The sequence below is a fragment of the Chionomys nivalis genome, chromosome 1 (genome assembly GCF_950005125.1).
Source record: "Chionomys nivalis chromosome 1, mChiNiv1.1, whole genome shotgun sequence".
In the NCBI taxonomy this organism is placed as follows: Eukaryota; Metazoa; Chordata; class Mammalia; order Rodentia; family Cricetidae; genus Chionomys; species Chionomys nivalis.
Window position 1 is genome coordinate 146,523,717 of NC_080086.1, and position 259,795 is coordinate 146,783,511.

General features: G+C 41.2%; 2 protein-coding genes across 5 annotated transcripts; one reads left to right on the plus strand and one right to left on the minus strand.

Annotated features, from left to right (window-relative positions):
* Window positions 1-4,896: 4,896 nt before the first annotated feature.
* Gsdme (gasdermin E) lies at window positions 4,897-73,403 on the plus strand. The gene is made up of 10 exons (XM_057763093.1): window positions 4,897-5,025; window positions 13,827-14,056; window positions 20,424-20,616; window positions 41,879-42,050; window positions 43,861-43,981; window positions 49,384-49,548; window positions 51,188-51,315; window positions 52,893-53,094; window positions 55,897-55,970; window positions 64,346-73,403. The coding sequence occupies exons 2-10, from the start codon at window positions 13,846-13,848 to the stop codon at window positions 64,580-64,582; spliced, it is 1,503 nt and encodes a 500-aa protein (XP_057619076.1). The 5' UTR covers window positions 4,897-5,025; window positions 13,827-13,845; the 3' UTR covers window positions 64,583-73,403.
* A 193-nt stretch (window positions 73,404-73,596) lies between these two features.
* Window positions 73,597-179,822, minus strand: Pals2 (protein associated with LIN7 2, MAGUK p55 family member). Of its 4 annotated transcripts, none has more exons than XM_057763065.1 (13): window positions 179,193-179,211; window positions 130,357-130,475; window positions 124,673-124,825; window positions 121,263-121,415; window positions 120,346-120,573; window positions 104,061-104,102; window positions 102,303-102,434; window positions 100,415-100,514; window positions 100,038-100,106; window positions 97,470-97,631; window positions 78,855-79,057; window positions 78,344-78,472; window positions 73,600-76,995 (listed from the first exon to the last, which is right to left on the minus strand). In XM_057763065.1, the coding sequence occupies exons 2-13, from the start codon at window positions 130,471-130,473 to the stop codon at window positions 76,819-76,821; spliced, it is 1,665 nt and encodes a 554-aa protein (XP_057619048.1). In that variant the 5' UTR covers window positions 130,474-130,475; window positions 179,193-179,211; the 3' UTR covers window positions 73,600-76,818. The 4 variants fall into 4 exon arrangements, with proteins under 4 accessions (XP_057619066.1, XP_057619048.1, XP_057619041.1 ...); XM_057763058.1 differs by lacking the exon at window positions 179,193-179,211 and adding an exon at window positions 179,612-179,822 and having other exon boundaries at window positions 73,602-76,995; XM_057763083.1 differs by lacking the exons at window positions 121,263-121,415; window positions 179,193-179,211 and adding an exon at window positions 179,612-179,822 and having other exon boundaries at window positions 73,597-76,995.
* Window positions 179,823-259,795: the final 79,973 nt, after the last annotated feature.

Sequence of the window (259,795 nt, forward strand, 5' to 3'; positions counted from 1 at the left end):
CATTAAAGGAGATCAGGGGCTGCCACGCCAAAATATGCCAAAATACGTCATAACAATTACTTTTGAACTAAGGGCAGTCAAGCAGCAACAGAGACAATTCACCTATTCTGGTTTTCTAACTAACAGGGACATATGTGTTCTTCTCTAGCACTGACTGTTCTAGACTCATAGCCCAGAGCTGGCAAGAAGGCACCTGAAAGCAAACCCTCATGTACTTGGTCTCCCCAACATGCTTACCTTGCCATGTTTCCCACCTTTGGAAGCCTACCATGGTCTGCCTTGGTTCTTCTCTCTCCAGACTTATCATTCTTTGTTGAAGATGCTATACCAGAGGCCAAGGAAATGGCCCAGTAGGTAAGTGCTGGCTATTCAAGCATGAGGACATGAATTTGAATCTCAAGCACACTCATAAAAAGATGTCTGTGACTTTGGGTGACTATAAACCCAGCATCAGGGAACAGAGAGGAACAGATCCCAGGAGCCTGCTGGTCAGCCAGCTAAAACTTCTGGCTCAGTGAGAGATTCTCTCTTAGACTAGTGAGGCAGAAAGTAATAGAGGAAGATTCTTCGTGTCCTCCTCTGGCCTCTTCATGCTCCCCTGTGATTATTATTTTCACATTCATGCACCATATATATATATATATATATATATCACATACAAATACACTTTTTATATTTAAATTTTATAAATAGTGTGCTGCACACTAATGTATTTGTATGTGTTTTTTTTTCTCTTGTTAATCTGCTTTTGTTGTAGAAATTCTTACTAGGAATTGAGATGGCATAGGGGATCTTTAGTCTTCCCAAAAGCCTGTGGTACATCCATAACAACCACTCATTAACAAGATGCTGTGTGGGTGGACCTGGCCTTCCTAAATCATAAGTGCTGGATATAGGACAACTCAGTGCGGAACACAACTACTGCTAATAATAATAGGGCAAGGGAAGTTTGCATGGCTCTGAGTTATATTTCTTGGAACGTTTCTGTAAATCCAACATCTGCTGGATGACTACTGGTCTTCAATACAAGTTTCTTCAGTGCTGATATTTGTTTGCACGTGAACAATAGTTAAAAAACGGGAATTTTCCTTGTGTGCTTAATGTAAACAAGGGCTGAAACCTTATGGAAGGTCATTGCAATTTCCCTAATGGAGAGGCAGAATGTAAATTAATTGTTTGTATTCTTCCAAAATCCACATGCATTCACATGCCTAAGATTAATCAGCCTGTGATAGCATGAGGAGGTGGCAGTTTGAGAGGTGAGTCTACCTAACAGTGCTACTTTCTACATGTGACAGCCCATCTAAGAACCATGCATTGTTCTTAGTTGGCCAAGAACGTGCCAGTCCCCCGGTGGTGGACTACTGTAGCAAGAGCTGTGGGCTGCATTCCTGCCACCTGGCTCCTGGCCGCCTGGCTAGCTTATGCCCCAAAATAATTACATGAAGATTGTATTCTTTTAAACACTGCCTGGCCCATTATATCTAGCCTCTTCTTGGCTAACTCTCACATCTCGACTAACCCATTTCTAATAATCTGTGTAGCATCACGAGGCAGTAGCTTACCGGGAAAGATTCTAGCCTATGTCCATCTTGGGCTGGAGCTTCATTGCATCTGCCCTGGAGAGGAGCGGCATAGCATCTGCCTAACTTCCCTTCTTCCCAGCATTCTGTTCTGTTTACTCCGCCTACCTAATTTTCTGTCCTATCAAGGGCCAAGGCAGTTTCTTTATTAACCAATGAAATCAACTCAAAACAGAAGACCCTTCCACATCAGACTACCACAAACTGTGAGAAACAACTTCTGCTGATTATAAGCCAAGAGGTCCATAGTATTTTGCTGCAGCAGCCTGAAGGGATTACATATCGGTGAAGCTCTCCTATACTTTTCAGACTAAGCCATTGGCCATCAGCGGTTAAAGTCCTTAGAGGGACCTCAGTTAGTGTCACATGGAACTGAACGGTTATGTAGCTGCTCTGCCCCAAGTCTCAGGCTGCAAAACTGGGAGGGATAAGAAAATGATTTAAGCTACAGTTTAGGACCAGCTTGTCATGAAGCCGTTGATAACTGAGACATGAGCTTACTCTGGGATAGAGCAGGGAGCACGCAGTGAATAGCAGAGCATTGAGCAAGATCTGCAACCGGAAACAGTTATGTGATGAATCTTCTGAAAAACAAGTCTTTGCCAACAATAAGCACCTTAATTTGTCTCCAGGGAGTGTTCCCACACCCCTTCTTCCTAATGGAACATACTGATGAGGGTCTGAAATTAGAATCCTATTTTGTTTTGATTGTTACATCTGAAATCTTTAAAATATTCTATTTAGCAATAACAAGGATATTTAGCAATAACAAGGAATACAGGTGTGTTGAAAAAAATTAAAATATGGGGCTGGAGATATGGTCCTAGGTTCAGAGTTCTTGCAGAAGACCAGAGTTCGGTTCCCAGGACCCACGTTCTGTATGCTATGTTCTGTGCCTGAGTTAAACTCTTCACCATCACTTTCTGGTTTGTCTCAATCCCCTTGTTTAACTTGAACCCCAAAGAGTTTATGAGTGTTAGATAAGGGTTGTCTTTCCATGTAAAGTACTCACAACCACACCTAGAGTCAGCGCCTAGAAAGGGCCATTCCCATATTAGTCCCTTGTGCCCCCTCGGGTATTTAATGACAAGCCACTGCACAGGGTAGAAAGAGGGGGAAAATGTGAAGGCACGGAGTAACCATTGCTTCAGAAGCTCCTGTAGCTCAGTCTCAAGTGGTGACCTAGTTAGAGGATGAGCCATCAGGGTGGGGACCGCTTGAATGCTGTTATGAGAGCTGCTCAAAGGTTGGTGCCCCGGGGCATGGGGAAATAGTTGCGTTAACAATTACCTCGACAAATCTCTTACTTGTATTTGTGAGGCTAGAACAGAATTCCTGAGACCGGGTTAATTATAAAGAACCCAGATTTTATTTCTTACAGCTCCGGAGGTTAAGAAGTCCACAGTCAAGTTGTGTCAATTAACTCTCTTTTGCAGTCATCCCAAAACAAGGTAGAAGGAAAGAAAAGAGAGGGGGCAGGTGGGGTTGGAAAGGGGGTTTCAAGCTCCTTTGAGTAGAACCAGTTTCCATGGTAACCAAGCCACTCCCTTATATCTCTGAGGGCAGAGCCTTCATGTCCTAAGCATCTCTTATCAGTGCCCTCTCTCAACAATATGCACGGACTTAAACTATGGGGAACACATTGAAGCCATAGCATCACTGTCTGATTTTACGAAACCAAAGGAGCAATAACAGATTTGAAAACTCCCTTGACCAGACTAGAATAATGACTTCTGTTTCCTTTTTGTCCCTAGCCACATTGGCAAAGCACAGGACCAGAGGGACACCTCTGGCAGTTCTTCCTTACTCATCCAAGATCCACCGTCTACATCTTCCTCTTGCATATCAATTACAAGTGTGGAGCTGGCTGAACAGAACCAGGCCCTTCAGGTTGGGCCCTGAATGGTTGTGAGGATGCTCTGAAGCTTAACTGCCCAGGTCAGGAGGTCATGGACACCGATGTCTTCATCCTCTTACATGGCTTAAGTTTCTGGAAAGAAGATCTTGAGACTGGGCAATTCATGAAGACAACCCCATAATCCCCATAAGCCCCATTTGAGGAACAATTAAGACAGTTCATCCGTGTTTCTCTCTCTCTCTCTCTCTCTCTCTCTCTCTCTCTCTCTCTCTCTCACACACACACACACACACACACACACACACACACACACATACACACACACACACACACTCACATCTAATACACATGTGTGGGCGCATGTGCAGGTACCAGTGCTCGTGTGAAGGTCAAACTGTAACTTGTAGGAGTCGGTTCTTCCACTGTGTGGGTTCTGGGGATTGAAGCCAGGCAGTCAGACTAGAGGCGGTCACCTTTCCATACTGATCATCTCAGCGGTCACCTTTCTATACTGGCCATCTCAGCAGTCACCTTTCCATACTGGTCATCTCAGCGGTCACTTTTCCGTACTGGTCATCTCAGCGGTCATTTTCTAATCCAACATAATTTACTGAGTATCTACTAGTCAGTAAGTTTCAAGTTTGGAGCTGGACACAGCGAACAAAGCAGAACATGTCACTGCCCTCGGTAGTATAGGGATGACAGTTGATGCAGGGAGAATCATAAGGTACGTAAGGAGCTACAGAGGGTCCCTGAGGTCCCTAGTAGTGGGAATAGTTAGGTCAGGCTTTGTAGTGAGGTGACCAATGAAGTGCCCGCCTCTGTAGCCACCTACAGGGCTCCTCCCCACTGGGGCAGCCACAAAAGGCTCTATGCTCTACTCTCTGTGAGTGTAAATCCAGGGAAGGGGGTCACGGGGAGGATTTTCCTTTCTGCTGCTCATCATACAGGAAAGAACATCTTATAGATTGGTTCAGAGGACACGGCGTTCTTGTGTTCCAATCCCCTGCCTTGATTTACCAGGCACCTGTGGGTGACAGAGGCTTGGTTCTCCTTCAGAGAGCTTAACCTCGCTGGGACATAGGTACTCACAACACCAAGCTCCAAGCTCCAAGCGAGGGCAAGGGTTCCTGAGGCCCACGACTGAGTTCCCTGGATGAACTGGAAAGCCACTGTGCTAGCTCACACCCTAATAGTGACATGACAGGCTCTGTGAACCAGAAGCAGCCTCAAAGGAGGGGTGTGGGGAAGGTGGTGGGGGTGGGGGCGGCCAAAGGATGACCTGGGAAGTTGGCCACCTCCCTGGTGTCCTCGGAAGGAAGAGAGGCAGTGTCCTGTCAGCAGCAGCCTCCCGTGCTGCCCGGAGCTCCTTTGCTTCGGCCAGAGTCCCTGAGTCTCGGGTCCAGCTCCGCCTCCGGCGCCGTCTCTTTGCTCTCTTCGCTCGCTCGCTCGTGGCCCAGCTGAGGCTCCCTGGGGCAAGACTGAACAAAGGTCCAGGCCCGCCCTACTCCTCTCCCTGTGTGTCCCGGGAACGCGCCTGCCGGAACCGAGAACGTGCAGGACCGAGCGGCAGCGCGCGTGCGGGTAAGTGACTGCGGGTGCGAGCTGCGGGCTCCGCCTGTGCTCCTCTCCCCCACCCCCCGCCCTTCGTGGCGTCCCGGCCTGGGGCAAACTGTCAACGCCCCTCTTCCCTGGGAACCCCCTTGCTTCCTACAGAAGTCGGTGATTGGGGGGGATAGTCGCCCGCTCTTTCTTTCCCATTCTCCAACAGCAGCAACTGCTCTGTCCTGCCCTGGTCTGATTCCACCCTGGTCTCCATCCTATCCTTGCCTCCTCCCTGCAAGATCGTGGCCACTCAGGTAGTCCTGGAAGGTGGCAAGTGCAGCTGGTGCTCTCTGGCACCCCCACCTCATCATGTCCCTACCGCATCCCTACGTATCCATCCTTTGTCTTCTGATCTCTGGTGTCTAGGATTCAAGCGTGTGCATGTACGGACGGAAAAGTCAAAGGCAGGCAGAGGCAGGCTTCCATTAGGCCTGGCCTGGGGTAACTGAACCCAACCTCCACATTAAGACCCTTTTGTCTCAACCTGGAATGGGGGTTTGGGGAGGGGTCCTTTCCTTCTGCACCCTTCAGGGAAAGACCTGCTTTGCTGGAGCCAGAACAAAAAACAGTCAGCCAGCTACCCACTCACTGGGAGTCTGTATGGGAAATGGAGAGAAGAGGGGAAGGATGTGTTGCAACAGCTGGGCCTGAGCTATCACGCCCCAGACAGAGTTGGGAGTTGAAGGAAAAAGGCTGAAAGGTTAGAGGAACAGCATCTAGATGTACAATAAAATGAATCGTCTTCAACACCTGTCACCCACAAGTACTTCTTACAAAGAAAAGCTTCCGGGAGCTGCTGGGCCCGGACTCCTGATTAGATCCGAGAGAGAAAATGACCCAGACGGCCTGCCCAGGTGTTTGGACTCCAGTCTGGCCTGCTCAGAGAGGATGCTCTGTGCTCTCCACAGGACATTCTTCTTTTCGAACTCCAGATGCTAGCTGGAGATGTCCCCTCTTTATGAGTCCTGGCAACCTGGTCTGCTCTTGAACACTGTGATCCTGCTGCCTGTCCCTGAGCAGGGTGGTGGCATTACAGATGTGTGCGGCCAACCACATCTGCTTTTACTTTGAAAACTAATTAAGACATTTTTTAAAAAGCTGTCATCTCCCTATGAAGGCCAGGCTGGACTCCTGTGTCAGCCTTTCTAGTTCTGAGCCCCCAGATTACAGGCTGGACACCACACCCGTCTCCCTCTGTCCCTAAGAGTCTTTCATGTTCCTCCACTCTGTCCTGGAGGCTTTGCTGCCTTTTCCAGCTCATGCCCATCCTCTGACCACCGTTTGTTTATTTCACACACGTTTGTTTTTCAAGGCAACAGCTTTGTCTCCACCATAACTGACGTTGGCCTTTCCACAAACGCTGTCTTTACCAAACGAACCATATGCAGCTAAATTAAAGAAGCTGACCAGGGAGCAGCAGGGCAGAGTGGTCAGAAGCACCTGCTCTGGACTTAAGAGAGCTTCTTGGCTCAGTACGAATTCTCTGGGCAGACATCCAAGGTCGCCTAGGCAAAGCTACTAGGATTTGAACCTGCTGGGTTTCTTTGCTCCTTGCTGCAAGAGGGGGAATGTGGCTTGCCAGGGACCTCAGAAGGAAGTCTGCTCTGGAGGAGAGGCTGACTGGAAGTGGGAAACAATTCTGATTGCATCTCTTCACCAATAACTGTTAAATGGAAAGCCTGCCAGACCTAGGCCACAGTTAGGACTGGTCGAGAAGTAGCCTCGGTCACAGGCATGATGGGGAGGAAGGTGGTATTGGCCCTTTCGTGGTTGGGAGAACATTTGTGCTTGGTCTATAGTTGGACATGGTGCCAGAGGGTTCGTGTTTTTTGGCATAATTTGTGATCACAGTAGCCTCAGTTCATGTGGATATCCCGTGACCCTGCTCACAACCAGTAGCGGAATGCAAACCCAGCTCCTAGAAGTACCGGGCTATAGTACCAGGCTTGCTTTACATGCGTCTGTTTGTCAAGATCTTCGGAAAATTACTGAACATTGTGAACTTCAGTTTCCACATCTGCAGTATGTGTAAAATGTTTGCTTCAGGGAGTTTGTTTTGGAGAGTAAATGAAGAAACAAAAAGCATCCCGCACGGCACCTGGCAGAGAGCAGGAACCCAACACATGTTGACCCTGCTCTTTATTTGCTGTATTTGATGCTGTGGTCTCTTCCCAAGACCTCCAGGCCTGCCGTGGAAAGACCAGAAGAAGAACCCTCTTCCCACCTTTGGGAATCAGAGACAGGAGACCATAGAGTACAAGGCCAGCCTCAAACATTTTCTCTCAAAACAAAGCAAGAAACAGAAGAGAAGGGAAAAGAAGCTTAAGTAGGAAGTGGGAAAGAACAGGGTCCCCCAAAATGCAAGACTAAGTGTGCCCAAGACTGGATCACACCCACTGGTGTGGTGTGGCAGCGGTCCCTCATGCAACCATTGTCTCCTTAGCTGTTCCTTTCAAGGTTCCTTGTTCCCAAGAGTCAGTGGCCTCAGGTAACCAAATTCTCTGCTGTGAATGTTGTCTTGCTTTCTTCTTTTCCAAGGAGCTCTTCTCTGTCCTTAACCACATCCGCAGAGTGCCTGTGCTCTCATCTGCTTTGGCTGGGAGGGCAGCCAGACAGGCAGGTGAAGAAAAGTTTGCTAATATCATTCTTAAGTTCCGGGCCGGTGTGCAGGAGCTACCACACTGGCAGCTCAGTGCTTTTCATTTGCATGGCCCTGAGTCCACTGTCGGGGACTTCCAAGGTGGAGCAATACGGGAAATTAAATTTCAAGCCTGGCTTTAGTTGAGACTTGACTGTGTTTCTGTGCATTGAGCAATGTGGGGGTCCATGTATCGCGTTCTAGATCAGTGGTTCTCAAACTTCTGTTAGACCTGAAGTTAACCTGTAAGCCCCAGCTGCCCAAGGATCAGGTGACTTTCTGGGATTCTGGGAATTGGAGTTTTTAGAAAATAACATCAAAGCCTCATGGGAAAGGACAGTGGCCTATGGGTTTTGACAATATAAGCTCTGTCAACATATGTTTTGGGGCCACTTACCTGGAACGTTTCCAGGTGATGGTCCTGACCAAGTTCCATCTTGATCGGCATTTAAAATTTTAATAAAAGCTTGCTTAGGGGCTGGAGAGATGGCTCAGAGATTAAGAGCACTGACTGCTATTCCTGAGGTCCTGAGTTCAATTCCCAGCAACCCCATGGTGGCTCACAACCATCTGTAATGAGATCTGGTGCCTTCTCTGGCGAGTAGGCTTTCCTAGGTCTCTAACCTCCCAATATAGTCGTCTGTCTATGAAGAAATATTTAGTAGTATTTCGTTTGGTTATTTGCTTTTTGATACAGTTTCTCAATAGTCTAGACTGTCTTGGAACTCACTATTAGCCCAGGCAACCTCAGACTCATGACAATCCTCCCATTTTAGCCTTCATAGTACTGGGATTGCAGTATATAGACACCACATCTGGGTAGCAGTAATTTTAAAATAGAAGAAATTAACACAGCTGATGAACCATATACGACATGGCATATAAGCAGCAATACAGTCAGGAAAGGAGTGGTAAGTCAGAAGGTGCTCATGTGACACAGTCTATAGATTATATCACTATATTAGAAGAACGTGTGTGGATGGGTCCACAGACTTTTAAATGTGTTTCTGTAAGGAAACACAGAGGTGGGCAAAGGGACATAAAGGGCAAATGGGATGAGAGCATGGTCAGGAATGTTTAGCATGGTTCAGAGTGTTCAGCATCTTGGGGAGTGTAGATTTTGGTGCCTTGTAAATTATACCCACACGTAACAGAAAAGAAAGTGTTAGCCTTAGCTTCCCCAGGAGACCATCTTCACAAAATCCTGTGAGTGGCCAAGCCTGAGTCTAAGAGAAGCCCTCAGAGCAACCGACTCCCAGTAACTCCCTCAGCAACTTACTCTGTCAGGAAGGCAATTGGCCAGGTTTGGTGTTAGATGAAATGAAAAAGTCCGACTAAAAATGAAGTTAAAGGGCCCTTTCTTCACCCTCTGGTCCCTCTGGTACGCAGCTGCTGGATTCCATTTTGTTGTTGTTATTGTTGCTGTTGTTGTTAACAGTGAGCTTGACATCACTGCCATAGAAGCCCTTTTGATGTGAAGATGGGTTTGTGAACTCCCATTCTGCTTGCCTCAGAAAAGAATCTAGAGCCTATAAAGAGTATGATACCAACAGCAAGGGCGAACTTAAACAGCCTGCTCTACCATCCTGATGAGTCTTCACGCGCCAAAAGGGAGACCCCAGTTTTGTTCAGAGTTACAAATCCTGCGCCTTGCCTCTCAGACAGTTGAGGCAGTTGCTGCCCTCAATTTCCTGAATCCCTCTCTTGGTACCTGGCTGAGCTATTTCATCACCCGCCACCTGCCTGGACTGTCTGGAGGGCATCCTAGTGGGTCTCCAATCATCACTGGGCAGCCAACCAGAGTTCGAGGGAATCTACCAAACCTGTACCTTTCTGCTGGAAGATACTGAGTTTAGGGCGTCACAGGCTTGCCTCTGTTTCTAGCCTGTTTCTACCCACTCCCTGCTTACATTCATGTATTTGTTCATGTGTGTGTGTGTGTGTGTGCGCGCGCGCGCGCGCGCGTGCATGTGCGCTATAGAGGCAAGAAGAGAGCATACAGGTGTCAGTTCCCTCCTTCCGCTCTGTGGATCTTGGGATCGAACTCAGGTCATTGGATTTGGCAGCAAGCACCTTTACCTGCTCCTGCCCCACTTTGTGTTTTTAGAAGACCTAAGTGGCTGTGCTGATCACCTTTGCTCTCTGGTCACGCCCTTTCGTAGCTCTTGCTCATCAGACACTCCCGCAGTGGTATATGGACCTTCAGTCTCTGGTCCAGGAGTCTTGTCAAGCTGCTCCTGTCATTTCCCCATTCTGGAACCCTGTCTTGCAACACTGGTCAATCGCAAAGCTTAGTAAGCATCCTCAGTCCTTCAGTGAGGTGGCTGCAGAACATCGGCATAGACACCAGACACATGCCCATAGCCTGCCTTGCTTTCTCGGTCTTCCTTACCCCTGCTTCTGTAAATGGTTCTCTGTCACTACAGACTGACTTATTCTCACTGATTCTCCTTGGCTACAAAGTGCAACCTAGATGCCATAGATGTCACTAGCACAGTGGGGCCCTTGTCCACTCGAAAGGACAGGATTTTTTGTTGCTCACTCTCCACCATGATCTGCCAACAGTTAGCATAAAGTGGTGTGTGTGTGTGTGTGTGTGTGTGTGTGTGTGTGTGTGTGTGGTCTCTCTAGCCTACTGGTCTAGAACTCACAACTCCTTCCTGGCTTACTTGAGGGCTTGGATTACAGGCATGAGTCACCAAACCCAGCATCAACCTAATGGTTTTTTGAGTGCTTCAACCCAGAACCTAGTGTGTATGCAAAAATTCTTAATGAATGACTCCATTAACAGCTTGAATTTATTGAATAACAAATGAATAAATGCATGAATGCTCCATTAAAGGCAAGCTCCTTAGTCATAACGTTCGCAGCCCGTTCTTCAGACAGGAACTTTGCTTCTCTTCAAATGTTTATTTTTACTCTGGGATATACAAGAACAGGCAGAGGCAGCCACTGCTTCATAGGAACCAAGGAGAAGGTGCTGTGGCGAACAAGTAGGGGAGGGAGATGTTTCTGAAACCCCAGAGGAGATACGTGCTGAAGAAAGTAAAGTCCGGGACCACACCCAGCTCTTAAACTCCAGGAGTGCTGTGGGACCTGGTGATTGGCCAAGTTCCAGATACTAGCTCTTGCCCAGTCGACATTTATACTTGTTTGTAGTTGGTCTTAAGATGCCATTTTAGCTGGTCATGATGGCACACAGTGGGAATCACTATACTAGGGAGGGTGAGCCCCCAGGATTATGAGTTTGAGGCTAACCTAGGATGTTACATGCCCAACTTCAAAAGAGCCCAAATAAAATCAAAGAAACAAAAATAAAATTATCAAGTGTTATATAAAAATGTTATTTCAATTTGTTTTTGTGTGGTATTAAATATGTGGTATTAAATATTAAATACGTGTCTTGAAATCTGTACACACACACACACACATATATATATGTTCAATTTATGTGTTGTAACTTATAAGAGTTTGGGGTGTTTCTTCTACTCAAGTACTTGGTTTTTAAAAGTTTATTTTTAGTGTGTATTCATTTTTATTTTATATAGGGATGCTGAGTTTGCACAGTATGTCTGTGGGTCAGGTATATGCAGTGTGTAAGGAGGTCACAGAGGCTGTCAGGCCCCTTTGAACTGGAATTTCCTGACAAGGGTGAGCCTCCAAGGGGTGCTAGAAACCTCCAGGGGCGGGGGGGGGCGCTTTTAAACAATGAGCCATCTCTCTGGCCTCTAAGAGTTGTTTTCTTTTCTTTTTTTTTTTATTAATTTTTATTGAGCTCTACATTTTTCTCTGCTTCCCCCCCGCCCGCCTCTGCCCTCCCCGCTCCAACCCTCCCCCAAGGTCCTCATTCAGGAGATCTTGTTCTAAGAGTTGTTTTAAATAATATTCTTGTCATAAATACTGCAAACTCTCAGATTGCAATTTGCCTTTATAAATGTCCTTTTTTATCCTGTCATCACAAAAATATTTCTCTGCACCTCCTACCGTTTTTATGGTTTTATTTTCTTCAAAGAAACTCAGCTTTACTACTAATTTTCTCTGGTGTTGGTGTGAGATTGGTGTGACTGAGGGCATTCCTCCAGAAAGTCAGCCCACTCACTAGCCTGTACTCCACCGAAATGCTACTTCCCCTTTATATCCTGGGGTTCCTTTCCCCCTCCAGCTGAAGTGTAACGGTACTTTTATTTCAGGGTTAAAAATTTATAGCTAGCTAGTATTCATTTCTGAGCCAGGAAGATCACACAAGGTAGAGAAAAATCTGTCTTTGACTTTTCGCAGAACTGCAGTGGCCCTTAGGTACCACTGAAGGGAAGTGGAGGAAGCCCTAAACGAATGTGTAAGGAGAGGATGATGTTCTGAGTGCGCGTGTATTGTTAACTTGGGCACAACCACATCAAGGACCCTGATGCCTCAGACCTATGGGGAGGGGAAAGCCTCTGAGGCTCAGAGGGAAATGGCAAAGCCCTCTTCTGCCAAGTGCAAAAGCTGGCAGTGTGTGCAAAGGCTAGCAACCACAGCTTCCTCCTCCCAGATGACCACAGCCCGAGACTGCTTCCCTCCTGAGCCCTCCTACCCAAGACTGCCTAAACCCATCTTCTTGTTCAGCTGTAAACAGTGCAGCAGCCCCCTCGATTTGAATTTCAGATATATAAAATAACCATTCCGAGTTTCCAGATTGCTCTTGTAGAAGGCGCTGCTCCACCTGATTCCAGATTTTCTGTACATGTGTCTGTGTGCCTGTCCATTTCCTCAATGACTGAGGCAGGTTTCCAGGACCAAGCCATGCCAGACTTGGCAATGTGGGGCCACTTTCCTTAGCCAGCCCTCCTCCTACAACACGGTGCAGTTTGCATACCTCCCACACACGGCATCTGGTATAGTTAAGTCACCTGTATATTGTTTATACAATTGGTCTTTTGCTTTTTACAGCATTGTTTGAAGGGGAAGTCTGCACATGTTCAATACAATGCAATTATTTTTTAATATCTCCAATCTGTTGTTGATTCAATGTTTGGAAGTCATTACGACAACAAATATTCCTAGGTCTGTGCCTTGCAGGTTCTTGGTAGGGTTGCATTCTCAACTCTCAAGGTTGGTTAAAGCTGCATTTTGACACATTCTAAGCAAACAAGCCATGGGTACCTTTTGTGCCAGGGTATTTAATTGCTAATGTGAGGCCTTTTAGAACTCTCTTTTATCTTGTATAATGGTTTATAATATTCAGGATGATGGTTTCTCCTTTAATCCTTTGTCCAAAACAAAGAAAACTCTCAGTCAGGTGCTGGGTGACTTACTGCTGTAACACCAGTGTTTGGGAGGCCGAGGCAGGAAGATTGTTTAGAGTTCAAGGCCAGCCTGCGTTACATGATGAGTTCTAGGCCATCATAAGCTAAAAAATGAGACCCTGTCTCAAAACACACACACACACACACAAAACAAACAAAAAACCCTCTCCAAAAAGAAAAGCCTAGACCTTTCCTGTTCCATCTTTATTGACCTGCAGTATAAGCAACAAATAATTTCTGTCTGGGATGGGGTCTAGGCCTGGAAGCCACTACACGAACAAAGCTGCCTGTGAGCTTGTGTTAACTCTCCCGCCTCTGCCCCATAGGATTATGGATGTGTACCACCAAGCCAGCTTAACAAATAAACTTTTATAGCTGTAAGCTGTTGGTTCTCAGCCTTTCTAGTGCTATGACCCTTTAATACAGCTCCTCGTGTTGTGGTGACCCCCAGCCATGAAGCTATTTTCATTGCTACTTCATAACTACAATTTTGCGACTATAAATCATCATGTAAATGCCTGTGTTTGCTGATGGTCTTCAATGACCCCAGTGAGAGGGTCATTCGGCCTTAAAGGGATTGCCTCCCCCAGGGCTGTAAGCCACTGGGATTTCAGGGTTGCTTGTTTTTGAAATTATAACCTAGCCTATCCTGACTAAAACATTATTTTCCAATATCTCTGAGCTTTTCCCCTTTTTCAATTTGATTGCATTATCCTCAACTGAACTCATGATAGATAGTTTCTCAGAGAGGTTACACTCTTTCATACTAGCTATAATAGCCATAGAGAAATATAATTTTAGAAAAAAATGGCACAAAATAACTCCATATTTGACTCTATGCTAACATATTTTTTTAGGTAACCTGAACCTGACAGGATGTTCGCCAAAGCGACGCGGAATTTCCTTAAAGAAGTTGACGACGGAGGAGACCTGATCTCAGTCTCCCACTTGAATGACTGTGACAAGCTGCAGCTCCTGAGTCTGGTGACCAAGAAGAGGAGGTACTGGTGCTGGCAGAGACCCAAGTACCAGTTTTTGTCTGCCACCCTGGGAGATGTTCTCACAGAGGGGCAATGTCTCAGTCCAGGTGTGTTTCCTTATGACGATTCAGCGTCTAGTCCCCAAACAGGAAGGGCTCCTCTAGGCGTCTGGAATGGACGTGGTGTCTTATACTGGGTTCTTCTTTTTCCTTGGCTCTCTGGTGTAAAAGGATATTCTTTCTAATTGAGCACCATTACGCACACCCGAAATGAAATGTTATGCCTTACTGTTGTAAAAGTGATAGTCAGTTTGGGTCTAAAAGTTCCTTGTGCCCATCATAAATGTTAGAGCCACTTGGCATGGGATGGCTCCCCTATACAAGATTAGGTTTAGTGTCGAGACAATATGCTTTTGACCAATCAGAGGGGCATGAAAAGTTCTGTTTCTTGCATAATGATTTCTGAGGGGAGCAGGGCAGTCTCCCACTCTGGTCCAAAAGTGGCTATAGAGGGCCTGCTAAAGAGATTGCCTCAGCATTTACTGTGGCAGTTGGTGAAGTCCCCTGCCTACAAACTAAGACTCTGTGGTTTACTTTTCAGGGGCCCCAAGGAAAGGGGCACCTGGGCTGGTACTGCCCCCCCCCCGCCGCCATATGTGTGTGTGTGTATGTGTGTGAGTGGGGGGGGGAGGCAGACAGACAGATATATCCAGAGCTAGTGTGACCAGTGGAGGTCAGAGGACAATCTTGGGTATCAGTCCTTATCCCCCTTGTTTGAAACCAGCCATTCTGCCACCGTGTACACCAATCTGATGTGGTGTGTGGCCCGAGAGCTCCTGGGATTCACTCTCTGGTCCCCAACTCACTGCAGGCACACTATGTATAGGTTTATAGGTTCTGAGCATTTGATCTCAGGTCCTTGTGTTTGGGAGGGGAGTGTTTTTACTGGCTGAGCCATCTCTTCAGCCCCACCTGGTCCTCTAATCAGTTTATAGAGATATGCAACAGAGAAGAAAGAGGGACAGAGAAGAAAGAGGGACTGATGGCAGGCTGGAGAGCTGGCGTAGACAGAGAGCACAGAGGATTGTCCACGGCACCCTCGTCTGGTCCATGTCATGTAACCTTTAGTCTATGATAGCTGTGCTTATGCTGGGATTCCTTAAGATTACAGCAGCTAGTGATCTCTGCACTCTCGTGATAAGAGCACTCTACGATGTCTCAACAGAGATGAAATCACCTAAGGATGCCTCTCTGACAACTTGACCCTGTTGCTAAGCAACATGTGGCTATATTTATAAAGTATACAAAGATATGAAGGAAAAAAACTTTATAATGTAGCATCATATGTCAATATCCATTAATACTTAGATCATGGTCTGTTTTTGAACTGCATATAATGGAAAAATTGTGATGTATGTGTGTATGTGTGTGTGAGAGAGAGAGAGAGAGAGAGAGAGAGACAGAGAGAGAGAGACAGAGAGAGAGTCAGCCAACAGCAGGTGTTTTCTGTAACTCTCCATCTTATTGTTTTGAGCAGAGTCTCCCCAGCCCTGGGTCAGGCTAGCACAGCCTGGACATTTCTGGGATGTGCTGGAGATCTGAACTCAGGTTCTGCTGCTTGTGCAGTGAACACCTGATCCTTCTCCCCAGCCCCAAACCTAAATACTTTTTACAAACAGAAGTAGAAACATGCTGTACATGATTTAATATTTACTTATTTATATTTTTATTTATTTTTATTTTAATTATTTTATTTAATATTTATTTATAAATTTACTCATTTTTATTTAATTTTATGTATATTTCCTCTATAGATTTAGATACTTTTAATTCTATCTCAACAAACACATAATATTCTTTTGTGTATATATACCTAATTTCACTAACTATTCCAATTTGTGCTTAATAATTAAGACTACAGTGGACCTTTTGGTTTGTGGTTTTTCACTTGTTTCTGAAACAGTTGCATTAGCATGCTTCCTCGGGTTTCCTGGACCAGAGGTTGGAAACTTTCGGAAGCTTGCTGCTCCTTGCTAACTTTCTGAAACGCGGTGATGTGTGGCAGTCTCAACAGTTCTTAACTACCGGATGAAACCAGGTCTAATTCTTTTTTGTTTTTTCTTTTTTTTTTCTTTATTTATTTATTAAAGATTTCTGCCTCCTCCCCGCCACCGCCTCCCATTTCCCTCCCCCTCCCCTGATCAAGTCCCCCTCCCTCATCAGCCCAAAGAGCAATCAGGGTTCCCTGCCCTGTGGGAAGTCCAAGGACCCCCCACCTCCATCCAGGTCTAGTAAGGTGAGCAACCAAACTGCCTAGGCTCCCACAAAGCCAGTACGTGCAGTAGGGTCAAAAACCTATTGCCATTGTTCTTGAGTTCTCAGTAGTCCTCATTGTCTGCTATGTTCAGCGAGTCCGGTTTTATCCCATGCTTTTTCAGACCCAGGCCAGCTGGCTTTGGTGAGTTCCCGATAGAACATCCCCATTGTCTCAGTATGTGGGTGCACCCCTCGCGGTCCTGAGTTCCTTGTTCGTGCTCTCTCTCCTTCTGCTCCTGATTTGGACCTTGGGGTTTCAGTCTGGTGCTCCAATGTGGGTCTCTGCCTCTGTCTCCTTTCATCGCCTGATGAAGGTTAATATTCAGGAGGATGCTTATATGCTTTTCTTTGGGTTTCCCTTCTTATTTAGCATCTCTAGGATCTCGAATTATAGGTTCAATGTCCTTTATTTATGGCTAGAAACCAAATATGAGTGAGTACATCCCATGTTCCTCTTTTTGGGTCTGGCTTACCTCACTCAGGATAGTGTTTTCTATTTCCATTCATTTGTATGCAAAATTCAAGAAGTCATTGTTTTTTACTGCTGAGTAGTACTCTAATATGTATATATTCCATACTTTCTTCATCCATTCTTCCATTGAAGGGCATCTAGGCTGTTTCCAGGTTCTAGCTATTACAAACAATGCTGCTATGAACATAGTTGAGCATATACTTTGTTGTATGATAGGGCATCTCTTGGGTATATTCCCAAGAGTGGTATTGCTGGGTCCAGGGGTAGGTTGATCCCGAATTTCCTGAGAAACCGCCATACTGCTTTCCAAAGTGGTTGCACAAGTTTGCATTCCCACCAGCAATGAATGAGTGTACCCCTTTCTCCACAACCTCTCCAGCAAAGGCTATCATTGTGTGTTTTTGATTTTACCATTCTGACAGGTGTAAGATGGTATCTTAAAGTTGTCTTGATTTGCATTTCCTTGATCGCTAAGGAAATTGAGCATGATCTTAAGTGTCTTTTGGCCATTTGAACTTCTTCTGTTGAGAATTCTCTGTTCAGCTCAGTGCCCCACTTTATAATTGGATTGATTAGCCTTTTACGGTCTAGTTTCTTGAGTTCTTTATATATTTTGGAGATCAACCTTTGTCAGTTGTGGGGTTGGTGAAGATCGTTTCTCAGTCAGTGGGTTTCCTTTTTGTCTTAGTGACAGTGTCCTTTGCTTTACAGAAGCTTCTCAGTCTCAGGAGGTCCCATTTATTCAATGATGCCCTTAGTGTCTGTGCTGCTGGGGTTATACGTAGGAAATGGTCTCCTGTGCCCATGTGAAAGTTTCAGCCTTTTGCGATTGCCTGTCTGAAAGGAAAGGGAGCTAGAGTCGCTCACTTGGGTCTGCAGACTCCATACTTGCTTCCAGATGAGCCTTTCTGTCAATGCTGCCCTCAGCCAGTCACTGGTGCTGCCACAGAACAGGAGGATGGATTGATCTGAACTTCATGTCATCTCCCGTTCCTTTCTTCATTTCTGTGACCAAATATCTGACAGGAAGCACTTAAGAAAGAAACAGTATATTTTAACTCACTGTTTCAGGGAGTACCAGGCAAGGAAGTCATGGCAGCAGGGTCTTGAGACATACTGCTGGTCACACTGCATCCACAGCCAGGAAGCGGGGAGCCGTGGAGTCTAGCTTTTGACTGGCTGTCTCCTTTTCATCCAGTCCAGAACCCCAGCCCATAGAATGGTGCCGCCACGTTTAGGATGACTCTCCCCACCTCAGGTGACCTACTCTAGACCAGCCTCCTCTGGCATGCTTGGGAGCTCGTGTTCTAGCAGATTCCAGAGCCTGTCAGGTTGACAATATCCACCAGCACTCCCCTTCTGCACCCAGGTTTATGTTCTTGATGGTAGAATCTCTTTTGAGTAGCAAAATAGTGACGTATTTTTTGGCACAAGAGGGAAAACATCATAAAATACACCAAGGGCTGCTGAGTCCTGGAATTTCTCTCTGTGGTGTTGAAATGATAACTTGGTGGTATCTTTTTTTTTTTTTTTTTTTTTTTTTTTTTTTTTTTTGGTTTTTTTTTCGAGACAGGGTTTCTCTGTGGCTTTGGAGCCTGTCCTGGAACTAGCTCTGTAGACCAGGCTGGTCTCGAACTCACAGAGATCCGCCTGCCTCTGCCTCCCGAGTGCTGGGATTAAAGGCGTGCGCCACCATCGCCCGGCTAACTTGGTGGTATCTTGAAAGATCGTGCAGACTTAAGTGAGACTGGTGATGTCGCTTGTCACCACAGATAAGGGATTCCTGAATATGGTCACCATCCGAGGTCAAAGCTGAGGCTGGCTCCTGAGTCCTATTGTAGTCGTGGCTGGGAAGAGCAGATTCAGGGTGCTTCATCATTGTTGCCTCAACCCTGGCACGGGTGTTGCTGAGAACAGGGAGGGGGAGGGTGGTGATTGAATTGGGGGTGGCTCCCTGAGAGCCCAATGTCCCCTTCTTTCAGGTTACAACTTGATAAGTGACATCTTTTTTACATGAGTGTCTAGGGTGACATTTCATGCATTTATTCTCGATTTCTTCCTGTTTGCTGTGTGACCTGTTTTGGGGACTGCTACATTTTGAATCTAAACATATACCCCCTAGTCTAATGTTTTGAATGCTTGGTCTCCAGCTTATGTGCTCTTCTGAGAGCAGTGAATCCATAGGAGATGGGACTAGCTGGCAGAAATAGGTCACTAGGCAGGGGCCTTTGAAGCTTATACCTGGACTCTGGTTCCCATCACACAGTCCCTGCTTGTGGAGGTGAGTAGAAAGGAATCTGTCAGGCTTGGATAGTTTAAAATCCCTTCTGAGGATCAGTCTGGAGTCTAGGAGAGACTTAGGAGAAGGGTGTGAAAAGACAGGGGTGATGCCCACTACGGGTTTTTCTGCATCCTCACCAAATAGTGGTGATGGATGCTGAAGTTTTTTGTAGTTGTATCTTGACAGATTAAAATGGGGACAGTGGCCTGGGGGCATATGTTTGTAGTAGAATATATGGCTACTATATATGAAACCCTGGATCCAATACTGAGCACCCAAGAGAGAAAAGAGAAAGCAGGGGTGGGGGAAGGGGGTGGGGACAAAATAATCAAACCCCAAACCCAAGGCTGAGGGTTCTGAGCAGAGAGTGGACCTTGAAGGCATACTGATGGCCCTCACTTTCATGTGGTCATAGCTTGGTGGTAGGACATTTGATGGTCAGTGAGGAACAAGGCTGTATTCCCAGCTGACTTGATTGACAATGGAATGCTAGGTGGTACTGCAGTGTTCCTTAGAGTATGGAAAACCAGGATGGAAAGCAAGTGAGTCTGGGGCAGCTGAGGGGGTTGGGTATGCCTAGTGACTAACATGGTAAGGAACTGAACGTCTGGCTAGAGCTCAGATATAATGTAAACATTACATTGCTGGGAGATGTTAAGGAGGACTAGGGAGTTGGTCTTTAGGATGGGTGGTGGGAAGGAAGGGTGTCCAAGGACTGGCCAGGAGGATCCGCCATGCTGTTGCTCCTCTGGGGTCTGCAGCAGTAGAGTGGGCACAGGTATCACCCATCACTCTTCATTTTCATCCCCTTCCAGTCTTTACCCCAGCTGGCGGCCATCTTAGTTACTTTCGATCCTTGCAGGGACAAAAAATCCTGACCAGAACAACCTCAGGGAGAGCTTATTTTGGCTCACATTTTGAGGGTGCAGTCCATCATGGCAAGAAAGGTCTGAAAGAGGAAATGGGTCACATCATGTCCACAGTCAGCTCACTACGCCCTGTCCTGTCCGTATAGTCTGGGACGGCAGCCCACAGAATGGTGCCGTCCATCTTTAGAATGGGACTTTCCTACTCAATTAACCCAATCTAGAAACTCTGTCCTAGGCATGCAGAGCTTTGTTTCCTAGATAATTCTAGATCCTTTCAAGTTGAGAATCAATATAAACCATCACAGTGGCTAAAGAGGTGTTACGCACCCCTAGACACTGGTAAGTCCATGGCTGCGCTCAGTCATCATGTAGGTCATCATGTAGGTGTGCTGACTACATTTTTCTAAAGCCCTCAAGTACAGCTGCCCACTTTACAATTGGATGCTGGTGTGGGTTTCCCACGAGGCTGCTGGGAAGCTGGGCAGCCTACAACTCTGAGCCATCTGCCTTCAGATTCCTCTGCTCTCTTCTTTCCAGTGGTCGTGGAGTCGGACTTCGTGAAATATGAGAGTAAGTTTGAGAACCATATGAGCGGGAGCATCAGGACGGCTGTGGGCAAGGTCAAGCTGAATGTTGGTGGCAAAGGCCTGGTGGAGGGCCGCTCTTCGTTTGGAACCCTGAGGAAGCAGGAGGTGGATCTGCAGCAGCTCATTCAGGACGCAGTAGGGAGGTAAGGGGAGCTCCGTTCTGCACGCTGGGCCTTTAGACATCTTATGGCTGAAGGTCATTTGATTGGACCTCTGCCAAAATGTGGACTTTACTAAACAGCATGGATTGAAGTAGTCCTGAAACTTTGTCAGAGAACATTCTTTATTTCTGAATTTACTGACTATTTTTACCTTAGAGTGGAGACCTGGAAAGCGCTGCATATATATATATATATATATATATATATATATATATATATATTTAAAATGCCAACAGTAGAAAGATGGAGTCCTGCTTTAATTTTTTAAATTTATTTTGTATGTGTGTGTGTGGGGGGGTTAGGGCATGGGGCATGTTTCATGGTAGGCACATGGGGGTCAGAGGACAATTTGCTGGAGTCATTTCTTTGCCATGTGGTCCTTAGTAGTCATGGTAGTTGGGTTAGTGACTTTACCCGTTGACCCATCCTGCCAGCCCCTGATTTGCTTATGGGGTTTTTGTTTTCATTAGTGTATTCATTTGTGACAGTTTCCCTGTGTAGCTCAGGCTGGCCTACTTCAGCCTTCTGAGTGCTCAAGTTACAGGTCTCTGCTGTCACGTCCTGTTCAAAGAATCAGTGATGGTTTTGTTTTTGTTTTTTGTTTTGTTTTGTTGTTGTGTTGGTTTGTTTATTTTATCTCAGTGCTGGTGTTTGAACCAGGGCCTCCCATACTCTGGGTGAGAGCTGACTACATCACCAGCCTCCACAGTTTTGAATATTAGCCATCAGAAACAGGAAACTCTCACGTCTACCTTGTGTCTTTTCATCTTTCTCCTGGGGAAGAGAACAAGGGCCGGGCTTCATGGGGGAAGTGCTGGGTTACCACTTCAATGTCTGGAAGGAAATCCTGTGTTTATTCATTTTTATCCCAGGATAACTCATCCTTACTGACTTTCTGCCTCATGTCAATTCAACATTCAACAAGTAATTCCACTGACTGAATGCGATATACTCTCCATACTGGGGCTGCTGCAGCGAGCAAAATGCTGCGGCTTCTGTCCAAATTCTAGTGTGAGAGATTCCAAATGCAGAGTTAAATAAACCATGCAGGAGACTAATGAGATGGGAAGCCTGGGAAGGCGTAGCAAAGGGGGACGCTGTCTTACAGCGAGGCCAGAGAAGACACTGGAAAAACTGGCCTGAGAACAAAGCCTTGAAGAAAGAGGAAACAAGCAGGGTCCTTCACAAGGACACTTAGTGCTGTGACCCGGATAGCTGCCCTGGGGTGACTAAGGGGAGGCCAGGGGAGATCCAGGTTCCTCAGGACCTAGAGGCCACTGGAAAGACTTTGCCTCTCAATCTAAGTAAGACAGGATGTCCCTGGAGATTCTGAGCAGGAAAGTGACATGTTGACTTACTCTTTAGATGGATTTTCTTGGTAACTGGGTCGGGAAGAGAATGGATGGGCAGAAGCCAGGGGACCAAGAGAGAAGTTAGTGCAGAGATCTGAGGGAGATGGTATTTCAATGTGTACAGAGCCGTATGTGCGTACCCATGTGTCATTTTTATCACCCTTTCCCACTTAAGACAGAAAATTCGAATGCAAATGCATGCGCATCAGTGGAAAAGCCACTTATATTTAGATGTAGGTAGCTTGTCTCTTCTGCCGTTCTTAGGGCTGGTGGGCTATGTCAGTTGGAGAGCACTCGCCTAGTGCATGCAAGGCTGGGCTCTATCCCTGGCAATGCCAAAGATGATAATCAGAAGATAGTAAATCCTTATTTTTAGGATTCTAAGAATGATATGCTTTTCGAGCAAAAGTATGTTTTAAAGTAATAAATAAAAATACAACGAAACATACATGTCAAGCATTTGGTGAGCAGATTTAGTACAGGCTGGACAATGTCAGACTTTCAAGCTAGGCACCTGTAGCTGCCCTGTTTAATGGACACGGAAGAGTGCTATCATGTATTTGATACCTCATGGCTTTTCCTGGGACTCCCCCAGTTCCTCACTCTCGGCCAGAGAACTTGTGGGTCTCTCTGGCGGTACTGGGTGGGAGGTACGATCACTCCATGGCTGATCTTATTTCCCTTCTCTGTTGTTCTTTTCAGCAAAGGCACCTTCCTTCTTTCCTGCAATGGACACGGTGGTGGTTGGTGGGGCGGGGGGAGGTTAGGCATTGTTTATCTGCAACCAAACTCAACAGGGCGATGTTCATTCTCTTTGCTAACTCTGGTGACACTCTTCATGGAGGAAGGGGGACAAGGAGGCTGGGAAAGTCCAGAGCTTTTGCTCCCCTACTCTTACCCATCCCCTTTTAGCTTCAATCTGCAGTTTTGTCGTTTCTATTTCAGGAACCAGAGTTGGGCAATGTTCTGCGATCATATCACCTGATGCAGAACTTGAAAGAAAGTCTCCGTGATTCAGGTGTAAAAGCTACTGTTAACTGGAAGCTTGGGGGCGGGGGTAGGGATCTTGTTAAATAGCTGTGGGAGAAGACTTAGAAGAGGGAAGAGGAAGGGAGAAGGGGAGAGCCACCTTCGGGACGCCTACTATGTGCCAGGCAGTGGCTATTTCTCAGCTTATTTTCTCTGCACAGCTGACGGCTTTTGAGTGTGAGCAAACTGAGGCTTAGGAAAGGGAAACTGTTCCCAGTCACAGAGCCCAGTCTCTGTGCTACAGCTGGGGTTCAACCCAGGAGTTCTGGGTTCCAAGTCTCCTATCCTTTCCTCTAAATCTTACTTGATTTGGTGGAGGTAAACGTGATTCGGATGTGATGCGGAGTACCCCTGAGGGTGTTTACAGGTGAAGTGCAGAATGGGTCCTGTCTTCCTAGGGTACTTGGGATGTCAGGCAGGCCTGCTCCGCCTGGACATGGCTGAAATCACCTGGGAAGACGGTTCACCCATTAGCTGCAGGTGTGACGGGAGATGGGACGGTTTGGGGAGTGGTAGCTAAGAGACGAGGAACATGTTAGAGAATGCATGTCAGGATGTAGGATCTGTATGCGTGGGCTCTGGGGTCCAACCCAACACTGAAAAATCAGAAAAAAGAAATAGGTACAGTACCTGGCCCCAGGAGGTGCTTAGTGCAGAGCCCACCTGCCCACTTGTTACATTTTGCTGAAAGCTAAAGGTGAGCTGTTTGGGAAAAACAGGGGTGGTGCTTTCCAAGTCTCTGGATGAGTACCAATCGCTATCATTCCTGTGACTTCACACTAGAGTAATAAATTCTTATCTGTGTGGTCTGCCCATCTTTGGACTCCTGGAACATCATCAGGCTTGATAAGGTGCTGTGGATACAGCTCTGACCTTGGGCACGGTCACCAGCGATGTCATGGTACTGGATATTCTCAAGGGCATATTTGCAGCCAGGCATTTTTATTTCAGTCATTTAGATAAGATATCATCTGTATACAAGTTTTGTAGCTAAAAGTCTTAGAGCTGGTGTGTAGTTTGATGATGTGGTTCACTTGCTGAGCTCGCTGAAGGCCCCCAGATTGGCCCGGGCAGCACCAGAAGAAAGAAGAAAACTCCAAGAATTAATTATATTCCCTACAAAATGTATCCATATCTCAAACCCCATTCTCTTTGAAACTATACCCATGTATATAGAAGATTCATTTAGAGTTTAGGAAATCATCCTTATAGGTGCCAGGATCTTATTGTTTTTAATGAGCTATGGGTTTAGTGTAAACATTTTTGATGGAAACTATCGTGATATATGTCTTCTATTTCTTTAAATGCAGATGGACAAATGTATTGAGCATTCTCAATGAACATATCTGTGTAAAAGCTCTCCAGATAGGGTTAGTATTGTCTTTTGTCATCCAGCAGCCACGTGCCACTGTCTTAAGCCTAATAACCCTACTTTACCCCACCTCTGCCAGCCAGCACATGACTGCCTCGAATCTTTCAGAATCTGGAGAACCTTATTCCTCATAATTAACTTGGATGGACTTAGTAAGTCGTGCCAGCTCCTGGCCTCACTCTCCCCAGGCAACATGGTCTTCGGGAGTTCACTCTGATGTGTCTAGGTGTGAGTGAACACACAGCAGATTTTTCTCTTTGAGGTTGAGTTTTGCTTCTAGCTATGGCAGCATGGAGGGTTTGGGGCTTGTTGTGTGTTTTGTTTTCTGTTTCTTTGGCCTCTCAAGGCATGAGTTGATTGTTACTATAAAAACACATCCAATTTGGATTATTCACCTTGCCTCTAAGCAAATTTCAGTAAAGCTGATCATAGTTGTCTGTGTATACATGGAAATTTAAAAATTGGGTCTTATTTATTTCATTTTATTTTATTAAAAAGAAAACATACTATCTTTTTTCATTTTTACATACCAATCCCAGTTCCCACCCCCTCCCCTCCTCCCATCCCTGGACCTTCTATCCCACCCCACGCCCATTGACTCCCCAGAGGACAAGCACATTGTTCTAAGGAAGGACCAAGACACTCCCCACTATATCCATGCTGAGCAAGGTATCCATCCAAAGAGAACAGGTTCCACAAAGCCAGTACAAACAGCAGGGACAAATCCTGGTGCCACTGCCAGTGTCCCCACAGTTTGCCCCAGCCATACAACTGTCACCTACATTCAGAGGGTCTAGCTTGGTCCTGTGCTGGTTCCTTCCCTATCCTACCAGAGTTGGTGAGCTCCCATTAGCTCAGGTAAGCTCTTTCAGTGGGTGAACACATTATGGTCTTGACCTCTTGGCTCATATTCTCACTCCTGCCACTCTTTAACTGGACTTTGGGAACTCAGCCCAGTGCTCCAGTGTAGTTCTCTGCCCCTGTCTCCATCAGTTGTTGGATGAAGGTTCTATGGTAACATTTAAGATAGTCATCAATCTGACTACAGGGCAAGGTCAGTTCGGGCACCCTCTCCACTACTGCTTAGGGTCTTAGCTGGTGTTATCCTTGTGGATTCCTGGGAATTTCTCTATTAGCAGGTTACGTGCTAGCCCCATAATGGCTCTCTCAATCAAAATATTTCTTTCCTTGCTCTCCATCTCTGTCCTTCCCCCATCTCGACTATCCCATTCCCTCAAGTTCTCCTCCACCTCCCCTTCTCCCCTTCTTCTGCCCTCCCTTCTCCCCCACCTTTATACTCCCAATTTTGTCAGGAGATCTTGTCTACTTCCCCTTCCCAGGGGGATCTATACATGTTTCTTTTAGGGTTCACCTTGTTACTTAGCTTCTCTAGGGTCGTGGACTGTAGGCTCGTTATCCTTTGCTTTACAGCTAGTATCCACTTATGAGTGAGTACATACCATGTTCGTCTTTCTGGGTCTGGGTTACCTCACTCAGGATGGTTTTTTCTAGTTCTATTAATTTGCATGCAAATTTCAAGATGTCATTATTTATTAATACTGAATAGTACTCCATTGTGTAGATGTAGCACATTTTCTTTATCCATTCGGTTGAGGGACATCTAGGTTGTTTCCAGGTTCTGGCTATTACAAATAATGCTGCTATGAACATAGTTGAACAAATGCTTTTGTAGTATGATTGAGTATCCTTTGAGTATATGCCCAAGAGTGGTATTGCTTGCTGGGTCCTGAGGTAGATTGATTCCCAATTTTCTGAGAAACCACCATACTGATTTCCAGAGTGGTTGTACAGGTTTGCATTTCCACCAGCAATGGAGGAGTGTTCCCATTACTCCACATTCTCTCCAGCACAAGCTATCATTGGCAGAAGTAAGATGGTCTCTCAGAGTCGTTTTGATTTGCATTTCCCTAATGGCTAAAGATGTTGAACATTTCCTTAAGTGTCTTTCAGCCACTTGAGATACTTCTGTTGAGAATTCTCTGTTTAGATCTGTATCCCATTTTTTAATTGGATTATTTGGAATTTTGATGTCTAATTTCTTGGATTTTTTTTATATATATTTTGGAGATCAGTCCTCTGTCTGATGCGGGGTTGGTGAAGATCTTTTCCCATTCAGTAGGCTGCCTTTTTGTCTTATTGACTATGTCCTTTGCTTTACAGAAGCAATTTCTCAATTTCAGGAGGTCCTGTTTATCTATTGTTGCTCTCAGTGTCTGTGCTACTGGTGTCATATTTAGGAAGTGGTCTCCTGTGCCCATGCATTGAAGACTACTTCCCACTTTCTCTTCTATCAGGTTCAGTATGGTCAGATTTATATTGAGGTTTTTAATTCATTTGAACTTGAGTTTTGTGCATGGTGATAGATATGGATTTATTTGCATTCTTCTACATGTTGACATCCAGTTATGCCAGCACCATTTGTTGAAGATGCTTTTTTTTCCATTGTATAATTTTAGCTTCTTTGTCAAAAATCAGGTGTGTGAATTAACATCCAGATCTTTGATTTGATTCCATTAGTCAAACTTTCTGTTTTTATGCCAATATCAAGCTGTTTTCATTATTGTAGCTCTATAATAGAGTTTGATATCAGGAATGGCAATGCCTCCAGAAGTTCCTTTATTGTACAGGGTTGTTTTGGCTATTCTTGGCTTTTAGTTTTTCCAAGTTGATTACTGTTCTTTCAAGGTCTTTGAAGAATTGTGTTGGGATTTTGATGGATATTGCATTGAATCTATATATTGCTTTTGGTAGGATTGCCATTTTTACTATGTTGATCCTACCTATCGAAGAACATGGGAGAGTTTTCCATTTTCTGATATCTTCTTCAATTTCTTTCTTCAAAGACTTAAAGGTATTGTCAAATGGGTTTTTCACTTCTTTGGTTAGTGTTACCATAAGATATTTTATGTTATTTGTGACTATTGTGAAGAGTGATCTTTCTATGATTACTTTCTCAGCTTCTTTATCTTTTTGTATAGGAGGGCTACTGATTTTTTTATTTGATCTTGTATCTTGCCAGATTACTGGACATTTTTATCAGCTGTAGAAATTCGCTGGTAGAGTTTTGGGGTGACTTATGTAAACTATCATATCATCTGCAAATAGTGAAAGTTTGACTTCTTCCTTTCCAATTTGTATCCCCTTGATCTCCTTTTGTTGTCTTATTGCTGTAGCCAGAACTTTTAGAACTATGTTGAATAGATATGGAGAGAGTGGTCAGCCTTGTTTTGTTCCTGACTTTAGTGGAATCACTTTGAATTTCTTCCCATTTAGTTTGATGGTGGCTGTCGGCTTGCTGTATATTGCTTTTTACTATGTTTAGATATGTTCTTTGTATCCCTGATCTCTCCAAGACCTTTATCATGAAGGGGTATTGTATTTTGTTGAGTACTTTTTCAGCATCTAATGAGATGATCATATTGGTTTTTTTTCAGTTTATTTATATGGGGGATTACATTCATAGATTTTCATATGTTGACCCATCTGTGTATCTCTGGGATGAAGCCGACTTGATCATGGTGGATGCTTTTTTTGATGTGTTCTTGGATTCAGTTTGCCAGTATTTTATTGAGTATTTTTGCATAATTGTTTATGAGGAAGATTGGTCTGTAATGCTCTCTCTTGGTTGAGTATCTGTGTGTTTTCGTTATTAGGGTAACTGTAGCCTCATAAAAAGAGTGCGGCAATGCTCCTTCTGTTTCTATTGTGTGGAACACTTTGAGGAGAATAGGTATTAGCTCTTCTTTGAAGTTCTGATAGAATTCTGCACTGAAACCATTGGGCCCTGGGCTATTTGTTTGTTTGTTTGTTTGTTTGTTGAGAGGCTTTTGATGACTGCTTCTATTTCCTTGCAGGTTATAGGTCTTTTTAAATTGTTCACCTGGTCTTGATTTAATTTTGGTATGTGGTAACTATCCAGAAAATTGTCCATTTCTTTTACATTTTCCAATTTTGTGGAGTACAGGCTTTTGTAGTATGACCTGATGATTCTCTGGATTTCTTTGGTGCCTGTCGTTATGTCCCCCTTTTCATTTCTGATTTTGTTAATTTGGGTGTTCTATCTCTGCCTTTTGACTAGTTTGGATTAGGGTTTGTCTATCTTGTTGATTTTCTCAGAGAACCAGTCTTTGTTTCATTGATTTTTTGTATTGTTTTCTTTGCTTCTATTTTATTGATTTCAGCCCTCAATTTGATTATTTTCTGTCATCTACTCCTCCTGGATTAGTCTGCTTCTTTTTGTTCTAGAGTTTTCAGATGAGCTGTTAAGTACCTAGTGTGGGATTTCTCCGTTTTCTTTATGCAGGCACTTAGCACTATGAACTTTCCTGTTAGCACATCTTTCATAGTGTCCCATAGGTTTGGTTATGTTATGCATTCATTTTCATTGAATTCCAGGAAGTTTTTATTTCTTTATTTCTTCCTTGACCCAGGGGTGGTTCAATTGAGAACTTTTCAATTTTCATGAATTTGTAGACTTTCTGCGATTAGTGTTGTTAAAGTCTAACTTTAAACCATAGTGATCCAATAAGATACAGGAGGTTATTCCAGTTTTTTTTTTTTTTTTTTTTTTTTTTTTTTAATCTGTTGAGGTTTGCTTTGTTGAGTATGTGGTCAGTTTTAGAGAAGGTTCCATGAGGTGCTGAGAAGAAGATATATTCTTTTGTATTTTGGGTGGAATGTTCTATGGATGTCTGTTAAATCCATTTGAGTCATAACATCTGTAAGTTCTCTTATTTCTCTGTTAAGTTTCTGTCTGGTTGATCTGTCTACTGGGGAGAGTCTCCTACTATTAGTGTGTGTGGTTTGACCTGAGATTTAAGCTTTAGAAATGTTTCTTTTACATATGTGGGTGCTCTTGTATATGGGGCATAAATGTTCAGGATTGAAACTACATCTTGATGGATTGTTCCTGTCATAAGTATAAAATGTCTTTCTCCATCTCTTTTGATTCATTTTAGTTTGAAGTCTATTTTGTTAGATATTAGGATAGTTACACCTGCTTGTTTCTTAGGTCCATTTGATTGTAAAATTTTTTCCCAACCCATTATTCTGAGGTGATGTCTGTCTTTGAGGTTGAGGTGTTTCTCATATACAGCAGAAGGATGCATCCTGCTTTCGCATCCATTCTCTTAGCTTGTGTGTTTTTATAGTTGAATTGAGTCCATTGATATTAAGAGACATTAATGACAAGTGATTGTTAATTCCTGTTATTTTTCAGTGGTAGTGTTTGTGTGTTTCCCTTCTTTAGGGTTTGCTGGTGTCAGGTTATCTGTTGCCTGTATTTTTGTGGGTGTAGTTAGCTTCCTTGGGTTGGAGTTTTCCTTTTAATACTTTCTGTAGGGCTGGATTTATGGATAGGTACAGTTTAAATCTGGTCTTGTCATGGAGTATCTGGTTTTCTCCATCCATGGTGAGTTAAAGCTTTGCTGGGTATAGTAGTCTGGACTTGCATCCGTGGTCTCTTAATGTCTGCAGCACATTTGTCCAGGACTTTCTGGCTTTCAGGGTTTCCATTGAGAAGTTGGGTTTAATTCTGATAGGTCTGCCTTTATATGTTACTTGACCTTTTTCTTTGCAGCTTAATATTCTTTCATTATTCTGTCTGTTTTGTTTTGATTATTATGTGGTGAGGGGATATTTATTTATTTATTTATTCTTTGGTCCAGTGTGTTTGGTGTGAGAAAATAGGCTCTTGATGACGAACTCTCCATTAGTTATACAAGTTGATATACATGTGAGACAACATGGCAATAAATCTTCACAATTATCCAGGATTTGATTTAATAGTTTTTTCATCATGTCTTGCTTTTTAAGAACACACACGGCCAAGTTGGACATGCCTTTCTTTTCTCCTGGGTTCATTTCTCTGTGGAGAGCTTTTGATCGTCATGCGCTCTCGTTCTTGCACTTCTCCGCTCCCTTCTCTCTCTCTTTGTTCCTCCTTCAGGGGCAGCATGGGCATGAGGAGGGTCATCTAAATGAGGGCACTCTAAGGTCTAGAGTGAGCACAGTCAGCAGAGACACCTTACACTCATTTCTTAGTGTTAGCAGCTGTTTTTAGACCCATGGTTGGGTGGTAAACTAGGTTCAGTGTGAATATCTCTGTGTGTGATAGGATTTTACTGTGTAGCCCAGCCCTCTGACTCCCAAGTGCTCAGATTACAAATGTGCACCATCACCGGATCGTGGTGGCACACATCTTTCATCTCAGCACTCGGGAGGCAGAGGCAGGCAGATCTCTGTGAGTTTGAGAGCAGCCTGGTCTACAAAGTGAGTTCCAGGACATCCGGGGCCACACAGAGAAATCCTTTCTCTAAAAACTGAACAAATAAGCTAAAAATATATATTGCACCGTCATATCTGGAAGGCTTGTTTCCTAAAATGAAAAAATAATTGTGGAAAGTATGATATAATGTAAATTAAGGAATAACGTAATAAGTGTACACCACTTACTACCTGGCTCCACAAACTTTCTCTCTTTCTTTCTATCTCCTCCCTCCCTTCATCCTTCTTTTCTTCCTTCCATCCTTTCTTTCATTCTTGACAGGTTTCTCTATATAGCCCTGAATGTCCTGGAATCTGCTCTGTAGACAAGACTGGGCTTAAATCTGCCCACCACTTGAGTGCTGGGGTTAAAGCTGTACACCACCATGCCTGGTCTACAATATTTTTTAATCAGAACCAACACGTAGGAGCCAGGATCCTTTGCCTTCATTACCCTGAACTTCATTAGCAAACACGCGTTTCTGAGAATTAGACAAGAACATAAACAGAATCTGGACAGCTGCACCTGGCATGTGGTAAATTCCCTAATCCCGTCAGCATGGTTGTAAGTGGGTTCACTTCTGACACAGCAGAGCCTGATTATCAGGCCTGGGGTAACTTGGTGCTCCTGGAGGAGAGATGTGGCTAGCATGCTGAGGCAGGGCAGGAGCTATGGAGCTTAGAAGCGGAAGGTGCTGGTACCAGGTGATGAACTAGTGTCCATGGCTGCGCTGGCTGGCTTGGGTCAGGAGCTGGGATTCAGGTGGCGTGTGTATGTTCCTCTGGGCTCTCCAGAGTTTGGTATGGCTGACAGCACCCAGCTTTGAATTTCCTGTCTTTCTCTCCAACGCTCCTCGGAGCTTCACAGTGAGTAGTGTTCATCCGCTTCAGCCAAAAAGCTGGGGTGGGATACGGCTCCCTCCTCGTCTTCTCTTTACACACCTCTCACCCGTTGATTCTTGTTCTTGAGTGCTGATCTTCTCTGTTCTCATCGTCGCAGCCTCCTGACCCTTTCTGTCACTCTCTCTTGTCAGTCCTCTTCTGGCCCCTTCCACCTCTGACTCCTTCACAGACAGCCAATCAGATCGTGTCACTAACCACACCCAGCTCATACTCCTGTGTGCCTTCCCTAGCCAGGAAGTGGTCTGAATATCCTCTTGGCTACATCAACATGGCCTCTGTAGAACCATTGCTCTCCGTGTTCTCCTCAACCTTCAGGCCTGTCACCTGACTTCAGTTCCTCAGGGGCACAGACTAGGCTGTCTTCCCCTAGGTCCTACCTGAAGGCTCCTTCACTGCTTCCATCCACACCCAGCTCTTTCTTCCTGCCACACCCAGTCAGTTCCTAATTATTCTTCGTGTCCCAGCCTAGACGCAATGTCCCCCTTAAGAGGCACATCCCCACCCTGCTGTTGGGGTGCCAAGCGTGCTGAGGGGCCATCTGCTGTGAGCTCCTTGGTCTTCCCGTGTCCCTCCTGGCATGCTCTTCTTAGTCACGTGGGCTCTGGTGGCACACTGAGCACTGCTCACTTGAGAGAATAATTGGTTTATCTTCATTTTACATACGAGGAGTGGAATTCAGAAATTAATTAGTTTGCCTGGACTCAGGATTTAAGGCCAGACCCACAAACCGTATGATTTTTTTCCAGTCCAGCTGCTATGCACAGAGCTGGAAAAGGAAGAAAATTCCCAAGGGTGAGTTCGGCTTTCACCTCACTGCTCAGCTTCATTCGCTTCTCATCTTCCCGCTGCCACGCCGCGTCACCTGACAGCGGTTAATTAATTACATCACCTAAAAGGGCGAGCATCTGTAATTGCTCAGTCATTTTCCCTCTCAGCCTCTCTGGGCTGCTCTGTGGGATGAAGATACGATGCCAGAAACGAATGCATGAGGAACAGGTGTGGTGGGGGAGGGCGGTCCAGTCACTGGGGGAATCACGCGCAGTTAGCATCATGCCCCAGCTTTCTTTTTGCAAACATGAAACTATCTACATCTTCTTTGCAACTGAGTAAATATATATATATGTGTGTGTGTGTGTGTGTGTGTATACATACATACACATATATACACACACATATATACACACACACACACACACAGAGCCCTTTTTCATTACAGCCATCCCTTCTTAACTTCAGAGGACAGGGTCCAAGGTCTCCAATGTGTGATAAAGCTGAGCATAGGCTCAGTCCTCTGTTGACTATTTTTGTCATGTACACGTGTATGGTAAAGCTTTATCTATAAACCAGGCAGAGAAGGTAAACTACTCATAAAATAGATCGATATACTGTAATTAAATCGTGGCTCACTGTGAAGTCATGTAAATGGCTATCTTACCGTGCTGCACCCATCCCTTCCTAGGGAGATGTCCCTTGACAGAAGCCTGTGTCATCAGGGCATGTGAGGTGAGCAGCTGAGGACTTACACTTGCCATGTAACTTGGTAGTCAGTTACCGACAACAATTAGCGCCATTTTTCCTGCAGTCTCACAGGTAGATCTGCCTTACATCAAAGGAAGCATGTTCAAGCATCTTTTGGGCACATCCAAGTTGCCATCAGCAGTCCCCTTTTGGGGGTCATTATTAATTAAAATGGAAATTACTTGAGCACAACCACTGGAATGTCACAAGTCAATGCGGTAACCGGGGCTGCTGCTAGGTGGCTCCCGAGTGAGCAGCATACACGTGCCGGATACACTGTACAAAGGACGAGTCATAGCCCGGGTGTCCTGTCTGCATGGCGGTCTACCGCATTCCTCAGAACAGCGAGAACTTAGGCTTTTGGGCTGTGGCTGACTTCGGGTAACTGAAATCATGGAAAGCAGAGAGGAGATGCCTGTATCCCGAAAGTGAGGATGCCAGGTCTCAGTAGTTAAGAGATCTAGAATGTTTTCCCCCTTGTTCCAGGTTATGCATCACAGTGGTTGAGGTTTCCAGAATTTTCTGTCCGTTTCCCCAGGTTGTAGTTTGGATCTAAGTTCACTTGTTAATGACTAGGTTCCAAGCAGCCTAGGAGGCTAGTAGGATGCAGTAGAGGTTAGGTTATCGGAAGCATGTCCTAGGGGAACTATGGGGAACCTCTGCTTCTCTCTTCTCTTAACTCTCTGGCTCTCTGGCGAGGACCAAGATTCACCCACCACATACTGGTTACATGCTATACTACACCAGTGATGGAGCCAAGCAGCCATGGAGTGAAATGACTGAAGTCCTGAGCCAAAATACTACCCCTTAAATCAGAATGGACCTTCCTTCCCTCCCTCATGGAAGCTGGTTTATTGTAGAGCTGGCTTAAGTCAGAATGAACTTTCCTTTCCTCCCTCATGGAAGCTGGTTTATCATAGAGACCGCTGGTGCGTCCTTGGTGGACACTGGTCCTCTGTGGCCAGCGGGTGGCTGTTTCTGGAGGCTCTGCTGCCAGTATTTTTGGAGCTTTCCTGGGGAGCTGAGCGGAAGGACTCTTATTTGTTAAGAAGCAAGTGTGGATTAAGCTATGCAGGGCTCAGTAGGGGCTCAGGAAGGAGAGGAAAGAAGGGGGTAGAGTTTCAGATCAGACAAGGCTGAGACCCAATTCTACCCATAATGACCTGTGTCCTTTGGGTCCTTGACTTGTGAGTTCTCTGTGCTTTGTGTCTCTCTGAGAAATAAGGATGACAGTAACCTCGAGAACAGTTAGGGTTGCAATGTTCTCGTTGCAAAGAACATTTCTTACCTCAATGAAGGAAACATCCTGAGGTAGAAGCTGAGTGGCTAGTTCAATGTTGGTGAGGATCTGGGTGGCATCCCCACCTGCTGCTGTCTCAACAGCCTGAGTTTTCTTGGTTGTAAATGTTAATTTATGTTATAGACAACAAGATCCAAATATAGACAAATGACCTGTTACATGTGACTCCTTTTAAGTGGGAGAAAAATCTTCCCAGTATATCACTCCCTGGGTCTCAATGGACAGAATCGTTCCCCAGTCCTTAAGGAAAAAAAATATGACTATCACTGGGTAGGAGATGAGTCAGAGCTCATGGTAGGACCTGACCTAGACCTCCCTCCCTGCAGCCCGTGACTCTTCAGCACCTGCACAAAACTGGAGTGTCCTAAGGTGCCCACACTTCGGGTGTGGGGGGTTCTCGCCTGCCAGGAGTGTCCTAAAGTGCCCACACTCCTGGTGATGGGGGTTCTAGCCTGCCAGGATGTCCTAAAGTGCCCGCACTCCTGGTGTGGGGGGCTCTAACCTGTCAAGTATAGAACGCAGCCCCATGCCTGGGGAGTAGAGGGCTGAGGACCTCCTTCCTCCTCTGACTATCCTCAAGCTAGACCTTAGAAGGTAGGAAGCAGGGTCTCCAGTGAGCAGTAAACAGGCAGATGAGAGGCAGCAGCAGGGGCCTGCATTTTCGGACTCTAGGAGGCAGATTCTGAAATAAAACCTTCGCCATGGGCTTGGAACTGTGACCCTGGAGGAGGCGGGTTGTCAGAAAGCAGCAGGCTTTCCCGCTGTGAAGTGCCAAGAGGGCAGTGCCAGGGAGGTTAGAAACGAAGTTGGTGCAGTTAGTTTTCAGACCTGCAGCTGGTGTGTACACATTTACTTCTCCTTTAACTGTAGCCGTAACTAGTAAGTGAAAGCCCTTTGGGAGAAACACCCCAACGACCTTGGCTTTAATCATCAATACAGATCTACATTTCTGTGGGCTGGTAATTCTTGCTTAACACCCCATGCAGTGGCAGCCTCTTTTTGTTTCTGTTGACTAGCTTTTTCTTTCTCCTTATGCCATTTGGTTTTTAAAATTCAAATTAAGTTTCTTTTGAGAATTTTCTACATGTTTGGCATAAATTCACACCACTTCTATTCCCTGCCCCCTCCCACTCCTCCTGTGTCCCCTGACTCCCTCTCAGATCCATGGCCTCATCTTTAACTATTTATTGTTACATATGCACGTGTGGGCGCACATAAACTCAACCTGTGTTGCTCGTGTGTATATATGTTCAAAGCCAACCACTTTGTGGACTCTTTTTAATGTCCCCATCTTATTTCTGGGGCCATGTCAAAATCAATTCTTTTGTCCCTGAGCACTTCTGCACACTGGGTTTCCACTGTTGCCTGGTGTCTAGAATTCTGTAAAATCAGTGGCCTTTAAAATAAACTGTCAAAAGATGGCTGCCCTGATGGCATTGCTGCTCCTGCTGTCCCAGATGATCAGGATACGCTACCAGGGCACATTCTATGAACAGATGTCCTATTGCCTCTGGATGCCCATGACTGTACCCTTTTGTGCCTATGCAGACATTGCCAATTGATCTCAGCTGTCTTGCTTCTCACCGTACTTTATTGACTGAACTATCTTCCCAGCGCTGAAAAGATTTTTACAATCTTTAAATTTTATTTACTTTATTTTATATGTATGAGTATTTTGCCTGAATATATGTACCTGGACCGTCAGCATGCCTAATGCCCCTGGAGGCCAGAAGAGGGCGCCAGAATCCTTTGGAAGTGGAGTTAGAGACAAGTGTGAGCCACCATGAGGATACCAGGAATCAAACCCAGGTCTTCTGTAAGAGCAACAGGTGCTTTAAACCACTGAGCTATCTCTCAGGCTCTACCATTTCTTTCCAGTCATAGGAATTGAACTTAGACCTCACATATGCTAGGCAAGCCCCCTCCTAGTCAGCTATTGTCTCAGCCTTTAACCAGGATTTCAAATGACTTGGTTTTTGGAACTTTTAGTGCATACAGGAATATAAGATTGGAAACTCAACAAGTTCATTGGCCTACGGTTTTCCACTTGCTGGTACTGGGGGATCTCTGTTACATGATAATCCTTGCCAAGGTCTGAGGGGGTGACGTTAGAGCTATGGGCACAGCTCCAAGCTATTTTGGGTCTGTGCTTGAGGACAGTTCCCCCCAGGGGCCTTGGAGCCTCTCCTGCTGCTTTGGATCATGCCGTGTTAGCAGGAAGAGGAGATGGGCAAGGATCCCACTTGAGATTATTTTGCACAGGGTCAAACGGACATCTATTTGCTCTTTTCGCCCTCTGTCCCTAGCGGGGCCCTCTGAACTGAAGATTATTAAATTTGTGCAGTGTTTGGCCTCCAAAGGATACAGCACTATCTTGGAAAGCAGTAAGGTAATCTCTTCACAGGAGGGACAGAGGTGAAGGCCACCTGGCCTGGCCCTGCCCTGTGGCTTGATCAGGGAGACATGGTGTGTCTCCTAAGTCAGGGCTGTAGGACAGCTCCGTGTTAGCCTCAGTCTTGACCATGGGCCTGTGTGTGTAGATAAGCTTGTGTTCCCTTCTCAAAGCTATGGCTGTCCCTAAAGACCCTGCTGGGCTCAGCAAGCCTTGGAGACTTGTCACCAGAAGCAAGGGGCTCCATTCCTGCCAGAAATACTTCTCTTATGTCTTTGGGGTTCAAGGTAGACGTGGGGCCTTTAAGCAATCTAACGATGGCCTTGAAGGCGAAGGCGTAAGTCACAAACAATCCCATGCTAGTTTGGAATTATGATTAATATAATGGTTATTTATTTAAAGGGGAAAAAACTTACAGATCACCGTCCCAGACAACAGCACTCTGCGTAATCAGGAAGGGAATCTAGCCCCGCCGGAAGCGGAGCAGGAAGTAAGAGAGCAGCGAGGAGGAGGGAAGTGTCCGCTTTTTTAAAGGGAGAGAGACCACGCCCCAATGGGCTGGTATCTCAGCGGCTATTGGCTGGAGAAGCAGAAGGACCTCCCGCAACATGGCCTGGCTGAGATTTCCCTTTTAAAACAACAAACTTTAGCTTGGAACAGCTTTGGTGTTTAGTGGGTTTTGTTTGAAGAACATTGTAGTATAATGAAGTAGTGTTTGCCAGTCGTCATAGTCATGCTAGACTCCTGGTAGGTCCCTCAGCATTCCTCTGTCTTACTTATGGGTTGTGACCATAAGTAAGTTTTGTTTTTATGTGTGCAGTTAAGGGAGTCCACACATTAACCATCCCAGACCGAACTCTTGTCCAGTGACTTGACGGGAGGCGGCAGCTAGAGAATGTTAGGGCCAGCTGGGTTAATGGGGATCCTGACAGGTGGGCCTGCTGGGGCTTAACTGCAGACTCGGTCTATGGGTCTAAAGCACAGTGGCCTAGGGAGACTCGTATGTAGATACCATGCTGTTAACATACAGGTTTAAAAATTTAGACATAGTATTTGTGCATTTGTATGAGGTACACTGAAGTTATTCAGTACATGTAATTAACGGATGATAGGGAAATCAGGGACACACACAACTGTTTCTTCCAACATTAAGTATTGTGCACCCTCGCAATCATTTCTAAGTATGCCATGGACCACAGTGCTCTCAAAATCAGCCGTGTGTTAAAGAAGGTCTGGGCATAATTCCTCTTTGTGGGGTGTGTGTGCCATGTGTGGGTACCCCTGAAGGCCAGGAGAGGGTGTTGGATTTCCTGGAGCCTGAGTTGCAGGCAGTTTGAGTGCCCAACATGAATGCTGGAGCAAAGCTTTCTTAGTTCTGTTCCAGAACATTCATTATTGTGGTATGAAAATGGTGCTAGGTTTGTATACTGACTGTTTTGCTTGTCACTTTATTGGATTTGTTTGTAAGTTCTAAATTGATTTTTTTTTTTTTTTAGTTCAACACACAATGTGACAGGCTTCATCTGATAGCTTTTGGAAGTTAGGTTTCTCTCCACATAAAATTACATCATCTGCACGCGCCTAATTTAACTTGTCCTCTCTCCCTTGTCCAGTTGCTCCTGCAAAGATGTTAGTGGCATGGGCACCCTTGTCTTGATCCTGATCTCAGAGAAAACACAGGCAGCTTTTCCCTAGGCACTGTTGTTGTGAGGAGCAGCATGCCGCTTTCCGTGCGTTCCCGTCCGTCTCCTGCCCGGCTAGCTTTATACCCGAAATAACAACACACAAATTGTATTCTTTTAAACATTGCTTGGCCCATTAGCTCTGGCCTCTTACTGGCTAACTCTCACATCTTGATTAACTCATTTCTAATAATCTGTGTAGCACCACGAGGTGGTGGCTTACTGGAAAGGATCTTAACCTGCGTCCCTCTTGGAGAGGAGAGCTATAGCATTGCTTGACTCAGTTTTCTTTCTCCCAGCATTCTGTTTGGTCTACTCCGCCTATCTAAGTTCTGCCCTATCAGACCAAGCAGTTTTATTAATTAACTAATGAAAGCAACAGATAGATAGAAGACCCACCTATATCACACTGTAATTGATTTGACTATGGGCTATTCACTTACTGCTCTTACTGTCTTGAGGTGTGCCCAAGTCTACACCCCGTTGGTGGAGTTTCTCTTTGCACAAGGGCTATTGAAGTCGCTTTTGTAGAGACAGCTGGGCAATGGCACTTCTGCTGGATTCGTGCTTTTGCATTGGCTATAGTGCCTGTTGACCACCCAGTATCTGCAAAAGGGGGGAGTCACCTGTTCACCATTCACTAACTCAAACATCAGAATCCTTCTCCTTCTTCTCCATCTTCAACCTGTTTTCCTCCCTCCTTCTTCCTTCTTTCCTACCCTTTCTCTCTCCCTCCCTTTTCCCTCCCTTCCTCTATTCCTCTCTTTGACTTATACACACACAAGTACACACACACACGCGTGTGTGCACATGAAAGCAATTAGGTAAGGAAGAAACAGACCGAATTTACATAGTTATTTACCTATTCATTTATTCCCAGGATGTTTTCTGAGTTCGCTCTGGGCACTGAGTGCTGGTCCAGCCCTGAGATAGGCAGAACACAATAGACATGGTCCCCACTCCATGAACACAATAGACATGGTGTCCACTCCATGAACACAATAGACATGGTCCCCTCTCCATGAACACAATAGACATGGTCCCCACTCCATGGAGTTTCTGCTCTAGACTGAAGGGGCAGGCAATGAACAAAGAAAAGAACGAGCTAGAGAAAGCTGTGGACATGTACTCTCCATCTTAGCTGTGCCATTGTGACAGAAGTGCCACTCACATGGAGCTAAGTTTGCTGATGAGGTGGCAAATGTGTCTGAGATATGGCCTTTAGGGCTTTGACTGGGCATGTGCCTGGCCTCTTGAAGGCAAGCAGAAAGGCTCGAAGGTGAGGCTGGCAGAATAGGAGACAAGAACATGATTATGGAGCTGTACAGCTTGGGTGAGCAGGTGAGGAGCCTTGAAGGCTTTTAAGCAAGTGAATGATATGGGAATTTATCCCCGACCCAGTTAAATGACCCACAGTGTCCAGGAACCGCACATATAGTGGCTATGTTCTGCGGACCTCACTGGGCAGCTGGCTGGGATGTTTGTGTGGCACACACCTGCTGTGGCACGAGCTGGATGCTCGCTACACCCTTAAACAAGCCGGGTTGAGGGCATTGTTACCAACAGCTATCCATGAAAAAGCCACCACGTGAAGGTGACTTAATTCACTCCAGATCATCAGGGGAGGACAACACCCAGCTCCCTGTTCATATTTCTTCCTGACAATTAATTAATCAGTCTATCAATCTACTTTTGTGTCTACATGGTATGTGTATATATGTCTATTTATGTGTGTGTGTGCACAGTACACATACAATGTGGGTGTGCACGTAGGTGGGGATCCAAGGTTGGCATCAGACGTCTTCCTCAATCACTTCATGTTATTTTGGGAGACAGTCTCTCAGTGAACTTGGAGCTCACTAATTTGACTAAACCGGTTAGCCAGTAAATTCTAGGGGTCCTCTTGTCTCTACCTCCCCAGAGCTGGGATTACATCATTGCGGGCACCACTAAAGGCATTTTACATGGGCGCTAGGGATCCAATTCACTCATGCTGAATTGAGGAGTCATCCCCCAGTGCCTCGGCCAGCGGCTTTGTTAAGAGCCTGCTTTGTTTCCCATGGATATTGCGGTATTTTTGCATTGCCCTAGCTAGTGGAAGACTGACCAGTGTTCTGTATGTCTTTCTTTTTATTAGGGAAAATTATAAAATGTGCAGGTCTGTCATTAAGTGTATAATTCATTGCCACTAAGGACATTTTCTCTGTTGTGTAGCCACTACTGCTATCCAGCTCTGGAATTTTCCACCACCTCAAGCCAGAATTCTATAGCCATAAAGCAACTAGTTTTCCCTGACTCCCCCACCTTCCAGCTCCAGTGCTCCAGTCTCCACGATCATTGCAAATTTGTCTATTCCGGATCTTTCCTAGATATGGACTCCTATAATATTTGTCCTTTTATGGAGGCTGACATTGCTTAGCATGAGGATAAATTCCTTCACATTGCTGCATGTGTTGGAGCTGACTCCTTCCCATGGCTGACTAGGCCCACGGTGTGTATGGCCCACTCTGTGTCTCTGTTCATATGCGGATCATGGGCTGGTTAATGCCCGCATCAGCTGGGTTGTCCACTTCAAGGATACTTCCAAAAACCTGGAACCCTAAGTGTACCAAAATGGACCAGAGGCCCCTTAGTGGCCAGACACAGGTGCTGAGCTTGCAGGTGATTAACCTCAGCTGTCCCTTAGCCTAGGGTGAGCCTCTTCTTCCCATGCTGACCACACCTAGGATCTGGTGTTCTTCCTGCCCTTCCACAGCCATGGTGTTAACTGGGGTCTCCAAGGAGCCTATCTCATCATTGGCTTTTAAGCATCAAGTCATAGCTGGAAGTGAGGCCTGGCCTTGAAATTCTACAGAATTTTAAGTGGCTCAGGATGGGGGAACCATGCTGGTGGCCTGGGGCAGCACATACCAAATGGCTTCCAGTCTCTATGACAGAAACCCCACAGAGGGGTTATGCATACTTTCCACAGTCCGTTCTCAGCCCCAGTCTGATCTCCCACCACCATTTGCCGCTTAACAGCCCTTCTCCCACCTCTCCCCTGTGAGAAGACGCTGTGCTACATAAGGACCCTGTGCTTGAGGGAGGAGGCCTAGCCACAATGTGTGCTACCCTTCTGCACACATTGGAGGAGGGGTTTCCATTGTTCCTCACTGAAACCAGTGTGGCTGCTAAGTCAGTTAATAAGAGTATATAATCTCTTCCAGTGTCCAGCCTGTCCCTCAGCTGCTGAGTGGCCGCAGGAGAGCTTGGCTAAGCCCATTCTTAGGTAACCTGCCTCTTCGCTCATCACCAGGAAATGAATGAAGCCTGTTGTTCCCTGTTCTCTCTTCCAGCCAGAAGAGGAGATTCTGGTCTCCGCCTCAGTCTCTTGGAGCTATGGGGCTACTCATGATCATTTTTCTTTTTCAGAACGGTTAATCTGGAAAACCCGGTGCTCCAGCAGGTGCTAGAGAGGAGGAACGAGGTCCTGTGTGTGCTGACGCAGAAGATTGTGACCACGCAGAAGTGCGTGATATCTGAGCATGTGCAGACGGAGGAGAAGTGCGGAGGCATGGTGGGGATCCAGACCAAGATTGTGCAGGTACTGTGTCCCAGCGTGGGGACCTTTCCTGGAGTCGCTCTCAGCTAGAACTTGTCCTGCAGGGAGTTAGAAATGGGACTCAAGCTGGCTCTAGTAAACAAGACCTTCTTGACTCAGGCAGCTGAGCTCTTTGAGGCATCTGGCCTCAGTTACCGTGGGACCCAGGACCTGAGGGGGTTTTGAGCCTCGGTCCTTCCAAGAAAGTTATGAAGTAGCAAGGAAAATAATTCTATGATTGGGGGTCACCAACATGAGGAAGGGTCACAGCATTGGGAAAGCTGAGAACCACTACTCAAGTGGCTAGCTGGGTCCAGGCACGGCCCCTTATGGAGGTAGAGTGCTTCTGTCAAGGAAATTGTTTAGCCAGGCACTAGGTGGGCCAGGAACAAGAGGATCTGTCTATCATTTACTGTTTCTTCCAGATTCCAAGCTGACCTTGGAGATGGTTCATTAGCCCTGAACTTCCTACAGCTGACTTCAGGGCCTATAATCGTTAACAGTTTCCTTCTGGGTAGTGCTGGCTTTTTCTAGAAGACTCTATTTGGCAGGGGCTGGTGGACATGTAGTCTAAGTCTAGATGTGGGGCTGCTGGGTAGGCAGGTGAGCAGCTGGACCATAGAGGGGAAAGACCTGGAAGAGGAGGCTTCAGCTGGCCCTGCTGACACTTCTGCTTGTGGTCACTACCTTCTGAAGCTCTGGTCTTGGGAGGTGGTAGCCCAACTGCTGCTGTTTCTTCTTGATTTGAAGCAAATCCTCATGCCAGGGGCAGATGGCTAAGCTGGGTTGTCTGTCTCCAGTGACTGGCCAACAAATAGATCTCTGGCTTCCTGTTCCTGGGTGTACTGCAGGAAGGGTTCGTTCCTGCCTGATACTCCAGTCCTGCCCATCCATCTTCCTCCTATCTCTGGGTTTTTCTTCCAGCCTCTCCTACGTCTCTGCTATCCCAGGTTTGTCTGTGCACAGAGCATTATCCATAGATGTGTGAACAGCTCAATGAGCATTTCCCAGCCCAGCTTTATCCTGTTGGGATTTTCTCTGGGATTTTAAAATAGTTTCTCAAAGCCTGAGAAGGGAATTGGAAAGTGATCTTGTTTACCTGCAGTCATATAGCCCTTAGCTATGCTCTGGGTTACACACCACCAGGTAATTGGTTGGTGGTGATGTCACACCATGGAGTAACTTACACAGGCCTAGGTGTCTGCAGGGGTTCATGGTGGACCTGAGGGATGCAGTGACCCTAAGATGCATGAGGTTGCTGCCAGCCTAACTCAGCACACAGTTTATAGTTTCCTCCCTCCCTCCCTCTCTCCCTTCCTTTCTCCTTCCTTCCTTCCTTAAGGAATATACTCTTCAAATATTGTAAAATGGTTAAAAATCTGGTCTAGTGTGCATGAGCCAGTAGCCTAGTCATTTATCCTTACCATGTGTTCTGTGCTGACAGTGACTATAGGTGCCCAGGGAAGCTGTTACCAGCATCGCCATAGACACGAGTGATGTGCTCTGCAGTGGTGTTACAGTGCTCATGATGGGACTAGGAGACAGAAACTTTTAGTTTCCATTAATCACCTTAGTATGGGACCACAGTGGTATAGTAATTGGTATGTTGTCAAAATGTGTCCTGTGTCGTGGCTTCCAACGCCATGGTCTGGCATCTTACCCACACCACCAGGTACCAGTGCTGGCTGTCTCCTTCTCTTTCCTTAACTCCGTGGCTATTTCCCCAGAATTCTTAGAAGGGTGGGCCTAGGGGTGACAGGAAGAAGCCAAGAGTCTTCTTGAGTATACAAGGGGTGCATGGTTTTGCCCACAGGTGTCAGCGATGGAGGATGGGACTGTCATCAAGGACTCCAGTGTGGTGCTGGAGATCCCTGCCGCCACCACCATTGCCTGTGGCGTCATCGAGCTGTATGTGAAACAGGATGGCCAGTTTGGTGAGTCCTCATGACGTATATGCCCTGGTAGCAAGAGAGAAGAGGCAGGTAGCAGAGGTCTGTTAGAGTGTCATAGAATTTGGGGGGCACTGGGGAGTTGGCTGCATGCACCTCCCGCTCCTCAGGCGTCACTGCGGCTGTGGGAGGAACATGGGCTCTGGAGCCAGCCAGATCTCCTGTGAAACTGTTGAGTCTTCCCCAGGTTAAGGCCCGCAGAGTTACATTTCAGTTGCCACGACAAAGCACCATGCCCAAACAGCTCACAGAAGAAAGGGTTTGTCTGGGCTTACAGGTGGAGACGGATGGAAGGCCATCGCGCTGGGGGAGGAGCAGACACGACAGCAGGAACAGGATGCTGAGAGCTCACATCCTTTACTGCAATCATGAAGCAGAGGGAGCTGAAAGTGGTGTGAGCCCCTAAACTCTCACATCCCACTCCCAGCGACACACTTCCTCCAAGGCCACAGCCCTCAAACCTCCTCAAACAATGCCACCTACTGGGGACCAAATGTTCAAATGCCCAGGATTGTGGGGAACATTTCTCATTTAAACCTCCACAGGCCACCTACCCAGAAGGAAATGAGCATCCCTGGTGGCCCTGGGTGAAGCTAAGCTAGTCGAGGTCTGGGAAGTGCCCAGGATGGTGGTAACTCAGCAACCACCCTGACTTCTCTGTTAACATCGTCCTCACTGGAGCCCATACTGCAACCTGACCTTGCTCTGGCATCATGTGTCATTGTTATTGGTAGAAGAAAATGGGGGCTGTCCTTTCTTAGAACGTTCTGCTTAGATCTCCAGATCAGTGCTTCTCAACTAGGGGTTACGACCCCTTTGGGGGTTGAAGGGCCCTTTCACCACTGGAAAATACAGGTATTTACATTATAACTCATAATAGTAGCCAGCTTCCAGTTATGAAGTAGCAGGGAAAATAATGTTATGATTGGGGCCGCCACAACATGAGGAACTGAATTAAAGGGTCATAGCATGAGGAAGGCTGAGAACCACTGTGCTAGATGCTCAAGGCCCCTTCCCTCTTCCCAGTGAGACTGCTACCTGACAGCTTTGTTGGGAGCAAGAATGGTGAAATGTAACATCACAAACCGTTATTAACCCTCTGGGTTTGTCTGCTGGAAGGTTCTTCTGAAATGTCCCAGTTGAATTGTCTGTCTGTGGTTTGCTTCCAAAATGGCATAGGGGAGCGTGTGTGCTGGGAGTAGAGGTAAAGGCATCAATCGTGACAGTCAGTGCGACAGTCGCTGAGTCTGGCAGATGAGCAGCTATGGTCATTGTAACTGCTCATGCTTGTTAAGTGTGACCTCTACCCTCGAGAACAGACTACACGTATGCCTGTCTGCCGCTCTCCTGCCTGTCTTTGGTGAAGTGGGTAAGGGGAATATTAGGCCTCTGTGAGACCATGTGACACGGTGTCCCACCTGCGCAGATCATTAATGTCATCTAACTCGTGTACATTCGAAGGTCTGAACAGGCATGGGACAAAACACAGACCCCCCGCACTGGCCCATCCAGCCAAAGAGAAGCCTGTGCTTTGGGGAGTGGAAATGACTGGCCTGAAGTGACAGAGAGAAAGTGGCAGTTTTAAGAAACCAAGAATGTTAGGTAAGGGAAACTCACTGCATCTAATTCACAACATTAAAAAAAAAAAGTTGAGTAGTCTTATGTAGCCCATCCCAGCTTTGGACTGGCTATGCTGTTGAGGATGGCTTTGAACTAACTCCTTATCCCCCCTGCCTCCACCTCCAAATATGGGATCACAGACTTACGCTACCACCCTCAGATACCCCCCAACACCCACGCGCTACTTCTTTCATCTTCTCCTCCTTTTTCTTTTCCTCCCTCCCACTTCTTTCCTTTCCCTTCTTACTCCCATCCCCGCTCTGCTTGTTTGCGCTCAAACACCTGAAGGTGACCCGATTGTTCCCAGTACCAGTATGTGATAAGCCATGTCGGTGTGCACTTGTATGGTCCAATCTGATGTGAATGGTTGCTCTGGGGGCTTCGTAAGTAGATTTGACTGATGGATCACTGTATTACTTTCCTGTTTTCTTGAGGCTGTTGGAAAACACTGTAAGTATCTAAGAGTACAATACTATGATAGCATATCCACAGTTATTACCCCAACCACACTGATTTACCCAGCCAGTGTGTCACATAATTGGTGTGTGTGTGTGTGCTTGCTTGCATGCTTGCATTTAGGTTATACTAGTTTTAATTGGGACCTTTGTAAATGATCACATTTATTTATTTGTGTTTCTGCGAGTGTGTGTATGCATGCCATGGCCTGCCTGTGGAGGTCAGAGAGCAACCTGAAGGAGTCAGTTTTCTCCTTCCACCATTTGGGTCCTGGGCACACAACTCAGGTTGTCAGGCTTGGTGGCAGTCACCTTTGCCCACGGAGCCACCCTGCTGCTACACATTTATCATTTTCGATAAGAACGTCCAATAACGTCACAGGCTGTTTCGCAATCTGCACTGCTCTGTTAACCACAGCCAAGTCCGCTTCCTCCACCCAGTGGAGGCTGTGCTCCCTGTCTGCCCAGCGCGCCCCTTTCTCAGTCTCAGGGAAGTGCTGCTTAGCTTTCCTTCTGGAAGAGCAGCATCCTTTAGACTTGGCGTGAGTGAGGGAACACACTGTTTACCTTTCTGTGTCTGACTCATGTTCCCCCTACACTATTTCCTGGGTTCATCCATGTTGTCCTACATGATAGAATTTTGTTGGTTCAATGGCTAAGTAATATTCCTTTCTGTAAATGTGCCGTGTTCTGTCCGTCTGTTGCTGAGCACATAGGTTAATTTGAAGTCAGATAACAATGCGGCATCATTGCTGATGCTGTGAACGTCTTGGTTTATTTTGTTGTTGCTGATTTTGCTTTTAGATTATTTTATGTGTATGAGTATTTGACCTACATGAATGTATATTCACCATATGTATGCCTGGAGGAGGTCCCAGAACCCCTGGAACTAGAGTTAGGGACCATCGTGTGGGTACTGGGAATCAAACCCAGGTTCTCTGGAAGTGCAGTCAGTGCTCCTGACTGCTGGGCTGCAGCCCTTTTATTTCTCATTCCCTGGACTCCCATCTCCACTCTTTTAACCCTAGCATTCATTTTAACCCACACATTTGTTTCCATGGTAACAGCATTGCTAATGCTTGTTACAATTCTGTATATTTGATGACAGCCCTTCTCTCATAGCTGGAACTTTGGGTCATTTAGGCAGCGTGTTTCTATTTCCTCTACTTCATAGGCCCTGACGATCACTATTTTTCTCTGCTTCGCGAGTTTCACTGTTCTAGAGACGACATATGAATGCAATCTCACAGAGTTTGTCTTCTTGTTTCTGGGGATTAACACTCTTCAGATCTCTGCATGGGCCTCCTTTTCCTGGATGAGTACTATTCCATTGTGTGCATGTAACTGCAATTGTTTTCATCAACTCAGTTCTAGTACATTTTAATTTTTTATTTAGCTACTGTGAATGTGTCATTTCTCTAAGGTCCTTAACACATGGCTCACGTGAGGGGATGGCTATGAACTCTGGGAGGATCCTTGGTGGCTAGAGACCAGGCAAGAAGTTCTTTCCTGTCAAGCTGCCTATAGCTCATTTGGGGTGGCCTGTTTTTCCCAGGGGCTTCTCTTTTCGTGCTTTCTGATTTCTGCTGCCCGCCCCCCCTTAATCCCCATCGCTGTCTTTGGCTCATTTCCCATGCCCTGGCCGTGGAGGCAGCGCCACACCTTTGCATGTTGTGACGGGGTCCACAAACACTAAATGACTGCGTTCCCCGCTGCTGCCCATCTGCATTTCCTACCACTCCACGTGGAATGTTCTGATGTAGTCTCATCAACAGACCTGTGGGAGCTGGAAGGAGATGCCTGCCCACACTTCCTGCCTCTGGCAGGGTTACTGTGGATGGCTTTCCTAGCTGTCCTATAGGAGCTGGAAGGAGATGCCTGTCCATGCTTCTTGCCTGTGGGAGCTGAAAGGAGATGCCCATTCAAGTTTCCTGCCTATGGCAACGTTACCCTGGATAACCACCCTAGTCATCTTGTAAGTCACTGTGAACCTTCCTCCACCCTTGTGTTCTCAGCTGCCATGAAACCCCTCTTACACACCTCTCACAGGTCTAATCAGAGGCACCATCCATCACTCAGGAGCTGGGCTTGCTCTTGGGCAGCGGCCATGTGCTCATTCTGCAGTGTGAATCCTCCAGCTATCTGATGTCCCCAACAGTGACACTGTCCTCACCCCGCCTCCCAGTCCCACGCTTCTGTCTGGGGCTGTGGGGACTGAAGCAACTCCCTTCTTCTCACCCAGAATGTCCGATGTCGTCTTCTGTCTTGCAGTGTAGTTAGTAGTGAGGATTTGAAACCATAATCAGAGCGTTCCATTCACCTGCTCAAACACTGTCTGCGGCACCTCTGTTCCCAGCATGATCTTTGCCACACAAATATCCCCAGCTTGATCTCTTATCACCTACACCACTGTCGTCTGGTCTCCCCAAAGTTAATCCTTGTCTGGAAACACCCTGCCACTCCCGAGCCCTGTGCTCCAGTGCTCTTCTTGTCTAGAGTATCTAGATCCTGGCCCAGAGAACTTCTGCTGGAAAGTGGCTGCTTGGGTTCTGCTTTAGCCAAGAGCCCTTCTCTGGTTCTCCTTCGCTGTGATGTCATTAGGATGTGAAGCCAAAGGAGTTTACAGTGAAGGGATGTGAATGTGGTGGAGAACAGAAGCTCAGGTTTTCAGACCCTTCTCTGAAGTGGTGGCACACCCTCCAGGAGATACAAGGTCCCTCCTCATCTCAGAGGACAAGGTCACAGAAGGAGCCTTTGGGTACTCCTAAGCTTGCTATAGTGCAGACGGGGCTATTTTGTCTGCCACGCAATGCTTCATCAGACGTAGTGTGAAAATCCTCAGGAGAGCAGACATGGTAGCATACGTCTGTAATCCCAGCACTTGGGAGGCTGAGGCAGGAGGATCTGGGGTTAGAGGTCAGGCTGGGCTATATAGCAAACCTCTTTACTAGTTCTTTTTCTGTTGCTGTGACAAACACGGTGGCCAAAGACAACTTGAGGGAGAGTGTCCTTTGGCTTCCAGTCCCAGGTAAAGAAGAGTCTGTCTTGGAGGGGCAGAGGCTGAGATCACACTGGATGATCATAGCTCAAGGTTTCACCTCTCAAACGATGCCACCAACTGGGGACCAAATGCACAAATGATGAGCCTATGGGAGATACTTCTCATTCAACCCAGACTGTCTCAAAAAGCAGATGCAAAGAAACAAAAGCCTTTCCGTAGTCTTTTAGCACAGCCTGAGCTATGGAAAGGTGACGAGATGTGGGTGAGCTGTGCTGACCCATGTCTGGTGTGTGCTCTTCTCCCCACTACAGAATTCTGTCTCCTCCAAGGGAAGCATGGTGGCTTTGAACATGAGAAGAAAGTTGACTCTGTCTACTTGGACCCCTTGGCCTATAGAGAATTTGCATTCCTGGACATGCCGGATGGGGGTCAAGGGACCTCTCCCCAGGATGGGCCACTACACATTTTAAAACAAGGTATGGGCTGCAGCATAGTTATGGACAGATGGACAAGTGGACCCTCTCTCCCTAGAGGAGATGTTATATTCAAGATCCCCTTGGATCTTAAGGAGGACCAGTTCTTGGTTACTATTTTGAAAAATGGAGAGAGACCCTAGGTGGCTCAGTGTGAGAGGCCAAGGAGTGTGCTGTCCAAGTGCCTGGCAGTTTTCTTCCCCTGGACCACAGAACCTGACTACTGAGAATGGCAGTAATGAGCAGAGTTGGAGACCCCAGGGTCTCTGTCACTTCTGCCACATCCTGGGCTTCAGTACATGGCAGCCGCTCTTTGTCAGCATGGTGAATGCCACGGAAGTGCCTCATCCACATGGCAGAGGGGCCGTACCTCTGAACTGGCCATAACAATTCTCTTTGCTCCACACAGCTTGTTGCTTCGGAACTGGTTTGCTTTGCTGAGTGCAGGAGAGCAGTGTGCAGTAGGGGGAACTGGGTGAGGAAAAGGAGAAACGAGATGAAGTTAGAGCTTAGAAGCCAGGGCTGGCTCAGAATATGTTCTGCCTTGCATAGCAAGAAACGAACTTCCTTCCTGGGGCTTCAGTGAATCCCTAACCAGAGGATGCTGCTCCTGTCACAAAATGTCACTGTCGGAGGACAGGGTGATGGAGACCTGGGTTTAAAGTAGATCTTTCCTGGGACGAGAGTTGACTAAACATGAGATGTCTACTTATAAGATGTAGTTGTGACTGAGCTGGAGTTGCCCTGCGGAAGCAGGTGAGGCAGGAACTCCCTTCCTCCGCTCCAAGCTGAGCTGCCCATCCTATTGGCTGGGTACCCTAGGAACCTGGGGATGGTGGCAGGTGTAGCTGGACCTCTGGCCTGGTATTTGAGCCCTCAGATTCTAGGTTAACCAGGACAGCCCTTCTTTTTAGGCAGAGTCTGAAGAAGACTGAATTGTGTTCCAGGGGAGAGTTTGAAGATGTGGCTCAGGAGCTCTTTGTCAATTGCTTCCTAGACTTCCACCAGCGAGGCCATGCATTTCTGTATCCGCTTGTGGCCCTCGGCAGGAAAGCACCGTCCCAGCCCATCTTTTTTGCCTTAATTTACTAGGAACTTTTGACTGTTCTCAGGAAAGAGGACTATGGGGCACAGGCTCCCAGGCCTCCTGTGGAGGGTGTAAGCGGTATAGCAGAGTGCACTCTGTGCTCATCTTGAGCAGGAGTGGAAGGCACAGGGAGGGAAGTGGAAGCCATGTTTGCCGTGCATGTTGAGTGCTGACCCTTTCACTGTGCACTGAAAAGGAAGCATGCCAAGCAGCAGTGCATCTCTAGACAGTGCCAGGAAGGACGTGTTTGGGGACCAGTGTGGCTCATGCTTAGTGATTCAGTCTTGAGGACGTATTCCTATAGCTACCATGCATAAGTGGCTTCCAGGAACTACCTGGTCAAGCTTAGCACTGCATGGGCAGAGACAGGTGAGGCCTGGGGTATCACAGTGGGCTTCTCTGTCCCTTTCTTGTAGCTTCCCAGATTCTTGAGAGCCACCCAGGGTACTGTGTATCTCCGAGCCCCACAGCTGACTCTGAACCTGGAGTCCTTTGGAAGGACTGAGAGGCAGGTTGGGAGCTAGGCCTGACCCTGCATCTGCTCTGCTTCTACAGCGGCTGCACACCTGGAGAGAAGCTTCCATCCCTTTGCAGAGTTACCTGCCCAGCAGCAGATGGCGCTGTTCTGCCTCCTGCAGACAGTCTTGTTTGACGAGGAACTCCTCAAGGCTCTGGAGCAAGTGGTGAGGCAGCAGGGGTGGGGGTGAGAGGCGGGGAAGGGTGTTGAGTTTGGGTCTGTACCTGGTTGCTCTTAGAATGTGCACAGGCTAGACTTCTTAGGATGGCTTTGGAATAATTTGAAATTAAGTTTCACCACCTCCTTTTAGCCCTAAAACTTGTAGCTGACATCAGGCAGAGAGGAATAAGTGACTTTCTTAGAGCTATAACACATGACCACAGGCTTGGGGCTTTAAAATATCAGAAATTACTCTCTTCCAGACCTGGAGGGCAGAGTCCAGAATTGACAGTGGCAGCAGGCCCATACCCCTCTGAAAGATCGCGGGAAGAATCCTTGTTCCCTGCAGTTTCTGGTGGCTCCTGTCATTCTTTGGCTTGTAGCTGCTCCACTCTTACTCTGTCCTGTCCTCCCTTGTTTGTTGGGGTCTTCTCTAGACACAACACTCATTAAGGATCCCCATTACTAGATACAGGGTGCTCTTGCTTTGAGACTCTCACCTTATTGATGCCTGCAAAGACTCATTCCAAACAGGCCCCATTCTGAGACTGCAGGGGGACACTCATTCAGCTCACAGGGAAGAGGCTATGTGGTAGAGCTGTGAGCTCTACTTATCTTAGAACAGATAAGTAGGTATTTATTGCTGTTTTGCAACAGCCAGATTTTGAGGGAGATGCCAGCTGCTTACCCTCCATGAGCTCAGATTTTTTGTTCTTAATGAGGCTGAAGCTTTGAAAATTTTTTCATTGTGATGTTTTTCGTCCTTCTTCTTTTCCTATACTGCTCAAATGATTTAGGTGTCCAGAGAGCCACTCATATATTATCTTCCCTCTTGATCTGAGACTGTGTTGGAGAGCTTGGTAACCAGGGGGCAGAAGTGCAGTTGTCCAAATGGTCCAGTTTGCCTTCAGAAGGACACAAATGCTCCAGTCCCATGACTTTTACTCCATAAAATAGCTCCTTCCTAGGGGAAAATGTCAGGCTGGTTCCTTGTGGAGAGAGTCGCATCTGCCCTGTCCGATGCTGGCAGAGCATCAGCTTGCTGGTGGGTGTCAGAGGGGACATGGCATACTTATGGAGTACAGCTAGCTCAGGGGTCAGAACAGGCTCATGGGCAGTGCCATCCCACTCCAGAGCAGCCCTGTGAGGAGGGACAAAGTTGCCAAGGCAGGCTGGGGACACACTAGGTTTAGAGGTCTGTCAGTAGTGTGAGATCCAGGAAGGAATGTTGCTTTTATGTTCCATTCATCAATTTGGTATGTAGCCGCTTGTCCCTGGTGTCTGGTAAAACTCCATAGCCTGTCTTGGTCTGAAAGGTTTTTTCTGCCCAATATTTCCTGCATGACTCTTTTCCTTTCCTTGGGGAAGGATAGCACTTGGGCAAGGCTCACCTTAGTTTGTCCTTAGGAGGAAATTTAGGCCCATGGATAGCATCAAAGTATAGGAAAGGGCCCATTGCTTGCTTTACCTGGAGGTGAAGGGCATGGGGTATTGGGAAGGTGGGAATAGGGCCGAGGCTCAGTTGAGCTGCATTTCAATGGGTTCTAGCTTCACCGTAGTCTTTCTTCCCCTTCTGCATTGTAGTGTGATGATATGGCTGGCGGCCTTTGGTCCTCACAGGCTGTCTTGGCGATGGAGGATCTGACAGACAGGCAGCAGCAGGACCTCACAACCTTCCTGCAGCTGGTGGGGTGCAGGGTACAGGGTGAGCGTCCTGGCCCGCAGGATGAGGTCAGCAACCAGAAGCTCTTTGCAACAGCCTACTTCCTGGTCAGTGCACTATCAGGTACGGAAACTGAGACAAAAAAGAACAGGATAATGTCTGCCATGACTAGGAAATGGTGTTGCTTTCTGTATGTGCCAGGGACACAGAAGCGATGATGACCAAGGATGCTTTGGTATAGTTGTCTTCTTCCAGTCCTGAAGATAAGAGGTGGAAAGCCAGGGAGAACCCTGCCACACTCTGAAGGATGACTCTCTTACTCAGGGAGGACTACCTTCTGATTTCCTCACTGGAAGTCCTTTTCAGAATGCAGCCTGTGATCCACATCAGGGTCACCTTCCTTTGGAGGTGTTTGTCCTTTCCTTCCTCCTTGCACACTTGTGCCCCCCTTCAAGGTACTCTCAGGGTTCAGCGTAGTGGTGTGTTATGCACAAGGTGAGGAGGCAGGCTGTGTTTCTGTATAGGTCTTAAAATAGTTTCCCAGGGGGAGTGGATTTTAGTTACTGTCAAGCAGAGCCCACCACGCAGGAAGGTCTGGTGGTACCCTCTGTGAAGCAGCTGTAGCTATACCCCATCCTTGGAGGCCCAACTTGCATGCTAATAGGCACTGGGGTCCTGATACAGGGGCTTTCTCCCCAGTACTACAAAGGCAAAGGCCCAGGGAACCTTCAGTGTTTAAAAAATGAATCAGAAATAATGTTCCAGCTTGATGTGCTGATGGATAAACCCTGTGTCTTGTTCTAAATCACAGAGAAAGTCTTTGAGTGGCTGACTGAGACCATATATGAGACATAGGCTCTGTGAAACGCCACCTAGAGCTAGACCCATGTTAACAGTGAACATGCTTGAGTATAGACTTTCTGTCAGCTTGTGAGAAGGCTTCTTATATATTCTACACTACTTAAGCGTTTCTATGTAGAATAGCCCATGGCTGACAGACTATACCAGTCACATTCTCCCTGGCCTTGATATAGCTCTGTTGCTGACCATACGAGGGGTTTTAACACAAAACTTATTCCCATTTGGAAGCTGGATGCAGGGGAAGTTTTATGTGTAGCCAGCATCTACATTAACCCTGCCCTTTCCACTGATGTTGTAACAGCAGCCACAAAGGTTGGCTGATTTAAAGCTCTTTTGGTAGTATTCTAGTTAACCCTGGACCCTTCTTGGCCAACTCTTCCAGACAGCATGGCGTCCTGAGATCTGGGGATAGTGCTGGAATAGAAAGTAGTTCTCTTGGGCCCTGACAGTGTTTATTTGGCTTTATCCTGCTTAGCCACTTCCAGCACTGCCTGTCTCCCAGAAAGTTTCCTCTGCCCCTTTGACCATGAGCAAATCTTGGCAAATCCAAGACCTCAGGACCACAGAACCTCATTTGTAACTGAATCGCTTTTTCCCTGACTTCCTGGGCAGCCAGGTAGTTAGGGGAGGACAGAGCATGCCTGGTCTAGGACATGCACCAGGGTGAGAGCCCTTTGTGATGTGCTCACAGCTCTGTTAAGCACCTCTAGGGAAGAGGGATGCAGTAGTGATTTCATGAGGCAAGAGGCATTCTGGAAGGTGAAGGGGTTGAAATGTGTCAGTGCTTGGTTGACACTACATGCCCTTCTCAGCCCTGTGCCTTCTATCCTCTTCTTGAAGTGGAGTGAGGGCCTCCTTGGGGACATATGAAAACTGTGAGCTTCCTCAGAGGCAGGGACATGATCACACTGGAAGGTGTGTTAGGTTTCTCTGGTGGGATCACCTAACAAGGCTGCCCCTTCCTTCAGCGCCATGTCCTTTTGTCCTCTCTGGGTCACAGCCTGTGACATGTCATCTGTAATACAGCTAACAGATGTAGGTGGTCATGAAGTTCATGAGTGGTCACTATACCAGGTGACTTAGCAGCTCCAAGGTAATGCGCTGAGGGTTAGGTTCATCTCAGCAGCTCTTATTTTGTATGGGAAGTATTGTATAGATGCATGAATGGCACTGATTTGAATTCTCTTTGGCAGGGTCGTCTGGTGTAGCTGGTGTAGCTCTAGCCTCTCACAATTCTGTCCCAACTTTGTTGTGTCATTGATTAGCCCTGTTGGAGCTTTCTTTCCCAAAGGGACTGGTGGCATGATGGAGCCCTTCATGTTTGTGTGGTGTACTGACATGTATCCCTAAATACCTTCTAGTGTGTAAAATTGACAGGTTCCTAGAGAATACCCCACACTATGGTCTTGAATGTTTATATGTTACATATTCTCATGCCTGTAAATCCCAGTACTTGGAAGAGGCAGGGTTATTGCAAATTCAAGGCTATTCTGGGTTACATAGCAAAAATATGTCTAAAAAAGCAGAAACAAAACAAAGCTTCCTGATAGAAGCTCCAGCCTAGTTACCTGGAATGGTTCTAACCATTCAAGCATGGCTTTTTTTGAGCCAATTATCCTTTCCCAGAGTCCATGTCCTTCTTGCTAACTAGCAAATTCGATGTCAAAGAGCATCTTCTAGTAACTAGATTCCCAGGGAGATCCCTCAGATCACCAGCACTGCCTTCAAATATGACCACACTCTTGTTCCTGACAGTCTGTGTAGCTCTGGCTGACCCAGAACCCAGAGATCCTGCCTCCCAAGTGCTAGGATTAAGAGTATGCCACCACTCCTAGCCCAGTCACACGTACTTTAACTGGTGGTAGCAAGGTAATGAAGTATAAGTTGGACACCACCTAGGGATGGCCGAACTGTTCTTTTTAATATAAGGGCTCACTGTGTCTCAGGCTTGTGATTCTTCTGCCTAACCTCTCAAATGATGACAATACAACATGCGTCACCATGCTTGGCTTCCACAAACTTGTTTTTGACAATGATCATGACCACGATGCATGTCTTCTACAGAAATGCCAGATAATGCTACAGTTCTCCTGGGGACTTGCTGTAAACTTCACATTATTCGTACGCTGTGCCACCTGGTAAGGAACCTTCAGCTGGGACAGTGGGGAGGAAAAGACTAGGGATAATAAGGGACAGATGCTATGCAGCTGGTATAACACCTCTAGTTTCTCAGCTTGAGTGTGTAAGCACATATCATTAACATATGGGTGGGGGGAATGTCTGAGGTACAGAACGAAGTGTTCAAAGAACTGGCTAGCAAAGCAGCCTAGTGTGCCAACTCCAATACTGTTCTTTCCTCAGTTTGGAGACTTCTGGCCACTTTTGGTACTCAGACTTTTGGTACCGAGAGGCCCAACACCCTGCTGTTGGCCACTGCACTGTGTGGCATGGTTTGAAGCTGCTTTGTGTCACATTTCCCAGAAAGCACTCACGGCTGCTCTCTGAAGGAGACATAGCTTCTCCCATCCTCTTACAGAATCAGTACCACTGCAAGAGCAGGAGATCAGTAATGAGTCTAAGCCCAGAGTGGAGCAAGTTCTCAGGTTTCAGAGAGGGCAGTTAGCAGAGACCAGCAACAGGCTGCCCAGATTGTCCAGAGGCAGCTTCTCTCACACAGTCTGTGCTGGTAGAAGGCCCTGGATCACTTGTTTTAAAGTCTGGTATGGTGCCAAGCCCCCATGTTACCTCACAGCAAAGCTGGCAATGCAGACTGCCTAGATAGGCCTACTTATGTTCTGTGTGTCCTCTGGGAATACCAAAGCATGTGGGTGGTCTTAGATGTTGTTCTGTATGTAGGATGTGTCAGAAGCCAGGATCACTAGGTATCTTATCACATAGCTGGGCTGGTGCCATCAGAACTGACCACAGAGTCCGTGCCCCAGAGGATACTCAACTCTTGGAAACATGCCACCATATCTCAGACCAGCTGAGGGTGATGGCTGCTTGTGTAGTTTGATTATAGAAACGATATAATTGTACTAATTGTATGAGATGATGAGCAAAACAGCTCTGTTCCCTCTTGCAGCAGTGAGTGTTCAGCATTTCCAAAGTCTGTTTCTTGAGTATTTAGGGACTAATTGAAGCCATTCAGGAAGTACACAGAGAAGAAACTCGTGCTACGGGAGCCAGGCCCTAATGAACTCACTTAGCACTCTTTGCAGTGAGCTCTGGCTCTGATTTTGGCTGATGTTCCAGGACCAGCCAGGAACCAGTTCCAAAACTGGATGGACTCCTGCTGCCTGCAGATGCACTTGCCTGCATTTGGAGCTGCTCAGCAGACAAAACAGGTTTCTTAAAAGGAAGATCGTCCTAGGTGTCCTCAAGTAATCTCTGTAGATTTCCCACTTCAAGACTGGAGTATTGTGTACGTCTTAAAGTGACTTACCTAGAAAAGTCACACAATCTACCCACATTCCTGTTTGAAGGTCCAAGTGATGCTGAGTCTTCTTTAAGGTTTTGGACAAATTGCCAGATACACTATTCACATGCTGTGGACTGGTAAGAGGGTAGATTTAAATCAGTAGAGAAATCTAGGAAATATTCCCAAAGGATACAGAGTAGCCAGGGCAAAGGTTCTTGAAGCAGAAAACAATTAATAAATGACAGTACCTACACCTGAGTTCACCCAAATACCTGAGAAATTCTAATATTGTCATTTACATTAATAAACAAAACAACCAATGACCAAGTGGTGGCAGTGGTGAGTGTGTACCTGCCCCAGAACAAAGAAAAAAACTGTCAGCAAAAAAGTGATTGGAACATTAAACGATGTAGGGAGTACCTGTTGGACATACCCTGCCCTTCACTAAACCTGATGCTGTCTGGAGAAAAGAATGGAAAATGGCTGTAGGCCTTATCATTCTGCAACTGCCCAAGCCAGAGGACATACAGCTTAATGTCCACTCCGAGAAACCGGCTTGTTTAATCAGGGCTCCAAAGAAGGTGATCACCTTAGTTGGGCCTCCCATAATCAGCAAGACTCTTACCTTGTTATGGACCTTTTGTCCTGTGCCCACACTGGGTGGAAGGCAGTGTTGACAGCATTTTGCTACTTCAGGCTCTGAGGTACCATAGTCATATGCATGGGGGCCATCTCCTCCTCACCCTACAACCTTGAGATTGTGGGGCTGTAGATGCCCGTGAAGGCCTACCCTCACTTGCGCCTGTCTATCACGAGTTGGCTAAGTTTCCAAGTAGGTCCTACAGCTCCAGGAATCCAGCAACCAGGGCCCCAACTGTCAGTGATACTTGCACCCAATGACAGTGAGAATTTTTTGTGCTTACAGCTTTGGAAATGTAGCTGCTGGTGCAAAAAGCCTCAGCACTACCCTGGCTTGCAGCTGGAATCACATCTGTGGTCTTCAGCTTCATGGCAAACTATGCCACAAGTTGGCCACTCCACTGCTTACTCTTTGCATGATCATGTTTCCACCTTTGCCTTGCGGCCACAGACACACAACAGGCTTGCGTACCACTCATATTAAGCCATGGCACACAGGGGAATTATCCCCAAAGTCCTGCACCTCTGAGCATGGAAACCAGAACTACAGGGAAGACCCAAGGAACTTAACTTCCATAGTCCATTGACTTTGGATTAGGGTTGCTGTACTGAGTAAAACTTGTGCTTATCACCTTGGTCCTGGATGAGCTACAGTCTCAATCCCACACATCCACAAAAGTGGCCATAAAGCCCCAGAGACTTTAACCACCCCCAAAGGACTAGGGAAGAACTCCTTTATGTTTCAAAACCTTAAATCCCATGGTTACTGGAGATATTTACCTGGTAAGACCTGGAGAAAGGGGCTGGTTCCATCCTGTGGCTCTAGAATTGTGGGTGTTGGTGTTACAGATTCAAGCATCTTCTATAACTCATGATGTGTTCTATGTTCACCTGGACAGACCTAGGGATAGCTCTTTCTGAATCTTATACCAATGAGTCCATAATGGCTGAATACACTCTTGGAAGCCTGTGTTTGTGGCAAAGCCCTACTGTGGTCAGCACTGTTGTTATCCCCTTGACCCTAATGACAGGAACCAAATGAGGCGCCGCACAGCAGCTGCACGGCTGAGTTCATGTGTAACTGAAGCCCGGGCACCTATCCAGCTGACAAAATGAAAGTGCCTCAAAATATTGGATGTTCCACAAATGTACAGGATACAGAGAACAAGCCAGCCAGAGAGAATAGCTGTTCTTCTCTAAAAATAATCTCTGAGAAGGAAGTCTGAAGAGTTTACAGTAATGATCCCAAGGAAACATTAATGAGCTCCAAGAGAATATAAACAAAGTAACACAAAGAAGCAAAAAGCAATTTGGGATATAAATGAGAAATTAAGAGTTAGAAATCTTAGTTTAAAAAATACCAAAGACTATTAATTCTGGAGCCAATATATCCAATCAGTGCAATAAAACACACAAAGCTCTGAAAATAGGAAGTAGCACAAGGAAACACTGCAGAACCTAAGGATAATCCTTCCAATTACTTCAGTAAGACAAGGGGGCTGGTGTGTATAATTGAGAAAAGCTACAAGGTATCTAGGGCAGAAATAGGTGAAAATATTTGCACTGTGGGGATTCCAGATGGGGAAGGAAAAAGGCATTTAAAAACTAGTTTCAGCTGGGCAGTAGTGACACATGACTTTAATCCCAGCACTTGGGAGGCAGAGACAGGCCTATGAATTCGAGTGGAGGTCAACCTGGTCTACAGGAGCTGGTTCCAGGACAGGCTCCAAAGCCACAGAGAAACCCTGTCTCAAAGAAAACCAAACCACAAGAAATCCATTCACTGATGTATGCGTATGTGGTGGTTTGAATAGATATGCTCCCCATAAGACTGACTCATGTGTTTGAATACTTAGCCCATAGGAAATGGTACTATTAGGAGGTGTGGCCTTGGTGGAGGAAGTGTGTCATTGTCGGGGTGGGCTTTGAGGTCTTATATGCTCAAGCTATGCCTAGTGTGGTACACAGTCGATTCTGCTTCCTTTGAATCAAAATGTAGAACTCTCAGTTCTTTTTCTATCACCATGTTTGCCTGCACACCACCCTTCTTCAGCACCATGTCTGCCTGTATACTGCCATGTTCCACCATGATGATAATGGACTAAACCTCTGAAACTGTAAGCCAGCCCCCATGAAATGTTTTTCTTTTAAGAGCTGCCATGGTCATGATGTCTCTTCACAACAGAAATCCTAGCTAAGACAGCGTATTAAAAGGGACTGGAAAAAAAAGCAACTAAATAGAAATCAAAAGTAAGCAGAAAAGTTACACTCATAATCTCACAGGGTAAAGTGGACTTTAAACAAGCAGAGAGAGAAGCAATCGCCATATATTCATAAATAGATCAGTTCAGCAACCAGATACAGAAGGGCAAATACATATGGGTCCAACATTACCAGTCCAATAGCCAGAACAACTGTAGATGTGCAAGAAGGGAGACAAATACAGGTATAGTCAGGGATTTCCCTTCTTTTTCCACTTTGGGCAGCACATTTAGACACAAAATGAAAGAAACACTTCGGTCAAAACACATGAGTGTTACCAGTTACAGGGCGTCTTAACCAACAGCAGTAGCAGTAAACTCATTCTTACTAGAAATATGTACTACTCACGACTAAAACATGTTAGGTCACAAATAAGTCTCAATGCATTTTTTTTTTTTAATTTGAAGAGTGTAAGAGTTGGTTTATTGTAAAAGAAATCAAGAATAACCAGTTGTCCATATTCTACCTATGATAGCTAAAACACATTAAACCCTATTATATCAGGAATAAGAAAGGGCACAAGACAGACTACATAGAGGCTGTGAATCAAACTCAGTGAAAGGGTGCTCAGGGTTCTTCAGTGGTACAAACGATTTGATGATACCAAGGTACTGTCAGGCTCCATGGGGCTGCGAGACATTGGGGTATAACTAGCCAAATGATTTTGTGAGACAAATACAATGTTCTTCGTTTGTTTATTTTTAGAGACAAGGTTACTCTAAATAACAGTTTTGGTTGTCCTGGAACTAGCTCTGTATATCAGGCTGGCCTCAAACTCAGAGATTCGCCTGCTTCTGCCTCCCAAGTGCTGGGGTTAAAGGTGTGCACCACCACTGTCTGGTATATACAATGTTCTTACTTTGTGGGTGAACTTTTAGGAACAACTACTTTGAAGAGGAAGAAGTTTGTAGGTTTCTATCAAGGTCCCACCCTCCTCTGAGCTAAAGCCAATCTGCTGATACATAGCATGTAATCTTTTGCCCTTGGCATTTTACCCTTCAACAGCCTTACTATCTGCATGGTAGCCACATGCTGCATCACCCATCTGCTCAGTTTTGAATTCAGTAGAACTTTAGTGTTCTAAAGCCTGTGTCCGTGTTCACCCCCTTTTCCCAAGACATAATCCAGCATGAATCTTTCTGCTAGTTTTTTTTTTTTTAAAAGTATTATTTACATGATGAGTGTATTGTCTGTATGATCCCCTCAAGGGTCAGGGAAGGGAGTCAGATCAGAAGCCGCCACCATTTGGGCACTGGGAACCAATAGTCCTCTTTAAGAACAAAGCATGCTTAACTGCTCAGCTACGTCTCTGGCCCCCATGGGCTAGTTTCTGAATAAAGGCCTTAGTAGTGGTTCTCAGCTTTCCTAATGCTTACAACCCTTTAATACATGTTGTAGTGACCCCAGTCATAAAATTATTTCATTGTTTCTTCGTAACTAATTTTACTACTACTATGAATTTAATATGCATCCATAGGTTGAGAACCGCTGCCTTAGAGTCAATGGCAATGAATGAATCTTTAGATACAATATATTGGTAACTAAATCTTTTTGTACTCTGAAGTTTTGCACTCATTAAATCAAAGGACTAAAATACTTAGATTTTTTTAACTGAAAAAAGAAATTGGTGTATCTAATCTGAGTCTTTTTTTTTCATAGCAGTTTAGCCTGGAAGAGATTTTTTTTTTTTGTCTTTATAAAACCCTTGAAACTGATAGAGGTGTTAGCTGGTGCCACTATAATTCCAGCTACCACTTTATAGCTTCTGTTTAAGGATTCATTCATGCTTATTCCTTAAAAAAAAAAATAGTCTTTGGAAACCATTACTATTCCCAAAGACACGTTTTAGGAACCTCTCTTCTTGCATAAATAAATAAATAAATAGATAAATAAATAAACAAAGGCAAAATCATGTTCATCTCCTCTTTGCTAAATACAACTATCCACATACATTCTAACCTTGTCACTTTACTAGTTAACGCATGACCTCACTGTATTTCAACCCCAAAGTCCATTTTTAGTATAAGAACTATGAATATTAACTATCTTTGGTGATCACAAGGGAATAAAATAAAAAAAAAAAACAAGAACAGAAATTATAAAAATACATGTTCCTAGTGACTAATGGATAACTGGAGAAATTCTAGAAACAAATGCAAGGAACACAACAAAATCCATGATCCACAGTAAACATAGCAGTGAAAGGAAAGTTTAGAACAATGCATATATCAGACAACAGAAAGATCTTAAGATTGTAAGCAACTGACTGCTGCAACTCAAGGACATAGGGAAAACAAGGACAAATCAAAACCCAAAGCACAGCAGAAAATCAAAACTTAGAAACACAGAAAGCTAGGTATGGGCAGACGAGGCAGGAGGATCGTTGTGCTTTCCAGGCCAGCCTTATCTATACAGTGAGTTACAAGGCAGCCAGGGATACATACTGAGACCCTTTATCAACAACAACAACAACACACACACAAAAAAAAACCTACAGAAATCAAGAAAACAATCTGGTGTTTTGGAAGTAAAGCAAAATTGTCAAAACAAATTAGGTATGTGCGCTGGTAGCAGTTGGGCACACTCTGAGATGGACGAAGACATTACACACAACAGAAGCAGAGGATCACAAGGAATGACTGTAGCAACTGCAGTGCTGCAAAACCGGAAACCTATGCAGATATGTGTATCACAGCTAGCTGAGTCAAAAGAAATATCAACTCTAAACAGGCCAGCAATGAGAGGGAAACAGTAACTGAAATTTCCTAAAGATAGTCTAGGACTTGAAGAGCTAATTCCAATGCTACTTCCGTTATTTGAAGGTGAACTCAGATGAACTCTACCAAATGTATTATCTGGATACCCAGAGGAGACGAGACAACCACAGACTCATGTACAAATATTCTCAATAAAGTAGTACCAACTGAACTCAATAGCATCACAAAATATAACATACCATGAGAAAAGTATTTACAATCTTCTGACAAGGGACTTCTCTGGATAATATAGAAACTCAAAAGGCCATATACCATAAAAACAATCCAATTAAAAAGTGAGCTAAAAACCTAAATGGATATTTCTCAAAAGATATACAAACTGCAAGTACATGAAAAAAAAAAAAAAAAACAACCCACTACTGGCTCTCTGATCACCATGGAAACACAAATCAAAATTGCAATGGAGTAGCATATCATCCTCATTAAAATAACTATCATGAAAAAGATGTAAGAAATGCTAGAGAGGATGTAGAAAAAGGAAAACTCTTATACACTATTGGAAAGGATGTACTTAGTACAGCCATTATAGAAAACACTATGGAGGGCCCGAGTGCTGAAACTACTGAGTGCTACCATGTCTATCTGAAGATGAAATATCAATAGATGTATACTCCCATGTTTGCTGAGCCTGTTCACATGGCTAACATGTGACAACAACCCAGATGTTCCTCAACAGATGAAGGCCAAAGAACACAGGTAAATGCACAGTCCAATAGTATTCCCTTATAATAAATGAAAACATGTTATTTATTGGTAGCAACATGGCAGAGACTGGTGATCACTGTTAAATGAAACAGGTCAGACACAGGACATACACTCTCATGCATTTGTAGAAAACACTAAGTCAAACTCTTGGAAGAACACATTAGAATCATGACCACTAGACTCAGATAAGCAGTGGGGAAGATGGCTGAAAATTCTAAGGAATTTCGATCTTCTTTAACATGGTAGGTAAGAGATAAACCACCATATTTCACAATAATTACAAGTGTATGAAAAATTCAACACAAAATGGTGTCTGGAGACAAAAGTTCTTTTTGTCTGATTTTTTACTGATTCTATATATGTATTAAATTACCCTAATATACCCCATAAAAATGTACATATTTATCAGTAAAGCCAAGATGAATCCTTATATGTGACATACAAAAGGTACATGCTGATTTTTCTAACCTACTGGGTTAGAAAGGTGTAAAGAAAGGTGTAAAGTTTAGAAGGTGTAACAGAATGGGGATTCAGACAGGAATACAGACAAGGAAGAGAACAATAGGCCTAAGGTCTTAGCATGAAGAAACATGTATCTTATTATGGTCAATGGTTTTCCTGTCCTATCTGGGAGTTTTTAAGAAATGTATCTAAATTGGATTTTCTGGGACTTTTTTTGGTTTACATTTGTTTAAATTTGTCATTTCAGCTCCATGCTCTGTCTGGTGATAGGGTATGTGATTTTGAAGACCCCACTTTGGCTCCTCTGAGAGATACTGAGAGGTTTGAGATTGTGCAGCGTTTATTTGCCTCTGCTGACATTGCCCTGGAGAGGATGCAGCTGTCTGTGAAAGCCACCACCCTGAAGGACTCTTGCATCTTCCCACTAATTCTTCATATCACTCTAAGTGGGCTTTGCACTCTACTAAGTAAAGACCATGAGTAATGTCTTTGTTAGAACTATGTGCTACTGACCAAGGCTGAGTACTTTAGAGAATTGAGAAAATACTGTGGGATTTGGGTCCAAGCATGTTAAAAGTTGCTCAGTGAATTCCAAGCACAGTAAGTGGTGACTTTCCACACTAAATGCCTGCAAGCACTGTGCCAACAGTCAGTGACCTGGGAACCATGGTAAATCCTAACATTTGAGTTACTTGAGGGAAGAGTCAAGGGCTTTGTATTTCACCCACCTGTCACCTTATTTTACACTCACTGCTGTTATACAAAAACAGAAAAAGTCTGAGACTTCAAAATTCATCTCAGGCTGTGAAAGCTGTAGGAAAGCAATTTCTCCTCACTTCTTTCTGACATGCTGTCTGTAACACAGTGACTGTGAGACTGTAACACTACTTGAGCATATGAAACAAAATTGTATTAAGGACATCTTATCTTACCCACCTCAACATGGGGACTTAGATATATTTCTTTGATTTGACTTTGTTATGCTTTGATGAATATACTATGTCTGGAGCAATTCCAGTGGATTCTGGGAATTTGTCACATGCTGCCATTTCTATCAAAAGAAATTCTGAACTATGTATAGTTTGCTATTTATTCTGTTTTGATGTCCTTCTGCTTCAGCGGATTTGGACAGTTTCCCCAAGCCTCCAGATTCCACTCAGAGTATCTGTTATTATAGACCAGACCCAGTGCCTCTGGACTGAAGCAGCAGGGAGATGCAGTTTTTACCTTCACTTCACCCACATGGCCCCTTCACATTATGAGGAAGAGTAACAAAAATGAAATAAAATAAACATAGACTTCACCTTATGCAGCTGTCTTCTACAGGGCTATACCAGTGGCACTGCTCAGAAATAAAGTGATCACAAGTTAGGAAGGAAATGCAAATGTGTACAGTTGTGCAGAGCTGGTGCTGTGTCTCATCTATTTCTGACATAAGACATAAAAAACATGCTATGGACAGAACATATATGAACCTACAGGTGGAAAACACACATGTATGTGCATGGGAATGCATGTCTAAAGTTCAGGAGAAACCTGGAAATGGAGTATTGCAATTCAGGGACTTTGTGACTAGGACAAAAGGCAAGGAAAAAAAAAAAGTTATTTCCTCACCTTTATAGTCTGGTTGGAATTTTGTATTATTCTAATTAAGAAAAAAACCCTGAATGATGGTTCGTATAAAATAGGAAATATAAAAGGGACCGGAGACAGCTGGAGACAGTTCAGTAGTAAGTGATGTACAAGCATGGAAACCTGACTTGGCTCTCTGGCACACATGTAGAATGCCAGGCATTGTGATCACACCTGTAATACCAGCACTGGAAGACAGTCTGGGCTTGCTTGCTTGCCAGAGTAGCCAACCAGAGGGCTTCAGTTTTAGTCAGAGAACCTGTCTGGGCAAAACAAACCCCAAATATGGAGAGCAGTAGATGACGATATCTTTAGCCTCTATGTGACATGTGAACACACACACACACAAAGGACACTTCTGGAAAGACGGCCTGCTGCACAAAGCCACACTGCGGTGTTTTGATGGGTCGCTGCCCTCTTCCTGTAGGCCTAGTATTAAGCTGTAACCCACAACAGGGCTGCTTGCTGAAACACATGGTGACTATTTCCTGGGCAGATGGGAAGTGGCTATAGTGACTCATGCTGTCTAAGCAGTTTGTGTGTCTTCATCCTGTATTTTAATCTTCCCCAACTCTGAAATCCTTTTCTATGAAAGCCACTACCATTCATCAGCCAGAACAGAAACAACAGCATAGGGAATCCTGGCTGAAAAGTAGAGGCAGGTGAAAATTTATTTAGACAGAAAAATTTACACCAAGGACTTAAAAAAAATCGAAATAAAAGCTAATGTGCTATCCTGTAGTTTTATCTCTTAGTTCTACCTATTAACAAAATACTGCTCATCTTTCCAACAGCAAGCATTTCTTTAGATGCACAAAAAATATTTAACAGGAATATGCAATCTCTAATTTTTAACTGTATATGGAAATCTGTTGAAAGATTTATAGTGAGTTTCTAAAAAATCAGTACTTACTGTATTATAGAAAATAACAAGGACAACAGTGGTGTTCCTTTTTGTAGAATCTAGTAATGCAGACATCTGGAAAGCAGGGCTGCTTAACTTTTATTTTTAAACCTTTTTATCAGAAAGTTCCTTAAGCAATTTGGCAAGCTTTGACTTTTATAAGCATGTTGTCTTCTACTGAAAACTCCTACAGTCACTAAAGAGGGTGGGGCTACAAAGAGCAAGTAAGTGCTTGTATTAGGAGCAAAATTATATAAACATGAACTGGGGGTGGGGAGACAAAAAAATTTCAAAGTAAGTCATTCACATCAAATGGTCTTTGTAGGTTCTGACAATTCAAAACAGCTTGCAGAAAATTTCATTTGCTGCTGAACACTTGTGCTGGCTAATTTTATGTCAACTTGGTACAGGATAGTCATCTGAGAGGAGGGAACCCCAACTGAGAAAGTGCCTCCATAAGATCAGGGTACAAACAAGCCTGTAGAATATTTTCTTAATTAGTGATTGATGGGGGACCCAGATCACTATGGATAGTACCACCCTTGGGCTGGTGGTATTGGGTTCTATAAGAAAGTAGGCTGAGTAAGCCTCAAGGAGCAAGCTGGTAAAGATAGTTCCTCCATGGCCTCTGCATCAGCTCCTGCCTTTAGGTCCCTGCCCTGCTTGCGTGCCTTTCCTGACTTCCTTCAATGATGAACAGTGATATGGAAGTGTAAACCAAATAAGCCCTTTCCTCCCCAAGCTGCTTTGGACATGGTGTTTCATCACAGCAATAGTAACCCTAAGACAACATTATTGCTCATTCTTCTGTAGGACATCATTTAAAAAACAAAACAAACAAACAACAACAACAAAACCACACCCCACCACAATCAACAACAAAAGCCAGTGTTACAGAAGAAACAGGAACCAGAATCAGTTCTTATAAGATGACATACAGGGAAAACAAACATCTACTTTGCATTTTATGTTCAGATACACACGAGCTACTGAGTTAGAAGAAACATGAACAACAGTAATGTTATAAACCAGGAGACAGACACCAAGTTACAAAGCAGGTCTTAGCTAAGGGAGTGCCACCTCCACAGGAACTGGGAAATAAGCAATGTACTAATTAGGCTTGTCAGAAAATAGCAGGGAAGGAAATTTTGTTCCTCAAAAATAACTGGAGTTTAGGACTCCTGAGATTGTTTACCAAGAATGACCAGCCGTGAGGCCCATTCCCATATCAGAATACATGTCTTTAGGGCTGCAGCTCCAGGGAGTGGCACATGGTGACAGCTATCATTAAGTCCTGATCTGCCATTAGGCCTCTGTTCTTTTATTATAGTTCTGTCAAATGGGAAAGATGGCCCTCGACAGCAAGCAATCAAAACAACACTGCTGTATCTTTGCTGTGTAAATCTCCCGTCTGCCCACTCTTACCTCTTTAAATTGTTCAAGTGTAACCTGGGTCAAGACCTGAAAGAGATTAGAGGATGGTAGCATATATGCAATGCATAAGCCCAATACCTATATAAGTGTATAAACTGGTACCATTTTCTGTGTAAGGCTGCTTCCCTATGTGCACTGGCCAGAACTAGGCACATGTTATTATTAGAGGATTTTTCTTCTATTAATTTATATGTGCTCAGAGTGACTCCTCACTGCAAAGGCATGCTCATTCTACAATAGTACAGCACCTAACTGGCTCTTCCTGCAAAGGCTAAGTATTTATCACTTGGACTATGCTTACTAACAGTGCAACCACTAACAAGCTCTCTGACATAAGATGTAATCATGTCTTAATTGCTAAAGGCTTCTGGCTTAAAATAACATATAGCTCAGAAGGGGTTTTGTTTCTTGCTGGGGTGTTGGCGTGTGCCTAGGGCCATGTGTACATGTTTCTTGCTGGGGTGTTGGCGTGTGCCTAGGGCCATGTGTACATTACGGTTGCAAAGCACTCCACCCCTAAGCTCCCACCCTTTTCAGCTGAACAGTTTTTAATGTTGTGATCTTTCTTTCCTCTTGACTAGTTAGGTCTCGTTCACTCTCTTGGGTGGTGGTCAGAGACTGCTGCTTCCATTCACTCCAAGGCAGAATGGAAGACCGCGGCAGCACTCTTTATTGTAATTCATGTTACTTAATAAGTCTTTCGTATACTCTTATCTGGGTCCTCGTGGATTCACATACATCTTCATACATCTGGTACCCAATGTGGGGCAAGTACATCTACATAGACCTGGGAAAGCTTAAACTAAGCTGGGGACAGCTTACTGGTTGTGTCTCTCATGCAGGCCATGGTGCAGAGATGTCATGGAATTCGGGCTTGAGCACAGCATGGTACCTTCCTGCCGTGGTACATAGAGATGTCTCCAAGCTGGACAGCATGCTGCATGGTAGATTTTTTCTCAGAGCAAAAAAATAAATAAATAAAAATAAAAAAAATAAAAATTTTGTGGGTAGTGTGCTACAAGCAGCTTGCTGGTGGCATGGACCTGCTGCTTCCCAGAGCTGGCAGTGAACATACCTCCACCATGTTGGAAAGCAGAATGGGGTAGTACCAGCATCCAGGGCTGTTGCCTTGGTCCTAGCTAAGCTTGTTTATCATTTTAAAAACTCTCCTGGTCAAAAAAAGGATTACAGATACATAATAATGACAGATTCAGACAAAAAAAACCTCTGAACAGGTCACAGTATGATTGATAAATATGCATATGTTTGGGAAAGAGAAAAGAGTAGAAACAGATATAGATTAAAATAATGACTTAAAAATCCTTAAAAATATATATATCCATGTAAAGATGGAAAATATACAGAATCTGGGTTATGTATATTATTGTGTTTTGTTTAAATTTTTGACTATTAATGAGCTAACTGCTTTGCTTGGTGGGGGCTACTGAGTTAAAACAACATATATATTTTAAAGGTACCTTGACTTCAAATTTAAGGATATGTTGCTTTGGAAAAAGAGGTTCTGCTTTTGTTTCCACAGAAGATAAAAACCTGTGGATTCCTTCCAGGCTAATATGGTTTGCAAACAAGACCCCCTGAAAGGTCTCTGTGAACCCTAAAGATACTTAGTCCATAGACAGCAGGAAGTAGTTTCAAAAAAATGACATGCACACTCCCAAGAGTTGGGGTGGGGTATGGATGGCCTTTGGTTATTTGGTAGGTGATGGATGTTTGTTATATTTAGGGAAACATAAAAATATAGGACAAAAATATAACTATTAATTACAGATATTTTACATTGTCAAAGGTTTTGGTATAATGATACAAATTTAAAGTTAATTTTTTACACTATATGTTTCTATTATTTAAAGGACTTTTGGATATTGATACAAATTTAAGGTCAATTTTTTATATTATTATGTATGTTTCTATTCTTGTTTAATGTATTAATGTTTATTCTGCTCATTTAAAAATGTAATAGTCATCTATAATAGTTAAACTTATAGACATGTTAGGTTTTCTAGATATGCAGAGATATATTTCAGATGGGTAGATAATCTTCAAAAACTTAAAGACCTACAGAATGTCATTTGGAATCTTTAATAACTTAAAATTCTTTGAACATGCAGGGTGGTGGTGGCGCAGGCCTTTAATCCCAGCACTCAGGAGGCAGAGGCAGGCGGAGCTCTGTGAGTTTGAGGCCAGCCTGGTCTACAAGAGCTAGTTCCAGGACAGGCACCAAAGCTACAGAGAAACCCTGTCTCGAAAAACAAAAAATAAAACAAAACAAAAATTCTTTGGACACAAGACATCTGTTTCTGGCAACACCTATTACTTCAAAGAAGATGATGGCTATCTAAGAAACTCATTATGGAGTTTGCCTTCAGTATGGCAATGCCATTTTAGCAAGAAACTGCTCCTGCCTGGACTGCTTAACTGTATGCTATATAAAGTGGACATGCAGAACCCACAGGAAAATGACTACTGAACTTAAAGATGGGAAAGTCACTCAGGGTTCCTGCTTCATGGAAGAGTCTGACAGACATTCTGTAGGACACAAAAGAAAAATGACTGACAAACTGCCAATATAGGTGAAACAGTTTTCAAATTTCCTGATTCACTGAGAGGTCTGTCAGACACTCTAGGCTTATAGGCTGAAGATGGATCCCCAACGTTACAGAAGAACTTTGGGTGATTGTCCAAGCAGCCAAATATCTCTGTCATTTCTAGAGTTTTAAAAGTTGTTTACAATGCACTCCCCAGTTACAGAGGTAATAGTATATCTTTATGGAGTCTAAGATGCAGATGAAGACTAGATAGTTATAGTTTTCCTTAACTATTATAAAAGCTAATTAGAAATAAAATTTTAGACTCACAAAAATAGGATAGATGATAAAATGTTCTCTTTAGTCAAATAAAAATAGACTGGATGTTATTGTAACTGATTCTTACTTGATCACTGTGTTTATTGTATATATTTTACAATGTTAAAGCTAAGACCTTCCTTTTTAATTACACAGAAAAGGGGAGATGATGTAAGATGTCCTTCTATATGCTGTGAATACGTGTTTCTCTTTTGGCTTAGTGGCCAGGTAGAATAGAGCCAGGTGGAAAATCCAAACAAAGATATGGAGAGAAAGAAGAAGGGGTCAGGGAAATGCTATGTAGCCGCCAAAGAAGTAATATGTCAGGGCATACACAGATTAGTAGAAACAGGTTAAATTAATTGTGAAAGCTAGTCAGTAATGTGCCTATGCCACTGGCCAAACAATTATAATTATTATTAAGCCTCTGAGTGGTTATCTTATAAGCAGCTATGGGGAGAGACAGGTGGAGAGAAACGGGTTCAGTGGGATGGGACGAGATAGAGAAAAGAATCCATTTGCAAACCTTGACTAGATGAGGGAAGTCAGATTTGAGGAATGGTCTAATTCATTTACGTATATATTGCCAATTCATGGTTTGCTTTTGGCTCAACTATAATAAAGACAACTATTTCTGGCTTTTGAAATGAAGGCTGGGAGTACTGCTCAGTAATGGAGCACACTCAGCATACGCAAAGTCCTGGGCTTATGCCCCAGGACACTTGAGCTCTGTGGTAGTAACAATTATTTATTTCATTAGACTAAAAGAACAGTAGTTTTACATTTAAGAAATGGTCAACTTCCAAGTTAAAAGTGGCATTTACCTTAACTATTGATGTGATAATTCAGTTTGTGGGAGTAATTAAAAAGCAATAAAGTAAGAATAAAAAAATAAAAATGGCCATTTTGACCTGTGTCCTGAGGTTGTCAGTTATCACACTACTGTGTTACCAGTCACAAGACAATAAACAATTAGAAAAAGAAAGGTATTTTCTGGATTTGAGAGTTCACTAATTGGACCTAACTTTGAGTACTGTTTTCTAATAAATATAAAGGTGCCCAGAAAGCTTCACAAGATGGATAAAAACCAGGCTGCAATATAAATTTTAGGCACAAGGAAAAGGAAGGGCAGCTTCAGAGTGTTAAGATCAGTCTGCTCTGATGTAAACATGTCAGAGGATTTCCGTTTTGTTTGATTAGTGAATGGCCTGCTTAGCAGTTAGGGACTTGGAATGGGACTCTAAGGGGACTCCTAGATTAGGATCACCAAAAGGCAGGCCATATTGTCTTCCAGACTGCAGCTCCATCAAGGAGCTCTCTTAATTCCAGGGACGGGTTCCTGAGCAGCTAACCATCTGCTACTTCACCTCACCTCAGAATGAGGTGACTGTACAGGGACTAACAGAGAAGCAATCTTGGGTAAGAGAATACACTTAATAAGTAGTCTCAAAGGTTTACCACATCACAATCACAAGTTACTCCTTGAAGTTTACGATGAAGACAAGTATTAACTTAGTCCTATGTAACACATGGAAGAAAGGGGAGACTAAACGCTATAAAAACCACATGGGCAAAAGCAGGACTTTAGTCAGTAGAAGTAGTACGACTATTTTTGCTTTTATCACAAGAGATTATTTTTTCAAGATAACCTTGTAGTGTTTTGTCCAAGTGGTACAAATTTTGCTTACCTTAGAAAAGAGAGCATCATTCTCTCGCTTTTTAGTTCACTAAGGATGTGTGATTCTGTGCATTTTTAAAGTTACTCCAAGATAAAAAGTAACAAGATGAAATAAGAGAAATATTTTTAAAAGAATATAACTTTAAAGGCTAAAACAAAATACAATTTAAAAATAACCTTACCTTAAAAAACTACAGAATTGTCATCTTCTTCAAGTGTATCACATACACTTACAAAAAGACCAATATGATGCTGAATTATTCATCAAATGTACTCTTAAAAAATCTGTAAATAATATTCAGTTATATACAATAATCTCATTATTTAAAATACTGAATTTCTCACAAGAACTTTAAATACATTACCGATGCTATAATCACTCTCACAGCAAATCCCTTGAACAGGAGGAGGGCAGGCACTGTAATCTTTAAATCTAACTTACAGTACAATTTCACTTCAAAGTTTAAGTAAATATTCCCCAAGAGGCTTCTATCCAGAGATATTTTTTCTTAAGTAAATTCAACTTTAATAATGAAAAACAGTTTTCTGAGCTTAGTTTCTCTAATAAAATCTTCAGAAAGGAGATCAGTGTCAGCTTCAAGGTGGAACCAAAGCCTCTTAAAAGAATCTAAAATAGATCAGAATGTCTAGGAATTTGAAATTAATTAAAAACCTTAGAACACTAGCTGTAACACGTGGGCAGATATATTTAGCTTTATTATTCATAAAGTTTGGAAGATAGTTACATATTATACACATAGCTGTGTGTGTATATATATATGTACATGTTTTTAAAAAATGAACTGTTTATGCACACAAAACTTCAGGACTGTCCTTTCCTTATTTAGTGTGAAGATTAGTTAATTTGGAGGTAGGGTCCTCCAGTCTAATTCTGTATAATGAAGGACTGTTTCAGTAGGTAGATTGGTTTTTGTTGTTGTTTTTTTTTTTTTTTACCATTTTCAAACTTTTTATATTTTGAACTTACCCATTTAAAATAATTATAACTAATTTGGTGGCCTTGGCAATCAACTTCAATCACTGAGTCATGATACTTGGTATACATAAAAATAATTATCATAAAAAAATAATTATCATTTTAACAAATTTTTAAGTAGGATCATGTCTTGCTGGGGAGTAAGCCCAGGATCTCATCTCACACATCTTAGTTAGGCACATACTTTATCAAAGCTACAGCCCTGGGCCCTGGTTTTTTGTTTTGTTTTTGAGCCTGTTACACCATGCAGGCTAGCCTCCAACTTACAATCCCCCTGCTTCAGCCTCCTGAGTGTTTGTATTACTAAGCCTGGCAAAATGATCATTTTTTGTCCATTACTGCCATAATCAATGTCTTGCTATTAAATTATACTGCTAACTTGAGCTATTTTCTAAATACGTTTTAATACCAAATTTGGCATTTTAAAGCAATTTTTTTACAGTTTCTTATAAATAATATTATTAGACTCTAGAATCTAGGATTTTGTTCTATTTGGTTTATAATAATTTCTATTTTAGAAAGCTATGATGAGCAATTGTGTCAAGTCAGCCAAAACAGACACTCCTAATGATCTGACACCTGATATTGTCTAAAAACACAAAAATTATGGAAACTGCATAATAAAAGCACAGCAGTAACAAAGGCATAAATTCTACTGTAGGGCACTGAATATATTCTATTAGGAAAGGTTAAATGATTTGTTCAGAGACATCATCTGTACAGGCATTTGTACATTTAGAAATGAAAAAAATACACATAACCATTAGTTGTAAAGAAATGACAATGTCTTGAACACTGAATGTGGAACTCATCCTACAGTACATTTAGGAAGACACATACAAAACGTTTTCCCAAAGAACATGCATGTGTGTGTATATTTTATCTATTGCCAATTATTGAATGCCATTGTTAAGCCCCTTCATCTCCAGTTTATTATAAACAAGTTTGTTATGTTAGACCCTTCCCAGGAGAGAAGTATGAGTTTCCTTGATGGCAGTACTTAGGAAGAATTATGGTGTAAGGCCTGATGGTTCCTACAGACTCAGGTGGGGACCTGAGTTACAAGTTCAGTGATTCTTCACTGAGAAACAGTTGTACTTTCTTAATACTGGCATGTATAGGATAGTGAACTAAACTGTATCGTTTCAGTAGGAGAAATCTGTGATTAATTTTGTCATCAATCATGAGTTCCATTTATAATAGAAACAATGTTAAATAGAGATGATATGCCAGACAATATGTATTTTGCATCAAATAAAAGGATAAAAATACATATGTAACTATTGTTTCTGTTTTATCAAGATGGTACAGATATTTGTGGATATACTGATGTGCTGATATAATTTTCCCAAAGCTGCTTAGAAAGGCCTCATGAAATAGCATGAAGCTACAATGGGGAATACAGTACATTTCCTGAGAGCAGAACTGAAGTTTCTTTCCAAGCTTACATTACAGTGTGTTGAAACATTAAGTCACAAGGTGCCATGTAAACACTGTGCTTTGACTTATGTTGCTTTGAGAATCCAAGAATCTCAGCAAATACATGTGGTTTAAAAAGTTATTAAGAGTGTATGATCCACTATGTAACAATTTCCTGTCCCAGAAAAATGAAAAATAATTAATATTTTGGCTATGAAATTCTAGAATTAAGATTTAAAAGCCTGTAGATTTCTTTTATTAACAATATGGTAACTTAGGTGTTTTACTATGAAAATAATAAAAAATATTGCGTGAACATTGCTTACTACCATATATACATACGTATACATGTATGTGTATATTGATATCAGTATCTTTATATAGATGGGTATATAACTTTGATGAGGGGAAAAGCAAAGTCAGAATTTATGTGTCTGGAGCCTGTCACTGAAGATACTCATCAATATTTAAGCACCAAATCCTTTAAATGTGACTATTCCGAATTGAAAAGCTAGCAGCAATATAAAATAAGGTTAGTGATTAGTTGCATCACTAAAAGTATGTTTAAGAAAGAATATGTACCATTTAAGAATCCTAGAGGGGAATATCAACCAAGGCGAATGTGGAAATCTGTACACGGTGGTAATGCAACTAAAGGATTTGGTTAATCATTAAATAACAAAAAAGTGTATTTCTGAACAGAAATCAAAAGTATAGGGCATTATTTAGTTTATATAATGTATGTGTTATGTGTGTATATATAAATAGCTGACAATTATTTCCAAATTTTGTAAACTGTTCAAAGGATTTGGTTTTAGACAAAACAGAACAAATACCCTAACAAATCACTTCCCATTTCAGAAATGACATTTGGTGATTAACAAACAGCTTGCAACTTAGAGACATCTTTAAATATCACAAACATTTGCAGAGGCATATTTTTGCTTACTATATCCTTAAAAAACCTGAAGCAATAGGTTTGAAACTTTATATTTGAAAGTAAGTAAATGGTGAATGAAGTTTTGCAGGATAAGGCACTCTCTGTCTGCAGGACCTTGCTTCCAGCCCGAGCTCACAAGGTACTAGTAAGCAATATTAGTCAGCATCACAAATCACTGCGACAGATGAAAAGATAAGCTCATAGAGAGTGCAAGCTATTGCTCTTCACTGTATTCACTAGAGGGGGCGGGGAGCTGATCTCTGCAAATAAGAAAGAACAGCCATGCTCTAGAGTACGAGGTGGTGCTGAAAAGACTCGATGTCAGATTAAGATAGAAGTGGACTAGCTATAGCACTGATACTCAGATTCTGCTTCTGTAACAAGTCTGATTAAGAAGGTCGGTAACTACTAATTTTTTTTCTAATGAGAATAATTGATCCTTCACTAAACACTTAAGAGAATGATAGCTTTACAAAACTATTTCAAGTATTCATTATCACAGTGAAAATGTGAGACCAATGTTGGAGAGAATGATCTGAAAATTCCTTTGATGAAAAAGGTAAGGGTACTAAATCAAAACCTACAAAATGCTTGAACGCATTTCTTTATGTGATATGAATAGAAAGGTTATCCATAAAAAATTAGAAAATTAAGAGAAATTATATATTAGTACACCTTCCCAACCACAATTATATAAAAATTCCACCTAGTGCACTGTTATTTCAATTTACACAATAAAAATGCCTAGATGCGGCAGATGCCTTCTACCTCTACATGTGTTCTCCCAGTAGAAGGCTTACTTGTTGAGTCACTTTTTATAAGTTTTATTTAACTGATAGCCTTATTGAATTATCAGTACACCCAGCTAATAGGGACCCACTGTGGTTCCATTCTTAGTTTCTCAATGGCAGTTTGTAGTTTCTCAAAGGCTTTGTCTAGATTGTCATTTACGATGATCAAATCAAAGTAGTGGTTGTATGCTCTCTGAATTCGTGCGCTTTCATCCACTGTTTTCTTCAAATCAGAGTCCTGTGAATGTTAGAAAAAAGTTTGGATTGTAATATGTACAGACTTGTTCAGAACTAACATGAGTAAGAAATGAGGGGGTTGGATATTTGTTGGAATTTGGATGCCAATTCTCAAAATCTACCCTTTACAGTGCTGAAGAAGCTATTACTAGATATCTGTTCATGTTGCAATCTTTCCATCTACTTCCATGATTTATGAGTATTCTATATCTTCTGCTCTGTTGGATTAGAATAAAATCCCTAAAACTATTAGGGTTTGTCCAAGATAATGCAAGAATTACTACCAGTGGCTGACTTCCAGCTGACTTCTCTACAATCTTTTCTAAAAGGGTATTCTCTTTTTTTTTCTTGCTGATTTTTTTATTAATTAATTAATTTAATTATTAAAGATTTCTGCCTCTTCCCCGCCACCACCTCCCATTCCCTCCCCCTCCCCCAATCAAGTCTTCCTTCCTCCTCAGCCCAAAGAGTAAGCAGGTTTCTCTGCCCTGTGGGAGGTCCAAGGACCACCCACCTCCATCCAGGTCTATTAAGGTGAGCATCCAAACTACCTGGGCTCCCATGGCCTGCGTAAAGCCAGCTTGCAGTGGCTGTTCAACTCAAAGTTCATTTGTGTCCTGTCACTTAGAAAGGCGGAGACTCTTAAAAGTGTGTTTTGAAGACTCTAAACTGTGCCAAAACACACACCCATAGACTTTAGCTGTATTTCTTCAAGTGTTGTTTGCACTCCATCAAGTACTCCTAGATGGCTTGGAACAACACACGGAGTGGAGTACATACCTAAGTGATGGGTTGTGCATGAGAAAGCAGAGCTTTCCACAAATCTCCACTGTACCTTTACATGTAATTCTACAAGTATGAACTGGGATCCTATTAATGTTTGCTGAGTCTCAGAATCAGTAGATAAAAGTGAAACAGAAAGGGATTCTGCTTTTTGATAAAAAAGGCAAATGAAGGACAAATAGAAAACTTGCAACTTGTATTACTTTAGAAGAAAATACAGTTACAAAAAGACTTTTAGAAGATTTACATTTAGACAAAGTGATGACAGGCTAATATCCAAGGAAGCAAGAAGATTCCAGGATTACATAGGGCTGTAGACTAAAAGACTATAATGTATACATTCCAATAATAATCTTTTTCATTTTATAAAACTCAAGTTCTGTTTTAAAGTGAAGGACTGTCACATAAAAGTAATACTGTTTCAAATCCTAATTACATTTAGTAAATCAATTTTTACTCTGTAGCATTTTACACAGTGCAATAACTTCCTAAGTATGATCAGATGGGATTAAACATACTCAGAATAAAAGGGAAAATAAAAGTGTTAACTTGAAAAGAGCCCCTACCGTCAATAGCTTGGTGGTGATTCCTGCATCCACCACAGCCTTGTGCATGGCACGCAGGGTTTCTAGTTCTGGAGCAGCAATAAATACCACATAAGGCATGAACTCAGATGTCCTCAACACTTTCAATGCCTGTGCAAAAAGTAATTACAAGTCAATATATATAATGTTAGAACTTTATGTGTTTATAATGTTAGAACTAATGTGCTGGCCGTTAGTATAAGTAGAAGTTTACTGGTCTCTTTCCTAAGGTTAAGGACATAATTTACTGCCTGTGCCCCCTGTCTTAACTCTATATAGTAGTTTCCTAAAATACAAAGCCATTTACTTTGTTGAAAAACCAAGTGTTATTAATCTTTGTTCCTCTTGGCTGTCTGACCTTTATTTATGTATCTAGTTATGGACTCATAATAAAGTTGAAAGAACAACAACCCCACCTTGATAAAACACACTCCCCATACCCAACATACCCAGTCAAAATCTCCCCAACAGCTTTGGAATTCATGCAACTCACTTGTGGGTTGACGTCTAAAATGCAAGTACGTCCAGTCTGTACAACTTCAAGGATAGAGTCAATCTTAGTTCCATAGAGGTTTCCCTCATATTCCCCATGCTCCAAATACTTTCCAGCTTTAATATCTGCTTCCATTTCTGATCGGGACACAAATTTATATGCCTGTCCATCCTTTTCATCTTCTCTTGGCTTCCGTGAAGTAACTGGAATAAAATAATGTTGAGAACTTGTAGATTGTGAAATACAGACTAAAATACACACCGGTATCTTTGGAGGCTTCACTTAGTACCTGGATTTATCTAAACTGATCTATCTCCTGGTTTTGGAAACAAAGTTTCAGGCCAGAGCCATGCATATTTGTTCACCCACCGTCCACATTTTCTTTTCCATTAAAAAAGTAGCTATGATACAGACTGTAAGGCCTTTGAACAGGAATGCTTGCCGATCTCTAATTTAAAAGAATGTTAAAGGGATGGTTCTCAATATCAAATTTGTATCAAAAATATGATTTTGAATTCAGCTTGAAACTTAAAACATACTTATTCAGGCCTGGTGCCAGTGAATAAATACCCTTTCCTTATGAATGGTGTTCTTCTTTTTCTTGAAGATTTGATTATAGATCCCATTCCAGTTAAACATTTCTTAATTGACTGCCCAAAGGTGAGCAAAGTTTCCCACTCTTACCTGCTAATAACTATTTTCTGAAATGCAATTCTATCCACAAATTAGGACATCTATTCTTTACTTTTATTCTCCTACTTTCTGATATTCCCAAATATTAAGTACTTGATTTTATACACCATTATCGTTATGTCTATTCGCCCCCCTACTCTGACCTATGATTTCCAAACCAGAGTGAATATATCAATTCCAAATTCCAGGTGCAAGGGACTCTTTCATGTGGTATTTAGATCCATGTACACTTTTGGGCAAGTAATGTTACAGCAATTTGGTGTATGCTAGAAATGAGTTGTTACTACCTTTCTCATCTCTGCAAAAGTGAACTCTGCCAAGATGAAGAGTAGCTTTGAAGAAGAGAAATAATTTTTGTATTATTTCAGTGTTAGCCTGAATCTAAGCTTGACTAGACTCTACTTTTGTTAAGTAAATGAAGTGATGGAGGAGGCTCATCTGTCTATGTGTTACTTTCATTGGTTAATAAAGAAACTGCCTTGGCCCTTTGATAGGACAGAAAATTAGGTAGGCGGAGTAAACAGAACAGAACGCTGGGAAGAAGGGAAGTGAGTCAGACGCAATGGAGCCAGCTGCCAGGTCAAACATGCTGAATCTTTCCCAGTAAGCCACCACCTCGTGGTGCTACACAGATTATTAGAAATGGGTTAAGCAAGATGTGAGAATTAGCCAATAAGAGGCTCAAACTAATGGGCCAGGTAGTGTTTAAATGAATACAGTTTGTGTGTTGTATTTCGAGTGTAAAGCTAGCCATGCGGGAGCTGGGAGGGACAAAAAGCAGGCCTGCCCGCAGTTCCTTCTACAATAAAGAGTATCTGAGAAAAATCATTAAGTATGTAAAATTAAAATAAGTGATATAAACAAAAAGTTGACAGACTTTTAACTTATACCTAAAAAAAAATTAGACACCAAGAAAACTTTTGAGAAAAAACAAAAAGAACTTTAAACTCAAGGGGTAAAGTTAAAGGTCGAATTCATCATGAGACTGTATGTATAGCTGTCTTCTGCTGTTTTAACTAATTTCAAGAATCTTCAAGATGAGTGTGGTTTTCCACAAGCAAAAACAAAAACAACACCCCCCTTCCCAAACCAATAAAACCTGTTTCTAAAAGTTCATCAAAGATCATATGACAAATTGTCCAAGATAATTTTTTTTCCAAGATAATTTTAAATCTCCCAAATAAGCACATGCATTTAGTATCTGTAACTCTAAAAGTTGCATCTTCTGGTTAAACCCTGCTTTGAAACCATCGATGTGTTACTTGAAATGAATATGTAAATGATGTAAATGCAAACATGGACACATTACTTCCCAATATGTCCAGAGAATCCCAGTTCACAGCAAGATATGTACAGTGTTCTTTAACTGTAACTCCACTCTCTACTGGACAAGCCAAAAGGAGGGGATTGGGGAAATCCCAAAGTTACTGTTATATATTTAAATTCCTTTTCATTTTCAGAACAGATAGAACAGAATGACTTTACTTATTCCTTAGGCTTCTACACAGAACAATTAAATAGTGGGACTTCTTAGACGTGAAAATTAAAGGCTCTGGTAAAATCCTAAATTTTAGCAGTGAAGAGTCAACAAATAAACACTCCATGTGTTAATAAAGCCCAAGGTCGTAATACTAAAAACAAAACAAAACAGGATTTATAGCTTATCTTCCCAAGACAACACTGTCTATCATAGTTTTGCAATATATTTAAAAATTATAATAAATCATCTCAATGCCATCAATCTCACCTGACAATGAGTACTACAATATTATATGGAAACAATTCTACTTTATGGTCAAGCCATGGTCACTGCAGCCTTACCTGCAGTACCCAAGGAAGGGATCTAACTGAAGTGCCCATCAATGAATAAAAGATTTTTAAAATACTGTACATACTTTAATATATTTATATTCTTATATAAATAGAAGCTATTGAGTAAATAAAAATTTAGTGGTGGTATGATATTCATAAAAGTTATCATTGGGACGCTTTGAAGTATACCTAAGTCAGCATGAAGTACATCTGAACTGCTGTGCAACTAATAAATGAATATACTATCTACTTTCAGATTTTTCTCAGCATTCCAAACTCTGTACTCCTTAAATAACTTACCCTCCCCATTATGGTAATTCATCACCTGCCCCAGCATCCAAATGGTTATGAAGTGGTACATCATGGTCTTTAAGTTTACCCAATGAGCAAATGATAATGAGCACGTGTTCATGTGCTTACTTGTAATTCTGAAAGTTTATTGAAGTCCTTCATCCATTTTTGAATTGGGATTTTTGTTTAATTGTAAGAATATGTTTGACCCACAGCTGTCCCTACCACATCTCTGACCACTAGAGTCTTTGCCCTGACCACCTGTGGAGAGGTGAGTGTCTGGGTTTGTGGCTTGAGGGTTCACCTCTCCGGACCCTAGCCCCAGGAAGGACATCCTGTGCTTCACCCTTATCCAGTGAAGCCCTGGAGACCTGGGAGCAGTCTTCCCATACCCACAGCCATCTCCCACCACATCTCTGACCCCTGGAACCTTGACCCTGGATGCCCCTGGAGAGACACTCTGGAGTAGCCTCCCCATTCGTGTAACCACTCCCGCACTGCACCTATGGCCACTGGAGCTTTGGTCCTGACTGCACCTGGAAAGAAACCCCCAGAGCCACATTGGTGACTACCAGTGGCACAGTCCCGCCTGCACCACCTGGAGAAAGAAAGACTCCCTGATGCACAGGCCCCACCTTCACCCCTTGGAGGAAGAGATGGGTAGGCACCAATGCAAGAATCCAGTCAACAACCTAGAGTGCAATATGGCCACACCTGAACCTAGTGGTCCTATAGAAGGAAAACCTGAACATCCTAACCCAGAAGAAGCAAAAGAAAATATTCTTAAATATAACTTTCTGAAGATGATAGAGAGCCTTAAAGAGGAAATAAAAACTTCCCTTAAATAAATGGAGGAAAAGACAAACAAAAAATTGAAAGAAATCAATAAATCTCTTAAAGAAAGCCAAGAAAAAAAAACAATCAAACAGGTGAAGCAAAAAGTTCAAACAGTTCAAGACTTGAAGATTGAAATGCAGTCAATAAAGGAAACACAAACTCAAAAAACTTTGGAAATCCAACAAATCCTTGACACAAAACACCCAGGAAATCTGGAACACCATGAAAAGACCAAACCTAAGAATAATAGGGGCAGAAGAAGGAGAAGAATTACAGCTCAAAGGCGCAGAAAATATATTCAACAATATAATCCATTATAATACAATCATAAAAGAAAACAATATAATCCATTATAATACAATCATAAAAGAAAACTTTCCCAGCCTAAAGAAGGATATACATATGAAGATACAAGAAGCTTACAGAACACGAAATAGACTGGCCAAAAAAAACCCAAAAGTCCCCTCACAATATAATAATCAAAAACACTAAACATATAGAATAAAGAAAGAATATTAAGAGCTACAAAGGAAAAAGGCCAAATAATATATAAAGGCAGACTTATCAGAATTATACCCAACTTCTCTATGGAAACTCTGAAAGCCATAAGGTCCTGGACAGATGTGTTGCGGACTCCAAGAGATCATGGATTCAAGCCCAAACTATTATCCCCAGCAAAGCTTTCAATCACCACATATGAAGAAAACAAGATAGTCCATGCCAAAACAAAAGGTTTAAACAATACCTATCCACAAACCCAGTCTTACAGAAAGTACTAGAAAGAAAACTTCAATCCAAGGAAGCTAACTGCACCCACAAAAACACAAGCAACAAATAACCTCATACCAGCAAACCTCAAAGAAGGGAAACACACAAGCACTACCACCGAAAAAGAACAGGAATTAACAATCACTGGTCATTAATATCCCTTAACATCAATGAACTCAATTCAACTATAAAAAGACACAGGCTAAAAGAATGGATATGAAAACAGGATTCATCCTTATACTACATACAAGAAACCCACCTCAACGTCAAAGACAGACAACACCTCAGAGTAAGGATTTGGGAAAAGATTTTACCATCAAAAGGACCCAAGAAACAAGCAGGTGTAGCTATCATAATATCTAACAAAATAGACTTAAAACTAAAATCAATCAGAAGGGATGGAGAAAGACACTTCATACTCATCATAGGAAATACTCATCAAGCTGAAGTTTCAATCCTGAACAACTATTCTCCAAATGTAAAAACACCCACAAATGTAAAAGAAACATCGCTAAAGCTTAAATCGCATTATCAAACCCCACACACTAATAGTAGGAGACTTCAACACCCCACTCTTACTAATGGACAGGTCAACCAGACAGAAGCTTAACAGAGAAATAAGAGAACTAACAGATGTCATGACTCAAATGGACTTAACAGACATCTATAGAACATTTCACCCAAATGCAAAATAATATCCCTTCTTCTCAGCACCTCACGGAACCTTCTCTAAAACTGACCACATACTCAGTAACAAAGCAAACTTCAACAGATAACAAAAAAATTGGAATAACTCCCTGTATCTTATTGGATAACCATGGCTTCAAGCTAGAATTCAACAACACTAATTGCAGAAAGCCTACACACTCATAGAAATTGATCAGTGCTCAACTGAATCACCCCTAGTCAAGCAAGAAATAAAGAAACTGAAGACTTCGTAGAAATCAACAAAAATGAATAAACAAAATACACAAACCTATGGGACACTATGAAAGCAATGCTAAGAGATAAGTTCATAGCACCAAATGCCTACATAAAGAAAGAGGATAAATCTCACACTAACAACTTAACACTTCACCCGAAATCTCTCTAACAAGAAGAAGCAGATTCATTCAGGAGTAGATCACAGGAGATAATCAAATTGAAGGCTGAAATCAATAAAATAGAAACAAAACAATACAAAGAATCAATGAAACAAAGAGCTGGTTCTTTGAGAAAATCAACAAGATAGACAAACCCTTATCCAAACTAATCAAATGGCAGAGAGGGAACATCCAAATTAACAAAATCAGAAATGAAAAGGGGGACATAACAACAGACACTGAGGAAATACAAAGAAATCATTAGGTCATACTTCGAAAACCTGTACTCTATAAAACTGGAAAATCTAGAAGAAATGGTAATTTTCTAGATAGGTACCACATACCAAAATTAAATCAAGACCAGATGAACAACTTAAATAGACCTATAACCTCTAAGGAAATAGAAGCAGTCATCAAAAGTTTCCCAACCAAAAATAAGCCTAGGGCCCGATGGTTTCAGTGCAGAATTCTATCAGAACTTCAAAGAAGAGCTAATACTTATACTCCTCAAAGTGTTCCACACAGTAGAAACAGAAGGAGCATTGCCACACTGTTTTTATGGGGCTACAGTTACCCTAATAATCTAACCACACAGAGACTCAACCAAGAAAGAGTATTACAGATTAATCTCCCTCAGGAACATTTATGTAAAAATACTCAATAAAATATTGGCAAACTGAATCCAAGAAAATAACAAAGTAATCATCCACCATGATCAAGCTGGCTTCCATCCCAGAGATGCTGGGATGGTTCAACATAAGAAAATCTATCAGGGGAAGTACCCTAGAACATATGGGCACAGGAGATCGCTTCCTATGTATAACCCCAGCAGCATAGACATTAAGGGCAACATTGAATAAATGGGACCTCCTGAAACTGAGAAGCTTCTGTAAAACAAAGGACACTGTCACTAAGACAAAAAGGCAGCCTACTGACTGGGAGAAGATCTTCACCAACCCCGCAACAGACAAAGGTCTGATCTCCAAAATATATAAAGAACTCAAGAAACTAGACATTAAAATGCTAATTAACCCAATTAAAAAATGGGGCACTGAACTGAACAGAGAATTCTCAACAGAAGAAGTTCAAATGGCCAAAAATACTTAAGGTCATGCTCAACCTCCTTAGCGATCAGAGAAATGCAAATCAAAACAACTTTGAGATATCATCTTACACCTGTCAGAATGGCTAAAACCAAAAACACCAATGATGGCCTTTGCTGGAGAGGTTGTGGAGGAAGGGGTACCCTTATCCATTGCTGGTGGGAATGCAAACTTGTGCAACCACTTTGGAAAGTAGTGTGGCGGTTTCTCAGGAAATTTGGGATCAACCTACCCCTGGACCCAGCAATACCACTCTTCAAGAGATACCCTATCATATGACAAAAGCATTTGTTCAACTATGTTCATAGCAGCATTATTTGTAATAGCCAGAACCTGGAAGCAACCTAGATGTCCTTCAATGAAAGAATTGATGAAGAAACTGTGGAATATATACACATTAGAGTACTACTCTGCGGTAAAAAACAATGACTTCTCGAATTTTGCATGCAAATGGATGGAAATAGAAAATACTATCCTGAGTGAGGTAACCCAGACCCAAAAAGAAGATCATGGGATGTACTCACTCATAATTGGTTTCTAGCCATGGATAGGGGCCACTGAGTCTATAATTTGTGATCCTAAAGAAGCTAAATAAGAGGGTGAACCCAAGGAAAAACATATAGTTATCCTCCTGGCTATGGGAAGCAGACAAGATTGCCGGGCAAAAAATTGGAATCTTGGGGGTGGGGTGGGATGGGGGTAAAGGGAGATGGGGAGAGGATGGGGGGAACTAGGGGAAACGGGATGATTAGGGATAAAAGAAGGTTGGATAGGGGAGCAGGGAAGCACATATCTTAGTTAAGGGAGCCACCTAAGGGTTGGCAAGAGACTTGAACCTGGAGTGGCTACCAGGTGCCCAGGGCAATGTCCCCAGTTAGTTCCTTGGGCAGCTGAGGATAGGGAACCTGAAATGACCCTATCCTATAGCCATACTGATGGCTTGCATATCACCATAGAACCTTCATCTAGCGATGGATGGAGATAGAGACAGAGACCCACACTGAGCTCCCAAGGTCCTAACGAGGAGCAGAAGGAGGGTGAACATGAGCATGGAAGTCAGGACCACGAGGGGTGCACCCACCCACTGAGACAGTGGGGCTGATCTATTGGGAGCTCACCAAGGCCAGCTGGACTGTGACTGAAAAAGCATGGGATAAAACCGGACTCTCTGAACATGGCGGACAATGAGAGCTGATGAGAGGCCAAGGACAAGGGCACAGGGTTTTGATCCTACTTCATGTTCTGGCTTTGTGGGAGCCTAGACAGTTTGGATGTTCACCTTCCTAGACCTGGATGGAGGGGGGAGGACCTTGAACTTTCTACAGGGCAGGGAACCCTGACTGCTCTTTGGACTGGAGAGGGAGGAGAAGAGGAGTGGGGGAGGGGGAGAGGGGCCAGAGGAGGGGGAGGGAAATGGGAGGCAGGGAGGAGGCAGAAAATTTTTTTTCAATAAAAAAAAAGAAAATCTATCAGTGAAATCCACCATATAAATAAACTGAAATAAAAAAAATATGATCATCTCATTAGATGCTGAGAAAGCATTTAACAAAATCCCACACCCCTTCCTAATAAAGGTCTTAAAGAGAGCAGGGATACAACAAATGCTTTTAAACATAATAAAAACAATATAAGTTGACCACCAACATCAAATTAAATGGAGAGAAATTCAAAGTTATTCCACTAAAATCTGGAACAAGACAAGGCTGTCCACTCTCTCCTAATCTACTCAACAGAGTACTCAAAGTTCTAGCTAGAGCAATAAGACAACAAAAGGAGATCAAGGGGATACAAATTGGAAAGGAAGAAGTCAAATTTTCGTTATTTGCAGATATAACAATACATATAAGTGACCCCAAAAATTCTATCAGGGAACTCCTACAGCTGATAAACACCTTCAGTAATGTGGCAGGATAAAAGGGCAACTTAAAAAAAAAAAAAAGTAGCCTTCCTATATACAAATAATAAAAGGGCCGAAAAAGAAATCAGAGAAACATCACCATTCACAATAGCCACAAATAACATAAAATATCTTGGGGTAACACTAACCAAAGAAGTGAAAGACCTGTATGACAAGATCTCCCATGCTCTTGGATAGGTAGGATCAACATAATAAAAATGGCAATCCTACCAAAAACAATCTATAGATTCAATGCAATCCCCATCAAAATCCTAACAGAATTCTTCACAAACCTCTAAAGAACAATACTCAAATTCATGTGAAAAAAGAAAAAAAAAAAAAAACAGGATAGCAAAAACAATCCTGTACAATAAAGGAACTTCTAGAGGTATCACCATCCCTGACATCAAACTCTATTATAGAGCTACAGTAATGAAAACAGTTTGGCACTGGCATAAAAAGATAGGTTGACCAATGGAATTGAATTGAAGGCGTGAATATTAATCTACATACCTGATTTTTTGACAAAGGAGTTAAAATAGAGAAAAAGAAACCATCTTCAACAAATGGTGCTGGCATAACTGGATGTCAGCATGTAATATAATGTAAATAGAGCCATATCTATCCCCATGCACAAAACTCAAGTCCAAATGGATCGAAGATCTCAATATAAATCTAGTCATATTGAACCTGATAGAAGAGAAAGTGGGAAGTAGTCTTCAATGAATGGACCACTTCCTAAATATTTTATCAGTAGCACAGACACTGAGAGCAACAATAAATAAATGGGACCTCTTGAAACTGAGACACTTCCGAAAAGCAAAGGGTATAGTCAATAAGACAAAAAGGCAGCCTACTCTACTGATTTGGAAAAGATCTTCACCAACCCCCACATCAGACTGAAGACTGATCTCCAAAATGTAAAAAGAACTCAAGAAACTAGATATCAAAATGGCAAACAATCCAAATACAAAATGGGGTATAGATCTAAACAGAAAATTCTCAACAGAAGAATCTCAGGTGGCTAAAAGACATTTAAGGAAATGTTCAACATCCTTAGCCATCAGGGAAATGCAAATCAAAACGACTCTGAGATACCATCTTACACGATTCAGAATGGCTACGCTCAAAAACTCCAAAGATAGCTTATGCTGGGAAGGATGCAGAAAAAAGGGAACACTCCTCCATTGCTGGTGGGAATGCAAACTTGTACAACCACTCTGGAAATCAGTATGGCAGTTTCTCAGAAAACTGAGAAATCAACCTACCTCAAGACCCCGCAATACCACTCTTGGGCATATACGCAAAGGATGCTCAAGGACAAGTGTTCAACTATGTTCAAAGGAGCATTATTAATAACAGCCAGAACCTGAAAATAACCTAGATGCCCCTCAACAGTAGAATGGATAAAGAAAATGTGGTACGTTTACACAATGGAGTATTATTCAGCAGTAAAACAATGACATCTTGAAATTTAAATGGATGGAACTAGAAAAAAACCATCCTGAGTGAAGTAAATCCAGACCCAGAAAGACAAGCACAGTATGTACTCACCCGTCAGAGGATATTAGACTTGAATGAAGCAAAGGACAACCGGTCTATAATCCACAATTCTAAAGAAGCTAGGTTAACTGTGGAGAACCCTAAGAGATACATATATGGATTTCCCTGGGAAGGGGAAATAGACAAGATCACCTGAAAACTGGGAGTTTGGAGGCTGGGGGAGAAGGAAGGGTGAAGGGAAAGAAGTGAGGAAAAGGGTAGGGGGAAGAGAACTTGAGAGAACAGGATGGTCAAGATGAGGGAAGGACAGGGAGAGCAAGGAAAGAGGTATCTTGATTAAGGGAGCCACTATGGGGCTAGCAAGAAACCTGGCACTAGAAAATTTCCCGGAATCTACAAGGATGACCCCAGCTAAGACCCTAAACAATTGTGGGGATGGTGCCTGAACTGGCCTTGCCCTGTAGTCAGATGAATGACTATCTTAAATGTCACCATAGAACCTTCAACCAGCAACTGATGGAAACATACAGAGATCCACAGCCGAGCATTGGGCTGAGCCCCCAACATCCAGTTGAAGAGAGAGAGAGGAGTGATAATGAGCAAAGGGGTCAAGACCATGATGGGGATACCTACTGAAATAGCTTACAGCTTATCTGAGCTAATGGGAGCTGGCCAACTCCCTCTTGGCAGTGGGGGAACTAGCATAGGACCAAACTAGGCCCTCTGAATGTGGGTGACAGTACATGGCTAAGGTGGACTGTGGGCCACCGGCAATGAGACTTGTACTGGCTTTTTGGAGCTCATTCTCTTTGGAAGGATACCTTGCTAGCCTAGATACAGTGGCAAGAGCCTTGGTTCTAACTCAAAGCAATGTGCTAGACTTTGGTGACTTCCCATGAAAAGCCTTACCTTCTCTGAGGATGAGAAAGGATAGTTTTTTTGTTTTTGTTTTTTAAAGACTATGTTTATTTAGAAACTTTGATAACCTGCCAGAAAAGGCACATGTTGGGGAGTCATTCATCATCAAATACTTATTGGGCATCCTGTTACTACAGAAACAAGTTCTAGGTAGTAGGTCAAAGAACAACAAAAGATAAAAGACACACACAAACACAAACACAAGGAGAGAGGTGACTTACCAAATAATAAGAACTGAGGTGCTATACCACAACCACTAGGTAAGTGGAAAAGCTACAGTAAGTTGAATGGCCAGTTTTCCTTGAATAAAAGTACACTTTAAGCACGTAAAACTACAAAAGAGTGGGTACTCTAGGAAGCCACTCAAGTTATGAGCCAAAGGTATGAATAATGAGCTGGAGGAGCTTGAAGAAAAGACTTGTATACAAAGTTGGGAATACAGAGTTGACCTGAACAAAGTGACTGGGTAAGCACAAAATCCGTATTAGAAACTTCTGAATGCTTTTCTTACAAGTGTAAATAGAACCAAAGCTACAGAGAAATCCTGTCTCAAAAAACAAAACTAAACAAAAAAACCAACCAATCAACCAACCAACCAAACAAACAAACAAACAAAAAAAGGTGTGAATAGAACAATGAATGGAATTTTAACTTCAGTCTCAGACTTCATTTGAGTACTAAACAGATGCTAATATTTTAAGGATGTACTTTATCGTTTGCAGTTTAACAAAAAAACACAGTCATCTTGGTCCTGGGGTCATCTATCTAAATACTTCTATCTTATATAGATGCGAAAAGGAGTCAGTGAATTGTGAGTCATAGTTTCAGGGAGAAATGCATTGTTTTCTTTTCTTTCCCTACACAGTGAAATTATTTTCACAGAAGAATGCTCAAGACCTATGCTGGCATGCCATAGGAGTGGGGTGGTTTGTAATCTCACTGATTGTAAAACAAAACTGACTTTCCTAGGCTAATGCATGCATGTATATACATGTCCAAAAGACAGTCCACTTTCCTGGACTATCTTGAAGGCTCTCTCCACAGAAAGACAGTAAGAGGAAACACAGTAGCTAATCCTCTGTTATCTCTTAGCTCTGTACCTGTACAGTCAGCTAACCAAGGATGGAAAAATTCAGAAACAAACAAACCTGTACTGACCATGAATAGATTTTTGTCCCTTGTCATTGTTCCTTAAGCAATAATAGCTTAACAGCTCTTTATTAACCACTTAACATTATGTATAGGTATCACAAATAACTCAAATGATTTAAGCACCCACAAAAAGTTTTGCATGGAATATATGCAAAATTCTATGGAACTTGAAGTATTTCTGAATTTTAGTATTTTGGGGAATGAAGTGGGGCTTGAGTATGGTTATCCTGGAACTAGTAGAGAGATGATTGCAGAAGCTATGGTATGAGAGCTTGGGGCAAAGTTCCAAGGGAATAATTAGAAAATCTAATACTCTTGGCCAGGAAAATTTGTAATATGGAAACCTCCAAAGGGCTCTAAAAAGACATTGAAGACAAAGAACTCCAGCAAGGAAGCTCTTATGCAACACTACTTTCTCTTTCCTTTTAGCACTCACTTCTTACAACATAGCTCACAGGAAACTGAAGTAGCAGACGAGAACATAAACCAAGTAATAAAAGAAGCCATACCCATCCTTCCCAACATAGCTACTGTGCTATAGAATAAGAAGAGCTGTAAGGAAGGCAGGAATTGTGAACTGGAATCATGACTTCAGTTTTGATGGGGACTAGACATTTTTGTTTTTAATGCCTAATAGTGAGATTTGTTTAACAAGATGCCACAGTTATGAAAATGAAAGTAACCAGAAAGTTATCGACTCTTCTAGAGGCCCGAAGGTGAAGAAAAGGAACACAGACCCTCAGAGGTTAGATAAAAGCCTAGTTCTTTCCTTTCTGAGCTCAATCATTCAACAAGGCAGTTTTTACTAGCTGACAGAAATAACATGGGTCAGAACACTAGGAAATGAAGTGTATCTCCATACTTAAAGCGAGAGCAGACAGATGTTCCTCCTCCAAATTTAGGCAAAGCTTTTATATTGTTCTATTACTGACAGAAGCTTAAATTGCTCAATGAAAGTTTGTGGAAAACAGCTTCACTATTTGAAAATATCTCTGAACAGGTTGCTTAACTGTAAACTACAAATTTGCAGAGGAAAAATCTACCAAATGCCATAGTAATTAAATCAATGATCAACATTAGCATCAACAATAGGGCAAAAAGACAAGATATAAATCTCCTCATGTATGTCTGAAGTTAGGAGAAAACAACTGGGCAAATTCACACTGAGGAACATTCACGGTATTAGCAATTATATTAAATGGATAAAACTCTAAAAGGAAGACTGGCAAAATAAATTGGAAAAATTGATCAAACTATATGCTGTTTACAAAAGACATTTTATACTTAAAGACACAAATAAGTTGGAATTAAAGACATACATGCAAGCAGTACCCAGAGATACCTACACACTCACATCAAACACTGAGACAAAAATTTATTGCTAGAGACAAAGAAAAATATTTTACAAAGACAAAAGGGTCAATTCATCCAGCAGCAAGATGTCTGTAAACATGAAGCAAAACAGAACTGAAGAAACAGACAAGTCAACAAAAGAGCAGGAGACCTCAAGGCTTCCAGTGATGGAGAAAACAAACAGAATGTCATAAGGAAATGAAAACTTGAACAACGTTACAGACCAGCTAGACAGAATATCTACGTATCATTCTAGTCAACAATAGGAAAATGCATTTCCCCAAGTGTACAAGAATAAGGAACATTCTCCAAGACAAATCTGAGACCATAAAACAATTTCCAATGAGTTTAAGGGGAGTAAAATCACACATGCTCTCTGGACACAGTGAATGGAATTATCATCACTAACAGTAAAATCTGGAAAAAATAAAATAATGTATGAAATTAAATGATATTCTTCAAATAGGTAAAATGAGAAATCACAAGTAAGATTAGCAAATACTTTGAGATGAAAATGGTGCTGCTTTAAAGGCATAGTCCTCTTGGGTGCTTGCTGCGGTGAGCACATTCTTTGTCTTTGCTCTGAAAAAGTATATATGGTTCAGCTATCATAGCTGTGGAGGCCTTTGTCAGCTCTATGGTTAGCTTCAAGGAGTAAAAAAACCACAGATGGCTTATTGAAGCCTACTGATAGCTTACATGGACAGACTTATTAACAATGAACAGGAATGTCAGAGAGAAGGCACCCAAAACTAGGCGACTGCTACTTCTCCTTTTGACCAAAAAGGTAAGTTTCTATCTCGTATCAGTGGCTGTTTTCATGTATGATCAGGAAGAAAGAAGGCTGCATAATTGATTTGTATTGTATAACTTCAGACAATGTTTTAAGTCTCTACGATCACTGTGAAGAGAAAAACTGTTTCATTACATTTATCTATTTCTAAAACTATAAATGAATGAGATGAACGCAATAAAAACTTAAAAGTACACCAGAATTACAAGATGAAATAAAGCAGTGTCTACTGAGAAATTTCTAACATACATCTGCCTGTTAAAGGGAAGTCTCTAGTGAGTAAACTGACTTCCTACTTCAGATAACTGGGAAAAGAGAACCTAACCCAGATATATGGGATATAAAATGGGCTATTGTCCTTAGCTATTAAATAAAATCATTACTATTTAAAAGATATTCACTAAGAGAATTACAGGTATTTTAGTTGCAGAAAATTTATAAAATATCGAATAAAAAAAGAGGAAATAAGACTAAAGTGAAATTAATAAAATGCATGAAAGAAAAATACAGAAAATTAAGAACATTTAAAAAAATTTCTAAAAAGAACAAAATTGACAAATATTTAAGGAAGAATTTACTAAATTCAGGATGATAGAGGGGAATGTTACTAGAACTCTGCAGAAATCATGTGACAACAGAAACATATTAAACCACTCACGATGATGGGATGTGTGAAGAGGACAGCATGTAGATTTTGTGTGAGTGGAGGTGCTGAGAAGGAAGTAAACTGAGAACTCTGGATAGCAATAGGTAAATACAGTAGACGGAAATAAAGACGTGAGGCAGAAGGCTGGAGATAGATAAAGGAATGGTTCCTACCTTTGAATAACCGCACAAATGAAAATATATAAACACAATTCTGGTTTCTGAGAACATTATTATTATTGAACCAGTTTTGTTAATATTACATATATATTAATTTAGAAAAGATGAATAATTCAAAGGAAAAGAAATCTATTAAACCAAAATGAAAAACTAATTGAAGAAAGTGCTAGCCAATGGGAAGACCTGCTTCTGGACAGGCAGAAGCAGTACTGTACAATACTACAAACATAACCCACAAATTCAATGCATCCCCATAAAAATTCCAGTAATATGCCTTACAGAACTAGAAAGCAAAATCCTCAAATAGAGAGACAGAAAAGACTCTGGATAACCAAAACAACTCCAAACAGAATGAACATAGCTGGAGGAATCCAATTACTTGACTTCCAACTATACTATTGAGCCACTGTTACAAAGATAGCATGGTACTGACATAAAAACAGACTAACGGAATATACCAGTGTACTGGAAATAACCCACAAAGTTATGGACACCTAATTTTTCATAAAGGTAGCAAAACATACAGTGGAAAAAAGATAGTAAAGGATGCTTGTAAAACTGAGTATCGACCTGCAGAAGAATGAAATTAGATCACTATTTCTTATCCTAAAAAAGACATTTAAAGTGGATCAAAGACCTTAACTTAAAGCTTGAAATGGTGGAACTGCTGGGAGAAAACACAGTGAATGCACTTTGAGATCCAGGAACAATCCAGAATATTCAGGAGAGAAAAACATTACAGCATAGTAAATAGATCCAAGAATTTAAAAATGATTTTAATTTTTTGCATAACAAAGGAAACTATCAGAAATGGGATAAAATCTTTGCCAGATACACTTCAGATTATACATATGAAGAACTGTGAAAATGAACCACCAACAACCCCACTAACAATAAATGTACTAATGAGATACAAGACAATCTCCAAAGAAGAAATACAAACGACCAACAAATATTTTAACAAGTGTTCAATATTCTCAATCATCAGAATAATGCAAATTAGAACTATTCTGAGATCTATTTCACCCCAGTCTGAATGGTTACCATCAAGAGTAATAGTAGCCAATGCTTGTAAGGATCCGGAGGGAAAATCCTTTCTCACTGTTGGTGGGAGTGCAAACTGGTGCAATCATTATGAAATCAGCGTGGAGGGCTGCAAAAAACTTACAATGGGATAAGGAGATGGTTCAGCCAATAAGGTGCTTGTCAGACAAGTTTGGTTCCTTAGCACCCACATAAAAGCTGGGCACCAGGAGAGAGAATGACTCAGTGGTTAAGGGCACTGGCTGCTCTTAAAAGGACCTGGGTTCAATTCCCATCATGGCTCATAACCATTCAGGTGTAATTCCAGTTCCAGGGATCCAATATCCTTTTCTCTTCTGGTCTCTGTGGGCACCAGGTAAGCATGTGATGCACAGACATGCATGAGGAAAAAGAGCCATACACATCTGAAAAAAAATACTGGAGCTTGTCTGAGAGATGAGGTGGCAGGGGTGCAGTGGGATGCAGAACCAGAAGGATCCTTGGAGTTCACTGCTCTTCAGTCTATTCAAAACTGTGAGATCCAGGTACAGTGATAGACTGTGTCTCAAAAGTGAGGGAAGGAGGGCAAAGGAAGAAGATACGCAACATCAACTTTTGTGCAACATCTGCATGTGCATACAACTACATGAAGCATAATATATCCACACACACACCACCACTGTAAACACAACTAGCATAAGGCACAGGTATACCATTTCTAGGCATGTGTCCAAAGGACTCTGTTATCAATGCTTATTGCTCTATTAAAAAATTACAAGGAAATGGAATCAACCTATATACCCATCAACTAGTAAATGGATAATGAAAATGTTTGTCTATACACTCACATATCACTAGAATTTTATTTGGTTATAAAGAAAAGTGACATATGCAAGAAAATTTATAGAACTGGAAAAGATATTAAAATGAGGTAGCTCAGGCTAAGAAAGATAAACACGTCATGTTCCTCATTTGCAACCCTAGTTGTGTGGTTGTATGTGTGCATGTGTGTATTTTTTGTGGTAATGTGTGAGGGCAGAAGTCATGGAACTAGAAAAGGGACACGAGGGGAGAAAAATGATGTAAGGAAGAACACGGGAAGGGTAACAACACACATACTGTAAGAGAATGGAAACAGAATCCTAGGGGCAGAGGGTATGAGTGGAGACAGCTCAAGGGGAAGGCAACCCAAACTAAACATATGTGAAAACACTGAAAGGGAAGATGTTACTGAGTAAAAAATAAAATATTTTTAAAACTAAAATGAAAACTAGGGACTATAGAGATGGCTCAGAAGTTAAGAGCACTTGAGGCTCTTCCACAAGTTCTGAGCTCAACTCCTAGCACCCTGCCAGGCAACTCACAACTGTCTGTAACTCCAACTTGGGAAGAGCTGGATGTTCTGTGCCTCTTGTCTCTATGGCACCTACACTCACATGTGTATACCCAATGTAGACACACAGTCACACCTAATAAACAATAATACAAAAATAAATCTCAAAAAAGCGAAAATGAAACTAATACAAACAAACCCTAAGCCCTAGCACACTAAGATCAGCTTTAGGTGATGGGATTTTGTGGGAGTGAAGCAGCCACAGTGCTCTTTGGTTAGAATATGAACTATCCCCCATTGGCGGAAATGGGCCATAGAAGAAAGCTGACGACTGGGGGCATGCCTTGGAAGGTTATACCTGGTTCTGGGTAACTCCTTATTCTCTGCATCCTGTTTAATACGATTTGAGCCATCTCCTCTTCCACATACTCCTGCTACCATGGTGTTCCACCCTACCATGAGCCTAACAGCAAAGGAGTCAAGGAAAATTCCAGAAAACTGAGCTAGAATAAATCCTTTTCTTCCATTAAGTTGGTCCTACCAGGCCATTTGCTCATGCTTCTTGTCAAATGTGCAGCAAGCATTATAATATCAGTGATTATCTGAATTCTCCACCTACGCCATTTTTGACATCACTAAATTTTCTATGTATACATGCAAAAAATAGGGGGAAATGAAGATTACAAAATTTGTCTGATCCTAAATGGTTCTATTTCTCATCAGCATTAATACATACAGTCTCAGTAAGTTTAACAAACACTGTCTCCTGTAGAGGACTTGCTTTCAAAGGATCGGGTCTATTATGAACCTGCAGGGCCTAGGGCTGCAGTTTGTACCAGACTACCTAAATTCACAAAGCTACTGCCATACTGAATATCTGAGTACCTAGTAGGCATTTTCCTTTTAAATATACTATACTGGGTGAAAAATACAAATAGATGGATAATAGTTACACAAGAAAATCCAAATACATGTAATTTGCCACAATTTTTAAATGCATGCATTTGCCTTTAGCTTCTGGAATGAAAAGTGTACAGATGTGCCTCCTGCTGAACAGCAGCCAGCACACTACCTAAGACAGCGATAGGGCCACGTGGATTCTCAGTACTGTCTACTCTCCATGCTCACTGACACAGCCACATTTTACTTGCGATTAATACTAGTTAATAAAAATCCTTTTTTCCATATACCCAACTCGTTTTCTGGCCAACAAATGGAAACACAAGACTTACATGGCACCGTTGTTCCAAATCTAGCAGGATTCAACACTATGAATCTATTTTTCAAGCTTCTTCTGCCCACACCTTGAGCTCCTATCAACACTAATGTTTTTCGCTGGAAGGGTGGCATTTTTGCTACTTCCTCATAGATCTGAATTTCATGGCGATCAAACTCTAAATGTGAAAGTAATGGGACAACATTATAATCAGTTATACTTTATATACACAGAAAGATATCTCGGTATTCTGTATGCTAATGGTCTTCTTGTTTTGATAGTTAACTATCACTTGATTTGTGCATGTCTGACATAGGCTTGTTTTTACAAATTTAGTAGGGTACACAAAAAATTATTTTATATCTTGATTTAAATGTTTATATCCACTCATTTGCCCTTTGACATTCATTTAATACGCTAGAAAATTCTTGAGTTTTATGTGTATTTATCAATACTCTACACATTAAAGGCTTCTTATGGGCAATTTGTCAGTAGAAATGATTACCTTAACATCAATCAAATTATCGTTTATGCAACTTACATTAAAAAGTGTGTGTGAAGTAGAGAGAACAGAGGACACCTGCTTGGCTGCTTAACTTGTACAGGCTGAGTAGGCCAGCTCCAGTGATAGCACCCTCATATCTAAACACCAAGATCCTAGAATTTATACATAACATAAAATGCTGGAGGAAAGAGCATTTTCAGTAGACTATTGCCCCAACCTATAAACTAAGTCAATGAAAGCGTTACAAACTTTGCTAATAAATTTAGTGATATATAGTTATGAATAATAAAACCACAGTGATTCTGAACTATCATGTCACCATCAACACTTCAGTAATAACACTTCATCTTTACTTTATTATCTTAAACAATTCCTTCTTTGTACAGTTTCTTCATAGTAAATTAAACCAATATTGGAAAGTAAAAACACCATTTCTCCCTCCTGTATGATTTTGTTTATACTGTGTTTTTTATTACTAGTATAAGGGTAGCTTTGAAGTCAAGAAAAATAACTATGATAGCTTCCATTTTTAGCCAATTTCAGAAGACACTTTGAGCACAGTTCCTTGCAGTCTGCTACCTTTCCTTTTCTCATCCTTTCCCTCACTCTTTTTACTCCCCTAGACAGTTCCCCTTCTCCTTTAATGTCAACTGTACATATATGACTTTATGTATCATAAAAAAATCTAGGGTCCATAAGTAGAAGAAAAACATATTGTTTGTGTTTCTAAGACCAACTTAATTTGTTAAACAAGATTATCTTTAGCTGTTATCTATTTTCATGCAAAAGAAACTTCATTCTGTAGTGTATACGTACCACATTTAATTTCTCCTATTGACGGTCACTTAGCCTAGTTCTGTAACTTAATTCTTGAGAACCGTGGTGCAATTAACAACGATGTACAATATTTCTGTGGTGTTATTCTGAGTCCCTCAGGTAAATATCTAGGAGTGGGGAGATAGTGTAATGTGGACAATTCTATTCTATTCTATTCTATACTGATTTCCACAATGGCTGAACTAGTTGAATTCCTACTGTTAGTGCAGAACCACTCCTTTTTGTCCATATCCCTGCCAGAATATAATTTTCTCAATGAATACCATTCTGTATTCTGTATGGATGATAATCTCAATGTAGCTTTAATTTGCATTTGTCTCTTGACGCGTGTGGAAGTTTTTTTGTTTAAATCTGTAATGTACCCAATTGGTCTGATGGTGTTTTTTTGTTTTTTTAAATTTTCCTTTCAAGTTCTGGGGATTGAATCTAGCACTCTGTACATGCTAAGGAATGACTACACCCCAGGCCTTTGATTTGAGGATTTTTTTTAAAAACCTTTTCATTTTGAGGCATAAATGACAAATAGGAATTGTATATTCTTAAAGTATACATCTTGATGATTTGATGTTTAACTGTAAAACAATCTTGTCATGATTGCCATTACGTTTCCTTTAAAAAAAAATTCCTTTTTTTAAGATGAAAGATTTAGGAAAAGGCAGAAGGATTTAGAGTTTGAGGGCAGCCTGAAATATCTAATGAAAGTATAGGATAACTGTTTTAGGCTGGCCTATACTAACTAGTGAATTCTAGGCCAGCCTAAACATATAGAAATACCTTCTCTCAAAAAATTCAAAACCTAAAAGATTTGAGAAAGACTATTATAATACTCTCACTAGATTAGATGAGTTATTTGGTCCCTTGCAAATCTGCACTTGACAATGTTATGGTAGCATATAGTTCTCCTTAATCCTAACTCTAATACCTTCATAAAGTCACTCTGTCCATTAGAAATGTCACACACATTATACTGAAATGCCCTATGTAAGTATTGAAAATAACACCCCCCCCTGCATTAATACAAGCATAAATCCTAGTAACTTCATCCTGCTGTAAATTATATTCAAGTTAGGACTTAAGTAACAATTTCTTTGTATTACATTTCATCATGTGTTCACATGCCAGACCCAGTAAATGGCACTAATATAAACTGCATTCATTTCAAATTACATATTCAGAGATTAAAACACATTAACTAATAATAAAGCTATTTATTTTGATCTTTCAAAGGGATTTTAAACACACCTGCATTCCTAGTTGTGAGGTACATCATCTTCTTCTTTTTTTTGTTGCTTATAGTTCCACAAAAGGGTCCTGAAGGATGACAAGACCAGTATAATTTAGAAGATATGTCAAGAGATTAGCTTAAATTGCCCAGTTATGTTTTATGAGGAGGTAGGAGAATCACCTCCTAAGGGAAGGGTGAATTTGTCACTGAATTTTGATACTCTACCAGTAGGTGGCAGAAAAAGATCAAAACTTACTATAGGGAGGAAAAAGCAGATGCACAGGAAAGATTAATTCTCCATGAAGTTTAAATAAATTCATTTGTGTATTCAGAAAAAAAGAAGCAAAGAAAGGTGTGCCCAGCCCCTGCCTGTTTCTTGTGTTCAGCTCTTCACCTGAATTGTCCCAGTCTCTGCGAACAAATGCCTTTCTCTTCTCTTCCAGGAACTGGCTTGGGATCAGACCGGCACTTCCGCCCTCTTTCACATGGCTAGCCTAGAATCAAATTAATATCTCAGTGACCAAAATTTTAGACAATAGTTTAGTAACTAGGACAACTGCTGACTACTTAAATTTAGTTTGATATGAAAAATAACCTTTCAATTCATAGAACTATGTTAAAGCATTTCAACACTGCCATACTAGGAACCACATGTATGGTAACTGGTAGTGATGTTTTGAAACTGTCATTAACAATAATGCACAGGTTCTTCGAATATAAATGTTTCATTTATTGATAGAGTGGGTGTGTGGGTGTGTCTGTGTGAGAAAGAGGGGGGAAGGGAAGGGAAGGGAAGGGAAGGGAAGGGAAGGGAAGGAAAGGGAAGGGAAGGCGGGAGGGAGAGAAAGAGAAAGACAGAGACAAAGTCAAAGAAAGGAAACAATAATGCTATTTTATACAAAGAAGTGTTAAGGGGTGTCTCATCCAGTATCCTTTACAAGCCACTGACTACTATCCTCAATCCTAGAATGTTGTTATTTCCCAATGCTAAATCAATAGAAAGGATACTGGGAATACAGAGGGTAAATTTTAATTCATCCTAATAAGAATCTGCATATACCAAAATAATGAATTTAAAATAGGTAAAACATTTAGTAGCACAAAAACCTTATCATCAAAGTGTATAAAATAAAGTAAAAATATTTAATTTATGTGATTGTGTCTGTATGCAAGATTACATGAGTGCAGGCACCCAGAGGCTAGAAGAGGTGCACAGAGCTCCTGAAGCTGGAGTTCCGGGAGGCTGTGAGCAACCCAACATGGGTGCTGGGAACTCCCTGAGAGCAGCAAGGACTCTTAACAAGCTAAGTTATCCCTATAGCCCCAAAACAAGTGATATTTTTAAACGGCAATTACCCACATCAGTGTTAAGTATGTTTCTCCTTATAAGGGACAGAAAAACCTATTTCTCAGTTTTTAGTAACCTTGAAAAGTGGAATTAGAGTAAATTTGTCAAAATGAAGAAAGAGACTCAAATGACGGTGAGAGGTTAGAGATCTAAGAGGTGGCATGCACAGAAAATAAAGCAGGGAGACTTGGCCAGGGATGGGGATATGAAACAATCAGCCTTAGGCAATACAGTGAGAAAGCTTCTAAGTATTTCAGTAAAAACCTCTTGAAATCATAAACTCCTGTTTACTGAACCCATTTCTTAGTCATCTCACCATGGTGCACTTAATACTAAAAGTGTCTTCATTTACATGCAGGGCACACTGCACTGAGGCTGTTCTTATCCTGCAGACCATCCCTCTGTATAAGTCATTTAATTCACCACTGCTAACACCCGTTACCAGCAAATGTTACTTTTGTATTTGGTACTGGGTCCAGGAGCCTTTCTTCTTTCACCCTGAGGCCATAATCAGCTCTGAGAATGGAAAAGGTTCTAGGTTTCTATTTGTCATTTTCTTCAATTTTGAATACTGTGTTTATCAAGTGATATAAACAACTGCAAAAACAGATTAGGAAACATTGACAAACAATGACTCCAAGTGGGTTCTTCTTGCTGTACAACATATTTGAAGGCGACTGCCCATGTGAAAGAACTGCTTCACCTTAGACCAGGGGGCAGTGCCGCAGGCAGGTTATGTCTGCTTTCATTAACAGCTACTCACAAATTCTCTCTCAATTTGGTCTTCTGTCCACAAAGTTAACAGACATAAAGAAACAGCTGTTCATGCAGGAAAAATCATGAGAACAAATGCTTCCTAAACTTTTAGAAACTGGTCAGATCAAAGATTAAAAACACAAAAAGTAGTTGAGGGATTTTTGAGAATAAAACCAACCTGCCACCAATTTGGGTCTTCTCTGTTTACAATCTGAAGAATTTCTCCTTTCGAAAACTTCAGTCCCGCTTCTTTGCAGGGTATCAGGTTATCATTGAATGGATTATAATCAAAATGACACTTGACAAATACCTAAAACACAGCACAGTGAAAAAGCCTTATGTGTAACATTAAGCACTGGATGTTGAAACCAAACTACTGTGGTTTAATTGTAACAGACACTAAGTATTTCTGACAAAAAACTTATTCTTCTAAATAAAAAACCAATTTATCAGAATATTAATGATTTGGTATTAGTGAAAATTATACATGTATGCGACATTACAATTTGACACTAAGTATTTCAGACAAAAAACTTATTCTTCTAAATAAAAAACCAATTTATCAGAATATTAATGATTTGGTATTATTGAAAATTATACATGTATGCTACATTACAATTTGACACTAAGTATTTCAGACAAAAAACATATTCTTCTAAATAAAAAACCAATTTATCAGAATATTAATGATTGGTATTATTGAAAATTATACATGTATGCTACATTACAATTCTGTGCACTTTAAAAGTCCCTTCTTCTTTTCTGTGACTGCTCTACCACTCTTAAGACCTACACTGACACCAACAAGTGTGACAACCACTATTCCACCTTCTCCAATCTTTTCACTTGATTTCCCAACAAACAGTGAATAGTTTTTAATTTAAGTAAATGTCATTGCAATTAAAATCCTGAAACAGTGGGTGCAGTTGGTTTAAAACATGGATTTCTGACCTATCAGAGAGTGCACAGACACCTTGAAGTCTAAATAAAACAACAAAGGTCGTCTTTAAGTGAGACCTGAAATATATTCAGTAACCTTAAAAATTAATAACTCAGTTTTACTTCTAATAGTGTATTTTAATCAGTTACACTTGTCAAAACTAATGAGAAAAATACTTTCTTAAAATCTCCTTACCATGATTTATATGTTTAAATTGATATCAGCATTAAATTACTTAAGAGACAAAATACTAGAAAGGTCTTAACTATTTTCCAATTTAAATCTAAACATACACATTTCTCTAAAATTTGTTTTATTAATAAAAGTTTGCCAGTTACACTGTTACTTAAGATCTCCGGAGCTTGCAACATACTGCCTATTTAATTTGAATTCTAATTAATCATTTTTAATATTTGATGAAAAGTTTAAATCAACTGTTTTCTTAAAATAGACATGCTTCATACATATTTATAGAAATTCAAATATTTTACAGAAAAATTTCAGCAGAAAAATTCTAATAAGCAGAAATGCATACAAATAGCCAAACTAACAATGTGTATCATACGTCTACAACTAGAAACAAACAAGATATTCAAACAGTACAAGTACATATATTGTATTATTAGTATGCTCAAAAAACTACCAAATGTGAAAGATGCATAGGAAGATATTTTTAAACTTCTGGGTATATGTGATCTTGATAGAAAGCTCTAGACCATCTGCAACAACTTTGCAAAGCCTAAAAAAAAATATCAATGCTTAAACAAACCAGGAAGCTATATTTTCCTAAGATAAATTTTAGAAGTATCTAAGAAGCAAGCATGCAAACAGTATTAAGACTGCTAAACTGTGACAGGTGGCTAGCAAGTTTGGCATGCAGCTCAAGGCTCTGGCAATGAACAATTCAAGATGACAAAGTTTAATCAGGGTAAATTTAGTTGACGGCTAAGACAGAACAACAGGAATACCAGAAAACGTTCTCACATGATAGCATACCTGACGGATGTGGGCTGGATGCCTCTCCATACTGGCGTAACTCTAAAAATATATTTTTCAATTGCATAAAAAAAACAAACTTTTAACTTGTAACTTAAAATATAAGTAAGCTATTGGCTCATTTTATTACATCACTCATTTGGTAAAGCCACTGCCTCCCTAATTAATTGTCCACAGGTTATAATACCTATAAAGAAGTATTAATGACACAAGCAAAAAGTTATAGGCATTTGACATGAGGCAAAGAAGGGACTACATGAGAAGTTATAAAAATAGCAGTATATTTCTTACTTCTGGAAAAAGCCCACCAAATGGAAAACCTCAAGTCATCTAAGTGAGAGTGTTTATCATTCTTGGTTGTGGGATAATACGTTGCAAGGTTACAAGGATTTTCTAAATTTCAAACATTTATTTCCCTGTTCAGAGAGGCCAATATCCAACTCAGATGTAAAAAGATTACCAAAAGGCATTAATTCTTTGGCTTATTTAAACTGCTTTTAGAAGATTACCCTCAAGCTCCAAAACTCAGATTAATCTGGTTTTACTTTGGTAAAATTTATCTGAAAAATCAGTTGTCCTAGCCTTTGATCTAGGAGTTTTATAAAATCTTTAAAATCATTAAATAGAATATATTGACTTACTGTATTTTATGAACTGCACTAATAGTTTTTGAATGCCAACTAAACATTCTCAAGTTACTAAACACTGAACAAAATATTTCAGTTCTGTACTCTTACCATCAAAGGAAAACCTGAATGACCAACAATTTAAAATAGACATTAGAGAAAAGGAAGTCCAATAGCTTTGAAGCAAAGATTCTTAAACTATTAAGAGTAGAAATGAAAATTAAAATTCTATTAGGACAACACTTTCTTCCTATCAACTAGAAAAAAATTCAGATATTTGCAGATGAAACTATGGGCTAATAGGGATTTTCCTAACAGGCTGGTGGAAGAATGTTCTAACCTCTTGGAAGAAGAATTTGGCAGTAATAACCAAGATTACAAAGACATAAACCCTCTGACCTAGTACTTTACTTCTGGGAATGGATTCAGCAGTTATATTAATCAGAAGTAATTTATATACAATACTAGTAACTACTGTACTATTCATTATATCAAAAGATAAGGAGCACTCTGTGGCAATGATGAGTGGCCAAAAAAGACCTACATAATGACAATATACCAGCCCACATGCCAATGATGGGGGAGGGGGGATTTCAAATTCTCTATACAAAGAGCTCCAGGCAGTCAATGGCTGCTGCGAGGAAGACACGCCGTAATCTCCAAGGACAAGAGCCCCTGATGTGCTATGGAGTCCCAAATGGTCAGCTCTAAACACTTGTGCATAAAGCTACACAAGATGGGCTCAGTAAGCTGTGTGTGTTGGAAGAGGAGGTCACATATTTAAGAGGGTACAGAGAAGGACACAGGAGGTGGCTGTGAACAAAGAAGGGTAAACATAATGTAAAATAAAGTTTTCATATACTAATTCTCAAACCCTCCAAAAGTTTAAATTTAACAACAACAACAAAGCAAACATGCAAAGCATGCAAAAAAATAGGAGCTGAAAACCCGGAACAGGAAGAAAAGTCAATTAAGAATAGTCCAGAACACCCAGGTGTAGTGGGTAATCCTAGCACTTGGGAAATAGCAAAAGGATTAAAGTCATGCTTAACTACACAGTGAATAGGAGGCCAGCCTGGACAACATGACAATGTGCTGCAAACCTGGAACAAATCAACTAACCAAGTCAACCCCCCCCAAAAAAACCCAAAACAAAACAAAACAAAAAAACCAGAAATGGCAAATATGAAACAATTAGCAAACAGTACTTAGTACAACCAATTGTGTTGATTTGTGCCTATAAGCCTAACATTTGGGAGGTTAAAGTAAGAGATTACCCATGACTTCAAGGCCAACGTGGGCTAGAGAGTGAGAACCTGTTCCAACATGACCAGTAAAATAAACACATAAACTGTACATAGTATATTCCTATTTTCAAGAGATTATAGGAAGAATTCAAATTGTTTAGTAGACCACAGAGCATATAAACAGGACTTGAACCCAGGGCTGGGCATGATGGTACATGACTGTAATCCCAGCACTCATGAGACCAAGGAAGGATAATCACAAGTTTGAAAACTGGATGAAAATCTCTGCAAATTACAATTTTGTATGCAGGTGTTTTAGGGTTAATATTGCTGTGAATAAACATTATAACCAAGCAACTTGGGGAAGAAAGGGTTTATTAAATGGCTTAAATAACCTGAATCATAGTCCATTGAGGGGGCCAAGACAGAAACTCATACCAAGTGGGAGCCTGGAGGCAGGAGCTGACGCAGAGGCCACAAAGGGTGCTGCTTACTGGCTTGCTCTACCTGCTTTCTTATAGAATCCAGGACCACCAGCTCAGGGGTAACCTGTCTTACAATGGGCTGCCTCCTACCCCAAATCAATCATTAAGAAAACGTTCTATACAGGTTTGCCTATAGCCTGATATTTGGAGGCATTTTTCTCAATTGAGGTGCCCTCCTTTTAGATGACTTTAGCTGTGCCAAGTTAACATAAAACTAGCCAGCACCAGAATACAAAAGAATTCCAAAGTCAAACAAGAGAACAACATAAAATAGACAAGGACAAAAAGACTTCACCAAAGTGGATATAAGCATGGGAGAAAGCACATGATAAGATGGTCAATCTTATTCACCTGTACTGATACACAAATTGAAATTGCAATATTAGTTACTGCTATATGTCTATTATACTGACTAAAACTAAACTAAATATAACAAAGGCACTGAGTAAAAGAAATTTGTGCAATGCTGATGGGACTGTAAACTGTTAAGGTCATTTCTGGGAAGTTTTTTCTCTAAAATTTCTACATATGACTACCAAATTACCAACTCTTTCAGTCCCTGGGTATTTATAGTCCCTAGTTGTTTTGTAATAGCCCAAACTGGTAGTAACAATAATGTTTTCCAGGCAATTTATACATAAACAAATTGGTATATTCATATAATGAAATACTAGATCAATAAAAAAGTATAAACTATCAATACAAGTAAGCAAAGTGGATAAATCATGCAAATTTATTCTGAAAGAACCCAGGTAAAAACTGAAATTCATTTCTAGTTTCTTAGATTCTACAGGACCTTCAAATTAGACACACAACTAAAAAATCTGACTCTATGATTTATATGTCAGGGAGCTCATATGCTAAATGGACATGGTATCAAACTGCCTAATAAAGCCAAATCTCTATCACAACAGGTTAGTGCAGCTCTCAGACTGATCAGAGAAGTTTGTGTGGTGCACAGTGGTGAAAGAAAAACTCACAACTGGTCAAAGAGCAAAGATTAAGTGTTTATGGAGTATCTAGCAACAAATGGGGCATTTTTATCATATCCTTTTCCTGCAAGGCTCAGGGACCACCACGGATGAGGGAGGTGGAAAGACTGTGAGAGCCAGAGGTCAGAGAGGAGCAGTGTGAACCAGCTCTTCCTAACAGGACAGAACTGGTGCTGCACTCAGGAGCTCTCCGCAGCCGTGCCTGCCTGGACAAGACCTGCCCAGGAGCAATACAGCCAACAGTCCAGCATGAAGGAGGAGGACCTTATGAGCCTCTGCTGTGCCTGAGGAGGCTTCAACAGCTGAAGGGTTCTGAGGGAGGCAGAGTCCAGGCACCACACCATAAATTAATGGAGCACACAATATCAGGAGAGAGTGGAGGTGGCTCTGGGAAGAGTGAATATAATCAAAATATATTATATGCACACATGAAATCCTCAATGAATAAAAAAATACTTTAAAAAGCAGAAATCCAAAGTAGGATGAGATGATCGCAACTAAGTTACGATGACAGAGTGCAGACAGCAGTTGCCTGGAGTGAGGCAGGAAGCAGGAGGGGGATACATGGAACTCAGGTGGCAGGTAAGTTTACTGTCTCAATTGTGTTAATAGTGTCACAGGTGCACAGGAATAGTCACGTTTACAAAACTGTATCCTTTTAAAATTACACTTGAGTTACATAAGCTGCATCTATTTATTTAGTCAATTACATAATAAAGAACCATGGGCTTGCCACCCAAAACATAAATTAGAAAGAAACCCAGTCTTCCTGCTCTCATTTCTTTTCAACCCATTATCCTGGCTTTCCCAAGCAAGACAACCTTTACTTTAGATCTTTGCATTCAACTCTCTGTTTTTCCTTCTGGATACAGCTTTAATTCCACCTACATAAAGAACTATATAGTCATTTAAAAATAAAAAAGTACCATAATATATGCACATGTTTTAGGATTTACATGCTCGTTGATGAATTTGCGACTATACATATGTAAGAATTATTCTAGGAAGTGACCGAGTTTTAGAACACATAAACATTTACTTTGAGACATTACTAAACTTCCTTCCCATCAATGTGCTATGCCAACTGTACTGTACCAGAAATTAAGGCAACATATTGTAGATTCACATACAAATTCTTCTGAATTGTATAAGACAGGATCTTATACGGTGATTTTTAGTGTCAGTGTTCAATGTTCAAATGTTTGCTGACCAAGATCTGCTTTTATTTGGTTTCCACACTATGGTGGACTATACCTTCTAACTGGGAGACAGAACCCTTTCTTCCTTAAAGCTGCTTTGTCAGGGTATTTTATCACAGCAACAGGGAAAGAATTTAAATGCTCCTATCCCTCCTTTTCTGCCTCAAGAGTGTTCTATTAATATCATAAAGACCATAAAAACTTTGTTGAACTTTTGATTCACAGATCTTTGAATTTGAGAAGAAAATGGACATTGTCATAATATTCTATTTATTTTTGAATCTGTGAAGAAAATGGACACTGTCATAATATTCTATTTACTTAAAATATCTTCATAATTCTTTCATGTGGAGCACTTGAACTATTTTGTTAGATTTATTACTAGGCATTAAGGTAACTCTACTATAAATCATGTCTTAGCTATGTTTTTAGTTGCTTAATATGATAAAACAAATTTAAAAACTATTGTATACTAATCTGATTTTTAAATACTTTGCTAAGCTATTATTTCTAGATTTGTAGTTTTGGGGGCAGGTTCTAAGCATGAAATTATATTAATTGTAAACTTATAGTTTTATTTCTTCCTTTGCAGTCCCTTTGTCTCTATATTTTCGTCATATCATGCTTACCAAATCCTCAAGGAAACCGTGACAAGAAGTAATGCTAGTGACACCTCTCTCTCTCTCTCTCTCTCTCTCTCTCTCTCTCTCTCTCTCTCTCTCTCTCTCTCTCTCTCTCTCTCTCTCTTTACTCCACTGAGGCAAAACTTTTATCTTTATTTTAGACTTTACTTTCTGGCTTTTCTGGATTAGTCAATATCAAACAAATAACTGAATATAAGCAACAATTGACTGAAAATTTCAGTGTCCAAGAATCTTGAAATGTAAGATATTAGGGATTTATGTTTCATGCTATCCCAAACGAAAGTTTTTAAAGCAGTCAAATCATTGCTATTTTATTCTTGAAGTTGAGTCAGTTCAGTGGGCTTCATTGTTTGAAGCCTCATCAAAATTCTAAACAAGATCACCCTCCTCCTCCAGCAGCAAGTTGTGCTTTTCCATCATCATCTGCCAGGGCCTGTAGTTTGTCAGTGCCAGGCTGGGTTAAGATCCTGGGTGGCATTTCTGTCAGCTGCTCTGTCCTGGCGAGGCTGAGAATGGTGACTTGTGTGTGTTGCCAGATATGTCTGTATGTTAGTGGATTGCTATTCCTTGGTTTGCAAACATACTAAACTTTAACATCAGATACAGCGTATTCCTAATGTCTCTAAGGAAAACTAGAACTTTAGTATTTGCTATAGCAGAATCATTTGAGGACACTTCTTTCACTAATGCACAACTGGGTATGACATCACGAGTTCCTTTGGTTATGATGTGCTCTTTTACTTGGGTGGAAATGAGACCTCATGGGGGACTAGAGTTGATTATCTTGAGGTGTCAGGCAGACTAGATAAGTAAGAGTTTTGCTTCTGATGTTGAAGCCATCAGGTCCAAAAGAAACTCAGGACAAATGTCTATGACTGGTGCCTTTCAGCATACCAAAGTCATGTTGACCTCCAGGCCCACTCAGCACCTGCGGCTCCTCTCACCCTGCCCCTTATCCTACACCTCTTCAGCTCTTGGGGTTCCTTCCCCAAGCTTCTCATTCCTATATAACACTCCCATGTTAGCCATGTACCTTCCTGATCCCCTCTCTTTTATTTTCCTCTCACTCCCCTTCCCCTGTCCTCTCATGGTCATGTTTTGTCTACTACTTTCTCTTCCTGCTCTGGATGCTTCCAAGGTGCCTCTGGCTGTGCTCTCCCTCATATGTTCAATAAAAACCTTCCTTTCAACCAAGTCTCAGAGTGGTCATACCCTTACTTTATACAGAAGTTACACTTCCAACTGTTAGGACCTTCCTCTTCCTACTTCATTAGTCCTTACAAAAGTAATATGAATCTGACTTAAATTTAATTGTATCTCTATTGAAGTTATTTTTCTTAATTTGTTAATACGTGGGTTTTCTCATAAGAAACTATACCAGCATACTTTCAATAAGTTCAACTTAGACAAACTATATTTTTTTTTACAGAAAATTAACTTTAACTGGCTATCATTTTGTTGAATGAAATAAGTTGTAATTTATTTTCCTATAATACCTTGGTGTCTAGGCCATGCTGGTCATAAAAGTTAAGTAAAAGAGGACTGCTATCAATTTGTCCTCATTATGACTTATTTAGAGAAGTCTCCTAAAATCTCATGTGTTGACTTCTTGGACCCTAGATGGTGTATACAACCACTGAAAAGTGGGTGGACTATAAGGTACTAACTTCCTCAATGGGTCAAATCCACTGAGGAATTCACATTGCATAGGCAATTAGGAAGTGAGGCCTCTGTGGAGAAAATAGGTCACTGGGAAGCATGTCTTTGAAGGACATACTTTGCCCTTGACCCTTCCTATCTCTGTTTTTAGCCCTACTGTGGTGAGCAATGTTGCCCTGTCATGCCTCTCTACAATCATGCTCTACTTCAACAGTCTAGAAATGTAACCAAGTAGCCCTGGACTGAACTTTCTAGAATCATAAGCCAAAATACATAGCTCCCCAAACCATGATAGAGGCAAAAGTTAACATAGGCTTTATAAGCAGAATTATTTATACTTTCCAGAAACCTAAGCAGTATATAAGCTGAAGAACTTCCAAACTAGCTACAATTCAAGCTTACTCTGGTTCTTATACTGTAAGATATACAACACATGTCTCATAGAAGAGTTTGGGCTTCAAGCCAGTACCTCAAGTGTTTCAGACAAAGAGGATCTACTGTCATGCTTTGAGAAAAAATACCACCCTGGCTGGAGAGCCTCTACTATCACAACACTTTACAGAAGAACTACAGTAGGATCCAAGGCACAGGATTCCACACTTCTCCACAGAAGACACATCCAACATCTGCAATGACTGCCTAAACTTAAGAAGTACTAAACTTTATAACTTACTGTTAGCTATGCACTTAACACACTCTGTGGCCATAGCTTACAGCTTTAGATGAGACAGTCAAATAGCCTATTTCTTTTTCTTCACAATATCATGGATAGAAGATAATCTGTTGTTACCATTGATCTTAGCAACTTCAGCATAGTAATATTTCTGTTTTCTTGCTAGATTAAAAGTTGTTACCATTACACTTATAGGAAGCATGCCAATGCTTTTGGGTTGGCATATCTGAATTGTCAGTCCTTATGCTTTAAGGTTGTGACATGCAGTTGGAGTCACTTGAATACCGATACCAGCACATGTGTTCTGCTGAGAAAGTTACTAGTGGAGAAATACTGTATACATTACTCTGAACAAAGGGATGATTCAGGTTCTGGGTGGAACTGAGCATGAAGAGCGAGTTCCTCATACTGCTCAGAATGATGCACATTTTAAAGTTTGCGTCATTTCAGGGATTTTCCACTTAGTCTTTTTAGGCTTTGGTTGACTGTGGGTTAACAGGCTACAGATAGGAACACAGTAGCTGGGAGTGGGGTAAGGGTGGGGCTTGTGCAATAGTAAAGAAGTCAGTTGCAATGGCAAATACCCTTCCTTACACACAGCATCTCCTAGATACCCAAGGTTTGTCCAGAACAGTCTTGATTTATGATTACTGTTTAAACGTAATGATTTTCTGTTCATTAAAAAGAGAGAGAAAGAAAAAAATTCTAATTTGAGTACAGCTGGAGGCTCTTTTTCATAGTAGGATATGCCAGAAGCTATTGCATGGGCTCATAGGACCCAATCTCCACACTCCACACTTGAACATTCTTCCCTAGTTCTAAAGATTAGGTAAAATCAAGAAATTATAGGATGGGTGAAAATTATGCTTAAACCAAAGCTAAAAGTCCTTCACTGAAGTCAGTTATTCAGGTCAGCAAATACAAAATTTACACAGGAAACAAAGAGCTGCTTTGCTTGTGAAGTCCATTATACGCACAGTGTGACCATCAACAGCTAGACAGGACTGAGAGACAGCATGGAAACATCACACCTCTGGGAGTATCTATGAAGGTGCTCCTAGAAAGCTTTAACTGCGTAGAGATCTACAGTAAATGTGAATGGTATTATCCCAGGGGCTTAGAACCTCAACTGAATAAAAAAGGAACAAGAGAGCTACTAGCATTCACCTCTCTCTGCTCCTGACTGTGGACACGTGACGATCTACCTTAAGGTCCTGTTGCCATCATCTTCCCAGCATTATGAACTGTTCTGTCAAACTGTAAGCCAAAATGAACCCTTTCCTCCTTCAGTTGCTTTTTTTTTTTTTCAGTATTTGTTACAGAATGAGAAGGTACCTAATACATATTGATGATTTCATTATAAGACTTCTGGTTGGGGCGGCGCAGACGCGGCGCAGAGACCGGCGGTGGACTCGGGATGGTCCAAGCATGAAACAGTGAAGCCCACACTGAGAGCAGATCGTCCCACTACAATTAAAGCAAGTAGGTTTTTGGGGGGCTGGCCTGCAGAGTGGTAGGCCTTTTGTTGGCAAGGTCCCTGGCAAACGGGGAGCCTGGACCTGTTCCTGAAGACCTTTCTGAGTGGTGCGGCGGGAGCCAGGAAATGGAACGGGAGCATTTTGTAAGGGAGGGGGGCCTGGTCAGCAGGGAAACCTGATCCTGTTTTAGAAGACCCATTAGACAGCATCAGTAGGAGGAGATGGGCAGGCGCCAAGGCAAGAATTCACCCAACAATATGAAAAACAACATGAAAACACCAGAACCCAATGATCTTACAAGAGAAGGACTTGAACACCCTAACACAGAAGAAGTGGAAAAAATTGACTTTATGAAAGCAATAGAGTCCATTAAACAACATGTAAAAAATGTCCTTATAGAAATGGATGAGAAGTATAACAAAAAGTTTGAAGAAATGAGTAAATACATAAATGATACCCTGGGAAACCAAGAAAAAACGATCAAACAGGTAATGGAAACAGTTCAAGAATTGAAAACTGAAATGGAAGCAAAGAAGAAAACACAAACTGAGGACCAGCTGGATATAGAAAATCTAGGTCAATGAGCAGAGACTACAGAAACAAGCATAATCAATAGAATACAAGAGATAGAAGAAAGAATCTCAGATTCTGAGGACACCATAGAGAAAATAAATGCACTGATCAAAGAAAACAACAAAGCCAACAAATACTCATCACAAAACATTCAGGAAATATGGGACACAATAAAAAGACCAAACCTAAGAATAATAGGGATAGAAGAAGGAGAAGAGTCACAGCTCAAAGGCCCAGAAAATATTTTTAACAAAATCATGGAAGAAAACTTTCCCAACATAAAGAAAGATATTCCTTTGAATATTCAAGAAGCATACAGAACACCAAATAGAATGGATCAAAAAGAAACATTCCCCCGCCATATAATAATCAAAACACAAAATATACAGATTAAAGAAAAAATATTAAGAGCTACAAAGGAAAAAGGGCAAGTAACTTATAAAGGTAAACCGATCAGACTTAACACCTGACTTCTCTATGGAAACCATGAAAGCCAGAAGGTCCTGGATAGAGGTATTGCAGAAACTAAGAGACCATGGATGCAAGCCCAAACTACTATACCCAGACAAGCTATGGTTCACTATCAATGGAGAAAACAAAACATTCCACGATAAGAACAAATTTAAACAATATGTAGCCACAAATCCAGCCTTACAGAAAGTAATAGAAGGAAAATCACAACACAAGGAATTCAACATAGCCAACACTGCCTACAATAACTCAGGCATCTAGAGACCCTTCACCAGCACAACTCAAAGAAGGGAGACACACAAACTCTACTACTAAAAACAATAAGAATAACCGGAGTAAACAACCACCGGTCATTAATATCACTTAATATTAATGGACTCAATTCACCTATAAAAAGGCACAGGCTAAGAGATTGGATACAGGATCCAACATTCTGCTGTTTAAAAGAAACACATCTCAACCACAAAGACAGGCATCTACTCAGAGTAAAGGGTTGGTAAAAGGTTTTTCAAGCAAATGGTCCTAAAAAACAAGCAGGCGTGGCCATACTAATTTCTAACAAAACTGACTTCAAACTAAAACCAATCAGAAGAGATCGAGATGGACACTTTATACTCATAAAAGGAACGATTCAGCAGGATGAAGTCTCAATCCTGAATATCTATGCCCCTAATATAGAAGCACCCACTTATGTAAAAGAAATATTACTAGAACTCAAGGCAGACATTAAACCACACACACTAGTAGTAGGAGACTTCAACACACCTCTCTCACCAATGGACAGGTCAATCAAACAGAAACCTAATAGAGAATTAAGAGAATTATTTGGAGGTAATGAAGTAAATGGACTTAATAGACATCTATAGAACACTCCACCCAAATAGGAAAGAATATAATTTCTTCTATGCAGCTCATGGAACCTTCTCGAAAATTGACCACATACTCGGTAACAAAGGAAACCTCCATAGATACAAAAAAATATCAGTGTCCACCTGTGTCTTATCAGATCACCACGGATTAAAGTTAGAAGGCACCAACAATGCTACCCCCAGAAAGCCAACAAACTCATGGAAACTGAACAGTCAACTACTGAACCACACCTGAAGAAATTAAGAAAGAAATTAAAGTCTTCCTTGAATTTAATGAAAATAAAGAGACAACATACTCAAACCTATGAGACACGATGAAAGCAGTGCTAAGAGGAAAGTTCATAGCACTAAGTGCCCACTTAAAGAAAACAGAGAAAGCATACATTGGGGACGTAACAGCACACCTGAGAGCTCTAGAAAAAAAGGCAGACGCGCCCAGGAGGAGTAGAAGACTGGAAATATTCAAACTGAGGGCTGAAATCAATAAAATAGAAACACAGAAAACAATCTAAGAATCAATGAAACAAAAAGTTGGTTCTTGGAAAAAAATCAACAAGATTGACAAACCCCTATCCAAACTAATTAAATGACAGAAAGAGAACACGCAAATAAATAAGATCAGAAACGAAAAGGGGGACATAACCACAGACACAGAGGAAATTCAGAGAATCATTAGATCCTACTACAAAAGCCTGTATTTCACAAAACTGGAAAATGCAAAAGAAATGGACATTTTTTTTAGATAAGTACCATATACCAAAGTTAAACCAAGACCAGGTGAACGATCTAAATAAACCGGTTAGTCGCGAAGAATTAGAAATGGTTATCAAAAATCTCCCTTCCAAAAAAAGCCCAGGATCAGATGGTTTCAATGCAGAATTCTACCAGAACTTCCAAGAAGAGCTAATACCTATACTCCTTAATGTATTTCACAACATAGAAACAGAAGAGTCATTGCCAAATTCCTTTTATGAAGCTACAGTTACCCTGATACCAAAACCACACAAAGACCCAACCAAGAAAGAGAATTGCAGGCCTATCTCACTCATGAACATTGACGCAAAAATTCTCAATAAAATACTGACAAACCGAATCCAAGAACACATTAGAAAAATTATCCATTATGATCAAGTAGGCTTCATCCCAGAGATGCAAGGCTGGTTCAACATACGCAAATCTATCAATATAATCCACCATATAAATAAAGTGAAAGAACAAAACCATATGATCATTTCATTAGATGCTGAAAAAGCATTCGACAAAATTCAACACCCCTTTATGATAAAGGTCTTGGAGAGATTAAGAGATACAAGGGTCATACCTAAATATAATAAAAGCTATTTACAGCAAGCCAACAGCTAACATTAAATTAAACAGAGAAAAGCTCAAAGCCATCCCACTAAAATCAGGAACACGACAAGGCTGTCCACTCTCTCCATACCTCTTCAATATAGTGCTTGAAGTTCTAGCAATAGCAATAAGACAACATAAGGGGATCAAGGGGATTCGTATTGGAAAGGAAGAAGTTAAGCTTTCGATATTTGCAGATGATATGATAGTATACATAAGCGACCCCAAAAACTCTACCAAAGAACTCCTACAGCTGATAAACACCTTTAGTAATGTGGGAGGATACAAGATCAACTCCAAAAAATCAGTTGCCTTCCTATACACTAAGGATAAGGAAGCAGAGAGGGAAATCAGAGAAGCATCACCATTCACGATAGCCACAAATAGCATAAAATATCTTGGGGTAACTCTGACCAAGGAAGTGAAAGATCTATTTGACAAGAACTTTAAGTCTTTGAAGAAAGAAATTGAAGAGGAAACCAGAAAATGGAAGGATCTCCCTTGCTCCTGGATTGGGAGGATTAACATAGTAAAAATGGCAATTCTACCAAAAGCAACCTATAGATTCAATGCAATCCCCATCAAAATCACATCAAAATTCTTCACAGATCTGGAAAAGACAATAATCAACTTTATATGGAAAAACAAAAACCCAGGATAGCCAAAACAATCTTATACAATAAAGGATCGTCTGGAGGCATTACCATCCCTGACTTCAAACTCCATTACAGAGCTACAGTATTGAAAACAGCTTGGTATTGGCATAAAAACAGAGAAGTCGACCAATAGAATAGAATAGAAGACCAGGACTTTAACCCACAAACCTATTAACACCTGATTTTCAATAAAGGAGCTAAAAATATACAATGGAAAAAAGAGAGCATCTTCAACAAATTGTGGTGGCATAACTGGATGTCAATCTGTAGAAGAATGAAAATAGATCCATATCTATCACCATGCACAAAACTCAAGTCAAAATGGATTAAAGACCTCAATATCAGTCCGAACACACTGACCTGATAGAAGAGAAAGTGGGAAGTACTCTACAACACATGGGCACAGGAGACCACTTCCTGCGTATAACCCCAGCAGCATAGACATTAAGGGCAACATTGAATAAATGGGACCTCCTGAGACTGAGAAGCTTCTGTAATGCAAAGGACACTGTCACTAAGACAAAAAGGCAACCCACTGACTGGGAGAAGATCTTCACCAGCCCCACAACTGACAAAGGTCTGATCTCCAAAATATATAAAGAACTCAAGAAACTAGACTGTAAAAGGCTAATCAACCCAATTATAAAATGGGGCACTGAGCTGAACAGAGAATTCTCAACAGAAGTTCAAATGGCCAAAAGACACTTAAGGTCATGCTCAACCTCGTTAGTAATCAGGGAAATGCAAATCAAGACAACTTTAAGATACCATCTTACACCTGTCAGAATGGCTAAAATAAAAAACACCAATGATAGCCGTTGTTGGAGAGGTTGTGGAGTAAGGGGTACACTCATCCATTGCTGGTGGGAATGCAAACTTGTGCAACCACTTTGGAAAGCAGTATGGCGGTTTCTCAGGAAATTCGGGATCAACCTACCCCTGGACCCAGCAATACCACTCTTGGGAATATACCCAAGAGATGCCCTATCATACAACAAAAGTATATGCTCAACTATGTTCATAGCAGCATTGTTTGTAATAGCCAGAACCTGGAAACAACCTAGATGCCCTTCAATGGAAGAATGGATGAAGAAAGTATGGAATATATACATATTAGAGTACTACTCAGCAATAAAAAACAATGACTTCTTGAATTTTCCATGCAAATGGACGGAAATAGAAAACACTATCCTGAGTGAGGTAAGACAGACCCAAAAAGAGGAACATGGGATGTACTCACTCATAATTGGCTTCTTGCCATAAATAAAGGACATTGAGCCTATAATTCGTGATCCTAGAGAAGCTAAATAAGAAGGTGAACCCAAAGAAAAACATATAGTCATCCTCCTGGATATTAACCTTCATCAGGCGATGAAAGGAGACAGAGACAAAGACCCACATTGGAGCAGTGGTCTGAAATCCCAAGGTCCAAATCAGGAGCAGAAGGAGAGAGAGCACGAGCAAGGAACTCAGGACCCCGAGGGGTGCACCCACACACTGAGACAATGGGGATGTTCTATCGGGAACTCACCAAAGCCAGCTGGACTGGGTCTGAAAAAGCATGGAATAAAACCAGATTCGCTGAACATAATAGACAATGAGGACTACTGAGAACTCAAGAACAATGGCAATGGGTTTTTGATCCTACTGCACGTACTGGCTTTGTGGGAGCCTAGGCAGTTTGGATGCTCACCTTACTAGACCTGGAAGGAGGTGGGAGGTCCTTGGACTTCCCACAGGGCAGGGAACCCTGACTGCTCTTCGGGCTGATGAGGGAGGCGGACTTGATTGGGGGAGTGGGAGGGAAATGGGAGGCGGTGGCGGGGAGGAGGCAGAAATCTTTAATAAATAAATAAATAAAAATAAAAAAAAAAGAAAAATATGAATTTGGGGAATCGTGGAAATAAAAATATCATTTTAAAAGAAAGACTTCTGGTTAGGACAACAGAGGAAAATATTACCATCCCATTATAATTAATATGTAATAAAATAATAAATTATCATTTAAATAATTATTTTGTTAAACAATCTTAACTATTTTATTATTGTGGTATTTATCATTATTTTGTTATTTTTAAATTATGTCTTATTCTTTCAATACACTCAAGTTCAAATAGGTCTCTTTTTGTCACAAATAGAAATAGGCAAATGGGGGAAAATAGCAGTCTGAGAACAGGAATAGTCTAAGTTCTAGTGTTTTTTTTCTTTATTAAGTAAGGTAATATGGTTAGTTTTAACTGATGACCTACAATCAACTGGAAAAATGAGTCTCAATGAGAAACTATCTATACTTGATTGGCTTATACACATGCTTTTGAGGGGCTGTCTTAAGTTAAGGCTGTGGGTGGCAACATTCGACAACGTCCTGTCGAGGCAGGAGGTCCTGGGCTGTGTAGTAATGGAGAAAAAAAAAGTTCAGCACAAGCAAAGACATAGGTCAGCATGTATATATTAATTTATCTCTGTTCTTGACTGTAGATATGATGGGTCTGGCTGTTTGAAAGTTCCTGCCTCGACTTCCCTACAATGATAGAACTGTATGTTGAAATAACTCCTCTTTTCCACTAATTTGCTTTTTGTTGGGTATTTTATCACAGCAACAGAAAAGAACTAAAACGGAATCTACCTTTATTTCATACAAAACGGACATCTAAGTTTATTTCATACAAAACGAACATCTACCTTTATTTCAGCCAAACTCACTATTTTCAGAGGTCTAATTTATACATAAAAGAAAATCATGATTAAGTAGAATATCCTATCTCCTAAATAACGGTTCAAAACCAGAATGCTATCTATCCTCTATCTTTTCTTTTTGGGGCGGGGGTTCTCACTATGTATTCCAGCTTAAGTTCCAAATTTGGGGTCTTTCTGTTTACAATCTCTCAAGTACTAGGATTATTGTCACAACAAGAGCACCCATTACAAAAGATCGAAATAATCTCTTCCATTAGCACATTCTACTGTTCATTCATTCATTTCACCTAAAATATATATGAAATGTGGGAAAAACCAAGTGTCCAGGATCATCTTTAATCTAATCTATCTGGCACTGTCTGCCATTTAACATATCACAAGAACACTAACCTGGAGGTAAGAGATGTCAAAAATGCTTTAGTCAAAAATGCTTTCAACAACTGTACTTAAATTCTGACACCTACCTGTAGACTACCCAAATAACAGGGTTCATAATGCTCACAAACCAATGTTTTATTATTTCCTTTATAATACTAAGATAGTATATAAAAATGTAAAACTCTACCAAGACAAACTCTCTTAAAGAAAATAGTAACAAACATCTAGCAAATAGAATAATGAAAAAAACTGATGTGTTTTTAAAATCACTCAGGAAATATCACTAACCTGTTGAGGAGTAATAGTATCTCTATAACTTGGCAGAATTTTTAGGGTGACACTTCCACTAATATTTTTCAGCAACTCTTGTAATTCCTTTGGATTGTTTCCCACCTCATGTCCATTGACTTCCTTAATGATATCTCCCACATGAAGCAGACCTTGTCGATCTATCATTCCTCCATGAAGGATTCGGGCGATTACCAGATCATTATTTTCAACCCTAAATGTTACACCCTGGAGGAAATTATAAAAAAAAAAAAAAAAAAAAAAAAAAAGCAATGATTTTATCTCAATAAGAATAAATATGTAAACATTTTGAATACAAATAAAATAATTCTGAAACCAGGTAAGTGAATTCTTTTCCCATGTTATTTCCTATCCAGTGTCAATAAAGTCAGTGGAAATGTGTCATCAGAACACCAATTCAAATGGGCTAACCCTTAAAATCCAGCTGTATTCCACAGACAAACGATGCTTCAGGAAGCAACAGTGATTCCTGACTTGTCATGTTTGCCACATCACTGTTTTCAGGAACCACAAATAAAAAAATTGTCAGATGTAGTAGTTAACTTCACTACCTAATAGAGCCCCTTTTACTTCAACTTTGAGTAACAACTTTCTTCCTTGTTTTGGTGTTATCATTAGTAAGCAAACACATCATTTCTAAAAGGCTAGGAAGAAATGAAACAGTTTTAACAGTTTTCCTGTTCCCACTGGCATATTTATAGCTTCTAAGTAAACTTAAGGTTTCATTTTGATTGTGTTTCATAGGCTCCATGATTGGCAGATCATCTGCTGTGTATTCATACAAAGGCCGTAAGTCTGACAAAATAAGCATGAGCACAGTTTCAAGAGCATATCAGGAGCTGGGACTGGGCCGCATGACATTTCATATCTAAGAAAGCAGTGACTCATCTACTCACCAATGGCTCTCCAGCTCTTTTGTGAATACCAAGAATACGGATGGCATCTACTGGCAATAATTGATTATTGAGAGAAGAATTATTCATTTCTGGGCTTGAGGGAGGCGAATCATAACATTTTGATGCCACAATATCATGGGCCTCCAGGAGCGACTGTTAAGGAGTCAAAACAGCCTGTGGTTATTAGCTACTGATGGAACAAGTTGCTAAAAATAATTTATTAGTTCATTATCACTGTGGAGCACTAAAAGTTTCTCAGGACACATTAAATTCCCAGTATGAATTACGTACAATACATATATAATATTTTTAAGAAAAGTAAAACTAGATCACTTTATTAGCATCAAACAGTATCATATTCAGGTTTTCAGGTTTGAAGAGTCTAGTAGAATTTAGTTTCCTATTTTTAAAGTGTCATGTTCACTAGAAACCAAGCCTGGGTTTCTAAGGCTGGTAGAGGGAGGTGACAAATTTCCTATCAACAATGTCAGCATCTTCTTCGGCCTTTACCACTAATCTCTATTCATCTACTCATAAAGTGCAAAAATAGTCAAGTGACAGAAACTCTAAGTTCCACTATGTTGATATTAGTAATGTGAAATATTTGTTTACATGTATAAAAGGTATGTTAAAAAGATGTCTAAGAGAAAATAACTATCAGCAACTTCTATCATTAGTATGAAATTGCATATTAACAATTAAGGTTTTAGCCTATATGTTTTGAATTTAAAAAGAATCAGAAATGGTTACAGATATAAAGTTCAATTTGCTTTCTATGTTTATTATTCTTGAGGTAGTTGTTTAGAAACTGTGTAGTTGCCTTTTTTGTATATTAAATATTAAAAAATTCCTTATCCTAAAGGAGTTAAGCTTTAATTCAATACTTGCCGTAACACCAAACTAAAAAATTTCTGAGTACACAGAATACAAGTTTAAACACGACAAACAGAAGTAGGGCAAGAAAGTATCAACACATTCAAGACAGTAACAATCTGGGTATTGGCTTAATGGTAATTCCTGACAATTTCATAAAGATACTGTGGGAAATTTAAAGCAGGGTTAGGAAGATGGCTCATTCAGTAAGGTGCTTGTCCCCAAACGTAAGTTCTGTGTACAGATTCCCAGTATGCATTTAAAAAAAATTCAAAAAAAAAAAAGAAAGAAAGAAAGAAAAGTAACTGAGGAAAACAGCAGACTTTGATCACTAGACTTTGTATACATGCATACACATAAAACACACATGCAAATAAACATACACACATAAAAATCTGAAAATGGAAAAGAACTCAGAAATCTCTATGTGAGAGGTTTTTCTAGTAACACTGGAAGTTTTTCAAAGCCGTAATTGGGGCCTCTATTTTGACACAGGACTTTCTGCTCCTGTGACTACATGACACACTATTAATACACTTTTATCTCTCTGGTCAAGAATTCTCATGTGCTCCAGATTCATATACTAAAAGGCTACTTGTCCCTGGTTAAAGTCAGGGTAATTTGAATGCAAAAGGGATAACTATCATAAAGAACTAAAACTCCACATTTAGGGGTAAAAACCTTACAGGTCCACAAAGCTATTTAGCAAATAAAAAGACTAAAAAGCATCATTTGCTATCATTTGAAGCTGATGTTTTCAACAGCTCTTACTTTGAAAATTGGTAAAGAATAGGAACCATCATTTTGCTGCCTTCCCAGGAGGAAATGTTACAGGTCAGTAGGGCAACTGAAGATAAGCTCTGGGTTTACAGAACAATGCTACCTGACATAGACAGAATGGGACAATTTGGAAAATGCTATTTATAATCCCAAATGAAAATAATGATTTAGGCAAGGATTATTAATTTGTGTTTATCTAGAGGTAAGCGGTTGTTAGGCAATTAACAGCTGCACAATATTAGCCCCTTGTGGTGAAACATTCTTATAATGCTTGCACTCTGAAGTCCAAGGCAGGAGAGAATGGTGAATTAGAGGCCAGCTTGTACTATGTAACCAGACCCCATCCCCCCAAAAGAAACAACACACCTCCAAATAAGAAAATATCTGAATAGTGTTACCCAGTTGAGACAATTTCAAAGCCCTTAAACAAGGAACTGATTTCAGTACCAACACTGGTAGGGAACCAGGTACTCTACATCTTCTGATATAGCAACATCATTAAAGATGTGTTTGAGCTTAAAATAGTTCACCTGAGAAACGAATCATCAACCTTTTAATTAAAACTTCTATAAGTAAATAACACATCAGAAAATCAACCAGATAAACTCAGGAAGTGCAACAATGATGACGATAGCTTTGTCTCTTCAACTAAACACCTCAGTAAACACGGCAATGGGAATCCCATAGACATGGGTCATGAATTCATATATATAATGCCCTGGCCCCAAGATAAAGTTCAAATACTTTATACTGCCTTACATGAACTCAATCACAAATGGTGTCTTACAAAAGCAAAGCAGTGTTACCATCTAATTTTGAGGACAAAGACTGCGGGGAAAACAGTGACACTTTCTTCTTCTACCACAGCATTTCTTTCTCCTACTAAAATGTAAAGTCTCTATCACAGAATGAGTAGCCATGCACAGCTGGATGTATTTCTGGGGTTCCTATTTGCTTGTTACTTTCCTAATAGTCTCCACTAGCATATACTTTTAACCATTATAGGTTTAAAATAAAAATATCCCATCCTTTCTGCTCTGAAGTGAATTTTTCTTTGTGAAACTGCTTAACTTAAAGCAACTTAACTTTAAAAAAATCTACACATTTTTTTCTAAATCTATAGAACAAAGTATGCTATGTGACAGTTTCTATCCATAAACAAACTTCCTGTCATCTTTTCATCATGGGTTTGATTGAATTAACCCTGATACTGGAGCATACTAAAAAATGTTCCAAACTAGGCCAAAGAAGGAATGAGAAAAAACAGTGGTATTAATGAAGAAAAAAAAATGGTCATCAAGATGGTTCAGAGGATAAAGGCTCCAACATCAACCTGGATCACCTGAGTTCAATCTCAGGGATTCACATGGTAAAAGGAGCGAAAAGACCCCAACAGGGTGTCCTATGACTCTATCTATCTGCTATGGCACATGCCCATCATCCAATAATAAAGGAACAGCAAAGCTAAACAAATGAATGAACAAAAGGTAGCAGCAGCAACACTGTCAAAGTGAGAAGAATTCTTCCAAGGACGGGGTCTGATGGTCAGGGTTAACTGATGGCACAAAGGAAAAGTCAAGGTTATTTCTGTGGCAGACACTGTACATTTCTGTGATGTACATAGCCATATATGTGTGTTTATGTTCCTTTAACATTAGAATACCATAGTCTAGGACTTAGGGAATTTTAAGACAGGCTCTACACAACATGAATTACTTCAGTGTGGAAGGAGAAAGCTGTGGAAAAGGGAAAGTTACCTGGAAATGAGGTTCCTTGAGTATTCCAACCAGCTCTGCCACATTTTCATCCACACTTATTAGAGGACTGATATCTTCAAGAATTTCATTTACTAATTCCAAGTTATTATCACTGACAGCTTCTAATTTTGAATCTTCAAGCCTCTCATGAGCCTGAAAAGACAACAATGGATTAAAGTAATATTACTGAAGTTTTTTTTATTTCAACCAATATTTCACTAGTATATATATATATTTACAAATCTATACATATTTAGTTTTACAAGATATTACTTAGAGAGTGGGCAAGGTGGTTAGTGAGGCGAAGGCACTGGCTGCCAAGACTGATGACCTGAGTTCTATCACTGGGACCCACATGGCAGGAGAGAACTGATTCCCTGAAAGGTGTCTTCTTGACCTCCATAAGCACTGTAGCATGTACATTACACATGAACAAATATAAGAAAAAGACATTAGAGGTCTAATTTACTGAAGCCATATTTAATATTTTAATCAGAAGCAATAGATGGATTTTATAAATACACAATAAAATGTAATGACTTTGGTCTTTATTTCTACCTAACGCCATGAAATATATTCATTTTTACAGTTACTGCTAAAAAAAAACTGAATAGGCCAGATGATATGTAAAGAGCACATACTACTCTCTACTCACTAACTAGGTATCTATTCCTGAACTCTGGACACTGTTTCATTTCATTAAAGCAAATAATTAAGTATAAAAAGAATAAAAACATTCATTATGCATGTTACTATTTTTGAAATGATTTAAAAAAGAAGTGAGTCAGGTATACTGGCATATGTTTGTAATTCCGGTCCTGGGGAATCTGGGACGTCAGCTTGGCTGCTTGAGGTCAGTGTCTGGGCTGATCTTGAAAACGAAGCCCAGACAGACAGACAGACGATGGATGCACAAACACAACAAACAAAACCAAAACCCAAACTCACTTGGAAACTTCAGAACCCTGAAGCCAGTATTTTTCATGTCTGAAAATCTAGCCTAGGGATAAAGCTCAATGGCACTGTCCTTTCTTAATGCATACTGGGTTCACTACCAAGTAATGAAACAATAAGTAAATCATCAACATAGAGGAAAATGTGCTTGAGCAGCTCTGAGAGGTCTGACCTTTTTTTCCACGGTCCTACACTATCTCTGGTGCAAACTTTTTTTTTTTTTTTGGTTTTTCGAGACAGGGTTTCTCTGTAGCTTTGGTGCCTGTCCTGGAACTAGCTCTTGTAGACCAGGCTGGCCTCGAACTCCCAGAGATCTGCCTGCCTCTGCCTCCCGAGTGCTGGGATTAAAGGCGTGCGCCACCACCGCCCAGCTTGCAAACATTTTTTAATAATAGGAGTAAAGCAGGATTCTAAATTCATATTGAGAAGGAACACTACATAGGCTCCATCTTTCAGGTTTTCTTTTGACAAATAGTTGCTCATTAATTCTAAAGACAGGGGAAGGGCAACTATTGAGATTCAATTCAGAAGACCATGTACGATGACAGATTTTACACTGATATCTTGTAATTCATTTCTTTAAATGCTAAATAGAAATCCTATTTCCAGTATCATACTACTGTGATGTTTTCCATGTTGTATATATCACCATGCAGAATAGCTGCTTGAGAATCCAAACACAACATTTATAACTTGATAACACTTGTAAATGATAATCATTTTGTTTACATAAGCTTTTTTTCCATGTGATTTACAAGCATAAATTTTTTTTCCATGGGACAAATTTCACTTTCCCTTAAGAGACAGTTTCTATGCTGCTAGAGTGACCTTGAACTGTGAACTGAAATCTTTCTGTTTCAGTATCTATCCTGAGTAGCTGGGACTGCAGGTTGCGCCATCACACCCAGCAAAGTAAACTCTTAATTGGAAGACTTTAAGAAAGACCTCAGAAAAAAACGTTTTTAAAGTTATGAAATAGATTGATAAAGAATGGCATGTCAAAAGACTTAAGATGATTTAAATAAACAATTCTATTTCATTTGCATAAGAAAAAAATATAAAAATGAGAAAATGCAAGAATAAGAAGAATGGGGAAGTTTTCAGTTTTCTGCAGGCTTCCTCCACCTGCTGCTTTAAGAAGTATGCTCTCCCAAGACAGGTATGCCATTTCTTCTATCCCATCCCTTTTCATAGGTATCTGGTACTCCACGGCTTTGAAAGACCACCTGCCCCTCTGACTTGCATGTTTTTGTTCTTAGGAAGAGCTGTACAAATTCTGTGTTCTCTAGGACACAGACAATGACCAGTTTACTACATCCAAGCACTAAGCCAACAGGTTTTAAGTGTTCTCCTGTGTTACTCACATAATTGATATATATAAAGCTATGTATAGACTGCTGCAGTTCAGGCCTTCAGTACAGAAATGACTGCTGACTCGACTATTTATAATACAGCTCCCCCCTCTCTTCTCCGCACGTCTTTATTACATATTAGGCAATGCTAAGTGGTAACATGATAAAAACTACAGGCAGACAAGGCAGTGTCTCCTGTGAGGTAGAACTTGAAGGTAGCCCAAACATACTCAACATTCTTTCACTTCACAGATTGGTTTTATGGAAATAAAGCCTCTTAATATAAAATACAGAAGTGTTAAGAAAGTGTTTTAGTGAAATTATGGCTATAGTAAAATTAATATGGAGAACCAATTTCTAAAATGAAAATATTCAAGATCAATTTAATAGCCAGACATGGTGACACACGCCTGTAATCAAAACTCTTGAGAGTGGAAGCAAGAAGATCAGGAAGATCAAGGCCATTTATAGCTACAGTGAGCCTGAGGGCAACTGGGAACGTGAGAATCTACGGAAACATTAACAAGAAAAAAAATCAATTTCATTTTTTCTTAGAACAGAAATACAGAACCATAGTTATAATATGTAGTTATTAAAGCTCTGAGGCACTGTGTAAAAAAAAAAGCTTGAGACCATTAATTTACTTTAACATCAAAACTTATTTAATAATTTCAAGGGTTAAGTGCCAACTTGAACTTAATTCTTTAAACTAACAGGGTCACAGGAAACCTTAAAGACCAGTTAAGAGCAGGTCACAGTAGAGCACACCCCCACAGGAGGCTAGCCTGGTCTACATAGCAAATTCCAGGTAGGCAACAAGGCTATATAGTGAGACCCTGTATTAAAAAAAAAAAAAATTAAAGGGGCAAATGAATCACATGTTTGATTAAATGAGTCTTTCCTTTAAGAAATGGTGTATTAGTTAAGGTTACTATCGCTGTGATGAAACACTATGAGGGAAAGCAACATGGGGAGGAAAGGGCAGATGTTCTGCTCACATACCCTGAGTCATGGTCCTTTGAGAGAAGCTGAGGCAGAAACGCAAACAGGGCAGGAACCTGGAGGTAGGAGCTGATGCGGAGGCCATGGAGGTGTGCTGCTTATTGGCTTGCTCCATATGGCTTGCTCAGCCTGCTTTCTTATAGAACCCAGGACCACCAGCCCAAAGGTGCCTCCACCCACCAAGGGCTGGGTCCTCTCCCATTAACCACTAATTAAGAAAATGCCCTATATAGGCTTGCCTACCGCCTGAACTTATGGAGGCATTGTCTCAATTGAGGTTACCTCCTCTCAGATGACTCTAGCTTGTGTCAAAGTTGAAACAAAACTGTTCAGGACAGATGGTAGTAACTCTCAGCTTGAAACATGTAAGTTTCTAAACGGTCAAAAGAATCATTGTAATAGTTCTTGGAAACACAGGTGACTTCTTTGTAGCAACTGACAGGCTAATTCTAAAATTCATACATAACTGCAAGGAACCCAAGCATGCCAAAACAAACAAACAATCCTGTCTCTGCATTTTGATTATTTGGGCTACAACTGGCGCCCAACATTTGGGGTACAAATTCATGAAAAAAGCTGTTTTTCTGAAGCATTTAGCCACCAGCACAGGCCAGAGCTGTAGAAGAAAGCTCCACCCAGCTAGGCTTCTGTCTCTCTGTATCATATTCCTTTCCTCCCTCTCTCTCCTGATGATATGGGATTCCCATATATATCATATTCATATGCTGTGAATATGTTTTATTACTATTGTTTCTTTTTTGGTGCTTCTTAAACACACACCACCACCACCACCACCACCGCCACTGCCAGGCTTTAGGTGGGTTTGGAAGACTTGAATTCAGGTATTCACACTTACACAGCACTTTACCTCTGAATTATCTGCCCAACCTTTATTTTTAATCAAAAAGAGTACAGTTGCTCCATATGTTTTCCAAAGTAAATCAACCATTTCAACTGCTAAGAATGGTAATCTGGTGACTTTCTGAAGGTCCATCATAGGTGGTACCTACCAATCCATTTTCCACTCACAGAACTTGTTGGGAATAAATACACATAAATACCGTCACTCTGCATTAAAATAAATAGAGCATATAACTTAAAAGGCAAAGTTAGAACACCTGGCCTAATCCTTAGTCCTATTATTTACTCTAGTGTATTTTAAAGGCCTTAGGAAACTACAAGCATACTGCAAATGCCTTACATGTTGTTAAGATGTCTAAAGCTACGATAAAAGCCTTAAATTAAACATGAGAACAGGGACAAAAGTGATTCACAGACAATAAAAAGTGACAATCAACAGTATAAGATAAGGGAAGAGTAGAACAACTGTACCAATAAGAGGCCACGGCAAACCGTTTTTTAGTATTGGCTTAAATAGCTCCTGTTGACTTCAGCAGGTCCTGAAGCTGTGGCTCACACAGTAAGTTGTTAAGGTACAGAACAAGAAGTCAGAATGGGAAGGTAATATCCTGAATATTATAAAAATACAGCAATAATAAATATGTAAGTTATGAAAACTATTTTTACCACATGAACTCATCATGAGTAACTGTGTGTATGAGCCACATTAATTCATATTTACTAACGGAAAAGGTGAAAGGGTTTTCTGAAGCTTTAGAACACAACGAAAGACAATAAACAAACAAAAAACCCCACACAGGTAAGATTAGCATTCTAGCAGTCAATGCAAAACAAAAAGGAGGGGGTGGATCTATGAAAGAGAGGCTGGAGGACCATCAGAATGGCTTTCCAAAAGCAAAACCATCTGGAACAACTTCTAAGGTAAGAGCCAGCAGGGAGTGAAACAGGCAATAAATATACTGAGCTTCCTTGATATTTAAAAACAGCATTATTAAGAAACTGCAATTAAAATAAAACAGAACTACAAATATGGCTGTAAAAAGGTGTGTATTAAATGAGTTAATAAAGTTTGCTCCAGAGTTGATTAAGAGAACACATCTAAAATATTAGGGTTATGGGGGAAAAATCTAGAATTTCAAAAATAAAATTAAAAAAAAAGAACTAAATAAAAGTGATTAAAAATTTAAATGATAAACAGGTGTAAGTTACAATGTAAAAGAAAAAAATCAACACCTTGCTGGTATAAAGTGAAGACAAAACCAAAATCCCTTTCAGGACCCAGCTCAACTCTGTTCTCTTATGAATTGTCTAGCTTTAAGGTACTGTATCAAAAGCTGAAAAACAGCAAGAAAACCTTATCTTTGCATACATTAATATTTCATCATGTGACAAGTGTTATTTGCTAACTATTCAAAAAGGTGTACCACCTAAATTCCACAACGGTGATCACTGAAAAGACTTCCATAAAAACAATTTTCAAAGTCCTTCAGTAATCTTATGAATGAACTAATATACCTTAGCAAGTGACTTCACAATAGGATTCTCCATAATCCCCTTGAGAAAAATCAGGTCTATTTCTTCTGCTCCTGTAGATGAGGGCAGCTCCGTAAGGTTTTCTAAAACTTGCTGCATTTCTGATGAGATAAAAGATGAGATAAGAATTAGTGAATACATAAATAAAGGAATACTCAAACTGCAGACCATTATGGAATAAGAGTGCAAATAAAAAAATTAACAAAACTCTTCTGAAAAATCCTATTTAAGAAAATAAATTGTTTCACATTAATTACTGTCCCATGAACTGGATGAATGTTTATATACAGTTTTGATTTTATAAAACTACACTTAATACACACAAAACTCATTTGCTTTTTTCTCAAATTTGAAGATACTAAACAAGAGGAAATAAAAATTTGAAGACTTATAGAAAGTATAGAGATAAAATAACACACACACACACAAAATTCCTATAAGTCCAAATCAGATCACTGGTAAATTCTACCAAACATCTAAAAACATAATTAAAACTAAAACTTGACAAATTTTTCAAATAATATAATCCCAGCACTTGGGAGGCAGAGGCAGGCGGATCTCTGTGAGTTCGAGACCAGCCTGGTCTACAAGAGCTAGTTCCAGGACAGGCTCCAAAAGCACAGAGAAACCCTGTCTCAAAAAACCAAAAAAAAAAAAAAAAAAAAAAAAAAAGCACTTTCTTCTTTGTATGGGAGTGGGGGATGAGGGAATTGAGAGAGGTTTTCATTATGTAGCTCTCAATGGCCTGGAACTCAGAAATCCACCTCCCTCTGCATCACTATGTATGCTAGGCAAAAACACTTTTGCCAATTTATTCTGTGAAATCAGGTACTTTGGTTCCAAGCCTAGACAAATATAACTCTTAAAAAAATTATAGCTAATATCCCTTAGAAATATACATGTACAAGTAAAACACTAGTTATGTAAACTAGAAACATATAGAAAGGATTATACATAAATGCCAAATATAAAATATCCCAGGAATGGAACATATGAAAGTCAATCAATATACTAGAACAGAACCCAAGGACATTTCAAACAGATACTCAAGAAAGTGTTTGATAAAATCTAAAATACTGCATGTGAAAACAAAATACTTTCAAATCCCTCTCTTCCTCCTAAAAGCATTAACAAAGCTTATAAAATAAATTCCTCACCCAGCTAAGGCTGGGCATTCATAAAGAATAATAAGTTTCCATGTATTTATTTGGGAGCTGGGTGGTGGGCCCCAAAGAGCAATAAGTAATAAAAAACATCTACACTTTCCCACTCTCTAGCAGGACCTATTTCAGATTTGTTAATCATCTCTCCTAATCAGATCTGTTAACAGGTTTTTGTTTGTTCAGGGAGACTTGCTACTCAAGCCTTCTTTCCTTGCTATTTTCTAAGTTTTTTTTTGACCTGGAACTCACTATGTAGACCAGGCAGGCCTCAAACTCACAGAGATTCACCTAGGTCTAGGTAGAAAAATAAAGGAGACTACACACCTTGGACCATTTTTAAGGTCCTCGTACATTGCTACTGCTTTTGATCATATGGAATATTAGAACACTAATAAAAGTACCAATCTCCCAGATTTTAAAGGGGGAATCCCCGCCACCCTCAATTTGGAAGCTCAAATTTTATTTATTTTTATTTATTATTCCTTTTATTTTTGAGATCATAATTACATCTTGATAGTATAAAAGCTATTAATCATCCTTAACTTTTACTTACCCTGTGTTTTCTTTTTTCTTTCCCTTTTCCTCATTTCTTTTCTCTCTGAGTCAAGGTCTTACTACGTAGAACTGACTGGCCTTAAACTCACTATGTAGATCTGGATAGTCTTGACTTTTGTTTCTGCTCCCTGAGTACAGAAATACAGACCTGTGACACCAGCTTAGCTTTTAACTTGATGAAATTTTTAAACATAAGATATAGATATAACTTTTTTTAAAAAAAATATGAGATACGATTTCTCTGTGTAGCGCTGGCTGTCGTGGAACTCACTCTGTAGACCAGGCTGGCCTCAAACTCACAGAGATCCACCTGCTTCTGCCTCCCAAGTACTGGGATTAAGTATGTGTGTGACCATGGCCAGCTACTTGATGAATTTCTAATAAAAGTGCAATACATACCTCTTTTCAGCTACATTCTAAAGACACACAAACAGATGAGGAGGAGGTGTGAGAACAATTAACAAAGGGTAACAGTGGACTGACCCCAACTGACAAGGGATTCTGTTCTTTCTTTCCAAAATTACAGATAACAGTCTGAACTATTTCTTACAGATGTGTCTTGTGCTATTTTATAGTTTTGAACAGAAACAGGGGTGAGTTTTGTTTTTTCATCGTTTTAGTCCTCTCATGCCCAAACTTCCAATAAAGTACTTTCATGTTTTAAAACAAAACAAACTCTAACAGAAGAGAGAGAACACTCCAAAGTAAAGTATGAATTAAATCAGACATAGTTAACAACAGGAGAACGCTAGTGTATGCAAGCGCTTCCTGTGTGAAATAAGCTCTGCTATGGGGGAGCCTTAAGAAGTTGGGCCAGGCAGAGGGAGGGCCAGGCACCAGTGAAGCAAGGAGGTATCCCAGATTTACTCAGATTCCACGAAGAAAGGAAAGTCTCAAGAGTTCAGAAGAAGCTATCTGAACATTCCAATCCTCCATAATCCCTGAAGGAGATATCTCTTAATAAGGTGTAGAAAATGAAACCTTTATCTGAATGAGAGAAAAGTCTAGTACTTAATCTAGTCCTCCAGTCTCAAATATGAAACAAATCAAGAACTAGCATTTAGGAAATCCACATCGATGAACAAGAGGCATCAAATTCAACAAACATTAAGCTCTAAACTCCAAAGAGCCACTGAGATGGGGTGGGGAAGGGGTGGCAAGAGGAGGAGGAAATGGAAAAAGACAGGGAGCTGGGGCCCGAATCAAAAATGCAACAAAATAAAGCTGAGGGAAAGTCTTAAAAAGAGCAAAGGGGTTGCAAATGTAGCTCGGGAGTAGAGTGCTTGTCTAGAGGTATTTATGGCCTGAGTTTGATTCCTACCAAAAGAGGGAGGAGAAAACAGAAGGGGAAAGTGAAGGGAAAGAGACAGAAAATATGAGAAAACAGAAAACCACTGTGATTCTGTGAATCAAGTAAGTCTTCAATGGGACAAAGGGGTCTGAATGGCGGAACAACGGGTAAAGGACTGGGAGGGCAAGAAATAATCAGTAGATGTTAAAAAGAAAAACAACAACAAAAATCTTTAAAAGAAAAACAGCTGGGCAGTGGTGGTGCATGCAAGCCTTTAATCCCAGTAGCTGGGAGGCAGAGGGACAGCTAGGGTTGTTGCACAGACAGAATCCCTGTGAGAGAGGGGGGGGGAGGGGGAGGGGGAGAGGAAGGGAGGGAGGGAGGAAGGGAGGGAGGGAGGGAGGGAGGGAGGGAGGGAGGGAGGGAAGGAAGGAAGGAAGGAAGGAAGGAAGGAAGGAAGGAAGGAAGGAAGGAAGGAAGGAAGGAAGGGGAAGAAAAAGAAAGAAAGAAAGAAAGAAAGAAAGAAAGAAAGAAAGAAAGAAAGAAAGAAAGAAAGAAATTAAGAAAGAAAGAAAGAAAGAAATTAAGAAAGAGGGAGGGAGGGAGGGAAAAAAACACAGAAACATTTTGAATATCACAAAAATGGAAAATCAGAAGCGGAAAGGGTGAGTGAATAAAAGAAGAAATAGAAATCAGTTACATCACAATTAAAAATGCTAATAAATAGCTATTTCATTATAAATTTTCTGAGTGGCTATATATCAAATCAACAGAGAAAATCAGTACTCTCCCTAAATAGAAGTAACAGCCATTTAAAGGTAAAATAAGATGTTCAGAAATGATTAAATCATAAAATTAGACTATATATGTCATTTCAAGTATATTGAGGACAATTTCTATAGTAAGAATCACTAATATAAAAAGATGCCAATTCTTTAAGAATGAAACATAATAAAAATACAATAGAATTTTTAATTTAAAAAATTTACCTGAAATAGAAAACACAGAAAAGTAGCTAATACATCTTTAGAAGCATAAATATATGGGGTTTCCCAAGCTGTCAACCACAAAACACTAGAAAGTGTGCAGCCCTGTCACAGCAATATTTAAATTAAGTACCCAAATAAAATTCAGCACACACAAAAAAAGACAGAACGTAGCAGATTGATTACTTAACTTCATCACTGTGTCTATTCCCTTCATGATTCCCTCTAGAATACCAGCAAATTATTAATAAGAGTACAAAAGAAAAGATGAAGAAGAATGGCTGAGGACAAAACATTAGTCCCACATAAATATAAGCTTGAAAGTGGTAGAAGCAGAAAACTCAGACAAAGGAACAAGCCAATGATGCCTCCTCTGGCATTATTTCTAGAATCTACACATTCTTTCCCCTCTGCCTGGCAATGAGTCTTAGCTGTAATAGCATCCTGCCCAGACTGTCACTGCAGTCCGTCTATAACTGTTAGCTTCCCCTCACTGTTACAAACACCTGAGACCAGTGATTTCACAGAGAAAACAGCTATTCCGCTCACAGTTTCATGCAGGACCAACTGCCCCATTGCTTTGGACCTATAATGGCATACCATAGCAGAATATTGCACTGCAGAGCTGTTTACCTCAAAGTCAAGACAAGAGAGAAAGGGACCAAGGTATCACAACTCCTTTTGAGGGCATGCCCTCAATAAAAATCTCCCATGAGGCCCTACTTAAAGATTTTGCCACCACCCAATAGCACCATGGGGTGGGAACTTTTGGGGGGCATTCCAGATCCAAACCATGGCAATGACCCAAAAGGAAGTAATTAAAATGTAAATTTTAAGGCTTTTAAGCCTTTTAATACATTGCTGGATTCAAGCTACACCAATCTTTGTAGCCTTGACACAAAATTTTCTGTTTGTCACTGTTTATAGACAACCACCTTTGCACAGCTAATTCACGCACATCTTTCAGAAGCAAAATTTCAACCTCACTGGTTGCTCCAATTAGGATTTTTCTTAATATACATATATTCATAGTACTCTGCAATTTTCACAGATCCATATAATTATAAGTGATTTTGTTCAAAGCACAGTTTCTTGTCAAATTCTGAGAAATACAGAAACCCTACCTATCTTGCTCCTATCTGAATCCCAAAGAACTAGGATGCAGTTTGGTACATTTAAAGTTCTCAATGATGCATTTTCAATGCATCTTAACAACCACTTTCCAAACTATGTATTTATTCCCATGAATTATTTCACAAGGTATGACAGAAGTGGTGTGTTTAACTGTTTGTATTACTGAAGTGGAATAGTGAACAGTAATATTTTCTACTGTTATACTTCCAAGCATTCTAGAACACCATGTAAAGCAATTTTAATAAAGTGAATAATACTTAACTACCTATATTCTTTGCTACAAGTTTCACAACAGCACTTTACAAAAGTGTTTCTACTCTGTTTAGAACTGAAAGTTATCAAGTGAACTAGTCTAAGTATTCAGTTAGGACTAGATTACTATTTAATATTTAAAATACTTTTGTTACCATATTTGATGCAATGTTCACACTCATTTAATTCAAGAAACTGATTTTCCAAATGAAAATATGATAACTTAAGTATTAAATCAAGACATTAAAATTATTTATATTTTAAACATAAAACAATCACATACATGAAACCTGCTGCTTAATTTACAAAATCAGTAAAATGCCACATAAAAAAATCACTACATATTTGGAAAAATGTTAAGAAAGTACCAAAAGTCATTTAGATAATTATACTGTGCTTGTAACAGAGCAGCAAAATTTTTATGAAATACAATTCCAAGAAAAGGCGTAACAAAAGAATCCAATGAAATAGGGATGCTTCCTTAAAGATCAGATTTTGAAAAAATACTGATCACTGTTGGGGGCCAGGTAGGGCCAAATGTCCTGTGTGTGTAACAAGGAATGCTATGCTTTGATTCCCTGCAGGGGCATGAATGGCAAAGCCAGCAATGGTCTGCCATCAGAGCTCCAGGGGGCTTGAGGCCAAGGCCTTGAACTTGACATTTTCCCTATAAAGCTGTGGTCAAATGTTCCAGACACTGAGATATGAAATTCTGCCATTTGATGTTCTTTACTGATTTGTCTTCTGCTTTCCCATTTGAAGGGTATGTAAGGAGCTATCATACTAATAAACTGGCTAGCTGGGGGTAGCAGCCCTTGTAGCCCCCCTGACCTCAGCTGTTGACTGTTTATTTTTCTCATTCCCTAAAAGAAAAACATTTTATAAAATGACAACATGCTGTCAAGATCCATACCCTGGGATTCCCATTTATTATACTGAGGCAAAGAAGAAAACAACAAATTTAAATGTGCACAGTATATTTCACCCTTTATTCAGCACTTTCTACACAACTGGATGAAGGAAACAGATACCATTTCTCCTCTAAAAATTCAACTTAGAGAAGTATGTGTGTGATGGGCAGGAATTTAAGGGAACAGTACTTCAGAATGGCTAAGAGCCTCTACTCTGCCACTTGACTAGCCCTGAAAACTTGGGTAGGCAACTTAGCCTTCCCAAGCCAGTTTCTTTTATCTGTTAAGTAGGCAGTGCCGGAAGGTTGCCAAGCTAAATGAAACATGAAAACGCTCCAAGGATACCTTATGGTATGTAAAACCAGTGCCAGGGAGGCAGAGACAGGAGCATTTCTGGGGCTTGCTAGCCAGTCTGTCCACCCTATTTTACAAATTGTGTAATTCACAGTTCACTGAAAGATTCCATCACACAAACAGGTGGATGATTCCTCAGGAATGACTCCTGAGGGAACTTTGACCTCTAGATATGTATTGTTCTCACACCCACAGGAAAAAAATTAAAAGAAAAAAGAAAACTAATCTGAAGCACAGTAATTTACTTACAAGGTTTCTGCAACTTTATAAAGAAAATCATCTTTTTTATTTTAAGCATCCCTATGCTGCTGATTAATTCAGAAAGAGCACACTACCATGTTTTTAATGAACCTATCAATGCTCCCTCATAAACCAATCACCTTGTAACAGAGACTCGTGTAACTTTCTGGCACTTTTTAAAGACATAGTTTCATGAAGTCTAGGATGACCTTGAATTTCTGAGCTTCCTGCCTCCACCTCAAATTCTGAGATTACATACAAATGCTACCAACCCTAGCTTCAATCTCAGTTCTTAGAAACAATTTCCAGGACATGCCATGCTTCCAGAAAGATGTCCTCTCAAACAGAAAGAAGTAGATTTTATAAGAAGAATTATTAAATCAGTAAGTTCTAGCCAGACACAATGACACATGTCAGTAATTCTAGCACTTAGAAGACTAAGTTAAGAAAATCCTAAGATCAGCACAAGCGATACGGTGATTTCTACGCCAGCCTCTGTTACTTAGTACAACACTGCAGCAGAAACATCACCGCCAACCACCATCACCCTGGATGACAAACAGCACACAAACAATGAAATGTTCCATTTTGAATGACTAAAAGCATTAAAATGTGAAATTAGGAACCCAAAATGTAAAGATAGAATTTAAATTCACTTTGAATACCTTCAAGCCTTCTGCTATCTACTATAAATATTTTGTTCTTAAAGAAAAATTCACACTTTTCCCTAAAGAGAGACAAAGATGAGGCAATCACACAAAGTCTCCACAGTATAAATCTCACGGCTGTCAACAAGCTTCCTGGTTCTACAGAATCATCAAGCTGTTCTGTTTAATTTCTTACTAACTTGGTTTTGTGTGTGAAGATCCTGACATATTTTCACAGATTTCTTCCTGAATGTAAGTGCCTTGCTCTACTGTGAAAAGGAGTTCTTAAAATTTTAGTTTTGATTAATCTTGTATGCAGCAATCTTAATTCTTTTACTGGCATTAACAGTTTGTCAAGATTCAGTTGGATTTTTTACACACACTAGGATGTAATAGTTATCATCTACAAGTAATAACAACTAAGTAACTTTGTGGAAAAATCTGAATGGGGATTTACTTTCTCTTCAAGACACTAGAATAACTTTCTTTTTTATAATAGTTTAACAAATTTGTGTTCATTTAGGGAATTCATTAAATTTTATTGGCATAAAACTTTTTTCATTATCTATAAATAAAATCTTGTAAATCAACCAAGTGTGGAAATATCTAGGTATCACCATTTATAATTTTGATCATTTAACTATTCTAGTCAGACTTACCAATATTGTTTACCTTAGTAATCATTTTTTCTTATAGAAAGATATGGTCAATCACTATTCTTTATATAAAAACAACATGGTAGGTCATTAACTGTAGCAAAAATTAAGAATACTCACAATTAAGTGGATAAAGATTATAAAAAAACCTCATGTGAGTTCAAGTCAATTTTGCCAGCAATAAATTATGAACAGCTGTTTTAAGTGGCTGTTTGAAACTGTGGACTGATGCTCTTTCAGGTACCTCTCTAAATCTATGTACCACCACATCTACACTTCTATATGTGCATCTTCCACGCCTGAGGTACAGCATCACTGCATACTTTCCTATGTCCTCCAGGTCTCAAGTAACAACACATACACTTCATCTTCAGTAAGATTTCCTGTATATGTATGAGTGTGTTTCCTGAGCCTATGTACATGTACATATACATATACATGTACATGTGAATGCCTGCTGTCTGCGAGGTCAGAAGACAGCCTCAGATCCTTGGATTTGAGAGCTATGAATGGTTATGAGCCACCACTTATTTATCTAAGTGTTGGGAACTCATTCCTGTGTAAGGGCGATGAGTGCTCTTAATCACTAGGCCAGCCATCACTGCAGCCTCCTATATGTCACTTTAATAGAGCTGTTTAAGAGTTTAATTGGCATGTATGAAGAAACAATACCTTTATGTGTAGATTATCTAACACACTATTTAACTTATTTATATGAAACATTTAGGTTATTTCCAACTATTTTTGTTATTATGATTATTGTATAGTTTTATGAGTATGTCTATAGCTTAAATTTCTGGACATGGAATTTCTCTATCAGTGACTATTTTTATCAATATAGTTATAAATCGGCATTTCAAGAAGTAATACTAATTTACAATATGCTTTTTTAGTCATTTATTTTTTAAAGTTCTTTGAAATTTAAGTGTAACTACATATAAAAAGTATATACTCTGATATATATATATATGTTAAGCATTAAGATAATAAAAAAATTCATCTCTTTCAGAAGAACCAGAAGTACCCCCTTTGTGATCCGTCTTGCCCTTGACCCCTTACATCTCTTTATAAAGCATCTACTGCTCTATACTAGACAAGTTTGCTGACTTTAGAATTCTGATAAATTACAGCACTCAACAATGAATGTTCCCCACCAATTGTAAGGATTCAAAGCCTACCATATTTCTAATAAGATTTACCTAATGACTATGTTGTTTTTATCTAAGTAGACCTATCAAATAATTTAGATCTTCTAGCCCCTCACTTATTACTGCTCAGTATTCCACATGCTTTATTAAAGCTCCTGGCTATTAATGTACACCTGATGATATATTCCTGTGCCTCTCCAGTAGTTTCTGTTTCATAAAAGTGGTTGATATGTCACGTGGTACACAGTTATGAATGTTATCCTGTATAAGATGTCCCTTTTCATTTTTTCTTCCTTCCTTCCCTCCTTCCTTTTTTTTCTTGTGTTTGTGGAGAGGCAGGGGGGAAGGAAGAGCTGATTTTTGTCTTAAACAAAACTGAAAATCTACCCAAGGATGGTCTTCCACAGCTGACTCCTCAGCCTCTGTCTGCATGCTGAGAGCACAGGTGGATGCTGCCATGCCCAGATCCTCCTTTTTCATTCCTAATGCTCAGAAACTTGGTGTTTTACTTGGCCAAGAATCAGTGCCCTGCACTTGCCCTTTGCCTCTATTTGCTTGACACCTTTTGCTAGCCCTTTACTTTTATCCATTCCAGAAAATTTTGTTTTAGATAAGCTCTATTAGATACAACATATTTTATATAGTAAGAGTTTTCTTATTTGGTAAATTAAAAATATTTCTTTAAAAAAGACTAATCTCATCCAGATCTACAATTATTATTGTTGTGTTCTATGATATTTGATATAGTTTCTTCTATGAGAAGCATATTCTTGCTTGTTAAAGTTGTTTGTATTTAGGAGTCTGTAACTATGTTCTAATATTTGCTATATAGCTCTATAATAGACCTTCCCACATAGCGCTTTTACTTTTATTTTTTTTTTTAACTGTTTACTGTATTTGCTACTAGGACCTTTAAAAAACAATTTCTAACACCAATCCATACAATAAGTTCTTATTTTCCCCCAACTCTTTTGTTTTATTATTTTCCACTTTTCATGTTTATTTATACTTCTGCTTATGAACTTAAATTGTATTTCTGCCAAGTAAATACCAAAGATTAGCAATGGTGTAAGTTTAGCATGATAAAAAATAACTAAGTTCTTCAAAATGTTCATAATGCCATTCAGATCCGTACCACGAAATATGCCCCCACTAGTCAATGCAGAACTTGAGTAGTGGCCCACCAGTAGACAGCATCTTATAAAATATGTGTACAATTAACTTCAAAGAGTCTCTTCCAGATCTCCTCTCTTCCTAATAGTCAAGCAAAAAGGTGGACCTTTGTTCATTTCACTGTGACACATAATTTCTACAACCAGATTCATGTACAAGTTTAAGGAGTGAGACAACACAGAAAAACAAAATTAAATGGGATTTGACCTATCCTCTTGGGAACAGTTTCTCCAAATGAAGAGGAAAGTCCCTTCTTTCCTTTAGAGTTTTAAGCTTTAGTGATTATATAACCACATCAAGACTGCTGCCAAAGGATTCCTGCAGAATGAGGAACAAGACATCAAAAAAGGAGGTAGAGAGGATAGAGACTGGGAATGGGAAGAAGTGGCGAAGGGAGGGAAAGGATGGGAGGGATAGAGACATGGACAGAGATTCTTGAATTCCTGCTGAGGGTTAGAATAAAACCCATCAGTTACTTTTACAAAGCTATGACAAAAATCCCTGGGGAAAATAATTTAATGGGAAGAATTATTTTTATTTGTGGTCTAAGAGGGTTAGGACTACAGTTGCATATGGCAGAAGAGATGTACCTCATGGTAAACAAAAGATGAGAGAGACTAGAAAGGAGCAGAGACCAGGAACAACCCTCAAAAGCAGCCCTCTCCTCAACTTTCTCTAGCTAGAGCAAACCTTCTAAAGTTTATACTACATTTTTAAACACCAACAACAACAAGGGACCAAGCTTTCAAAAGCATGAGCCTAGCGGAGCAAGCCACATAGACATCTCATAATGCAAAAATATATTTAGTTCATCACCAACCATCCCTTAAAGTCTTGACAATTCAAACAATGCTAAAATGTTTGTTCAAAATCTCTTTTGGGACTCAAGACAAGCAATTGTGAGCCTTTATAAAAACATTCCCATTCAAAAAATGGAGAATGGAAGTAGAGCTAGGAATGATCAGACCAAAGCAAGACTAAAGCCCAGCAGAAAAACTCTTCCTGTAACCTATGTCCAGCATCATACATGAGCTCTAAGGGGTGTGAGAGGCCCTGCCTCTACGGCTTTGCTGCTTGCAGTCCACACACTGCCTCTCTTCTGGGCTGGTGCCACTTGTTACATGGGGCATGTATCATCAGAAGGCTCATGTTTCAGCATCTCAAATATCTTGAGAATTCCACTGCAGTTTAAGACTTCATCTCCACAACTTTACATACTGCCCTCTCCGGCAGCCTGCAGAATTCCAACTCTCCTACATACTGCCTGGCCTCCCAGATCTTCCTTTGAAATCTGGATGAAATCCTCCTGGAACTCCTACACTACACAAAGTACAAACCTAGAATCATGTGGTAGACAGTGTCGAGGTCTACTGTCAGCTTGTGCAGTAGCTGGGCAGCTAAGCCCACAAAAGCACTTCCTTTCCCAGGTGGCTCTGTCCAAGCCATAGCAGTTAGAGCTTTCTTCTCAGCTTTTGAAACCTTTACACCTTACTCATTTAAGGGATAGAATCTGGTCAATTGCTGACAAACATCTAGGCTTGTTTCAAACATTGTTCAATTTCTTAACTTCTTTTAATCGCTTCAGAAATGATGACTTCTTAGCCCCAACTTTACACTAGCTTTTCTGTCAAACCTGGAAGGTTTTCAGGTCTTTGAGCCTGCTTTAATTCTCACCATAAGCTTGGCAAAAGAAACCAGAAATCACAGGCAGCATCACAGACTGCTACATTGTACTGAAAATTTCTCAAGTTTTAATTAGTCTATTAGTCACTTTTAAATCCATCCTCAATCAAAATCCTAAGCATGGATAAATACAGACAAATTATTTGTTTCAGCAAGTAACATGAATGGGTTCTAATCCAGGTCTTGGTAGTGTCCTCGTTACCACAATCTTATGGGTCGGCCTTTCTGATCTGTGTTGTTATCTGCACTCTGGCTTCTGAGCTTCGCCCAGAATTGCCTGCTATATTCAGATTATACAGCATTCTAGACTATCTCTAAACTCTGCATTCCTCCCATAAACCAATTCTAAAGGAATAAGAACTTTATGACACTAACAACCGAAATTCTCCAGTACTAATTTCCTGTGTGTACCTTCAGAAACTTAGCTGTGACTAAAGGAGGGAACAGTCTCTGGAAGGGATCACTGATTTGGTCTTACTGTTTCAGAGCGTCCAGTTAGTCTGTGGACCTCACTCCTTTACCTTGAAGTAAGGCTCACCATTAAAGCAGAAGGAACATGTGGAGGAGTCTGTTCATCTCATAGCAGAAAGAATGCAGAGACACTTAAAGGATTAAAGATGAGGCATATCCTTCAAAGACACGCTCTCCAGTTACCTATTTCTTCCAATCATACCCTACCCTTCTAAAGAATCCAGCACCTCCCAAAATAGTGTTTCCAGATAGAGATCATAGCTTCAACACAGGAGTCTATATTAAAATCCTCCCCTGCTTTTCTTTTTCATTTTTTTAATTAAGATTTTTTAATACAATCTTTTCTCAGTTTACATAGCTATCCCCGTTCCCAGTCCCTCCCCTCCTATCGCCCCGCTCTATCCCCATCCATCCACTCCTCAGAAAGAGTAAGATTTCCCATGGGAAGTCAGAAAAGCCTGACACTTCACTTTGAGGCAAGATCAAGGCCTTCTCCCCCTTATCTAGGCTGAGCAAAGTATTCTTCCAAAGAGAACGTGCTCCTATACGCCAGTTCAAGCACTAGGGATAAATCCTGGTCCCCACTGCCAGTGCCCACAGACTGCCCAAGTCTCACAACTGCCCCCCACATTAAGTGGGCCTATCAAAAATGGGGTACAGATCTAAACAGAAAATTCTCAGCAGAAAAATTGCAAATAGCCAAAAGACACTTAAGGAATTTTGCTCAACATCCTTAACCATCAGGGAAATGCAAATCAAAACAACTCTGATACCATCTTACACTAGTGAGAATGACTAAGAACTAAAACATGAATGACAGTTTATGCTGGAGAGTTATGTGAGTTGAAGGGAACTCTCCTGCATTGCTGGTGGGAGTGCAAACTGGTACAGCCACTTTGGAAAACAGTGTGGTGGTTTCTCAGAAAATTGGGAATCAATCTACCTCAAGACCCAGCAATACTACTCTTGGGCATATATATACCCAAAGGACGCACACTCATACCACAAGGACATTTGCTCAATTGTGTTCATAGCAGCATTACTCGTAATAGCCAGAACCTGGAAACAACTTTGATGTCCCTCAAACAAAGAATGGATTTAAAAAATGTGGTATAGTTATAAAACGGAATATTACTCAGTGGTAAAAAAAAAATAAACAAACAAAAACTACAACAAAAAACCTTGAAATTCAAGTGCAATCAGATAGAACTAGGAAAAACTATCCTGAGTGAGGTAACCCAGACCCAGATACACAAACAAGGTATAACAATCCCAGAGAAGCTAAGTAACAAGGAGAACGCTAAGAGAGACATGCATGAACCCCCCACCAAGAAGAGATAAGATCTCCTGAGAAAATTGGGAGTGTGAGTGTTGGGGGGAGGAGAGGTGAGGGTTGAAGAGGAGGGGAGGAGGAGAACCTTCCTTGCTTTTCAAATCAGAGCTTACCCGTTTTCTTCAGGTATGATTTTGAGTTGTTCTGAGTTCAGGAGAAGGAATGCCAATCCCACTTCCCCGCAAAGGTAAACAGTTCAAGGCAGCACTGACTTAGTGCCACTTTCCAGTTATCTTCTCCATCTGCAAACTTACTTTACAGAGTCTGCAAACAGTTGTGCCATGGATTCTGTCCTGGTTTTATAGGCACTCACTGTCAAAAAAGACAGGGTCTGCTGTGCTTCTTTTATCTTAAAAGAACCCCTTGTGAGTTCCTTAACCAAAACACTGTGGAAACCTGTAAGGGTTTAGTGTGAAAATTCTTCAAATACTTTTTCTGGCCTCTTTTTTCCCCTCTCACTAGAATTTTCATCCCAAGACATACTGGAATGTTACACACTGCCCTGCCACCTTCTGAAGTTCTTTCCATTATCCTTAAACTTATCCCCTCTCTATGGGAATAAAGGCATTTTATTGATCTTCAGATTCATTGTTTCCCCACATCTGCTACTGAACCTATCCAATGCAGCTGCAGTTCAGATATAGTACTTTTTCCAATCTAAACTTTGCATTTGGTTCTTCTAGCCTTTCTGTTGGCTTTCTTTACATTCCTTCAATATATTAAAACAGCCAATTTAATAGATGTGTCAGACCTAACATCATGCCCAGTTAATCCCTATTGACTGCTTTACTGATTATAACTTACATTATTTTAAGGTTTTTCTTTGTTTGTTTTGCACTCATCATGGCTGTTTTGCTGGAGCACCGTACTCTTAATATATCGCAGTAACTGGGGTTTAGTTTGTTTTTCCAGTAATCTGTCTTAACCTGACAAAATCTGTCCCCTTCAATGGCACACAGGAAGGACATCTCAGTCCAGTTTAGCCTGGCTCCCTTGCAGCTGTGCAGAGGGCTTTGCACTTAATGAGCAGCCAATGACTTGAGCAAAGGTTGTGCTCACACACCTTGAACCTGTCGGTCTCTGCATATAAGGGCTTGGAAATCCAAGTCCCTTAACTTTTCTTTTTTGTCAGACTCTCTTGGGTCTCCAAGCACAGAAAGCATACTTCAGCTCTCCTCTCTAGAGTTTATCATTAAGTTTCCGGTTTTGAGCTCACAAAAACCAAATGTATAACCTTAAGCTAACAAAGCAGCATGTTTTTTGTGTTACCTCCCAGTAAACTCACCACTTTTAACAGTGAAGTAATAGGATAGTTTTTTTTTTGTTGTTGTTGTTGTTCCTTATAGCTCCATCCCAGCTTGCGACAAGCCACACCAACTTACAAGTAGCAGAGATGACTATCTTAGTTCTCGTTCCTTTACCAAAATACCCTGCCCTGCCAATTCATTCCCCTCTTCATAAGGGCCATGCGAAGGGTGCTACTCTTGTGGACTAATCTAAACCCAATCAACTTCCAAAGGACCCACTTACCAATGCCATCCCACAGAGGACTGGGATTTCAACCTGAGAATTTGAGGACACAAACATTCCACCAAAGGAATGATGAACAGTCCTCAGCAACTCACTCACCTAGGTGGTGAAAAGCCTGAGGTTAAAAAAAAAAAAGGTCACAAATTCACCTGTTTTTAGATAAAAATCTATCTGTTTTAAAGAATATATGTTCCTCGGTTTTTTTTAACTGCTTTTGGTCAATGTCCAATATCTTTAAATGACCATTTTTGATATTTTTAAATATATAAATTTGCAAAGGGAAACTCCAACCTTTTCATGTCAGGATTACCAGAATCTGAGTGCTGTTTCTTCTCATGACAGAGTTTCAAAGTTTTAATTTTCCTGATCCTTCATAGAAACAATTTTCCTTTCAAGTAAAAGATATCACCATGTTATAGCTAATATTTCTTCTCAAGAAGTAACACATCAGGAGTTCATTATGGTATCACTTAAAAACACGGAAAAACCTAAAAACAATGCCAATGATCTCAACACTGGGAAGGGTAAAATAAATGTTACTAAAGTGTATGAAGAATTGGATAGGCTTATGAAAATTTCTCCAAGATATATTTTCTGTATAGTTACACATTACTAGCATAACATTACATTTTGTATGTTTACATTTGTGAAAGATTAAGCATAGAGCCAGGCCAAATGATAAAGACCTGCAGTTCTAGCTATTCAGGAGTCTGAAACAGGGGAATCACAAGTTTAAGGACAGTGTGCACAACTTAATGATACTCTGTTCCAGCATAAAAAATGAAAGGACAGCTAAGGATATAGCTAAAAGGAAGAGCACTTGCTTGCTATGTATGAAGCCCTAGGTGCCATGCTTCCCTCTCTAGCACTGTCCACACACACACACACATGCATGCATAAAAAAGAAAGAGAGAAATGGATGAAAGTTTAGGTTTTCTAGAGATACACACATAAATGCACAGGTATACATCTATATATGAGATAAAATATAATAAGATCTACTTCTGAGGAAGGAGCAGAGACAGTCACAGTTAAAAAGCTCTTGGTTTTACCTGGTAATACCTTAAAGTGCTTACACAATTACTGTATTTATGCGTAACTGTGTAACAAAACAGTAATTTAACAAAGGGTCTGTCTAACCTATGCACCACTTCTTGAAGAGTCAATAACATCAGGAGCTGTATACAGATTCAAAAGGATTAAAAAGAACATCTTATTGGGGAGAGGGAGAGGGAGAGAGAGAGAGAAAGAGAGAGAGAGAGAGAATATGAGAATATGACAAACCTAGCTAGGCTTGGTAGCTCATACCTGCTACCTCAGTTCTAGAAGGCTGAAGCAGGGGGATTGTTTTGGATTCCAGGCTGTCCTGGCCTACAGAGTAAGACTTTTGTCTCAAAAACAAAAAATACACCAAACCAAACTAATTAAACAAACAAACAAACATCCTCCCACCTCAAAACAACCTAAAACTGCTAAACAACCTAAAATTATTTGGCATCATTTCTAAGGCCAGATTTTTCTCTCTGGAGTTAATCTCCTTATTCATCTCTTAAGATATTCTACGCCATAAGAATTAATTTGCACTTTTAATCATCAGTTACTTTCTTACTAAGTCATTTCAGTCTGTCACATTAAATAATATCTTTAAATAACTCTAATAGATGTCTGTAAGTTATAAAACTTCTTTAAGGCTTACTGTTTAATTTTAAATCATTAACAATCATTCCTTTTATCTTGCAAATAAGAAAATTTCTGACAAATAATATTTTACCTTAACCACAATCTTTTCAGATACCCAAAAGAAAACAGACTTCAGGACTCTATAGAAATAAATAAAAATTACTTACCTTTCTCCTTTAATTATACACACACATGAAATATGCACTAGCATGCTCTTGCATGTATCTCCCAGTTACCTGGCATTAGACAGTTACTAAGTTGAATTCTCTATTGATTCCTTTAAATACTATCAGGTCAGAGGACTTGTTCTGATTCTTCTTAAATGCTCTACAACTCTCTCACAAATGAAAAATGATCAAATAGATAATATTTTCTTTTTATAGTAATTGAGGGAGGAAGATTTACTACTATTGCCAGAAGAGACTGCTAATATAAACACACACCTACAGGTGGTAAGTTATTAATCAAAGGCATCAAGTGACATCAACAGTAGAACCCTTTACAGTCTCCTTTTCTTTTAACTGTTCCATGATTGAGTCATGCTTATAAGCAGCAACCCCCTGTGTGATTCTTCCACGAAGTAATCTCAGTTTTTTTTTCCCTTAATAGGAAGAAGGAAAATGTCCAGAAGGCTAGAAGGACAGTAAAGGCATTTTGCAACTGACAGGCCAAGGGGATAAACACCTGAGGACTCATTTTAACATGTGCTAGGTAGATAGATAGATAGATAGATAGATAGATAGATAGATAGATAGATAGATAGATAGATAGATAGATAGATAGATAGATCTTGAGACAATTTACTTGGCTACTCAACACAGAACTAGTATTAGAAAAAACAGTTTCAGTCCAACACCTGCCACTAAGCCATGTGGTTTATTATTAGTACTGAGGGAGCCAAGGTACCAACTTAGTAGGTCAACACCAACTATCTCTCATTTTCATTGTGATGCCAACTCAGACAGGGAAATGAGGGGATCAGAAATCCTGTGGAACTTGGAAGCGGTTGCAAAGTTTACTAAGGTATAAAACTCACACAGGATAGCATTTATGACACAAGAGAGTACTTGTGGGTTGATGAAAAAAGAGACCATTTAGAAACTCCTTGTAGTCAGTAGGGTTGAAGAGATGCTGGATGACAGATCAACAGTGAGTATGATTTAGCATTCTCTCTCATTGTCTCCCAGAACTGTGAAAGTTAACTACACAACCACTGTGTGGGTATTTTCCTTCCAATAAACTGTGAAGTGGAATATGAAAGAAAAAAACTATTAAATATAAATTGTTTCCTTTCTTTCAAACTGCTTGTCTTACATTCTTGCTTAAAGTAGTCTTTTACAATTATGGCTGGGGGTCTAGTTAGGTGGTAGAGCACTTGCCTGGTACACACAAAGCCCTGGGTCTAACCTCTAGGAAAGTAAGGAAAAAAGAAAAATGGCAAGCAATGCTGAAGAATGATAATAAATTTGCATTTTAATTATTCACTCTATATTATATAGCTAACAAAAATCAACTGTAATGATTGTTTGCCCAGCTTAAACTGCTGTAACAAAGTAGAGTGGTTTTGTCGGGGTTTCTGTCCTGCCAGGTTCCTGCAGCAAAACCTCAAACAACAGAATGGTGCCAACGTGTGGATAACTGTTATCCACATAAATCTTGACAGAGCTTGGGAAGGAATTTTAGACAGAAAAGAATAGAGTAAAGCATGACTTCTTGGTAGCAGCAATTTCTCGGGTCTGCTCTGCTTGCTAGAGGCAAGCGTTCTCATTTAAGAGAGGCTTCCTGAAAGAGGCAGAAGAAGATGGATCTCTGCAAGTTCAAAGACAGCCTGGTCTACAGAGGGAGTTCCAGGACAGCCAAAGATATAAAGAGAACCTGTCTCAAAAAGTAAAAGTAAGGCAGGGCAGTGGTGGTGCATGCCTTTAATCCCAGCACTTGGGGAGGCAGAGACAGGCAGATCTCTGTGAGTTCAAGGCCAGCCTAGTCTACAAGAGCTAGTTTCAGGACAGATTCCAAAACCACAGAGAAACCCTGTCTCAAAAAACCAAAATAAATAAATAAATAAAAGTAAAAATAAAAGAAATAGAGGTTAAAATAAAGTCATGTAAAGATGGAAAATACATGGAGAATCTTGATACTGTATGTTATTATGCTCTCTTTGAATTGTTTGAATGCTGAGGAAGGAGCAACAGCTGCTAAAAGGATATTTGCTTATAAATGCTGCCGACTTAATCCAAGATAGGTATCTGAAAATACCTTGACTTCAAGATTGAAGTCAAAAGGTATGTTACTTTGGAGAAGAGATTTTGCTTTTGTTTCCACAGGAAATTAGAGGCTGTGGATTCAATCTGAGTTAAGAAAAATCGGGTTTGATCAAGGAAGACAACCTGAGAAATCTCCGGTAGGAACAGATGGCCCAGATGTCTGAGTTCTACATCCAGAACAGATTCAAGACTGCTGCCTGAGATGATCAAGACTCACAGGAGACTCCAGTCATGACTTGATCATATTTCTAAATTTTCTTTAGGTCCCCATAAGATTGTCAGCGCCCCCAACCAGCAGGAAGTAGCCTGGAAAAATATGCCCACATTCCCCAAAAAAGGACTATGGATGTTCTTGTTTTTTGTTTTGTTTTCTTAAAAAAAAAAAAAAAAAAAAAGAGGGAGAAGTAGTACAGGACAATTGTCTATAATTGTCTATATTCTGTCAATTATGTTTTAAATAAACGTTGATTGGCCAGTAGCCAGGCAGGAAGTAGAAGTGAGTCAATGAGAACAGGAGAATTCTGGGAAGGAGGAAGCCCATTCCTCCCCAGTCCTGTCCCAACCACAGAAGAAGGAAGATGTGATTGCCCTGCTGAAAAAGGTACCAAGCCATATGGCTAACATAGGTAAGAATAATGGGTTAATATAAGTTATAAGAGTTAATAAGAAGCCTGAGCTAATGGGCCAATCAGTTTAACATTAATATAGACCTCTGTGTGATTTCTTTGGGGCTAAATGGCTGTGGGACCTGGTGGGAGGACAGAAACCAAGCAGGACAGAAACCTCAGTCAATAGAGTAGCTTCCTCTCCATGGGATGAACAAGATGCCTAGCATATGCTCAAAAACAAACAGTACTGAGCTCTGTAGATTCTACAAATACACAACTATGATAAAGCTTATGAATTAGATGCAGGATAACAGATTGAGAGTGATTAATAACACAATTGTAACAACTTAAAAAAAATATCGTAACTATCACCTGACTATGCTACTCTTTTCAGATGGCAGTTGTTCACAAATAACTAAAATCACAGAATATGCAACTGTTGATAAAAGGGAAGTATCATACCATAGCCTTTTGTTTGTTTCCTATAGTTATAGAGGGTGGAATTATGATAAGGGTATCGTGTGGTTTCGTGGAGGCATTTTTTGAAATTGTGCACTGCTGGTTTTTCATTGCTATTCTCAAAGTAGAAAGTGAAGTTGAGTTATGTTGGGTCACCTTCATAAAGGCATTAGGCCTTACTTCTAGAAATAACACACTGGAGGTAGGACTTCAAAATTTGAGTTGTAGAGAATCGCGTTTATTTTGTAATAATGATTACAAGATAAAGTCAAGATCCAAAAAGAATCCCTATCTAGATTTTCTATTTCATCAACTGTTTTAAATAAAAATACCTGACCAGACAAAGAGAAAGATTTTCCATCACTTACAGTAGCACTCTTCTTTATCCATGGTTTTAGTTCCCTATAATCAACTGGGAGTGGTCTGAATATATCAACTGGAAAATCCCGGGAAAAAACAGCCCTCAAAATAAAACTGACACTGTTTGCACTGCGTGTTTGTTGTAATATGAGCGGCTGGGCTACGTCCCCGGCACCCAGCCGCCCGCATGGCTAGCTTATGCCCCAAAATAATTACACGGAAACTGTATTCTTTTGAACATTGCCTGGCCCATTAGTTCCGGCCTCTTATTGGCTAGCTCTTACATATTGATCTAACCCATTTCTAATATTCTGTGTAGCCCCATGAGCTGGCTTACCAGAGAGGATCTTAACCTGCGTCTGTTTGGAGTGGGAGAATCATGGCGACTCCTCACTCGGCTTCTTTCTCCCAGCATTCTGTCTGTTTACTCCACCCACCTAAGGGCTGGCCTATAAATGGGCCAAGGCAGTTTCTTTATTAAATGAAAGTAATTCCTCCATCAGCGTGTTGAATTCTTGCACCATCCTGCTCAGTTCTATCAGGGTCATGAACTGTTTGTCTACTATAAACACTCCTCTCTCCTTTCCTCTCTCCCTGTCTCCCTCTTTCCCTCCTCCTCCTCTTCCTTCTTCCTCTGTCTCTCTCTCTCTCTGTCTCTCTCTCTCTCCCTCTCTCTCCTGCAGGCCAAAAATCTGGGTGTTCAAATAATCCTTTTTAAATAGTCCCAAATTGCAAGACAAATGATGAAAGTGCAAGTATTTTAAGTGAAAAAGTGAACAGTTTAGCTTTCTAAGGAAACCAAATCATTCTGTGATAAGGTTGCTAAGATCTATCTATGGTAAGAAAAAAAGAACCATGAAGAAAACGGATGGAAAAAGAAATATGTAATAGTTTTGTGAAAGTAACTATAGTAACAACCATGGAAAGCCATTAAATTTGTGAGTGTAGTTTTTAAAAACAATATATACATGGCTCTAGAACTTGAGGTTTGGGCATCTACCAGGGGCTTAGAGTGAAATCATTGTATCACTTTCCAGAAGATTCTATTTCCCGCTTTTAAGTTACATCTCTCAAAGAACAAGATATACACTCTTCTTAGAAGTCCCAATATAGTGTCTTACATACCACAGATAAACAACAAATTATTAGTAAATAGATGAATAATGCCATGAAAGATTACTAGTGCTATGCATTTTTTCTTTTTATTACTAGTTTTATCCTCTTGGAAACAAATAACTGACACATTAAAACTAGAATATAATGTCTCTTTGGTATTAGTTTGAGTTTATAATACTATCTGTATCTGTAAGAAGCCAGAAGGATCTCTTCATCAAAGATGCCTTTACCCAAAGTATAACTAAATTTAAAATTAAGAGTTTTCTAGTAGAAGCTCCTCCTTAATTTTGTTGTGGTTGAATTTGACAAAATGAATTTCTCTAATTTTATCCTAGTCAAAAATGCAACAAAATATACACAGTGGGTAGAAAAACACAGTGACAGTATGGGGAATCATCTGACTAGTGGGCACCTGAGGAAGATGGGAGTTCTGAAGAGAAAGAGAGGACACACAAAATGGGGGAGAGGAAATAATTAATGATAGCCTGGGCACTTTCCAGACCCAAGAACTGTGAAGTTGCTGAACTAAATGCAACGCTGAGCACCTAGCAAAACCAACGGGAACAGATTCAAACTAATATACTTGAGTGTGAAATTTCTGGTCACTGGGGACAAAAAGGAGAGAGAGACGTATATGCCAAGACTCAGGAATCAGAATTGCTCACTGACCATATCTAAAGACAGAAGATGGAGAAGGTCTTTAAATTTTTACAGCTGAAAATTCTTTGCCTTATCAAGTGTAAGGCAGTTAAATATAATTTTATGAGTTGGTGATATAAAGTTTCACAAATTTAACCTACCGCAAGTGTTTCTTAAGATTATAAAAAGTCATACTACCACTCTGAGCATGAAACAAAGATCAAAAGAGAAAGATATATGATCCAGGCCCTAAAAGCTCAACCCAGAAAGTAAAGGTAATGCCCAAGAAAGGACAACCAGACACAGAGAATTTGTACTGTGTTCTGGCCAAGTGAGAGGCTTAGGAGTAACATGTTCAGAAAATAAAGCTGACGTATTTTAATAATACCCTTAAGGTTCATGAAGAAAATTAGCAAGGATTTCAGTGTTGAACATTAGTTAGATAGTGGTTTGGAAAACTAAGCAAATAATTATTAATGCCAAGAAAATTAAAATATAAGAAAGGAAAATAGTAACTATAGTTTATGAATGGAGTTTATCAATATATACACAAATAAATACCAATCCGAGCAAGATCCCTAATGTAGTGATGTCGGGACTGGAAGTATCTATTATGTATAAACATGGTTAAAGGTAGAACAGAAAGGGGCTAAACTAAACTGTCATCTTGCAAAATGGTTAGAATTTTTTTTAAAAAACAAATCAGGCATCAGTAATGTAAACCACTTCATTTACTTGATATGGAAATAAAAACAAAAACAGTTTAAAAACAAAACAGAAAGTTCAAACTCAAATAGGAGTTGAGGAACACAATAATTTTTTCTCTATATATGCATTAACAGCTTTAAGTTAAAAGCTAAAAGAAAAAAAAAAGTGTAGCTATCATGTGTAAATAGTAACCAGCTTAAATGTAGAAAAATCATAAAGCAACAATCAATTAACTGTTGGTGTGATGATGTAGCTCAGTGGCAGAGGGCCTTGGTTCCATTCCCAATACTGCCCAAAACAACAATAATGACAAAAAGCAGACAGATTTTTGTTTGTTTTGAGACAGGGTTTCTCTATGTAGCTTTGTGGTCTGTCCTGGTACTCGCTCTGCAGACCAGACTGGCCTCAAACTCACAAGAGATCGTCTTGTCTCTGCTTCCCGAGTGCTGGAATTAAAGACATGCGCCACCAAGGTCTGATAAGATTTTTTTTTAAAGAAAAACCTAAAGACAAAGTTGTCTTTATATATTAACTATTTCATTATTCTTTAGGTCTATAGCATGAAGTATGTCTTAGTAAAACATTCAACTAATATGTAACATATGAAATATTCTTAAAACTCATGCCATGAATATTTCCAACTTTTAAAAGATACAATCATTCTCAACATTTGTAAATATGAAAATTTAACACAAACAAAGTTTTCAGTCCACTTATGTCCTCATAAAACTATTTGCCCTTACAGCCACACTTATTTAGTGTCACACTAGCAGTATCATCCTAACCAGGTACTTGGGCTCAGATATCACTGACCTACAATGAAATATACAATTCAGGGTCGAGTAGATATCATGCTGAACTAAAATGATTGGTTTTATATAAGTTAGTAGAGTAGAGTAAGTCCATAAACTTAAGGACATTTTACTCTGGCTCAAAGTTCAGACTGTTGCTTACTTTTGCAAGAGTATATATGTAGTACTCCACTAGAAACCGGGATACAAATTCTTTTCCCCAAAGTTCACCAATTCTGGGCTCAGTAAGAACTCAGGCCAGCATGCAGAGAACCCTCACATGAACATTACTGCAGTCAAATATATACACATAACTTTTATTCTATGTGTCCAGGTGAAATCTTACACATGATAGCTTTAATAATTATTTAGCAAGGTTTTGGAAATTTAAGAAGTCAATGAGCTCTTATGTTGCTGAAAACTTAGATTATATCAGATTCAAAACAAACAGATTTTTTAGGTTTTCCACGTTTATCTGAAAGAGTTCCAGGCTGTTAAGAACTTAAGCAATGTGCAGTCTGCTCAAAGCAGTGAAGCAGCCCTCCAACAAGTCTAGTTGTACTTTATCTTTCCTTGTTGCATGGTTCCCTATGGTAGACAAGTGCATGTCCTTGCCAGCCCCCATTTCTAGCAGTTACAAACTGTACTGGGTGTCATCTTTTCAAAAATGCTTGGAACAACATAAATTAAAAATATAATTTGTGACTTTCATAAATTTTAAAAGCTTCCACAGTTTCTCAAATACTGAAGATGTTTCACAAGTTTGCTTCTAAAGCAACACTTTTCTATTTTAACAAAGCTTCCCTTCCACACCTAGGTCTGAAAAGACAGCTGTTTACATTTACCAGGTGACATGCCCAGAGCACACACACACACACATATCCAATACAGGCAGTCCTGACCAAATCATGAGGAAATCATCTTGCTTCCCTCTGATTTCAGCAGCTTCTTCCTCACTTTCTATTCTTATACCCAAGTTTTTCAATATTCTCAAACTACTCTGGACCAGTAAAAGGTCTACAGGGTTGTGATTGTTCTGTCACAATTTCACATTCCTGTTGTAAAATATTTACCACTATACTGTCAACAGACTTTGTGGAAAGAGAAAAGTTAGAGAGGCTAATTGCCAGTTTCCCCAACTTTTACCTCTACCTGTGGAATGAAATATTTCATCATTTCTTATCTCTTTTCCACAGATCAGGGAAATACACCCTTCTTATTTCACAAAGCTGATATCTGTACAATGGTTATACCTGCCTGCCTGCTATGGGACCATGACCCTGGGGTTACTTCTCAATTTTAACTCCAGGATCTCCTCTGCTCTTTATGCTTCTACATGCATAAATGATAACATCTTCCCCAGTCATAAATAACTATTTTCAAGAAGCTCTAATTTGAACCTCATTTCCATTTAAGCATTCTTCATCACCTTCCTCTACCTCACAGCAGCCTCTACAGATTAGCCTGCAGTGGGCATTGTCTCTTCAGTTCTCCACACTGCTACTGCTCTCTTCAAATTTCTTCAGTGAAATTAGGAACAGCCTAACTGACAAACTAATGAAATATTCTACTGAAGGATAGACTATCACTGCCTGTGCTGACTTCTCCCCAACTTGACAACCTTAGATGTATTTGGGAAAAGGGAACCTCAGTTGAGAAAATGCCTCCGTAAGATCAATCTGTAGACAAGTCTGAGGGGGTATTTTCTGGATTGATGGTTGATATGGTAGGTAGTGCCCTGAGCCCTTTGTGGGCACTGCCAGTCCTGGGTAGGTGATCCTGAGTGTATAAGAAAGCAGAGTGAAGGCCGGGCGGTGGTGGCGCACGCCTTTAATCCCAGCACTTGGGAGGCAGAGGCAGGTGGATCTCGGTGAGTTCGAGACCAGCCTGGTCTACAAGAGCTAGTTCCAGGACAGGCTCCAAAACCACAGAGAAACCCTGTCTCGAAAAACAAAAAAAACAAACATAACAAAAAAAAAGAAAGCAGAGTGAACAAGGCAGGAAGAACAAGGCAGTAATCAGTCTTGGAGACCTGGGCTTCCCAGAGCATGGACTGTAATCTATACACCAAATAAACCTTTTCCTCCCCAAGTTACTTCTGGTCATGGTATTTTATCACAATAGAAACCTAAGACACTTCTGCCAATATCCTTGACAATTTCATTCTCTCAAGGGACCTCATTTACTTCTGGGACTTCAACAAGCATTTCTCTGATTACTTCCAAATCCCAGTTACAACAGCAATCTCACCAACTGACTTTTAACGTACTTCACCTGGGTGTTAAAGACAGTGCTTTTAATTTACCATTGTAAAACTATTCACCCACCTTACCAAGCTGAGTCCTCCTACAACAGACTCAACCTTTCATGTATATTATGATGTCACTATCTGTCCATTCTCTTCAAAACTTCTTAGTTCTCTAAATCCTTAATTTTCTGCTTTTACTTTAAAACAAACAAAACTAAGTTCAGCCAACTAAGTTGTAATTCCCACTATGTCCTTTGCTTTAGAGTTCCCACTTCCCCTATTTAAAATGTCTCTTGACTGCTCTACGCTCCTTCTTTAATGCTGCCCATGTCCATCTTCCTGACACATGCACAGGACACCTTAAGTTACACCTACATATTAAATCAAAACAAGGTAACACCCAAAACAGAGCTCAGCTAAATGTCACTATTCCTGATGTTCTTTCACCTCGCAGTTGTTCTCCTTTGAAAAAACTTTAGGACTGAGATCTCACAAAACAGGTCAAAACTTAGTATTATTAAATCAACACTGTCTGAAAGTATTTTCATACATCTAATGAGCACTGAAAAACATGAACCATGACTACAGGATCAATGTTACATTTTATTAAATCTAAACATTCAAGTCATTAAAAATGAATACCTCAAAACTATGTAACTTCAGACTGATGAATTTTACTGGGAGACTGTTTCCAAGTAGCACATACCTTACAGATGTACTTAGAAAAATAGGTAGGTGCCATAGAGAGCTGATGATAACATTCGTCTGCAGGGGTGAAGACCAAACTCACCGCCTGGCACATACTACCCAAGTGCTTTGCCACTGACCTACACCCTCCAGTTCAACTCTGTCAGAACAGAGGTGACTGAAGAAAAGTCACCTGCCTCCTCACTTGGGCACTCTTTCACACTATTTTTAGCCATTATCACCTGTGAAACAGTCATCGCCTGACAAATTGTCCACTTTCAATTTAGTTCTCAACAATATTCTTTCTACAGAGCAGCTACAACTGCCACTTATAACACAAGGCAGATCCTACAACTCTCTCCTAATGCTGTCCAAAGGCTTTCCAGTCCACTTACAGCCTGTCCTAGTGTGTGTTGAACCTCTCTAAGCTCTTTCATTTCCTATAGCTCCCCACCCTGTCCACCAACCTCCAGTCATGTTGGCCTCCTCTCCTTTAAATGTGCCCGGTCCATTTGGTGTTTTTCACTCACTCACTTAGCATCTTTACCACTCCCTACCATCTCATTTGAAATGGCCCTCCCAGAGATCCGATAAACCTTTATTTTCTTCATTTACTTACTGTAGCTGTCACCTCCTCAGAAGACAAACCCAAATGTAGTAAGGAGGCCGCCTGTTTGTTTGTCCAGCCACCTAGACTCCCAAAATAATTACACAGAAACTATATTATTTAAATTACCGCTTGGCCAATCACTTAAGTGTACTGCTAGCCAGCTCTTACATCTAGAATTAACCCATCTCCATTATTTTATATTTTACCACGAGGTTTGTGGCCTATTGGCAAGGTTCTAGCAGCTGTTCCATGGCTTCTTTCTGACTCCACCTCCTTTCTGCCAGCATTCAGTTAAGTTTTCCCCACCTAGCTCTACTCTACCCTATCAGGCCAAGCCAGTTTTTTTTATTAGCCAAGATTCACAGCATACAGAGGGGAATTCCAAATCACTCAAACACCCCATCTTTAGCAGCACCTAGCCTGTCACTCTCCATCATAATCACACTCACCCAAGCTACCTTTGTTCACATGCCTGTGTGGCTCAGAGTCATTCATTCACAGTTCCGTTTCCTCTGGCACTCAGACAAAGGCTTGATACACAGCAAGCAATCAGGTACTTCTCAGTGTCTAATGTCTTTCAAAGCTGTATCTTTGAAGTTTCAGGCTCAGTATTTCCCATAAAATTTCCAAGGGTCCCTGAAACTCCAAATTTCCAAGCTTATTATCTGACCTGCCCCATATTCCGTCTTAATTAATGCTAGCATGTATAGCTACTCTCTATTTCCCCATCACAAAGACTTTTCAAATTCAGAATTTTGCATATTCCTCAAATAACACCTCTTTCACAATTCCACTATCACTACTTCATAATTTAATACTTCTCAATTATTACCTCTCACTTCAAAATCTAAAATGGATTCACTTCCCTGGCCCTGCATCTTAGTTTCTTTGGTGATGTTGTGATGGAACACCCCGACAAAAGTCGCTTACAGGAGGATTCTTCTGGCTCACGGTTCAAAGATAAAGTGTATCATGGTGAGAGGCTGAGGAGGGAGAGAGCAATGAATGCACTGTTACTCAGCTCACTTCCCCACTTATGTAGTCCGAGACTCCAGTCAGGGAATGCAGCCACTCTCACTTCAATTAATGCAATCAAAACATCCCCAGAGGTCTGTCTCTCAGGTGACTCTGTTCTTCAAGTGGATAATTAACAGTAACCATCACACCCTGCTATGATTTCACTATGGTTTCTCTCCTCTGAAACTCATATTTGTGTTTAATCTCTACTGAGTGATAAATTAAGAGAAGAAAATGTGATCTGATTATACTACTGATAGGCTGGACCTCTGGACTGTATTAGAATTAATATAATCTTAGAAGAGGGAGAAGGAAAAGAAACATGCTTCCTGACGCATGGACAGGAAACCTTATCAACAAGACAGCCATGGGCAGATGTGGCCCTTAAACCTGTACCTCCAGAACTATGAGTCAAATAAACCTCTTTTTCCTTAATTTACCCAGTGTATAATACTGTTACTAGTAACATTAAAATAAGTAAAACAATCTCTAATATCATCCTTAGAATGAGCTTTCCTAAACATAAACACATTTCTCCCCTGGAAAGATCATTTACTAGCTCTTTTTCACCTATAAAATCCAATTTCTTTTTATGGTTCTGCACTAACATTCCATTAAACAGCCCAGTTCAACTTCCTCTTATCCTTCCTTACAGGGAATTCTATCCTCACTTGGCCAATTACTACCCCTTAAGTTCAATACTTCATCCTGATATGACTTTATCTAACTGACCTAAGTGAAGACATCGGTGACCCACTCTCCCAATTTAGAATACACTATTGTATATCAATATTTACTCATGGATTCTAACTAACCTTCTTACTGAATTTTATTTGTAGGTACACAATCAACTGTGGTCATGTACAGATATGTATAAAGCTTGAAATTTTTGAGTTGATCAAAATTTCACAGATCCAGCAAAGAGTGGGCAAGCTCTTCTTTCTTCAGTTCTCATGGTAGAAACAAGTATCCCTTTCAGTTTATTTAGTGCCATCTTTTTCTTTTCATTTCTGTGCTTTACAAAACCTGTCTAAAATGGTTCCAATCATAGTACTGTCTGGTCTTTTGAATATAAGGCAGCTATGATTATACCTTATGTAAAAAAGGTTAACATAATATATATATACATATATAATGTTAATTTAATAAGGCAAGCTTCATTTGCCATATAAGATCGGTTATGAATTAAAATAAAATAAAACAGGCTAGGAAATCAGTGAATATCAACAAATATATTAAGTACAGTGCCTCTGCATGGAAACACATAAAATAAAGCTATACACACACACACATATACACACACACATTAATATAAATAAAGCTATGTATTAAACACTAGGACTATTATAGAAACCTTGCCCTGTATTTTCCTTAGAAGAAACAGTTTAGCGTGTGGTTATCCAGTATTTGTAGAGTTTACAGATTACAACTACAACAAATTGAAGAATTATCTATTTTAAACAACAGGTCTCTCACAGACATAATACCGTTTTCCCTTTGTACTCTGTTAGTATTATGCTAGACATAATGCAGTTAGTATTTATTCAAAGAAAATTTAAAATTCTGGCTTCAAACACCTGCAATATGATTTACCCTACATATTTGGACTTTACAGTAAAATCCCCACACAGGTCACAGCTCTCCATGTCTCCCATCTGAATGAGGTCATGCTCAGCTGCAAAGTTAATGATCTCAGGATCAGCCTCCACTGCCATCTCTTCATCACCTTTAGGATTAAAGATGGTGCTTTTTATGTTCAAACCACACTTAAATGGAAAAACATTCACTCTTCCACTGGTCAGCCAGTGCTATGGGTTTAGACCCTAAAACGATTAAACAAGTATTAGTCAAAGTGGGAGACTGAACACAGTGTATAGAGCCTCTCCCTCTACAAGTCCCAAATCAAAGTACATCTGTAAAACAAAACGACAAGAGTAATCAGTACTGGAGGTGGAATGGTAGAGAATTCAAATGGAAAGATTATCAAGCTGGTGTTGGAAAGGTTTAGAAGTTGGAAGTAAGGCTTGTGTATCCAGCAGAAAGGCAGGCCTGATAGATAATCTGAGAGTAAGTGTCTCACAATGCTTCTACAAATGCTAACTAAAATACCACAGACATCCTCTGAAATTAAAATGAAAAGAAAACAAATCTCCTAGAAAATCTCCATGGGCAAACATGACAGTGGCCGTGAGGGCTAGTTCACAAGCAAAGGTTCAAACCTTGGCCTGAACAGCGTGAAGTCACAATTCAAGCTGCTCTACAAGGTGGAAGTGACTCCCACCCTGTATAAGAGCAGATTGGACAAAGAAGTCAAAGAAATTACTCAGTCTTCACTCAAGGACTTAAGGCTCAAATACACCTACTTCGTTCAGAAAACTCTGAGCAGGAAAGTTAACAGTTATCCAGAGTCAGCAGCTTCCCCCAGAGAAAAGCCTTAGTAAATGTCTTGAGGAATGTGTACTCTAATCAGGCCACATGAAATTATCTTGAATAAAAAAACGCAGTCAAGCAAGAGCACATAATTCAAAAATCTTAAAACACTGAAGAAAAAAAAACCTGAAAAACACAATAAAAAGAAGGCTGCTACAGAGAATAGCAAGTAACACTGGAAACAAGTAATCTTGTACTGTAGACTTCAGGGGTGCACACAAGTTTGTCCCAAGGAGATTTTATTTGGGCCTCCCTTGAGAATGTGTGAGCACAAATAGTCTTCCTTATTGGACAATCAATAGCTCCTGTGTAAAGCTGGAAACATGGATGGTTTCTAAGACATATGTTTCATTCTGAAACTTAACAGTGACATCCTCTATTGAGGGGGGCACTTGAAAATGTGCCAGAGTATTATGCTTGTTAAAGGACCAATGCAGTAAAAAAGGGCAATAAGCACTAAGAGCATTAAGGGTGATTCTGCACCAAGATTCTGGCCAAAAATGCTAGTCACCAACTGTTGGGAGACATCACTAGCTGAGCAATGATTAACCTCTTTTAAAAAAAAATAAAAACAAAAAGGATTACTTTATTTTATTTTTATATAGTTCTTACTGGCCTGGAACTCACTATATGGACCAGCCTGGCTTGAATTTAGTTATCTACCTAACTCTGCCTCTGGAATACTGGGATTAAAAGCACAAGCCATTTTGTTTATCATGTGTCTTAATTAACTGTTCTATTGCTGTGAAGAGACACCAAGAGCAAAGCAAGTTATAGAAGGAAACATTTAACTGAGGGCATGTTTACAGTTTCAGAGGATTAATTCTTTACCATCATGGTGGGAAATTTGGTGGCAGGCAGACATACTGCTGGAGAAATAGCTGAGGTAAGCTTTTTATCCTGATCTGCTTGCAGCAGGGAGATAAAGACAGACACTGGGCTTGGTGTGGACTTTTGAAACTTCAAAGTCCACCTCCAGAGACACACTTCTTCCAACAAGGTCACACCTACTCCAATGAGGTCACACCTCCTAATCCTTCTCGAACAGTTCCACTCTTTGATGACTAAACCATTCAAATATATGAGCCTACGGGAAGCATTCTCATTAAAACTGGCACATCATGTAACAATATCTTTTAAATTTTAAAGTAAATGTATCATAAATAAATAATGAGTGTGGTGGCACATAACAATCTCTGCACACAGGAGGTAGAGGCAGGCAAATGCCACTCCTGTCTACACAGTAAGTTCCCAGCCAATCAGAACTACAAGTGAGACTCTGTCTCAAAAAATAAAAATAAAAGAATAGATTATGGACTAGTTAAATCCCTCCCTCAAGAGATGTTGGGTCAGAGCAACACAATTAGCTACTCTGGAATTTTTAGGTTCCGAAGAGCAGTGCCTTCAAATAGTTCTTAGCTAAAATATCTCAAGCATTAAAATGGGTTTACCAATGCTAATTGTGTATTCATAGAGTAAGGTATGAGATACTGCCTTTCTAAAATAGCAGCTGCTACGTCAATGTTCCCCAGAGCTTACAAAAGTCTCTAGAAAGGAATCAAGAGTAAAACAATAACCATTAGAGTTTGCAGTGCATATTGGGATAGTCTACGAAATAACACTGAATAAACTAACAAAAGTCTCTGTTACTAACAGATTTAGCTAGGAATCACATGGTTTGGATTTGAAAGAAGACAATATCTGCCTGGATGAAAATGGAAGATGAAGAAAAGACATAACCAATGCAAATGGAAAAGATAGTAAATGACTACTGAACAAAAACATGTACTTAACCTTAGTACTTTGCTTCCTAAAGATAACAAATTCTGTATACACACTTATCATTAGGGGGCTAGGTAGATGTTCAATTAGTAAAGTTATTGCCATGTAAGCACAAGGACCGAGTTTGGATCCCTAGACCCTTGTAAAATGTCAGGTACTGTTGTGGAACATCGCTTTATGTAAAGAGTGTTACATTTGTTTATGGTGCAGAATTACTTGAATTGTGTAAGAGTATGTGACATTTGTTTCTGCAGCATTTGTTAATGATGTAAAGATGTGTTACATTTGTTTCATCTTGCTTGCCTAAGGCACCTGACTGGTCTAATAAAAATTTGAAAAGCTAATAGCTAGGCAAGAGAGGGATAGGAAGGGCCAGTAGGCAGAAAGAATAAGTAGAAGAGAAGAGAACAAGAGAGAAGAAGCAAAGAACCAGGAAGAAAGAGAGGGTCATGCCCAGGACCAAAAATCAGGCAGTAGCCAGTCAGCCAGCTAGCCAACAAGCCATGGAACAGAACATACAGAAAGAAAGGTAAAAAGCCCTAAGGCAAAATGTAGATAAAGAGAAATAGATTAAAATAAGAGCTAAGGTCAAGCATTCATAACTACTAAGAAGTCTCTATGTCACGATTTGGGAGCTGGTTGGAGACCTAAAAGAAAAAGTCTGATACAAGGTACAGCAATGTATCCTGTAATCCCAGCACTGAGGAGGCAGAGGAGGATAGTCATTGGGGCTTGCTGGCAAGTCAGCTCAGTCGAATCAGCAAGCTCCAGGTTCAGAAAGAGAGAGAGCGTGAGAGATCTGTCTCAAAAAGGGAAGTTGAGAAGGGATTGAGAGGTGACACCAGATGTTGATTCATGGGTGTCTAAGTGTACACAAGTGCACACACACACACACACACACACACACTATTGTGTTTGAATGTGAAATGTCTTCCACAATCTCATGTGTCTGAATGCTTCACATGTGTGCATATGTATACACACACACACACACACACACACACACACACACACCACTGTGGTTTAAATGTTAAATGTCTTCCATAGGCTCAACATCCCCAGATGGTAGCACTGTTTTGGGAGGTTGCAGAACCTTCTGGCAGTAGAACTTTACTGGAGCAAGAGGGCTGACTGGAAAGGAGTGGGAAGTGCAGCCATTTCTTTATCATTAAGAAGGAGAAAGCTGTACCACCGTAAGCTCCCACTCACCTGGACAGAGCCAGCCTCAGTCACCGTACCTTTTCCACCATGATAACTAAATCCCTTTCAATTTTAAGACAGAATAAATCTTTTCTTCCTTAGTTGCTTCTTGTTGGGCATTTAGTCAGCAACAAAAAATTACGACACAGCCGGGCGGTGGTGGCGCACGCCTTTAATCCCAGCACTCGGGAGGCAGAGACAGGTGGATCTTTGTGAGTTCGAGGCCAGCATGGTCTACAAGAGCTAGTTCCAGGCCAGGCTCCGTAGCTACAGAGAAACCCTGTCTCGAAAAACCAAAAAAAAAAAAAAAAAAAAAAAAAAAAAATTACAACACAAATCTGGATTCACCCCATTGCATACTGCTATATATATATATATATATGTTTTCCCTTGTACACAGTAGCAAGAACACATAGTCAGGGTACACTTGCATGTTCCTAAAAGTCAGTATGTTTAAAATAACAAATGTAAGTGAGATAAGGAAAATATACAGCTCTTTTAAAATATCCCTTTGTCTCCTCTATGGATATATTCCTTCAACTTTTATATTTATATTACAAACATACACACACAATCTGTAAACATAAGCAAGAATAAAATTATTCTTATTATTAATAGCTCCTGAGTAACTTTCCTGTTAAGTTTCCGTATATTAAAACACTTTTAGTTACATTAAAAAGTAGAACAAGTTGAAACATTATAAAATAACAAAGACAAATACCTAGACTCCAGACACAGTTCATCCTTGACCAGGAATACAAATACCTTCAAGTGCTGTGTTGTCCATTTTGTCAATCTGACACAGACTAGAGTCACTGTAAAGAGGGAACTCTCAGTTGAGAAACTGTCTCCATCAGATTGGCTTGTGAGCACATCTATGGAGCATTTTCTTGATTAATGATGTGGGAGGGCCCAGCCCATGTTGGGTGGTGCCATCCTTGGGTAAATGGTCCTAGGGTGTATAAGAAAGCAAGCTGGCCAGGCTTGATGGTATATGCTTTAATTGTAGCACTCAGTAGGTAGACACGTAGCTAGATCTCCAAGTTCGAGGACAGCTAGGCCTATATATTGAGAACTTACCTCCAAATTAAAAATAGTAATAAAATACATAAATAAAAAGCAAGCTGAGTAAGCCAGTAAGCAGTATTTCTCCATGACTTCTGCTTTAGTTCTTGACTCCATGTTCCTTCTTTCACGTCCCTTGACGATGGACTTTAACCTGTAAGCTAAATTAAACTGCTTCTTCCCCAAGTTGCCTCTGCTCAGTGTTTTAGATTAGAGAAGCAAACTTAGACAAGTGCATTAAAAGAGCTAACACAGTGCTGGAGAGATGGCTCAGTGATTAAGGGCTTCTTCCAAGAAGAGAACCTGGGTTCCACTCAACACCCACATGAAGACACACAATGTCTGTCACTCCAGTTCTATTGGATCCAACACCCTTTTTTGGTCTCTAGAGACACCAGGGACACATATGGTACACAGGCATCATCATAAGGCAAACACTCATAAGCATAAAATAATAAATTAAAAACACAAAGTGCACTTCTGCAAGAGTAAAAAAAAAATCACACTCAGGATTTGAATATAAAAGTGATCTCTCCAGACTTAAACTTGGAAAAGTGTATACAAGATAAGTGAGATTAGCAGAAGAATCCACTTTCAAAGAGGGCTATAAAACATCAGAAATAATTATATATCACAAATACCTTAAGATAAACCATTATAAACCTTATAAGATAAACCTAGATAAAGCTGGGGAGATGACCCAGTTGGCAACGCCTTTGCCACACAATTATGATAACCTGAGTTCAGACACCCAGCACCCACTTAAAGGAAAAAATAAAGCTGGGCAGAGCATGGTGGGACTGAAACCCTAGCATGAGTAATGCATGGGCAAGAGGACTTCTCAGTCCTGCCTGCCAGCCTGTTCAGCAAAGTCGGTAAGTTCTAGGTCGAGCAAGAGGCTTCCCGTCTCAGAAGACAGGTGGCAAGCCCTAAATAAAGACTCCTGATGTTGACCTGCAGCCTCCATGAACATGTGCACAAGCGTGTGCATGCACGCACACACATACACACACACACACACACACACACCCCTGCACATCACCACAAAGATGAAGCACAGGGTAGAAGCACAATAAAGAAAATCTATGGTCCTGTAAGCCCTAGAAAAAAATCAACATCTGGCCAAGTTTGAAGAAAAGTTAAGGGAGGAATAGAGATCTCCAAAAATGCCCACAAAAGAACCTGCCTGTGAATAAGACGCAAGTCACAGTGTTTAGCACCCTCTGGCTTCAATATTCTAATCCTTTTGCCTCCATTTCCTGGATTACAGATGAATTCAGTTTTTCAATTTTAGCATCACTGCCTTTGGGGCTGGGTAGATGTTATGTATGTATGTGTGTGGAATGCTACCTTGTGAATCAATTCAGTAACAGCCCTGGCCTCTACTCACTAGACAAAAGTACTACTCTCCACTTGAAATAAAAACCAAAAATGTCTTCGAATAGCGCAGAATGTCTCACTGGGAGAAACTGTACCTGTGAAGAGTTATCCATATAGTCCAAGTAATACTAACACACACTATGCTAACAGGTTTTAGTGTTTTTCTTGTCTTTATTTGTTTTGTTTTGTTTTTTGGTTTTCAAGACAGGGTTTATTCTGTAAGCAGTCCTGTCTGTCCTAGAGCTCACTTTGCAGAACAGGCTGGCCTCAAACTCACAGAGATCCACCTGCCTCTGCCTCCTGAGTACTGGAATTAAACCGAGTGCTGGGATTAAAGGTGTACACCACCACCACCGGGGTTTTAGTGTTTCTTTAATCTAAGAGCAATGTACTTTTCAATGTTCACCTAGTAAATACCTGACAATAATTCTGTATTAAAGATATAAGCGGGGCAGTGGTGGCATATGCTTTAGTTCAAGCACTTGGAAGACCGAGAGGCAGGCAGATCTCTGTGACTTCCCTCTAGGGTGAGTTTCAGTATAGCCAGGGCTACAAACGGAAACTGTCTTGAAAAACAAACCAAAACAAACAAACCAACCAAAGCATACTATGGCTGCAAAATACAACTACTGTGTTTCTCCTTTATGTAATCAAGAAAATGAAGTCAGAGAGGAAGACCCACGAGCAAAATTACAGGTGAAAGATGAGGTACACAAATCTCCTCTTTCCCCCTAATCCCAAGTAGAATACACATGTCATTGCTATGGATTTTAAATACTGTTTTTAATATTCTGTGATCAATATATTATCATATTCCTTCCTTAGTATTTTGGTATTTTGATTTTTCAGAAGGGGTAGGACACAGGGCCTCATTCTGTAGCACATGCTGTCCTAAGATTCTCTCGTTTTTCTAATTTTTGTAGTTCTCCCACACACTTTCCCACGCCTTACGTTACAAAACCCATGCATCTCATCTCTCACAATTACTGTTATGTCCTTCCACTGAGCTTAGTATGTCATGCAGAGATAAATGAAATACTACTTTGTGGTTTATACTTAACTAGATGGTCTCAAAAAAAAGTTTTCATTCTTTAACAGTCAAATACAGTTAAGAATACTAAAACCTAGAGAATATAAGAATTTATTTTATAAAGAGGACAAAGGCTGAGGGTGTAGATCATGTGTCCAGCATGTTAGGTCCTGCATCTGCTTCCCAACATACACATATGACTTAAAATAAGTTTTAAAACAAGATCTGGGGGAAAAGACAAGCTTTCTGGGCGAAAACCCAGAGACATACTGCACAAGAATCTTCTGAAAAGTTCGTGTGTACCCTAAGCCATCGAGTCTGTTGTGGAGGATTCACTCGTCCCTGAGTTTATTCCTTACTCCCAACTCTGTCACTCACCACTGTCTTATGACTACCAGCTTCTTTCTGAATGGAACTGACTCAGCACAAGGCTAACACACACCTCAGTTGGAAATAGTTTAATGGCCATGCTCCATGAGAAAAAAATCCTGCTTTTTTTTGGGGGGGGGAGGTGAGGGGGAAGGATATTTAAATTTCTCTTCTGATAATCTAGTCTTTTCATGTACATAACCTAATTTCTTCTTTTCTTTAACATACAAATCTGTTCTAACCATTGCCTTGATCTTTCATATCTTATTTGCATAACTACACACCTTATTTCTAAATTATTTCACTCATGTTACTTCATTCCATGGAAGGCTGTTGTCCTCTTGGTTATCAATTTTTAAACAATTTATGGTCATCTCTTGTTTGGGTCAAATCAATTTTAGTCTTCAAACTCATCTCAAAATTAACTCAACCAAACACAGCAAGTTTCTACCCACAGGTGAAATTTCTTTCTTTTATTTTTAAACTTTATTTTTAAATAATTAAAATTATATTCATTTATTAAGGGTGGGTATCTGGATGTCAGAAGACAACTTATCAGAGTCATTTCTCTCCTTCTACATTGTGAGTCCTAGGGACCAGACACAAGTTGTCAGGTTTGGAGGCAGGTGTTTTTACCAGCTGAGCCATTTCGCTGGCTCTTCAAGCTCGACTTACTGTTGCTATAAAAAACAATCAGCCGGGCAGTGGTGGCGCACACCTTTAATCCCAGCACTCAGGAGGCAGAAGCAGGTGGATCTCTGTGACTTCAAGGCCAGCCTGGTCTACAAGAGCTAGTCCCAGGACAGGCTCGAAAACTGTCTTTGAAAAACCAAAAAACCCAAACCCAAACCAAACAAACAAAAAACCTGACCAAAACTAACTTGAGAAAGAAAAGGTTTATTTCATTTTACAACTTCCTGGTCAAAATTAATCACTAAGGGGAGTCAAGGCAAGAAGGAATGCAAGACAGGATCCTGGAGGCAGGAAATGAAGCAGAAATCATGGAGAAATGTTGATTATTGGCTTAATTTCCAAGGCTTGCTCAGTTTGTCACTTTATACAACCCACGATTACCTGCCCAAGGGCAGCACCATCCCCAGTGGGTTGGGCCTTCCTACATCAATCACTAATAAAGAAAATGTCCCACTGATTTGCATACAGGCCAATCTGATGGAGGCATTTCCTCAACTTAGGTTCCCTCTTCCTCAATGATTCTTAACTTGTGTCGAGTTGACAAAAAAATAACCATACTGCTCAATGAATCATTTTAGAACTTACTGTGTTGTGTTGCTCATAGTAGCAATGCTACTTATTTTCTAAGTTTTCCTAATATGGTTTTTAAAAAGTATAAGCATAGCCTATGTTCAAGGAATGCTGCTTGGCTGGGTAAAACAAAGTTTATTTCCTCAAACTATATAATGGAATCTTATTGTGTGTGTGTATTTGAAGCTTCTAGAATATACATATTCAGATTTACTTCCAAGTGAAAATTTCTACTGAAAAGCAATTTACAAACATATGGGAAAGGGAAGCAGACTTAGATGATAAAAGAAACAAAAATAGCAGAGTACGAGTAGGAAATATTGCCAGTGCACACCCTTAGGAGAGATAACAGAAGTAAAGACAGCAGACAGGTGAGAAGAACAAAAAGACAGCCAAGTGAGTGTTTCACTGCTGTGTTCTTTTAATCCTGGCATGACACTCTCATGAGTGGCCACACACTATAAATACCTGGTAGGCAACAGCAAGCTAACAAAAGGGAAAGACTGCTAAAAGTTCTCCCCCCTCAAACATCTGAGCTGTACTAGCTGTAGGACAGTAGGGAAGTCAGTAGTTTTTAAAAGAATATTTTAAAAGTTCCAAAAACTCCAAAGTTTCTCTCAAGAAAGCAGTGGTTCAAGTTGTAATTAATTGTATATTATCTGGAATTTCCAAATTAAGTAGCATAAACTGTTGATAATAAGGCTCTATTAATACTCTCACTGGGAGAACATTAAAATGTTCTAAGGACTTTTATGGGTTCATTTATAACTTCAGTTTCTTTTTTTTTTTTTTTTTTTGGTTTTTCGAGACAGGGTTTCTCTGTGGTTTTGGAGCCTGTCCTGGAACTAGCTCTTGTAGACCAGGTTGGTCTCGAACTCACAGAGATCCGCCTGCCTCTGCCTCCCAAGTGCTGGGATTAAAGGCGTGCGCCACCACCGCCTGGCATAACTTCAGTTTCTTTAACCTTGTTTACCCTACAAAGTCAAATTCTGTCATAAAAAAATTCTCTGCTTTGAGGTTTTCAAGAACTCAACGCTGATGATTTGTGAAGGCATACTACAAGTAGGTCGCCCAAGAAACCATCTTAAATGGTTTCATTTTTTTTTTTTGTTTATTCTTGTTTCAAAAGAGTGCTGGTTTTAAAAAGAAAATTAAAAACTAATGATATAAAATTGGGATGATAATTTATTTCCAAAATAGGCAACTTCAATGCTTTAAAGTTCACTATTCTAAGATTCTTAGACCAAAGTAACAGTTAGAATAATAAAAGATGAGAATACAATTTTACTTATAAAACCAAAGTTAAAATGTACACAAACACAAAACATACGTGCATATAGCCATACATAATAAATTCATTTGATGATGGTCATCTTCATTTGAAATGCTAAAGAACTCCCCTTATGTGGTAATGAACTACTAGAGATCTATTAGAAGTAAATAATGTTTGTACTCTAAAGACTTTTAGCAGAAAAATGAGAAAAAATTGGGGATTCTGTCAATGTTATAAAATCTTCAGGTTGGAAGGAGCTTGAGATCACCTATTACACTCTGTCAGTCAATATTTGATTGATCTTTGTAAATACACTGAAAAGTCAGATGAAAATTAGACATTAACTAGTCAACAGTACATAATTTAAATAAATATTCATTTAAGATTATTTAGATCTATATTGTAGGAAGACAAAAACTATAACACAAGAAAAGGGAACTTCCCTAAAAATATATTAGGTATTGGGTTGTGTGCACAGCACATTGTACCACGTAGTAAGAGAAAGTATTTCCTGAATTACATTTTATTAAATATCTAAAATATGTTAGCTTATTCATATTAATCAATTAAAATCACAGCCAGTATGGCTGTGCATACCTATAATCCAAGAACTGAGGCATGATGATCATTAAGTCCACACCAACTTGAGGTTACAGAGAAAGACCCTTTCTTCAAAACACTCTCTGAAACACGTCTACCAGCAAACTTACTGTTTTGACTGGATAGAGTTACAACCCAGTCCTAAATCCCATACCATTCTGAAAAAGAAAAGGGTCCTAATCTTAAAGAACCATGTGATTTAAACTAAGAACCTATGAGAGAGCCGGGTGGTGGTGGCTCACATCTTTAACCCCAGCACTCGGGAGGCAGAAGCAGGTGGATCTCTGTGATTTCAAGGCCAGCCTGGTCTACAAGAGCTAGTTCCAGGACAGGAACCAAAATCCTACCCAGGATAAAAAAAGAAAAAGAAAAAAAAAGAAAGAAAAGAACCTATGAGAACATTATTTTGTGAGTAAATACACTTTTAAATAGCATTTGTTATGGTTAATGAAAACAAATGTTCCTCTTACGAAAAAGGTATCTGAAGCATGAAACTCATGTTCATAAATCATGCATAGTAAAATTCAAAAGCTTATAAACTCTATCACTGTAGTATTGTCATAATTAGCTTCAGTTGTCAACTTCACACAAACTTAAAAGTCACCTATGTAGAAGGTACCACAACTGAAGAATTGCCTAGGTTAGAGTGGTCTATGGTCCTATTTGTGAGGCTTTTTCTTCATTACTAATTGATGCAGGAAGACACAGACCACTGTGGGAGGAACCATTCCTAGGTAGTAAGTCTAGGCTAAGAAAGCTAATTGAGCAAGTTGTAAGCAACTCCTTTCTGCTTCAAGTTCCTGCATGGCTACTGTAAACTATAAGCTAAAATGAGGCATTTCCTCCCCAAGTTGCTTTTGGTCATGTTGTTTATTATAACAATTGAAAGCCAAGTAGGACAAGCACTACACAAAATTTCCCAGAACATTCAAGAATTTCTAAAAAGTATAGCATTAGCCATTTTCATATCACTTAGTTAAAAGCTATGAAAACAAGCTGCATCTGGAAATAAGATCTTAAAGCACAGTACTTTCTTTATGTATGTCATATTAAATTTGATATGAAGTACGGTATTATAAATACCATGTTTATATGAAAACCAAGTTCAATGACTTGGAAAGACCCAAAGAAACTAAGTGACAAAACAAAGTAAGATTAACTACCATAAACAAGGGTGGGAAAGACGTGCAAACTGAGACATCACCACACTCGGGATCACTGCCACCACTAAGCTAACTTCTCAGCGATAGTGCACCAGAAGAGTGAGGAGCCAGAGCTCCTGGCAAAAGACACATTTCCAAGACCAACACACTGACATGGACTCTATTTTAAGTAGCAACAGATTAATTACGATACTGACTAATAGTAAAGTTTTGTAACTCAAATCAATAAACGAACACACACTATCACTACATAGCCCGGGCTGGCCTAGAAATTGTTATATAGCTTAACAATGGTCCAACCTGTCATTCTCCTGCCTCTGCATCCTCAGTACTGGAATTCAGGTGTGCACCACCACACTTGGTCAATAGATGCTGTAAGACTAGTGTCTATCAACCCCATGCTGCTGGCATTCTGGTACTGTTTCTTCCTTTTCAGGGCTGTCCTGGTACTCTTGGAAGCACCCCTCACTGAGATTCCAGTCACTGCTAGCAACTCCTCTCATCTGTGACAGTGAAATGCTCCTAAGGATAGTGTCAGCAAAATCATCGCTGGTTAATAAATACTACTTTACAGAAGGAGAATGGGACAAAAAAAAAAAAATCTTAGCCCTTCTCCCTTTTCTGAACCAACTAAATAGTAATCTGAGAGGCTGTACAAAGGTCTCCCCAAAGGAATTTGTCTTAATCTCTGGAAACTGAACGTTACCTTACCAAGAAAAAAGTTAAAAATTGTCATTATATTAAATAAGGATCTTGTGAGGGTAGATGAGAGTGGGGGTCAGAAAAGGAAGAAAGAAAAAAATAAGTACAGAGCTAAGAGATTTGAAAAACTGGCTTTCAAAGGTGAGAATAACGCAGTCACAAACTAAGAGTGCCCACGAGAAACTGAGAGGAACAACAAAGGAATTCTCTAGATTCCCCAAACAGGAACAGCCTTATGACACCTTGACCTGGGCCCAATAGTAACGATTTCAGGCATCTGGTGTTCAGAACTGCAAAAAAATAAAGTTTTCATTTTTGTTCATAAGTCAGTGTGCCAATTTGTTGCAGCAGCCAAGAAAAATTAAGAAAATGTGGAGGACTGGGCAGTGGTGGCGCACATCTTTAATCTCAGCACTCAGGAGGCAGAGGAAGCCGGATCTCGGTGAGTTCAAGGCCAGCCTGATCTACAAGAGCTAGTTCCATGGGGCTGGAGAGATGGCTCAGTGGTTAAGAGCATTGCCTGCTCTTCCAAAGGTCCTGAGTTCAATTCCCAGTAACCACATGGTGACTCACAACCATCTGTGGTGGGGTCTGGTGCCCTCTTCTGGCCTGCAATGCATACACAGAGCATTGTATACATAATAAATAAATACAATAATAATAATAATAATAATAATAAAAGAGCTAGTTCCAGGACAGCCACCAAAGCTAAGCCTGCAATTAGTAAATGACATCATGTATAAAAAGCATTTAGCACAGTTCTTGAACTCTGTAAGCAAGTGGGTAGGGGACATTCAAGGCTCCTAAGAATAAAAACATATAAACCATTTACACAAGTTATATGTTACAATTTGTCTTGAATGAAAGAAAAAATGTGGATGAGGTCAAGGACAGTTTCTTGAGGAAGGAAAGCCTGGACCCTTATTATCAGAGATTTAGACAGCAAAAGAGGGAAGAAATGGTTGTGAGCAGAAAAATCAGTGAGACGCGTGCTGTGGTGGAGGACAGACCAAGTGCTAAAGTCATGTACATAACACAGAACACACTCCCCCACACACAAAACCTCTGTTAAATGACTTGTTAAATATTCCACAGGATGTATTAATTAATACTCAAGCTGTGACTCTTAGGGGCTTTTGCCAATACATACATGCTAGAGTTAAAATCCTTTACTATAGGGAACTGCAAAGGCCAGGTGCTTACACAAAGAACACAGTGTACAGGTCACTCTACAGCAAAAGGACTTACTAAACAAAACCTCATACACAAAAAATTGTCCTTAAACACTTAATTAAATCTACTTAGCATTTCCCAAGATGAAGGCGCTCTGAAATCTACCAGTCTCTAAAACCTCTCATTGTCCCTTTTCTTTCCCTAAGCACATGGCCCACCCAGAGTCAGTCATGCTCCTCACAGCCTCACAAATTTTCTAAGTATTTCACACATCTGCAGCTGTCCATCCCACCTTTTAATAACATCTCTCCTACTCAACTAAGATCTATAGTCTACAGAACAAAGGAACCACAAAACAACCAATTTACACAATATAATTAACATAAACTTCTTTTGAAACTTTGGGCTCACTTGTTTTTCTGTTGTTTTTTTGTTTTTTGAGACGGGTTTCTCTAAGCAGCCAGTCCTCCCTGACTGGCCTTGAACTCAGAGATCCACATCTATTAAACCCCCCCCCCCCCATGCCTCTCTAGTGCTGGGATTAAAGGTGCTAACTTGTTTTAACAAACATCTTAAATACATTTTCAAGTGACACTAAGTTTACAAGATTTCTTCCAACGGCACCAAGATTTCTTCTTACTGTTTTATATAACGGTAATAAACTTAGCTCCACTCAAGTCTTCCAGGTCTCAGGATAAAGATGAGACAGCACTTACTAGTGACCACCCTTTTTTTGGAGTGTGGAAGAAAAGAGAAACCCAGTTTGCTGAGCTTCCTGAGTGGACCCAGAGAGCAGCAATGCAAGTTCGAGCTCAGATAAGGAAGCTGCATGTTAGCTCTGTAATTCCCATAAGCTTCTGTGTCCACTGATGCACATTTCCAGCTTTCTTAAATTTATTCTCTGGCATTCATCTTAACGATGTTCAGAATTTCAGCTAGATATAATTTTATTAATTTATACTTCCATAACAATGTGAGAAAACTTGCTAAGTTCCAAAGAACTTCTTTGGTCTGTGAATCTACTAGATAAAAACGGTACATAATAAGATGGTTTTCCCCTTAGGTTTGATTTAGTTTTTTAAGCAGGGTCTCAACTGAATAGCTTTGGCTGCCTCAGCTTCCTGTCAGTGCTAAATTTACAGACACCCAATATTCAGTCTTAGTTTATATGTGTATTCTGTATTAAGTTGAAAGTTTTAACATATGCACAATATAATTTGAATTTCTGTTTTGAGACTCTGTCCACGCCCTCTGCCTACTTGGGGTTAATCTCTTGCGTAATGGTTAGTAAGTACTCTTTACAGATTTAGGAAGTTAATCTTTTGTCTTCAGTAGAATTTGCAACTATTTCTCCAGTTCCTTCATTATCATCATGCCATTTTTATTATTTCATGCCATAATGATTCTTCTACACATATATCTTTCTTAAACTGTAAAGCCCTCTCATTCTTTTGTATATCCTTAAAAGAATGTTTTTTTAGATCTTTAGAAATGAAGATCGGCTGGGCGGTGGTGGCGCACGCCTTTAATCCCAGCACTCGGGAGGCAGAGACAGGCGGATCTCTGTGAGTTCGAGACCAGCCTGGTCTACAAGAGCTAGTTCCAGGACAGGCTCCAAAACCACAGAGAAACCCTGTCTCAAAAAAAAAAAAAAAAAAAAAAAAAACCAAAAAAAAAAAAAAAAGAAATGAAGATCAAATTAAAAAGTAAAGATAAAACTGCTTCAGGAATGACTGAGCACAGACCTTATCATGGGGTGTCTACTGGGATTACACATGGTTACAATGTACAACCAAGTTCTGATTACAACTAGTCTGTCAAACGGAATAACTCGGTACTGGCTGCTGTCTCCAGTTGCCTGTGCAGGTACTATAAAAATACAGAAGCTGCTGGTGGATATATTTCCTACTAGGAGGAACAGAAAGTGCTCTTCTATAGCCAGCAAAGAGCAAGCCACACGTAGTTCTAGAAACAAGGGGTTTGGTAAGAAACCTATCCAGAAACAAGGAGTGTAAAAGAAGGTCATAAAAGCTAACTTCTCTCTAACCTGTTAAAAATGAATTTTATTTTATTTCCTGAGCTCACTTTCTAAAATGGCCACAACAAAGTTAAATATTATCAGAAAAGAGAATGCAGAAATCTGGCTTTATTACACTGGGTAAGAATAATCATAACTTCCCAGGACTCTGCCAGAAGACTATCTTTCCTTCTGTAGGGAAATGAATGTAAATTTAACTACAAGGGATGTTTTGATACCTCCTCCTCTAAAAGCATTCAAAAGGAGACCGATCTGCTTTAAAAGGTTTGGAATTAGTATACTTCAAACAGGAGTGATGATCTCTCCAGATCCTTCAAGACAACTAATATCTTTGTACATTAAACAAGTAATTAAACCTACACTACTTCTAAGATTAATGCTGGTAAAATCTAGCTAGAATGCATTCATGAATCTTTATGTTTCATGGTTATTTAGTTAGCCCATTTAACAGTAGTTCAAAAAGTACACTGTTAATAACAGTCTGTAAGGAGAAGTACTTTGTGAGTGGAGTGTGGGTTAAAGGAAAAGTCATTACACACTGAGATCAAGGTTCTGAATGCATCCTCCTCAGCACACTCTCAGGCAGCTTGGCAATATGCCCAGGGTGATTAGCAGCTAGTGCAAGCAGAGCAGGGATCCCGTTGAGAGGAACTGCAAAGGCTCCCCCAAGCGGTCACACACAAATAACAGTGAAGCATGGGGCAATCACTGCCACTGCTTTTCAAGTTAAAACTCAAAATACTCTAAGCAGAACTGATGCCTACAATTAGAGAGAAATGTGATCAAGTTCTAGTACTGCAACAGTAGAGAGGTCTTCTTCCATGCTTTAAGATGCGATGTTTATGAACACAGAATTACTTTTGGAAGAAAACCTAACAGTAAAATAAAACTACAATAATTTTCTCTATAACTTTCTAAGCATGATGATAGTATCTCAAATAGTTGATTACTTTTCAAGTCTGTTCAGCCTTCCCTAAATATCAGCATATCCTTTGTAACTACTATTTACTTGAAGCCAAGTTCTGGTACAAATGTAGTTATGTATCAAATGAAATACACTGAAAAGGGAATTTATCAGTGTTACTATAAACCTAACTTAGAATTTACAGAAGTTCCTTTTAGCCGCCAGTCATCTGCACTGACTATAAATGACATAAAAATACAAATGGGTCTTCCTACCCCTCTCAGAATCTATTTTCTGGGTGTTTTAATCACCGAGTCTCCAACTAACATGAGTACTATACTGTTTGCAACTCTCAGCAATGATTTGTTAATGCTACCCACTTTTGATAAAGCCCAGATGTCCAAAATGTGCAAAGCATTTAATTAAAACATCTGTTGTCTTCTGCTAATCATCCATTACTCAGTGGTATGGCAAATATTCACACAGGCAAGATGATTTTAAAACTTTATAAAACAGCTACCCTGAGTTTTATGATTGTCTTTCTCCTTTTTTGATTTCAATCTCAAGCTTACTAGTGAAGAAGAGCGAAAGCAGCCTGGGTATTCTAACACAATTTCAGCATGAAATGAGTATCAGAAAAAAAAGTGAACTGCTCCCTCAAATACTTAAGAAAATTATAAAAATCCAACATTTTTCTGGAAGAGAAAAAAAAACAGGATTCTGTCTTATATAGCGCTATCAGACTTAACTCCAACAGCTTGATATTTTTACCTAGAAACTTAAAAAAAATGAAGATTTCAATATTCCAAGGTAGAAATGGAACTCACTGACAAAATTTACAAAAGACACACACCCTCCTACTTAGCCTGTAGTCTCCATAGGACAAACAGAGCAATTCCAAGTGATACCATTTGTGCATTATGTAACCCTAATTTAGAATAAAAGAAACATGAGCCTTAAAAAGCAATACACTTAAATATATGAAGGCTTTAAGATATAAACGACCTCAAAAATCAAATAACCCCCAAAGTTACTGAGGTAAGGCCTCTGAACACAAAACTATAACCAGGCCTAGCAGTTTATCATAACTGCACAGCCTAATTCTGGTGCCTTGTTTGACCAGTGTACCAAAACTATCTCAGCGTCGGTAACGGTGTACTACCTCATCTAACACAGGAGACATTTGTAAGTCGCCCTCCCCCCCCAGCCAAAAGAAGATGATCTGAAAGACTACACAGGAAGAAATAGCTGCTAAATCATACTCCAAGAGCAATTTAACGCATCCCGAATACTGTCAGCTATATTACAAGGGACCCATTCAGGAAGGCTAAAGTAAAATTCCAAGAATTCCCAGGGGCGTAGGAAAAGAGTAGAAGCATGGCTAGTTTGACCTTAACCGGCTGCTTTTTGAGTAATGCGGAGAATTTTTCAAGCCTCTCACCGACAGCCTTCGAGGCTCTTCCTCACCGTCTCCCTCCTCCCCAACTACAGAAATGCCCGCCCTAGAAGAGGGGAGTTGAATGACTGTTATCTCGGGCTGCGATTCTAGGAACTGGTAGCTGGAAAATAAAGTCCCGACGAAGTGTCAAAAAAAAAAAAAGTACCCCCGCAAGAATAATAACAAAATCCACCCCAACCAATCCACAAGCTGTCACCGCGCTGTCGGATCTGCCATCTACGCCCCCCCAGGTCCCCTGCCCGGCCCGCACAGAAGGGAGGAAAAGGCAGGCACCTTTCTGCTTCCAGACAAATGTGCCCAGGCTCCGAGAGCACGCGCTGAGCGGCGACCGCCCCCGCAGAGGCGTGTGCTCGCCCACGGCCACTTTGGCCAAACAACTGGAAACCTCGTGGCTCAGAAGTGGCAGCCGGAGTTGCAACAAGCCGCCTCCCCGGGAATCTCCGGGCCCCCAAAGGTGTCAGTCAGAACCGCCCGCCCGCCAGCCCCGGTCCACGCTGAAGCGCCAGCGCCGCAGAGGGAGGCGGCCGGCCCCGCCCGGAAGGGGCGGCCCGCGGGGGCGCGTGGGGGCCAGGGGCGCCGGCGGGACACGCCGTGGCTCCCGCGCCCAGGTGGCAGGGGCGGGGCCCGCGTGGCGCCTCCGGGCTGGGGCGCTCGAGCTGGCCGTTACCGCACCGCGTGGGGCCGCCACTCACCGGCTCGCACCTCGGCCGCCTCCGCGCCGCCGCTCCTGTCTTCAGCCGCGGGTGCCGCGCAGCCCCATCTACCGACTCGGGGCTCGCGGTCGGGCGGGCGGCTCCCGCCGTCCCCGCCGGCCTCGTCCGGGCGCCGCCGCTGCCCGCCGGCCCGCGCGGCCAGCCTCTCTCAGCCGCTCCGCTCCCGCCGCTCCCGCCGCCGCCGGGGCGCGCTCCTCCTGGCCTCGCGCGTGCGCCGGACGCCAGGGAGCGCGCGAGCTCGTGCGCGCGGAGCCCCCCCCCCACCGCGCACCCGGCCTGGCCCCGCCCCTCGGCCGTGGCCCCGCCGCCAGGTGCTGCCGCCAGAGGGCCCCGCGGCCGGGTCCCTTAGGGTCGCCCTGGCCGGGCGCGCGTCCGCCGCGGTCTGTGCGAGAGGAGCGGGAACAGGCCGAGAGCCGCTCTTGGCACAAAGGAGACGCGGGCGTCCTGGAGCCTGCGCTCGCTCCCCCTCTCACACCCCTGGCTCGGAGGTGGACTTGGCGGGGGTCTGGGTTTTCTCCCAAAGGCTCACCCCGAGAGTATGGCTCACACCCGACCAGCGAAGGGCCACCAGCTCCGTTCAGAGCGCGGGAGCTCGGGCGAGATCCTGAAGCGGGCTGAGCCAGACCCTCCCAAACATCTGGCCTTCCCAGACTTGGAAGGAGGCGGTGTGCAGTGCCTCCAGCCGCAACCCTGAGCGGAGTCGGGTGATGGTTGATGGGTGCCCTCCTCAAAAAGTGTCCTTTTGACAAGCGTGTAGCTTTAATTTTTCAGCTGAAAGGAACTGAGCAATTCAATGTAGCAGCAAGACGCTTCTGGCTAGAAACTGCCAGGCAGTGCGAGAGCTTCTCATGCCCGCGGAGATGAGTGCGAGCCCGAAGAAGCTGTCGTGTTCTCCCTAAAATTGAAGCAAGTATTACATGTTCTCTCAATGGAACAACACGTGTCCTCAGTGGATGCAGAAAGTGCAAGTAAAACTCTGTGACCATACATCCGGTGACTTCCCCTGTGTAGCCTCGCCTGCCTCTGAGCAACGTGCATAGCCCCTCCGTGAACTGGCAACGAGATTCGGAGATGGACTTCCAAGACGAGATGCATTGTCTCCTTCGTGAGTGTAGCAGGCATGGAAAGGAGTGGGGGAAAGAACATTGACTCGCTGTATTAAGAGGGCCCCAGTGAGTTTTGTCTTTAGCGTCAACCAAGCATCAAAGATTAATTTGCTCTGCCATGAGGATCATTAATTTTGCAAACCAACACGTAGGGGAACTTTGTAGAGCGTTAATTTAGAACCTTCTTTCCCAGAACAGCAAACCTGAGAAAGGGAAATTGGAAGCAATTAAGAAACGTGGAGTGTGCCAAGGAATACGGAGTGACTTTGGGTAGGTATTATGGCCTCCTGAGGCTAAACCTGCCTGGTGAACTGTGCTGGAGTGAGCCAGAAGCCCAGTGGTTGGTAAGGCGTGAGCAAAAGGGCAGGTGATTGTCCTCTCAAGATGGCGTGGACTCTTCGGGTCTTTCTTACTTTTCTGGATGCTCAGTGACTCCTGCCTACCCCAGACCTGTCAACTTTTACCTAGTCTCCCTTCTTTCTGATTCCCACCTCACCACACCCTTTTCAACCCAGTTCAGTCCCTGCCCTGAGATGCTCTGGAGAGGGGCAAGGAGTGAATGTCATTTATGGGCATGTTGCTGCTCCCGTATATGTATCTTTATTTTCTCAGAGGTCTCCTAGAGACAGTGTACTAACCTGCCACACTGTACTCTCAGTCCCTACAAACAGATGAAATGACCTGAGGAAGTCTTGAGGAGCAAGCCCAGTCTCTCTCTATCTGTCAAATCACAGCATGTCGATTTTCTAGGTAGGACCAGCCCTCGCCAGCATCTAAGAACAGAAGTGTTTCATTTTCTAAACACTGACAGCAGTTAGAGACAATCACTGTTGTAAGGCTCACCCTCAGGATCACAGAAATGATTTCGCTTCAGTAATCGTCTTCAATCACATCTTTCCTGGGAGCTCCTGCCACGGAAGTTTTCTGTCAGTGTCTGTGTTTTATCAAACACCCCTGTACCAGCTAGACTATGAAACAGCACTTCTTATCATAAATAATAGCCCGCCTTGTGACATTCTGCCCCTCCTCGAAACTAAAGTGGGGCACGCCAGAGTCAATTGAAAATGATCTGATTTGAACACCAAAAGCCCTTGCCCTCACTTGCCAGCCCAGCTTCCTGAGGGACTCTCATTCCTGGAGCACCACCCATTTCCCATACCTGCTACAAAAGCTTCATCCTAGGGAGAGAGACATTGAGTCTTTCTCTTCAGTGTTCTTAACAACCTCACTTTCCTTTTCCTTCAAGCTTAATCTAAACTTTATAAAGTCTAAATGGATCATAATTTTGCAACAGCCTAGTTGTAACTCAATCAAAAAAATTGGAATTTTGATTTTTTTAAATCTAAACACCCATGGTCAGCTTGTATTTTATTCCCTCAAATATAAATAAAAGTTGAAGTTGGAAAGACAGCTCAGTGATTAAGAGCACTTGCTCCTAGGGCCTGGGTTTGATTCCCAGCACCCACATAGCAGCTCACGATCATCCATAACCCCAATCCCAGGTGATCTGACACCCTTCCCTGGCCTCTGAGGGCACCAGGAATGCATGTGATGCTTATACATACATGCATGAAAACACCCATACACATAAAAAGAAAAGTTTTAAGGTATATAAGTAAAAGTTTATATGATGGTATTGTGTCCTCTGACCATATAATAGAGAATTTGCTAACCACACGAGCCCCCAAAGTCTAGAAAAAAAATTCCACATTCTATTTGCTCATTTTCCAAGTGATCCATCATAAGAACTGCCGTGTTCTAAGTGGATAACTTTGTGAAAAACTGCAGCCGACTGGCGTCAACAGTCCAAGCAAGGCTCCCCCAGAATACTCTAGCCTCTCTCTCTTATCTCTGTACGCAAAGCTAGGTCAGACTCCCCAGTTCCAGCCTTCTGGCTAACTGTTCTAATTCCAGCCTGTCTCATACCTGCTTATAGTTTACCCTACACGAAGACAGATGTATCCTGTGTTCCGTTTTGACTATCAGAGTCACCCTAAGAACTTAACAACAGGAAGATCAAAACCACCACCGCTCGTGTCTGTGTCCCTCCTTCCACGGTGGCCTAGGGTACAGACTGCAGGACAGGGTGCTTCGGAGCTCTCCAGGTAGGTTCCAGTGTGTAGCAGGGGTAGGAACCTCCCAGGGAACATTAACAACACGGGGATAGCTCCAAATTATCTCAAGTCATCAAATTAAAATACTTAATCCTGCGCTGTAAGACTCTTTGCCGATTGACTAGAATAGTCTCCTTTCAAAACAGCTTAAATTTATCTCCTTTCCAAAGCTATCCCAGATTAGTCTCATCTGGATGCCTGAGGATCTTCAAGTTCCCAAATCTCTGAGCATTCTAACAGCACAGGTTTACAAAGCCTGGGACCACAGCTGACTGTGGATAATATTGTTTTAATCTTGCTTTCATAGATAGCTGTCAGGGCCTTTTCTTGTAATCTTAATCTCCCTGAAGACTCACTGGTCAACAGACAATCCAAAATAAACAGAACCATTTTCTTAGCAGAATTTTCTCCTCTAAACTAGCTATCTAAAGAACACAATAGCAATTCATTTTAAAAGTCACTACAATTCAAGCCATCGACTGTAAGAACTTAAATGCTAGCTTCTTTTTTACAAAAGAATAAACACACACACATATATGTGTGTGTCGTATTCTTGTACTTTAGACATTGGAATTTTGTTTCTACGCCCACTTCTTTACTGAAACTACTCTTTATCTCATCAACATTGACAATTTCATTCATATACTTGTTTATCACCCATTTATTGGTGGAAAATGCTGAGAATAAAACATTACCATCAGCTCCTACCTGATGGTTCAGAATACTATGCTATTAAAATATCACATAACTGCTGCGTCAGACAGCTCAACAGGAGACAGTAGGATTATATGGGCACCAGAAGGTCTTTGCTTAGATAACATTCATTCATTTGACCTCTCTGCAGGGTTTAAGGAGGTTGCCCCCCCCATCCACGCCCACATTGCGACTTGGTGAGCCTTTCTCTTCTTTTACCTTCACTAGTGATGTATAACCCGCAGCTCCTGCACATCTGACAGTTCTGTCCCTGCGTGCTTGCTATGCTATCTTCTCCCACGTCCTAAATAAGCATGCTCTACTAAGAACAGGGAGGAGTTCTGAGGGAAAATGTAGAATAGAAAGGTAGGAAGACTCAGATGCTATAGAGGCTGCTGCTCCGGGGCCCCCAGGCTTCTATCTACTCTCCTTTTAGGTTTGTTTTCAACTCCAGATTGAGCTTTGAGTATCTCCATCTGGATAAGCCAATCACAGTTCCAATTAACATGACTGAAATAAATTTGCTATGCCTAGCTATCCTCATTCATCCCCTTTGCCTGTAGCCCTGCATTTCCTTCGTGGCCTCCCACTGGCTCCCCTGACAGGCACACGTTTAGCCTGCCTCTGTCCTCCTGAAGCCCACCTGCAAGCTGGAGGAAAGGAAGTTTCTATCCATGTCCTCTGACGCCTCTTTTTTACCATGAGGTCTTCTTGCCCTAATTTAAATTGTACACTTCACCAAGGAGGCCAGCCATTTTATCTCCATCTCTCTATGTCTATGGACGCTACTCCCAAAGCCACTCCCAATGATCATGGTTCCCATCAAGACATTAATCACTCCAGTCTTGCTCCACTGTACATCTGGCCAAAATCCAGACCTTTATGTCCATCTCCCCCTCCTCTTTGAAATCTTTTCTGCATCACCCAGACAGAGGTGACTGTCCTCCTTTGAGTTTCTGCAGTATGATTGCCTTTCTGGCCCTTTTCTATTCTGCTCTATAAAAGCATCCAATTATTCATCTTCAATTCATCTGGGCTCCAACTCTAACTTACTCGCATGTAAGAATCCAGGGTGCTGTGCACAAGAAGGCCTGCAGCATTTGGCATGGTGCTGTGTATAGTAGGCACTCATTTATTGGAACCAAGTTGTTGGTTGGTGGACTGCCTAATTAAGAGCATTAAGTGAAAAAAGAAGTCGCTACTAGACTTGAACGCTTACTCCTGAATACACAGGGCACAGTTGAAGAGCCCTTAGAAAGACCATCAGACTTAAGATAGGGAGTCTAGCAAAGCTTCTTGAGTTTATCCTGCTACAGCGTGGCCATCTAATTAACCCTTTGGAGTTCTCCTTTCAAGTGGGTTCCTGAGTCCTACCACTCCCACGTGTCTGAGAGCTGTACAAAGGGCAAACACTTATCCTACTCTAGTATAAAAAAGATTTTTAACTGATACGAAAATGGAAATCAAAAACCAAAACAAAAACCTGTAAGCATCTATTAGGTGTCAGTATAGTGTCCTGACCTCATTGGAGAAGCCAAGAGACTTAGTCCTGCAGGGCAGGGGAGGTATTGTCGAAAAGAGTCTTAATAGTGATAGCACAAGCTCACATGCTCCAGAGACTCCGGAGGGTGCCAGGAGGGTGAAAGCAGGTCTTGAAGAAGCAAAGTAGAACTGGCTGATGATCAGGTGCAGGTAGCAGAAACAAAGGTGGAGTGTGTGTGTGTGTGTGTGTGTGTGTGTGTACAACAGTAGTAGTAGGGTGTGGCCAGGGCAAACTGTTTTGGCTGTTCAAAATCCTAGAAGTTAATGGCTCATTTTAAAGAGATGCTGCTGCCGTGGTAGGAAGTAGAGGGTGCTTACTTCCTCTTTAAAATATCAAGGCTATTTACATATGAAAGACCTGCCTTGGTAGTCATACTGAACAACACTGCCAGTTAGTTCACACCTACATGAAGACACAGTCTTATGCTTCTCAGAATGTTCCTTTGACTGGGGTGTCAATGCCTGAAATTCAAGCACTTGGGAAGCTGCTACAGGAAGACTTGAGGTCTCATCCAGTCTCAACTACCCAGTAAGTCCCAGACAAAGCTGGACTGCATAGTGAGGCCTCATCTTAGCAAAACAAAATAAAGAAACAGGTGGAGCACCCTGTTTCCCCCTTGACATTATACTCTCTGTTTTACAGTGAGGAGGTGAATGAGGAGGAGCTAAGCTCACCTGCCCGGGCTCCAGCAGGAGGCAGCGTGGAAGGCAGTGCTGGGGAAGCCCCTGCTCATTCTCACATTGCTTGTACAGAATGCTTTGTAAGTCTCAGGCCAATTCAACCAGAATGAATTATAGTACAAGTCACACAATGAAGGGCTTTCCGTAACATGTTATTTAACTTGGATTCATCACCATGATCTGCAAGCTTACGGGGTACATGTATATCAGCAACGTAGACTCTGGGTAAAGCTCCTCGGGTTTTATTGCTGCAGTGGAACTGATGCAGGAGGGTCTTCTATCTATCTGTTGCTTTCATTGGTTAAGTAATAAAGAAAACTGAAAACTGCTTGGCCTCATAGGTCAGAACATAGGTAGGCGGGGAAAACAGAACAGAATGCTGGGAGGAAGAAAGCAGAGTCAGGCAGATGCCATGCTTCTCCTACCCAAGACAGACAGTGGTTAGACTCATGCCAGGAAGCCACAGTCAGGTGACGATACACATTAATAGAAATTGGGTTAATCAGGATATGAGAGTTAGCCAAGAAGAGGCTAGATATAATGAGCCAGGCAGTGTTTAAATGAATACGGTTTGTGTGTTGTTATTTCAGGTGTAAAGCTAGCCGTGTGGGACCCGGGCGGAATGAAAAGCAGGCCTGCTCGCCTCATCACTACATAGAACTACATGATACCAAAGTGCAAAATTTTCTAAACTGTTTTCAAAAAATAAAAAAGGAAGACCTGGATGGAGGTGGGTGGTCCTTGGACTTCCCACAGGGCAGGGAACCCGGATTACTCTTAGGGATGATGAGGGAGGGGGACTTGATGGGGGAGGGGGGGAAATGGGAGGTGGTGGCGGGGAGAAGGCAGAAATCTTTAATAAATAAATAAATAAATAATAAAAAATAAAAAAGGAATAAAAGTATTAATATTATTAAATAATAATAAAAATAATTCTAGGGTGCAGTGTGTGTGTGTGTGTTTCATTGAAATGTATGAGACTGAAGCCAGGGTCCTGAGTATATTGGGCTTCACCTCTCCCTCTGTTCTATGTACCCCCACCCTCAAATGGACTTTAAAACTGAAAAAATAAAAAACCAACCAATTGTCTGGTGTGTTGTGTGGAGGCAGAGGACAACTTTGTGGAGTTAGTTCTCTCCTTCCACCTTTTTGGGACTCAGATAGCCTTGCTGAACCATCTTGCTGCTCTCCCAAACCATTGTTTTTCAAAATTTCTGTTACTCAGTAGAGTGTTAAAGGATCAACATGTACTAAAGATAGTCTTGTATCACACTAACATAGCAACCCCCCAGGTAACAGCTGAGACTGTCATTCAGGCCTGCTTTGTTGTTGATAGCTGGTTCTGCCCATGCTGTCCACTCCTGACTTCTTCCTCTGTTGTCGATCTAAAGCCACTTACTAATAGACACACCAACCCGTCTCAGAATCAGTTGCTCAGAGAATCTGACAGGTACAGAGAAAGGGCCTCCTTTTGATTCATGCAGCAACCTTTTCTTTATCTTAGGGAGGAAACATAATTAACAATTATCTTAAGGGAGGTTTATGGCTAACTAGATTTATTTAATTATTTGTAATATAGTCTCTATGCTTTTGTTTATGCATTATTTGAATGTGTCCTATATGAATAAATGTTCACTTTACTGGTCACTCAGAGGAATTCAACTAGGAGAAAGAATTGCTAACTCAAAACAGGAAGCATGTGTTAGTCCATTTGCTCTGCACTATCTAAGGTATTTTCGGTTGGGTAATTTATAAATAGAAATATCTTTTCTCACATTTCTGGAAGCTGGAAAGTCCAAGATAAATCAGTGTACTCATTGGTTTAATGACTAGAAATGCATATTGTCACGGTGTCCTCACAGAAGATCACAGACTTCCTCCAGCCTCTTTTACAAGGTGGCCAATCCTATTCACATGGGCTCCATCCTCAGGTCCAGATGCTTTCTATTATGGACACACCTCCAAACCACATCACCTTAGGGGTAGTTTTCCACAGGGAATTTGCAGGGACACATATATTTAAATAATAAAGAGCTTGTAACTCATAGCAAACAGTTGTGATTTTTTCTAATGTAATAATATTAAGTTCCTTATGTTGAGACAGTTGTTACCCTTCTCATTATTTTGGAGAAATATTTACCACTGCTAGTTGCATAAGATTCTGCCTGGGATACTAATGATTAAACCTTTTTTCTTAAATCATTGGAATGGTCATGTGACATAAGTATGGCCAACCAGGACACTGGATCACTGGATCATCCTCAGCCACAGAGAAATAGATAGGTTACCTAAATCAAGGGCAGTTTAGATCTGGTAAAGAAAAGAGTGTGTGTGTTCTCTTATGTGTATGTTTGTATTCCTTTTTTGAACACTTGGAGAAATTCATTTTAAAAAGTGTCTTCATTTTGGATTTTTCTGGTTATACAAAGTCAGGAATCCTTTTAAAACTAAACTAATTTGAGCTGAATTTCAAACCACTTTTCAGCAGACTAGTCTAACTTAAGAACAGTTAATTTGAAAAAGTTACATATTTATGAAATGTTGCAATATAGAAAAATATATGATTGCATGATATAGTTAGGTAAATAATTCTAAGGCACTGACATTCTTTTTGGTACTGACAGGTTAACATTTTTTGATTTGATTTATTTTATTATTTTAAATTAGGAAATGATTATGATTAATTTTGTTCTAAGTCAATGTACAATTCTACCACTTCTAATAGTTACTCAGGGAGCATTAAAGTATATAAATAACTGCAACCATACACCTACTGTCCAATCAGATATAGACATTTCCAACTACCAGTCTTAAACTACCACAGCAGTCAGGTAACAGGTGGTAGAAAAGGAGTATTCAAAAGTTTGAAGTTCTGCTCTGGAAACACTACTTGGCACCTGAGAATGTTTTTCAGTGGGAAAACTCCTTCCTTTCCGCATCCTACCTTGCAGGATATTTTCAGGGTTACAAATTAAGCCAATGAGATACCAATACCATTGCTTTCTGCAAGAAGAGGTTAGCTGTGTACTATTATTGTTCCCACAATAGCTATAGAAAAGCAAATGCTCATTCATTAATTAACCTCAATTATATACCAAGAATGCTCATAATAAGGTTATTTTTCCTTCCAAAAAAGACCCAGTTCCATTTAATTTGCTATTTTCAAGCACTGGTCTAGAAGTGCTAGCCAGTGCAATAAGACAAGAAAGAGATACATAAAAGAAATAGTATTAGCATTGAAGGGAGAGAAGGTATTTACTAGTAAAGAGATTGTCTTTCTGGATGAGTCAAGATCGACTAAAAGAGCTATTGTTACATGTGAGCAAAGTCTATAAAATGCAATTCGTTTTTTTATATATGTAATTAATCCATATAGATGTGGGCAGTAAAAAAAAAATTTCATTCACAATGATAGGTGTGCCCTATATTGAAATGAAATATAAAGCCAACGTGAACTTATAATACAGTATTAGTGGAGGACAGCCAGCTTATTAAAGATAAACAGCTAGTGGTGCTGGGAAGACTATTCAACTGGTAAAGCACTATGTACAAGCAGGTGGACCCGAGTCAGACCACCAGCACACATGTAGCAAGCCTTGCATTGCACCATGTGCCTGTAATAGAAGTGCTGGGGACGTAGAGACAGGGGTGTTCTGGGACATGCTGGCCAGACTGTCTCACCAAATTGTTGAGATCCAGGTTCAGTGACAGACACTGTCTCAAAAAGTAAGATGAACAAGGATTGAAGAAGACACCTCTATGCTCCAGAAGTGCGCGTGCACACACACACATGCACACACAAATACGTACATACACAGACATACAAAATAGCTATGAAGTAGGCTCTGCTCATATAGAGGTGTGAGAATGTGACTATTTCTAATGAGTAGAGATAATGCGGTACACTCAGTAAATGGTATACAGTGATTGGCAAACACTTTTCAAATTGCAATCACAAACATAAATTGTAGAGAGTATGAAATTTACATACAAAATAAACTCATACAAGGAGTTAAAAGATAATACTGTGTTGCACCAAGACAGGAACTGGGTATTATTGTAGTTGAGGGAATGAGACTCAGAACAACAAATACTGCAATTCATGCTCATATGCGAAACTGAGCATTTGATTTTTAATATGTGTGTATTTATGGGTGTGAGTGTGGGCATAGGCCATGAAATTAGGAAAGGGATCATAAGGGGGGCAAGAGGTTTGAAGGATGAGGGGTGGGAGGGGTACAACACACGTGCATGGAAATGGAAAAAGGATTACGTGAGAGGGAAGGATCCAGAAAGATGTGCCGGAGCATAGGAGAGAGGAACAGAAGGGCAGGAGAAACCAAAACCAAGTATGTGACATACGTATAAAAACCCATAATAAGAACTATTACTTCATACGTTAAATAAGACAACACATTTTTTTTTTTTTTTTACAGTTTAAAACTTGTAACTCCATGAAGTCTTTGGTAAAAAGATAACATAGGCAAACAGAAAATCAAACAATAAATTTAAAAATAAAATTGAAATCTATGACAGAGTGTGATGAATATATTGAAGCCAGTATAAATAACTAAATCTAGTTAAATTTAAAAGGGACAAATATAAGCTTTGCAGAGCAAACTCACGATCTTTGGGATTTACTTTTTGTACTTGATAGTATATGCAGACTAATGTCAACAAAGCAGGAATGGATGCTTGATGCTTGAATTCTTTACATTTAAGACTTAAGATATCAGAAATCCTTTTATTTTTAAATGAGAGGTTTATTTGAATGAACTGATTTCCAAACTATGGGAATTGCCCTTATTTTAATTAAAATCCTTCGCAGGGCACCTAGCGCTACTACACGCAGATGGGTGTTCAATGCTAACGAGGTGCCCTACAGAACGGCTCACACAGTGTGTGAAACAGTTTATAATCATGGACTCCTTCATGACAGCAAACATGACTGATTAGATCAATATCATTTGCATATCATTATGGGTTTGATGTTGTCTAGTCTCTTCTTACATCTTAATCACATCTTAGTATGCTCAGAGAATATCAGCAAAATTATGGAAACTTTCTCACATTCTATCTCTTATGGAATTCTACAGATGGAAAAAGTAGTAAAGTCTTGTGAGATGTTGTGTCGCTAATTTGATGATATATCACTTTGGAAATATATGATCCTTAGTTTTAACTGCACTGTAAGCTACTTGTTCCTAAAAGTCGTCCCTTCTCTTGTTTTCCTGGCATCGGCAGTTATACCAGCTGGGTGCTTACTGAACTTAGCAGTTCAACTAATATCTTTTTTAAGCACCTAATGCACGTACGAGTATGTAAGGAACTGGAGTAAGTAAGATAGATGTGATTTTGACCTCATAGACTTTATAGTCTCTATGGGGAGTCAACGAGACTAGCATGCTAGATTCAAAACAGGCATTGCTCAAAGAAAGCTCAGCAGCTGTCAGAGCAGATCAAGCAAGTAACAGGTTCATCACTTGTTATCCCAGCCCCAGGCAAGTATTTTCAACCCCAAATAAAACACTCAAATTATTTTTAGATATTTGACTGTGCTCCAAGTACCGAGCTAGACACTTTGTAGATCTTGAGAAATAAATAATTGTCTCATTTATAAGTGAGGAAGTTGCTAGAGTGTTTAATGACAAACCAAGTATTGCATAATGGTTAAGTCATGGCCTTAAGGTCAGACAGCCTGGTGAATCTTGGCTACACTGTCAATTTACTGGGTGAACAGTTTCCTTTATAACCCCAAGTATCAGGCTTTTCTACCTATAAAAACAAATAAAACCAGGCAAGTTGATGCAAGCATTTGCTACAGAAAAGGAGGTAAGTTCAATTATGTAAAGCATTCAGAGGAAATTACTTTGTGTTGCAAATGCTTAAGGCAGAACTCAAGGAGTGAGTAAGTAATAAGGTGTTTGTTAGACAAGATTGGGAAAGGGAAGAAGATCCAAGGTATGGGCGGGGACCAGGAAGCCTGGCGAGGAGTTCAGGAAGCATCTGAAAAATGATACCGTGTCTCAAGGGAGCCTTGTCAAATGGCTTTGTCCGATGACCAATAGGAAAGTACAGTCGCTTTTTAAAAATCCAATTTCCGATTTCAAAAGACTACTCTGGTGGTCATTTAGATGCTTGTTGAGAGACTAGAAAAATGTTAGGAGACATTGGTCAAAACCAAAGCACAAGAGTAGGGGAAAGTAACCACTTGGGGAGACAGGATGTAGAGGCCTTTCATGGCATGCATGTGAGGCAGATAGGATCCCTGTTTTTAAAGAGAAATTGGGCATGGAAATACCGGTTATTGTTTCCAATGCTGGTTAGCCAAGCAATAGATGAAATCCGTGCACAGTCTGATAGCAAATCAAATGTGCATTTCTTTCTGCAGCATGCTGCCTTTCCAGGGGACAAGCCAGGGGTGCTGGAATTGAGGCGATGACAATGATGATCAAATGCACAAGAATGACATAGTCTTTTATGTTTGATGTCTGATGTGGAGAATGAAGATGTCTGGATGACTCGCAGACAGAGGAAGGCATGGATGATTATAGAGGAACTTATGTGGAGTAGAATATGGGGGTTTCAAAGCATGGCAGGGAAGAAAAGTGGTCTCTGGGCACTCAGTGTATTGGAGCAACTTGCACTTAGACAAAGATGAGGGCCTTAGAAGGTCTTGGCTGCTATTTTTCCTTATTTTTTAAAACAAATACAGACCTCAGAAGTGGGATTTGGTTTTATACTTTAAAAGCCTTGCTTCCCAGTGTAGGGCAGTGTTTGAATCTGTGTATAACCAGAGGTTTTCTGGAGTATGAATAGCAACACCAAGAAGACGGGGTCCTCTCTCAGACTCAACCAGACCCATGTCTGGCCACTGGCTTCAGGAGCGCTCAGGTGCTGTGGAGACCTTCTGGACACCAACACGATGTCCTTACTTGAGTGAGTTTTGACCATTCACTGTCAAAAAGGGACAGGTATACCAGAAAATCTGTTCAGGCTTTCAAAAGTGAATCAGGAGGTGGGCATGGTGGCGCATGCTTTCAATCCCAGTATGTGAGAAGCACAAGCGGGCAGGCAGACCACTGAATTCCAGGCTAGCCTGGTCTACAGAGTGAGTTTAAGGACAACTAGGACTACACAGAAAAAACACGTCTGGAGCAACAACAGCAACAAAAGCAACAAAAACAACAAAAACTTGAATCAGAGTAAAGAGAACCATTAAATTAGAAAAAGATAAATTTAAATTGCCTGTCACATTAAAGACCTCCAGCGCTGTCATTTATTATGTAAATGAATGGGGTAGCCTTGAACCTCACCCTGAAACATGTTTGAAAGAAAAATTCTTGGGTTCTACCAGTGACAATTGGCTAGTAACCTGCCCCTGTCTGGGAAGAAAATCTGGTAATATGTACATGTCAAATTGCTTTCTATCTTTCATCCCTGCTTCAATCTCTGTCCCTGCCTTTATGTCCCTGAACGCTGTCACCACTCTCAAACCTGGAGACACTCAGAATGTGTCTGACAGGTTTTGGGATGTGTGCTTACAGAGTTATAATCAAAAGTCAAGAATAGAGGGTAGAGGACTTCCAAAGCTCCGAACTGGAACAGGAATTATAAAATAAAATTATCGGTAAATGTGGCTGCAGAAAACACAACCCTCAAGAAATAAATAAAACATCAAGTTACAAGCTATGAAAAATTGCTGAATCATGTATAGCAGACAAAAAAGTCACTCTGCAATTTATTTTTTAAAGATCCATTAGAATAGATAAGCCCAGCAATAGAAAAATGGCCAAGGAACAGACATGAAACAACAAACACAAGAGATGTACTCCAAACACCAACAATGTTTCCCCTCACAGGAGACCACAAAGGCGTATTAAAACAAGAAATCAATTTGCACCTACAAATTGGCTTAAAATATCTAATAATAGGTGCCTATTGCTGTTGGGTTATGGGAAAATAGACATTATCTTATGATACATTTGAAAATATAAATGGGTATAAATATTCCTGGAGTGTGATTCAGCAATGTTTCAAAAGGCTTAAACACAGTCGTGTCTTTTGACCCCAAAAGAGGAATATATTGATTTGAAAGTACTTCTTCTGAAAGCAGTAACTAGAGATAGGCATAAAAATTTGCCTGTAAAAATATTCATCTTAGTAACCTTATAAGAATACGAAACTAAAAACAACCTAAATCTCCAGGTTTATTAGACAATATAGGTCATGTATCTCAAATAAATTATTATTTAGACTTTAACTTTTATGGTATAGATAAAATATAAATGCTTATAAAGTACTATAACTATAAAAGTAACATAATTAAAATTAGGTACAGTGATATGAAAATCTTATAAAAATGAACTCCTGTATACTTGCAAGTATTTGTTTATCTGTATCCATATTTAAGTTAATATTTGTAAGAAGAAAAAAACAGGAACATCTTTGAGGGCAGAGATTATCTGTATCTAGTCCATAGGTTAGCTCCAAAGTTTCCACACAAGGGGCAGGATAATAATTTTCTACTTTATTGAAAAGTTTAAGGAAATAAACTGTCTTTTCTTCCTTTATGATTATTTAGTTGAAAAAAAAGTTGTGAATTCTACTCTTTAGTCCGAGCAAGAGAATAAATTTTAGTTTTGAAGAAAACGCTAATGAACAAAATTAACTGCTAAGGACGGAACCTAAGAGTGAATTGTCAGTATGGGACTCACAAAATTCAACCGAAGGGGAAGAGGTGACACGTTAGGAAATTAAACAAATACACTTGTGATTCCAGAAGCTCGGGCTTCACCTCCACAGCGCCTTTGTGTCTTCCCTCTGTGACAGCGTGATGGCTTTAAAGCTGTTCTACGCAGCACCCTGAAAGAGAGCTCTCAAGATATCATCTCAAGCATGAAATTTCTTCCAGGTTTACCTTTCAACATCTGCTTGAATTTTATATTCGTGTTCCATAATAAGACTATTTAATTTCATATAAAATCACTTGAAGTTGTTTAACTCTTAAATCACATTGATTCTTTGAAAAATGTGTGTGTGCTCGCGGTCACCCCTTGAGGACATTTAGGAGAATGCCTTGTCACAGATGGACCTGCAGTGCCTGCAAGCAGGCGCAGCACCGTCTGGAAAAAGAGTCCAAACGAGAATTTGCTAGCCTGAGTTCAGGAGGGGGAGTGGGCTAGCTAGTTGATATTAGCATGCCATCTGCTTGGCAGGTATAGTTCTGCAATGCGAAAACATCTCAAAGGGCAAGGATTAAATTAGATATGATGCGTTGAGCATTGCCTGATGTGCAGTATTCTCTCAATAAATGTTCGCAATTATTTTCATCAGCATAGATGGGGTTCACACTCGAATGTTGCTGCCCCTTATCAGTAATTACTATTACTCTGATTCAGTGTAAATCAAGCCATATTCACATGTGACTTGAATCCTCAAGGAAAATTCTCTCATAAAAGTAAACGATCACAATAGCTATGTGTGGCCACATTTATTTCTCTTTGGGAATTAATAAATGAATCCATCTAAAACACTGACCATCCCTCTGTGAACTGAATAATCAAATTTATTTAGTGATGAAACGGTGGTGATTTTTATCATGATAATGCTGTTGCCCGAGAAATACTTGGGCTGTGATTCTTTTAAAAAATACATATATTGAGTAGTGGAGGCGCATGTCTTTAATCCTAACACTTGGGAGGCAGAGGCAGGCAGATCTCTGTGAGTTCAAGGCCAGCCTGGTTTACAGAGCTAGTTCTAGAAGTGAAGCACGATTAGTAAAAACTCAGAGGGAGAAACTGGGGTTCAACCTGAAGACCCGAAAAGCAAAACAATCAGCCACTGGCTCTTACCTTGACCTCAGTCTGAAATGGCAATCCTACCTCTGGGAATCTCAGAATGAAACTTCACGTGGGAGAGCTATCTCCCCACGTTTTACATTCCGTTCTAGGGTTGGGATTAAAGGCGTGCACCACCGGGATTAAAGGTGAGTGTCATTGTGGCTACTGGGATTAAAGGTGTGTGTTATCATAGCCTGGTCTATAAGGCTGACTAACCATCATGTCTCCAGCTCTCTGTCCTTTTACGATTTTGTGTCTGCGTCTGTGTGTGTGTGCGTGCGTGCGTGCGTGCGTGCGTGTGTGTGTGTGTGTGTGTATACCTGCACGGGCTAGAAGAAGACATCAGATTTCCTGGAGCTGGAGTTATAGGAGTTATATGAGTCACCTGACACAGATGCTGGAAACCAAACTTGTGTCCTCTGGAAGAAGAGCAAGTGTCCTTAACCACTGGGCCATCTCTCCAACTCCGTGACTCTTTCTAACAAATAACAGTAGTTCATTTCCATATTCACCATTGACAAGAACATTTCTTTGTGGCTCCCATAGTCTGTAAAGCAGAAGCTTTTAGATCCTTTGTTCTACGTCACAGTAAGAATGAATCTACAGCGGGGTGCAGAGCACACATTAGGACTCTAAGAAGTAATGCTTGCCCTTCCCACACTTATTATCTAAGGCCAGAAGAGGCGAGCCTGACTCACGTGGAACCCCCAGATGAAAGCAGCTTGGTCTGCCATGCTAAGCCTCTCTGTTTACTCCACTGACCAACCTGACTTGCACTAGTCCATGCCTTATACACACGTTCTCTGCCTGTGTCATTGTGGTTTAAATCACAGCTATCAGTGCAAGTGTAATTCAGCCTGAATTACGTCTTCAGCTATTCATCTTTTCTGGAGTTTTAAGGGACATTTTAATATATTCCTTTAGCTGAAATCCTCTAAGTATCTGCTAAGTTGTGACATCAGAGTTAGCCAGAGACTTAGAGTAAATGAGGAAACTTTTTTTTTTTTTTTTTTTTTTTTTGCTCTATGAGATGCTCATTCATCCAACAGACATTTGTGTGTTGGGCATTGTGCTCTAGGCCACCAACTCCAAGTCACCCACACTTTGACCATTCCAGCCTGCCTCCACCATTTGAACAGGACCATCTCTGTGTATTCTGCGGGAGCAAGTCCTTGCGCTTAGTCCTTATGTTGTGCATGAGTTAATATGTGGATGCTAACAACCTAATATGGTATTTTATGTCTGATTTTTTTGCAAATAAGAAAAATAAGTTTTGGATTCATATTGTTCTGGGTTAGTCAGGGATAGGGTTAGGCCTGGGGTAGACTAACATCTTTCTTCTGCTTATCTATTGCCTCATGCTAAACATAATTTCTTCATTTGTAATCTCTTAATAAGAATTTTATAAAAACTGAATAGAATAAATAAAATTATAAGTTTTTAAAATGCCTTATGATGCAGCTATTGCCTAATTGGTAGCAAACTGTTATTTAACTGTTCCATCCACTTGATTTTTCCCAGTCAGCCGTATGTAAGGATGAGATATAGCACAGTACATCACAGTCTTCCTCTAGGGAGACTGCGCGTTCATTTGCCAGCCACCCAGACCTGAATAGTCACACAAAGCTGTAATTAAACAGCACTGTTTGGCCAATGGCTCAGGGGTATTTCTAGCTAGCTCTTACATCTTAAATCAACCCATTTCTATTATCTTATGCATTGCCACATGGCCGTGGCATTACCTCATTTTCTATATATCTTGTTTCCTCGGTGACTGGCTGGCATCTGCTTGACTCTGCCTGCTCTCTCTATATAAATATCTGTTTGGATTTCCTGCCTGGCTTTACTCTGCTAAGCCATTGGCCAGTACAGCTTTATTCATCAGCCAATAAAAGCAACACATGCAGAAGGGCATCCCACATCACACAGGTTAACACAGCATAGTACAGCATCATCATAAGTACTTCACATAATTTACTAAGTGAATTAAAAAAAAAAAAACCTCAAAGTGATTCTTTCCATTTTATCAATGAGGAAACCAAACTTATAAAATTCAATTTGCAGAGCTAGATTTGAACCCTCAAGTAAGAAGAACATTCAAAGCTCTGATTCTCTGTGTGGTGTAGGATCAACTGAGGGTTAAAATTTTCCAAAGATAAGATCCAAACTCCTCCTGTGTATACCTGTAACAGAATGGTTTTTGCCAGTACCAAAGACAAAGACTCTAGACGTTTCATTATTTTTCCTCTTCTACTAGTTTAGGACCATTTGGGAAATACTTGGACATTAAATAGTTGGACTAGATAGAAGATGAAACCATGTTTTATAATAAAAACTTTTGTGACCCATTTGCTCGTCCTTTCCAGCCACATGTTACATTGCCCTGCAGCGGTCAGTGAGAAACATACCGAACAGCCGACGGAGCTGCAGGCCAAGCTGGTGGGGACGCCATCTGAGCATTTACTTACTGCTTGGCTCATGGGGCTGCCTGCCTGGATGTTATAGCTTTCAGACGGTTCTGTGAGTTCCGGAAGGCTATTAGGTTAGTGCATGCCTAAGCATGGTACAGCTGTTTGTTTTGGATAATAATGAGTGCTTTTCCAGCTGTGCATTTTTCTACCTTTCTTCTGTGTTTCCCCGGGGCCTGAGCCTTCAGCAGTCCTGATTTTTTTTTTTTCTAAGCTGTTAAACTGAATCCAGAAATATCATTGTAGCATTTCAGGGGATCTGGTCTTGCCTGTTCTCAGTCTTAATGTTAAGCCTTAAAAATACATCTGTATGTATTCACACATATGTTTTCTCTCTCTCTCTCTCTCTCTCTCTCTCTCTCTCTCTCTCTCTCTCTCTCTCACACACACACACACACACACACACACATACATATCTCTCTTGTAATTTAACACCTGGGAACAGAGTTTAAATTATTTCCATTTGATGTAAGCATACACGTTTTTCTTCTTTTTATTGAATCAATGTCTTTGCATATATAAAACATACACTTGATTCCAAAGTTAAACATATATAGCAACATACATTTGGAGAAGTCTTGCTTTCCTGACCATTCTCTTTTCTCTGTTCCCTCCTGCTTTTAGATGTAGTGATTTGAAAATTTTCTAATTTTTTTTTTAAAAAAACCACAATATATATTCAGTGTAATGCTCATCTTGTGAGCACGCTGCATGGTGATTTCTCACAGGCTAAACACCCCATGAACCTGCCACCAGTACTCAGGACTCCCGACTTCGCACCCTTCTGGTCTACTCCATCCCAGGGGCAGCTGCTCTCCTGTGGACTGACTCTGCCAGATGTTGGACTAGGAGTGGGAAAGCACAGCCTGTGAAGTGCTTCCTATTCTACCATACTTTGATGAGCTCCCTCCAGGCTGTGTGCAGTGGGATGTTCCTCTCTTCCATCTGCTGGTGTATTGTATCAGACTGTATGCACACTGTACCACCATGTAACCATGTTGGTGGTGGGGGATATGGGTGGCCAGTTTGGAGTTTAAATCCAAACTAGTTCTTTTTCTTAAATACATTAAGTTTGTTTCCATTTAAAAAATATTTTTTAAGTTAACATTCAAAGTGATGGGTTTCATTGTGACATCTTCATACAAATGTGTCATTATACTTGGTTCTAATCCCTTCCCCACCCCACTACACTGTCTCCTCTGTGACACTCTGTTCCGATCCCATTGTCCTGCTCCCTTCTGCTTTCGTACCACCTGTATTCCATTGTGCCTTCTTCCCCGCATGTGCACCTCCTTTAATATCTCTTTTTTTCTCATGGTCTCCTTTCTACTTCATCACAAACACACACATGCTTGAGTGCACACACACATGCACAAGTACACACATGTGGAAGAGTACACATATAGGCACTAGCACACATGCACAAGGATACACACCTGTACATGAGTACACACACACACACATGCTCACATACATCACAAAAAACCATGCAGTATTTGTCTTAATGAGTCTGGCTTTTTACAGTTAACTTCTCTTTAAGAATATGGTCATGTTGTCTGGAAAGAGGAGTAATTTGACTTCCCATTTGTAACCCTTTTATTTCTTTTTCTGTCTTGCTGATATTTGAATGGTTTGATGAATAAGGATGGAGAAAGTGGGTGCCCCAGTCTTATTTCTGGGTTTTAGAGGGCGTGTGTTCATTTTCCATGGTTTTATTTAATGGTTACATGAACTATACATAGAGATTTGCCTTATGCGGCCTTCATTGTCTTGAGGTGTGTTCCTTCTGTCCCTAGTGCCTTCTGAGATTTACCAGAAAGGAAAATTGAACTTTGTAAAGGTCTTCTCTGTGTTGGTAGCACTGATCACAGGATTCTGTCGTTGGATCTATTTGTGTTGTGCTTCTGTATGTCTTTGGACATGTGTGCATTTCTAGTGGCTATTTTGTGAAGAAGAGAATTGCTGTGTCTGCAGGCTATCACAGACAGTACAGTTTCCAGACTGTTCTGATTAGCATTCCCAGTCTAAGTTTTCTATTAGGTCCTCATATTTACCAACACTTGGGAATTCTGTCCTGTTACTTTATTCATTTTGTAAATCTCTCTTTTTTACATTTGTCTTGATTTTTCCTTGATCGTATCAGTTTTGGCTTAATAGCCCACTATTTATTTGTGCAAATAAATATACACACGTGTACTCTTCTGTCACACCAGAGGCAATCTTATCTATCTAGTTCTCTGTCTTGCACATTGTTTTTTTTTTAATTTCAACAATGTGTCCAGTGACTTCTGTGTAATTCAACATGTCTTTTTTATAGCTACATAGTGTCTGACTGCATGAATATAGTTTAAGTTTTCTACCATTCTCTTATCAGTGGGCACTTAGATTATTTCCCAAAATTTCCTATTTTAAATATGCCATAATCAATAGAATTATTCACAATTTTGCTACTGTGTCTTTGCATTGTATTCCTAGAACTGGTGTTGACAGGACCAAGATGGATGCATTTTTAATTTAGTTGTGCATTGACAGATTTCCATTTTCTTTCATGGAGATTGTTCATTTTGTATTTCTACAAGCGATCTGTGAGACATGCACTTATATAACTCTTGCAATAAATTTTTTAGAATAGTATATAGCCAGGGAGTTAAGACAGTGATAATTTTTTTAAAATGAAGAATCTTCAAAAGTTAAATATTTGATTTTTATAATATAACTTAATATACTACTTTAATATTCCTTATGTATATATTTTTGAGTTTAAAATATAATAAATATTCATGGTTTTTAAATCTTTTGGTTGTGAAGTTATGGAAAAAGTAAAGAATTCATAGAGTCATGTAACTGGGAGACCAGAGGCAGAGATAGCCTGTTATTTTCAGGTACAGTAGGATCCAGGCTTGGTCTTCCTGCCCTCCCTTCCTTTCTCCTTCCCTCCCTCCCTACTTCCTTCCCCAGGGGACTGAGCTTAGTGCTTTACCTATGCTAGGCAAATGCTGTCCCACTGGCTATAGCCCGACCTCAGCATGGTTTCTATACTGGCAGGCTTAATGCCTGGTTTTCATTGCCTTTGCAACCCACAACACCAGCAGCAGGCAGGAGGCTGGCCTTTGTCCTGAATATGCAGGTATCTCCTCAAATGACTCTGGCCCTGACTAAGGTGTTCTAAGAGGAAACTTTGGGTCAGTCCCCAATGCATATTTGTTTAACTGAGAACTCTCTTGTTTGGTCACTGCAATCAGTTAAGTCCCTTGTGTAGAGTGTTTCCAGGTTTTATTGCATACTAACAGGATTATTAATATTATTATTTTGCTGTTACACATCTTTTATATTCTACACTTTTATGTACTTACTATATGTTTCTATATGTAGGATTATGAGGTGAACGAATATGAACATTTTATAGATAAGGTAAAAGTCTACACAGTGTATTTTGAATGACATACAGTCTCAGTAGCCCTTGTCAATACCGCTGTTCTACCATACCACAGGGAATATTATGAATTTTAATTTTATAAGGGTTATCACATTGTTTCATGCTTACTTTACATCAAAGAATATCTGTTCTCTTCATAGTAGACATTCAACTGTGGCGCGCAACTCTGCCAGCAGAGAAGACGACCACAACAGGATTCTTCTTGGAACGTACTTTATTGGAGTGCAGAAGACTGAAGATAAGATGGAGGCGAAAAGACCCCCGAGCCCGACCGCACGGGGAATATATACAGGGCCTGGTCCGCCTATGATGTGTCATTGCTTGATTGGCTTGGCCCACACTGAGGCGATCGCGTGAGCAAGACGTGTGAGCAATTAATAGGTGGAATTCAAACCACTCTTGGGCCAGAGGTGAGCGTGCATAGAAGTTGTTTACTAACTAGGGACAACTAGCAAACGGCGGCAACGGGCTTAGTGCCAGACCCTGAGAACATGACAGCGCCGTGGAGCGCAGAGCGCCGTGGCGCGCTACATTCAACATACAGTTTGGCACTTGATTAACATTTCATATTTTCCCATATTCTTTTTCTGAATGTCTACACTGTCTCCCTCAGGTTTAGAAAGGAAAAAACTGAAATTAAAGAAGAATGCTGAGGGCAAAGACGTCAAGTCTTTTTGTTTCCTCACGTATACTTAGGTCTTATCAAGTACCCTGAGTAGGTAGTGGGGCGTCAAGAGGTGACGTGAAGTGTCTTAGGCTAACCATCATTTCTTCAGTTATTCTATTATGGCTTCTCCAAGTAGACACAAAATTCACAGTGGGCTTCCTAGGTTAGCTAGCAAGGCAGATACCCATGTGCTTTTCCCAACCAGACTGTAAGTCCTGGGTGCATTATTCAGAGTTTCTGGAAATGTCCCCACTGTGTCCCTACAGTGGTTCTCATCCAGGATGACCAGGAGCTGGTTGGAAATTCAAGTTCTCGGGTCCAGTTTCAGATGTACTGTAGCAGGACCTCTGGACACGGGACCTTGCAATATATGCGTGTGTCTGTTTCATAGTAGCAAAATATGCAAAGCATAAAGTTTACCGTCACAGCCACTCTGTAATTCACCTTGGGAAACCTTGCTTTAGAATTCTTTGCCTCTGGAAGTACTGAAGTCCCGCAGACATCTCCATGTTCTCTACTTCCTTCAGCCCTGCAGCCATCACTTTCTTTCCTGTCTCCATGGACTGACTGCTCTGAGTGCTTCTCGGAAGTGGGATCACTTTTCCATTGTCTTGTTTCCCTCAGCATCATGTCCTCAAAATGAATCCATGTCGTAGCATATATCAGTAGCACCCTCCTTTTAAGGACCGAAAAATATTCCCGTGTATAGGTATATCATATCCGTGTATACATATATCATATTCAGTTTATTCTGCCCTCCCAGGAATGGTGGACACCAGACTGCCTCCCCTGGCAGTTTGCATCTCCTCATGCCTACCAGATGATTTATTTCAATGTTTAAGTTTCAGAATTTCTGGGTACAAGGAATGAAGTGTGGTAACTGATTGTCATCTGGGCGAGTCTGGCATTGTTTTTAGAATGTTTTGAGCTGTACTTGTCACAGCAAGTTACTCAGTGTAACTGGCTGGGTTTGTTTGTCAACCTGACACAAACAGGAGTCATCAGAGGAAGGAGCCTCAGCTGAGGAAATGCCTCCATGAGATCCAGCTTTAAGATATATTTTTTTCATTTAGTGACCCATGGCGGGTGGTCCTATCTCTGGACTGTTGATCCTAGGTTGTATAAGAAGGTGGGCTGAGCAAGCCAAGGGAAGCAAGCCAGTAAGCAGCTCCCCTCCATGACCTCTGCATCAGCTCCTGCCTCAAGGTTCCTGCCCTCCTTGAGTTCCTGTCCTGACTTCCTTCAGTGATGAACAGCAATGCTGAAGTGTGAGTCTAATAAACTCTTTCCTCCCCAATTTGCTTTTTGGTCATCGTGTTTTGTCAGAGCAATAGAAACCCTACCTAAGACGCTCTGCATGCTTCATAGGAGGGTAGAACACCTCAGCTTCCGGGGATCCCACAAGGATGCAGGGTGGAGTCCTACAGTGCCAGGTCTGAGATCTTTAGTCACGTCTGAAAGAAAAATTGTTCAACTAAGCAGGACTCTGGATGTTGATAAACCGCCCTTCACTGAGACGCTGGCTAAACTGATCTTTGAGACTGGAATTCCTTTAAAACCGTTTAAGTCAAAAGATGAAGAGAATAAAAGAGAAAGTGGAGAGAGAAAAGGGCGTGTGCCTTAAATAACGTCGAGATAAACAGAGCAGTTTGCATGATCACACATGGATGCAGTGGGCTGTTGCTGGAGTTGACAGGTAGAGCTATTTTGAAAGAGCTGGATTCTCTTTCAGTTACCAGGGAACATTTGAGGTTACGTAAGCTGTCATAACAAGGACACTCAAATCTCACGAATCAGAGCACTAACTGACAGCCCGAGGTAGTCAGTCAGTTGAGGACCGGCGGTGATCTGCAGCTTGGCAAAGTGGGCTTTGGGATGAGGAGGTTCAGTTTTCCCAGAGTCTAAGCCACAGCGTACTGCTGGAAGCAAACTGCAATATTAGACAGGCTAATGATATGATATGATTTGGTACAAGGTTATTAATTCTAGCTAAAGAAATGAATGCACATATTTGATTGCAATGCATTTTATTTGGAAAGAGCAAATTATTCAAATGATGATATTCTTGAGGTCTGGCATGGGCATGTATCTAGATACAGTAAATCTGAGTGAATAAATGTCATAACAAATGAATCAATTTTGATCCGATTTATTGAGTACTTAAAACATGCAGGCTAATGGGAGAGTCCATAATGACATTTCAATCCAAGACTTGCCACGTATGTGAAGGTGATTATATAAGATTGTAATGGAGTTGAACATGCCTGTTTCTAATGACATCACAACAGTTACAATGTCCTAGCGCAACATGTGACTCATACCGCTTGTGATGCTACAAGGGGCAAGCCTGCTATACTGCCAGTTGCATACATGTATAGCACATACAATTGCATGCAGTATACAATGCTTGATAAGGATCACGAATGGTTATGCTACTGCTTTCTTTAGTACAATCTACCCTACAAACCATCATGCTAGCGTGCTCTTCCGCTTGTGGAAACCGCTCACTGCTAACAGCGACCTGCTTGTCTGCTGCCGCCTCACCCACCTCATACCTCCTGCCTCTCTTCCCGGCAGCATTTGCTTCGGGGCTTCATCCAATCTTCTGCTGTTTTGATGGCCGCGGCACCAGGAGCAGGAGGCGGTATCACAGCAGCTAAGCATGGAGCAGCCAGTGCAGCCCTGATGTGTGCACGTTTGCTTTACAATGTTCACACCACGAGATCCCCTAACAGCGTGTGTTCCTGTAGTTACATGATCCAAGACTACCAAATAGGTCACCAGACTCTCCAGAGTGTGAATACATACAAGGCCAATGTGCTTTCTTTCATGCAGCTCCTCTCGTTCTCACAGAACTAGCACAGGACCTTGGACAACTTCTTAACCTCCCTGGTTAAAGCTTCCCAGTGTTTACAGCTGGATGGATGCGAGACTCCAAGTTAAACAGCCCTACAGCTTTCTGATTCTGCTTCTTACGTTTTATTTTCATTTTTCGGGGGGAGGGTAGAATTTTCATCTACTAATTCACTTCGCAATGTTTGAGAGAGCATGTAAGGCGTTGTGCTATAATTCTCCCCATAACTTATTAATCATTTTCCTTTCTCATCACTATAAAACGGCTCTGCTAAATGTCAGGGACAACAACAAAAATCTCCATAAACGGATCACCATAAAACTCATCCCAGAATAGCAAGCACTCTGCTTCCTGGCACAGCTCCCACCAGAGGTTAGCGTCTCTCCTACCTTCCTGGTTCCCAAGGCCCAAGAGATGGGAGTCTAACATATGTCCTGGGCGCTACCCCACCCCAGTGCCCTTCACAGTCTCCTGACCTCAGCTTCATAGAGAAGCTTTTCAAAGCCTGATGACCAATCAGCAATACCGTGCAAAAGTTTTGCTTTAAAAAAGCCATTTCAGAGGCATTTGGTTATTTAAAGATTTGAGGCTTCAAAAACACATCCGTCCCATGTGACAGAGACATGGGACTAGCAGATGTTGCCTGGTTTTTATTTTACCTTGGGATTTCATGGTATCCGTTTTTCAATTTCTAGCTAAGTATTAAATGCTTGTAGGATTTAAGTGGCTTGTTTAATTAAGCTTTAAAAAAGGTATTTAAACTTTAGATCGGCCTAGATAATTCAAAAATAGAAACAACTGTGGCAAGTCTGCCAGGTCAGGCTTGAACTCGAGTGCACTCCATCCTAAATGGCTTGAGCCACGGTAAGTACAGTTCTGGGGGTCTCCGAGTAAGCAGTTTCAAATTCTTGACTTTTTCAGGACTATATTTACATAAGCAAGGCTATTATGCTCTATTTCTGGCTCTCATCACTTAAAAAATAGCCCTTTTCTGGGTCTGAAGTTGGGGAAGGAAGAGTGCTCAAGAATTACAAAAGAATACAACGCCAGCAGTGCCACACACCTGGGCCTCATTTTTTATTGCAGCAGCAGAGCCCGGTGACAGCCACAATAAACAGGCACTTGAAGAGCTGCCTTCAAGTGCTGAGCTCGAGCATCCCACTTCCTTCCGGTTTAGGGCTTATTGCTCGGCCGTCTGAAATAGAATTGAACCCAGCAGTTTGGACTCAGCCCAGTGTGCGAAATCGATCATGTACTGTTTGTGGTATCAAGCGATCCAGATTAGAACTGGGGAGTTGATGGAAGCATAGCCGCGTGACTGTCTCCATCACTGGTCTTCTTCTGAGATGCTGGGAGTCATATTTATGAGAGCAGACGGGCTGATTTCGCAAAGTGCAGTAATTCCTTTTTAATGAACATGTGTTCCAAACAACGTCTTTTCTCCTGTGTGGGGGCAGTAATTCCATATTTTATATAATAAAGCTAACTATATCAGACATCCGGGGATGTGTTCTGGTGATGTATTCCTTCCCTGTAAAGCCCACCTAGATGCGTTCTTTCTGCCATTATTACCTTTTGGGAAGAAGCAGGCTCTGAAAGTCGGGGCCTGGTTCATAGCTGGGGTTTTTCCTTTATATGGGTGCAGAGTCCTTCTGGTCTCCTCAGCATCTCCATCGGCTGAGCAATTACTCCCAAATGGTCCTTTTCCTAGAAGAGGATTTTCTGAAAATACATCCACCACTTCTCTCTCTTGCTCCCAATCCTCTGTCCTCTCCTCTCCACTCCTGCTCTGAGGAGTACCTCCTCCTCTGCTCCTACGCAATCAACAGTGATTCCTCTGCACCAGGACCTGTCCAGATTTGATCCATGCTCCCCACAAGCAACAACTCTTCCCGACCTGTAAAATGTGACCATGTCACAAGTGTGCTTGAAATCCTGAGTGGTTCCTGTCACATTTAGGATGCCATCTCCATCACTACCACCTGGCCTCTGTTGTCCGCCTAGCCTCATTTGTCACCATTTGGAGGCTCCTGTCCTTTCGTCTTAGCGGAACCACAGTTCTGTCTCTTCTGTTTGGAGACCGTTTCTCCAGCTTCTTCACCTGACTGATGCAAACAAACTCTTTTCGTTCCGATGGGTGAGAGTTACCACTGTTGCCCCTTCCCTCCGATGGGTGAGAGGCATCACTGATGTGGGGCTCACTAGGTTCCTTCTCTCCTGGTGTCCCATGCTTAGCACAACATTCACCGCCCTACTTAATCCATGGTCTCTTTTGTCTCTCCATGAGATGGTAAGCCTCTCACACCTGTAACCCTAGCCATTGAAACTTCCCCCTTTTTTTATTTTGTCTCCAGCATGCAACAGTAGTTTTTGATGTATAGAATGACTTCTTTCACTCACTTATTACCATCTGGTCAAGCTTATTTACATAGAAGCTTGTTCCCAGGTGATTGTGTTAGCACTCTGTTTAAGGCATCTTTCTCCAGATAACTCTTTGCATCTTTGGTTTTATATTTTTGGTATTAGCCTGCACTACCACCTGCAGATAACATACAGCAAAGCAACATATGCCAAAATACCCTGATGAGAACAGATCCTGGATCCTTCGGCAAAAAGTACAAAATGCCCTTTCCTACAGAAGCTCCCATGGTCTGCTTTTCCATAGATTCTAGATTCTCTGGCAAACTAAGGGCCATATGAGCATGACTTAGCCTATACCATTCTATTTAATAACAGCATCAGAGATGATGATATGGCTCAGTGGGCACAAGCAGTTGCTGAAGGAGTCTGGGAACATGAGTTTGTTTGATCTCCAGAATCTAAAAGAGTGGATGGAGAGAACCAACTCCACAACGTTGTCCTCTGACCTCTGCATCTGCACTGTGACATATGCCCCCAATGCCATCCACACACACACGCACAATAAGTGGCTCTCACAAACAGTCCCAACAAACGCTTGGACATGTACTTACAAAAATAAAAAATATTTCCCTTTCTCAACAAATTGCCCTTACCACATTCACACGAGCGTGTTCATGGCTGTGGGTTGGTGTGCAGAGTGGAAAATCGCTGGACCTGGGGTTATAATGTCGGCTTTGAACCTGGGACCTGTGCAGTTAGGAGACAGACCTTCCAGTGTGTAATCAGCTGTGCCCAATATGTGTCTATATATGAATAGTGGCTCCCAGCTAGAGCATTTTTTAAAGTGGCCATGGCTGGAGGCATGTTTGGTTGATTTGGTGGAAAGTTGTGATGATGACCACAGCATTTAACACTTTATGGGAAGAGACCATGGGTGGGTGCTGTTATTCCTCCTACCGGGCCAGGGCAGCCTCCCCCACAATTATCTGGTCCGAAAGTATGGAATTGGAAATGGGAAATGAGAATGTGAGATGCCCTTAGGTTAAATTTTCTTGCTTGACATATTTTTCATTTAGAGAGTGCTCCAGGAACCATGTATGACCCCTACTAGTAGTTCACAAGAGGGCCATCTGCTTGCTCTAACCTGCTATGACGGGGTCTGGAACAATGTAAGTAGTCATAAAATGGTGTCCATCTCCTTTGCTGCACTGAGCAATTGCACACCAGGTTCCACCTGCACTCAGATCTTATCCCAAATGTGGACACCAGGAAGCAGAAATTATCAGGCCTTCCCTAGCATTCTTCTGCACAATACATGGCTGTCTTGCTGGCAGGTAGGGTGTTTCATGCTGGATCCAGCTGGTTAATCCAGACACTTACATCCCTGTAGAAGAGATTGGGAGGCAGATGGAGTAGCTGTTCTCTCTGATGGTCCTTTACAGTCATCACTGCAGCGATGGAAATATGCTGAGATGCCCAGCTAGCTCCAGTTCCGCTCTTCTCTGTTCCACGTCTGCTCTTTGCCTCAACCGCAGATTCACAGCTGCCCCAGGCCTTTCCCAGAAGCTTGCTGAAGACTGCATAGACAATAACTGCAAAGGTGACAACTTCTCATCTCCCTCCTACCCCTTCTCTCTGTGGCTGGCCGTCTTGGTTTCTCAGATTAATCACTGAGCAATCCCAACAGTGTCTCTACACTTTCCTTCCTTCTGACGATAGTGTAAGGTGGATGTTGTTTTTTTTTTTTACAAGAAGTCTGTCAATCCATAATTCTCAGGAGACTGTGCTTCCCTGACGCTGACTGATACAGATAATATTCCCCATGGCAATCAGATGATTCATGCAAATCCTGGCTGTGTGTTCTAGGTACAGGCCAGGAACAACCATTTTCACAGAGAACTTACCAGAATGTAATACCTGGGTTTTGTTAACAGCTATATTGGTTGGGAATAGTGGGTATTATTTTCATAAATAATAAATTAATGTGTCTGGTTTTAGTGCTACATACATGCATAGATATGTCCCATGTACATATATACATGCATATATGTGCATTATATTTCTATTCTCTATATAACATTCATGTGATTTTCCCCTTAATTTTAGCATTTAAATAATTTTAATATCTAATGACACAGCTGAACGTTTTCCTATTTAGAATATCCTTTAGGGAAGGCAGAGTGATGAATGCTTAAGTACTAATGCCAAAAGAGAATTCCCATTTGTTTGTATTGGCATCCCTCTGATGAAAGTGTTTTCTGATTCCTTACATCTCCTCTCAACTCCATGATGCAAGTATCTGTTCTGCCCCCTCTTAGTTATTTGTTTTCAGTACTTCTCATTTCAGATGTTCAGGGTCTCTATCCCTAATGGACAATAATCCACTGTATTTATTATGCCCTTTACAGTTAAAAAAAATCATGTAAATACATGTTCTATAAATCAGTTGACTTATTAGAAGTTTAAAGTCAAGCATTTCTTGTTCATGTTCAATATTATCCTGGTTCTTTATACATAGGTATACATAGTTTACACATAGGTAGTCCGGGATGTCAGGGACTAGGGAAACTTCAGGCACTAAAAGAGACAGTGAGCTACTTGCAGTGGTCTACCCTGACTTTCCCAGAGGATATTCTGAAGAGAAAAATAGTTCAGGGGAAAGTTCTACACCAAAGGTGTTTTAAATGCTATCAAAGGTGATCAGGAAAAGAGTCTAACATTTGCATTCAAAATAAATATGTAGAGTTTATAGAAATAAGAGGGAAAAAATAAGAAAGAAGGTCTTGAATCTACAGATGTAGCTCAACGATAGAATGCCTAACCAGCTCATAGCAACCTCTGTGTTCCATCACCAGCAGTATAAAAAAATCAATGTGCACACATAGAAAAAAAATCCAACAATAATAGAACTGTATTCCTAGATCTTTGTTGATATGTATCCTGTGTAATGAGAGAGCATTAGCATTGACCCCAAGGAGACAGAACCCCGTCATGCACAGCGCCTTCTTAGAATGTACATTCGCCATTTGGGGAAGAAATTCCCTTTTGTCATTAATATTTTGTTGTTACTTAAACACAATAAAGTAATAAACAGAGACTTGTATTAGAAGCTATCATACCAATGCAGTCTTCATAGTCTACAGATGTAGTAACTGGGCCTGGGCCTTGTGGCTAACAAGTGAGGTAGAATCTAGAAATCAAAGAAGGTGTATCATTTCCAAAGTCTGCTGCTGAGTTGTTACTAATGATTTGGGCAATTCCATGGCTGAAGCAGTACTTCATCTTTGGAATCCTATTAGGACAATGGGATCTTGAGCGATAATAAGAAAGACCACTTTCTTATTATCGGATTCAATTCTTAGCACACGCTGGACCTACAGCATCAAAGCAGAACATGGAGGAGTATCTGGGTCCAAGGAAACTACGAGGAAAGGATTTATAGCCTCCCCCTCCTGAACTCTCTAAGAACACAGAGGGAGGAGGTTGCAGAAACTAATGGCTCATACACATGGAGCCTGTGGAGCCAGGAGACTTTGAGATTCTGTGCTTAAGTATCCTTTTATTTCTTATTCTCTATTATTTAATGTCAACTCTTACATTTATGTCTCATGGTGGTTTTTCTTTTGTTTCTATGCTGCTCAGGCAGGCTTTAATGCCGTTGTTTATGTTTCTCCACCAAGTTTACTATAAACATTCTTTACCACACTTTCCTTGAACATCACATCTACCCTCCCTATTATTCTTATGTCTCCTTTCTCTCATCCTTTCCATTATTTTCTTCTTAGTTGTAACCTACCAGAGATATAATAACTTCTTTTTCATATGATACATTTTTAAAATTTGTACTATAATTTTTTTGAGGTTGGAATATAAATATATAATTTCTCCCTTCCCTTTTCTAGTACCCCTTACTTGCTTCCTCTTAAATTTATTGCCATTTTTTCTTTAATTGTTATGGTTTTCATCTCTTTAAGAGACAAGCCATGCCCACAGCCAGCGACCCCTGCCCTTCCCCCACCATCTTAGATTCTCACTGTCCCCTCTTGGTGCGCACACATTTCTCTCTCTTGGGCTTTTCTCTGTCTCTCTCCTCTTCTCTTTCTTCCTCTCTCCTCTAAGTAATAAATATGCAATTCTATTCTGTATGATGTGTCTGCCCATGTGCCTTCTACCCGCTGCCTGTTCACATTCGCCCGCCTCGCTGGGACCAGCCCACTGCTCACCGCATGGCTGGGTCTGTGCAGCTCTCTGGGTCAGGGAACCTCACTGCCACCGCCGGGGATCTTGCAGCATTTTTAACATTAATTGTCATTACATATATATGCATATGTAAATATGTATGTATAATATATATATATTTTCCTAAATACATAAATACTAAACACTCGTGCTCAGTCTGCATGTTTCTTGAGCATATATTGTATTCAGGGCTGACCATTTGGCTTTGGATAACTAATTGGTATGCTCTTCCCTGGGAAAGACTATTTCTCCAGCTCTCAGTATTCCTTAGCTGCCTGTAGCTCCTTTGTTCAGGGTTGAAGAGCTGTCAGCTTTCCTACTTCTACATTAGCAAATCGCTTGGTGTTGCCCTTGTTGTGGTTTTCTTGAGGGTGTCAAGTTGGTGAGGCTTCATGGGTGTAGCTTCTCTGACATTTCTCAGAGCTAACTTCCTGTTCCTCTGGCTCTTACAGTCATTCTACCCTTTCTATTGCAGTTATTCCTAAGCCTCAGATGCAGGAATTGTGTTAGTTGGGAGATGTATTAGTTGGGACTGGGCTCCATAACTCTATATTCTGATGGGTCATTGTTTCCTGCAATGGTTTCCATCTATTGCAAAGAGTTTTCTTGATGGGGTAAAGAACTATGCTTACCTGTGTGTATAAGAATAGATACTTAGAAGGTAGTTAAGGTGTATGCTGGCATAGTAGAGTGGTGTTTGTAGATTCTCTATTCTGGATCTCAAGATATATTGCAGAATCATAGTAATAAAAATAATATGATACAGCCATGTAGGTCAATGGAATAAAATAAAGACCCAAACATGAGTACACGTAACTTCAGCCATTTAATGTTTGACAGAGGAGCCAGAAACACAAGCTGGAGAAAAAAAGTATATTCAGCATGCATTTCTGTGAGAACTGGATGTTCACCTCCAGAAGAATGAAATTAGACCCTTATCTCTCCCTCTGCACATTTTCTAAAATCTGTGAATCCCAGCTATTCCAATTGTCCCTTTCCATCTACTTTACCCATCTCAAGAGTTTTTTTTCAAAGTTGATCTAATACTTAATCCTCACTTTTGCCACCCTACTTCCCTCCCACTCGAAAGCTTATTGACTAAAATCTGAGTGTGCGCTATACTCTTCTTGGTTAATGAATATACACATATTTTGAGTTCTGTGTCCTGGATTTTATCTCACCTGTATTTCTTACAGTTACTATGGCTGTGATAAAACAGTGTTTATTGAAGTTAATGAGATCACTGTTATTAATTGGCTAGTATGAAATTTCATAATGGTAAGATCAAGTATCTATGGTATCTATTTTCCTAGTTAATAATTAATAATATTAAAAGTTCACATCAGGCACCTAAGATGTGGGACTGAGGAATTACTTTCTAGATTATACACTCAATTCTACCACATCCAAGTCTCACTTTGAAGTTTTAAATAGTTCGGCTAAAAGACTGTAGCTAGTAAAAAAAAAAAAATCAAAACAAGCAACATAACATTGACAGATGTATTAGTCGCAGTTCAGGGAGGCAGAGGCAAGCGGATCTCTGTGAGTTTGAGGACAGCCTGGTTTAAAAGAGCTAGTTCCAGGATAGGCTCCAAAGCTACAGAGAAACCCTGTCTAAAAACAAACAAACAAACAAACAAACAAACAAACAAAGATCATCCTGTAGACAAGCCTGTGAGACATTTCTTACTTAGTGGTTGATGTGGGAGGGTTCAGCCCACTGTGGATGTCACCCCTTGGCAGATGTATTAGGGGCTATAAGAAAGCAAGTGAATAAACCATATAAAGCAAGTCAGTAAGCAACACTCTTCCATGGCCTCCACATTAGTTCCTGCCTTTAGGTTCCTGATTTGAGTTCCTGCCCTGATTTCCCTGGATGACGGACTACAAAGCTATAAGGTGAAATAAACCCCTTTTCTCCTAAGCTGTTTTTGGTCATGATGTTTTATCACAGCCATAGTAGCTGTAAGAAATACAGTGAGATAAAATCCCAGACGCAGAACTCAAAATATGTGTATATTCAAAAACACAAAAGCTGAAAAAAATAAAGTCATGGATGGTGTGAAAGATTCAATAAATAGATAGAAATACTGGGGAGAAACTGATCTGAAATGCTAGGAATAGAAAGCATAGCAAGTAAAATAAAACCAGCACCCAAACCAGAAATCCCTCTGTGGAATGAATGTCTCAGCTACTGAATGGACCAGGGACAGTACAGAGCACAGGAACTTGAAGTCAGGTTGGAGGAATTGGAAAATCCAACAAAGTAATAAGAAAATACCAGCGAAAATCCCAAGATATATGCAACCCCATGAAAAGACCAAATCTATAAGGTATAGGTATAGAAAGGGGAGAAGTTTGTTTTAAAGGCATAGAAAACGTTCTCAATGAATCATAATAGAACAGTTCTCAGAATTAGGGAAAGAGATGCTAATCTAGATACAAGAAGCATTTAAGATGTCAAAGAGACATGACCAGAAATAAACCTCCCCTCATCACATTTCAGCTAAAACATTAATTGCGTAGAACAAAGATAGTATGTTGAAAACAGCAAGAGGGAAATGCCAAGTCACATATAAAGGCAGACCCCTAAGAATAACAGAAGATTATTTGAGCAAAACTTTATAAAAGCTAGGAAGCTTTGAGTGATGTATTTACAAGTCTAAATAATAGCAACTGCCAAACCATACTCTCATACTTAACAAAGTTATTGTATCATAATTGAAAAAGATAAAAACTTTCCATGATAAAAATAGACTAAAAGAATTTATGACCATTAAGCCAGTTCTACAGATGATATTTAAAGAAATCCTTCAGACCAAAAAGAAAAACATATCCATTTACAAGACCACAAGAAAGAATAAGCCACATTATAATAAAAATTCAGCAATGTAGTTTTTGTGGGCTTGTTGCTGCTGTCTGTTGTGTGATCCCTGTTTCCTGGGGAGCAGGGGGTGAGAAGATGCAGAGGCAATGGCACAGATCCCGAGAGATTCCAATGCAGAAGCTCTTGATTATAAAAAGGTCTGGGGTTTTTACGGGGTCAGGGAAATTAAACTGCCGCAGGAACATTTCTGGTTGGTCCTTTTGAAACTAATGATCCCTGCTGGTGTGTTGTGATTGGCTAGGAGTGCCTGCAATTAGTTGGTCTGCTGACAGGTTGTCTTGGCCAATTTTGCTTACTTGCTATGAGTTTGCATGCGTTTGCTTGTGCTTGTGCTATTACCCTGCCTTACAGCAAGAGAAAAAGAGGGAGAAAAAAAACTCAAGCACCACAAAACCATCAAAATGGTGGAAATCAACACATACATTTCAATAATAAGATTTAGAGTGGTGTCAATTCACCAACCAAAAGGCACAGACTAGGAAGCAGATTGGATTAAATGTAGGAACTATGTATTTGTTGCTCCCCAAGAAGCACACCTCACCACAAAATACAGATACTCACTTAGGGTTAAAGGACAGAAAAAAAGTATCTCAAGCAAGAGACCTAGGGGGCAAATTGATGTCACCGTACTAATATCTGACAAAGTAGAACTCAGACCAAAATTAGTGAGAAAGGATAAAGATCTCCTCATAGAACCATCCATCAAGAGGGCATTAGAGTTTTCATCATATGAAAAAGTCTTCAATTAAAGGGAGTTTGAACAGAGGTATCTAACATGGGTGAACATTGACAAGATGGATCATTAAATAAAAGCATTTTAAAAAGTGCCCGGTATGGGATACCCTCTACAAGCTTTTTCATCAGGGAGGCACCAAAGCGGTGCAAACAACACAGGTTATTGCCGCTGCTCTTTTCTGCCCACTACAATTAGACAGTAAAACACCATCGTTGAAGACACCATACACTTCAGCTGCAGGACATGGAGAAATCAATTTGGAATTGACCTAGAAACTTCCCTCCTTCTGTGTAGCTTTCATAGTGTTGGAAGGTGCAGCGTGAGAAAAGATATCAATGGTCCTACCCAATGCCGAACCACGTTACAATACCAACCTACTAAGATGTACCTACTGGCACAATAGTGCCATGACAGTTAGGACGGCAACTAAACACTTCCTGGTTGGATCTGAGGCCTGTTCCACAAAAGAGCTTTATGCCTGGGTCTAATGCGTATGACTAGGGAGATCATAGGCCCTGGCAGAGTAGGGTGGTTGGAGGGGTCAGGTAGGAACTTACTGCTGTTTTACTAAATGATCATGCTGGCAAACAGCATTCTAAAACCCCACAGATAGTACTGCTCACAACCTTGGTGAGATAAACTTTTTGTAATGACCACTGGTTGATGCAAAGACTTGTAAGGGGTCAAATTGTTGAAAACAAGCAGCATCTGTACCACCCTCCAATACACACGAGTCCTGGGAAACATTGTAGGAAGCCGCAGAAAATATGTAAGAGAACAAGGATTAGAAAAAAGGCTGTGGAATGCTGTCTTCTAGATACCACATGGCTGTTGCACGTGTGACATCACAGTAGCAATGGCTACCTGCATAAGATATACAAAATCAAAACAGCTAAAATTCCATCATGGAGATGAGAGGGACCCCCAGGGCCCAATCACTCCCATATCTGAGGAGTTATTAGAAGTCCACAGCTACTATGGAATCATTTTTAGTTTGGGGCTTTGGTCACCTGTAGGTTGCACACACCCCAGGGGCTGGTCTCACACCCGTGGGCATTTGAGTTGCATTAACTGAACTTGGTAGGTGTTAAAAAACAAAAGAAGAGGACCTGAAATTAGAAGGGGGCATTTGGAGAGGTACAGAACTGGACCTGGGCAATGGAGGGAAATGATCAAAATATATTTCATACATGTATAAAATTTTCAAAAACTATATTTGAAAATTCTATTAAGAAATAAAGACCAATACAAAAAATATAAAGACCAGGCTTTTTATGGAGGCATGTGATTCATGTTAACCAATGTATTTCCTTCCAGAGGATTTGTCTTTAAGTATTTTTTATTATGAAGGTGTACATTTTTGGATATTAAACAACCGTACAATACTTTATAAGACATTGTCAACACCATCCTGCCTGTTTGCTACAGGAGTTGAAAGGTTACAACTAAACTCTGCTTTCTATAATGATAAAGAAAACCCTTGGAGTAATTTAACAAAAGGAGTATGCTACTTATACCTAGAAACCAGCAAACGCTGCTGAAAGAAATTAAAGAAAACATAATAAATATTGAGCTAGATCACGTTCATAAACAAGAAGATGAAGTGTTCTAAAATGCTCAGTGCTGATATTTGTCCTGTTCAGTTACTGTAAACAAAAGAAAAGAAACCAGTACCTCCTCAGGAGCAGACCTGCGTGAGCACCCTCCACAAGACTAGGCCCAAGCTAGAGACCTCTACTGGACTAGGCACAAACCAGAGACCTCTGCTGAATCAGGCCCGAGTGAACAACCTTTGCAGGAGCAGGCCAAAGCCAGGGACACCTGTGGGAGAAGGCCTGAGTCAGCGACATCTGCCTAGGCGGGCCTGAGCCAGCCAGGGACTTCTACAGGAGTAGATATGAGAGAGCAACCCTCGAGGGAGCAGACCTGAGCCTGCGACCTTCGTGGTACCGGGACTGAACCAATGACTTCCATGGCAGTAGAGACCTGAGTCAGTGGCCTCTGCTGGTGCAAGTATGAGAGAGCTACCTTCACAGGACCAGGCCGGAGCCAGTGACCTCTATAGGACCAGGCTTGGGTCAGCAACTTTCACTGGAACAGGCCCGAGCCAGGGACATCTGCAGGACCAGGCAGGAGCCAGCCACATTCACAGGAGCAGATAAAAGGGAGCAACCTCGAGGAAGCAAGCCTGAGCTAGTGACCTATGTGGGACCAGGCCTGAACCAGTGACCTCCATGGGAGGAGGGCTGAACCACCTCCAGGATTGCAGAGCAACCTCCAGGGTAACAGGAACCATGGTCCCAACTCCATCATGAGGAGCAACCATCTGAGACTTGGATCCATTGACACCTGGAAGAGTGGTCGCCAGAGAGACAGCCCCAACTACATCAATCAGAGGAGAAGATGGGTAGACAAGGTAAGAACAAACTCAACACCAACACAATACCAACTAAAATAGCAAGACTTGATCACCCAAATACAGATGAAGCAGAAGAAAATTACCTGAAAAATAACTTTAGGAGAATGTATGAGACCTTAAAGAGGAAAGAAAAAATTCTCTCAAAGAAATGAAGCAAAAGGCAAACAAAAAATTGGAAGAAATCAACAAATCCCTTAAAGAAAACTAAGAAAAAACAATCAAGCAGATGAAAGAAATGATTCAAGACTTGAAAACTGAAATAGAGACAATAAAGAAAATACAAACAAAGGGAATTTTAGAAACAGAAAATATGGGAAAATGATCAGGAACCACAAATGAAAGCATAAACAGCAGAAAACAAGAGATGGAAGAGAGAATCTGAAGTGCTGAAGATACAATAAAGGAAATAGACCCATCAGACAAAGAAAACATTAAATCTAACAAAAGCTTAATGCAAAATATCTAGGAAATATGAGACACCATGAAAAGACTAAACCTAAGAATAATAGGGATATACGAAGGAAAAGTCCAACTCAAAAGCACAGAACATATATTCAACAAACTCAGAGGAAAACTTTCCCAACTCAAAGAAAGATAAGTGTATAAAGACACAAAAAGCTTACAGAACACCGAATAGACTGAACCAAAAAAAGTCCCCTTATCAAATAATAATTAAAACACTAAACGTACAGAATAAAGAAAGAATATTAAGAGCTTCAAAGGGAAAAGGTCAAATAATATATAAAGGCAGACCTGTCAGAACTACACCTGTCTTTTTAAGGGAAACAATGGAAACTAGAAGGTCTTGGTAAAACATAATGAAGACATCAAGAGACTATGGATGCCAGCCCAGACTACTATACCCAGCAAAACTTTCAATTACCATAGATGGACAAAACAAGATATTCCATGACAGAACCAGATTTAACCAATACCTAGCCACAAACCCAGCCCTAAATGAAGTACTAGAAGGAAAAGTCCAACCCAAGGAAGTTAGCTACATCCACAAAAACACAGAAAATAGCTGATCTCATAGCAACAAACTCTAAAGAAGGGTAGAACACACATAATAACATCATCAATAACGAAACCTGAAATAACAGGAACTAGCAATCACTGGTCATTAACATCCCTTAATATAAATGGGCTCAACTCACCTATAAAAAGACATAGGCTAACAGATTGGATATGGAAACAGAATCTGTTCTTCTGCTGTATACAAGAAACACAACTCAACCTCAGAGACAGACATCACCTCAGAGCAAAGGGTTGGGAAAACTTTTTCTAATAAAATTAACCTAAGAAACAGGCTGGTGTAGCTATCCTAATAGCTAACAAAATAGGCTTCAAATTAAAATCAATCAAGAAAGACAAAGAAGGTAATTTTATATTAGTTACAAAAAAATCCATCAAGAGGAAATCTCAATCTTGAACATCTATGCCTCAAATAAAAGGGCACCCTCATATTTAAAAGAAACACTACTAAAGCTTAAATCATACTAATAGTGGCTTCAACATCCCATTCTCACCACTGGACAGATCTGCCAGACAGAAGCTTAACAAAGAAATAAGAAAACTAACAGATGTTATAACTCAAATGGACTTAACAGATACCTATAGAACATTCCATCCAAACATGAAAGAATATGCTTTCTTCTCAGAACCTCACGGAACCTTCTCAAAGACTGACCACATATTAGGTAACAAATCAAATCTCAACAGATACAAAAAATTGGAATAACCCCATGCATCTTATCTGATCACCATGGTTTAAAATTAGAACTCAACAGCAACACTAATTTCAGAACTCCACAAACACATGCTCACCTGAATCACAAATGGGTCAAGGAAGAAATAAAGGAAGAGGTTAAAGACTTCTTAAAATTCAATGAAAATGACCTAACAACATACCCAAATTTATGGGACATAATGAAAGCAGTATTAAGAGGAAAGTTCATAACAATAAATGCCTGTATAAACAAGCTGGAAAAAAATCCCACACTAGTGAGTTAACAGAACACCTGAAAACTCTAGAACAAAAAGAAACAAATGCACCCAGGAGGACTAGAAGGCAGGAATCAATCAAATTGAGAGTTGAAATCAACAAAACAGAAACAAAGAAAATAATACAAAGAATCAATGAGACAAAGAGTTGGTTTTTGGAGGAAATCAACAAAATAGACAAACATTTATCCAAGCTACTCAAAAAGCAGAGAAAGAATATACAAATTAACAAAATCAGAAAGGAAAAGGGGGTAAAAAACAACAGACATGGAGTAAATGCAGAGAATCATCAGGTCATAGTTCAAAAACCTGTACTCAACAAATTGGAAACTTAAATTAAATTGACAATTTCCTGGATAAATATCACTTACCAAAATTAAACCAAGACCAAATAAGCAAATTAAATAGGCCTATAACTACTAAAGAAATAGAAACAGTCATCAAAAGTTTCCCCAACCAGGAAAAAGAAAATACAGGACCAGATGGTTTCAGCACAGACTTATACAAGATTTTCAAAAAAGAACTACTACCAATACTCCTCAAATTGTTCCACACAATATAAACAGAAGGAATATTGCCTAACTCTTTTTTTCAGGCTACAATTACCCTGATACCCAAACTACACAAAGACATTACTAAGAAAGAGGATTACAGACCAATCTCACTCATGAACATTGATGCAAAAATACTCAATAAAGGCCAGGCGGCGGTGGCGCACGTCTTTAATCCCAGCACTCAGGAGGCAGAGGCAGGCGGATCTCTGAGAGTTTGAGGCCAGCCTGGTCTACAAGAGCTAGTTCCGGGACGGGCACCAAAGCTACAGAGAAACCCTGTCTCAAAAAACCACACACACACACACACACACAAAAATACTCAATAAAATACTGACAAACCAAATCCAAGAACACATCAGAAAAAATCATCCACCATGATTAAGTAGGCTTCATCCCAGAGATGCAGGGATGGTTCAACATATGAAAATCTGTACATGTAATTCAACATATAAACAAACTGGAAAAAAACTCAAATGATCATCTCATTAGATGCTGAAAAAGTCTTCGACAAAATACAACTCACCTTCATGATAAAGGTTTTGGAGAGAGCAGAGATACAAGGAACATACCTAAACACAATAAAGGGAATATACAACAAACCAACAGCCAACATCAAACTAAATGGAAAGAAACTCAAAGTTATCCCACTGAAATCAGGAACAAGACAAGGTTGTCTACTCTCTCCATATCTATTCAATATAGTGTTTGAGGTCCTAGCTAGAGTAATAAGACAACAAAAATATGACCCCAAAATTTGTACCAAGGAACTTCTACAATTCATAAACACCTTCGGTAATGTAGCAGGATACATGATTAACTCAAAAAAATCAGTAACTCTCCTTTATACAGATGATAAATGCGCTGAGAAAGAAATCACCCTTTGCAATAGCCACAAATAACATAAAATATCTCAGAGTAACTCTAACCAAACAATGGAAGACGTGTATGCCAAGAACTTTAAATCTTTGAAGAAAGAACTTGAAGAAGACACCAGAAAGTAGAAAGATCTCCAATGCCCTTGAGTAGGTAGAGTTAACATAGTAAAAATGGCAACCTTACCAAAAACAGTCTACAGATTCAATGCAATGCCCATCAAAATCCCAGCAAAATTCTTCACAGACCTCGAAAGAATGGTATTCAACTTCATATGAAAAACCAAAAATACTCAGGATAGCCAAAACAATCCCATACAATAAAGGGACATCTATAGGCATCACAATTCCTAAGTTCAAAATTCTATTACAGAGCTACAGTACTGAAAACAGCCTGATATTGGCATAAAAACAGACAGGAGGACCAATGGAACCAAATTGGAGACCTGGATATCAATCTACACACCTATGAACACTTGATTTTTGACAAAGAAACAAAGAATATAAAATGGAAAAAAGAAAGCATGTTCAACAAATGGTGCTAGAATAACTGGATATCAACATGTAGATGAATATAAGTTGATCATATCTATCTCCATGCACATAACTCAATTCCAAATGGATCAAAGACTTCAATATTAAACCAACCATACTGAACCTCATAGAAGAGAAAGTGGGAAATATACTTGAACACGTTGGCACAGGAGATGAGTTCCTAAATATAACCCCAGTAGCACAGACATTGAGAGAACTCTCAATAGATGAACCTAAAATGGCTGAAGGACACTTAAGAAAATGCTCAACATCATTAGCTATCAAAGAAATGCAAATCAAAACAACTCTGAGATTCCAATTTACACCTATCTGAGATCAAAAATACTGATGACAACTTATGCTGGAGAGGATGTGGGGTAAAGGGAACACTTCTCCATTGCTGGTGAAAGTGCAAACTAGTACAGCTTCTTTGGAAATCAGTATTGCAATTTCTAAGAAAATTAGGAAACAACTTACCTCAAGACCCAGCAATACCACTTTTGGGTATATACCCAAAGGATGCTCAATTTTATCACAAGGGCATGTGCTCAACTTTGTTCATAGCAACACTGTTTGTCATAGCCCAAACTGGGAAACAACCTAAATGCCCCTTGCCTGAAGAATGGATAAAGATGTGGTACATCTACATAATGGAGTACTACATAGCAGAAAAAATAATGAAATCTTTAAATTTGTAGACAAATGGATGGAGCTAGAAAACATCATATTGAGTGAGGTAACCCTGACCCAGAAAGAAAAATATCATATGTACTCACTCATAAGTGGCTTTTAGACATAAGGCAAAGAAAAATCTAGCCTACGATTCACAACTCCGGAGACCCTAAACAACAAAGAGGACCCTAAGAGAGACATACATGGATCTAATATACATGGGAAGTAGAAAAAGACAAGATCTCCTGAGTAAATTAGGACTGTGGGGATCATGGTATAGAGTAGAAAGGGAGGGAGAGAAAGGGAAGGGATCGAAGAAAAATATATGGCTCAATAATAAGTATTTGAAAAATAAAACATATAATCACATGATACTACTAACTAAAAAAAGAAACCAGAAAACCTGTGGTTCATATACATTAAATGGATGAATTTGTTAGTGTGTGAATTATATCTCAATAAAACTGTTACTTTATATAAAGATATGTGTAGTTTACTTACATAAAATATTTATATATTTATGGTAAACAGTAAATATATTTAAAACATTCCCTGAACATTTCTAGTGTGCTTACTGTTGTAAGTACATAGGTATAAGACCAAAAGTCCCATCCTTTTTGGTACCTGAGAATTTCTAGTTCAGTGGATAGATTCATCCTTTCCTGTGGAGCCATGGAAAGTCATATCCAACTGGTCGACCAGTGTCTCTCTTCCCATCAGACCTCAGCCTGCGGTGAAAGGCAAATCAGCCCCAGTGTGCACTCTGCAGTGTCCTACTTCCTGACGCCTCCTTTATTCTCCATATATTGAAATAACTTTAAAAAAAAAAGACAAAAAAGCAAAGCTGCACCCTATGACATCTCAGCATGTACAAAAGGGGACACTTTTTTCTAATAAAAAGAAGCATTTTATTTTGGCTTGCTTTCTTCACAGCCAAAGGCTCATTCAGGCAATTCTGACTTTAGGCATTATGTCAAGGTCAATAGAAAACCTTGTTTGTGTTTGCTCGCTACTTAACTACAGATTATAGAATGGGGATGCTGCATGCAAACTCTGACAGCCTCTGCCACTACTGTCAACCAATGATACCTTGCGCCATTCCCTGGAGCAGTGTTGTGTGCTCCGGGCTGTGTTGGTGCCACCGGTACATCTCTGCTGAGGTAGGTGCCAGACCCACCCTTAGGGAACACTGAGGGAGTAAGGAACACAGAGACAATCGCAGAGGGGAAATGATAGATGCTACAGGGCAGCCAGTAACCTGTGGAAACTAAATATGTGAGGTGTGCTTTCCCCTAAAACCTGAGCTTGAGCCCTCAGTCAGGTGACGGTATGAAAGGGTAAGAGAGGAGGTTCAGGAGGTAGAGGCTGCGGGTGCTGGAACAGGGCTGAGTGATGAGCATGAAAGCCCGGTTGGATGTGGAGCTGGAGTAAGAGATGAGACCAGGCATTCAACAAACATGGGAGAGGCAGGGGTTGAAGGCTGCCATGAGGGGTCTGGACTTTGCTGAGGGTCAGTGGGAAAGCGCTGAAGACTTTGGGCAATGGAGAACTGTGATCAAATTATCAAAGAGGCCTCTGAGGACACTGGGTAAAAACTTCAAATCTGCATATTGTGGCAGGAAAAAATGCTTAGAAGAAATTAAATTACATGTTTTAAAATTTTCCAAGATTTCCAAATCCCAGATGAAACTTAAGCTTTCATTATAAGAAACTGTAAAATGTCATGCTCTATTGTCCCATTTAAGCCCCTGGTTATTCAGGGACAAAGCATAGACAGTTTACTTTTTCAACAATATGTTTCTTCTTTCCAGATATTTGGATTTTGAATCCAATAAAAACACGAACAAAGATGCTTTTTGACTTCAAGAACAAATGCCGCAAAAATAAACACACGAAGCACCAGGACAACATTTGAGAAGCAGTTTGTGGGGTGGACAGTGGGTGGCAATTTGTGGGTGTTGGTATGCTGAAAATGCAAGCATTCTCTTGACTTCGGTGAAACTTGAGTAGCCCTGCAATCCAAGTCCTAGACAGGCCTAACCATACCTCCAAGAATCGCCCGTTCTAGGCAAAGGCAGTTGTATTAGCCTTAGTGAAAGAGAAAGGGCTAGGCTCAGCTTCTCAGTGGCTTAAAGACACTGCTCTTCGTCTTTAGTGTCAAGAACACTTCCTGACGTCTGTTTCGTGTATGGCATGGTACTAGACAGTTAAAGATGGGCAGATAAATGAGCGGCAGCAGCCATCCGTAGACAGACCACACTTTTCTACAAGTGCCTCTCTTAATTATAGAATACACCTGTGGTTTGCTTAGAGAATGTGCTAGAATAGATACAATCTCATTCAAAGCAATATTCCTCACATGTTATTCACAACAATTATTCTGGCTTTCCAGCAGTCATGCTTCCAAAAGTTGGGATGCACAACATTGATATGAAAAGCATATTCATAAGATAATAGAGTAAGACTTAAAATCCCAGGGGTTCACGGAAACCTTAGGATGCTCTGTCGTTTATGCCTGCTGCTGTAGCGCCAGTCCTGTGACATTAGCACTACAGAAGGACTCCATTGTGATTCCTGAGAGGCAAGCATGACTCTGAGACCCACATGGGTTTAATCCACACAGCACCCATCACTCATCTGAATTCCTCTTACATTCATGAAGTCACAGAGCACACACCATATGAGGCAATGGACCAATTTTCACCTTTTATCACAATTTATACCATTATCCAGACTTCACTGTCGTGTCTTTGGAGAAGGTTGGTTCCATTCACATTAGCTGCCAATCAAACTTTTCCCCTTTTGCCCCTCTTTCATGTCTGAACTACAGTAGAGGAATCAGACAAGGGCAGAAGTTTAAATACCAAAACACACACACACACACACACACACACACACACACACACACACACTGACCTTTGACTGACATTATGATCATGCACTTCTTTCAAGCCCTATAATTAGAACTGACAAACACCAATGAAATCTTGTCATTTGAATCTTTCTTTCTCATACACAGAAAATCTGGGAAGTTGGTTGGAATGGAAAATCATTCTTAGGGCTCAACCCTTCTTAAAATAGTGACTAAGACTGAATATTCACACAAGGTATTAGCTCATTTCAAAGTATTTACTTAGATTATGGCCTTATTTTAATAATCAGGTTCTCAATACCATCCTGACTTTCAGGGGTCTTCATTACTTTCCTTCCGGGAAAGGTTGTTTATTTTAAAAGAAGTTGTGGGTTTGCAGTAGATTGGGATACCTATAGAAATTCTGGTTTTCTAGGAGGTTAGATTTTCAGACTTAAAAGGATAATTTTCTTTAGGGACAAACCTTTAGCACAATGATTCTCAACCTTCCCAATGTTGCAGCACTTTTCATACAGCTCCTCATATTGTGGTGACACTAACCATAAAATTATTTTTGTTATGAACAGTAAGATAAATATCTGTGTTTTCCAATGATTTGAGATGACTGCCGTGAAGAGATTGTACAATTCCCGCAAGGGTCGCGACCCACAGATTGAGAACCCCTGACTTAGTTAATGTGTATTACATATCAGGTGTGGTGTTGGAGTTTGAAGTATAAAAAACATTAAATCACAATTTCCTATGTGGGTACACACACATGTATACTTGCGTGTGCGCGCGTGCACACACACACAGATATACACTTACACATATACACACATACACACACACCCTGAATGTGCTACCAGATGATGAGATTCAAGCATGAATGGCAAAGGCAGTGAAACAGAAACTTGAAGTATGAACTCCTACAAGATAAAAAGTGCTTTGTGAGTTGGGGAGGGTGAGACAGGGAGAAGCATGTGACAGGCTCATGGAAGACTCTAGTTTTTCCCAATATGGACTTCAGGGGGATGCAGATCAAAATGATCACAAATGACACATGAGTGACATTTCAATTTCATTTTCTTAACTAAAGAGTGCCTGAAGATTTGAAACTGTCCCACTGGTCAACCCTACAGACCAGGTTATGGTAACACACCACTAATCCCAGTAGCCACAGTGACATGCACCTTCAATCCCAGTAGCCACACTAGTTGTCATAGAAATCAGGCAGTGCATGCCTTTAATCACGGTGGTGCTCGCCTTTAATCCAGCCCTGGATAGGATTATAAAATGAGAGGAAACAGCTCTCAACACACAGTCTCATTCTGAGAATCCTGGAGGCAGGATTGGCACTTCAGACTGAGGTAGAGGTTAAGAGCTAGTAGCTGACTGTTTTGCTTTTCGGATCTTCAGGTTGAACCCCAATTTCTGACCCTGAGATTTATTACTCATGCTTCAGACACTAGTGAGAGGCTTGGAGCAGTCTACATTTTCTTGAAAACTGTGACTCAAGATTTGTGAAAAAAAAAGATGTGTCCGATGCATTTCACACACACAGTGAAGTGCTCATATTTCTGAACTATCTAAGTTGAGTAATGTGGTTGAATTCTTTAATTTGAGGGAACACATGTTTTGTGTTAGTCTGTGTGTGTGTGGGGGAGGCACACACTATAACATTTACTGCTGGAACCATTTTTAAAACATGTCTTAAAGACATCCATTCACCATGTTGTATGTTGCACACTCTCATCACCTTCGTGGTCCCGGACATTTTCCATGCACTGCGATTTTGATGGGAGATGCACAGCTGGTCATGGGAGAGGGCTTCTATGGAATCTGCCATTCTTAGCTCTTAAGACAGATTTTCTTTAAATCAGTTGTAGCTTGCAGGAATCACCTGCCTTGAACTGCAGCTGGCCAGGGCCAGAAACTCATGTCTATCAGACCAAATTATTCTAAAAGAAAATGTGAAAATATCTGGTTCAAATGTAAAGTATTAAACTAAGACATTCACAAAATAATGAATTCAACCCCACAATATTTCACACACATTCATACTTTGTTTCCTTCTGTATTGCTAGGCTGTGGTTTAGATACTTTTACTGAATATATATGTATATAATCTCCAAGGTCCAAGTGTCGTCACTGTGGCCACCCAAAACCCAATGCATTCTCTACTAGATTCTGCCATTTTCACTCTGAGTTCAGGTGAAACCTGCATTTTCCTGTCTCCATTCACTTACTCAGTGTACAAAGATCTCATGTGGCAGGTTGAGCCAGTGTCCCACTGGATAGTGGGGTACCATAAACGAGAGAAAGGTGGGAAGAAGCTCAGCCTAGTGGGAAAGGCTGCTCTTGAAAGTTTAACAAGAGGAATGGTTCAGGTTCAATGGGAGAGGTCACTGTGTGCGTGTGTATGTGTGTGTGTCTGTGTGTGTGTGCATGTGTGTGTGTGTGCCTGTGTGTGCAGGGGAGGGCAAATTTCTTTTTGAAGGGGTGGTAACGGATCACATCTCTAAGAAGGAGCTGGTTAGGTTTAAATGGGAATTAAAGGCATGAACAGATGGGGTCCATTTCTCCAGATGTGGAGAATAATGTATCCGGAGTTCCTGAGGAGCAAGAATGAGAGCCTGCTTCCTTGGAGGAAACGAAAAATAAACAGGAGTAGCACAGAAAGCAAAGGTGCTGTTGAATCTGGGTGGATTCTTTGACCAGACTGAGCAAGGATTTGTGAATCATTGTTCTAATAAAAAGAGCACACCAAAGCATCATTCACGCATGAAAGCGGCCTGGCCTGAACTGTATTTTTCATTGACTCATGAGAATAGATTGAGAGTCTGAGATGCGGAATCTCTGGTTTCAGAGGAGAGTGATGGGACATGGTGGTGGGCGAGGAGGGAGACAACCGTTTGACTCCATCCGTTCCGCTTGAATCCACACTCTGAGCCAGAGCTAGAGCAGCCTTTTCAAAACACTAGAATCCATACGGTACAGCTTTAATCTGCACAGTGAGTGTCCATTGTCTTCCGAGTAAAATGGGAGTTCCTTGACATTTTAAACATTTCCTGGTCTGGTACTAGATTTTTCTTTACTTATTTTTCATTTTTCACTGCTGCATCTGTTCACAGCTCCAGGGACTTGACCTGCCTAGGGGTGCGGAAGGAATGCAGAAATGACAGACAGACACACAGCAAAGCAGGGGTCTGGTGGAGTGGTACTGGGATGGAGGAACCTCAGCATCCTGGGAGCTCAGAGTGTGTATTGCATACAGTTGGACGGAGAAGTGGGTTTTAGTATACAGCTGAACAAGGAGGCAGGGTTATTGAATATAGGTAAAAAGAAGGCGGGGTCTATGGTAAACAGCTGAGCGAGGAGGTAGGGTTAGCTAATCTCAGCAGGGGCTGTCTTTGTAGGGGGGCAATCTTTAGTCTGTAAATATCTGGGGACGGGGAAGCATGGTGGCCATTTTCTGTACACACTGTCCACATCCGCACACAGGCCAGACGGGAATGCCTTTCCATTTCCCTCTGAGCCTTACCCCTGGGGAGAAGGTTTTGCCATTCCTGCAAGGCTCTGAGGCCATAGGGTTCTTGACAGGACCATGCCCATGTCAACAACACACACCACTCATTCAGGCTCTCTTCTGTTCCCTACACGCCACCTTCTTTCTCACCTTGCACCCTCCTGAGTTGGCTGGCAGGTCACTCAGTGTCCCTTTCCTGTTTTGTTCCTACTTCTCTGAGAGCACCTTGCTTCTTCTGCCCCAGTGCTTCAGGTCTTGGCTGAGTGGATACGGAGGCAGAACCAGGACTTCTCCTCCACGTTGCCACAGTGCCCTGTCCTTACTTTACGGTCGTGGCTTTCCAGCTCTCACATCTGTCTTTCCCAGTGTCCTGGATGCTGCCTGAGATAACGATGTGTTTGTGTCTCTGCGTCCCTCACAGTGTGGAGCACGAGGGTTGGGTGGAATACTGAAAGAGCGCGTGGGTAATGGGAGAACGAGAGCACACTGAAGGACCTGGTCTGATAGCTAAGCGTGAAATCTTAGCTTCAATAACATCGTTTCACCAATCTGCAAGAACCTCGAGACATTAGATCAAAACAAACTCAGTTTAGAACAGATCAGGAAATATATTTATACTTCCAGGAAATTATATTATAAATATAATCTATAAATTCAATATTGTTCTACTCAGTGATGTTCTCCAGAAGGATTTAGGATTCCACATGAAGTGTTCAGTATCAGATCAAACAAACGTTTTTGGACAGTTCCTTATTGCAGACCAGGTTGGTTGGAGTTTGCTATGTACCCCAGGCTGGCTTTAAATTTGTGGTTTTACTGCTGAGAAAACAGTGCTTGGAAAAGTTAAAAGTTTTAAACAAATATTGCCTTTATAATAAAGCTTTAAAGTTGTGTAATGGTTGAGCATGTCCTCTTGTTGACAGAATTTCTGTTAATGTGAAATTGGAACAAAAGATGAAACATACTGTTTTGTCATCCAGGAAGGAGGACATGGGACAGAGAAGCTGTACAGCCTACTGCAGCTGCAGAAATAGTTACACATGCCTCGGTTTAATTTTTGCAACAGTTTTAGTTTTTATTTTTCACTGGAAATGACACTTGCTTCCTTTTATTCAAAATGTCAGTGTGTTGGATCAATGCCTTTTAGACAGACTTTGGCTAGTATTTCATCAATACTCTGGCAGCTCCCTCCCACTTCAGTGAGTTGCCATGGCAAGGGATCTGCCTGGCGCCAGGATATAGCACAGGGCAAGGACTACTCATTCAAGTCAACAGCCTTTTAGCTTTGTTGGGGCAAATTCTCACTACACAGCCTAGGCAGGCCTCAAGCTCTCCAGATCCTTCTGCCTCTGCCTCCTCATTTTTGATCCTTATTTTTTACACATCCAACCTTAATCAATCAAGACTTCTGTTGACCCCCAACTTCAGAGCATATACAGGAAGATCTAGACACTTATTCCATTTTACCATTCCCACCAACATCAAAGTCTCCATAATTCCTCTTGGATTGTGGGCATTGTGCCATCTTGCTGTTCTCCTTGTTTCCACTATTGCTACTTGCCTGCTTAAGGTGGATTCTCCATGATGTACTCAAAAACTACTTTAAAACAAGACAAACCATAATAGCCTTTGCTCCAAACTCCCAATGCTCCTAATTTGTATAAGTCATGGTTCTCTAGAGAAATGAAACCAATGGTATCTATCTGTCTGCCTGTCTGTTTGAATCTATTAAATGTATATTGTTACCTTTAAAATAGAAAGAGTAGCAGAATCACATCTGAGAGATGAGAACCCAGTGGTTACTTTAGTCCTTGCAGCTCAGTGCCTTAACAGTTCAAGTAGGGCCATAGCAGTTGTCTCTCATTGGGGTAGGGATGAGATAACAACCCTTAGTTGCTCAGTCTACAAGGCTGGGTTCTTATTTGACACTAAAATCCCAGAAGGTTCCTGGAGACCTGTTGGTCCCTAGTCTATGGCAGCTTGACTGCACTGGTTCTGATATCAGTGGAGGGTAAATGAACTCAGTGGCAAGAGGAAAGACCAAGTCAGCAAAAGGCAGGAATGGTCTTCCTTTTGCTATATCCCCTTAAAACTAGATTATAACCACAAGATGCCCCACAGTTGGGGTGGGTCTTTCCATGTCAATCAAAGCAGTCAGGACAGTTCTTCAGGGAGGCTCCCTACCCAGGTGATCCTAATTGTGACAAGTTCTCATTAACCCGACCTTAATACCTTTCTGACATTAAAACCAACCACAATACTATTCCGCTCAGAGAAAAAGCTACCACCCTCACAATTGTGTGGGATGCTGCAGCTAGTACCAAGACGACTTCCAGGAGCCCTTCCTCTGTGAGGTTCATAATTGTAGAAATGTTTGCATGCAGAATCAGGACTCAGTGCATGACTTCCGAAGTTAGGCCATAAAAGGCATTGCTGTGTCTGCCTCAGTTTCTTGGATTTCCTTTCCCTGCAGGAGCCAGTCACCATGCATGATCCTTAAAAAGATCCAGGGAGAGAAGGGAGAGAACCCCTGGACAGGAACTGATCTCCCCTTGCGACAGTCAACACCAAGTTGCCAGCTCTCTGACAGACTTCCTCTGGAGCTTCCCAGTCCACTGATGGCTGTGGTTCAGTTCCGGACGACACTGAACTGAACCTCAGCAGGAACAGCAAGCCAGCACTGCCCACTGTCACTCCCAAATCCTCACTCATAAAAGCCGCAGAGAGGAAAGGAGTAGCTAGTGCTGTTTGGAGCCACCGGATTCGGAGTGATTTGCTCTGCAATAAAAGATGCTGGAATCCAAGTAGGCACGGTGTACATGACTGTAATCCCACAACCCGGGAGGCTGAGGCAGCAGGTGGTCAGTTTGGGGACATCCTGGTTTACACAACAAGGCCTTTGCTAAGAAACCAAAACCCAAACCAAGAGATAGTTCAGTCTTTCCAGGCTTGGTCCTGCTCTAGCTGCTTTTCCTAGTTGGTTTCAGCCACACAGACTTACTTCTGGGTCCAACTTCTCTTTCACGTGTTACAGTAGCTCGCTGTGTATGTCCTCTAAGGCTCTTTTCAAATGGTCCAGTGCTCCATGGATTTCTTCTTTGACCCTTTGCTCCACCTATTTCCCCAGCACCTACCCTCTGACATACTGCACGCTTGCTTGCTTATTTGTGTATCGGCTGTCTTCTAGAAGGTAAGACCCTAAGAGGACAGGAGCTCTTTATACCTGATTCAGTGTTGAGTCCCTAGTACCTAGGGTGCTTATTATTTCAAGACAATCAACAAATAATTACTGGAAATATTGAATGAGACAAGAAAGGGAGGAAATGTCACCATTGCAGAAGGGCACTGGAGGGCACATTGATTGTTAGCACCAACGGACGGCCGTGGGAGGATTGTCCTGTGTGTGTTTGCCCAGGATCACATTAAGTAACCCCACACACTGTGTATTTACATTTTGATACAGGTGCCCTATAGGGAATTCTTATGGGTAATAAGGATTTTTAACTTCACCTGAATCCTGACTCTATGACTTAGGTCAAATGCCTAAATTTTCAAGCCAAGAAATAACAGCTTGTTAGCAGAATTGTAATAATATTCTTAAAATTATTTCAAAATATGGCTTGCATAAAATGTTCCACAGCTAAGTAATCTTTAGAAACACTATATATTTTTCTTCCTCTAGAGGAATCTTAAAGTGCATGGCACATGCAAAGTAGAGAAATAAATCATCATTCCTCATGCTTACTTACCTAAAGCATGTTTTCTTCTTGGCTGGAATTCCAATCAACAATTCTGGTACCCAGTGAGGTCTCCACGTGTCAGGGTCTGTACCTATCATATCTCATCACACCCTGTGCCTGTATGAAGTGACTAGTACTACCATCACCCCACTTCCTACATGAGGGCACGGAGAGAGATTAAATAACCTGCCCGAGGTTCCATTGTAAATCCAACAACAATAACAGGATTGGCTTCCAGAGCACATCAGCCCAGCAGGACTGTGAATGAGAAACCTTAGCTCCTTAACTGATACTGTGACTTTGAAAATTAACCCCTTTTATTAGCACTAATAGTAACCGTATACTTCGCTTTCAAGGAAAACATCTCAGTATGTTGACTCTGTAAGGAGGCGTTTGAACCGCACCCTGTATTAATTGCTGTTTTATTGTTGTGATTAAGACACCCTGACCAAGGCAACTTACAGAAGAAAGGACTTATTTGGTCTTACAGTTCCAGAGGGTTAAAGTCCATGATATAGGGGTGGAGGTGGCAGGCTTGAGGGCGGGAACAGCAAGTAGAGTAGAAAGTGCATATCCTGAACTGCAAACCAGAATCCGAGAGAGTAAACAGGAAGGACAAAGGACTTTAAAACCTCCAAGCCTACTCCCCGCAGTGACATTCTCCCTCAGCAAGATTACACCTTCTAAACCTACCCAGACACCTGAGCCTGTGGGGACCACTCTTATTCAAACCATTACTCTCCCGCGACAGGTGGTTCTCAAATGCTTTGATTACTGAGAAGAGCTTGAGCTATTGTGTTCTAAATTTGTCTGTGTTATGTGTATGTATATATACACGTTATGTTTGTGTGTGTGTGTGTGCTTGATTGCATGTGCACATGTGTGCACATATGTGGAGACCATAGCTCGACACCACATTCCTTCCTCAATCGTTCGTCATCTTATATTTTTAGACAAGGTCTCTTACTGAGTCTAGAGCTCACTGCTTAGCTAGACTGACTGTCCAGTAAGCCCCGTGGCCCTCCTATGTCACCCCAGAAACCCTGGAATTACAGATGTGTGCTACCGTGTCTGGTTTTAAAGCTTATGCTGGGGATTTTCGGTCAAGCATGCGTTTGTGCGGCAAACATTTTAATCACTGATTGTCTCCCCAGTCCTTGTCGATGGTTTAACAAGAAGAAAGTCTGTATTTGGATGAATTTGACCTAGTGGTAGAGAATCATATAATGGCGGAATATGGGAGATCCTAGGCTTTGGGCTTAGATTTCATATACAGTAGACAGCGGTTCTCAGTGAAGTCTCTGGACCACCACCATAACCATCACCCACCACCACCATCACCACCATCACCATCATCACCACCATCACCACCACCACCATCACCATCACTGCCACCATCATCACCACCATCACCACCACTACCATCACCACCATTATCCACCACCACCATCATCATTACCAGCATTGCTATAATTACCAACATATCTGACAAATATAAACCCTTGGCCTTAATCCCTGGCTGACAGAATCAGAAACCCTGTGTGTATGGTCCAGCCACAGTGGGTTAGCAAAGCTCGCGGGCAATTCTGATGTACCCTCACGGCTAAAGCGGTTCTTAGTGCACCTGTGCGCAATTCGGCTCTGTCCTCTAGAGTCTGCCAAAGAGAGGAGGTCAGCGTGATCTCCTCAAGCTCGCTGAGTGTCAGAATATACTAACTGGTGGATTTAATTCCACTGCGTCTTTAAAGCATATTTTAGTTGTCTATCAAGTCTCCTTTCCTCAAATAATTCGTGCAGGCCACAAAGCCGAAAGCGTTGCAATGTCCTTGGCGTTTAAACAGAGCCGATTTAAGACTACGAGGGGCCTTCTTCAGGCTGCGGCGCGAATGCATTTAAATCACGGCCCCACTTTATTACAGCTAATAAGCTAGCTATGCTTCCCTTGTCTGGCAAGTGATAATTGCCTTTTAATATTTTCCTTTCCCGTGTTGTGAAACACGCAGAAGAACACTCGCAGTATAATCTGCTGTACTGGAGCTGATGCGCAGCTACTAGCTCCCTTCCCACGGTTCTCTGGTGGTATCTTAAAATTACATGGAGTGGGGGGATATTTGTACCATGAAAACAGGCAAGATGTTAGAAATTGAGGCTACTAGTTTTATTTCAGAGACTCAACTACTAAACTTTACCAGCACAAAATGAAAAACTGCATGGAAGGATGCTCACTGAAGAATTTATAGGAGTCAGGGATTATCTCTAGGGGAAGGCAAGTGCCAGAGAACACTGCAGCTGTGTAGCCCAAATCGAAGGAACCGGGTCTATCACCAAAGAAGATTACTTTCAGTGAGAAAAATGTGCAGGATAATATGTATGTATAATTCTATTTTTGTAAAACATGTATATACATGCATATATATATATATACTCATATAGAAATACATGAGAGTATAATGCATATACTATGTGTGAAAAGATTCATGAGGGTATAGGGGAGGCAGAAAAGCAAGGTTCTTTCAGTGTGCATGTGTATGTATGTGTGTACATATATGCACATATAAAGCATTTGGGTTTTTAGTTTTTTAACATTTATTTATTTATTTAGCATGGGAGTGAACACACCTTTGTATTCATGTGGAGGTCAGAAGGTAACTTGTGAGAACTGGTTCTCTCTTTTTACCAGTTTGGTTCTGGAGATCAAATTCAGGCTGGGTCACTAACACCTTTGCCTAGTGAACAATCTTGCCAACCCTGCCATCTGGATATCCAAGGAACATCCATGTGTGATCTTGTGATAAGAACTTCTGTTTTGTGTGATTGATTTTTAGAAATGCCCTCTTCTGGTGGAGTCATTGTTTCTGTAAATGCCTGCCTTCTGTTCTCTTACTGATTGGCAGACTGCTCAAGGTCAGGGCTAGGTGACCATTTCTTCCTGTTTTCCATAGCAGACTAACACACTGAAGACTCATATCGCTATAAGCCCTAAGTGAGAAAATAAACAGGTCTTCCATGGTTGCAGTAGTAGCTTGGTTGTCCCTGACACCACAGAAGGGGCAGGCAGGGTCTGTCCAGCTCAGTAAAACAGCTGGGATGTGATTCAGAAGACTGCTTCCCTCTGAAGGAGGGGGCTGCAGGGGCACAATCAGGGAGGTGGCTGGCACACCAGGGATTTGCCACAGCAGGTAAGGGAGGCCTGCAGAATGTTCCCGAAGAACAGGAACAGAGGGGATTGCTGAGTTTTGAAATGGTCAAGGGTCTGGAGGCCAGAGGATGGGGCAGGGGCATCGTAGCGGCAGCAATACTGAGGCGAGGTGGTGAATATGAGACTAAGATTGGTTTGTCAGCCTTCCTTTCCCTTCATAGTTAGATGGAGAAAGGCAAATTTTTGAGAATTTGGAGAAAAGAAATAAAAGGCCATGGGGACTAAATAAGGAAGGAAGGAAAAGGAAAGTAAAAAAAAAATCTAGACACACTGAAACTAAGGTTTGGGGCCAGGGAATCCAAACACACAACACAGATATATGGCAGTTGAAACGGGAGGTCATTCCGGAAGATGACACAAAAAGTGATGCTCAGAGACATTGACCTCCTGTGCGGCGTGCAGGAGGACCTGTCCTGGAGACCACTGAAACTCAAGGTTGTAGATACACTGCTAGGGACCAACATAGGTGTGGGTGTCTAAACTAACGATACATGTACTTCTCCAAGGAGGAAGTGGAGCTATCTGGGGAAGAAGAAGGGGGACAATGGCAAATGGGCCTGCCAAGAGAGGTGCCCAAGAGCGGTGAGAGAACTGGGGTGGGGGATGGGACACCAATGTTGGGAAGCAACTGTGTCACAGAAAACTCAGTTTCAAAGAGTGGGTGGACTGTCTTGTCAGAAACTGAAGATGGGAGGAGGAGAAAAACACTGGAAGAGGCTCTTGCTTCAGAAAGAGGTCAGTTTCATTGTCTCTGGGAATCTTTGTGTGGGGGCATGTTAGTGGCGGGTGGAGTAGAAGGCTTAAAGCACGCTGCTTATCTAAGGATAAACACAGGAAGGGTAGGTTGAGTTTGAGAGGAAGTTGGAAGAGAGAAATAAAGAAGCAGAAAGCTCCAGGAGACCCTGAGATACACTGTGAGCTTTTGCAAGCGAGGAGAATGGAAGGTATCTACAGGCCGAAAGGAACAGATCAAGGGAATGAGCACTAGAACTGGTGAACAAACGGGAGACTTTCAGGAGGCAGAATCAACAAGAACATCCAGGAAGATGGTCACGTCTTCTGATCATGTAGAGGAGTTAGGAAGGACGCTGTGACGCATCGCAGTGAAGTGGTAGATGTACACACAGCTCACAACACAGTAGTAGGTCTCTCTGTGATGCAGGGGGCCACTGTCTCCCAATCCTAATGCCAGAAAGACAATAGATGGGGTGCAGGAATAAAGGAGGGTCTGGAAAACAGGTGCTATGATAAGAAGTCAATCAAATATGCTTTGGGACTACAGACCCCCAACCAGGACCAGACACATAATGGACCACAGATTGTATCACAGACCGAAGAGTGTGATTTTCCATGGAGCAGTGAAAAGAATGCAGGCTTGCAAAGACCAAAACCAGGGACCAAAACCGCCCTGGTAGCATAGAGCTGGCCAAGCCTTTGAACTCGCCTGGATCACTCTTTCTCCATTTGTGAGGGACAGATTCAGTCTTCATTTCTTAAGGTGATTATGAGACTGAAATTACAAGTTCATCTGGTTCTGAATATTAGTGTTTTGTCCTCAGAGATCCTAGAAATAGCAGCAAGGGAGGCAGGCAATGGGTATAATCCTGGATGGACGACCTGTGCATGGAGATGACATGACAAGGGTCAGGGATCTAGGAGGAGGGTATGTCAGATAGTGGTCATTTATAGAGTCTAGAGCTCAGAGGGTACAAATAAATAAATGAATGGAGCCAGGCAATTTTAGGGTTTGGACGGACAAAGGGAGGGTGAATGGGATGTATGGATGGGAGGAACAGGGTCTCACAGGGCGACATAGCCTAAGGACTTATGATTTAAGGACTGATCTTTTACCCTTATGGCCTAGAAATGTGATTTCATCGAATCACCAGATCCCAAGGATGGGATACGTCAAGAGTTAGGAGACTTTGGTTATTATTATCACTAATAATCCAATTCAGAATTATTTTGAAATGACAATTTGTAGTGGAAAGGTCCTAGTGGGGCACAAAGCATTATTTAGCCTTTCCGGTACCCATTCCAGCCCTCCACAGCAATGTAGCTGCCACGCGGATGGAGGGAGAGTCCAGGCTCTGAGGGTAGGTTCTGGTAGTTACACCCACTATGCAACTCCTTCTCTGCTACCCCTCATAGAGAAAATTCAGGGATAGGCAAACCTCCCTCAGTCTGGGTGAGTGCCATACCGGAAAGATTCAGCATTGCCTTTCAGAGAACCAGTGAAATCCCTGCTCTCCTTCTAGAACGGAAGGAGGAAGTGGGTGGCTCTGATGGCGTTAGCCAGTAAGTAGGAGGGCCTGAGACTGGGATAAAGCCTTCTGGGCAGTGAAACAGAAAAGGACAGAACTACAGTATTGAAAACAGCTTGGTATTGGCATAAAAACAGAGAAGTTGACCAATGGAATCGAAAAGAAGACCCGGACTTTAACCCACAAGCCTATGAACACCTGATTCTCAATAAAAGTATACAATCGAAAAAAGAGAGCATCTTCAACAAATTGTGCTGGCAAAACTGGATGTCAATTTGTAGAAGAATGAAAATAGATCCATATCTATCACCATGCACAAAACTCAAGTCGAAATGGATTAAAGCCCTCAATATCAGTCTGAACACACTGAACCTGATAGAAGAGAAAGTGGGAAGTACTCTACAACACATGGGCACAGGAGACCACTTCCTACGTATAATCCCAGCAGCACAGACATTAAGGGCATCATTGAATAAATTGGACCTCCCGAGACTGAGAAGTTTCTGTAAAGCAAAGGACACTGTCATTAAGACAAAAAGGCAACCCACTGACTGGGAGAAGATCTTCACCAATCCTGCAACTGACAAAGGTCTGATCTCCAAAATATATAAAGAACTCAAGAAACTAGACTGTAAAAGGCTAATCAACCCAAATATAAAATGGGGCACTGAGCTGAACAGAGAATTCTCAACAGAAGAAGTTCAAATGGCCAAAAGACACTTAAGGTCATGCTCAACTTCCTTAGCGATCAGGGAAATGCAAGTCAAGATAACTTTAAGATACCATCTTACACCTGTCAGACTGGCTAAAATCAAAAATATCCAATGATAGCCTTTGCTGGAGAGGTTGTGGAGCAAGGGGTACACTCATCCATTGCTGGTGGGAATGCAAACTTGTGCAACAACTTTGGAAAACAGTGTGGCAGTTTCTCAGGAAACTCGGGATCAACCTACCCCTGGACCCAGCAATACCACTCTTGGGAATATACCCAAGAGATGCCCTATCATACAACAAAAGTATATGCTCAACTATGTGCATAGCAGCATTGTTTGTAATAGCCAGAACCTGGAAACAACCTAGATGTCCTTCAATGGAAGAATGGATGAAGAAAGTATGGAATATATACATCTTAGAGTACTACTCAGCAGTAAAAAACAATGACTTCTTGAATTTTGCATGCAAATGGACGGAAATAGAAAACACTATCCTGAGTGAGGTAAGCCAGACCCAAAAAGAGGAACATGGGATGTACTCACTCATAATTGGTTTCTAGCCATAAATAAAGGACATTGAGCCTATAATTCGTGATCCTAGAGAAGCTAAATAAGAAGGTGAACCCAAAGAAAAACATATAGTCATCCTCCTGGATATTAACCTTCATCAGGCGATGAAAGGAGACAGAGACAGAGACCCACATTGGAGCACCGGACTGAAACCCCAAGGTCCAAATCAGGAGCAGAAGGAGAGAGAGCACGAGCAAGGAACTCAGGACCACGAGGGGTGCACCCACACACTGAGACAATGGGGATGTTCTATCGGGAACTCATCAAGGCCAGCTGGCCTGGGTCTGAAAAAGCATGGGATAAAACCGGACTCGCTGAACATAGGGGACAGTGAGGACTGCTGAGAAGTCAAGAACAATGGCACTGGGTTTTGATCCTACTGCACGTACTGGCTTTGTGGGAGCCTAGGCTGTTTGGATGCTCACCTTACTAGACCTGGATGGAGGGGGGAGGACCTTGGACTTCCCATAGGGCAGGGAACCCTGACTGCTCTTCCGGCTGAAGAGAGAGGAGGAGTTGATTGGGGGAGGGGGAGGGAAATGGGAGGCAGTGGCGGGGAGGAGACAGAAATCTTTAATAAATAAATAAATTAATTAATAATAATAATAATAATAAAAGGACAGAACTAACTTCCTGGTGAGTCACTGAACTCAGGCCAGACCTAGCTGACCCCAGAGTCTCTTCTTCCCCTGGGTTTCTACTTTCTGAGGCACACACAATTTCCATGGGGCTTAGGGCAGTGGGTTTTCTGTTGCTTGGTACTGAATTTACCTTGATTGGTAGGGACCCGTTTCAGACTGCTCTGCTCCAGGCTCTTGTTTCTGTCCTCTATGGTTGTCTTGACCCTGCTCCTCGTGTGTCTCTTCTCAGAATGACTTGCCTCGTGGCAGCTGTATTAGTCAGAGCTCTTCGGAGGGAGAGAACAAATGGGGGCAGGGGCAGGGGCAGGATTGAGATACGAAGAATCTGTCTATGCAGTTTTAGGAGAGCCCTGGAGGAGCAGCTGCTGCAACCCTGCCTGGAGGCAGCATGAGGAAGAGTCCTGTCTTCAGGCAGCCCCGCCCCCTTTTACTCTACAATCTGCAACGTAGCTTGCATTACTCTAACTTTTCCAATTCAAAAATTATGTATGCATTTGAAAACCCTCCACAGCAGCATTTCCCCCGCACATGCTGGTCTAGTCAGACCAATGTACAGAATTAAGCATCCATCTGGTAACAAACCGGTTTCCTTTACACCCAAGAGCTACACCATCAGGAATGGGAACCCCCTTAGTTCTAGTTTTCTAAGTGATAGTCTTCTTGGATTTGACTGACATTAGAGCAGATAGGCCCTGGTAAGGTGTGAAGATTGACTTAAAGCAGGCAGCACGCACATGAAGCTGAAAGTTGGACCGGTCAGTTAGAAGCACCAAGGATGATGGTGAGGGGAGAAGCAAATGGCTGGAAAAGTGTCCTGCCAGGAGGCAGAAGAGAAGGATGCTGGGTAAACAACCGCAAATGTCAGAGATCAATATGGCATCCAGGACGACAACTGCATAACTTATGGTAGAAATAGAAGTACCAATTAGAGTTGAATATTTTCTTTTAGTCAATCAGAACAGGTTATGCTCATAGAAAAAATAACTGAAGGGCTGGAGAGATGGCTTAGTGGGAACAGAGCTTGCTGTACAAGGTATAAGAAAGAGTAGCTGAGCACCAATGCACAAAGCCAAGCTTGGCAGCATGCATCAGTAGTCCAGTACCTGGGAGGTGGAGAAAGGAAAATTCCAGGGTTTCTCTGGTCAGAACGCCTCTCTGAATTGACAAGTTCCAGTTTCTTTGAGAGACCTTGTCTCAAAAGGGAAGGTGGAGAGAGACAGAAGAGTGTCCTAGATTTCTGTCCACTGCTGTGATAAACACCATGACGAAAGGATTTATTTCATCGTATAGGTCACAGACCATCAACGAGGGAAGTCAGGCAGGAGTGCAAAGCAGGTACCAAAGCAGAGACCATGGTACTGGATGCTGTTGCTGGCTCTCTCAGCTTTCTTTCTTACAGAGCCCAGGACCACCTACCCACTGTCCACAGCGGACTAGGACTCTCACGTCAATCAGTGATCAAAAAAAAAAAAAAATGCCCCCAAGACATGCCATAGTTCGATCTGTTGGAGGCAGTTTCTCAATTGAGCTTCCCCTTTCCTAGAGATGTTTGTCTTGGTTTGTGACAAATTGACAAAAATTAACCAGCATGAGGAAGGCACGTGATGTTGACCTTAGGCGTTCACTATGTGCTTGTGGGCGTATGCACCTGCACAAACAAATGCACGCACACACACACACATACACACACTTACCCCCAAAACATAACTCACAAGAAGATCACGTATACTCAGGAAGTTGTTTGGTGAGCGTGGAATCAAATTTAATCTAATTCACTGTAAAGAAATATATATTGAAAGTCCATCAAGTGGAATCATGTGTTGGTATTAAGTTCTAGCAGACAAACTCACCAGCTCGGTTAATCTGCATCTCTAAGTCTGTTGGTAGCGAGGGCTCAGCTAAGCATTCACTTGTGAGTCCTACTGTTTAGTCCCAGGCTAACAAGCTCTTGCAATGCCACCTTACTTCAGACTCGCTGAAACAAGACTGAAACAATTTCAACTCCTTTATTTTGCAATCAGCTTCTTTTTTAAGCTGCATTTTTTCTTTCTTTTCTTTCTTTCTTTTTTTTTTTTTTTGAGACATGATCTTACTCCACAATACAGTCTAGATGGCCTCACACTCAACATGCTGCTCAAGCTGGCCTTAAGTTCTTGATCTTGCAGCTTCGGCTTCCAAGACGACAAGGATATCCCATCATGCCTAGCTTGCAGTCCTTTTTCTTGATCTAGTGTTTGAGGACCCAGCATCCCTCACACACTTCAAAACCTTAATACCTAAATGCTGCGGTAATTTGTCACTGTGAAGAAGTTCTTCCCTGTGACTATCAAAGCCGTCTAGCTCCCAATCCAAACTGTGCATAACACAGAGGAACTGTCCCCTTTACAAACAAACAAACAACAACAACAACAAAAAAATTTATAAGTATCAGATAGCTGTTACCTTAAAAAATCCCCCACACAAAATTAATATATACAGTCTGATAAGCTTGACTCTTGAAGCCACTGCCACAATCAAATCGGTGAAATATTTCCATTATCACCTGAAGTTTCCTATTCCTCTTCTCCCCCCCTCCACACACTTATTTAAAAGGGCTGCTTCTGGTGGCATGGTGGCATCTCATGAAGCAGCTCCTCTCCTTCTGCTGCCCTGCTATCCCCAGCTGCTGGTACCACTCCTCTGACTTCTGCTTCTGTATTTGAGCATTTTAACTACTTTTGGGAGTCCCATGTGGTGTTAGTGCTTCCGAGTTGGGCTTGATACACTTAGTACAAAGCTCTCCAGGTTAAATCCATGGTACCCTGGATTAAATATGGCAGGATTTCAGTCTGCAGTCATTTTGAAAGGTTTTGTTGTTGTTTGTTTTGTTTGTTTTAGGTAAAAGCTATGCAGCTCAGGCTGGCTTAGAATTTTCTCTATAGCCCAGGCTGGCCTCTATCTCACTATCTTCTTGCCCAGCCCACCGAGTTTGGCTGACTTTCATCTTTTTTAAGACTGAATACTATTTCGTTAGGTGTCAGTAACACAGTTTTAAAATAATTATCTTCCCATCCACAAGCATTTGGGTTGCTTCCACTCTGGAGCTACAGTGACCAGTGCTTTCGTGGACATGACACTATCGATGTTTCTTGCTTCTTCGTGGTATTAAGTTCAGTTCTTTTGGAGGTACGCCCAGAAATGAAGTTGCTGGAGCATAGGGTAGTTCTCCTTTCCTGTTTTGAGGATCCCTACTGTACCACTGTGGCACCATTTTGCGCTCTCCCCACAGCACACAGATTTCCTGCTCTTCTCCTTCCTTGCCGCCACTCGTCCGGTGTCCTTCATACTGGTCTGCCTGACAAGCATGTGGGGCTCTCTGAACTGATGCTTTGCATTTCCTGGCCAGAGTGATGCTTTATAAACAAGACGAGATCTCACTGCATCTTTGCCTGAAGCCGTTGAGTGTCTTCTGGTATCCTTGATCCGCTATTCAGGTGCTCATATGTAGCTAGATGGCCCTTCATCTCCTTCACTCTGCCCCACACCTGAGTTCTGGCCTCAGACGTATGCTGCTTTCTCATCTTTTGGTCTTAGTACTGCTACCTAGCTCCCCACCTAGGACACACTTTCCTTCTCTTGGTGGGCCCTTCCTCATCTGCTAGATGTTCCACTTTGCCCTTTCCCCAGGAATCCTCTGCCCACTGGTGCCCTGGGTCTGTCCTCCTTGCTCCTTTCTCTATACATCTTCCTGACACACCCTTTGTTCCCTTTAGACTGAGGCAGGACAATGTCTCTATTGCTCGTATCACACACCTACTATCCATCTTGACATCCCCAGAAAGATTTTCCAGCTGAGGGTGTTGGGACAAACCTGTGATCCCAACACTCAAGAGGCTAAGGCAGGATGACCGAGAGTTTGAGGTCAGCCTGAATGACATAAAGAAATTTTTGTCTCCAAACAAAAAAGGAAACGCCCCTTAAAATCAATAAATACCTGTGAGGCCAGGATAGAAGATCTGAATACTCAGGGGACTGCTCCCTATTGCTATACTTACTAAGCATCTTTCTTGTGGAAGGTCTTGTGCTTAGTTGCCGGGATTGCGAAGTATTGGATTAGCCTGGTATTAGACAACTGAGTTTGCAAGGCAGGATGTTAGCAGCACAGAATTCACAATAGGTCAGCAGTGTTGAACACTGTATGGTGTACATCAGGATTTCCCAGTCCAGCACTGTGGGCAGTTGTGGCTTTCTACTGCCTTCTCGTAGGGGGTGACCTCGGAACTGCATTGCCTTCCAGTAGTATCCCTGTCCTCTCCCTTCCAGATGCCATTAGCACCACCACTTTTAGTAGTGACTGGATGTCTCCAGACATTCCCCAAACGCTCCTGCCCCCTGCAGCAAACTTACCCCTGGTTGAGAAGCTCTGATGGATACACGGACAGCATGCAGACTGGAGTGAGGATAGAGACCCCAGAGGCAGGAACCTGGGACTCACAAAGTCCAGGAAATGGCTCTGTTGTCTGGTTCACGCCATGCCAAGAGTTCAAAGCAAGCAAATACTAGCTAGAGAAATGGCTCAGTCAGAGAAGTGCTTGCCTTGCAAGCCTGAGGACTTGGGTTTGAGCTCCATATCCCAAGTGTGAAAAGCCAGGTGTGCTGGCATGCGCTTGGGAGGAGACAGGGGGATCCTACGGGCCTGCTGGACAGTCAGTCTAGCTGAATCATCAAGCTCCCAGTGAGTCCCAGTAGTCTTCTGAGGATCACCCAAGCCAGGTGGGAAGACGCTGTGCTGAGATACTTCTGGTTGCTACTCCTTGGTACAGGAGGGGGATAGCTGAGCTCTCAGGTCTCACAAAGGTTTGCACAGCCAGCAGTACACACAGCACCTCCCAGAAGGCAGCGCCGTAAATGTTTGCTGAATTGAATTGAATTGCCTTAATGAACTTCAAACAAGGTTTCAGGTGACTTTGAATTAAACCAAGCCTGTTTTCCCCAACCTCTTGTGGCCCATCACCAATGGAAGAGAACACGTTCCACATCTGCTCCAAAACAAAAAGCCTGCTGGCTCAGAGGCAAGTCCTGTTTTGTGCTTCAGTAGCAAGTTAAAAACCCATCTCTCACCAGTCCTGTGATTCATGCGCCTGGCTGTGTTCGGCAAATGATTTTTGCTGTTGTGGTGTGTATTGCTGTCTGTGTTATTTCAAGGTGGAAGAAAGAATGGTGCTGAATGACTAATCACAGGAGGAAACCTAGAATTGGAAAAATAAAAAATCGAACAGATCAGATCCCCAGAGGTCGGAAATGATGAACCTAGTCTTGGGATGTGTTTTAAAGGCCTGCTGAAGCCCATTCTGGAGTCAGAAGGCCCTGCACACCCCGCTGAGATCTTTCTCACTGCATTGTCTCAGTCAATTGGGGTTTTGCGATGAGTCGGCAAGTTTCTATTATGGGCATCTTAAAAATCTAATGCAGTCATGTAAACAAGGAAGCTTTTAGAATTTTTCTTTTGTTATAAAAAGTGAACAGCCACACTTTGATTGACGGCTAGCTGCCTTGCAGAGGTTGAAGAATTTCCTGTCCATGGATTTCCTCAAGGCCTGACATCTTCACAGCTGTTGTCTCCCAGCAAAAAGATATCATAATATTTTAGATTTGGGGGAGGAAAAGGAGAGGAAAGGGAGAGGGAAAAGAAGATGGAGAGGGAGAGAGAACTTTGGGGGCATTTGGAATACTCATGATAGAACTCGTATATGCAATATGTAATTTTCCCTCAATTTTCTACCTTGACTTCTCCCTCACTACCATCTCTGACTTTCTTGTAGCCAAACCAATCTAGAGAGGAAACAGACTTTTTTTAAACCTTTGCGTTGAAGTAAAAATGTGCGCGCTCTCTCTCTCCCTCTCTCGTCTTTTATTTTAAAAACTGCTAAGGAATTTTTTGATTGAAAGAAAGTACCAGTTGTCGGGTCAAAAGACACCAGAAATCCAGGAATAGTATTTTGTGGTTGTTCCCATGGAGATGAGCATGGCCTTGGTCTCCTGATCTTCCTGTCTCCATCTGTCTAGCGCTGGGATTTCAGGCGCATGTCAATGTGCCTTCCTTAGGATCAATCCTTAGGGAGTCTCGGTAGGTATGGTGGTTAATGTTGTCAGCCTGACAGATGGAATCACTGAAGACACTCCTGTGGACGTGTCTCTGAGGGATTATCTGGATAAGACTCATTGAGGTGGGAAGACCCACCCTAAATGTGAGTGGTGCCATTCCATTGACTAGAATCTGTACTGAATCAAGAGAAAGCAAGACTCTGCTTCCTGACTGTGACCAGCTACTTCGGGCTCCTGTCTGGGGATGTGGTGTGACTGTCACCTTGGGCTCCTGCAATCAAAAGCAAATGTTCTCTCCCCTAAGTTGGTTTTGTCAGAGTATTTGATCACAGCATCAAGGACAATAACACACTAGGGACGTTGACTCCTTTGCTCTATGCCCATCCAAAGCGCATTCGCTCTGTCCACCTCTCAACAGTGACAGCAGAGATACGGGGCTTTTAGGCATGCATACTCAGGAGAGTCAGAGATGGGCGACACATAAGGAGCCTTGGGATGCTTTACCACTGAGATCGGGACATGATTAGGCTCTAATGCACTCAGAGGGGAAATGAAGTCCACGTAAAATGCTTCGGATAGAAGGCAAGGTCTGCTTCTTGGTCTGTGTCCTAGAGGAAGAAGCTTCTCATTTGAACCCGAGACTGCCGGAAACATCTGAAAGCTAGAAGGCAGGATGCCTTGGTGTAGCTCTTAAACAGATGTCACTGACTATAGTAACTAACTGATGTCACTGACTATAGTAACTAACTGATGTCACTGACTATAGTAACTAACTGATGTCACTGACTTTGCACCTTATCAGACAGGTGTAAAGAACACACCCGGAAGTACTCAGTCTTTGCTGAAGGAGTGAACGAGTGCATGAATGAGCGAGCGAGTGAACACTGAGCTCAGGAAAATTCGTCCAGTTTGACGACTCTTAACTGCTGTGTAAAGGCGGCTGATGAGATGGGGCAAGTTACGACATGCAGAAGAACTGGGTCATAATTATAAAATATCGGGACTCCAGAATTTCTTCTTTTCTTTCCCCTTTAAAGGAACATGGAGTTGATTGCAGACAGGGCTGTAATGTTGTTGCTTCTTCCTCTTTCATTCGGATGTGATTTATTTTGATGGCTGCTGATGTGCTGTGATAGTTGTGATTACAGATGACTGTGCAACTTACGACGATAGCTATTTCTGTTTATTTTTTAATTTTACCCATGAATAAATTTTTAACGAGCTAGAAGGCAAGGGTATATGAAGGGTGTATGTAAAATACATCTATGTGGTAGTTCAAGAGAGTAAGAATGCACTTGTCTGTCGGTAATAACACGAGAGATAGGACCGCCCAGCCAAAAGCACAATTTCTAATGTATGTATTATAAGGCATTATGATTTTATTTATTTTTTTAAAGTAGAGCACAATGGCTATATTTAAGCTTTATTGGTATTATCTGATCTTATTTATATTAACTTTGAGTGTAAGCTTAAAAAAATTGAGTATTAAAATGTTCAATTAAATAGTCACATTAGTTATATACATGATGAGAAGGGTTTAAATGATGGATTTCATTGATCTTAGAAAAGGACTTTAATGGATTACATGCTACAAAAAGATGTGGCACTATTTGCTTTATTTTGCCATAAAATCAGAAGGGGGTGTCAGAATCGCGACCTATGATTCACGTGCTTTTATAGATGAGCACATCACATCTGACAGAGGGGGTGGGGTGGAGAGAGCATGACTGAAGGTTCCCTGGAGGAAGGGGCATCCAGACATTAACAAGCCAGGCTTAAGGGAAAGACTGCATGGATTTAAATACTGGCTTCGTGTGTCCCTCGCTGGCTCCTTGACCTCGGTGACACTGTCCACCTCTCTCTTCCTTAGTTTCTGGTTCTGTAAAATGAGATCATACACAAACCCAGAGCATGCCCAGAGCACACATGGTAGGTAGCAGCCAGCCAGCAAATGCTAATTATTGCTTCCTGACTCAGACCTCTAGCTGACAATCATCTCCCTCCTCCTCTTCCTCCTCCTCTCTCCTCCTCCTTCCTCTGAAGCCTTTATTAACAGCATGCAGTAAGAAACTGTTTAGTTCAAGGACCCGTGGTGAGATGGCTCAGCAGTGGGTGAAGGACTTTGTACCGAGCCTAACAACCTGAGTTTGCTCCCCAAATCCCACATGTTGGAAAAAGAGATTCCTGCCAGTTGTCCTCTGAATGGTCATTTGTGTGCCCCAAGTCCAAAGGTAAATAAATGTAAAAATAAATCAAAACAATAGCTCCATATTTCCAATTTAGACACTGTTGTGTAGGACCTTGGTGTCCAGGAAGCCCCACAGGAATGCTCTCGTTTGCTAGCCCAGAGAGTGGCTTCGGTAGCTTGAAGAACAGCCAGTACACCTCACTCCATGGATCTTTTCTGCTTAGGTCCGAATCAGTAAAAAAGGAAGGAAGGAACAACTTTTCAGACTAAACCCTTTCCCCTTAAAGCAGCTTGGAATGTCTCCCTTTGATCCCTGCGGGAGCATCAAATTCCTGACAAATTGAGAAAAATGAATTATGTTCGTGGCTCTTAATTATCTAGCCAAATCGGTTTTAATTTTCGGTTGGCAAGGAAGGGTAGTGGTCCCAAGAGCTTACAGAGCTTGCTGAGTTTGAACTGGGTCCAGAAAAGTGGGGGAGGGTCATTTTCATCACGAACCCTTTAGCACTCGGGCGATCAGTCCGAGAGCACAAACAAGCCGGCATTTGTCTTGGCACTCACAGAATGTTCGGTGTTGGGGGAAAACGTCCACTCAAGACAGACCCCAAGCTGAACGCTAGATGAGTTCAGCTCACACAGACCTGCTGTCCACAGATGTCAGTTCCTCTGAAACCGTTCCCTGCCAGACTGAGCAGCAGGCCCCTCTTGAGAGCTACGGGACCCGGGTGCACAAATCTCTAAGCTGCCACATTCTGTCTGAGCCTGTTTCAACAGCCATTTGCAAACTAAAACATCTTACCCAGAAGGGGATTTTTATGCTGGTTGGTTCTTTAGTTCCCAGAGTTGAGTGGTAAAAGAAAAAAAAAGAAAAAAATATCTATTTCCCCTGAGCTGAGCCGTGTAAACCTAAAGGCGTGAAGGATGCGGCCAACACCTCTTTCCTGGGGCTGGTGTCTGAGCCAGGCTCTACCTAATCACTCCTCGGTGCCACCCACCATTCTGTGTTATCTCCCCTGGTGCCAGCCCGAGAAGTCGTGTTCTGCACACTAGATGACGCTGGCATGCACACAGGCAGGCACCTCCTTGCTGGGGACCGCTCAGGGACTACTCAAGAGTGGGCGGCTCCTTACAGAAAGGCGCTCATAACTGCTGACAGGAACCAAACAGGTTTGGCCACCGCGGCAGAAACAGGAAGGGAAACTTCATTTTGAAGGGTATTTGATGGGCCTTTGTCAGCGCTGTCATCAGGGGGGCCATTTGGAGCTTGTTCTTTGAATGGCACAGCAGCTTGACAGCTTCAGCCTTTGTACAAACCCGCTTCCTGAGACTGCAGAAAGAAACGATCTGGAGCTTGTCCCACGGTTTCCCCAGTACACAGCCCTGGTGGGCTGTGAACAGAATCGCTGCCTCCCCCTGGCTAATTTACAAACATCCTGCGACTCTCTGCCTGTGGTCTTGTTTTTATTGGAACTTTCAGAAACCTACATTGTTAGCATCCGAGGTTACAGGTTCCTCTATAGTAAGAATGTCTTCATTTTTCCCTCTGACTATGAAGCCTTGTAAATCTATTGCCAGAGCAGAAGAAGACCCGAAGCTGTTCAGAGCATGGTTATTTAATTTTCGAGCTTTGAGAGAGAAAAGGAGGCAGGAACTTGACCCCAGAATGTCCCTGGCTAAGGAGAAGCTTTCCGCTGGGAAGCCAGGCTGCCTGCTGGGTAGCAAAGCAAAGATGTCAACCAAGGCTTTAAAATGCTGCACTCTCTCAGCACAGTATCTAGTTTATCTGCCAACATATCTTGGCAGTTATTGGGAAGGTAGTTTCAATTCAGCACATTCTAAAATCATTAAATTTGTCTCCTCTGAAGAATTACACACTTTAGGGGCTTGGCATCATGGCTGATACCTGCCATCCGATGCTCAACTACAAAGAAATAGTGCTTGTGACTTGGTCCTCAGAGAAGCATTCCTAGATGTTTTGCCTGAGTCGGATCTCCAGTAGGTTCCACAGAAGATTGTGGAGGAGATGACTCGGCACAGTTTCTAATGAAGGAACAAGAGTTCTAGTCTGTGTGCACAGCTCTGCTAAAGTCACACGGAGTCATACCTGTCTCGATTTGCTATGAAATGGAATGACTCCCCCAAATATTAGAAGGAAAAACGTAAGAAGCCAAAACCTTGCTTGCCCATAGATGACTTTTATAATGATGCAACCATTTGGACCAACCACAGACCTGTTTCCAAATACCAAGTAAGCAGTGACTCGTGAGCTGTCCGTGTATATAGAACCCATCCCAGCCAGAGTTCATTCAGTCGAGATGAGAACTTCAGGCTTGAGTTGAGGTTTTTTGTTTTGTTTTGTTTTTAAGATATAGCATGTTTTAAAGAGCAGATGGTTTTAGTGAAAGTTGTTTTGAATCCTGGCTGGTCTGGGGAAAAAGCCTCAGGACTGAGATATCAAACACCCAATCTTTTAGCACAGAAAAACCACATTCCAAAGGTGAGCCTTTTGTGAGTGTCACTGACTTGGGGGAAAGCCAGAACGTTGTCTTTTCTTTTTTTCTATTCCCTCTGTGTCTTTCTGAGGCCTAGAAGAACACAGAGGCACACAGTACCAGGCAGGGGATGAGTACTTATGTTTGTTCTCTTGCCTCAGGTGCTGTCTAAAAGAATATTCTGGAGTCACCGTGTCACCAGAATTTCTGACCTTCTGGACTCTGCCTTCTCATGTCAAGGTGGGCTCCAAACAAAGTCAGCTGTCTTCGGTCATGGAGGTCACCTGCTGAAAAGCCGGAAAATAACCCATGTTCTTCCGCTGGCAATGTTACTGCCCTCAGCTGTCACCCCAGGGGACTTCCAGGGACCTTGATTTAAGAGTGGAAGGACCGTGGGGAGAACAAAATCTTTCAAAGATGACAACCCAGTGAGGCTTCAGACTCCTGCATTGTGATTCTGGCTCTGTCAGGGTCTTCTTTCTAAGCAGACGCTTTCTACTACCTCTCCAACAGCCTGGCACATGCTAAGCTGGACCAGAGCGTCCATCAAATACCGTGTGACCTCTGGTGAGTGCTGCTATGAGCCGCGGTGTTGTCTGCACAGAAACCATGTCCAGGTTTAACGGTGAGGGAAGGAGACTCAAGGCAATACTTGAAGAGAAGGAAGTCTGCATGGGAAGCAAACATGGTGCGCTCAAGGAGGGGGTTGCCAAATCATTCACAGGTCTTCCAGGTGACTCTGAGTTTCATGCAATGGCAGTGTTTTAAAGTATAAGATGCCCAGAATATTTCTTGGAATATACTTATTCTAGAAAAATATTGTTTGTTTATCTGTAATTCAAATTACTGGCACTCTTGTATTTTCATTTGCTAAATTTGTCAAGCCTGGTATGGAACAGAGGTTTTTCAAAAGAGAAAGGGGAATATCTTAGTACTGAGATGTGTGTGTGTGTGTGTGTGTGTGTGTGTATGTGTGTATGTGTGTGTTTGGGGGTGGTGGGAGAGTGTGGTCAAACCAGATACTGTTCTGAGTTGATAAGAGCCCTAAGTTGGTTTGGAGATGAATTGCTAGAATAATTAAGATAGTTTGGTCTCCTCCCTACCCCCACATACACCTTCTAAAAGTGCTACCACAAAGCAGATGACAGTGACTTTTCCTCTTCAGGAGAAAGGCTAACTTCAGCCATCATCCCAGGAATGCCCCATGAGCATCCACCATGTCCTGAATACAGTGCTAGCTACTGCAGGGCAGGAAGAGTGGACAGAGCCTGTGCCCCAGTGGGGGTAAGGGCCTCTGACACTCGGAGCCGTCAGTCTGTCTCCTGGATTCAAAAGCACAATATGGTTTCTTTGTTTTCCTGCAAGTTTCCTTGAGGTTTGGTACCAGTGAAGCGCAACTCAAATTCTTTGGGTAGACGAGAAATAGAAAAGCACCACATGTCAGGAGTTTGTGACAGTGACGCAGACCCTTCTGTCAGCAGCTGTAGCGGAAGTTAGGATCTGTCAAGAAGGACCAAAGGGATGACATGGAGGAGGTGGATCTGGGGGAGGAGCCATTGCATGAGTTCGGTGTCCACAGGGACGTTTACTTTAAGAATCCAGGATGAACTTGAGGCACACAGAGACGGTCCCCAGCACTCTGGACTATAATCTTTTATTCATGCTTTCCCATAAATGGAAGCACTGTCCTCAGATGTCTACATATCCAAATAGCCTTCTTGTGTCTACCAAGTGCCTCTGGTCTTTATTTGAATTCTTCTCGAATCTTCCCAAGAAGTCCATTGTCCTAAGGTGAATAGCTGGCAGCAATGGTTTTAAACGGCTACGTCGATACCTGTTACACTTGTTTCTCCTGCTCCCCATATTGGTTTTGGATCTGCTACTTGCCCTACTTAGTGCTTCAAACACTGTATGAAGATATAGAATAAATGTTTGATAATTAATCTCAGAATAGAAGTCTGTAGGATCAGCAGTGAAAAGCACAGTGCCACGAAGCATCCAAAGACCACCAGGCGAGAACACATAGTGATACATGCAAAACCCTGAATTTAGACCCCAGGACAGTGTGGCTCAGCAGGCGTTGCTATGCAAGCCAACCCAAGCGTTTAAATGAATCCTCAACTGCCTATGAGGCCACAGTGTGATGTGGTTGCTGAAGATCCTACTAACTGTGGCCACACGGCTAGCCAGGGCCACAATTTAGAAATGAATGCCCTATACAGCCTGCCTTGGTTGGATTATATTGATATGCTATATTCAACTTCATGTGTTGCTATATTTAACTTCACAAGCTTTTTGTGTTCCTGTTCTGTAGGGCAGGCTGACCCTAGACTCGTGACCCTCTTGCCTCTGCTTTCCAAGTGCAAGGGTGCCAGGCACACAGCACCACACCTGGCTGCCTGCCACATCCTAAGAGATGCATTCGTGGATAGAGGATGTGTTAGTTGCTTTTTTCTTTGTTTGACAAAAAGCAGCTTAAGGGGAGAAGGCTTATTTTGGCTGGAAAAGCATGGGGGCAGCAGTGAGAAATTTGACGTGGCCATGGGCTATGCTGGACTTGCAACCTTAAAGTAGGAGCGGCTTGCATTTCTGCTCCTCGGCTTAGCTTACAGAGACAACAGACAGGCCGTTACAATATTCCTGGTTTAGAGGAAGAGAATTCCCTGAGTTGGGGTGACTTCAAACATGTATCTGGATCCTCTTTCCTGTCTCTATTTAATAAGAAATATGCAAATCAGCTAGTACAGAGATCAAGTGTTTAATGTTAACTATTTTCCTCCAACATTCGTTTTTCCTATTTTCCAACAATAACTACAAATATCAACAGGCTTCAGAAGTTTCACCCTGATCTGAGCTTTGAAATTGCATTTCAAAGGAGAGTTTTTGTGTTTGGCCTTGAGTCTAAGCCTTTTGTTCCATTGTTTCCCCACATCTTTTAAAAATAAGGATTTCCCTGATATTGATAGCCACCATGGTTTCTATAGAGGTTTTCCTATCCTTGTTTAAGATTGGGGGTGGGTAGATAGATTTATCTCCTCAAGACTTCCACACTTTTGGAGACCTTTTACTTATTTTATTTCCTTTTAGAGTTTTAAGCCCTAGATTGCTTATAAAACTCAGTACAAACCTTTCATGGTTGTCTTTTATTTAGCCATTTTGAAACAGCTAAGCAACTCATGCACATATCCGATATTCTCTAGTTTTTCATTGCATCAAGGTCCTTTTATTTTGATTGCTAGGAGCAGACTCTGAAATAAGAAGACAGAGTTTAGTGAAAGGCTGCTTGCGTGAGTGTGCAGGCTGCTGCGTACAGACTTCAGTGCTTACACACAGAACTCAAGAACAGACCTCAGGCCAGCTCTGGGAATTCTGCCTAAGGCTTGGATTATGAAGTGACTAAGTCCCCACTACCTCCCTGTGAGCCTCTGTCTCTAGGAAGTGAGACTCTGATTGGTCATGTGATCAAGAGAACTGAAGACCTGTGATGGGCAGCCCTGACAGAACAAATTGAGCACAGTCTCTCTCTCAAGAAGGGAGTGCCGAGAAGAAAAACACCACATATCCATCACATTTTCTTAGCAACCTCCGAGGTTACTGCTGAGGTCCCCCTCATTTCCATATTGTCAATCTGTTCAGACTGAAGCCTGGGAAAATGCATGTCTTCCAAGACTGCCTGCTATCTTCCTTAAACATACTTGTCTGCTTGAATATTCCCCGAGGAAAGGACTCGGAAGAATGATAGAAAGACAGCTGTGCCGTGGGGTGGAAGCGGGAAGGCTTGCGGGTTTGGTTCAGGTTCGTCATCTGAAGTGTCTTTATGCCGACAGGAAGGGCTGTCCAGCAAGCAACTGGAAAGATGGATCTTGATCTCTCAATAAGAAACAAGGGCTTAGAGAGGCAATCTGGAAGACGGTGAAAGACCAGTCAACCAGTGAAGTAGCCAGCCAAGAGCAAATAACAGCTACTTCTGCCTGCCAGACACTGCATCGAGGCCACGGCCAGAACCGCCACATTAGATCAGCGAAGGGGCAGTTTTAAGAAGCAGCGTGTCTTTAGGACATAATTAACAAAAATATAAATAACTGCAACAAAGAACTCAAGAGAAGCTCACCTGAGGCCACCCCCACTTCAGATGTCACTTGTGTTACCAGGCTGTCTCCATCGTCCTGGCTCTGCTTTGCTCCGATCATCAGGTTTTGTCCCTCCCCTTCTTACAGCCATTCCCCCCCCCCCCCCCGCCGTAGTCCCTGCCTCAGCATCCAAGTCCAGCACCTTGACTGGTCTCTACCATTTTTTTTTTTTTTTTGCCTTGTTTTCAGATATATTCTCACTATATAGTTCAGGCTGACCTCAAACTCATGATCCACCGACCTGAACTTTGCAGTATTGAGATCATGGGTGTGTGACCCTATGCTTCAGTAGGCCTTTATGATTCTGTAGTCTTGGAAAGATTTTGACTACAGGTGAACAGTTGGTGGTAATAAGGACATTCCATTAAAATGTCTTAGGAATACGCAGACAGCTGTAGAAAGTGTTTTAGATAGCGTCTTTGTCTTCGGTACTTCCCGTCAACTCCTTCATCAACTCCTTCTTTTCCACCCAATTAACTACTGTGGCAGAAAGATGTGTGCACTGAAAAATTCCCTCTCGTCAAAGAGCTAAAAATCACAATTTCACTTGCACTGCTTGACTTCATTAGGGTCTTAGAACAGATGCCCTGGAATAGAAGTAATTCAAAGTCCATTTTCCACCTTCTCCGCTACCGAATCTCTTTGAATGCACATTTGCTCACCAGTTTTAAACACTTGTTCTGAACATCAAGGACTCCACAGTGGTTTTTCAAGGAGCACCGGCACTCTTTTCAGTTCTAATGCTTAATCTGCATTATTTTTCTTTTAATTATATTGTTTAAAAATTTTGCTCTCTGTGAGTCTTAAAAGGTGCTAATGGGTATTTTATAATACTTTGCCTTTTCTAATTACAAAAAGTATCCTCTTCTGGGCCACAATTCATTATCATCTTTTTAGCAGAATGCTTGATGTTTTGAAAAGGTATTTAAGTATTTGTGTATAAAAGATACTTATCAGTTTTGGAGAAATGTTACCATCTTAAAGTTCAAGTAACATCTCCAAGTGAAGAAGCTAAAATTAAGCCAACAACTTCAAATGCAATGTTTAGCTTCCTGTCTCCCTAAGTCTATTTCCAGGAGTCTCAACATGCATGAACAGCAGTGAGGGATTGGAAAAGGAATCAGGTGACGCACTGGCTGAGCCCCTGCCAGTCCGTGTCAAACTGTGCAAGTCTCTGGGAGAACAAGTTAGACTGGCCCGCTGTTTCGGAATTACAGCATCAATGTGGCTGAGGCAGGACAGATGCAGGAACCTGTAACTCAGGTACTCAGCAAACCACAGGCACTAGAACAGAGTCAGAGCTGCTCTGGGGGTCACTGACTCCTCGGTGACTCAGCTGCTCCTTTAGGGGCTGTCAGTGTTTGTGCACAACCCAGGTACCATCTCGGTTTATTTCTCTCTTCCATGATCCCAAGACTCTTTACTTACATAAAATCTTTGTCATGCTCATTCTTCCAAACACTTTGCTGAGCCGGACTTACTCTTTGAAGAGTTTTAATTTTTAATGAGGAAAATAAACACCACGTAAATTTACCATCCCATTTGAAAGCACGTAGTTTAGTAATTCAGCGTGGCTAAGTGCATCCACAGAGTTATGTAAGTTACATAACCAGTCCTCAAGAGTGCTTTATTTTTTAAACTTGTAAAACTGAAACCAGTACCCCTGGGAAAAAACAAACCCCCACCAAAACAAAACCATTCCTTCCTTCTGCTCCCCAAGGCCGCCATTCTCTCTTCTGTTTGTTAGCTTTAGTATTCTAAGCAACCATGTAAATGGAGTCAGTGGCTCGTGCCTTGGTTTGGGGCTTATTTCATTTAACTTAGCTTCTTCAGGGTTCACTGTGTACCCCATGGTAGCATGTGTCCGGATTCATTCTAAAGGCTGGACGATGCTCCATCATGCCCATGCTGCTTGCCCATCCGTTCTGGAGATGGGCGTGGCTCGCTTCCATCGTTAGCTCTCTTTGAAAGACATTGCTGTGAACATGGGTGTAACCAGATCCATTCTTTCTGATGACACATCCTTACCTATTTTTAAAACCGCTTTTGTCATGGAAAATTTTCCAACATGAAAAAGAGAAGAAGAATATTTAATGAACTCCAGAATGCCTGTCACTCAGCTGCGCCAGCTTTCATCCTGTAGTCTGTAGTCATATCTCGCCTCTGTCTCTACCGATGATTCTGTTCTGGATTGTTCTGAAGCAAATCCAGCACATCACGCAATTTTACTTGCCAATATCTTACAATGTATCTTTTTAAAAAACCTTATTTTTAAAAAGATAAAGAATAAAAGTACTTTGACATAAAAAAAACCCTACTCATTGTCATCAGTATTCACTTGCTAAGTCACCGTATCCTAATTATCTTAAATTTTAATTTAAATTTATTTTAGTAGATAACTTAAACATCATATATATATTTATAAAGTGTTACATGCATTGTTTTGGTACCTGTATACATCATGCCACACTTAAATCAAATTGAATTTATACATCTTTTGAAACACTTAACATTTCATAAGGTTGAAAAAATTTAACCCCCTTCTAGCTTTTTGAAGTAAACAGTGCACACTGTTATCTACAGTCTCGCATGCTATCAAGATGAAGACCCAGCTCAAGGTCTACCACACTTCCCTCAGATGCTTGAGGCCCTGGGCTCTATCCACAGAACCATGTCTACCTACAGTTGGCTACTGCGGACCGTCACACAATGCCTTCTTACACCTACAATTCTACCAACTGGCCCCTCTTCACACCACCCAACTTCCCACTCTCCCCAGTTTCCTGTGGCCCCGCCCTCCTTTCAGCTGCCAGTCGAGCCATCTTTTCATGGTCTATATTGGTGCTGCATCATTTGGCACCTAAACTTTTCTTAATTTGATTGAGTGGGAATGTGACTAAATCCGCCCATTTCAATTGTTCGATACGACTGGCGTCTCTTTGTTCGGCGAGTTTCTCATCTACTCATCTAACTTCTTCCTCTTTCCCTTAAAGTTTCCTTGAAGAAACTTCCTTTTTTTTCTAATTCTGTAGAATTTCCCCAGCGTTGGGTTCCCTGTAGTACATTTAGCGCTGTCTTCTTCCTGAATGTTTTATGAACTGGTAATTGGTTTTAGGTGCTTGATCAGATTCAGATCCTTTTGCTTTCCAAGCCTAACATAGAAACAAAACAGTAGTTTTCTACAAAGGGGCACAGAATAGCACGTCTTTCCTTCCCCCGCCCCTGCCATCTCTACGCATTTGACGCTGTGAAGCACCGCTCGTCGATTCTCCTGTTTGCTTCCTCTATATTAGCTAAAATCCTCCCGTAACAGTGATGCTCTATCATCGGTTTTTCTGTGGGCGGTTGTGTAAAACAGTAAGGATAAGTGTGTAATTACACACACATACCCTTTCCTCAGCAGTCCTCAAAGCAGTGAGTTGGCTTCCTGACATCTACAGGTCACCAGTAAACTTTTTTTTAATAATAGATTTTGAAGTTGGTGATTTTTTTTACAGTTTATTTATTTATTTATTTATTTAATATATGTGAATGTGAAGGTATGCCAGGTTTGTCCGGGTGTCTGAGGAGGCCAGAGGATGGTGTTGGATTGCCTAGAGGTAGAGTTACAGGTGGCTATGAGCTGCCCCAGGTAAGTGCTGGGGACTGCATTTTGAGTCCTCTGGAAGAGCAATTGAGTGCTTGTAACTGCTAAGTCATTTATCTCTCCTCGATTCAGAGAAAACAAATTTAAAACATACTTCATTTTGCACCAATTTTCCTTCTTGAATTTAGCTCCTTTTGAGATGACATTGAGTGTCACTGAACGACACCCATCTCTTTCTGACAAGATACCCCAGGCTTAGCCCATGCTTTTCGATTTCAGGCTTGAAACCATCCGCTCCTTCAGAGGTCTTTGGCTCCTGCATTGGGTCTAGCCCTCAGCCACTTCCAGCCTTGTGCGAAGGTTAAAAGCGCTACCGCTCTATCTACTGTGTAGGGGCTGTGCACTCCTCTATCACTGTCCCGGTCCTGACCACTCCTCCTCCTCAGGCTCCAGCAGGTTGGGTGTCACTAACTTCCAGATGACACTCCGGAAACCTTGGCTGGAAACCTCACAAAGAATGACCTTCTCACAGTAGGACTCCCGTTACTCAGCGATGATTCTTTGCATCAGCCTCTCACTGGTCATTCTGTGAGAACAGAGCCTGTGGTCTGTGCATCCTTACATCCCGAGGCCAGCGTACTTCCTGGCTTCCAGCAAACGTTTGATATATGTTGGAGGGAGCTGGGTGACTCCAGCACAAGTTGGTGAAAATCTGTCATTCACAGACTTAAACATCGCTACTAATCTCTAACTGTGAAAAATGCCTGTGCCCTGGCTTTCTCTAGTCTCTAATATCCTAGGAGATGACAGAGCAGGAGGACAGGTACCATGGTCTACATAACTGTCTCTGTGTACTAACGAGCATACATGAACTGGTGGGCGTGGCGAAGGCAGGGCCCTCTGGGGATGAGTGACAGCCCCCATTGCTCGTTAAGGATGCAGTGGTTCTGTGTGTGTGACTCCATCCTCCTGTCCTCTTTGCCCACAGGCATACGTGATTCTGAAAGCTGACCTTGTTTGTTGCATAAGTTGATCTTTTAACTAGATCTCTGTCACTCGAGGAATCTGATATGCTTTGCTTACTTATGGTGAGTGTGGAACGAAACCAATTTATCTTTACTTGAGTCATGCAGATTCAGTCTGTGGCCAGAGTGTTCTACACTCACAAGTCTGGGCTCAAATGGGCTCCCAGTACTGTGACCATTGAAATTTAATAGATGAAAACTGAGATCTCTCACAAGATATTGCCCCTGTTAAGCTCAGCTCAAGCCATGCTCCTGCTTGCTCAGTGCTCAAACCCACACGAGCCTTTCTCTCTCTTTCTCATGTACTGTTAGAATTGTGTCCTAGAACCTATTAGTGCCAAAGGTAGAAATAACAAATATCCAATGTTTTATAATAATTTTGTTTCACATTTTCTTGATATAAATAGCATCTGTTCAATCAATAAACCAATTAGATTTTAAGTGATTGGAAAATGAACACCTATAGAATA

Coding starts and splice junctions, on each gene's coding strand:
- Gsdme (XM_057763093.1), top strand. CDS start 13,846: ATGTTCGCCAAAGCGACGCGGAATTTCCTTAAAGAAGTTGACGACGGA. Junction 14,057..20,423: donor GGGGCAATGTCTCAGTCCAG/GTGTGTTTCCTT, acceptor TCTTCTTTCCAG/TGGTCGTGGAGTCGGACTTC. Junction 55,971..64,345: donor TTCGTACGCTGTGCCACCTG/GTAAGGAACCTT, acceptor TTGTCATTTCAG/CTCCATGCTCTGTCTGGTGA.
- Pals2 (XM_057763065.1), bottom strand. CDS start 130,473: ATGCAGCAAGTTTTAGAAAACCTTACGGAGCTGCCCTCATCTACAGGA. Junction 100,515..102,302: donor AAGACCCAAATTGGTGGCAG/GTTGGTTTTATT, acceptor ATTTGATTCTAG/GCTAGCCATGTGAAAGAGGG. Junction 97,632..100,037: donor CCTCACAACTAGGAATGCAG/GTGTGTTTAAAA, acceptor TTTCACATTTAG/AGTTTGATCGCCATGAAATT.